General features: G+C 40.0%; 4 protein-coding genes and 2 long non-coding RNA genes across 15 annotated transcripts; 3 read left to right on the top strand and 3 right to left on the bottom strand.

Moving 5' to 3' along the window:
• Window positions 1-5,983: 5,983 nt before the first annotated feature.
• On the bottom strand, window positions 5,984-27,333 carry RELL1 (RELT like 1). Its single transcript, XM_085223334.1, has 7 exons — window positions 27,130-27,333; window positions 18,054-18,281; window positions 16,228-16,299; window positions 14,996-15,053; window positions 12,286-12,525; window positions 11,447-11,634; window positions 5,984-8,559 (listed from the first exon to the last, which is right to left on the bottom strand). The coding sequence occupies exons 1-6, from the start codon at window positions 27,215-27,217 to the stop codon at window positions 11,454-11,456; spliced, it is 867 nt and encodes a 288-aa protein (XP_085079460.1). The 5' UTR covers window positions 27,218-27,333; the 3' UTR covers window positions 5,984-8,559; window positions 11,447-11,453.
• Window positions 27,334-46,353: 19,020 nt separating this feature from the next.
• Window positions 46,354-63,871, top strand: PGM2 (phosphoglucomutase 2). 2 transcript variants are annotated; one of them, XM_085223331.1, is made up of 14 exons: window positions 46,354-46,744; window positions 49,707-49,874; window positions 50,673-50,779; window positions 51,095-51,179; window positions 52,868-52,951; window positions 54,310-54,503; window positions 55,387-55,576; window positions 56,248-56,345; window positions 57,953-58,133; window positions 58,239-58,332; window positions 59,184-59,313; window positions 61,781-61,970; window positions 62,606-62,739; window positions 63,484-63,871. In XM_085223331.1, exons 1-14 carry the CDS (start codon window positions 46,685-46,687, stop codon window positions 63,584-63,586), a joined length of 1,818 nt encoding a protein of 605 aa, XP_085079457.1. In that variant the 5' UTR covers window positions 46,354-46,684; the 3' UTR covers window positions 63,587-63,871. The 2 variants fall into 2 exon arrangements, with proteins under 2 accessions (XP_085079457.1, XP_031409142.2); XM_031553282.2 differs by lacking the exon at window positions 46,354-46,744 and adding an exon at window positions 47,153-47,392.
• Window positions 63,872-69,428: 5,557 nt separating this feature from the next.
• TBC1D1 (TBC1 domain family member 1) lies at window positions 69,429-166,454 on the top strand. Of its 8 annotated transcripts, none has more exons than XM_085223326.1 (22): window positions 69,429-69,448; window positions 76,849-77,367; window positions 115,714-116,247; window positions 119,203-119,292; window positions 122,067-122,171; window positions 122,574-122,706; window positions 124,093-124,184; window positions 125,685-125,795; window positions 128,802-128,930; window positions 130,592-130,681; window positions 132,318-132,607; window positions 134,069-134,197; window positions 136,372-136,491; window positions 137,620-137,759; window positions 146,423-146,608; window positions 148,541-148,702; window positions 150,074-150,232; window positions 154,406-154,650; window positions 155,073-155,232; window positions 159,641-159,810; window positions 162,097-162,267; window positions 164,398-166,454. In XM_085223326.1, exons 2-22 carry the CDS (start codon window positions 76,948-76,950, stop codon window positions 164,596-164,598), a joined length of 3,837 nt encoding a protein of 1,278 aa, XP_085079452.1. In that variant the 5' UTR covers window positions 69,429-69,448; window positions 76,849-76,947; the 3' UTR covers window positions 164,599-166,454. The 8 variants fall into 8 exon arrangements, with proteins under 8 accessions (XP_085079452.1, XP_085079453.1, XP_085079451.1 ...); XM_085223327.1 differs by lacking the exon at window positions 69,429-69,448 and adding an exon at window positions 70,077-70,220 and having other exon boundaries at window positions 132,318-132,568; XM_085223325.1 differs by lacking the exon at window positions 69,429-69,448 and adding an exon at window positions 70,077-70,220.
• LOC146544501 (uncharacterized) lies at window positions 107,654-114,628 on the bottom strand. The gene is made up of 2 exons (XR_014883173.1): window positions 114,351-114,628; window positions 107,654-107,812 (listed from the first exon to the last, which is right to left on the bottom strand). It is a non-coding gene; the product is annotated as an uncharacterized LOC146544501 (long non-coding RNA).
• Window positions 166,455-182,886: 16,432 nt separating the features above from the next.
• LOC104910794 (uncharacterized) lies at window positions 182,887-243,019 on the top strand. Of its 2 annotated transcripts, XM_085223322.1 has the most exons (13): window positions 182,887-185,506; window positions 185,585-185,792; window positions 188,316-188,413; window positions 196,779-196,910; window positions 211,892-211,992; window positions 213,201-213,297; window positions 214,329-214,576; window positions 215,807-215,949; window positions 228,389-228,454; window positions 229,236-229,309; window positions 237,498-237,582; window positions 238,570-238,752; window positions 241,766-243,019. In XM_085223322.1, exons 8-12 carry the CDS (start codon window positions 215,861-215,863, stop codon window positions 238,685-238,687), a joined length of 432 nt encoding a protein of 143 aa, XP_085079448.1. In that variant the 5' UTR covers window positions 182,887-185,506; window positions 185,585-185,792; window positions 188,316-188,413; window positions 196,779-196,910; window positions 211,892-211,992; window positions 213,201-213,297; window positions 214,329-214,576; window positions 215,807-215,860; the 3' UTR covers window positions 238,688-238,752; window positions 241,766-243,019. The 2 variants fall into 2 exon arrangements, with proteins under 2 accessions (XP_085079448.1, XP_085079447.1); XM_085223321.1 differs by lacking the exons at window positions 182,887-185,506; window positions 185,585-185,792; window positions 188,316-188,413; window positions 196,779-196,910; window positions 211,892-211,992 and adding an exon at window positions 202,271-204,662 and having other exon boundaries at window positions 214,356-214,576.
• A 17,060-nt stretch (window positions 243,020-260,079) lies between these two features.
• On the bottom strand, window positions 260,080-267,753 carry LOC146544500 (uncharacterized). The gene is made up of 3 exons (XR_014883168.1): window positions 266,152-267,753; window positions 265,363-265,586; window positions 260,080-263,728 (listed from the first exon to the last, which is right to left on the bottom strand). It is a non-coding gene; the product is annotated as an uncharacterized LOC146544500 (long non-coding RNA).
• Window positions 267,754-269,114: the final 1,361 nt, after the last annotated feature.

Raw genomic sequence — 269,114 nt, 5'->3', positions numbered from 1 at the left:
CATCTGTATCGCATACAGTGCTTAAGACTGTTGGACGCCTATAAAGAATTCTCATTGGCCTTTCCAACAAGAACTGCCCTTGGAAAATAATTTTATTATATTTTTTCCTTCCTTGCCATCATGAAAACAAAGTAGAAAGTCCCCAGCTCCTCCCCTGGGCAGGCCTTCCAAATTTCTCGCGCACACGCACACACGCACACACACACACACACACACTCTCCCTCTTCTCCCCTCGCCCACCCCCTCTCCCCCCCCCCACACACACACTCTCAAAGTCAGGCAGCTCAGCCTCTTTCTCCACTAAGGATTTCACTTGGGATCTCAGGGAAATTTATTTTAAATTTTTCATTCATTCTGAACCTTCACAGTAACTTTCCAAACTTCAGAAGAGAACTAGAATTGAACCAAGTAAGATAAACAGAAATATTCAGCCTGCACCTATAGATAATACTACTTGTGTCAGCTGCTACTGACTGAGCAGCGTTCCAGCTGCTTCGGGATTTTTTCTCAGCATAAACAGTCACGTTTTTATTAAAGATTCTGTTTGTTTGTTACAATGGTTTATTACAGCTTCAGAGCTGATCATTATTTAGTAGCCTGTCTATCACTTCTCTTGGGCAGTGACCAACTCACTGTCTGAGCCCCTTTCCCCACTCCCTCATGCTTCCATCCTTCAGTCAGAGGTGAGCAGTATCTCCTTGGACGACTTTACGCAGCCAACAACATTCTTTCAGTGAATTGGGACAGACAAAGACTATCTTGATTTTGTTTTTAACCCAATTGCTGAAGTTCATAACCAGTCATCTCATAACCATCCTCACAAACAAAACTGTGTGGAAGCTGAACAGATCCCTGCCCTGAATCTCAACTGAAATGACTGCAGACCAAACAACACACCAGCTTTTTTCTATACTTCACAATTCAGTTCTGTACGTTACCAACAGGGGGAAAAAAAAAAACAAACACAAAAAAACAAGTATTTCAGGAAATACAGCATCCTGTTACTATGTCAGGTGGCAGATAACTTTAGAAAGAGCACTGAACCAGCCCCACAATGAAACCATGTCACACGAAGGCTGTGGTTTAATTTGTTTGCTCATTGTGCTCACTGTTATTTACTCTGAGTCAGAGATTAGCTTCATCTCATGAGGGTGCAGAAGCACAAGCAAGGCAACGCCCTCAGCCTTTCAATCTCAAGGTTGGTCAAATTTTCAATTTGATCTGTGACCACATACACTGTGTGCCACTCTTAACAATCCAAGCTGCACCATGAGGTAGCCAGTAGGTTAAGGAGACTTATTCTAAAGGAGAGGAATGTACACAACAGACACAATATGACTACGAGCAATAGGACAAACACGAATGTATCAATGAGATGAAAATATCATGTAAGTATTTGATGACAAACTGCAGAGATCAGGCCAATAATTTCCTGGAATTAATGCTACAGGTTGTTTCCATCTCTTGTCTAGTGATTGATATCTAAATAAAGCTTTACTTTCGTCCAGTTCTCATTTGAGAATCAATTCCAGCAACAAGATAATTAAAAAAAAAAAAAAGAAGAAGAAGAAGATGAGGATAAAATCTTCAGAAAAACCTTCAGATATCTATGCAAATTTTGGCATTTCCAATTCAAGGTCTGCTATATCAGAAGGTTTTGCTGTGGCCAAAACCAGTACAGATTTCTCTGTCTCTCCCCCCAGTATCCATCTCCAGAAATGAAGGAAACATTATAGGCTGTTAACCCAATGAATTTCAGTTTGGTAGATACAAGTGACACAAAGGTTAATGTATGAAGCATTCGGAGCATTTTCCCAGAACAAATGACACTATCTCATTTCAGTTATTGTTAATTTCTAGTGATTAATCTCCTGTTTATTGAAACTTGCGTATGAAACTCAGCTAGTAAAAGCAGCTTCAAAAAAGAAAAAACCCAACATTAATCAAAATAAAAACACATATTCCACCCTAATTGCGAATTGCTTTTCCAGAGTCATGCATTTGTGTTAATTAGCAGCTGATGCGCACAGCTATTGTTTTGACGTGAGCCACACATGTCCTGTTCTCTCTCATTGCTTTGATTAAAAATTTGGCTTGAGGAGAGGTTTGCGTTATTCCTCTCAGTAATTGCAGCAGCCACTTCCCGGCTCCGGGAAGGGCACAGCGGTGGGGCTCGGCTCGGCTCTGCCCCCCCGGGGACGAGATGGGGACAGGGCAGGAACGGGGCAGCCCCCGCCCCAGCACCGCCCCCTGCTGGTGGGGCACAGGGGGCCCCGCTGCCCAGCCCCGGGGTAGCGAAATGCAATTACTAAAAAGGTACCTCTGATTAAATTGGAGCTTTTCGTTGTTTTTAAAACACTTTGGCGCGCGCTCTAAGGAAAGTTTTCTTGAATAATCCATTAAAGCGTCAATAGCTCCCTCTGCTGCCACAAACACATTCCAGCTGCTCTACACCAAACTGCTCACGGGGGGCACAAACCATCGCGTTCCTGCACACGTCCCTCTGTACACCTACACGCGTAGTGAAAGTAGAAACTGCGATACGGGATGTATACTTAAACATCCTCCTAAAGTTGCTGCTTTTCAGAGATCATTATTACGACTGTAAGTCAGGATACTGTACCCCCTTACCTGGGCACCTCACTGGGTGTACAATGATGTATCCACACCGAGTAGAGGGATGAAAGCAGGAACCAAGAGTACCACATGTTTAAAACAACAAAGAAGTGATCACAGAATGACTGAGCACACATGGACTGCTTATACCAGAGGTTCCCGATTCACTTTTTGTCAGCCAGAAGCCCTGAAGGCATCTGAAACCCCTGTAAGCATTTGGATAGCTACATTTATTTATTTTTTTAGGACAGCAAGATAAGCTTCTCTCAAACTGGGATACTGCCCTTTCCTGTTCTCAGGCAAGGAGAAGACAGGTAATAATGGAAGCAGGGAAAAAAAAAAAAAAAAATCAGAAAGCTTACATGTGTAAAGTGAGCAGTTACACTGACAGAAAAATCTACTTGCCAATATAGCTCTAGGGAACAGGACTACGTTGTAGCAAATCTTCATGGCACTGCAAGTCTGTCACAAGGAGTTGCAGAGGTATGATTTCAAAAGAGCCATTTCTGTTAAGACACAACAGTCCTACCCTGCAGATGCCAGAGACCAAGGCAAAGCAGGCCCAGCTATGTTCCCAGGGACTGGCAGCCCAACACTGCCCACAAACAAGCACCTATCAGCCCTGGACTAAGGCCCATCCCCAGCACAAATAACTTGGTGTTTCAAACACAAATTCACAACACAGCAACCCATGCTCTGAGCTCCAAAACAGCCCAGAAGTTGCTCACTCTGCATTTCTCACACCTTACCATTACGTCTACTCACATGCTCCCGCCATCTTCTAGTGCTGCAGGCCTGGGCTCTCTACCCTCTTTCTTCCTCTGAGAGCCAGGAGAAGGAACTCCTCCTAACTCACATCACTCAGTTTTCTCTTCTTGCTCCAACCTGACACATTCTTTAATTAATTTTCTTCACCAGATGACCACAGTCCTTAGGCTATCTGGGAGCCTTGCAGCTCCACAGAATGGTAGTTCAAAAAATCAAGCGTGCTATGTCACAGGTGGCGCTCGTAGGCAACAGGGGAAGAAACAGCTTGTCTAGAGCAGGAGGTGAGGTCAGGCTGCAGTAGGAAACAGAGCAGTAGTACCTTATTGTATGTGCCCCACAAGCAGGGAGGGGGGCAACAAAAACATAACAAAGAAATAGATGGAAAGTATATCCAGCATCTGTACAAGACAGACAGTACTTTGGGCCTAACTCAAAGCTTTTCTCAAAAAAGAGTCCAGTCAAACACAAGACTTCGCATAACAGTACAAAAATCAAAGCTCACTTTTACCTAGTCAAGCTGCGTGCTTTGTTCATCAAATAGCCAAAGATCTGCACTTGTGTTTTCTTGTTTGTTTATTAGCAGTAGTACTACATACCTAGCAAGAAGGAGGATCAAACTGCTCCGAAGCGCTCAGAAACAGTAGTTTAGATGGGTACAGGCTGATTAGCACTGTGAGCCACCTGCAGGGCACAGGTGGGAGCATTCAACATCCATTAAACATCCAGGAAATTTAACTCCTTAGAAGCACATGCTCACATTCTATCCTGGGAGGTATCAGCAATACCACACTAGAATAAACTGTTTCTCACAACATTTTATATCAGTACGCAGTAAGTACAAGCTCAGTTTATTGGGGGGGGGAGGGGAAGAACGCTACTTTCTGACACTTTTCCTGTCATACAGCATGGCCCCCACCTCCCCCTCCTGTCTGCCAGCATGATGACTGCAGGCCTAAGGGAGCCCACACATTTACCAGTGCAATGGGAACTGCCTGGGTTAACTTCTACAGAAAATGCAACAACTACCCCCACACTCACAACAAGAAGGATGGTGCATTGGCACTATTTTTTGTTTTTAAAATTTTACCATCTGCATGAAGCGTTATTGTCTTTCCACATACGACACAAACACTTGTCAGTAGAAGAATCATGAAGTTTCAATTTTGTCAGGATTTCTACTTGTGAATAACAGGAAGAATTCAGAAAGAAAAGTGAAAAGCCACCAGGCACATTACAGCATGCTTTTAAACTGAGTGTTGGTCACAAAGAGAATCAGAAATGAGAAAAACTCTTTCATGTTTACCATGTTTCAAGGGTGCATTGGACATGTGCTCTTCACCAATAAAATCAGGTATTAGCAAACAGAAGTAATTCCCTTATCTGTTTTGCTACAGCAACATGAGGTAGACTGAGGAGTTTTGGCATAACACCTCACATAATAAAATAAAGCACTGTGTTGGGGGGAAATAACAGTTTCCTTCTGGTTAAAAAAAAAAAAAAAAGTCACATTTCTTTTGAGGACTGATTTATGCCAGTTCAATTACAACGTCTCAAACTTCAAAACAGAAATCGTTGTTTATTCAACATATAGCTAACAAAAGCATATGTATTACAGAATTGTTACAATTATCTTTTCAAAGCTCGATGACGGTTAAATTTGTATTCAGTTTTCAATTAAATATAACCTGAAATTTTTACTGCAAGCAGTAGAAATGTCAAGGAGCTGAGTGTGGAAAACACACAAAAGGGAAAACGACATATAGAATAATACACTGGTTATTTTGTTATGTAGATGAAAAGGAGAAGAAAGTATCTGGAAATGAGAATCTAAATGTTTTCAAATTCCATTAATTCTCTAGTAGCATTGTCACAATTCTCTGAGAAAATAGAGGCCTGGAAGAATGTTCTTTCTTTTTATTTTTCCTAGTTCTAACTATAAACCACAGCTGCATATAAACTTCTAAAACTCAACAAGCCCAGATCTCAAAACAGACCTTGTGTGATGCAGCTAGGAAACATTGAAATAAAGAAGAATTGCAAACAGGATGGTACACTGATAATTACATCCAGTTAGCCACAACATCTTGCTTTGAGCTTACTTCACCTATTCATACAGCAAAATTCATTGTAATGCCATTTGCAGACTGCAGTCATCTGTGAGAACATAATGTAACAAATTAAGCATTGTAATATCACTGTGAGACACAGAGGAAGCAACTGCAAAGAGCTTCCTGTCGTTTGTATTTTTTTCTTTCCATACCTTACAAAAAACAATTGAGAATAATGAGAATGTTGCATATTTTCTAAAAGCTCAACATCACATACAATAAAAAGTTAATAGCCCTGATACATTAAAGGCAAAAGGTCTTCAGACAGATACCAGCTCAGAGTAAAGCTTGTATTTTCTTCTTTCCAAGATAAATACAGAGCAAGTATATTATTTGCCAAGAAAATAGTAAGGAAGACCATCACACAACAGCCTAACCTCCACGAACAAAAACTCGTAGTGCAAAGAGCTTAACATTACACATTAGAAGCTCAGAATGTGTAACGGTCAAGTTCCACACAATGATGCAGGTTTGAAGAAATCACAAGCGAGTTTAAGAATCAATCTTTTATTATCTGCTTGGTAGTACAAAAGTTGTATATAAACTACTTTGTTAAAAATACATCTGATATGCAAATTTAAGAAAGGCTGACTAATATGGCAATGTCCATATCACTACAAAACTGCAAAGTGTAGTGTTAAAGGCAATAAAAACAGGCACCACTTCTGAATCTTCTTACTGAAGAAGCAATGTACAAATTCAGTTCTTGCACATACCAGGTCTTACAATACCTTATGTAAGTAACTTATACAGGCAAACAATGTTTTACATATCCAACACATTTTGATTTTATTCTACATAATTCAAATGGAATCAAAATAGGAAGAACTTTTAAATTAAGTAAAAAAATAGGACATTTTTGTTTAAACTTCTTTTGAGTTTTCAGTATGTTACCTTGCAATACTAGCTCTCCATGTATTGAAACACAATACCATCAAATTATTATTATTATTTTTTTTTTAAAGCTCTTGAGACAGTCTGTAACTGTGCATCTTCTTTCTGAAAACTGTTTAAAACTGCTCAGCTTTGCCCAATACTCCCTTTTTCCAATAACATTTTATACTTATAGCTCTCAATGTACTGGAAATTGAAAGTTAACTACTATAACCAACACTAATTAAACTCTTCTAGAATAAATAGCTTTTTATTGAAATCAAGTGAAGTTTGAAGAAGGAAAAAAATCAAGAATCTATCAAATGTATGCCTATAAGGCGAGCTTCGTAGTTTGTTAAATATCAAAGAGATTTTATAAACCAGACTTAAATTAATGACAGCAAGGATACTAAACACTCAAGTACCAGTCCTGGCCAGAGTTATTTTAGGTACTCAAGAATGAGCAGTGAGCAGTTCTCTCTAAAAATATCAATTCTAAAAAGCACAATAAACCATCATTTCTTTTCAGGAGCTTGGTTGGGGTTTGTTTGTTGTTGTTTTTTTATTTGTTTGTTCCTCCCCCCAACCAAATATGGTGTCTGTGAGAAGCATTCAGACCTAGCAAGCAGTAAACCTGCCCAGGACGGGGGGGGAGAGGGGGAGGCAGAAACAGATGATCCTTAAGACCCCTTCCAACCCAAGCTGTTCTATAATTGGATCTGTCAATATCTAAATGATACAAGGAAGGCAATCATAGCACATACTTCCCAGCAAACATCAAATAAAGTTCTCTGACAAGATGTGGGAGTACCTAATATGATTAAAAAAATGAATATGAATTTAATATTTGTACACATTGTTAACATTACATACGCTGATGAAGATTCTCAGATCTGAAAGAAAAGCACAGTTCAGAACACTTGGACAAAAAGGATCGAAAGCAATTTAAAACAAATCAATTTCAAAAGAAGCACTGATCTTCACAGAGTTCATAAATTAGATTAAATTAATGTATAGTTCTCAGAAAATAGTATAATCTCTACTACGTTGTATTACTCTACAGCTTATATTCTTAGGCACTTGGAGAAAATGTTATTTTTCAGTTTCTTTCACATAGCAAAATTTGCTGAAGTATTGCAAAGGTCCCCTCCCCCTGCCTTGCCGAAATAAAGCAATAAGATTGTAAAGGTCATAATAAGTAGACACAAAAATAACATCACAAAACCATCACTGGTATTTTTAGCAGTAGATCACACTCAAAATATTAAGGCAGTGAAACAATGGCTTAAGATTTCAGTACCAGTGAGAACTGCTACCCTCTGAAGCCACTCTGAAGTACTTCAGTACATACTCCATAAATTTTTAATGACAAATATTCCATATCCTTATCTAGTGGTTCAAATATGTTGCCTTAGCTTAATAAGGAACCTGTGGGTAAAAAAACAAAAGAGAAAGGCAAAGCTATTAGACAATCTGCAAATACAACTAAGTAGTTACAAGAAAATTGGAGAACAAATGGTCTTAATGAAAGTGGCCTTTCCAAAAGCTCACCCAAGTGCATAGAAGAAGACACTCTTTAGCCTAATATTAAATAGTTATTAAGGTAATGGGAATAAGGACGACAGCATCATTTAACATTTGCGTATAGCTAAGCCATTCTGTACTGTGAATTAAGTCAGGAAGGCTTACATACTTCTGCATGTCTGCACACATGCAGATTAGACTGAAAATGTTTTTTTTGTGTGTGTGTGGTTTGCTTGGCTACTAAAATTTAGATTAATAGAGTATTTTTCATCTTCCATAGTCTGACTTTCATCTTCAGTATTTGTGAACTCTGGAAGGGAACAACAGAGTTAAAAAATCCAGATGGACTAGAGGGGTGAAGTATGAAGAAAAAAATTATCTGGTAAGACTTTTTACCTTCCCTGTCCAAAAACATATGTATTGTTGATTTTGAAGATGAAGCTCAATTTTTGGTATGAGGTCCACACTGCACAACAGTATGTATGTGTAAATCTTAATATTTTTTTCACCAATAAAAATCAGTAAGTATTTAACCTTGCATGGATGCCATCACAAAATTTGTAAAATACTACAGTGCCATAAACACATTTCCATAAATAAGAATGCGTTTCTTGGGAGTCCTCTGTTTTCTCCAAAGTGCTAGTTGACTAACTTCTTTTAGAAGTTCCGCCTGCAAAACAAGAAAGTAATTTCACAGATAAGTCCAGGAGAAAAATTAGTTGCAGAATAAACACGTCAATTAAAAACAGATGTTCTGAAATAGAAAAAAAAAAAAGAATTACTTAGTGTGGTGGTTATGCATTACAAGCCTTAGAATAAGAAAAGAGAAAAGCTAGAACTTCAGCTGGTAATCATGAAAAGGATGGACAAAACCACCAGCAAACCAATAAATCACATCAGTGTAAAGCACACGCAACTTAGAAAGGGATACCAGAAATGGCAAACATCACAAAGCTGCAGCACAGCAGTAACTTAAGTTTTTGTTTTCTTAGTAGCTTGCCAAGGAACTCAAATACTTGACTTTAAGTATCTGCTCCATATTTACTTGTTTTTCATGTGCCAGTAAAAATATTTCAAGTAAACTGAAATGATGAAATGGAATCCGCTCAAGATCATGAACCTCAGAGATAGACAGAAGATATGCTAAGTATAAAAGATGCAGGCAGCAAGATGGAAGGATAAGCTGAAACACTGCAGAGCTCATTTCAAGAAAATACTAAGAATATGTCAGTTTAGGGGAAGCGAAACTGAACTCAAGGGTAGCAGTGAACACAAGCAACCAGCAGCAAAGATTCTGCTCAACTCAAGAGATTTCATCTCACAGAGAACTCAGTTATAGCCATTTAATGCACAAGGACCCATCTAGTGCCTCCAAAAAGCTGGAACAAACCTTTTTCTGGCAGCACTTACATGCACATTTATACCTCCCTTCGTCCTCTACACTGGAAGATCTGAGCCATGTTCTCCAAAACAATGTGCTTTTTAATCATACATTTATGAGCTACAGGCACAGAAGTCCTAAACATTCCTTATCCATTCAATGTCAGTAAATTAAGCTATAATACTTTATTATAAGTCTGAAACAAGTAATTGAAACGAAAGTCTAACTTAGTATCTGCTTACTTACGGACAGCAGACAAAAACTCATCTAGAACCACACTAGAGAACAGAATGTTAAGCGCTCAGACAAAAGCTGAGTTTTTTTGGTTTGGGGTTTTTTATTTTTATTTTTTTTCCTTCATGGCGCAGAGCAAACAGACCTGGCTAGTTTCCCAAGTTTAGAAAATAGTTTTGCTGGACTGGAGAGGCCATTACAAGTGATTCCCCTGAGTCATTTCTCTGCCATTATAATATTTGTTTTCAAGAAGGGCAGTATCTTAAATCCTAAGGGAGGTTCTACAGTAAAAAAAAAACAAAAAAACAAAAAAACAACACCAAAGATGGACACTTTTTTTTTTTTTTTTTTTTTTAAATAATAGCTATATTATTCTTACTCTAAAGAGCAGCTTATTTTTAGATTAAAGCACTTATTAGTTCAAACTTAAGGAACAATGTTTAGGTACTTAAAAGGAACAGCTTTCATTGATTTGGGAAAGGACAAATTACGAAACAGGCATAAAGCATTTCTAGATGATGAAAACAAACTTTTCAAATCACAAGTGTACTGGAACAAACTATTTTCATATATGCCCTTTTCTTGCTAATTTTCATGTTAAAAGACAAATTACCTTCTCATAAGTCAAAGAATGAATTTGTAACAGTCTGATCTCTCATTGGAAATACTGGAAAAAAAGACCACCACAGACCTTCATGCCCAATCCAGCTGCACGTGAACATTCAGATGCAGCCAGTGAGGGAAGAGGATATTTCCTACTTCATTCAGTTAAAGAAAAAAATATTTGTGAGACAGCATCCAGATAAATACATTCTTCTTAGTTTAACACTCATTTATCTCTGTGCTCACAGCAAATGTTAGGAGGAAGTAATCCACTGTATAGCAAGCCAGCTCTACAATTTGTCTTCCTTTTTAAATTGGTGGAATTACAGAATGTTGGGTGTTGGTAGTTTTTTTGAACATACTCAATTTTCAATAGTGCGCTTCCTTGTTATATTTGAGGTTACTGAAAGTTTTAAATTGGGCTGAGCAGACACCGTTTTATCTTCTTTTATAGAAAGAGTCTATCACTGTACTTGTTCTGTCACTTGTTCACTTCCTTCAAATATAGAGCCTTTATTTTGTTACGCTGGAACTCCCATCTTCCCCAAAGGTCAGTCTCTCATCATGTCACAGTTGTGTAAAATTGTCTTTGCCTTGTAAAATGGTTTACCTCCAACTGATGATCAGTTACATCTTCCCCCCCTACATTTTCAACTACTACATCCTAGGTTTCCCCCATTAGTCTCTTCTCTTCCCCTCCCTCCCCCCACCAGGTGTGCATTCCAAAATATGGCAGACATTTTCAGCATGATATCCCATTAAGCAATTTACAAAATTTTAATGCCTCAAGAGAATCCCCATCCTCCTGGTTTAATAGCCTATCACAGATGACTGTGATGTGAGAATTTTTACGCATCTCTATTCTTATTAAAAGCCTTCCTGATCTATCAGAGAAGTATCCAATAAGCAGCCAGCTGACATGCAGTATCAGTGAGAATAATGAAGAAGCACTGCAATTATTCCAGTGAATAAGCAGTCAGCAGTATTTGTTTCTTTTGGGAAACCAGCACGTTGCCACTAAGAACTGAACTGTCCACTTACTGTGAAAAATTATACGCATATCTTGGATTGATAATGATACCTTCATGAAGTAGCTTTTATTTCTACAGCTGTTGAAATTTTAAGGTCTAAATAAAAAATTAGATTAAAAAATCAGAGTATATTTTAGGCTTTACCAATTTAATAATTAACTGAATGATCAAATATAATTTTTGCAGACTTTCAAAATTGCCTGATGAGTTTTCACACAGAATAGATACATTCACAACCTTTTTTCTCTTTACTGGTTGCCTTAGTCTGTTTCCCAGCATATCACTTTCACTAGTTCGCAGTGCCATACCTGCAGTTCACTCTGAGCTCCTCCTCTCTTGCGTCCCCTCTTTCACAGGCGTGCCAGGTGCTTCTTTTGCTTCGGGTTTCGCAGGCGTGGCAGGCATGTCACCATTGAGGCTCTCCACCCCAGTAACAGACATCAGGCTTTTCCGTTCTTTGGAATTAGATTTATGCTCCACTTTTGTGACTCTAAACCTGAGGTGACCAAAAGCGAGATTCAGTTGCATGTCCCTAGATATTACCATGGTCATTCTGTGTAGCCAGGATATGGATATGCACACATTTTTAGACAGGAGAATCCCAGGACCATGAAGTTTGAGCACACACCCACACAGACCCACGTTCACTTCAGAGCAATCTTCCTTTTTATTACCCATAAACACTCATTGCTGCTGAATGACTTTCTCAGGGACTTGGTTTTTAAAACTATCCACAGATTCTATGCCACTAGACAAGTAATTTTCCTAAGACAACTACTGTGTAAGATGGAAATTAAAAATAACTGGAAACAAAATGAAGTTATTTCTATACCTCACACTTAATCCAGAAATAACAAATTAAGAAAAAGGAATTCATTCACGTGCAATCCTTATTACATTTAGACTGTGTCAACAGAACTATAGCTTTGGATTTGCAGCCAGAGCGGATGCCTAATCATTCACAGGGCTCTAGAACAGTCTTGTTCACTTCCTCTAGAAATAAATTTAGTTTACAAGTAACAGGATTAAAAATAAAATAAAATAAAAATCAATCACTAGTTCTAGAAATGAGTAAAGTTAATGATCCCATGTGGGCCACTACAGTGACTCTAAGAAAAGGATACAGTGAACTGGCATTAAATCTTACCTTCCCACAGAAAGTACTGTAACTTCTCCAAGGCGACTTCTTCTGTGTTCTTTGGATTTATGAGCTGGTTTTATATGATGCCACCGTTTGTGGCTACAGCGAGAACAAACATCCTTCTCTATTACTCCTCCAACAGTATGTAAGTGATGGCCTTTGCAGCTGTGTTTAAGTGGAGTAGCACCAGGTGACAAAGGAGACCCTGGACTTGTTGGACTTCCAGGAGTGTTAGGAGACATGGGGCTAGAGGAAGTATAAAGGAAATGCAAAGTATACTATTAAATCCTGTTTCTTAAAAGGAAAATAAAAAGTAAAGCCTTCAGTTGCATCTAGTGAATAAACTACTTTTCTGAAAGATAGTTTATTTGTGAGGATACATGAATTAATGTTCCCTCTAATACCATGTTTTCACAGTTCAAAAATCACTTCCATGAATGAATGGATCTGCAATCACATAGTTAACATAACTGACAGAAAGTACAAGGAAATTAAAAAAAAAAATCAAGTTAAAATTGAGAACAATAGTTTAAGTGGACTTGTTCTATTATTTTTAAGAACTCACAGAAAGACACTGTCACAACATTGTGTTGATGCAAAACTAAATATCTGTCATCAAACAGGATTAACATAACATTCAGCCAAAGCTTCAGAAAGCTGCTTTTTAAAGGACCCGTAAAAAAAGAAAAAGCATTACAATGAACAAAATGCACCTATTGAGAGTAACCCACAAAATTAATTTCTTCTAAAACAGAGAAACAGGCAGGACAGACAAAAAGCAAAAATTTTTTTGGACTTCAGCATTACTCCATAGTCAGGCAAAGTATTCTCATAAAGCAAGACAGAGTTCGATGCGTTACGGGTAAAATGACTACAACTTACGACAGAACGCTCCTGAAAAAGGACAAGCAGAAAGTTGTTTATCAGATTACTGTAATACTGAAAGGACATTTTCAGTGCAGTCATTCTGGTCCAGATCATATTCCGTGTTTTAAATAGTTCTTTAAATAATGGAAGAGAAAAATCTAAACTATTTGTGAATTTTGGGGTTACCTATACTATCTGTAGAGTACAAGCAAAGAAATGAGGATGATAGGAAGAAAGTGTGTGTGTGAGAAAGACACACACTGAGAAATCTTATGAAGAATACTGGATGTATCACAGTAGGGACAACACAAATTTCAGTGCTTTAGCAGAAATAAACATTAAAAAAAGAGGCAGTTAGCCAGATACTCATTCTTCAGAAAAAAGAAGGTAAAAAACACAAGATGAACATGAATCATTAGGATGTAGGTGCTTTAAAGTAACAATTTTTTATCACCATGGAAATAACAACCTAATAAAGTCACATTATTGAGCTTTAATCATGCCTTAGCTGGAATGTTTCATCCAGTTTTAGGAATGTTATTTCTAGAAAAATTCTAACAAAGAAGAGTAACTCCAAAGGAGAACAAAGAAATTAAGTCTGCCAATGAAAGACTGGAGCTATTTAGATGTTTATTTTCAGAACAAACACATCGTCATGAGGCATTCAGTGGTCTTCAAACAAATTAAAGAAACTTAAAAAGGAAATAAAATCCAATTAACATGTTCGAAGTAAAGACAAGAAGAAATGACTTTAGATAGCAGAAGTGCAGATTTAACTTCACCATGTTTATTTCTATCACTAGGAAGTGTTTCACAGTGGACTGAACATACAAATAAGTGCAAGGGATTTGCACTCACGCTACTAAGGCTTCAGGAGCATCTGTCAGAAGTAATGTAAGAACAAATCATCGTACCTTTTGGTAGTCTCATAAGACCACAGTCCCTTCCCATTTTCCTATTTTAATTCACTGAAACAGTGGTCAAACTTTCAAAGTACACATACCTACACAAGATGTCTGAGTTAAAATCCTACCAAATATTTGTGATGCACCAGGAAAAAATAGTTCCAAAATCATTTTTATGTTCAAAGAGTTCATTTTGTTAAATTTGAAATGAGTTTCTTCAATAACCAAGCCTCTCATCATTAAAATAGGAGATAAATGGTTGCACATTATTTGTTTTGCTAAAACTATACACTCCTACTTCGCTACTTCAATATCCATTTTCTCTGCCTTGAATAGGAATATAGGATGACATAAGAAGAATATAGTAATATAGATACAGTTTAAAGGTACTTAGATACAGACATAGGCATGTTTAATTAAATAGTATTTTGCTACTTAAAGGGCAAACTACTTTCCCTATGTGAAGTTTTAAACAGGTGTGCAGTGGAAGGAAGCCCAAGAGGTAGGCCAGCCAATGTATGTTACCAAATTTATAATGCAAAAAGAGTAAAACGTTGAAAGAGACACTGTTCAAAGCTAGCAACCATACAAATGAAGCAAGCACTGCCTCTTTCAAATCACCAAGTTTTGATTAAACCAACTTGGAAGTAATTGCATCCTAAAGTAAACAAATATTTGCAGCCTCTGCAAATCTTTAGCTCAAGAAAGCAATAAATCGTTTTGACAGGCCTAGAACATATAACCAGAAGAGCAAGATATTATCATGGGGCTTACATTAAAATGCACTGAGCTCAAAGACGCAACAAGGAAATCAAGCTATTATACTCCTGGCTGACAACTCAAGGAAGTGATGTAGTCTTCAAAGTGCACAGGAAATAAAACCCTTTGAAAGGGTGCATTTTTAGTTGCCTCAGGAAACACACATTAAAAAGTTGAGCAATTACCTTTCGGGTTCAAAGACACTGCTATCTGCTACCATGGCCTTTAACACATCAGCATTTGCTGTAATGAGAATAAATAAAATTCTTCAAAAATGCACAGCTCTAACTTTAGAAAAACAAACAACAAAACTAAAGGTGCTAAAAGAACTTCCATCTAGAAGAAAGATGGCTGCATTATCTGTATCACCAAAAAGGCATGAAAGAGACTAATGCAAAAATGTTTACATACCTCGATGGGATTTTCTTAACATAAGCTACTAAAATTACTGCTCATATTGCACACGAAGCTTTGCCCCACTACAAGCTATATAGCAGCCATCTGCACAGTACTCCTACACAAGATCACTGAAAATTTTAAAAACATTCATTTGATCACAGACTATCATCACCTCATACTTATGCAGCACTGTAAGAGAAAAGGCACCAAAAAAACAAAACCCAACTGTGATGAAAAACACACTAGCACTAAGCCCTAGCAGTCATTAAGGGAAAAGAAGAAAACACCAACAAAAAGAAACCTTTTCTGAGATTAAGGCTACGTTGAGAAGTAACTCAAGGCAAGCTCAAGGCTTAGGAGAACTTGAATTTATACGAATGTAAAATTAACAGGCTAAACTTTCTTATACTATAAAAACATGCAGTCTCCTCCTTCCTCCGAAGGTTGTTTTGACTGGTAAAAGTGTTCTGAACTAACCAAGCACTTTTCAGGCCACTTGCGCATAGTTTTACTTTTTTCTAATAGTATCCATTTTATCATTTACTTTGTGCAGACAGTACAGGAAGATATCATGTCTGAATTTCCAAGTCAGAGCTAGTCTACTCTGTCTTTCATCAAACAGCCACGGGAATTATTTCCAGACAAAATGTTCAATATGGTCAAAACACTAGAATTCACATGCTTTAAATGTTGCCATTAAGAAAACAAGCTTAAGCTTTTCTTTGAAAAACAAGCAAAAATATTATTAAAAAAAATAAATCAAATGCCCCAGCAGTTAACAGAAGATCTAGAAATGCATTAATCAAACTTACAATACAAAATTATTTGCAAATAATCAAAAAATATCTCCACTTTGCTTGGAATTTTTGCCTCCTGCAGGCAATCTCAAAGAATACACATACAAAAAGGCTATTAAATGAAAACATACAAACATGCCATACTTCTCAATATTTACAGATATATATATTTATCAGATACTACCACAAAGGCTCATAACTTTAATTTCACCATACTATACCTTCATTTTTCATAATGTAGTTAATAATTTGTCCTACAGTGTCACTATTCTCATGCGCAGTTTCATTCATTTCTGTGCAATGAAATAAATATTTTGTCAATATTTTGGTCTTTCAAAACAAAAAAAAAAAACAACGTTATTTTAAAAAATAAACTACACTAAACCACCCCACCTCAAAAAAAAAGTAAGAAAGAAAGAAAAAAAAAAACAACACCTGAAGATGTTACAGAAAGAAAATGGCAAGATCTACTGTCACTTTGGAGAGAAAACATAGATGAGACTTTTTGGTCTTTATTCAAGAAAGCCCAGAAACTTAAGTTTATGGAATCTACACATCAGCTCTAACATTCTTTAAGGCTTGAAGAAGTTCAATATTTTCATGAACATGCATCAAAATTCTATTTATAGCTAGTTAGATAAGAAGATATAAAAGAAAGCAGTATTTCTAATCCTAAACATAAAGAGGAAAACAACAACAAATCGAACCATCTCAAGCTCATATTTTAAAATAGGTATTATCAGCTTCTAGAATAAAAGGGATTCAATTTAATCTTACAACAGCAAGGTGGGTTTTTTTTTTAATTTAGGATTCTTAAATTCCTTGCTCCTCTGGTCACATGTAACTGAGAAACTTAGTACTTCTGGAGCTGACTGCACTCATTACGAATGCTGGAAGTTTCCCCAGAATAATCTCAAAACACAAAGATTGGTGAAAAAAAAATAAATTAAAAAGCACATCTTACTTAGTAGACATTAGGGCTATCTTTAAAATGAAAAATAAGTAATCAGAAGATGGAAGCAAGTTTGATAGGCTAGGCCTTAAATTTGCCTCTAAGTAGTAAATTTGGGGCTTCCTTCTCTCTTTACCCCACCTTTCATCTTCTTCACCCCAATGCCTACAACTTTGAAAGCAGCTTACACACCTGTTTCCTCAGAAGACCTGGAAGCTGCCCCCTCTCACTACCACTCACCTTACTGTTACTCCTCCCTTGAACCAGCAGATTAAACAGATACACAGCTTTAGTACATTGCCTGGGCAGTGACTGCTTAGGAACACAATGACAGATCATTACTGCAGCATATGACTCTACTGTTACCACAGAGGCACTGTAATTTGCACTTACTATGAACCTGAGGAGATGCTATCTTTTTGGAGAAAGGAAGAGGCCTGAAGCATTTACAAGTGACTTGACCTTTCTATTTACCTAGCCAAATGCTGCAGATAGCATTCTTCTCTGGGGTGAAAAAGAGAGCAGCGGAAAACAGGAATAAGGAATCACAGAACAAGAGTACAAACAGAAAAATAGAAGTATCTTTAAGAAAAAAAAATATAAGCAGCATGCGTTACATAAAAGAGAATGCCCACCCAAAGGCTCAGTTTTATATTGAGAGGGGAGATGAGAAAGACAACGCAACACGAATAAAACTTAAGTTGCTAAACGTAAATCTTAGATTTAAGGCCTTACACAGCAGCATTTCACCACTCCCTGATGTCCAGTACTTTCTCTCAGCAGCAGATGGAATGCACAAAAGGGATGTGGTGACTTCAGTACACTGTCACAAACAAATATGCTGGATACTTGATCTCTCCATAAGCTCTTAATCTGTTCTAAAGGACTCATGTGGGAAGTTTGGAAGACTGGCAAAGCTTTGACTAGCAAAGACCAAAAACCAACAGACATAATGGTAATAAAAATACTTCTCTTAATACTGTATGATATCTAATCTAGACAGAAGAATGACAGAAGACCCACAAAAAGACCCACTCCGTATTGGCTGCAATCTTTATAAATAAGTAGAAATATTTTTTTAGACATGTTGATTACCTATTTTTTCATCAGGCTTTTCCTCTTCTTCTACTTCTTCAGCCTCTGTTGTACAGCGATACCCTTTTTTCTTAAGGACGTGACAGATGAAGATCCCCAAGAGACCCATGAAGAAGAAAAGAGGCACCAATACAAAGGCAACATACTCTAGGTTCTCAGGCTTGTTATTATTGCCAGTTGTCACAGTAGTTGTCGGTAAATCATGGCTTGCCAAGGCCTGTACATCACCTACATAATGGAATAAACAGAGTTTATGCCACTAACAGTCAGTATCTTCTCTGCATAAAACAATTACAAATATTCAACCACGTACTAAGAACACCCACATGATATTTCTTCAATATGATGGGGTAAAACAAATGGTATTCTAGCCAATCTCAGCATGAGGGCCAGAGTATTTCACAGAAAGCAAAACACCGCAAGTGCTCCTTCTCACCAGTGAGGAGAACTCCGTACTATTCCTGAAGTCCTAACTTCATGCAAAATAGATAAAAAGCACAGGATTTAGCATTGACAAAAGGATCAGACTTAAATATCCTTGAATTTTCCTTGGCAACGGAATTAGAAGAATACAACAGATTCCAACCATGTCCAACTGTTCAACCAAATCCAAATACATGTTTGCATACTCAGAATTCCTTCGAAGTCTCTAAGTTTATGTATACACACTATACATAATAAAGATTTACATTATAACCTCCAAACATGCAAAAATATTCTACTCTATTTTTTTTTAGAGTAGGAAAGAACGGCAACAAAATGAGGTGAGTAAAGTTCTTACGCATTTTAGCATATTTTCTACCTACTTGTATTAAAACAGACATGGTAACTCATAATGTTGCTACTAAATGGGTTGAAGATTCATCAGAATACCAATTACGTGATACTGAAGCTTTCACAACAGAAATACCCAAAGTCATCTAACTCCTCCCTTTGAAAAAAAAAAAAAAAAAAAAACACATTTAAGAGTCTCCAGAAATTTACAGAAAGACCATTACTTTAAAATTACTTCTACTGTGCCAGCTGTATAAGTAATAAAATTTTAAAAACCATTAAGTATTCATCTGAATCAATGTGCTACACAACAGTGGGAATGCAGAAAACTAAAGGAAATGCAAACAAACATCTGAATAGTTCTGGAGGCTGAATGAACTCTAATGTTAAAATTAAACCTCAGGATGTTTGCTTGAGACAGAGCCAGACGGCCTAGCTTGTATACAAACCCAAAAAAAGAAAGCTATTCATTTTTTTCAAAAAAGGCCAGCAATGCTGCAGATATCTGTATGTAGAACTTACTAGGTATGTAATCTTCAATAGCTTTAACTTGTACCTGGGCAGAACAATTGAGCAACAGAAGAATTGAACAAGATAACACTTAAAAACTGCAATTGTTTTACATGACAGAGAAGTAAAAGACAAAGGATAAACAGAATCATAACTGAAAAAGTTGCTTACAGTTTGTTTGGCAAGAATTTTTAATTCACATTTTAATATATTAAAATAGAATGGGTTTGGTCTTGTCGGCTTCCAACATATCCAAAGTTCCCCACTTCATCAGGCAATTTACTAACCAGGAAGGAGAAAAGCCATTACAACAAATACTATTTTGATCGCTGCATTGTTTCAGAATCTTAGAAATCCAACTGAAATAGCATACATCACAACCTCAGAGAGATATTAACAGATCTTAACAGATCCGAACACGAAGAGTGCTAATGTAAGGAAAAAAAGCAGGTGCTTAGAATTTTGATGCACGCTATCCATTTTAAGAACAAACGGGAAAACCACAGCACACTACTTCAAAGACATCAACAGCAACTTACTACTCAGGATAACTAAGAGGTGGAAGGACGTATTAGGAGGGCCACAAGATAAATCCCGCTCTTTATGTTTTCTATGTCTCTTTGTGAGAAAAGCAGCATTACCCTAAGAAATCTCCTCCTGACTTTCCTCCATGACCATGGCAGGTAACCCCTACTTCAAACCCTAGAGAGCGAGTGCTTCCAGGCCTCCAAGCTGTGGTTCCTCACAGCTTCTCCAAATGCAAAGCCACTTCACAAGGTCCCTCCCCCCTCAGTTCTCTGCTACCCCACTGACTTTGCACCCAACAGGCCAAAAACCTGAAAAGAGTTTTAAACTGGATCGCTGACTGAGACTGTTGAAGAAAAACATGCCCTAGAAAGCCTTTACTTTTTAAAGCAGTTGCTTCAGTGAAGCAACACTAGCAGTGGTTTGCAGAGTGCTCTATCAAGGCAATCAAGTAATTCATCTTTATGAGTTTCCTCTTCTCTCATGTCAGTAGTGCTTGGATATAGTTCTGAAATAAATTTGATTTTTGGAAGGAACCACTTGCCTGGTTTCTTTTTTTTTTTTTTTTTTTTTTTTTTTTTAAACCTACAATCTGTTCTTTGATTTCACTGAGCATTTCTGCTCCCAGGCTGCCACCTGATAATACCAACGAGAAAACCCTTCAGCTGCAGTCTGCCATCAAAGGTTATGACAACTTAGAAAAATTCTCAAAAGATAAATGTAGCCTATACAAGCTAAAAAAAAATTAAAAACACCTTAAAAATGCCATAGATGAGCCAATACTGAAACCTTCTTTTTCTGACTGAAGGGTGTTGAATAAACTCGTGGTGTATCAACTCAATGCTCAGCAATACAGATTAGCCTACTAATTAGACTGAAATTTAAAAAGCTTTAGAATTAGGCAGGAGACAAAATTTTAAATGGAAAAAATATTTTACATATTAACAGTGACTCCAACAAACTAGTCCATTTAAATGAGCCACTCAAGTTTTATTCAGTTCTTTAGATATCTAAAAATCTAATTGTTCCATTAAAATTCAACAAGGTATGAGCACGTTTAAAAAGTATCTTCCTTAACAAAAAAAAAATGATTTATTTTTTTACATGTAAATAGGTAATCTACACAGAACAAAAACTGTTCCTGATGACATCGTTAAATGATCAGAGATATAAAAATTCACTAGAAGCAAAACAAAAAATATTCCAGAAAAAAACGATTGCCTGGATCAAATACTTGCTGCTGTATTCCACCTTGTAAGCAGAGCAAAGCACTCAGCACTCATTACCAAACACCGCCCATGTGTCAAGAACTCTGCTCTCAGAAACTTCAGCATTTAGGATGTAATACAAGACGATGACTTGCCTGGGTACGAGCAGTACATTTCATGTCTTAGTCAGAGCTGCATCACTCATTTTATAATCCCTGTTCTTCTTCCTCCGAGGCATGTTATGGTTATTAACAGAATGGTGACAGTTGCCCCATTCTCATGATGTACCTTGTTGCCTCACAAAGATTTTCACTGAAAATTCAGGACTTCCTTGATTCATGCCAATACTTACTGAAATCAGTTTGCTGTGGTCTTTTTCCTGTACTGATGTTTTCATACGCCTGTGCAGACTATCAGTCTACATATCAAAATTACCTGAAGATGCACTCCAAATACAGACATTTAGGAGCAATACTTGGCACATTTTAAATGCTGCTTAAACTACAAATCGCAGATTATATTCATGATACTAATTCAGATCCCTTGTAGCCTTGTTTGCTTAAGAATAAGTACATTTCAGTCATTGATCTTAAGTATTCTCTCCCCTTAATTAAGCCTTAACTAAAAAGTAAAATATAAAGTCAGTCTGCCTCGGTCAAGAACTTTTCTTTTATACTGGTTCCAATCATCACTACTCACTTTGTTCTTCTATCTTTCCATTTCAGCAATGGCTCAAGAATATATTACAAAACCTTTAAGAAATAGAATATATGAGGAAAAAAAGTTGGCCAACTAAGGAAAAAAGAATTCATCCTTTTTTTTTAATTACAGCTTTTATATGCCTGAGCTTGATCTATTAATATTTGACTTAAACGGTCTTCTCTCCATGTTAGCAAGGTAATGTTTAATTAAATTTTTTTTTTTTTTTTTAAATCGAAGACCATGATATCTTGAAGGCTATAGTACATAACAAAGCTGGAGTGGATCACATACACAAAGGTATTGCTCTGTAGCAAACCTCCTTCCCCCTTAGTTTCACAGACTCACAGAAAACAGGGACTGAAGCACGTCAGCAAGGCCATCCCACTTCATGCTGCTGTCCTAGAGCAGGATTAGCTGTTCCTAGACAACTATTTGCCACACAGAGCTAAAGATCCTGCAAAGGCAACAGCACACACCATTTTCTTCCTTTGCAGATGGAGGGTCAGAACAATTATTTCATTTATACCTATTAGCCACATTAATAAACTCAGCTCATACCAAGCTTCAGAATTACTTTCTCCTTGGTTTTAGCAGTGTGAAAAGATTTCACTTAGCACGATCATTATGACATCCCTGATGAAGCTCCAATCAGCTCAAAGCTTTGCCCTTAGCAATGATCTAAATAGGCAATTCTCAAATATTTCCAAGAGCAAAGCACAAGCCCCTGAAAGATTTAATACTGCATAAAGAACAACTCAGATGGCTGAAAAGAAAATCTTTTCTGCAATAAAGTTTGTATCTGTTTAGTTGTTACATAAGCAATGTAAAATTCATCATTAAAATAAGGCACTGTCTATTTTTCTAAATCTCCCATACTAACCTTGAGTATAATACACATCTAATGGATTGTTTTAAGCACATTCCAGTTATTTTATTGTTTAATCTACAGCAAGAAGCTCATAAACAATGATGTAATCTCTCTGCCCTGCTGATAAAGAATCCTATTTTGTTATGCCAGATTTTGCCTATTAAGCCCACGTCATTTATTTCTCATGGCTTGCCTTTTAAAGAGCTTTGTTTATATTTCATGAATTTGATTGTTCTAGCAATCAGTCTACTATAAATAACTGCATACATATTTACTATCTTATCCTTGTAGTTCAAAAAGTTGCATGATCATATTTCCTACTTCCAGGCATGAAGATGAAATATAGCTTTCTATCTAAATATACAGAAACAAACTATTGTTGGCCTTGATGTTAACTGAATTGTTAGAGAAATCAAGTACGATCACTGCACAACCTATTTAACTGCAATATAAGACAAATGAAGCATTCAGTTAAGGCATAGGATCTGCTCAGACACCTCAGCTAAGCACAGCTGTAATGTCTCAGCAGCAGCCTTATCTTCAGCAGTTCTCTCCCTGTTCATTTATGTGTTACTTCACTCATCCATGGTTAAGGAGGAATCACTCAAGTTTCAGAATAACTTCAAAAAAGTGACTTGTTCGGGTGTTTTCTGCAAGTTTTTATTTCTTTAATGCCTGGACCACTTCTCATTCAGTTCACTGTGTGGCCACAGAAATGATTTACAAGCGTTATGAAAGGCCCACATAAGCTGGCAATGCCACAAAGAGAAATGAGCAGGCAATTCCCACTTCAGCTTACCTTTCATCATGGGAACAGCAGCTGCCACCATAGCCAGTGTTTCATCTTCTGACTCTGACAGAAGTATGCTCACGCTGCATCAAACTGTGACACTTCCTACCTCCAGGAGAAGCCCAAAATATCTGTCTCTGTGTTTCATCCTGAATCACAGTTACAACAAGAGCTTTAAATCACAGTTTACATCCCTGTCTTACTACTAAGGTGATAGCTATAGGGGAGACCAGAGGAAACCATAGGAAAGGTAACAAGGAATAGGTTAAACAGGGTGTTTTCCAGAGGAAGAGCAAGTGAAGGCAACCTGTTGCCTAACATCTGTTTTACCTATTGTTAAAGGGAATGGCACTTTGGGGAATATCCATGAACTGAATAACGGGAAAAAAAAGCTATCACTTAAGAGGAACATTCAACATGTTCAATTCTGCTTCACTTCTAGCTATCCTGTAGTAAACAGAACGTACAAACAGAAGTGAAATAAGCAGGAAGTCTGATGAGATAGAGGAAGTCACATGATAAAAGAAGATGACAATTAGTAGCAGCGCTGCCAATCGCCCTAGAGGTTGTTTAAGGTCTGCTGCTAGGAACAAACTTCATAACTTTCATTAGGTTTGTCAACAGCAGTATTCAACCAAGCACACAGAAAAATCAGCCACACGGCTCACAGAAGCTCAGCATGGCTGAGGCTGGCAGAGACCTCCAGGTCCCTCTAGCCCAGCCACAGCTCCAGCAGGGACACCAAAGCAGGTGCCCAGGCCCATGGCCAGGCTGCTTCTGAAGATCTCCAAGGAGGAGAGCCCACAGCTCCTGGGCAGCCTGTGCCAGTGCTGTCACTCAGCAGTAGCTCTAAATACTTTTAACTAGCTTTACTTCCTTGTCACTACTAGCAAGATGTACGTAGCCAGTCCCAGGGATAACCTATCTTAAAACACCTAGCTGCATCCTTACTACCCAGCATCACATTCAAACCCACAAACCCACAAGTCTTTCATCATACCTCAAACTGGAGCCTGCTAGAGTCCTCACATTATAAACTGAAGCTTTGGCTTACTGAAATTATCACATAACTTACAATGATATCAAGGGTACATTCTGCAGAAGGTCTGGAAAGTGAGCGTTCTCCACCAAACTTTGTGAGTCAGGTCACTGCCACAATGAGTTCTCTCCCAGTCACATGCTACATCAACAGTTCAACAAGCTGTCCACAAAAAATGGTCGTACATAGGCTTCCCTGAAAGCTGGCAAGAAGGGCTCAAAGAGGAGATACCTCCTAATCATGAACAGGTCCTATTAACAACGATAGCTAAAAGCAGTAGCGTATAATGCTTGTGACCCTCAGCAATTCAAAATCATTGTGGTTTATGCAATCCCATGTGAAAACTAATCTTGTCAGTTGCTTTGTCTGTCTGGGCAATCACATCACGAAGGCACTAGCATTATTAAGACTTCAAAGACAAAGACAAAAATATCAACAGCAGCTCAGCCCTGTCAAAAAAAGAATAAATTGCACTACGTACAGCAATAAGAGAGACTTGATCCATCCAGAAGACGCAGCTAACAAACAGAAAACAGATCAGAATCTCATGCTTTGCTGCTAATCAGCATTACAATGTTTTGTATTTCTGTTGGAGCACCTACCATTAAATTTCAGCTTTCAAATAAAGTATGCATTCTGTGCAATTAATGAAGTGCACTTTACCCATTTGGCTGTCTAAGAAAAATAAAGGATCCCTGTAGGACACATCAGATGTTTAAGACTATTCCATATCATTAGGAAATTTATAAGTGCCAGCAGCATTAAAGCAATGTTACCAAACACATAAAATCAATGGTTCTGTGCAAACATTCACACTAGTTGAAATCAGTCAAAGATTTTTAACTAAAACCAGCATATCCTCCATGTGACAGTATAGCAGAAAGCATTTGGCAAACCTCAGGAGGAAGGAGAAAGAAATCCCTTTTTTTTTTTTTTTTTTTTTTTTTTTTTTTTTTTTTACCTTTTGCATTTTCTGTTACACTTTGCAACAGTTCTCTTTCAAAAGTGCATCTGATGCACATGATGAAATCACAGGTATCGTTAGCAAGTCCCACTGATGCACACAGCCTTACAACTCCCCTAGAAAAGTGCTCAGCGATAGAATCTTGGGTATAAACATTTCAAGAGTACCTACAAGCCTATGCACACCCATCCTGCAGCTTACTAGAATGCCTTCAGGCATTCTCTTCAAGATGCCAGTAGCAAACTGCTCGGCCATCCCAACAGATTGAGGAACATGCAACAATATGCCAAAGTATCATCTACAGAAGAGCAATCTAATTTATATGTACACACACACACAAACACACACTAATCTTTCGAGCATTCTTAAGGAGGAGGAGGAAAACGTGGTCAAGCTCAACAAGAGAAGGAACATCTGCAATTACTCTCCTTTCTTACATCTGCCATAGAAGATTTGAAAAAAAGTGTTCAAGCCTTGCAAAGCCAATTAATGGTCAACACAGATCTCAACTCCAGGCTGGCTGTTCTTTCACTGAAACTGGTCGAAGTTGGGAAGAAGAAGTCTGACAACATATTTAGCATTGTTCTACAGGTCTCAGTTGTGCCTACTGGTACTTACTTCTTTCTGCTCTCCTGAAGAGAAGGAATGAGCTAGATGACAAGGCTTCCACACCTTTTATTTTCAGAGCCAAACAGCAGGTGGTGGACACCTCAAACCCTTTTGGACCAAGCTGATATGTGCTAAGCACTAATTACAGATTGACAAAGGGCATATAGAAGGATTCAAAGCATTTTGTGCCTAACTTCATGCTAGTAATTTCATGCTAGATTTCACAGCCATGCTAACTGCTGCCTCTGCCTGCTCTCACACGCGCCGTTCACCCTCAGCCATGCTCTGCCACATAGCTGTAATGTGTTGCCGGTGTGAGGCACCCACAGACACAGCCAGCAGCCAAGGACTGTCTTCCAGTGAGTTTACATTTAACAGTTCGCACTTCAGACAACACAAGCAGCAGGAGACATTCAGCTTTGAGATTACCAGTATCGCAACGTCTGGGGTTAGGTATAAACACAGAAATTGTCATTGAGGAGCAACTTCCTCTGTGTGAGCAGATTCGGAGCACTAACGGGTTACAGCAAACCGAGTTTCTAAAATCTAAACACAAAGCCAAGTTTAACCTCACACCGGACAACCAAGCAGAAGCTGTTCCTCGAATCGTTTATATTCTGTGAGTCACTCAGCCACTCCGGCTCAAAATAAAGGTGACTACAGAACGGTTACGAGAACTTGTACGGCTCACCGTATAGTTTTTCTTTAACCCAACCCACGGCCCACCCAGACCGAACAGCCGCACGGCAGCAGGAGCTGTCGCGACGCGAAGGGCCGCGCCGCCGCGGAGCTTCGCGCTCCGGCACAGCGGGCGGCACCGCGAGCTCCGAACCGCGGACAGGCGGAGACCCCGCTGCCTCCCGCCCGCTCGGCCTGGGCAGCGCAGGGGTCGAGCGTGGGCAGAGCGAGGAGGAGGCTGCCCCCCTCCCCGCGCCGCGGCAGCTTGCCGCAGGCCCGGCCCGACCCCGAGCGGCCCCTGCCCCGCCGGCTCCCGTCGCGGAGAGCGTAACGACCCCCGGGGAGAGGCGGCGGGGTCGGTGAAAGCGCCCGGGAAAGCAGAGGGGTCCCGGCTCGACGTTTCACCCACCGAGATCGGAGCGGTTCCCCAGCCAGACGGCCGTCGTGCCCAGCGAGGGAGCGATCGGCGGGATCCTCCTCGTCGCCGGCGGAGCCATACCCGGCACCTCCTCCGCGCTGACAGTCCCGCTGCCGCCCGGCACTGCACGGCCCGGCCCAGCCTACAGGCTGCGAGGCGCGCCCTGCCCGCACGGCGACTGCGCGGAGGCGGCCCGGGGCGGTGCTGGGTGAGACGGCGCGCGGCGCGGCTGGGTGCCCTCGGTTTGGTGTTGAAGAATGGAGGAGGCGTTTCTTGTGTGCTCCTGTGGCAAATGTGTGAAGTTAGTCAGCATCGAATGCAGAAGCATTAGTGCGGTGATGGGGCACTGGCACAAGGTGTCCAGAGGTTGTGGAATCTCCCCCTTGGACATGTGCTCTGGTGCCCTGGCTGGAGCTGGGCTAGAGGGAGCTGAAGGTCCCTTCCAACCTCAGCCGTGCTCTAATGACGTTGCAAGCTGATAAAAGGATGGTTTTGTAAGCCCAGCTGACAACTGTACTGCTCCCCAGTACCTTACCACTGGAAGCCCAGTGCCAAGACCCAGTGGGAGGCAAGATGGAGACAGGGATGATTCTGAGCACAGCATTGGGCTTAGCAGCTCCCGAGGCTGGTGGACTTCTCTCACCCAGCTTGCTTCACATGGCACTGCAGAGGCTCCCAAATACCGGGTGCTGCACCATGCTCCTGGGGCTGCCCAGAGCTTCTCACAAGGGCTGATTGAGTTGTGTCTCTGGAGGATCTTCACTGTCAGAGCACAGCACAAAGGCCAAGGAGATCTGTGGGGACAGCTATTCTGTGCGAGAGGCTACCCACACCAGAGGAACAGCACTTGTTGGCACAGCTGGGTTGAAGCCGCACAGTGTAACAGTGGGGCAGGATGTGACACACGGTGCCACATGGCCCTACGGAAGGTGCCACCGCCGCTGTAGCATTCGTGCAGGCTCTTACAAATATACACAGCCTTCACGTGATTTCATTAATTAGCACTCAGCTCACAGGGACACCATTCTTACACTCACCTTTTGACCTCTTCCCATCCACAAAGCCTCAAAGTTACACCTACATTCCTTGATTCTACACAGCTCAACACCAGCATAGGTTTACATCTTGGTAAGCCAGTTCAGGTGTTTAGACCATGGCATCTGTAAGTGGACTTTTCCACTGCCATGGCAGCATAAGTAGAATTACAGAATCATAAATTGTATTCTTGTATCAAGGCAGGGGCAATTACATCTTCCCATTTGTTCTAGTTACATTACTCTAAATTATTCTGATCTAAATTATTTATTTACTTGCTCTTACTCATTTTAAAGAGACAACATTGGGATAATTATAAAGCAATACACATTCTTGAATGATTTGTTCATCTGGTACTAGCAATTTGTTCAGAAATATCATTATTAGCCACTGGCTAGAGCTATTCTCAGCTAGATCCAGCACACCAGTTTGCCACCTCCTTGTTTGGGGCCATCAGCCCCCCATACCATATAGCTCCCTCCCCTTCCCCCCCCCCATCTTCTTTTATGGTAAAGAAAATGCACAGAAAAATATGTTCTTAAAAAACAGTAGATTGGTACCATTTGCATACTTGATAGAATGCACTGGAGACTGCAACTCTGGAAATAACCAGTTTTAAACTTTTTGCTGCGTGCTTGATGGTCAGCTCTATTCGTGGTACACATTGTAGCCACTATTTGTATGTAAGTCTTTTTCAGACCTAGGAAAAGATCATGATGATTTAACACCTGAGATAAACATGTTGACAAGCAAAAATAAAAATAGATCTTTTCCTTCTTTGTAACAAGGGAAAAGCACCTTTCCAGAGATAAGCACTTTCTGAGTCTAGCAAAAGAGCACTATCGATTGTTTAGATACACATTTTTAGTGTCTATTCAAGTGATTTTACAATTCCTTCCACAATTCAAGGTTGAATGCTATGTTTGCTTCTAACTGCAGCTGAATTTGATGGCTGTTTGTTCATCATCAGCATTAGGAAAGCAGCCCTGAGAACAGACTCAGCAGAGACAGTTATGACATCAATAATAAAATATTAAAGCTTAATTAAATAAAAATAAAAAAATAAAAAAAAAGTATGACTGTGGAACACAGTACCTAAGCAGCATAAGCAGACATTGCTGATTTTTTTTTTCCAAGTTTGAATGCGTACCAAATCAAAAGTTCAGCCTGAAGAAGTTCAGGAATTTAATGGCATGATGTTTGTAATTGAAAATAGCTTTTCTGAGTCAAGCAGATAATCAAAACTGTGAAATCTTAGATTTCTTAAATATTCTACAAGTTGTTCAAATATTTGCTAACAAAGAAAACTATCAAGGAATGACAAATGTCCATTTCAACAGAAGGGGAAATCAAATATAGGAAAACATGTCTTTGACCCCCCAAGGTTTCCTACAGATAGTATGGCTATTCACCTGAGCAGCTTCTTCTCCGTCTCTTAAATTGTGATTTTCTATTTTTTTGAGGTGTAGTTCTCTGTCATCTGCACTTCCCCAGGGAGACAGAGCTGGGATGTTTCCCAACACACAGTTAATGTCCAAATCTGGCAGGATTTCTGAACCACATCTGCCTCTGTGACACAAGCAATCCAAAGAAAAGCATTCTTTCAGGTTCTCCCTCTCTCTCCCACTTCAGAAGCATTGGTTATACTTTTTTTTTTTTTTTTTTTTTTTTTAACTAGTTACAGAAATAATCTCGATTTACTACACAGCCCACAAACAGTGAATTGGCATAATTTCCAAGGCAGCAACTTACTACCCTTCTTCACCCACTGGAACAAATGCCTGCGGACATAGGAGAACTCATACTTTGCCACTAGAAAGTATGAGAAACCACCTTCATAGTCTTAGAGCGAATAGTTATTCTCACTGAAAACACTATAAACCACAAAGTTTCCTGAACAGATTCAAAACTAAGTTGCACTAAGTTTTAACTAACTCAATTAACATCAGCTGTTTCCTCAAGCTTTTTAAAACAGAAATTGTTTGTATGACTAGATAGAACACTGATTTGGGTAACACATAACTAATTTTTCTAATGCAAAGCAGTCAAGGAATCTTCTTAAAATAGCCTTTAACTTTTCCTACTACCAATTGCTGACACCACATAAAAAACATTTAATAATCCTAGTTTGTATCTTCTGCATGCAGTTAGAAGAGTTCAGGTTTTCCCAGTATGTTATTACTTGTTCCTGGATTTCATTAGAAGCCTTCACTATTGTTGCTAGAAATCTGAAAAATATATGACTCTCCCTGACCATTATAACTAAGTAGGAAGTAAATTTTACTTGATGTTTCTCCCATAGTATGTATTTCAGCCATATATTAAAGTAGATATTATTAAGAATTTGACCTGTTTTTTGGGTGTTTTTTTTTTTCTCTTTACTGTTTCATTGCAGACTTTTTTTTTTTTTTTTTTGGAGAGGAGGATTTTTTCTGAATTTCTCATATCAAAGCAAGACAAACACCCAGCCAACTCTCAACTGTGGGTTACAGACAGAAAAGACATTACCAGCAGTATGCAGAAGATAGAGCAACTCTAATTTCTACATCTTAAGCAACATAAGCTTAAACTTCAGAGCAAGGAAGGTATCTTTTTCTGACATTGGAAATGTCACACAGTCAGGCCCTTTCACACAACTTCATTTTTTACTTAACTTGAAAAGCATAAATCAGAGTGCTAACCCCAGAACTGTATGATCCTACAGTATCTATTTTAAAAAATTATATATACACAAATATTTCAGCATAAAACTAACCTTTGCTAGTATGAGTAAAGCTTGATCACATGAAATACCCTTTGAAATGTAAATGATATGTATTCCCACACCATTTAATTACTCCCTTTTCTTTATTACAAGAATCACCATTCAAACAGAAGTTTAGCATCAGCTTTCTAAGAGTTCTTTCCAGCCTCCCTACATTCACCAAGAAAAGAGTTCCTTATACATACCAGCTACACACACAGGGGAAGATTACTTCTAAAACTTTTTCAGAGCTGCATCTAAATGCTGGCAGTATTTAAAACACCCACATACATCAGTGTAGCAGAAATGCTAAGTCATGGCTTGAGGCAGTAACTGAGCACCTGGTGGGAAGGCAGGGCCAACCCAAGGGAGCTCAGGTATAATGCAGTGCAGCTGTGTGACCAGAAGGGGTAGAGCCAGGAGCCACTCCTTCCAGACCTCATTTAAGGGTAGGCAGTGAAGGCAATCCTATTTTGTCGGGGTTCCCTGTGTATTTGAGATCTTCAAAGGTAAGTAGATTCTTCGCTTTGCTTCTGTGTCTGTAGCTGCTGTGCTTTAGCATGTTTTTTCTTGCTGCAGCCTAAGACTTTGCTACTATGTTGTTATTGCTGGCCTTTCTGTTGTGTTACACTGTTGCAATCGAAGAGGTGTCTTTTGATGGCACTAACTCAACTGATGGTGTTTTACCTTGTAGGCCACAGTGAGTAAAGCATTAATGTAGAACTGTAGGAGAAATATTTAGCTTAGTGATGATAGGGAGAAGAAAAGTAACTTCATGAGCAGCTTGTAAGCACTCATAAAATTCAAGCTTAAGTATTGGTTTTCTGATGGACATTCTATATGTCCAGAGGCTCAATTACTCATTCATATCCCAGGAATTAAAAATTTTTATAGGACTGAAGCTACTTCTTAATATGCATAACAAAATATAAGGACAAGAAAGACTTAAGTATTTGTTTATGAGAAATTACAAAGCAAACAAACAAGAAGCCAAACAGCACTTAACTTGAAACAAAATACCTGAACTCAGACAGTATAACTTACCTTGGAAACAACACCTAAGACTCAGGCAGTTCATTAAATCATTAGACAGGAAAAAGTTGTAACTAGCAAGCTAGTTGAAACTATCTCGTAGTTGCACATTGCTTTGTACTTTGCGTGCTACTGTATTTGCTGGTGAAAGTAAATGTATTTCTGAAGGGTACTGCCTCACATGGAAAAAAAAAAAAAAACAAAACTTCTGAACTCAACAAAACTGAAGATACTGTAGTTCTACTCTTGAGTTCTAAACTTTATACCGAATAACTTGTCAATTTCCACAAGTTTTTCTTCTGTCAGGTTGAGAAAATATGAGTAAGAAGAATATTCAGATAGCATTTCTCTAGATGTGGCCTCCCTTTCTCTCTGTTTCTATCCCTTTCGTGGTCCTGTTCCCCTAATACAATTAGATTGCATTAAACTGTGGTTCTTGCCATTTGAAAAAATGATTTAAACTCTAGATTTTTGCCTTAGGACTATTTCCCCTTTGTTTATTCTGGGCCCCACTAATTAGAATAAAATTTGTTTGGTTGGACCAGAGAGAGTAGAGAAAGACTTGGTTCTGGAGCCAAGTAATTAAGATACTTATTTAATTAGGCTGCTTAAGCTTGAGAAGAAGACAGTCAAGCTACAGACGTTGTCCCAAGGATTGAGCCAGTACTTTATAATCCTCTGTGTGTAGATTAAAAGAAACTACTGAGAACAAGAATTGGAACCTAGCACATCCCTCCAGGCTGCAAACCGGTAACATCAGAGCAATTATGGTGGGGAACAAAGAGGGTGGTGGTGCAATTAGTTTTAATTCTTTAAACTGTTGCCGTTGTCATTGTTTCCAGAGATACCAGAGCCTGTTGGTACTTAGTAGGCGTTCCCAGGCAGGTCCTGATAGTTAAAGCTCTCTTCACGGGACTAAAGATAAGAATGTTGATGTTCCTGATTCTGATCAGGCTTGGGCATGACTTGGTATCAGCTAGTCCTAAGCATCGAAGCAGATGTGCTTTCAAATTTGGAAATTTAAAGGCTCTGCTGTGGATCTTAGGAGGCTCAGGGGCCTCCTGATCTTCGGACACAAGGATTTCTATGTTACTGTTAAATGTCTCCTAGAACACAGGTTTTAAAAAAAAAGGAACTTGGGGAAGTACCAAAGCAAGATCTGAGTTTGAAAGAAAGGCTATGGGAGAACAGCCTAGTCCATCCTGAATTGAAAGAAGTGTAAGAAGCCTGTTGGTTTTGAATGCTGTAGAGAACCACATTATTATCGAGTATACAAGGTAGTGTGGTTTGCTTGGTGTGTGTGGTAGAGGCAGAAGTGGAAGTAGCACAGAGTAGACCAAATCCCTACAGAGGACAGCTTTTATCTTGGTTTTACACTGGCACAGTGGTTAAGGAATTTTTTATACAATAGCTAGTAAGTAAATTAATCGTATAAATGCTATGTTAAGGTTTTGTATTGTAATGCTTATTTTAAGCAAAGGAAGCCTGAAACAAAGGCCTATCATAATGAAACCAAAATGCACTGGTTCATATTCCATGCCATTAAATTGTTATGAATTAATCTTAATTTGTCACAGATGAACACTATCATTGTGGAATTTAATGGTGAGTGGAAAACCAAGGAAACCTGGTAGCCTTACATGAAGTCAGTAGGCATGAAGGAGTTGGCTTCATTAATGGCCTTATTAGAAATGACACATTCGCACATCTACATGCATAAAGCAATACATATCTGAATTTCCTTTTACTTATATATGCATATTCTACTAATAGGATTATATTAATTTATTTCTAAATTTGAAGTTGCCTTTGCTTCAGAGGCTTGATTGTCAATAACTTTCTGAAGATTATGTAAGTCACAAAATCCAGACTATGAACATACTTAAGGCCAGTGAACTAGTATGGAGATACAGCATAGATATATCGGGTTAGCATTTACACCTCAAGAGTTATGATTCTGGCCTGGAACAATGTTTAAGCATCACTATATACTAGCTAGCTACTTTTGAAGATTACTAAATCTTCAAACTGGAAACTGCTTTTTCAGTAATTAGTCACTTGGAAGTAACATTTCTCAGGAAATCTAAGAATCCCATTCCCAGAATTACAAACTTTGTTTCCTGGAAAAAAAAATAGAATGTGGCCCTCCAAGAGAGAGGTCTTACAAAGGAATTCAAGTGCTTCAATTGTTAGCTGAGAGGTTCACTTCCTTATAAAAACTCCTACTTTAATTTGAGCACTCTGGCTGTACAGTTGGAGTAATATGTTCCTTCAGAATAATACTCAGGCTATAACTATTAAAGAGAAATGTCATGCTAGAGTGGTAATTATTTCACAGAATTTTCCATGGCATGAAAATCTGGAAGGTGATCTGTTGGCTTGATATGATTAGACTTCTCATTTTAGTTGTCCGAACTACTAGCTCCATATTTAATGTCTTTAAGCATGCTTACATAATATGGGTCAAATTCCACAGACAAGTAAACAATCACTAAATTACATTGTCTTAGTATGCTGTAGATAACCTTTATTTCTTCCAACAATCAGAACTGTGCTCTGCTTTATGCAAATAGACTTCATCAAGTCTGCATGCTAGGAGTTCTCTTGGAAACTAGTTCAAGCACAGATCTGCTGAGATAAGCTTCAAATCTTGCTTGGCCTGTTTATTTCAACTGCTTTTTATGTAAGGTGAGAAGCCACATGTGAATCAAAAACTGTATGGGAAGGGAATAGATTTGATCTGAATACCAGCATTCAGTATGTTTACAGCACTTTTTCTATTTATATGTATAATGCCTGGTAGGTCATCTATCCTTTACAGCCAGGAAATACACAAAGTTAGAAATATAAAAGCTGGAATGTAGTAAGATATGTGATCCATAGTTGTATGGATACTTGTTAAATGAAATATGATAGGTATTATTTTGGTTCTTTTCTGTTAGGAAGTGTTATGAATACTGAGAATTTCTATAGTTCCTTATCTTGTCTCCAAGCCTAGCTGTGCAGGAACTTTCAGAGCAGAGCAGCATCTTGCAGTAACTCTTATGCTGCACTTCTGACATTTTGTTGGGGATGTCAAAAGCAAGATCAGGTCTTTAACTGAGTAATTGAGTAGCTGGTGATTGGAGCTGAAAGGGGAAGTCTCAGAGAAGTAAATGGGGAAGGAAGATACAGTAATGTAATATGGAAAAACATAGCTCTGTTTAACAAGCTGTGTGAGCAGTGCTCAGCCTGTTCCACTGAATCACAAAAAAGTCTTGTTTGGAAGGGATATCCAGAGACCATGTAGGTTGGCCTTCTGCTGAGTGGGGCCTGAGATGATGATTGCCAGGGCCTTGGCTCAGCTGCTTCCAGTGAATCCAATTCCATCCATTCTGAAGTTTGCATGTTTTCAGGATGGAGAATCTTTTGAATCTTTTCCTTGTATCCAGATAGATCTCTTCCTGCATTAACTTGGAACAGAAATATGTAATCAGAAAACAAGCAGTGACAAAGGCAGCAGGAGTGCTGACAGTAACTCTGGAGAAAAGAAGGATCAGCAAGTAAAATGGATTGTGGTGCTGTGTTGTTTTCAAGAGATTGTTTTGATAAGAATGATCCTGGTGCCTTAGATCAAAAGTCGTCGTGCCTTCTCTGATTAAATTAGGATCATTGTAGTGTTCATCTGCCTTCAGTACTATGCTTTAAAAAAAATTTATAGTGGCGAACTCCAAAATTTCTGCTTACGCACACTTTGTAAGTGTGAAAGGAAAAACAAATGGGATGTGTTATCAAACAAGAGCAGATAAAGGAACTGCTCATCTTCTGTATCTTTTGTAGAGCACATGCTCTTATTTGTTGTCTTGGTTAATCTGCCATATCACTAATTCTTAACACAAGATTTAAGATTAATGTCTTTCACAGGTTTTTAAAAGATGGATGATAAGTTATTATGAAATGTGTCTTGGAGTTGAATTTGGTCACAGCATGCTCCATACATACAGCATGTTAACTGTCATTAATACGGGAACAATATTTAATCCATCCTTCCCTATATTAGTGCCTAAATTGATATAATGTATTATAATACATAATATAATGCATTATGTAACATGTATTTTAATGTTTAATCTTATTATGTACTATGATTTATATTTTATATATTGTATTACATATTATCATATGAGATATGTTAGGTGAAAGTCACAGATTCATGTATTGCTCCACTGGGAACATATCAGTAGAAAATGGTACAATATGTTTTCTTTCTTAAGGATTCCTTTGACTTTTATTTAGGCCTCTTAAGGTAAACATTTAACTTGCTCCTGAGCACATCTCAAGACCATTAAGTATACAAAAGACTTCGTATCTCTAAATATTTGCTCCTAGTGATAGCACACGACAAATAGAAGCCATCTTCAGGATTCCCACCTGATATTTATAAAACGTTATCTTGTCTGAGCTGCTGAGGTCCTTTGATTAAAGGTAAGAAGATCCCGTTGAATTTTTCTGCGTAACTTCAATTCAAAATATTTTGACTGGGGAAAAAAAAGCAAGGGCTTTTTTCCTAGTGGCATTTGTCCATACGCAACGTTAACAACAGAGTGCAAACCAAAATAGTATTGCTGCAAAAGGTCACATCCTTCCCTTGATTCTTCCATGCAAGGAATTCTGATGTTTTGCCTTTTAAAATGTGAAGTACTTTTTTTTTTTTTTTTTTTTTTTTTGAAATAAAAGTAAAAGTTGGTAAGTTCTGTTGAGAGCAGATATCATTAGAAGGGTAACGGTATGAAAACCCAGCACTGGTTCTTCATGCTTTATCCCTCTCAGCTCCTCCTCCTTCCTTCTGCCAAGAGTCTGAGTGGTGTGGGAGGGCCTGGAGGTAGCAGGGAGACACAAAATAACTGGGGTACCGTGAAGGTCTGAGAGGTACTCCTGAAGTTTGCATTGTTGTAAGCTCTGATTTGTCTTCAAAATAAGCACAGCTCCTTACTCTGCCTTTTGTGTTAGTTATAGTTGAAAAGCACCTGACATCTAGCAGATGAATAATAGTAATTTGATGGATTTTTCTATTAGAAGACTGCTGATAAATGTGGTGTTTTTGGGGGCTGTTTTAGTATTAGCTGATGAATAGCCTGGAGCTGTGATCAGAATAACAGGAAGGGCAGCAAAAGCTGATTAATTTGCAAGTCATTAGTAGTTGTCACCCCAGCTCATGTGGAAACACATAGCAGTCACAGCATTATAGTGCTTGAGGAACCCAGGGGAGTGAGTGGGAGCTAAAATTGGTTAAATGAAACCAGTTTTCTGAAACAGGGTACTTTGCTTCGGGAGAAATGCTGGCTGCGTGTTTGTCTCTACAAAGGAAGAAAAAAAGTACCGATCAGTTCAGGCTGTGACTTCAGAAGGAGCCTGGAAAGATCTGGCTTCTACAGAAGAGATTTAGCTTTGTGACTCAAAGTCCACAACTTCCTAAGGTAGGCAGTATGTTGCTAAGGCTGGGCATCAAGATCAGCTGAGCATTGCAGAGGAAGGAACTCTGCATCTTAAAATAGGAACACGGGTTTATTTTAGCAACTGAAAAGTTAGAGGTTCAATATAGTTGTGCAAAGGCCTTGCGGTCTAATCAGATGAGGAAACATTGAAACATAATCCTTGCTTGTCAAACTGAGAACTGCTTATGGTCTTTTGAGCAGTGTTAGGTGGCAGTATTTTCAGGCTAACTGAGGTGGTTGAATGCAGGGAGGGAAGGGATTACTTTACTCCTTTGTGTGTTTTGTGGTTTTTTTTTCCCTGTTGTACAAGAAAGTGAAGTTTATCTTACTGTTTCAGTGTTCTAATAATACTTCCAGTGCATGATTAAGAGAAAACCCTTCTATAGTAAGTAACTGTGGAGAAACGTCCTGTTGACCCCTGGAATTTCATTCAGTCCTTCTCTCTTTCTTTCACTCTTTTCCTGCTTTCTGACTTCTGTATGTTTATATCAATATCTCTGGACAAATGGCTGTGCCTGCAAATATATCAAATAACGATGGAGAGGTCTTTGTTTCTTCATGCTGTGGTCAATGTATCTTTCTTTGTCAAACAAAATTTCTCCACTTTATCAATGATGTTGATTGTGTAATTGGTGCCTTGATGCTGGCTGACATGCTGGGAACCTGCAACCCAATGTAGCAATTCAAAAGGCTTCTCAGCAGTTTATAAGCCTTCCTGTAAGTGTGAAATGGGAATTATGGCTCACTGTTTCCATGAGCAGCTTCTGTCTGCAAGAAATAAGTTATTGCATCAAAGTCTGTCTGATAAACTTTAGGTCCTAGAAGCATGCACAAAGTAAGGCAAAGTTTAATCTCTGAGTCACTTCTGAGTTAGAGTGGAGAAAAGGCATCTCATGTTTAAAAGACTGCTAGCCTATCCACTGCTACCCTATAAACTTAGTTAACATTCATTATAATTTGCACATTACTTCAAAAACACATATTTTGCTATTTTCAGTATTGGCATCAGATCCACATTAAAATAAGCTTCTAAGTTAGGAGAATCATAGGTGCCACATGAGGTTAGCTTGTCTAGAGCTCCAACTGAAGTTGTATTGAATAAACAAAACATAGATATTTCAGAATTTCAGAAGCATGATGGCTGTCAATTAATACGAGATCGATTTTTGTCTTCAGTGGGAAGAAGAGAGGCAGAGCAGAGTCGGGTTTTTTAATGAAATAATTTTGGAAATTGTGATGAGTAACAATACTAATAATTACAATATGCCTTGGCTGGAGCTTTTTAATAACTTTTTTTCAAACTTTTGTCAGCTTTTGGATTTCAGAGCTCTCATGACAGATTTCTTAGTTTTTTTCCTTTGATAAGAGTCCATACTACTTCTTTTCAAAGTCACTTTTTTCCTGTAGATATGTATGGTTTCATGAGATGATTTTAAAAATTGCAGTCTCTGAATGCAGTGTCAATGTTCAAATATACTGTCAGGATTCCTCTATTTTCTAACCTAAAATAGATGAAATGAAAAACTAAAATGAAGTAACACTTTGCTTAAATCTGAAACTGAGCCCAGTTCTAGTCTTGTATGCATTTTGGCTTTTAGATGTTTTGTTTGATTTTTTTTTCTTATTTACCCCCAAACTTTTATACTGTGTCTAAACTTAAAGCATGCTAGAACTGTGCCTTAAGGAGTGCAGAGGTGTAAATGTACACATTTCACTGAGCAGAACAGAAATTCCTCAGTGAGAAGCATCCTGAGATATAATATGCAGAAATATGCATATCAGACCTGCTGGTACTTAGACTCCTGGATGAAAATGAGGGTTTAAGGGAAAGATTTGCTTCAGAATCAGGATCTGTGAAAGTATTGCTTTGTACAGAATCAGTTTTTAAACATATTGACCTTAAGAGTATCAGCAGACTAAGTTAGGGGAAGAACAACTCTAAGGAAGGAAGAAGTTGTTGATGAGAGACAGGGTATAAGTTTGTTTGCTATAGTTACAACTGCCCCTGCTGTGGCTATGCGGCTACGTTTATTTGAAAGCAGTTTTTTCTTCCACAAAAACAGAATAAGCATACACATTTTTAGCTGAAGCACTGCCCTCCTCTCCCCAAAAGTATGAGGGGTGCAGAGGGCTGACAAATGATGTGAGGCCCTCAGGCACAGCCCTGGTTAACTTGGTAACAGCCAGCAAGCCCTGACTTTTGCCCTCTGCAAGGCTTGTCCTTGCTTGTGTCTGCCTGCAGGCACAGATTTGTGACCCAGCAACAGTTTCCCCTAAAATAACAGCGCTACCTTTCTTCAGAACACCATGTATTTCCTCCCAGAGTGCTATGGCTGCCTGGCCTGTGGCCCCTCAGCCATTCCCACTGTGCTGGCTGATCTCCTACAGGGTACCATCACAGCTGCAACCACCAAGTGGCTCTGCTCTTCATGTATAGCCTCAGGGGTCACCCAACAAAGTGCTTGTGCTGGCCACCTATCCTCAGGTATCTCCGTGCTTCCTCCTGAATACAGGAGCTGGGCCTCCTAGGTGTCCCAGCTTGTCCAGGCAGTGCCCTCAACCTTCTTGAAGATACTTCTGCATTTCTCACTGACATGCTGGTGGTGTCATCTCTGAGTAGCTCAGGCTGGACCATGCAGCATTTTGGCACTGAGATCCCTCAGTAATTCCCACCAAAACCACACCTTGCCCCCACCTTTATTTGCTCCATCACTCCCTGCTGACACCTCTAGGGCACCTCGCTGCTTCCTACCCAAATCCCTCTGCAGGCACTGCTTTGTTGCTCCTGCTGTCCCCTCTGAGGGCACCCTGGTGTATCCTGGTAAATCCAGCCCCCCTCATACATCCTATCAGTTTCCCAAACACTCCCCTGCTAACCCTTCTGATGTATCTGTCTCAGTGCTTTCAGCAGGGAAGTGATCATACCTCTGTACTCAGCACTGGCGAGGCCCACACCTCAAGTGCTGTGTTCAGTTTTGAGCCCCTCACTGTGAGAAAGATATTGATGCCCTGGACTGCGCCCAGAGAAGAGCAATGAAGCTGGTGAGGGGTCTGGAGCACAGGCCTTATGAGGAGCAACTGAGGGAGCTGGGATTGTTCAGTCTGGAGGAGAGGAGGCTCAGGGGAGACCTCATTGCTCTCTACAACTGACTGAAGGGAGGTGGTGACAAGGAAGGATAAGCCCCTTCTCCTGCGTAACTAGCAATAGGACTAGAGGGAATGGCTTCAAGTTGCTCCAGTGGAGATTCAGTTTGGATCTTAGGAAAAATTTCTTCTCTGAAAGGGTAGCTGCATGCTGGAACAGACTGCACAGGAGGTGGCTGAGTCATGTTCCTGGAAGTGTACAAGGAAACTGTAGATGTTGTACTAAGGAACATGGCTTAGTGGGGAAATACTGGTGATAGGTGGATGGTTGGACCATCAATTGGACCAGGTGATCTTGGAGGTCTTTTCTAATCTTGATGATTCTATGATTTCCCTCCACAAATCTTCCTATAGTTCTTCAGATACCTCTGCCCACCAGAGCTCTGTTTCTTCCTCTTTGAGGTATCTCTCCACCCAGTCTCCAGTCTACTCCAGTGAAAATAATTGGAAGTAAGGAAGCAAACAGCTGTATCAATATTTTATAAATGATCAGTTATTTATGCCAAGTGTAGTAGAAGTTGCTCACACAGTATAGAGGAAAGAAAATAAGAGGATACGTGTTTAAAAAGAAAACACTCAAAATTTATGTGCCTCACACTTTGAGATGCACTCAGAATTGCAGCTACTGTATAACTCAAAGTGTAGCATAGGGGACTGAGTTATGTGTCTGTGCATGTATTTGCCTGCTTTGCTTTTAAAGCATGAGCTGAATGCCACATTTAAGTATTTCAGCTCAAAATTTAGAACAGTGTACTCAGTAACCTTCTTGCTGACAGTTTGTTGGCCAAGCTTATGTGCTGCTGCTCCAGGAAAGAAAGATAGAAATGATTGTGCCTTCACTATATGCTTGCCAGCAGCAACGATGTGAGTAGATACGTATTTGCAATAGATGAGATTTAGTTTACTTTAGGCTTATTAAGCATAATCTATACAAAAAATGATCACTTTAAAGCAAGTCTTTAGGTGGAGGAATGTTATGTCATCTTTAAAGCAAGTCTTTAAATAGAAAGACAGTCTAATTTATTGATGCTGAATTGTTTAAGAATCCTTTAATGGTGGTTTTGACAGGAAGATCTTGTTCCAGTAACTACTCATGTCTATGAAGGAAATTGTACAGTTTCCTGTATAATAACACTGTGCTACAATGCAACAGCAGTATGTTAATGTACAATAAAACAACTTGTCTGTACAAGGCAGAAATTTCTCTAACTCATACAGTAGTGCTGGAGGGGGGCAAATATTATGAATCAGAGCATATTTGCAAAGAACTAATCTTTGTGATGTTATGAAAGAATCTACAGCTTATATCCTGGAGCAGCAGCATGTAAGCTTGGCCAACAAACTGTTCAAGCCTTTTCACCACTCATTCCCATTCCACAACATGCGATAAAATTCCAAGATGCTGTAATACTTCAATTTCAGCTTTTCATAGTGTATCTTTGTAATCTCTATGCAAAAAAAAAAAAAAAGGCAGCCTGTGGCTAGCCTATCACCTACAAAATACAAGCAGCTAGGAAGTAGTAGCTTTGATTCTATTTGGCAAGTAAAATAAATAAAGAGCATAATTATGCTAACCAGAAAGCCAGACTCCAGACAACTTATAAAGCTAAGAGGGTGTTGAGCCAAATACCCAGAGAGGATATCTACATTACTGAGCTAGCACATGGCACCTGGAAAATCTGTTATTACAGGAATGGTTATGGAGTTGTTTTCAGAAGTGGTGACATTAATTCCTTTCAACAGTTTGACCAGGTAGGGTAGAAAAGAAAACATAAGCCCAAGACCACAGCAAAGTTTAGGTCTTTACTAAAGTGTGTTGTTATAAGTTACTGACATTTTCCTTATACCAATAGTAGGAGTTCAGAAAGTAAAATTTACTTGAATACAACTTGAATTCAAGGCTGTGCACAAAAGAAGGTGATTTCCCAAATTCATGAAGATGCTATGAGGCTCTCAGTATTTATTTTCATTTGTTGATAATGTAACATCACGGAAACAGGAATGCTGTCACAGGATGAGGAGCGGTGCTGCTACTTTTTATTCACTGACACTTGTTCTCTATTGCCAAACTCTAGAGATGGAAGCAAATCCTGCCCTCGAGTCATAGGAAGAGGAGCACCTCGTTATCAAGCAGGACACTCCGAGTGTTATTCTCTCAGCATTTGCTGCACTAGGCATTATTTCTGTGACTTTCTGCTATGACCAGAAGAGGGCGTTCTTTCCCTTTGGAGCCCTGACACGAAAAAGGAAATAAAAGCTTTTGAAAAACCTGGGTAAATTTTGCAACTATTCTTTCGCATTTTCACTAAAACATTTTGAAGTTTAAAGATTGAATTGCTTAAAAAGGAGATGCTATTTCACTCTTGCAGTTTTTTGAAGTCAGTTTAATGCTTGCTATACAAATTTCTTAGTGTTTTTATGAATTCTGTAAGACATGCTTTATTTCCCCTACCAAGAGTAAATAATTTGCACTAATGAAGTCTACCTCTTTTAAATTTCCTTTACTGTAGATGTATTTATTTAGGAGAAGAAAGGTATTTAGCAATGCCTTCCCCTTAGGGCAGATTTCTATAACAAATGTGAAAATACCAGCTTAGCATGTTTTAGATGTTATTTCCTCAATCAGTGAGACATCAGATAGATTCTTTGCATGTGAGCTCAGTTCTGCTGATTGTAAAACAATTATTTCAACTCTACCAGTTGAAACTCTACCATAGACTGAAGCGTAGCTGAATATTATGAAAGCAAACTGCTCCAGTTATTTTTAAGTGACTGCCTTTCCCTTTTGATACTGCTGTTGTGCCTCTCAGTCATGTATTTACAGGCCTGAACATTCAATGGGAATGGCTGCAGGTTCAGCAGTTTTGAGAAACAACTTATTTGCAAGTCAGATTTAGAAGCTTAACATTTTGGGAATCTTATCCATAATCCTTACAATGTAGGCTGACATAGCAGATATTTTCCCAGTGTATTTTGGTTGCAATTACTTTAGATCTTCTGCTTCTGATTGGAGAACTGAGGCTGGCAAAGGGAACATTGCATTCATTTGGGGCAACAAAACAGTCAGAATCACACTCAGCTCCATCTCTACAACTGTTTTATAAGTTAAAGGCTTAGTAAGTGTGCTTAAGTGTCAAGAGGGCTTCCCACTGAGGGAAGTTTACTTAGTCATGTCAGAACTGAAGAACATACTTGAAAGTATTCTCCATTCAACTCTTAAAAAAAAATTGTTGGGCCAAAGTAGTCTGTGCACATTTCTCTTTAAATCTGATACAAAAATATCAAATATTTCAATTTTGTCAGAACATAAGTTGAATCATTGGTATAAAGGATGAGTTCAAACTCATGTCTTCTATTGCGTAACTGACAAGAGAACTTGCATGTGGAGGCTCTAGAAGTAGAGCAACACCTAAGAAAAGGGTAGCAACCCAAAATACACTGGCAAAGAACTGGCGCCTCTCTAACTGTTCTGTCTGTTGGACTAACGTAATTGAGTCTGTCTTTCAATGTGGAAACTGAGTGCTGTCCGAAAGAAAAAGCCTATTTTGGTCCTTCAGCTGACCCGGGAACCAAGAACACATGCTTGCCAGGAGTTATGCAAACTGGAAGTTAGAAAATATCTCCTACTCATGAACAAGTGGCTTGAAGTTAACAATAGAGAAAAAAATTCCAAGTGGAAACATAAAAGAAATGGACACATCCTGTGCTAGCTGGTAAACCACAGAAATGAAGAACAAATACAAAAATTCAAACCAAGAATGCAATTTCCACAATATCCTTCCTTCTCTTCCCTTACTTACCCCTCCCCTTTCACTGGGTCATGAGAATTTTCTTTGAGACAACACCCTGTTGTGAGGGCTATATGTGTTTTTCTAATTGTGCTGTGTCTGCCAGTCAATCTGTACTACAGAAACAAAATGTCCCTCTCTCCCATCTCTCATTGCTTTCCAAGATGCTGTATGAAGTGAAAACTAATAAAATAGCTTGGCATCTTTAGACTGCATGAAGTAGGAAAAGTTTTATATCCTTCAAGAAGCTACACTAAGTTGGACTAGTTAACAGCCATATTATATAACATACAACAGCTCACATATCACCAGAAGCACAGCTGTGGCTAGCAGGGAACTCTGGGTCCTTCTGGTCCAGCCACAGGGACACCAGAGCAGGTGCCCATGACCAGGTGGCTTCTGAAGATCTCCAAGGAGGAGAGCCCACAGCCCCTGGGCAGCCTGTGCCAGTGCTGTCACCCACACAGTAAAGTCCCTCACTGGAATTTTAGTATTCATGTGAGTTTAGTTAGAAGTCCTCACAGAGAAGATGCAAGCAGGATTAACTACAGTGTCTGAAGTTCCCAGAAAGAGTATAAGTCAGTAAAGTGACTCATTTTATCTGTTGATTTCTTTTTTTTCTAAATTTGACTGGTTAGGGTAACAGCTGGGGGGGAGGAAGAAAATGGCACCACACTTTATGACTTGATTTTATCTGTTTTTCAGTCTGTGGTCAAGCACATACAACCTTAGTCTGATAATTCAGCACCTCAATGTTCTCATGAGATAATGCTGGCTTTCTAAATCTTTCTTGGAGTTTACTTCTTGGGAAAAGTGACAAAGAAGGATCTAATTGTGAGATTATCTGGTATTTTGAAAGGACTTAGACTGCATTAACTGGATGAAAATGATGATAATCACAAGTGAAAGCACGTCAGCAGTTGGCTGTCCTTCCTGTTTTTCGTGTCTTTTAATCCCGTTGGATGATGAAGTTTCTGGAGTGTGGTACTCTGCAAGTTGGGTGCTTCTGACCATGGAGCAGCCCCAGAAGGTACTGGACAGGGACTTTCAGACGGATTTTTCAGTAATTTATGCTATGTGATGAATTCTCACGGCCCTTTTCCTCTGTTGTCTTAAAGAAAATGTATTTGAGGCACTCCAGAAAAAAAGGAGACTCTTTGAGGACCTGCTGATCTGTTCCCACTCTTTTTGCTTGTAGGACTGCTGGAGTGCTTTCTAAAGTTAAGGAGTCAGTGACTGTATCAATCTTCACTTACAAAAAGAGCATTTTATCTGTTATTTGTTCTGATAAATGGTGCAGAAGGATATCCATTAACACCTTTGTACGCAATGTTTGGGACTACTCCTGTCCACGTTTGCTGAGTGGGACCATTCTGGACAGTGACAGGTTTCCAAACATCTCTACATCTTGTTATTTCTGTGAAGATTTATGCAAAAATCACAGAATGGCCAGGGTTGGAAGGAACCTCAAGGATCATGAATCTCCACCCACCCCCACCACATACAGGGCCACCAACCTCCTCATTTAATACTAAATCAGGCTGCCCAGGGCCCCACCCAAATTGGCCTTGAACACCTCCATGGATGGGGCATCCAAAGCCTCTCTGGGCAGCCTGTTCCAGCACCTCACCACTCTCTCTGTAAAGAACTTCCCCCTGACATCCAACCGAGATCTTCTCTCTTTCCCCTTGTCCTGCTGTTATCTACTCCTTCAAAGAGTTGACTCCCCTCCTGATTATAGGCTACCTTTAGGTACTGAAAGGCTGCAGTGAGATCACCCTGCAGGTGTGCAAGGGGAGCTCATTATTCTAATTGCTTGTACCTGCCATTAATATGTGATTCATAGTCCACATGATAACAGAGATAGTGTCACTTGGTAGCAGTGAGCAACTCAGGCCAGATGGGGTGTAATTAACAGCGAACCGTGTTGAAACAAAATTACTCTTTAATGCGAACAACATTTGCAATATTGAAGAAGCTCTTTGCACGAAGCGGGTTCTCAGCCCCACTCAGTGGGAACAGAGCTGCGACTGTCTGGCAGCACTCCCCAAGAGGGCGTCTTTCAGGGAAGGCGGTGCACCCGCCGGGTGCCGCTCCAAGTCCAGAGCGCTGCGGGTCGCGGGCCGGGCCCGGCCACGGGAGGGCAGCAGCCGCCACCCCCGGAGCCCGGAGCCGCCCCTCGGCCAGCTGCCGGCCGGGGTTGGGAAAGCGCCGCGGCCCGGCCCTGAACTCGGCCCGGCAGCGGGCGGGGCGGAGGCGGGGCGGCCCGGTCCCGGACGCGCTGCGGAAGAGGGAAGCGGCGGGGCGGTGACAGCGGCTGAGACAGCGGCATGGCAGTGGGGGACGCGGTGCTGAGGCGCGAGGCCGAGCAGTGGCTGCAGTGGGACAAGGTGAGGCTGCGGGCGCCCTGCCGGGTTTCTTTGTACGCTGCCTTTCCCTCTTGTTCCTGAGCGCTCCTGTTGCAGAGGGAGCTGCCGGACGCGCAGCGCTCAGGGCAGGAGCGCGCTGCTGTGCCGCGCCTCGGAGCCCCTCGGAGCCCACGGGTCTTCCGTGTTTTGTTTGCTGAAACGCCGTTTCCAGCCATCCGTGTGGGCCTGCCTCAGTGCCGAGAGTCCCGCTACCCGTCCACCATCCCGCCGCTGGCGTGCGGGCTATTGGGCGCTCCCGTCTCCGGGCTCTTTTTCTGCTTTTCCCTGCTATTGCTGTAGTGCGCATCGTGTCTGTTCCTGCGGAGATGTTTAGACACCTGAGGACGTCTCTCTGCTGCCGTCTGCTTTGATCCTGACCGTGCTGCGTGTAGACGGAAAAGCATCTCTTTATTTCCATATTCCACATGGCTAAACAGACCTCCTGCGTGGCCGTGCTCAGGAAATGCTGACGAAGCTGCCCGTCACTGCATTTCCTGCACAGATCAGGCCTGGCTGTGCTATGGGTGGTTGGCACTTGGTGTCCCTACACACGGCAGTTGTTCACTTGGAGCACGCTGTCCCCGAGGTGCTGTCACGGCTTGCCTTTGCCCATCGCCGCGCAGTACGCAGGTAGGGGCGGTACATGCTGCTTTGGTAGGTGGCCTTCTGCTTACTTCAAGGCTATTCTCAAAAGCATAGAACATATATATATATATATATATACATTCTCAGATTTCAATAAGCTTTTGTGTTTTTCTCAGTTCAATGGATTTTTGAGAGAACAGTCTGGTTTAATATGGTATTAATAAGATAACTTCTCCAACTAATGTTAATTATATTCGAGTCTTCTGTCTAATCACTTCATTTTTATTGGTGATTCCAATTATCTCATGAATCCCTACTGAAGTCTAATTCAACATCCCCTGAAGTATCTGTACCTTTTTGCAAGGTGTGCTCTTGGTTAGTAATTGCATCTTTGACTGCAGTACTACTTGACCAGTATGTAATGCCTCACTGCTTATTGCTCAAAAATAGTAAGGCGTCATTGCTGTGGTCCTGTTATTTCACTTGCCAGGGAGAAATTCCTACAGTGTTTGCACTGAGCAATACCTTTAGTCCAATATAACCCTTGTTCATTTACCCTTTTTTTTTTTTTTTTTTAAGAGACCCTTTTAAGAGCAAGGATAGCTTTTTAATTTGAAGGGAGAAGTTAATATTTAATGATGATAAGCTGCACATTTCTTGCAAACTACTATTTTGCAAGAGCAAACCCTTGTGTATGGAAATGGTGACTGCTGACTTTGCTGAAAGGTTTTACCTAGGTAACAATTACTGTGTATATTACAGGCTATTTCATCACCATATGCGTTACAGAAGTATCATATTTTTCATTTTTCTTATTATCATGCATAAAATCATGGATATAAGTTGGCTTCTGTTTTTATTAAAAATAAAACTTGTTTACTCAGTACCTGTCCTGATACTTTAAAACACTGGAAGGACTTTTGCACTGATGGAACATCTCTGGGGCCTTCAGTTAGCGTGGGTTCAGCTAAATAACTTTTGTGTGAGGAGGTAACATTTGAGCAAGTTGCACTGATGGTTATTCCTTGTATCATAACACCTGCTGCTGTAATCAGAGAGATGGATATTCTCATACTCTTGTCCTGCTCCTGCAAGGAAGGTTAAGTTGCCAGCATTCCTGGACTGGTAAATTACTAATTCTTAAACTGGAAGTCAATAATTCAGGGGTACTTAATTGCTCAGTGGAAAAAACAATTCTTTTTTCCGTAGTGGAATTCTGCAGTATATAGTTTGCTGATTATCAGCAAAGGCTCATTAGCCATTTAGACTGTCATGCCTGCCCTTCAGCAGGTGCATAGATCAGTAATTAGGGCAGGATGTGTCCACAAATGATGAACGTATTGTAATGTTTAAGAAAAACACAGTTGGCTTGCTTGGTAATCCAAACTGGTATCAGTTTGCACAGAGTCCTTATATCCTTTTATAAAAAGTTTACTCCCATGACTGCTCTGTGCATGTTCTTCAGCTGCAGAAAAAAAATATAGAGAGAGATAGATTTATTTTTTTTTTGCCCAGGATGATCTGCTAGGCCTTCTTTTGATCTCAGCATACCTAGGTTATCCAAGAAACAATCAAGTCCCTGACCTTCTCGAGGTCAGTTGGTTGACCAAGTATCAAAGCTTATGTTCATTTGGAAATAATAATCTTTGTACTCCAGCATGAAGTGCATGTAATGGTGCTGTGAGTAACCCGAGGAGCACACTGCTGCTTTGCATAACACTGTTGCTTGGTGGCTGGAGAGTGCCATCTGTCCTCCCGGCTCACCAGCATTCAGGGAATTGAACTGATGTTAAGCCTGACAAATCCCACGTAATTGAGATGTTGGGGCATACAAGACTTCACTAATTCAAAAAATGAAGAATTGGCAGGAGTTGTATCATGCAAGCAACACACCAACAAAAGGAGGAAGACTTAGAAAAGAAACTTTTCATCATTCATAACTAGTGTGATGGGACCTTTCTCTTGCTGCTCTGCACAGTGTGAGAATTTGACTGTAACAGCTGAGCTGTAATCATGAGTGTGGCACTTCAGGGATTTTCACAAGCACTACTCACAAATATATTTTGTGCAAATTGTTTCTCTCCTGACCAGTCTGTTTGGTTTTTTTACTGCCCCTCTTGTGCTAACTTTAAATTCAGGAGATGTAGCAAAAGTTCTGGGGTTCCCAAAGCACTGCACTGTGTTGTAATACCAAAATAAGCCAGCAGAGATCGTGGGGAAGAACGTCAGTTCTATTAAGAAGCTTAAATGTGTTTAAAAACAAACAAACAAACAAAAACAACAACAAAAAAAACCACCAAACAACAAAACACACACACACACAAAACACTTCTAAAATATCTGAATGTTATATCTACAGAATCCAAAAACTTCTGCAATAGTGAAGGAACTAGTTGCTGAAGGAAATGTGGCAGAACTACAGAAATACTTTGGCTCACGAATGGAATTTGGCACAGCTGGGCTCAGGGCTGCCATGGGAGCAGGAATTTCTCACATGAATGACTTGACTATTATCCAGACAACTCAGGTATTGTATTCATCGTATTATTTCATTCAACTGGTTGGATCCAGGAATGGGAGGGCCTCACTTATGACAAGCAAATGGGCATTCTAGGGAAGTACATAGTTTTTACTAATCAAAAAGAAAAAGGAGGAAAACAGAGCTAACCAGCATTTGGCTGAACTTATATACATGTATAGGTACTAAAGTCAATCTACCTGGAGGAAGCTTAAAAAACAAAGTCCTCAGAATTACTGTATCTTGGACTGCTGGTGTATCATTGTATCATGACCTAAACAAGCATCCTTTCATTACTAAGGCTGAGACTCAATTCTGTCTTAGAGTCAGCTGGGATGCATTTTTTTTTCAGAGCGTCTGGTATGATGCTATGTTTTGGTTCTTGGAGAAGAACGATGTTGATAGCACACTGATATTTATAGTTAAGCAGTTGTACAGAGTGAATGACTGTGTGGTGCTGAGCCACCCACAGGGTTAAACCACAACTGAAATGTTGGTCAGTTGTTCACTTCCTTATCTGATACCTTAAAGAATAAATAATTTCTGAATCTGCAGATCAGACTAACCATGTTAACTGGTTCTTTCTGGAACTGGTTCTGATTTTTGGAAAAGTGCTTAAATGCTGTCAAATTTTGTTATTTTGATTTGAAGGCTTTTGTCATTTCATGGTGTTTATTGATCTTGAACTGAATCCCAATCCAGTTCATTGAGATGAGTGTAGTGAAATGTCAACATCTTAGCAGTCATCTTAATCCAATGACAAAACAATCACTGAGATTATATTAATGAATTTGTTATTGTCTTCAGGGATTCTGCAGATACCTTGAGAAGAATTTCAGTGACCTAAAAAAGAGAGGAGTTGTGATTGGATTTGATGCTCGTGCCCACCTTTCAAGTGGAGGTAGTAGCAAAAGGTACTTTTCAGGTAGTATTTTGTAGATGTCTTACATGATTCTTCATGGTCTTATAACTGCTTCAACAGCATTTTCTCTTTCTTTAGAAAGAATTTGAGAGATTTATAGTATTTTTATTTTCTTAACACCAAGGCAGTTTTTATAGTTGTGTTTTGTCTTTAAGGAGTAGGGAAGGAACACGTTTAAGTTGTGTATAATGATTTCCCTTATTTTATTTTATTAATTGGAGTGAGGGGAGGAAAAACTTTGAAATTCAAGGGAACAAATGGATGAGAGAATGAATATATTTCCAAGGCTTCTTTTCTTGTTATTTAGGTTTGCAAGACTCGCTGCTAATACATTCATCAGTCAGGGAGTTCCAGTTTATCTCTTCTCTGACATAACACCAACACCTTTTGTGGTATGTTTCTCTATTAAATCTTTTTATATACACACAAATTCTGTGAGATATCAAAAATTAATACTTATATTAAGGAAAAGTAGACAAAACATTTTGAACTTTTTAAGTTCTGACTGCTTAGACTGCTTGCTTTATGTTTACTTAGCTAAGTTTGATTTACAACATCCATAGCAATAGAATATCTGTGACAGTGAGCTGTATTTGTACCCATTCATGCTTTCAGGCACATTTCTTGAAGAAGTAATTTCATAGTCTCTAGCTTAACAGAGTGATAGAATATCCTGAGCTGGAAGGGACCCACAGGGATCTTAGAATATCTGAGTTGGAAGGGACCCATAAGGATATGGAGGGATAGAGACTTAGTGTGTAATATGCTTGTACTGATATAAACTTTGGTAGATTTAAGGCCGCATTCTTCACAAGACAAGTTAAAGCAGTGTTGCATGAGCTATAGCTGATTGTATTTGCTTTTAAATAGCCAGGATTGAACTTGAACTAGACCTCTAGTCATGAATAATGCTTTATTTTCAATTCACTCTATCTGCTTGGACTAGTTTATAATAGCTCTCTCCAAAACAATTTTATTCCATACTATAATCATAGAATCACCAAGATCGGAAAAGACCTGCAAGATCACCCAGTCCAACCATCCACCTGTCACAAATAGTTCTCACTAAACCACATCCCTCAACACAATGTCTAAACGTTCCTTGAACACCTCCAGGGTCGGTGACTCCACCACCTCCCCGGGCAGCCCATTCCTGCACCTGACCACCATATTTCCTAATGTCCAGCCTCAGTCTCCCCTGGTGCAATTTGAGGTCATTCCCTCTAGTCCTGTCACTGGTTACAGAAGAGTCTGACCCCAAGCTCACTACAACCTCCCTTCAGGTAGTTATAGAGAGCAATAAGGTCACTCCTGAGCCTCCTCTTCTCCAGGCTGAACAATCCCAGCTCCCTCAGTAGCTCTTCCTACAGCCTGTGCTCCAGACCTCTCACCAACTTAGTTGCCCTTCTCTGGATACAATCCAGGGCCTCGATGCCTTTCTCATAGTGAGAGGCCCAGAACTGAACACCTACTCGAGGTGTGGCCTCACCTGTGCTGAGAACAGAGGTTCAGTTACTTCCCTGCTCCTGGTAGCAATACTATTTCAGATACATGCCAGGATGCTGTTGGCCTTGGCCACCTGGGCACACTGCTGGATCATGTTCAGCTGAACATTGACCAGGACCCCCAGGTTCATTTCCTGTTTCAAGAACTGCTCTCACAAGACAATATGGATGAGAATGCTGCAGTTTTAGTTCTGGTTGCCCTACGCAGACTTCTGTCATTCTCCCAATACTTTATACTCTTGAAGATCTGAAGTGGTTCATGTCATTCTGAAGCACACAACAGATGCATTCAGCTTCCTTCTGTAAAAATGTTACTCTAGTGAGCTACAAAGTATCTGAAACAGCACTAAATACACTTGGTGTGTTTATGGTTAATATCAAGTAATGGCAAGAGCTAAGGTTGTATCACATGGATTCTGGTGGAGCAAGTGTAGCTGTTCCTTTAGGGATTCTGTCTGCAGGAATCGTATCCTGACCTTTTTATTTGGCAGTATGGAAGTATTCTCATTTATATACCATAAAATCTCCTGTAATGTTTTTCATATTCCAGTTCAGTTAATCTTTTCTCTTTACAGCCATATACGGTAACTCATCTGAAGCTTTGTGCTGGAATTATGGTTACAGCTTCCCATAATCCAAAGCAAGATAATGGTTACAAGGTATTCCTAAATGATCTATTTTTTTCATTTTCGTTGTTTCTTAATCATTTTTTTCCATGTAGAGATATTAATACCATTGTATGCAGTTCCTATTGTGTTATTGACAAAATGAACAGGTAATTTGATTCTTGAGATCTAGATTTAAACAGTGACGTGTTACAGTAATAACATAATTAATATCTTAGCTCTATAAAGCAGGAAGATATGTATAGTTCTGGAACTTTTGGAATACTTTAAAATATTCAGTAAGCTTAATGAGTTGCTTGTAAAAAAACACTTGGATTAAATTCCATTAATTTCACATAGTATATTTTTTCTTTTGCTAAATGATACAATTATCAGTGTGCCTTTTTTGTGTGTGTTTCAAGAAACAAATGACAGATGGCTGAGCGGCCTGTCTGCCAATCACATACCTGGACTAGTCATATACAGACTGTTTCCAGAATACAAAAACAAAGGTTAGGAGGTCTTTCTTTGTCTTGTACAATAGAAAAGCGAGGTGATTTTTCCCTGTCCCTTCAGAACTTCTCGTCTTACTGTTTGAACTGTTCTTTTTTTATATTTTATTTTTAATGTGTTAATCTTGATAGCTTTTTCATATCAGTTTGGATGTTTCATCAATTACTTTGTTAATCAACTTCATTTTTGCTGGTGTTTTTGTTATTTGATGTACATGTATACATGACACAGGTGCTGCTAGGTATATTTCCTTAAAGATGTAGCTTGCAAAACATCAGTAGGAGGAAGTGTGCAAACAACTGTCTAAATTAAAACACAATTCTGTTTATAGATAAGCATAAAACCTGCTCTTGGATATATAAGCAATTTTTAAAAAATAGAGGACTGCAGGTAAGGAACATCTTGAAGCTTACATGAATTTGTGCTTGCTGTTGTGGCAACACTGCTGCTGTAGACAGCTGCAAGGTTCTTGTGCCTTTTTCCTTAGTTCTTTTTTGTAGTAGAAGTGTTTCATTTTTATTTTGACACTTTTTTCCTCTAAAGTATTGTTTTATATTTAATGATTATCTAAAAATTGAGAGGAAGTATCTTGGGGAATTTATCAATTCCAAAGCTAGCAGACAGGTTGATATTTGAATCTTCTCAGTAAGTGAGCTGAGCCTTGTTTTGTGTTTCATTATGAATTTAAGTGTGCTCTGATGAAGCTTAATAGCTTTTTTGTAGAACAAAAATAGGACTTCAGGGGAAACATTGAGAATAAGAACAGAGAATTACTCTGGTTATTCTTCAGTGGAATTTACTGTAATACTCTATCGAATACATTTTAGCCAACAAAAAATGGCAAAGCTATTCTACCACATTAATGACAATAATGAGCTCTTACCCTTATTATCATTCAGGTTTACTGGGAAAATGGTGCTCAGATAATTTCCCCTCATGATAAAGGAATTTCTCAGGCCATTGAGGAGAATAAGGAGCCATGGCCGCAGGCTTGGGATGACAAACAAATTGACAGCAGTGTGCTACTCCATGACCCATATGCCACTATCAATAAGGAATATTTCAAAGACATACAGAAACAGTGCTTTCACAGGTAAGTAGTGTTAACTCTGTTAAGAATACGGGATTTTTCATGGCAGTTTAAATTGACCCAAGACAAGGCAGCTGTGATTCTGCTGTGTTTTCCCTCCCTGTATTTGCTTTCTTGTGATCTTTTGTTGTAATACTGGCAGCTGTGTCATTACGTAGTCAGTCAGTTCATCAACATAGTCTGGCAAGAATCTAAACCAGTAAGGTGATTCATTTCTGATTCTTCCTGAATCTTCCTGTAATAATATGACTGCATCAGCCAAATGGGGCTACTGTGTGCAGCTAGGGGAAAGCTAAGTGTCGATACTGACTATGTAATTTAATGTTCTGGGGTTACAGCCTTAAAATGAGCCAGACTGTTCTGATAGAAGGAGGTCATACTCTGTCATTCTTGCATATGTTTCTGATGACCTTGGGAGCCTTGCACATATGTATTGCTGTCACTTGCTTGCTTGAATAAACTTTATTCAATAAAATTAAGTGGATGTTTTTTTTTTGTAAGTTAAATGAGCAGCAACCTGTTAGGTCTGCCTGTTTATATCACAATCTTAACTATCCGTGATCAGATGGTTTACATTCCAGAGTTGGGGATGAGGAATCAGTCAATTGTATTTATTTTCCACTCACCTCCTTTGGTGTGTATAGAGTGTATTACTGTTTTTCCAGTAATTTGCATGTACCAGAACAATGGACACCTACAGTGACTCACAGATCTGAAAAATGAGGTTAAACCAATCTAGAAGTCATTGCCTTTAAAAAATGACCTCCTTTAGTTTATCATGTTAACAGTACTATAGAATACTGAGTCACATTGGTTTCTGAACATAGTAAACTTTCATGCAGAATGCTCTGCCATACTCAATTATTATTAATCTCTTTTATTTCAGGAAAATAAACAAGGAAACAAACCTGAAATTTGTTCATACTTCTGTGCATGGTGTAGGTCATAAATTTGTGCAACTGGCCTTCCAGGCATTTGATCTTAGACCTCCTTTTGCTGTTCCGGAGCAGAAGGATCCTGATCCAGAATTTCCCACGGTGAAGTATCCAAATCCTGAAGAAGGCAAAGGTGTTTTGGTAAATATATATAATTAATATTTCTTAATATTCTAAATACAGTGTATATGTGTATTTCTTAGTAGTTGCAATGTCTCAGTGTTCATTTCTAGTCTATTTTTACATTTATCAAAGAATTTCCTGGTATTATTTCATTAAAATTCGTAACTCTCTATGAGGCAGTCAGGTAATAATTATCTGTAACTTTAAACTGTGCTTTGTTCTACTAACAGAATGTGCAGCATCTGCACCTAGAGCAAAGAGATAGAATTCCTATTTAAAATAAATGAATAAATAAAAAGTAGAGATCTTCATAGTCAATTTTTAAAAGTTTTTACAGCTCACATCTGAAATACCAAGGCTGAAATTGTTCTCAAACTACAATTGGATCAGGGGCAATCCTGACAATAAGGAGACTAGATTTTCTGATATGAGTATGATCATTTTTTTAGTGAAGATTCTACTGGCTGTAGCAACAAAAGCAGAATGATTTAGGTGAAGTTAAATATCCTGCCCGTGCTCTGCTGTTGCCAGGCTTCTATCTGTGAATTGGTTATATGTTGTTTGAGACTCATCATGAAGTTGAGTGTTTGAAATTAAATAAACTGGGAAAGTTATTTGAAATCTGTAAAGGATGTGAAAATTCTGGGGAGTATTAACACTTTCCTGATGTTGTTTACCACTGTTTTCAGACCTTATCTTTTGCTTTGGCTGAAAAAGATGGGGCAAAAATCATTTTAGCAAATGATCCAGATGCTGATCGACTTGCAGTGGCAGAGAAACAAGAAAGGTATGGCAACAAATAAATACAACCATTTTGGTCTTAAACATTAGGCTGATTTGAGGGATTCTGACTCCTATGTTGCAGAGGAAGGTAGAATAGTCACATTTGTCTTTTTTAGACTAAAACCATATAGAAATGTGAGGGGACTGTATGCAGAAGACCACAGTGGTAAATTAAATAGTGATGAAAATTAGACTCCACAAGAAAGCCTGAATACTTATTTGACATTTGCACTCAAGATATGCACAGAAATATGTGAGCTGTTGTGAATGCTGTACTTCTTTAAAGCCAGGTTTTCAGATAGAAATGTTTCAGAAGACTGATGAACATACTTTCATATTGTGTTTACTGAGAAATAACTTGAATGTTCTGCACAACTTCTGTAGTTACCAGATTATCTCAGGAATAAAGAATAATTGGTTTGTTTGTTGGTCTTGGCTTTCCTGTTTGTTGGGTTTAGATTTTGGTTTTTTACCCTTTGCTTTCATAGCATGATCTAAGGAAGCTTCTCTGCCTAAGTAGGATGAGCTAACTGGCACTCTCCACTGTCTCTCTGGAAACGTTAGCTGGCATATCCTGGAGTTTGGCATGTGTCAGTCTTAGCTTGGAACTGAGCAGTGAGGAAAATACATAAAAAGCTTTAGTTTGTGCTAGTTATAGTGGGTTAAAACAAGAATGCAAAATCACCCATGCTTTTTTGTCTCAAAACTTATGGCTATGGGATTTAGAAGGGGTTTTAGTTTATTGTATGCATCACTACTGAGAGTATGGTGCTCTCATTCTCCTGCTGCTTTGCTAATTGTTTAGCCAGTCTTAATAGTCATCTAACTTTTGATCCTGCATTATTTCTAAATTCCACTGTAGCTTTTCATACACTAATCAAGTACTAATATAGGCTTCTATGGTATCTGTACTTCTTTGACAGAAACCTCTGCTAGAACACATTCTTATGCTAAATTGTTGCTGTGTATTGCTTAATGCCTGCTGGCATCAGTAAGTGCAGGAGGTGCATCTGCTTTGCTTTCACAACAGGTATTTTTACTGTAGGTCTTGATTTTTGTCAGTCTGACAATGTCTTTCTCCCCTTTCATGACTGGGATTTTGTGGGCAATTTTGACATCTGTTTTTTCCTTTTTCATTCAGTTTTTCATGTTTGAACGATGGATATATATGGTTGTTGGTTTTTTTTCAGTGACAGATCAATGTATTTGTCATTTAAAGAAGTATTTGTCACCAAGTCAACCAAAAATACTGATCACATGAGAACTATACTTTCATTTTTTGTGCATGTCTGTAATCATTGTTTTTTTTAATTTGTATCTGCTGGGTTGTTTTTTTGTGTTGTGTTTTTTTTTTTTATTTAAAATATGCCAGAAATATCACTTTTTTGTATCTGGATAAGCTCATTAGCTGGTGCATATGATGGAGGAGGACAATAAGCATTCCAGGATTCTTTGGGGAATATATATATATTTTTTCTCAATGAACATGAGGTATCGTGTTACTGTTACTTGGAATTCAGATTTAGTTTTATTTGCTAGTCTTCATATATGTAAGAAGAAGTTTTTTCAGTACAGTCCTTTAAATTCTCTATTTTTTTTCTCTCTCTCCAGTGGTGAATGGAAGGTGTTTTCTGGAAATGAGCTGGGAGCTCTGTTAGGTTGGTGGATCTTCACTTGCTGGAAAAATCAAAATAGGGATGCTTGTGCCATTAAAGATGTCTACATGTTATCAAGCACAGTTTCTTCTAAAATCCTGAGAGCAATTGCACTAAAGGAAGGTTTTCACTTTGAGGTAAGTTGTTAGAAGATACACTTTCTGGATATACTTTTATTTGCTTTCCTACTAATTGCTTTTATTTTTAAAGTCTGTGTGTTTTTTTTGTCATCGCTTTTGTAGGAGACGCTGACAGGTTTTAAGTGGATGGGGAACCGTGCCAAGCAGCTCATGGATCAAGGAAAAGCTGTTCTTTTTGCATTTGAAGAGGCGATAGGTAAGAAAGTATGCTATGTTCTGGTATCCTTTAAAATAGCGAAAGTGTTCTACTCTCAAAAAATGGCAATCTAGTGCTGACCTTAATGGGGGTTATTGATATCATCCACTTGGCTGATTGGTGTTACTAGTATGCAATCCTAATCTCTATTTAGCATCAACTATAGTGATGTGAACTAGGTGCCTGTAAGTCTTTAGCAGCACCATTCTCTACAAGTTTTTGATAAAGGCACATTCTTTAGGCTTCAAATGGGGTATTTGCAGCTGACATCTTTAAGCTAAGTTTAACTATGAGCAAAATGAAGTAAAACTTCCCGCAAATAATATTAGTAAGCTGCAAAGACGTGTGTAAGCTGAAAGTACATGCAACAAAAATTGTAAAGCTGTCATACAATTTCTTGAGTATCTCAGTATCTGCAAACAGTGAAAATGTGACTATATAATGGATAATTCTCAACGTTACCATATACTGCTGGGGAGGGGTAATCACACTTCAGAGTCTCGCACTTGCACTGTTCTAGTAGTGTGGCATTTCTTTTTTTGTAACAGTTCCAAAGATATTCAGGAGCACATGGCACTAATATAAAACAAATCTGTGCTGAAAACTCATTAAGTACTTATTGAAATTAATTTTGATTAGAAGAGAAACAATTTTTCAAATCTTAGTCTATGCTGAATAAACATTATAGAATTAAAGCAAAAATACATACTATAGCAATATTCACTTCTTCTTTAAACAACTCCATTCCCATTGCTTTCCCCCCAGTACTATCTATTATTCTTATTTAAAAAACAAAACAAAAAAAATCCATCAAATATGTAAATAATAAATATTATTTTTTCTTTGTTTAGGATATATGTGCTGCCCTGCTGTTCTGGACAAAGATGGTGTCAGTGCTGCTGTTATAACTGCAGAGATGGCTAGCTTTTTGGCAACCAGGAATTTATCTTTGTCTCAGCAGCTGAAGGCTGTCTATGATGAGTGAGTTTGATTATAATTGTCTAATCATCAGATTTTCTCCATTCCACGTAAGTTGCTTAATAGCAATCTATGGTATACAAAGAAACAAACAGACAGGTATGGTAACAGTGATCCGGGGAGCTCTCCTACGTCAGGAGTTACATACATGACTTGGTTTTGTGTAGTTTTAAAGTAATGGTTACCTTCCTAGCTCTTACTCTATTACAGAGATGTTTATAACATTTTCTTGTTTTTCTCATGGATTTCCCCAGTTTGAAAAGTTTAGCTCTTGAGCTCTGCTCTTTCTTGTACAAAAGATTGGACTTTGTTTTGTTTTGTTTCCCCAGCAGTATTGGTGCACTGTGGAGCTCATAGTGCTTAAACACACCAGATGCACAAAAACATTAACGGCAGAATGTGTCTAAGTAGCTCTGGCATATTTATGCTATCTGGCTTATTTTTGTCCTGCTTGCAGTACTACTTGTGATTAGATTAATTCTAGTTGGCTCTTAGTTAGAATTTTTATTATATTATTCTGTCTTTCATTTTTTGATTGATAGTGTATTTTCTTTCTGCTCTTGAATACCGAGGTTTAAGCTGATTCAGCTGATGTGCTATGACTGGCTCTGCTTGCTATATCCAACTGGGTATTCTCCTGAAAGCTTTGAATATGAGGCACTCCTTTTTCTTTTTCCTTTAACACATTCAAAGACCTGCAGAAATCAATAGCTGAAATGGCTATTGGATTCCATGAGGTAGGGTGCTGCATTCCTCATGTGGTTTCTAGGTTGGTCATTAAAAAGGAGAGAGCAGCACAGGCTGGTGGATACTCTCCACCTCTTCATTTCCAGTGGCGTCCCTAAGAAAGCTGTGGTGGATCTTGCAGAAAGACTCTTGGAAAACTCTAGCCTTTGTGCTTCTTGTTTCACCAGTCCTCAGAGCACTAAACATACTTGTTACCTCAAAAAATTAAGAAGGAATCAGGTGCCAAGAACATTGCAAAAACCATGGAACTCATCAGCTCTTGTATGTAGCAGAAGTCTGAAAACAGAATGAAACAGTAAAACAAAGACAAACAGAGGAAATCATGTCTAGAACTGCAAATGGGGTATCTGACTTGGAAATTCTTTTTGCTGCTTGTAGTTGGAAGTGTATATTCAGAGAGCTGTCCTTCTCTGGCATGTGCTTGCTTAAGTACTTATTCAGTAAACACCTGATTCAGATTGCCTTTAGAATCGGGATGTTTAACCAAGTGGAACTTAGCCATGCTACTTGTCCACTGTGTAAACAGCTGCTAAGAAGGTCAGACTTATTTAGCATGAAAGCATCCTGTAGATGCACCTCAGAGGAAGACTGCTTATGTTTCTTGCACATGGTCACCATTTGTGGAAAACCTGCAAATATACAGGGAAGAAAACAGCTCAGTCTTATTAACAGATGCTTGATAACTGCAATGGCAGGGCTTTTCCTGGTTTGCGTTGGAGTTATCGATGTTTGCTTATTGTTTGTGGCTAGTATAGTGTTCCGTTTTTCTGCTCCCTTCTTTTCTGGTCAGGGTTATCTTGTGAACTGCTTGTAGAGCAGAAGAAACTCTGCTTAGTATTTTGGAGGTATAGCAGAGAGGGCCTGTTATCATTACTACCCCATCTCGAAGCTGGAGTAGATAAGGAAAAGGACACAGTCCTAGCAGGTTCATCACTTGTTTCAAATATAAGGTAGGCTTTTTAAATTTCCTTGCTGGATTCTCAAGATTGATTTAACAACTACTAACCTTCAAGATGTTCACTTAGGTATAAATATGTTGCTCTTTCAGAAGCCTTCCAGATTTCTAGCATGAACATAATAGTGCTAGTGAAAGCTTCTGTCCTTCAGATTTCTCCAGGCATCAAAGATTCTTATCAGCTGTTTATCTTTAGGAAGAGTCACTGAAAGAACCAGTCCAGGTCTGTATGCTTTCCAACAACATGCTGTTCCGAAAATTCAGTGCTAGCAGGCAAGTTGTTTTTGATGCAGATTCGGCATCATGCTATTTGGCAGCAAATGGATAATGTAAAGAGATGATAATGTACAGAGATTATAGACAGAACAGTGTAGTTTAATAGAAACACTTTAATGGGAAAGCAGTTTCTGTAATTTGTCTGGAAAAAAGTCTATTACTCAGAAGAGGTCAGCTAGTATCCACTCAAGGTTACGTATTTAGACATATTTTCCTGTGTGTTTAGATCTCCTCGTGGCATCATTTTTCCTTCTGGTTTAGAAGTGAAGTTTCTCACTTTCAGTTATTAAGGAAATTTGTATCTGGAGACCTTTCCCTCTTCAAGTATGTAAAATGGAGCAATTGAACTGTCAAGACATTTAAAAAATTGTAACGGCTGAACTTATGCTACAGTTATCCACAGATTCTTGCTTCATAGAATGTTGTGTGATGTGTGTGGTGTATAACTAGTAAGACTGTTGTTTCTCAGTTGATTGGTATATGTCTTCCCAGATATGGCCTCCATATTACCAAAGCTTCATATTTCATCTGCCATGATCCTAAAGTGATTCAGCAGCTTTTTGACAACCTTAGGAATTACGATGGAAAAGACACATATCCGAAATCTTGTGGTAGATTTAAAGTTTCTGGAATAAGGGATCTAACCACTGGCTATGACAGCAGCCAGCCAGATCAAAAAGCAGTAAGTGTACTTTTACCATACAGAATCATGTGTAAATATGTACATATACGAATGTTGTACAGAGAGATACCCTAAAACATACGTTCAAACCTGACTATCAGTTGAATTAGATTTGTAGTGATTGTTTTGTTTTGATGGGGAATAAATCAAGGTTAATTTTTTTCCTTTTCTTCTGTCTCTTTCCTCATCTCCCTCTCTCTCTCTTTCCCCTCCTCCCCTCTCACCCCCAAGGTGACAGTCTATACAGGGAGTTAGAAGGATCTTGCTGTAGTGCTGCAGCAATCCTGCATTAACTTGTTGTAAGTGTAAGCTAAGTGGTCCGTGCTTTTTTTTGTCCTGGGGGAAGCTTGTCACAGAACAGTCTCTGTTTACAGTCGAAATGTTGACTAGATTTGAAATGAACTACCTAATGGTACTATTTACCAGCAGTTTTACTACCAGGTTGAGGGTCAGGTTGTGATTTGCCTGCTGTAGTCACAAGACTACACAGTTTACAGTGATGAAGAAAACAGAACACAGCTTGCTTTTATCTGATGCATTAGTTACATTATATGAATCACACCATGCGTTTTGTCTTGAATTGATTATAGTCCCTTTCTAAATGTTAAATATATATATGTTCTTACTATTTTCAGATCCTTCCTATTAGTAAAAGTAGCCAAATGATTACATTCACTTTTGCTAATGGAGGAGTGGCCACGATGCGAACCAGTGGAACAGAACCAAAAATCAAATACTATTCGGAACTTTGTGCACCTCCTGGAAACAGGTATTGTCACCTACAGGGGTAAAGGCTGTGTGATAGGGGCCTGATCAGCTCCTCTGTATTGTTTTGGTGGGGAAAAGGCTCTTCATGATTGAATAATATTACTACAGTCACTTTTATTATTCTGCAAATATTTATGCATAAAGCTTCGGTCCTGAACAATGTGTTGAATAATTCTTTTGCCACTGAAATTTCTTTAAACTTGGTTTCACATTCAGTAAAAACAAGGCTGAGAAAAGCATTCTGTTTTAAATGAAAGTGATATACTCCCTCTTTTTTTTTTTTTTTTTACACGTATATTTTGTTGCTTTAGGCTTGTACTACTACACTTTATCTATAGTTGCATATTTTAAACCAGTTTATTTAGTAATTATATCCTTGACTAACAGCTTGGAAAGTTGCATAGACTGAAAGATAAGCAACTACTACTCTAATGATAATAATGCTTTCTTACCAATGAAAATTCTCCTGAAAATACTATTAAGTACACGAGTTTGAGTTATTGAATGCATATGATTTGTAATGCAGTAGAAGATACTCTGGACTCAAATTGACTGTTGTTCTATTTTAGATTATATTATAGATTTATGTTTTTTCATTCTCTTAAGTGCCTTTCACACATCAACTGGAAGTGAAAATCAATTCTTATTATAGGAGGCTCTAAGAACAATACCTTGGACTGAAAATGTGCTTTTTAGCTACTCCACTGTGACATGTTTTCTATTCTGTGTGGATTTTGTTTCATAGTGACGTTGAGCAGCTGAAGAAAGAACTGGATGAATTGGTCAATGCTCTTGAAAAGCACTTCTTTCAACCAGAGAAAAACAATCTTCAACGAAAGACTGAGTAAATAGAACAATTACTACCTTCATTGTATTTGGTATTTTGGCAGCATTATAAATGCGTTATTTAACAAGTAAGGATTTTTAGGACCAAATATCTGAGAACTCAGACTAAAAAAGACCTTTGCTTTTATTAAGATTCATTCTATATACTGTTGAATTTAGTATCTTGTTTCGAAGGGGAAGCATTTCTACCCTTGAAGGACCAAAAATAGCCAGTGAACTTACACACTGAAAATTGTCCGCAAATGTATTTCAATCAAAACTTGTTTAATTAAATACTCCAAGTAATATCCCGATTTCTGAAATGCAGCCTGTTTGGGGGAAAACTTTCTTCTGTCTGTGGGTAATCTGATAACAATGTGAAGCTCTATCTAGGTTTAGATTTGCAGGGCAAGTGCTGCTGTTAATAAGAACTGAAAGCCTGTGGTGAAACTTAGGTGAACTTAGGGCAAGTGTTTTAGAAATAGTGGTCTTTTGGCGGGGGACTTCAGCCCAAATAAACAAGGAAGCTACAGTAAATTTTCTGGAGAGTCTCTGTTTGCTGTGGGATTGGACTACACAGCAAACTCCAAGTTAGAGATGCTAAGCATGCCAAAATCTTATTCCTTAGAAGTGTGAAACATGCCTTTCAATACTGTGAACATGTTGAGACAGAGTGCATCTACGTACACCTTTCTTCCAGCTGACTGATCTGAACATCCCCCAGTGCTGGATCCTGTCATGCTGTATGCTACAAGATTTTGCTGCATAACTCTGCGTGTTAAATTTAGAGTGGAAATTTCCATTTCATTTTGTGCTGTCATCTGTACTTACAGAGCCTGAGAGGGTTACATAGTTGTTACCAATTGGCTTTACTATACTTTTTTTTTTTTTTTTTCCTGCACTGGATATCAGCTTGTAGCTCCAACAGCCCAGGTATGTCTTGGGAAAAGAAACCTCCCCACCATAACTGCTTCTGGTATACCATGACAGTGTTTAGTTGCTAGGTCAAGCGTAGATTAAATTTAGCAAATTATTCATCAGGATTCTAGCAAATACTGGGTTATCTTGTTGGCTAAGATGGTAAGGAAAGAATATTTGATGCCTGCTTTTGCTTTACAATCTTTAGAATTATAACTGGAGGATAAAAGGAAAGGAGTAAGCCCTGCATTCTTTGGCTGATGCTTCAGTTTTTCTTGGCTGAAGAGTCAAAGCCAGCATCTGCACCATTCATGCTGGGGTCCACCTGTGTGGTACAGAAAATTAACTTTAAACATAAGTGATAAGAAGATTACTAAGGAAAAGGCTTGTACTGTTCATCGAAACCCAGTGCTAGGGAAGTGAAAGGACAAACATTGGGATGACGCTTGAATTTTGCTTTCAGTAGGATTTAACATGTGGCACGTGACTTAACCACAGGCTGCCTTGCAAAACACAGTTTCTTGCATGGTACTTCACCCTGAGCTTCATTAAAAACAAATGGCTGTGCACAAGCTCCTACTTTAAACTGCCCACTGCCTGGTTAGGTGATGTTGGTCAGTGCCTCTAAGAGCAACTTGGCTGGGGAACCCAGACACAGCATGATGGCTGTGAACTGAGGCTGAGGAATGCTATGGAAATCCAGATGGCCCGTTGTGTTGTTCAGCTTCCTGTGACATTCTGGGCTTCTCCTGGGCTGGTGCTGTTACTTGTGGGTGATCTACATGGCCAGATTCTAGCTACAGGCATTAATTACATCTGTCCTGCTAGGAATCTGTACATCAGAGAACATCAGAGCAGAGGCACTGATGTTTTATCCAGAAATGGCAATTGCCAGGACAAGAATAAATAAAGCTTGGAGCCTGGACTGAACCCAAGTGGCAGGGAATTCCTGGCTACTTCCAGAGTGATGCATCCCTAACTTACAGAAAATATGCAGAATGAGTCTGATCTTTATAACAAGCTAACACTTGTAATTCCAACAAAAGTCAACAGCAGTTGTAAACATTTGATCCAGGAGGAAATTGTGCTTGTGAGGCTGGGAAGGAAATGCTTTGAAACTAAGGAATACAATACTTAAAAACTCTGCCATAAAAGTAAAAGCATAACAATGCTGTTAGACGATGAATTTCACCTTAAAGTTATTAGTTTGTTTAGTAGTCACAACTTAACACTATCCTTGAATTTATTTTTATTTCAGTAAACAGTTTGGCCAGCAAGAACTATATTGATTTCATCTTCCTTACAGTCTGTGAACTTATTATGCAAATTGTGAAGCATGCATGTGTTGTACTTGAATTGCAGAAGAATTTGAGACTTCTGCTGCATAACAAAAAAATCATATAGGGACAACTCGAATTCTCTATTAAAATATTTAACATATCAGCAATTTTTTCATATTCTACTTGTATGTTTAAATGTGTAACTAATTCACTTAGAGAATTTCTATAAATGAAGCTTCCTGCTTGCAATTGCTTTTCAGAGTTGTAATGGTTGTGGTTTTCATTTTGACATACCAACAATAAGCAAATCTTATGTCCTAACGTAGCAGTCACTGTGAGCAGAGACAAGAGATGGGCAGCACCATTCGTTCCTAAGATGCATACATTAAGTTTTTACAAGATTGGTGACATTCAAGGTCTCACAGCTGAAGGCACCTGGATGCCACATTTAGGTAAAATATAAAAATAATCATAAGTAATAACCACCAACAAAACTGTTCTCTGCCCACAAGTACAACATTAATCAAAGGTAATCTTCATTAAACTAAGTAGAGTCACTTTCTTTGATACTATTTCTTTGTATAATGTAAGCACACAAATTCATCGGGGGCAGTATTTCTGTTCAACTTCCAAGCAGAAGCCAACATTTCTCTTTTGTACAGTGATTGGTGGGTGACTGAAATCAGGTCATGCACCATCACAACGCTGTGCATAATGGGATGAGCCTATTAAAATATCCAGTCATGACCTAACGCTCACCTAAATAAAATGTAACTTAAATGATGGCATAGCAACAGCAGCTTCTGCACAAAAGGAGAAGCTTCAAATCTCTCACAACCCCTGGTAAGTCATTTTCAGGTGTATTTTTGGGAAGGAAGTGGGGGAGAGTTAATCATGAAATACAAAAGCATGACAATACAGAGGCAGCAGGCAGGGTCTGTAACAGGAGCTCAACTCTTTCAGACTTTTTACTCATAATCAGTGATAACTGAAAGTCTCTTGTCTTTGAAGATAATCACCAACTACTTGCTGTCATACATTCTTACAGAGTAGGAAACAGGCAAACAGCTATTATAACAGTATCACTCAAATTTGGTTTGTGGGGCTTCTGGGACCATGTATGAATATCATCTGGAGATACAGTGTCACTGGATAAGAATGTAGTACTTTCCCAGAGCTCATTTAAGTCAGAGGACTACAGAACATTCAGTATCTTGCCCTTAATGAGGTACTAAACAGATTTGCAGTACCCAAACACAAATAAAGACTTGGACTGTTTTGTATAATAGCACTAGAAATTAATTCTTATGACTACCAAGGGAGAAAAGCAGAGATGCTGCTTCTAATGCAATTTAAGCACAATGTGGGTACCCACATTTCAAATAATGATCCAGTTTTTTACTTCTCAGCTGTTGCCCAGCTATGGAGGAAGTTCAGCTCTGAAAGCATCTGGGTGGAACTATACAACTTCCTGTTTGCATACAGCTGTGCTTCAAAGGGCGCAGCCACAGCAGCCTAAAGTTCAGTTCCTATCTGTGGCCAATGAGTTCAGCCTAAATTTCACTGTCTTCATCCTGGTCTACAATCCTACTTCAACTCAGGTCAAATGACTTGCTCATCCCTTCACTAGACCACAAGGAACACTTTGCTGTCTCACAGCCTGCCTTGTACAGGCCTCATGCTGTGTTTTGTTGTCTGTTTTGCTTTATTATTATTGTTATTATCTGAAGGGCAGCTGCACAAAGAAATAATGGTGAAAATGGTATTCCACAGATCATGTTTGTAGTATGTGGGAAGCCCTGGTTAATTTTTCTTGCCAGTCTGAAGAAGCATGTGATGGTAGTATGTTTTAATAACTGGGCTACTGTAAAGAAAATGATGAAGGATAAAGACTGAGAGATGTACTCTTTCAAAGAACTGAACAGAATTAGGAAGACTGGTGTTCAGGGCTCTCACCTGAATGCAAATATTCTGCTTCTGTATGTTACGTGTGTTCCTGCACATTACATGTTTACTTCTTATGAACTGGAACATACAACCACCTTCTTCTTTTTGTCTTGCTTTCACAAATGAAATTTCTTTCCTGTATAAGTAGCCATTTCAACAGGAAATGGAGAGAATGAATGCTGTCCAGCAAATCCTTAATGCTCATTATTAGGAAAGTATCATGGGAGGTAGGTCAAACATTCTCACGCAAGCAGAAAACCAAGAGATCTTCCTGCACCCTGGATAAATGTGGCACAGATGTGTAAGACACTTATCTGTTTGTTCTTCCTCAAACACAGCATGTAAATACTTATCTTCAGGAAAGTGTGGCTGTTGGATCATGAAGATGGTGGGTCCTACAGCCCTGAGACAGCTGACTTTATGCAGAACTTTATTTACTACTTTTCTGTATCATTTTAGACAGCTCATGGGATTTTTACTACTCATTTTTTTATACACTGAATTTGCTTTTTCTTAGACCTCGGACTGTATTTTTTATTTTTACTACACCTTAGCAATAAGCATTATAGCAGATTGGCTTGGAGTAAAATGGGTCACTGTTCCTGAATTTGTCAAATGTAAACACTTCAAGTGTGCTTTGTCTATTTACTGTAATAATGATTTTTAGGTCAACTTGAATGAGTAAGATGGTGTTTTCCAAAAGTGGAGCACGTGGAACTATTAAACCAAGGTAAGGGTAGTTCTTATCTGAGGCATTTTACTTTGCCTATAAAACACTGTATGACAACCTGACAAAAACTCTGCCAAGCAAAGAATTAAAATATACAAGCTGGAGAGAATAGGAAAAATAAAAGAGGAACCCACAATCCCAGTTCAATCCCAGTCTAATTTCTTTCCCAGCTATCGAGGAAGAAGGGAGGATTTGCATTTGTGGTGTTCTTGCTCAGGGATTTTCCAAGCAGCAGAAGGAACCTTGTAGGATCTGTATTTGTTTCATTGTCTCTTTCTGATAGGCAAAAGCTTTTAAAAAAGTCTTCCTAAAATCACTGTTTGGCCAAAGCTCATCCATTCTGAATTATCAAAGTGCTGGAGCTGTCAGATTGAGGACAGCAGTTTGCAGCCTTCCATAACTGAAAGCAAAGATCCCCAGGCCGTCGGCTTAAAAAAAGTAAAAGGACAGACTTGTTTCAGATCTGAGGTTGGCAGCTGGTAGCTGGAGTGAGAGTGCTCTCCTTAGCTGTGATGGTTTAAAAGGAACCTGTTTTAGCAGGGAATGGGACTTGAACCCCCTGCGGTCCCTTCCGGCCCCTATGACTCTGTGATTCTCTTAAATGTATGTAGGATGGCCAAGTTTTGCAGAGAGGGCTTTCCTGTCCCCAAGGAGCGCCCAGGGTGCCACTGCAAACATAAGGCCTGTCCTCATTTCTGCAGAAGCAGTAAGCTATGAACCAAGGGCAGACTGGAAACAGCACTCAGAGCACACTGCTGCTTTCATACTTTCACTCACAGGTCATCAATCCTATAAAAGTACACAGAGCTAGCACAAGTCATGTAGATGCAACCACTGTGCACCCTGCAAGTACGGAACGTGCTACACGTACCGAACCACTTGTTTTCCACAATCTGGGAAAACACTGTGCTTCACTTTGACAGCACGCTTAATTATTTTCCTCACAGAGCACCGCGTGTCCAGCAGCTCAGCAAATTTACTTGAGAACGTTTGATTCTACTTACTTAGATGTAAGTAATCAATAGTCTTACTGCCAAGAAGCCTTGAAATTAATTGAGCACAAGAGCAGTTTGCGGGACTGGGAGGGAGGCCCTGACCATCTGGAAGAGCGCTGTCATTATGTCTCCGGCTCCACTCGCTGCTGAGCCGCCGCGGGCGGCAGGAGGGGCAGCGGCCGGTGTCAGTCCTCCCCAAGGTACGACGGGCCGGCCGGCCTCGAGCGGGGCACGGCGGGAACGGACGAGGTGAGGCGGCAGAGGTTGCCCAGGCCCTCCGAGCCGCGGGCGCGGGGCCAGCCTCAACTTGCTGAGGAAATACCCCTTTAAAAATAACTCCGGAGTTAACTTCTGTGAACTCCGCACCCACCTGCGCTTGTCCCGGCACCGCGACGGATTCGCGTTTTCTGCGCTGTGGCACGCGGGAGGAGAAGCGCCGCAGAAACGCTGCCGCAGAAACAATGCTCCCGCCGAGCTGCCCGCTGTCGCGCCGCGGGTGCCCTCCTGTCACGGCGGGGGCCGGGCCGGGCTCCCGTCGCTCTCCGCCCCCGCCGCCTGTTGCTATTTTTACCGCCGATCCCGCCGCGGAAGGAGGCGGCGAGCGGCAGCCGCGGGGCGCGAGGCACGGCCTGGCCCGCCGCAGGTACGGGCGGACGTTCTCTGCCCGCCGCCCCGTGCCCGTTAGTGGCTCCCGACCCCTCACCTCCTCTCTTTCTCTCTCTCCCCCCTCTTCGGCGGGAGCAGGCGGGCGGAGCTGCCCGGCGGGGACGCAGCGAGCGCAGCGCCGGTAAGGGCGGCCCCGGGGCGGTGAGGGGCTGCGGGGCCCGCTGCGAGACGGGACGGGACGGGGACGGTGGAGGAGCAGTGTTGGGCTGAGGCGGGCCTCTGCTAGCGAGGGCGGGAGGAGGAAGAGCGGCTCTCAGCTCTGAGGAAGTGGAGGAGTTGAGGCGGTCGTGCATCCCGCCCGGGGAGCGTGCCGCGCTGCGGGCTGAATCCGCGTCGCCCGTCCCGCACCGCACAGCTCGGCTTTCCCTCCGCATTGGAACGGGAGTTTCTCTTCGACACCCCCCCCCACATCCACCCGCTGCTTTTCTGGCCCTTTAAATTCGCGTTTTCCATTAACGAGGCAATGAGCTCGTGAAAAGCGTACTCAGGAGGGGACTGAGAGGCGGTTATTTATAGCGCGGAGCGAGGAGAACGCGTGTGCTGCGCTGCGCGGGGTCGGCGGCACTGCGGGACCGGGCGGGGCTGAGCCCGAGGTCCGCGCTTAGGCGTGCGCCCTTCGGCGGCTGGACGGGTCGGGCCTTCACCTTCCTGAAAGTCATAGGTAATACGTGAAAATAGAGATGCCTGCAAGTGAGAGAAGTGCCGGGTTAGAAGGAGTGCAGGACAGAAAGAATGAGACGAGTTGGCACTTCTCTCACTTCGCAATTTGGTTAACTGACAAGTTGGATGCGGGTGTTTGGCTGTGGGTGTGCAATCGGACAAAGTGGAATGGCACTGAGGATGTGTGGGAGCTAGCAAGCTCTGGTGACAGGTTCTTTCGTTGCGTTGTAAGGGTAGGAGCACCTGGTGCCTCGTTTGGGTCAGTGCAAGGCTGGCTCAGGGGTATCCCAGTTCTGATCTCAGTCATCAGAATGTTATTTGTATGTGTTGTTATTAGCAACGTGTGTGAACGGAAGGGACAGAAAGCTCTTGTCTGTGTTTGATACTTAATTACAAGCTTGTATGCTTACAATCAGGAGTGTTTAACATTTCGCTTGACTCTTTCCTTATTATTTGTTTAGTTACTTATAACCCATTTGGGAAGTAAAATAACTGCTGGCTGTGTAGGCAGCTTTCTTGGATGCAATGTTTACCACAAAGCCAATTGATTTTCTCACATATATGGTAAAATGTTACTCATGGCCTTAACCAAAGCTGCTGAAGGAATTGAAAGGACTCCTTTAGAAGTCAGAACTTAATGCACATTTATGTGAAAAAAGAATGGAAATTACCAGTAATTTCTGAGGCAGATTGACTTCTGGGCTTGCACATGGTGTTGCCCACTGCACATAGTTCCAGAAAGAAGCAGCAGAAAGGAAGAGGCTATCAGGTAAAATAACCTTGTGAAAGAAGAGTATTTTATGATTCCAAGTGCCAGTTTGCTTTAAATGAGAGTTGTTTGAAAATGGAGAGCATTGTGGCATGCTGTCTGGCCTGTTTCCTCCGGTGAAGTAAGGCTGCTCAGGACTGTTGTCTGAACTTGGAAGACGATGAGGCCTGCAGCTAGCTGCCCCACAGTGCGGTTTAAGGGATGCTGTACTGTGACACTGGAGAAGAGTTTCTTTTTTGTGCACGTTGATGAAACCAGAGAAGGACCTCTTCTCAGCAGTTACCATATCAAGATGTACCCAATATATATTCTCATTTGTATTTTCCTGCCTTTCCTGCTAGGAGGATAGAACAATCTGTCAATGTGAGGGAAGCCAATGTAAATCTCGGTCAGGGATCAGACAGAGGGAGAAGAGTGGTATTTTGCTCTGGCTTGCTTTCCAGTGTTCTGGCTGCAGGCCAGGACTCCTCATAATCCCCGACTAGGATGATATTTCTGCTAAAATAATCAGTGGTGAAGTGCGGCCAGTACCAGTGCCTTTGGCTCCATTTGTCGGTCATGTTCAGCTCTAATGCTGTGCAGGGAAGAGCTGAACTAATCTATGTTCTTTCAGACCAGCTGTTCTTCACAAGACCTTGCTTTGTAGTTGGAAGTGCTTCTTGGCTTCTTCAAGGGGAAAAAAGAAAAAGACTCATGGAAAGAAGAAATGCTGTCAGCAACTTGGTGTGTAGTAACTGCACAGTTGTCTCTTGGATGAACCCCGAATTTGGGGAAGCTGGGTCTTGCAGCTCAGCAGCTCACAGACCACACTCCTCATTTAATCACTGGTGTGTATATGTCCTGCCTGCTGCCTTGCCCAACATGCCTTGTGACTCACTGGTGCTGCTGTGGGTCCTGGTACTCCAGATGCCCCTAGGGGGGAGGGAGAGGAAAGTGGTGAAAAGCAAAGGATGGCTTTGATCAGCAGTTATGTGTGCGTTGACTGAAAGTCTGAAACTTCTGGCTGTGTCTTTGTATTGAATTTATTCTAGTCCAGAAGAAACAAAGGATGAAGGATAGCTCCTCATCATAGTAGCAGTTACTGCTTTTCTTGATTTGTGTGTGTCCTCTTGGTTTACGACTGTCTCTGTGCCCTTTTTTCCTTGTTTTCTGTAGTAGCCCGACTCCATCTCAAAGCTGCCTATATATATATATATATATATATAGTTTGTTTTTTTTTTTTTTTTTAAGCACTGTGTCAGATTTTCTAGTACAGGCCTATCAGTATTGTGTCACATGCTGTTTGAGCCTGCTTCTTGCTTGTGAGAAGCAGTTGGGTTGATAGCACTGAAGGAAAAGCTGAGAACATACACATGGGGACATAGATGTGCTCTATCTTTCTTGTTAGTGGATAAGTCTAGTGGCTCCTAGTTTGTGTGGTGTGGTTTGATTCACTAGCATGGCTTTGCGAGGTTTGTTAGAAGAATTCAGTGATACCTGATTTGTGGCAGTCTAAAATTACTGCTGAGGTAGGCAATTCTAGGTCATAGAATCAGAGTCACAAGGATCATCTAGCCCAACCATCCTCCCATTACTAATGCTACCACAAGCTATTAGATCCAACATGCAATATATAAAATGTTTCATTATTCTACTGTTTTTGTTTCTATGAATGTACTGCAATGTCAATGTCTCTTGTTCAGAGACATTACAGTTAAAAGGTCTGAATGAGAAATGCTTCCAACAAACGTGGAGGCCATCCAATACTCACTGTTTTGTGCTACACTTTGCCTGATCAGATTTGATGCTGATGGAGCACCTACAGCTGTACCAAAGCAGGTTCAGTACTGACAATATTAATGTACAGTTTGGAAACTATTAAGACTTCTCAGAGTTGGCTGGGCAGTACTAATCAAGTTGATGCCGTGTGCTTCTCAGCAGAGTGCAAGGGGCAGAAGAGGTGCTGAACTTCAAGAGATGACGATAGAGAGGAGCAAGAGGAACCATCCCAGCAAGCGCTGGGAGGAGAGCTGCAGGGATGCAGAGCCTTGCAGAGCTCTTCCAGCTGCAGGAAAGTGGCTGGTGAAATAAGCTTTGAAGAAGCTTTTTGTGAGTTAATCACTCAAACGCTTGAGAGGAAAATGTGATCTATGTGAATCGTCTTTACTGGTACAGGTAGTGAAGGCACCTGCAGAGCCAAGTTTTGGAGGGGATGAGCTGGTTGGTAGCAGCCAGAGGAGGATGAAATTGTTGCAGTGATGAGTAGCAGAGCCAAGGGCAAACAGAGACTGGCCCAATGCACTCTTCACTCATAATGTGTGCTTTGTGTTTTGGCTAGCAGCAGGCCTGCTAAGGTGAACAAAACTATAGGTCTAAGTTAAGAAAGTGCACAAGTACTCCAGTTACTGCCTAATCCTTGCTGTAAACTGAAAGGATGGGACAGAAGCTAATGTGCAATTGATATGATTTTCTTGGTGGGATTGGCATGTAAGTTAAGATCCACATGTCAGTAGGAGGAAACAAGGCGTAAATGACTGGGAAAAGGCAGGTGGCATATGCAGAACAGTAACATATGGAAGGCTTTGGGTTAGGTATAGAGAACTCTTGATCCTGAATTTGTCCTCTGAGAAGCTGCACTTCTGGCCTCTCAGTATTAAAAAATACAGCCTTCTAACATCCAGTTAATTGTTTTGATTTTAGTATGAATTATTTTTCTTTAAAAATAACAAATGCAGAGACCGGAGTATTTATGTTGTCAACTTTGCAAGATGTTTATTTTCTTTAAGAAGAGATGAATGCAGGGAAGCTTTGCATTTATCTTAAATACTTTCCAACAGTACAGTGTTTATTTAAGTATGACAGAATATTGACTTTTTAAAAAGAAAAAGAAAACATGTTCAGTCCTTATGGTTGGCACTCAAAATGATGTATTGTGTTGTGATCTTTACTCCTATTTGAAGCTGCAGTGCCTCATAGGTCTGGATAAAAAAGCATGGTAGTACTCCAATGAAACTTTTCTTCCTTGAAAAGTTGACTCAAATGAAGATGAGTTTGTATCTTTAGGTGCATAGCTTTTTTTTCCTTTTTTTTTTTTTTTTCCCCAATTAATTGCATTGAGAAATATAGTTACAAATAGGATGTGGTTGATGGGTCATCACTTGTTCAGCAGTTTGCTGTTCCTGTTTTCAAGTGAGAATGAAGCTTTCTTTGGCTTTGCTATCCTCAGATTATTATGTATGTCACTAAATAATGAGAATGCTAAAAATCTGTCAACTCAATTTTCATGCATTCTGGATTACATATGATTATAGTCATGAATGAAGCCAGTCTTCCTTGCAAGCTGCTGAACTGTATTTCCTTGTTACAGTTAAGGAGAATGCACTTGCAATACAGTGTCAAAGAGGAAGTGAAGTTTCTTTGATTCCTGGCATGCAAAACTATAGCAATAAGTGTATTTAGTAGTTACACAGATAAGGTGTAAAAATGATTATTGAAGCAGCTATCCCATGCAATGCATTTATAGTCAACTTATGAAGGGTGGTTGTTTGCTTGCTTGTCAAACAATAACCACACAATAACCAGCCTCCCTGAAGCTTATAAGAAACCTTTCTTTAAAGAACTAGTCAACTTGTTTAGAATGCTACTAATGATGATTGCTACAAACACTGTCTTTAAGTACTGGCACGGTTGGGTCTTCCTGCTGAATTTGGCATCCTTGTGACTGCTGGTGCTGTCACACAGTTCATCTGTCAGAAGATGCAGAAGTTCCAAAGAAGTAAAACTACCCGAACACATGGGTATTTGCTGCAGGTCTCTTGGTTTTACAGTTTGCCAATTACTGCAGAACCATTTTATCACGTTTGGATATTTGCAAGTTAGTTACATTATGAGTATACACTTAGTTGAAAATGAATTCTTACCTTGAAATTCTCTTCAATTTATTTATTTTTAAATCCTAAAACTTGTTTTGTTTTCAAACTGAGTTTTTGTGAGTGCTTCACATTGTTGAAAATAAAACATTTTTGCAAGGAAAAATAAAGGGCCAAGTTTAATGAAAACTCATGAGAAAAATGTTGCTATTTTTGATCATCTTTGTAGATGAACAGAGACCGAATATAGTGTTGCCACAATAAACAGATGCCATTTACTAATACTTGTTCAAATATAATGATGAGATATTTTGTCAGGAGTTCGTGGGACTGCTCGTGTTGTTTTTAATAGCTCTTTCTTGGGCTGAGGGCAAACTCGTGTCATGGTATTTAGATGTAGGCAATTATAGGCCTGTCAGCTTCTCATCAGTCTCACGCAGAATAGTGCAACAGCTGAAACCAGATTCAATCATGAAGAGTTAAAACACTGTGATACAACAGATGCCAAGCTATGTGTTTTCATGGACTGTATTTTGTAGAACTGCATTGGTAGATAAATGCTATCACTGAATTTTGCTGCTAAAATGATCAGCGTGTAATATTCATACTTGCTGAGTGTAACTGGGTTATAACAGGGTAATGTGTAACTTGGTTCTGCTTGATATTTTAAGAAATGAAAATGATACAAAAGCAATGTGGCAGACATTAAGTATTTCTGGCCAGCCAACAAGCCCTTAAAATGCAGTCATGAATTGTGAATCATCTTCTGGTTGTGTGGTGTTTTTGTTTTTTTGTTGTTGTTGTTTCAGTGGGATCTTGTAAGGATTGTTGCTTGTCCGTGCTGGGTTTATCTGTAATGGGTCAGTTGAGTGCTGTTGGGTTTTTCAGATGATTTTTGTGGTGTTAATTAAAGAAAAAGATCCGTTTTGTCCCAGAACATGATCACTTGGCAAACTGTACTCAAGTGAACAACTCCATGTAAGGGGCCAAACTCAAACTCATACACCTGTGAACGAGAAAAATAACCTTTTATTTTAATGCTTTTGAATATGAAAGTGTCTCAGCAAACATTGACTTCAAATGCTGTGAAGGTTATAATGTAATCTGGGTTCTTTCTGTGATAATAGGATTGAAATAGGCTGATGTGATCCATGTCAGCCTGCCCATGAAGCAGAAGCAGGCTAGAGAGAAGGTGCCTTCTTGAGTTTAGTTACTCATTAGATAATTTAAGAGGAGTTACAAGAACAACTTTTAAATCAGGACTGATGTTTTTCCAAGAAATATATTAAGTACTGTTGTGTTTGTTACACCTGAAACTGTAAAGTCCAGGGTACGGAAAGTATGCCATGTAGGTCATGGTGAATGATTGGTGTGTGTCTCTTCTGGTGTTAATCTATTAAATATTTCTGTTACGAATGGTTTAGTTTTTAATAGAGTTGCAGCACCAACATAACTTTCTCTTTTCCTTTCAGATTTCTGCTGCTCCTAAATTAAAGGAACCGTCCAAATATTGCCATTCCATGGAACTGACATACTGGTGAATTAGTCATCGTTACCTAAAGGATTGTAAAATGGAGCCAATAACATTCAAAGCTAAGAAATATCAAGCACCTAGTGATTTCTCAGCAAGCTTCACCCTTCAGCTTGTCGGTTCCCTGCCTGTGCATTCCCTAACTACTACGTCCATGTTGCCTTGGATTGTGGCAGAGATCCGGGCTCTCAGTAGTACAAAGTCTTCCAAAGAAGAACTTGGTATCAGCCAAATCCGGCTTTATGTTTCACCATCGAGTTTGCGATGTGAACCAGATACAGGGAAAATCCAGCAGTGGGATCCTTTGATTTGTCCTGGTCTGTTTGAACACAAGCCACAGCATGTCCACAAACTGATTCACAACAGCCATGATCCAAGCTACATTGCTTGCCTGATAAAAGATGGAGCAGAAAATCAGCAAAGTATCTGCTATGTATTCAAAGCTGATGATCAAACAAAAGTAAGTAAAAAAGAAAAAACAAACAAAAAAAAAACAACACCAAACATGCCAAATCAAGTTACATTCAGAATCACATTTAAGAATTGGTTCTTGTTCTATTATCAAGGGCCTTATAGAAAAAAATGTAGATGTAGAGGAAGAGTTGACACTACTTCTAAAACAGATTTGCTTTTGCACTGTTTGAAACTTCCCACCATACCGTAAGACCTTTAGGTTGCATTTATAATTAAAGACTTCATCTCTCTAAAACTCACAGATATGCGTCACTTTATTTGATGTTAATGGTTCTGCTGAATTAGAACTGCTTCGTATGTGAAGTGAAAGGTGTGTAAATTTGCGTGATCAGAACCTGAATTTTGTTGGCTTAGAAAGCACTCTACTTTGGGATATGTGCTGAAATCTTGGCCTCTATGTCAGTGAGAGTTTTTCTGCTGATGTCACTGGGGCTAGGGTTTCACCCTTGAGCCATTGTGAACTTTATCTAATCTTATGGTCAGACCTCTCAAATTTCTCTTTTCGTAAAATGAAACCTATGTGGCTGGGAAAGAGGCACTTCCTTTCCTGGAAGATGTAAGGAATGGGCCACAGCCCAATATGTAGCATACCTTAAACTGCAGGACACTGTAGAAGCCTCTTCCCCAGCTCTATCATCAGTAGTGTCAGAAAACGGAAGAGAGGCCACCACACAGTGCTGCAGGTCTGAAACATGGGCTTGCTGCTGCACACTGCAAGATGGGAGTCGTGTGTGAGTCTCATGCTGTGGGTGAAACTTGCCTCAGTCTGCATGCAAATTGATCGATCCCGTGCTGAAAAGGTTGCAGCATTAAAAACAGATGATTGCTTCTGTTTCTGTTTGAGAATAATGAGATAGTAACTCTCTGAATTAGTAAGATTGACACAAGGCTATTGTGATAGGTTGATCTAGTGCAAGCAAATTAGTGACACGTCCTTCACCTCTTAAGGTGAACCAGTGCTTGTGTTGAAAAACAGCATCCTGCTACATGCTTGCTTCAGAGATGTCCTGCTACGAACCTTGGAGGAGTTATACTGCATGTAGTATCAACCTATCCAAGAGCAAAACATTACACTGTTTTCCAAGTACATGTTTCAAGCATAGAGGTCAAAACGTATGGAAAGAGCTTTAGTTAAATCCCTCTAGAAAAAAACAAACAATTTCAGTGAATTAGAAGGCAAGTATGTCATTAAATCATAATCATTCAACTGAGAAGCCATGTCAAGTTAGAATGTAAAATGTCAAATGTATGCATATAAGCAAGTAGAAATACGGAACAGATCTTTCAAGACTTGACACTGAATGGAAGCCTGTCAATGCATTTTGCAGTTTGCCCATGTGCTTCATTTTGTGACCTGTGGTTTTACAGGATTATGGTTAGTTTGCAACACCAATCGCTTCCAATACATTTCCTTTTGCAACAAAGGAATGAAAAAAAGAAATACTTTTTTCCTCAAGTTTGATCAAAGTCCTGGACCTGCTTGAAATTAAAGTGCACGTAGTAAGTGTCTAGTTAAATTTGCAGCTGTGCCTACTTGGTTTTGGAAACAACCTCTACAATTTCTGAATCCCGATTTTAACTACCTGGCTCCAAATTCACATAGCTATCTGTCCTTTAAAAAACTACCTTCCACCTCAAATAAAAATTCAGTTCTCATTTCCGAATTTGTCTTGATCTTCAAGAAGTGTTTTTGTTGACTGTTGTTGCAAGCTAGGTTACTAACTTGGAGGTAGACACCTAATCAGCATTTGTAGATCTGTATTTTGACAAGAAGATAGTGGAAATGCCAAGTGTTCTTACCTCCAAAAGTGAAACCCTGCTTAATGGAAATTCAGTGTAATTTCTGATGAATCCAGCATTCTGCAAGTTCCTTATACTCTATGGGATGTTGCTATTCTGCTCTGAGCATTGCCATATAATGTCTTGTAGCTAATTTATGTTTATGCATTTATGAAGAGATGTGAACTGATGTTACCTGTGTAGCAGGTAGCCAGCTTGAAAGGACGATAGTGTACTGTATGCATGTGCTGCAGATTGAGGGAGCTGTTAAATGTGAGTTGGGATGAAGACTTTAGCACTATGTTGCTGAGCTCATGTTTTGTTTCAGAAGAAAGAAATTTTAGAAACTGGACTTTTGCAGCCTGTGTGACTCAGCAGACTCCTATGCTGGCAGCCTTGCTCTTGAGCTCTCTTAACATTCCCTCTGAAGACTAAAAACAGTCATACAGACTTAGTCTGCATTGTCAGGGTCATATTCCTCTTGGAGTCCAGGGTGAACAAAAATGCTGAATATATATTCTTTGTCTCTTCTACAGAGCTGAAGCAGAAGGCCAGATAGGTTTGGTCACAGAATTTGTGTGTTGATAACAACTTCTTATTCAGTGATCCTGAGCATCTGAACTTTTGTGATAATAACACTCCATCTATTTCTACAAACCAGCAGGGTACTCCTTATAACACTGTAAACTACAAAAGCCACAGCTCTTTGTAGTAGGGCTATATTGTATGTGTAGACTGGATTTGAAGTAGGTGTGGCTTGCAAATAAGTTCTGAGTATATCCACACATCAGGGTAAGTTGAATATAAGAGAGCAGAAGGATGTATGTAGGAGAAGTGGACTAAGAAGATGAAAATGAACACAGTTGAGTAAAAGATTAAGCAGTGAAGGTCTTTGAAGAGGAGGACTAGAAGCTTGAACTTTATTCAAACAGAAATTCCTCTGAAGGTGATATTACGTGCAGAAAACTAGGAATGGTTGCCCATTTAGCGTGGGCATTGCAGATGGCCTGTAGTGTGTTATTTTATATGTACATATTGAGGAGGAATACATACTTGATTAGTGAGAGATTGTTTTACTATATAATAAGAAAACATTTTAGTTAGTGGGAGATTATTTTTTGCTGAGTAATATATTTCTAAAATCCAGAATTGCTGGAACTGTGGGAACATATGTAATGATTTTCCTGGGGATGAATGCAGTGCTGTCAGATTCATTGTTGCTCCACTACCTACATGCTGTTCTCATTAGAAAAGACATTGGTAGGCAGGTAATTAATACTTAAAGTCAAGATTCTTTGCTAGGAATTCTTTGTGTTACTTCTCTTGAGAAGTGAGAGAGTAGGCAGTAGCCCTATTGGATAATTTGTCTTCACTATAGGATCCTTTATAATTGTTTCCATTGCATCATCATAGCATTATACAGCTCACTTTCTGGGCAGATACAGAAGTGAAAAGGGAAGAAGTGTTCCCAACAAACTGTTTCTTGGCACTTTGCTTGTGCACGGGCATATGCATATAGAGATCATTCCACTCAGTACTAAAAGGAAGGGTTTTACTGCCTCCAGAGAGCTGCTTTTGTGAACTAGGGTTCCCCTTTCTAAGCAGATCTATGTCTATGGGATCTGGACTCTTCCTTGTATAGTTTCAGAGAGCATTTTTTTCTTTGGGTGGATTTTGTGTTTTGTTTTTTTTTTTTTGTTTGTTTGTTTTAACATTTTCACCCTCATCTTGTGAAGATCTGATGGGGCTTCATGATTAAGTAATTTCTGCCTGATGATAGGGCTCAAGTGTTAATGCATATTCTTTGCTGGTGCTCAGGAATAGAGCTGGAATCAATTGTATTGCCTGTGGGAAACTTGTGAAGGCTATGAATAGGTCATAGGTGATAAGTGGGGATTATGCATGCTGTGTTGAGTAATGGTGATAGAAGCTGAAGAAAAACTACTTCTTCAGTAAATCCATGCTTGTAGAATAGTACCTTAATCATAAGAATGCATTGTTGTTGAACACAACAACATCCACAACCTCCTTGGGCAATCTGTTCCAGTGTGTCACCACCTCTGAGTGAAAAATTTTCTCCTAATATTTAAGCTAAATCTCTCCTGTCTCAGTATAAAACCACCCCCCTTGTCCTATCACTGTCCACCCTCGTTAAACAGCTGTTCCCCCTCCTGTTTATACACTCCCTTCAATACTGGAAGGCTGCAATGAGGTCTCCCCTGGAGCATTCTTTTCCAAGCTTAACAAGCCCAATTCCCTCAACCTTCCCTCATAGGAGAGGTGCTCCAGCCCTCTGATCAACATAGTGGCCCTCCTCTGGACCTGCTCCAAGAGCTCCACGTCCTTGTTTGTCTCTGCATTATGAACTGGAGGCTTAGAGGGAAAATCTAGAAACTTCAGCCTCGTGTCTTGTAAGGAGGAATATTTCTGTAAGAATATCAATGATTGATAACTAGAGAGTGAAGATGTGTTAAACATCTGTTTCAGATTTTTGAAAAGGTTAAGCTTCATTCTCCCTCCTTCTACGGTCAGCATGCAAGTTGTCATAACAGCCTGTAACATATACTTGTGTTTACCAGAACTGTTAATGCTATAGTTGGAGAGCACTGGATAAAACTGTTCCATTATATAGAGAAATTCTGCTTGTGACTTAAGATCACGGATGCATAAGATGTGTGTGCCTGCTTGCTGCTTCTAAATCTTCATTTTGCAGTGTCATAAAACAAAGGAGAACTTTTGGCTCAGGAATTGCGCTTCTGGCAGCTGCAGGAGTGTTCCCATGAGGGTGACAGTGCCTGTATGGGTGCAGCAGATGGGGAATCCCACTCGAGCCCAAAGTCTGCTTTAAAAGTTGATGGCACCATTCGTGTAGATTTTTCTTGTACCACATCTATCCTGTTGCAGAGATGAGCTCCGTCTCCTTACACCACTGTGCTTGTTAAAATGCAACCCTTGTCCTGCTGTTGAGCTCCTTGGTTGCAACAGTATTCTCCACTTTTGTCAGAGATTCTTCAGTGTTTGTGTGTGTGCACCAATTGCTTTAACAGCTACTACTTCTTAAACAACCTTCACCTACTTCTATGAGTTACAATAGCTTATGTGCTTAAGTAGATTAGGTTGTATTACCTGGAATGCAGTGTGCTTTGTTACATGTTGTTTGTGAGCTGATTATGTTCTGGAGAAGTTGGTTTTCGATAATCAAGACTTAACTGCTGTGAGGCTGCACAGAGCTGAAGTTGTGAGTGAACTTCACATTATTCATCTATAAAAGGAATTGCAAAGGCCCTGTGAACTCCAAAGCAGTTGTTGTGAGGCTTAGCTTAGGATTCTTATGCAACTTGTTTTTGCATTAGTCTCAAAGATAGGACCTCACTAAGTATCTCATTCTTAATAGGACCATTTCCCTTTCTTAAATTAATTCAGGTAAGATAAGGGAGGAGGTATTTTGTTTATTACTGTTTAATGAATCTACGGAGATTAAAATTAGGTTCTTCTCTTGCAAAAAAGTATTAAGAGCCACTGAAACAAAACCGAGTAACTAGCCTTACTTCAGGGCAGCGCAGAGCTTCATATCTGTTTTCATTCTCTTATTCACAGGTACTTTTCTTTATCCTTTTTATCCTTTATTTCTTCTTCTTTTTTGTTTTCTGATGTAACCTTTATAATTGCAAAATGCTAACAAAATGCTAGTGCTTTTTTTGGTTGGGAAGTCTCCCCCCATTTCTCCATTTGCTAACTGGAGAAATGCATGTGAAAAACAGAAGGGGGAAAAAAACAGCAGAACAAATGAAGAATGAAATACATACCTGTGCACATATATAGGCTGGTATATAAAGTGGGTCAAAGTTTAGCTCTGCAAATCTTAATAGAGTATCATATGTAATGCAGCAGCCAGCTATACTCTGGCTGCTCTCACAAAGTAAGCAGGCTTTACACTTAGCCTGAGCCAAGAGTGTAACTGTGCTGGGGCCAAATGAGCCAACTCAGTGCCTGAGGACTGTTCAGAGGATTTGTGTCTGTAAACACTCTGCTTTCAGGGTCTTTGACAGCAAGTGACCCTGTTCCAGACAGTAATATCCCAAACCTTTACGATGCCTCATCAGAATCTGGAGAGACCTAAGAGAGGTTAGCTGAGCTAGAAATGTCACTATGTTCACCAGTGTTTTCTACAAAATAGAATCACAGAATGGCTTGGGATGGAAAGGTCCGTAAAGATCACCTACTTCCAACTCCCATACTGTATGATTTCCCTCAATCTCCACTTCTGATTGCCATGTGGAGCAAGTCATTTGTGCAATACTATTGCCATTTCCTGACCTAAAGTCAGAGTTAATGTCTCAGCAAGGAAGATGAAATTAATCAAATGGTTTGCTCTATTTTACTGCAATTTCCTCAATCTGCTAAATCGTGCAAAAATTTCTGCTACAGAATTACTTCTAAAAACTCTTCACGTGATCTCAGCAGTGTATTATTCTGTATCAGATCACATTGTTCTCAAATGTGTTGGAAGTATGTGTGTCACATGATCTGTCCTCTGCTCTCTCTTTTAGCTGAAATTATTTATTGTTCCATCACTTTTTCTGTTGGAAACTATAGCAGATATACAAAACAGTGGAACCAAAGCTAAATAAATAAGTAACAGACTTGTGATGGTTCCTCACTACTCACCATTCCTTCTGTTACAAGTTCTGATGTTGGTAGTTTATAAAGCCCAATAAAAGAAGTGGGAGCTATAACCCATAATATCCAAATGTCCTTGAGGGTTGCAGTGGAGTTTTCTTCAGAAACTTCCAGTTCACTTGAGAACTGTTGTCTCTGTTTTACACAATGGTAAATGGGATACAAAGAAACTGAGACTATAAAAGTGCAGTATTTGTAACCCATGTACGAGCTTTCGTTTACACTTAAGTTTATCATCAGTGCGAGTTCCTGGTTATCCTGTTAGTGGGAATTCCTAGAACAAATTCTGACTTGGAAAGATTGTGGTTCAGCACTAGCTGTATGTCTGCTTGGCAGGCTCCTATGTCTCTCGTGACTGATCTGAGGACACTGAGCACAAGGCAGCCACATAACCACTGATTAGAGTATTTGTGCAGGAAGAGGGAGATTGAGCTTCTTCACTCCTGGGCACTGAGGCCCTGGTTTCTGTGCTTGAGGTTGGGCAAAAGGTTATTCTCTGTCTTTCTTGTTAATGGGTCAGATCCACAGTGCCAGTAAGTGGAAGACGTGTAACTAGGATTAAAAGAAATTGCAATAGCGTTGAGAATTTGAAGTCAGTCTTCTAATTTGTAGGCCAAGTCCTACATACCCTGTTTATTTCTCTTTGTAGGACAATATTGAAAGCATTTCTTTCTGCTCCAAACCAGCCCAGTGTACCTTGTTAGGTCACCTTACGTATTTTATTAAGTTTCAAGTTGACATGAATTTAGAAACTAAAGTGTGAACATAAAGTAATCTGGGGTAATTTTTTTCCTGGTACTTTCCCTAGGAGATGGCAGAAATTCAGTGCAGCATCAAAAGGTACTCCGAAGGATTGAGTTGTGCAGCCTGAAGCAATGTTGTTACTTTTTATTGTGCTCTCAAAGATGGACTAGGAGGGTGGAGGTGCACAGGAAGGCGTGCAGCCTTATCTAGCCTCTCTACAGGTAACAGAGAGGTCCTTGGCTCTCAAAGAGTAACAGATCTTGATGTTTGTTCTGCTGGCACTGAGTGGGAGGAAGTCACTGTGCATCAGCCCAGTGAGCCCAAAGTTGGAGTAGCCTTGCTCTGGGAGGATACAGCCCACAGTCCGGAGCGTCGGTACAGTCTGCATGCTGGTAACAAAAACATAATGTGATGGGTGAGCAATTGGCTGACAGGTTGAGCAAAAATTTTTACAGTAAATGGATTTGCATTAGGCTTGTGGCCAGTCACTAATGGGGTTCTGCAGGGTTCCATTCTACGGCCAGTTCTCTTTCAAGTGGTTGTCAATGACTCGCGTACAGAACTCGAAGGTATACTAAGTTTGTGGATGACACTAAACTGGGAGGAGATATTGACTCCCTCAGGGGTAGAGGAGCCTTGCAGAGAGATCACCCACTGCATGAAATTTAACAAGAGCACGTGCTAGACTGCATCTGGAGCAATCCTGGCTATACGTACAGCCTGGAGGATGAGAGGCTGGAAAACAACACTCTGGAAAGGGATTGGAGGTTCTGGTTGATGGCAAGTTGAACATGAGTCAGCAGTGTTCCCTAACAGGCAGAAAGGTTTCAACAGTACCTTGAGGTGTATGTGATAATTTCATCAATTTTGTCACTTCATTCTAGGACTAGCTTTGTGGTATTCCTCCTGTATTTAATTTATTATATTTTTGTCAGCTGGAATATATTTTTACTGCTTTGCTTGAGAAATACCTTTACCAAGAAATTAGTTAACCTTCTGTGACTGCCTTCCAAAACTTTGTAAGAGTCATGGTGATGCTGCAGTATTCAAATTTGTTTGAAAACCTTGAAGTAAACTTACTGTAGAAGATAATTTGAAAATTTGATATTTTTTAAATTCATACAGTTGTCAAAGAACCATATAAGACTTCAAGCTAAAGGACTGTATCCATGCATTACTCCAGCAGTTGGTGTTAGATTCTCCAGCTTCACAAGTGCTAACGATAACAAAATAGTAACAGTGAAATATACAGCTCTCCTTGCTGTCCTGTACAAAGTCTGCCTTCTGTGAAGGTGTTGGATGCAACACGCACCAAGTAAGCACAAATAATAGTGCAAACCTACAGCTTAAAGCTAGATGGCAGCCAGCAAAAAGCTCTGGGCAAATACACGTAGTACAAGCTGTGCCTGAGCCAAAATAAGGATGAATCTTGAAACCTGTGTTGCATATACAGAATTAAGAGTTCAGAAAATGCTGTTTGATTCACATCGACATTGTGTAGTAGTCTGAATGTGTGACACTGCAGAGAGGAATATGTAATCATAAAGTAACTCCATTGTATTTCCTGTAGTTACCTGTTACAGTGGCTTATTAAAATTATTTCAAGAATAGAGGACACTGGTAAGAATGCTGCCTTATTGATTGCCAAATGTAGGTCAGAAAGTCTGTAATCAAAGTACAGTTTTTAATTTTTCATCTAATTAGTTAATGATCATAAGGAACTTCACATACAGTTGTAGTGTTTAGAAATTTATTTTGTGGTACATTGTGCAGTGATGATGCAGTTTAAAGGCAAAAAGTATATTTTAGAGGGGAAACCAGAACTGCTTTGGCAAAGAACATTTTGCATAAAGAGTCAGTCTTGTTTAATTCCTTGTTAATTTTCATGGTGCGTAGTATAATAGCATATGGAGGACAATGTAATTTCACTCTGTATTGAAAGCTAAGATCTTTAAACATGTAGGGAAATGTTTTTTTAAATATATGAGAAAATAAAGGCAATATCTGTCATGTAGGTCAATGTGATCTATCCAGATGGACTCAACATCTTCTGCATGAATTAGGTTGTGGAACGAGGTTCTGTGTCAGAGATTACTAGAAATGAAAACTTTAAAAAATAAATAAATAAAAAAAAATAGGGTTTTAGTTCACTGGTAGATACTTCAACATGTTCAGTTTTTTTTTTCAGATTCTTTAGTGGCCTTAATGGACAAATTAAAACACATGTATTAAAATACAGAGATGTCAATTAATAAATAATAATACTAAGCAAATCACCTCTTTAAAGTAGCTCCTTATTTTTCCATGCAATCAGCTTTTCAGTTTAGAGTTTTGCCTGCATGAAGCTGACATTTATGCTGCGCCCTCAGGGTCATCAGATGTGGGCTCTTTGACTGTAGTGGAGCAGAAAACCAACACAGAGGAGACATATATAACTGCTGTATTTACTTTAGCAGCAGAGTCTCCCATCCCGTTATATGTCAAAGAGAATAACAGAAACAAATTGCTATCTTAAAATCAGTGCTTTCCCTTGCCTGGTATAGACACAGTTGTTCTATATTTCTGTTATTTTACCCTCTCTACGGACGTCAAGTTATGGGAAGGGCTGTGGGAAATATTTTCCTAAAGAATGATTTGTGTGGCTGGACAAATACGGGCTTAAATGGATATGTGTGTCTGCCCCAAAGGTTGAGCGCTGATGATCTGATACAAGGATTGAGTGGATAATGCCAGTTTGTACTTGGTTTGTGTTTTGTATGAAACTACTGATTGATGCTTGCTTTTCCTTTCTTTCCCACCCTCCCCCCACTTTTCCCAGTGACAATGATTGAGATGCATTGCTGGCCATAAAAACAGCCTCACTGCTGACTCTTGCATTAGGCTGAGTTTGATCCTTCCGTATAACTGATCGACTGCTTTTGTCTCCAAGCCTCTTCTTTCAACCATACCTAGGAAACAAACTAACAACCCAGTTTCACACATACCTAACGAGCAGAATATGCTTTAAAATGTCATTATTTGTAATCATAACTTGCTGAGTTGCTTTCTTCCTTGTATGTTGTACTTACCATCCTACTGCACTGGACTTTCATAGTAAGGCAGAATAAGATGAAATCCGTTACTGGGCTAATCTGAGATCTCTGTAGGCCACAAACAGCAGAAATGCAGAAAATAATTGGTATTAGCTTTTCGCTAATATCTGGAGGTATGTTGTACGTCTCAAAATGTGGCTAACTGAAATAGAGGTGTTTCCTTGAGATATTAAAAGCAAACCATAGGGTGAGTCTTATTTTTGAATCTTAGATGCTGAAAATACATGTGCTTTAATCTCAGGCTAATTCCATTCAGTATGACAGAAATACTTGCAGTAAGGAAGCTGAGCATGTAGGTACTTGACGTCCAGTTTCTGTGGTTAATTCCTTTTGAGAAATTTTCGATAGACAGAACCACTATCAAAACCAATTAAAAAGAAAACCTCTACAATGCATTTAAGCATGTTTGGGATGATTAACATAGTCAATTCAGCATCACTAGTAGAAAAATAGGGTTCTCTTCTTTGATTTCAAATCAAATGAAATTATGACATATGTCTAGGAGGCAGTAATACACTGAAGTCTTATGAGCAGAATTCCATTCAGTGCTGTTTCTTCTCTGCACTGTTCAAAGCCTGCTCTGACATGCACAGGTCTGTTATAAGTTGTGCCAAGAAGTCGGGTCCTCTTTATTCCGACCAAGGACTTGAGATGCTTTTTGTTTTCCCAGCTTCATGCATAGTTCAGAATATCACAGTAAAGTGCTTTGATTTCCAAAGTGAAACTGGGATTTAGAAGAGGCAGCAGTTTTGTTTTTTTCTGGAAGGCACTGTGCAGTGTTGCTACCTTTGCGTGGCATTTTTGTACACCATTTCTACCAGTTGTTTTTTCTTTTTTTTTTTTTATGTAGTCAGACAGAAAATGTTCTGTAATTGCAGGAAAAAAACTTCATTGTTCTTAAAAGAGAGAAGTTTCCAGACTGGATTACTTTTTTCCCCGCTTATCACAAGTTTGCAGGCTCGTTATGGCTTAAGCCGAGGTGTTCAAGTGCCACTTAGTGGCTGTCCCGAGGAAATGTAAGATGCTGTGCTGGCTGTGATGGTTCTCCCTTCCCCTGCTTTTGCTTCTCACCAGCAGGAGAATTCTTCATCTTATCCTAAAGATACTGATGGCTTAATCTAAGACTGGCTGGAGTCACAGCCTGGTGGATTATAGAGGAGAATTTTAGTGCTGTGATTCCCATTTTTCTTTCTTTTTCCAAATTGCATTGTCAAAGTTCTATTTAGGCTCCCCCTACATGAAACAAGTTGCTATTTTGCTGTGCTGTGAGCTAGCACAGGAACCAACAATACGTGGAAGTGCCTCTAGAACTGAAGTAGGGGTGTTGCTGGAGTTGCTAAGAAAATACTGTGTGTTCTTCAGTATTAGAGTTAGAAAATAAGATGTGCTCCTTGAGGCAGTGTTTGGTATTGGCTGATATTCTGGGATGTCTCAGTTCCCCACAGCAGGATATCTGATTGATGTAAAATCATCAGCTCCATCACATTCTGAACTTGATTATAATACACTTCTGTCTGGACACCAGGCCCTCACCACCAGAGTTTGACTTTCAGAAAGTAGCAGGAATTCAGAATATCATTTACATGTAAGTTACCGACTCCATAGTGAACTAGTTACATCCAGCAGGCAGCAAACAGCAGTGTCCATTGTTTATGTGCAGGCACATTTTGCTGGTAGGAGGTTTCCAGTGAGCTCTGATCAGGTAGGCAGAGTACTGTAGAAAAGACGTGCTTCCAGTTTTCCTTTAAAATGAAGCTGTTTTGTTTTGTTTCAGTGCAAGCTTTACGGTTTTGGTGTTTTAATAGAGTACCCACAAGCAAGCTGTGTTTGCAAGGGTCGGAAATGTTCCCAGGGACATTGAAGAAAACAGGAGGTAGTTTCTACTGGAGTTCGATCTGAGCTTGGTTCTGAGTGAAATCAAAGCACGTGTATAGGGGTTAACACGGATATGCAATGAGATAATCTAATCTACATATATTTAATTCTTTGGCTTTAATGTTACAGTTTTTTGCATTTTAAAAACAGAAAATGAATTAAAGCTAGCCTAAACTTAAATTGTAAACCAATTATGATTGAAACTAACAGAAGACTAAGAATTTCTGACCCTGCTCAGATAACTGCTGAGGTTCTTTGGGCCTGTGAATGCAATCAGAGTTGTGAGCTCAGATTCATAGGCTGCAGTGGTAGCTGAACTCACCATGTTCCAGTGTTGTAGTAAATGTAGGTAGGGTGTGACTGTCTGAGAGGAGTCCTGCTGTCTGGCACATCCATCCAGATGTGTACAGGCTTTTCTGGAACATCAAAATTACCAGTAGGTACTGGTAATACACGGGAGGGAGGAAATGGCAAAATCAATCCATAATTATTTTATTCTAACTTTATTTCTTTAAGTAGGATGCTACACATTTTGAGCTTTATTCCTGAAAATGCGTACACATTTCCTTAATTTTAACTATTCCAGGCATCTGGTAGCGATGGTATCCTAGCTCTCCCAGTCATAAGAAATGGTTAAAGTGACCTGTTCTGAGCAAATCTGCTTTGTCCATGTGGATTTGTGGGTTGGGGAGAGCTGATTCAGAATCTTAAGGCTCCCATTGTTCCTGCAGAGGAACGGAAGTGCAGTCAGCACATGTGGCAGAAATGTGCAGCCATGTCTTCCAGCAGCGTATCCTGAGCCCTTTGAAGCGATTCAGCTTTATCAAAACCACAAATACTCAACAAAGACAAATCCCTTTGCTGTCTCTGCATTGCACGTTGTATTTCACAAATGATTTTTTATGTGTTTTTAGCAATCAGACAGAACTGGCTTAGAATAACTCCATGTGGAATGCAGTTAATAGTGAAACCTGAAACTGCAAACTTCTGAATGAAAAGTTAATTGAAAAGCACGGAAAGTGTCTTTTCAGATTGGTATGGACAGCGTTTGAATCCTGGCATTAGAGATGTTTTATTGCCATTTTGTGGCTTTACTGTTATTGAAAGACAGTGCAACTTAGCCAAAGCTATAAGAAATCACAGCAAAGAGTCCACAGAGCTGCCTAAGGTGCACTTCATAAGCTTTGAGAAGAAGGTGGGAAGGGTAGAGATAAAAGCTGTAAATGAAAGTGTGTGTGGGAGGGAACATCACTGATAAAATTTTCCACTTTCAGGACAGAAGAAAGAATATAATCAACACAACACAAAACAAAAATTGCAATTCACTTATTAAAAATGCAGCTCCATATGCATCATACAAAGTTACCATACGTGCAAGTCATTATATTAGGAAGCTTCCAGTAGCGTTCTGAGTGCCACGTGACACAGGAAATTTCTAGGGCAGGACTGTGCTGCAGCTTGTAAGCAAAGGAAGGGCTGGCAATGGGAAGGGGTGCAGAGCGTGGGTCAAGCCAGCTGCACACTGCTAGTTGGCTGGGGCTGCGGGACAGAGCCTGTTCCAGTTCCTGCTGGGGTCTTGTCCAGACTGATGACATGAGGGCAACGTTACAGAAACTGAAGTTTCTTCAGCTTGATTCTGGAAAAGAACAGGACAATACGGTACTTGTTTCCTCTTTTTGTTACCTATGTTTAAGGTGCGTAAGGATGTAATAGCAACCGAGTCTGTGACTTCAGTGGGGTAGGACTGGATCCTTTTCAGATGAATAGCTTTCACACCCGCATGCTCGTTGTACATAAACTGCAGTAGCGCCATGAGAGCTCTGGACCCTGTACCTGCAGAGATGTAAACCTGAACTGGTATTCTTTATTGTTAAGTTCTTTCCCAGCAAAAACAAGAACGTTACCATCTGATGAGGGGGAAAAGGGAGTTAAACTTTTGTTCCAAGTGTTATTATTTTACTACTTCTGTTTTTTTTGGAATGTGCTTTAGAATATTTCAACTCCAGTAAAATTTCTATAGACCCTGTGAACTGTCCCAGAGATTGCTGCAGAAATCAGTTATGAGAAATCAGTATGATCTCTGCATATATCAGAGCTATGAGGTTTTTTAAGTTATTAATTTATGTTGTGGAGAACTGATAACTGGCTACTTTGCATGGCTCTTCCTACTATGGAGTTCAGTATACTTCACTAGGCTACTGCTGTTGCAACTGAAGTGCACAAAATAATATGCTCAGGGCAGTGGGATTGTTTTCATGTTTTTGTTAATTTTGTGAACAAAGCAGCTAAGCTACAACTCCATAAAGGTATGTATTTAAAATTGTTCATTTTTATATTATTCATTACTGAACGTCTGTAAGAGAATAAACTGCATATAATCATCTTAGCTAACATGAGGCTCCATTTAGTAGGAATGTGTAGTTATGTGAGCCCACAGCACACGGAGTAGATAAATTTTACAACTGTGACATTTTACTTACCTAGTTAAATATAAAAACTTTCTGCTTACAGTCTGTTTTTCCTCCATACTTTCTAAACTTTTTTTTGCTGATTAACTTATCCATTATTAGAAGTGTGTAGTATTTACGTGTATTTCCCTGTATGAGGTGGTGCTTTTACACAAAGGAAATGAGGCACATTTTCACATGAAGCATCTGTCTTCCCGTGTGAGTTACTTGGCTTAACCATTTAAGTTTCAGGATCAAGGAACACTTTAAGTGTAGCCTCTGTATTTCAGAAAAGCGTTCTGAAACTGTCAGGTTTTTGTTTGGTGGGTTTTTGTTCTGGAGACCTTTCGGTGGTTGCTATGAGGAAGCAGGAAGCATGGGAGGCTGGAGGAGGAGGGCACAAAGTCCTTTTGTGGCCACTTTTTTTTTTTTTTAATGTTGGGGATGTTAGTCCGCCTTTAATTATCCCATCCTTCATGGCCTCTTGTTGGGGGGAGATAAGTGTTAAAAAAAAAAAAAAAAAAAAAGTCTGGCATCATTACTATTTTATGCTTTATCCAGTTATGTCAGTGGGTGCGTACAGATGTGTGTTGTCCCTGTAGAGGCTGCTGCTGCTCTCTTCCTAGAGGTTTCTCAGCATCTTGCAGAGCTCAGCTAGTTGTCCCTCAGCTTGGTCATATTGAGAAAAGCAAAAAATACTGGCCTACAGGAGAGATATGGGAGGTGTCTGCTTCAGCCATGGTCAAGATCACACTGATGATCTCAAGGGTTCCACCTGTCTTTGTCTCTGCATGGTAGGAGCAATCCCATTGGTTTTGAACTCCATTCTCTGTTTTCGCAGTTTGCCACTTTGCTCCACTCATCCTTCTCCAGTTACATAGCTGCCAGAAAATCCTCCATCCCAAAACAGTGCAAATGCTTGGAACCTACAATGCCTCTTTTGGCAATTTCCTACTGTGTGCGGTGTTTTCCCTGTTGTTTGCTTCCCACATTGTCCTTGTGGTTTTCTTGCCTCCAGCCTTTCAGACTGAAGTGATATCTTTACAGGTCTGCCTGAACTTACCTACAGGATGTGTTTGGTTGGTGTTTTCGTTTTGTTTTGTTTTTTCTCTTTGATGAACAGCTGATCGACTGGTCACAACCAGCTCACTCAGCAGTGCGTATTTGATCACAGTAGAATGTATCCATATGACCGTGCCTTAGCTGAATTAGTCAATGCCCATGGCATTGATGACTTCAAGGGTTTTTTTTTCCTGTCTGTGAGAAGACAGAAAATACTCAATCTAGAATGATGTTTGGCAATCCAAAGTTTACTCATTGGTGTTTTTGGAAGCATTTGATGTGTTAGGATGATCTCAATACAGATGCGCATTTTGCATTAGATAGCCTCGATGTGTGTGAATGGGTATCAGGACCCTACAGCTGGATTGTATTTATTGTTACATTGTTTGTGGATAACCTTGCTCTCTTTTTTTCTCCACGTATTGTTATCTTAACATCCCAGCAGTCATTTCTGTACCAGGATATCCTAGATCCTTTTCACATTGCTCATGTTTTTCGGTCAGATGCTGTATTTCTAAAAGTGTCCTTGTCAGCTTGTCCTATAGCCAACTTCAGGAGCTGATACTTCTATCTGGTTTTAGGTTCTCTATACCATTGTTTTGGGAAGAGGTGTCCCTTATGGATGATGGCAGCATTTCTCCAGTCCCTTTTTTGATGAAAGACTACAAAACCTTTCTTCTCTGAATTTTCTGAATCAAGCATCTGCTGTCACGAAGAATTATCTCACAATAGGGCAGAAGGGAAAAGTTTCCAAATCAGACCCATGGGGAAGAGTCTTAAGATAGTGGTGGCAACTCATAAAGCTGCTTTAACCTTACAATGAATCATTTCATTGTCTCGTACTCTCCTAATCTTGCTCTAGTTGATCTAGCATTGACTGTAGCATTTGGAGGATTTTATTCCACTGCTGAGCAGGGAACCTTGGCTCCTGTTTTACCATTCCTTACTTGAATCAAGGCTTCTTAGCGATTACAAATTTTGTAGCTGAACAATCACATGGATGCTAAAATTGGCATAAGAGTCTAGAAAGGGTTCTGTCACTGAGGCTGGTGCCCAGAGCTCTGACAAGAAATCATTCCCTTCTATCAGTCTGCTACGCAGGGAGAGGATTGCATGTTATCTCTAGGCACCAGCCCAAAGTCTTGTGTTTTTCTTGCTACTGCTGCTTAGCAGATAGCCAAAACTCTTCAGTCTACACTCTTAATTGACAAACTGAGCAAAACATTGTCATTTCCCTTTCCACTGAGTATCTGAAAGCCATTAAGAAGCCATGTTGTTTTCTTCAGTGAGAAAATGGGTTTCATCTTCAGCGTGTACATGCAGCTCCAGACAGTGGGTTCCTTTGCACTTTGCCTAAGGGAACAGCTGCTGCCAGCCAGTTACTTCTTTTCATGGGGCTGATGCAGGTCTTGTTTGAGAAGGCTTGTTGGTTTTATGATTTATCTTTTATTTTATTTTGCATCAAGAAATTGGAATTTGTTTGAATTTAACTAAAATGAGTAACAAAACTCATGATTAATATTTGGATAGAGGATCTTCTTTTCAGTATTCTCTTCCTTCAGTGGATCCAGATGAATTGTTTGTCTAGTCTTAAAATTTGATAGAGGTGGCTTAACATTCTGGTGTTATTTTGGTATCTTTTAACATAGTTGTATATTATTAACAAAATATTATTAATATTGAGAATTCTTATGACAAGCGGTATTAGTGTAATAAGAACTTCTTTTCTACCTCGTTCCTCTGACAAAGGAGAAACCATCTAGCCCACTCTTGGAATTGGAAGGGATGAGACAAGACTCAAGGACATCTTAATGAATCGTTAAAACTAAGTAACAAAGGATAAAAATTGAGGATGTTTGAAACAAAGGTCAAATAACAAATACTAGTAATTACTGCAGGCTTATTGTTTTCTTACATTTTCTCAATTGTACTTACAAAGGCTTTGTGTAGATGAGACCCTAATAGGAAAAGAAGACAAAGGGAGCTCGTAACAAGTGATTTGGGCAGAGGAAGAGAGAAGAGGAGCTGCAGAAGCAGGTTTAAAGAAAAAAATTAAGGGCAAAAACAAATTTAAAAGGGAATGGGGCGTACTGTAAAACCACCACCAAAATTAAAACAAAAGCAGCAGGAGAGTCCAGTTCTCAGGTAATTATTTTTGTGACTGTTAATGCAATTTCTTGTGAGACTTCATTCAGTGGTGACATACTGTGAAGACTCTTAAAAAATATTTACGACCATTAAACTTGAAGAAAGCTAAAATCAGAGGAGAGTGAGTCAGAAGATATTCCTTTTCTGAGTTAGGTTGAGTATAATCCCCTTCCTTCTTAATACCACTTGTATCTCCCCTCTCTCTCTTCTCTTTTAATACAGAGAGCTTTTTTTTGTTTGTTTGTTTTTGAGGAGAAATAATGAGGGTATTTGTATATGTGTAAATTTTTGAAGGACATTTATAAAATGGAAAAATCCTTTTTTCTGACAATGTAAGCTTCAGTTGGAGCTTTGAAGCATTTTAATTGCTGCTATGTTTAAAAAGAGACAAATATCTTGCTAATATTTTCCATCATAACATGGAACTGTTCATATGCACGAGGGTTACTTTTTTAAAAAAAAGATTGTACACTTAGATAAGATGGTGTCAAGTGCTACTTACTGTTTTTGCAGTACAGATGTGATTTGCCCTGGCCCTGAATTTTTCCATTTACCCAAAATGGATATACAGTATTTTTGGAGAGACAGTTTGTACAAGCCAAATTCAAAACAGAAAAGTACAGAGGTTCCCTTTTCAATCGAATATCCTGAAAATGAATGCAGTTATTGTTTTTGCTATATTGCTTTTTTGGAAGGTGAGCAAAACAGAGACCTTTTCATTTACACAGAAGAATTTAATACATTACAAACATTTTTATATCTCAACATTTAAAGCCTAGCTGCCAGAATTACTCGTATGTCTGAGTATAACCCAGTCTCTCTTCTTTCAAGGCTAGCATAAATCATCTCCATTCGACAAACTAAAGCAGGAAAAGTTGTGAAGTAGCATGCCTGAAAATCACGTTAACAGCAGAAGTTGGAATTCATTCACTGTTACTTTATCTCTTAATTCAGCACATTCAACACCTGACCACTCTTCCTACCAGCCCTGTAACATGTAGAAGATTTCTGAGTGTGTATAAGTCATACATACATCACTATAACAACTGCAGGCAGCAGGTTTAGAAGTTAAGTAGCACAAAGTGACACACTGAGGCCAACTCTTTGAGCTCTTTGGTAGTCAGGGCTAGAAGCCAAGTCTCCTGACTGACATCAGCATTTAATGGCGACTCGGAGGATGTGTGTGTATTGTTAGTTTGAAACTGTGGAAGGGTGCCAGCCAGGAAGGGGGAGCTGGAAAAGTTCCCAAGCTGGCAGAATCTCCTCAGAGAAAAGGGCAAAAATGATCGTTTAGACAAAATATTGTTCATGTTCAGCATTATAGAAATACAGCTCTAATGCTACCACCACAGAACAGATACGCTGTACAATTATAAGCGGCACGTGATGCTCTTGCATTCTTCTTGCCTGAAGTAAAAGTAAACCTAGTTTACATACATTAAATTGTAAGTACTTCTGATGTTTTGTAAGCTGCCAAGTTTAAAGCCCAGAGAAAAAAAATGCCCTTTTTTCATATTTGTGCTCCATACATCATAAGCACTAGCAGCAGGGAGAATATCTCACCACTATTATGCCAATAAACCTTTGAGACCACCACCAGAGTGAGCGTTGCTCATACAATTTATTAGATTTATGGGTAAAGAAAGTCTACATGGTCAAATTGCCCGTGGCCACCATTGTAATGACAGAATGAGCCACTGATCACCCTCGTGAATCACTTTACTTTCGCCTATAGAAAAATGGATTTCTGTTCTCCTTTTATGAAAATATGAAATGTCTTTGTCATGGATTTAGTTACAGAAGCTGTTGCATTGGTTTTAAATTAATTAAAAAACTCCAGGCAGGCTTTTGGCTCTCCAGCCATGAGAAGGTCACTGTAAGTAAGCTGCATGTTGTTAGTTAGCTTATAGTTGTTAGTATTTTGTGTCTCACCAGCAGATGTTGCTCAGGAAAGGGAGTCTACAGGTTTTCAAATTCCCGCATTAGATGTCCCCCCCAACATAAATCATAAATATAATTATAAATCTTCGAGCATGCCACCTAAACTGGTGAATACTTAGTTAATTTTAAAAGTGGGTAAACTAGTATTTAGGTTAAAGACTCCACTAGAGAGCCCTAATACTTAAGAGAAGCAGATTTTCCCTGGTTCCACCACAACCAGCTCAGCTTGGCCAAGGAGCTGCCATGCCAGACAATAGCTAAGCACGCACCACCACACACCGGTTAGTTGTGACCAGAGACATTATGTTTCCAAGGCACATTCTTTCAGCCATGTGTTCTAGCCACCTTTTCTAGGTAGGTCTTAATGTTCTGGGTTGATGTTCTGATTTGTTGTTTTCTAATTTGTTCACATAGTGTTCCTCAGCAGTTTGGTTGGTCAGATGAGCATAGCTTTGGGCAGAGCAAGAAGCTGCATTTGGCACTTCTTCATCTAACTTTAAGCAGATGAACTCTGCTGGGAAGAAGTGTAAGATGAAGCACTATGCTGTACTGTTTGGATTTTGCAAATCTCTCTCTCTTTACTTTGTCTCTATGAGGGGATGGAAAATAAAGGGCTTTTTGTATGACCCAAGCAGATCATTTCCTGTGAAATCCAAGCATTTTTTTCCCCTAATTCTGTGTCCTTCCTCCAAACTGAGGAAAATCAATTGTTTTCTTGCAGCTCTACTGCATACAGCAGGGCTGTGTGCTCAGAGGTGGGCTAGCAGAGGAACAGCTGAGCTGAAAATCTTCCTGTCAGGGAAGTGGGTCACGTCCCTTCACTTACTGGAGATTTTCGTACTACTGAAATGCTCTGATAGCTTTCTTACTCTCGAGAGATGCCACCTGCTGTATTGCTTTCAGCTTTGGAGTCCAGGTCCAGAGAATCACAAGAATGATCAGAGGGCTGGAGCACCTCTCCTATGAAGAAAGATTGAGGAAGCTGGGTTTGTTCAGCTTGGAGAAGAGGAGGCTTTGGGCAGACCTCGTTATGGCCTTCTAGAACTTAAAGGGGGCTACAGGAAAGCTGAAAAGGGGCTCTATCAGACAGTGCCGTGACAGGACTGCTTTTATGCTAACAGAGGGTTGATTATGATTAGACAATAGGAAGAAATTTTTCACAATGCGAGTGGTGAGGCACTGGCGAAGGCAGCCCAGAGAAGCTGTGGATGTCCCATCCATCCCTGGAGGGTTGGATGTCGTTCAGCCTTGGGGTAGGGATGGTGCCCCCGCCCACAGAAAGTGATCGTTAAGGCCCCCTACAACCCAAACATTTCTACAATCCTGTGACATTTCTGGAGATAGGTCTACTTGTGATTGATGTGAATTGCTATTAGATAACTTAGGAAAGGTGAACCTGACTGGAAATGTAACATTTCACAACGGTTTCCAATGAAGACTTAGTTTACTTCGATTCTGCCATACCCCCCCCCAGAAAACTACAAAACTACACAGACTGTGCGCAGCGTTCTTTTTATGGGAGTTGTGATTACTGAGTTACTGCGAACTGCTCAAAAGACCACCGAGCTCAATAGCGGCTCCCTCCCTCCCCAGCAGCCCGCCGAGCCCGGTGCGGGGAGCCCCGGCTACCCGGAGGAGGCGGAGCGCGGTGGGGGCGGGACGCGGCCCCCGGCCCGGCCCTTGTTTCCCTTCCCTTCTTTTCCTTTCCGTCGCCGGCCCGGCCTTGCCCGGCTCTTCCCGCGCGGGCGCCGCCGCGGGCAGTGCTCTGGGCGGGCGGCTGGGGCGCATGAAGGGGAGGCGGCAGGCACCGGGGAGAGCGGCCGGAGCGCGGGGCGCCTGACGGCTGAGAGGATGTCCCCATTGTTCAGCTGGGTGGCCAAGGTAGGCGGAGGGCACGGCCCGGCCGGGGGGGGGGCGGCACGCGTCCCGTGGGGCTCCGGGGCGGCGACGGAGCCCTGCTGCCGGCTCGGCTCGGGACGAGCAGCGGGGGGAAGTTGGGCTGGAAGCGGTGCGCTGCGGAGGAGAAAGCGGCGGTGAAAGCAGCGGTGAAAGCTGCGGGAAGGTGTGGTACGTGCTGGAGTCGCCTCTTGCGTGCTTTGGGATACGTGTAACTGCGCTCCCGCTGCTCGTTAAGACTTTTTTTCCCATAACGTATGCACAGCCCTCGGCTAGCCTTTATTTGGCTTACTTAAGTCTGGCAGCGTATGTGACGTGCTGGCTTTTGCTTCTGTGTGTCTGAGGCTTCAATAGTACCTTTCACCACACTTTGTGGAGCTGCACATGGATGCAGAGCAGTAGAGGTGGTTTAAACAAATCTGGAACGTAGTTTAGAGCTGATGTTTCAAAAATGTGCTTTGTTTTCCTCTCCAAAATAGGAATAGTTTTGGATTTAAAATGATATGTATGTTATTCTATGGTGAGACACAGCAGAAAGCACAGAGAGGATGGGGTGAGGCAGGCTTTGTGACAGCTGGAGTTAGAGGTTCCTCTGAGGAATTACCTGAATAAATAATACTAGGTCTTAAAGTTAAACTCATGGATGCTTGTTAAGTCCATAGAGCCCGGATCTGTTGTGCCATGTGCGTATGGCTGGTTGGCTGATGGCTGTGATGCAGCCCTCACATAGCAGGTGGAATCCCTGTGTTGGGAAGGTGACGGGAGGGAGCCTATGACACTATGCCCATGTCACATCCATTTAGATCCCAGCAGGGAGGATTTGCTCTCCCCTGTCATAGAAAGGAGTCTGCTTTCTTTTAGCAATGCTTAGAAAAGTGGAAATTTATCCTTTCCTCTTCCTATTGTTTTTGATTTTTTTTAAACCTGTTTAAGTAGCTGCCAGGTGGGGCATGTGTTAAGCAATTGCTTCTCCTGTCATCACTGTGGCTCTGTCTCATGGTGCTGCACTACAGGAGGGAATGATGCTGTGCCAGCAGCCACAAGCACACTGGCCTCATCTGCAGGTGGAGTGATGCAGTGGAGTGAATCCCGCAGAACGTGGTGTGGGGCAGCCTGTGCCCCTCTCTTGCTGTGAGCTTGTCAGGAGCACAATGCCACCAGTCTGCAAACAGCAGGCTGGGGGGTGAGGGGAGGGCACAGAGCAGAGTCCGTGGTGTGCAGACTTGGCCAAACTTCTGGGAGAAACAGGGCTCCTGCAGGAATGCACTGTTGATTTTGTTCTCGCAAGTGTTTACCGAGGTTTCAAAGCCAATTATTGCACTGCTGTTTCCTTGCAAGTGGTTAGTGTTGTTCTTTGAATGGCAGCTAATCATCAGTGCTAATTTGGGAGGGAATACTAGGCAGAGTATTGATAAAATATAAGATGAGGATTGTGAACAGAAAAAGCTATCCTGCCTGCCAAAGTCTGAGCAGTAAAATTGCAGGAAACGCTGCTGGACGCTCCCAGCACAACTGCGGGCTCTGCCAGGGTTTGTAAGATGGTGGCCCCTTTCAGAACAAGGAGGGACTGCAGGGTGTGGGGGAGACAGCCCCATGGAAACAAAGCTGGGCACTGACTGCTGAAAGTATCCCAACCTAGGAAAGAAGTGCTGAGGGTCTGCATGCAGGTTCCCTGGCTGGGAAGTACTTACAGGAGAAGTAATGTACCCCCGTGTGCTGTAAAACCAGTCCCTAGTGCTTGTGTAAGCATTACATTGCCAATTTTATGCGCTGTGTTACTCCTGTCTATGTGTTGTCTTCTGTCTATGCACAGGCTCCTTAGGGTAAGCTGTGCTGTGCTGCAGGCCCAGTCCTGAGAAGCCCTGGCCGAATCTGTGTGGGTTGGTGCTGCCCACCATGCTGGGTAACGACCTTTGAAGTAATGACTTGTTTTAATCTGCTAAAATTAGTTAAATAAAAGAATAGTTATACCTGTTTTTCCTGCATGGTTTTATAAAACTAGGTGACTGACTTCAGGGAAATCCTTGACTAAGCATCTTACAACACAGCTTATTCAAAGCGTAGTCTTAACTTTGGTCAGCTGTAGGCAGACAGTGCAGACGCTTTCATAAATAAAGGTGCTTCGATCTTCATGTTCAGTTCACTGCATTAACTGTTACATCATAACTTTCTTTCTGCAAATAATACATGGAAATGCAGTTTTTTAACAAGGTGTGGTGTACTTGTATGCCATTCAATTCACCAGTAGGAGAGAGCAGTACAGCAAGGATTGCTAAGAATATTTTTACTTCTTCCCATTGGAGGCGTTCAGGGTCAGGCTGGATGTGGCTCTGGGCAGCCTGGTCTAGTGGTTGGCAACCCCGCACATAGCGGGGGGTTGAAACTAGATGATCATTGTGGTCCTTTTCAACCCAGGCCATTCTATGGCTCTATGATTCTATGATTTACTTTAAGTAAAACAAAGCCTGCCAACTTTAGTCCTAGCTATGATTCTGATTTAGTTTTATAATGTAAGCTTCTATTCAGAAGCAGCCCCACAGAAGCCACAGATAGGACTTGACCACTGAATAAAGAGAAAATAAGAAGCAGTTCTTAGCCTAATAAGTTGTATAGATGGACAATTCAAGTTAGTACGTGCTCAGAATCTCAGCTACTTAAGACATTTATGCATAGTTTGTCTTTCTAGTTACAAAAAAAGAGTACCATATACTATAAAAAGTGTGTTTAGCTTCAGCTAATTTTGTCTACAGGATTATAAGCTAACAAGGTAAAGTAAAACAAAGTAATGTAAAAGCAAGGTTACAGTCAAGATCAAGTCTTGTTCTGTGGTGATGATGGTGGTGCGGTGGATCAGTCAGTCCTGGCCAGCTGTCCGTAGCTCTGTCCTCCCCATGCTGCAGGATGGCAGTTTCCCACCAGTCCTGGGAGAGATCTGGGGACAGTGGGGCTTCTTGTTATGGCCTCAGGTACCCTGAGAGTGGGTCCCCAGCACCAGCAAAAAGCCTGCGGGTCCTGCAGGATGGGTGGCTCTTCTTGGAGCTTAGACTGAGAATCTGATCGTTTGGATTTCTTCTGTGCTGAAAAACACATTTTAGGGCATATTCACAGTACATGTTCTGAAATTGCCAATAGCGAAACAAGAAGTGTTTTTTGTTTTTTTTTTTTCAAGGACTACTGAGGCAGGATTGCCTGTGACCTTTCCTCAGTTTGGGAAGGTCAGAAGGCTTCAAAAAAGAGAATTTCTGTGCCACTCAGTGTGGAAATGCTTGGGTATTTTAAGCATTACTGGAGTACTGATGGTAAATGTCAATTGTTTTTTATTGCAGTCCTGATATAATTCAGTATGCTTTGTTAGAAGTGATCCTGTTGATGTTCTGCCATTCTTTTTATTATTTTTCTGAATGAGTGCCTGATAGGCCTCTAGTGAAGAATGCGTGGGAGTGACAATTTACTTCATAGTGTAGGTCAGAAACTGCATATGCAATTAATTTGCCTCTGGAAGAGGATGAGAGACTGAAAATGAGGAAAAGCAAGAAATCCCTCCCCCTCCTTTTCCTTTCTATTCTGAAAGGCCTATCTTGTCTTTTTTCCTGCTCTGTTTCAGGGTATATCATACTCACTTACGAGGGTGTTTTGTTTAAGTGTACTGACTTGGCTCTTCTCTTAATTCTCACAGCTTCCAGCTGAACACCTGTGGGTTTCTTTAATCCCTTAATGAATGACTTGCTTTTTAGCCAAGATATGTTCTCTTAAGGAGCCCTCTTCACTGTTCGTTTTGACACTGTCTGCAGCTTCAAAAGCTTTGAAGTTTATCAAGCCCGCCTTAGTTTTAAACCCATCTTACTTCTAAGATGATATTTGGAGAAGTGAATTAATGATGGTGGTATCCTGCCGTGTACAACCCTCATTTAGGCTGTGCATTTACCCCCATAGCCTTGTTTCTAAATATATTTGAATATGTGGATACTGTATGAAGAATTAGAAAAATAACTGAGAATCAGTGTCAAGGAAGAATCGGGAGTGAGTCTGGTGAGAAGGCTCAAGTGCTGAGGTTCCTCTTGTAGAAGAAATCTCAGAGCCTTGAACACGGTGGGCTGAGCTGGAGGACAAGAAAGACCCTGCTTGTCTCCCAGGCTGGATGTCTGCAATGCAGGAAAGTTCAGATTTCTACAGGAGGCAGATTTCAGTGCCGGGTTCACACCTGACAGAGAATGGGAGGTTGCTGCTGCATGTATTTCTCCCCATCAGCTTTCATTTTGGGGTAAAACCATTGTCACCAGCTGACAGCACTCAGATAAGTGCAGATCACAGCCAGTTTCACCCGCCCGCTGCTCTCTGTATGCCAGTCACTCCTCGGCATCCCTGCGGGGGCTCGGCAATGACTGAGGAATGTGCACTCAGCATTTGCAATGAGGTTGGTTCCGTGGTGGAGCAGCTCTTACTCAGCAGATATCTTCTCTTCTGCTTCACTTTTATTCTCCCTCCTGCTTTTTCCTTCTCTGAATACACAGCCTGATTATGCTCCCTTTGCTCACATGTCCTGAACCCCATGGGGGAAGTGCAGGATGCAGGCAGGCTCACGCAGCCCTTGTGGCTGTACAGATGAGTATGGCAGTGTCCTCTGCATCTGCAAGGTGCACTAAGGCTGCTTAGCGAGGTGTGGGTCTTTCCATAGTGAAATTCCCGATCATGCAGATTTCAGCTTACGAAGGCTTTTCTGCTGAATTGTTTATGTCTCTGAATTAATTTCTTATGAGTATCCACTTTCAGGTTCACTGTCGACCTTCAGGTTTAATAAGTCAAGGCAGATGGGGTAGCTGATCTTGCTTCTTAATACAGGTCCTGTCCTCTGCAATTCGAAACAAAACACTTAGACTCCAGCTGAGAACTGCTTTCCTTCACTAAAAAGCTCTCTAGAAACCAGGGCCATTAGCTGTCCTCACATGGTAAATGTGCTCTGTGCCAAAACCAAAAAGCACCAGTTGATCCTGCAGGATCAGGGAAGGTTTCTGGTCGCATTAGAGGCAGACAGTGCAACTAAGTTTTGATTATTATTATTATTATTTTTATTGTATGTATGTGTGGCATGGCAGTTTAACTTTGATTTACCTATGATGATCTAAAGTACTGCTTGAAATCATGACCTGCTTTCTGGAAGACTAATAGGATGTGCAGTAGAGATGTTTCTGAGAAAATGAGCACAGAGGTTTGACAGATTTCTGTCTGGTTCCCCAGATAGAAATATCCATGAGAGAAAGGTTAGGCAAAACACTGCTTTGAAGAAGCCAGCTCCAGAGCTGCAAGTTTGATTCCAGTTTGTAATTTCCACCATCCTGTGACTTTAGAAGCAGTGGTATTTCTCAGAAGCCTCTCCTTTAAGGGGATGTTTATACCTTTTTTTTTCCCGTGCCAGCCAATAAATGCTTACAATTTTTGAATCAAACAATGAGAAACATTTCCTAAAGTTGAAAGAGATGAGGTTTTATATGTGCTATAGAGGCTGACTAGAGACTTAGCAAGTAAATCTTCAATAGAAACAATGTTAATTGACTTATAGCTTGCATATAAGTACTTTTTTTTTTTTTTTTTTTTTAAATGAGAAACCTTTATGGTCCATCTGTTTAAGCTAAAATAGTAATGGAAGTTGGGGGAAAAATAATTTCTGCCTCTGTATTGTTTGGTTTTCTTTTTTTATGTAAAGATACACATGTGAAAAATGTAAAGAACATCTCAAGAGATGTGCTCAAGGAGGAGCTTTCTTCCTATTTGCGTGGAGGACGGACAGTTGAAGGAATAGAGGGGAAAACCAGCTGGAACTTGGGGAGCAGAAGCTGGGGCAAGGAAAAATTTAGCCCCTGAATCTTGCTTTCATCACTGAGTTATTTGTACTGAGTTGCATCTGAATTGGGTTTGGTTATTCTTAATTGACTTACAGTAACAAATTCTGAGATGAATCAGTGCTTAAATATATGAGAATGTCAAGCCTGAGGAGGTTGTCCAGAATTTCTGGGGATTAGACTTCTGTCTGTCACTATGAGGTACACTGTGAAGAGAATAACATCATACATCTCCATCCATTACAAGGGCAGTGTGCACTTAAGTGTAAATGTTGATAGTGCTATTAAAAAATGCATTAAATTCACCTTTGCTGAAATATCTGGAAGTTTCTTCGTAACTCAGAAGTTGCTGGCTTTGGATTTTTTTCTTTGTGCCTTTGTAACATCATAAAAAAAAAAAAGTCTTTTTTTTTTTTTTCCAGGGGGAGTCTTTGATATGTAGTAACCAAACAGGATTTTCAGCTATAGATCACCTGTGAAATTGCAGGGCTGAGGAGAACAGACTGTGTGCACTGATACAGGCACAGTGCTGGCTACTGACAATGACAGTGCTGAGCTGAGCTAAACAGCCTCTTGCGTTTTCAAGCAAACATGTTGTTGTTGTTTTTGTTCTTTGTGTTTATTTCAAGGGGCTGTGTAACCAAATGTCATACTTTTATTAGTTTACGGGACTGCATTGCTGCTGTAGTACCAGTGAGGTGAGCTCCCTGAAGTGCTATGTAGGTGGAAATGTAGATGGTTAGCACTCTATAATTTAATGCTGGTTTTGTTTCTTTGGACCTTTTTATAGCTTCCAATTTCTTCAAAGGCAAACGATGGAAAAGGAGATATGTTAGAAGTGTTTTGGTATTTTGGACAGTGATGTGCCAGATATCTGTTACAACTCTGTTGGTAGTTACCCAGACTATGAACTAAAACTACATGCTGGAATTTTGGGTAAATCCCACTGGAATATAACCCATAGGGTTTAGCATTCTGTGAATGTGATTGGCATTTTCTCTTGATATACGGCTCTGTGGGGGTGGACTTCAGAAGTGCATTTTTACTTGAAAAGATAGTTTAGGGAGCTAATGCTACATTTTGTTTGTGAAGTACAGAATTGGATACAAATGAATGTGTAGTTTTTTATAATTCAGGCAGCATTTTGTCTCAGTTTGGTGTTTCTGAAGGTTCACTAATGCTTTTCACTTAAAAGAGCAAACAGAAGAACCCAATCCTCTTGTGGATTAGGTGTGGCTGAAATAGCAGGAGTCCCTGCTGCTGACATCATTCTTTGAGTCAAAGAAAGCAACACTTGCAAGGAGTCTTTCCTTCAAAACTTTTCTTCCTTTCCTTACTGCTTTCCTTCAGCTAGATTCTTAGCATGACCCATAGGGGATCATCCTTGTATCTCCCACCAGCTTTTTGTGGGGACTTCGTTAAGTCAGTGACATCAGTTTTAGAAATGTGGAATGCTTACCAGTCACTTTTGTGTTTCCTTGGTGAGTAAGTGTTTAAATATAGAATACTTTGGAAATACTGTGAAGGTCAGAATTCAGTCACCGTGAAAGGGGTGTAGCTGTGTGAATTATCCAGCTTAGCTAAGTTTGGTGTTTGGTAGTCATCCATTTGTAGTTACCATTCCATTTTCTAAAGGAATTCAGCCTTAACTGAAGAGAGGAAAAGGGGGAGACGAGGGGGGGAAGGAAAATTTACTTTTGGAAAAAACTGGGTAGGTCTAGAATAGCAATCTCATAGCATCAAAAGCAGAACAGATTCTGAATTTTCATGTTTATCATTATAGTTTGTGACTGAATAAAGTATGATATAGATAAAATTTGATACATAGTAGTAGGAGCTCCATAAATGAGCATGGAGACAAACTTTTATCAGCATGTCTTTTTGTGGATCACACTTCTTACATTGAGCTAACAGTGTAAGACACTTTTTCTTGGGAAAGGCACGGTGGCTATATCTGTAGAGTGATTTCCAGTTTTCTTGTTTCCATCAGTCCAGCTAGCTTGCTCTGACTGTAGTGATGGAGGAACATCATTAATATCTTAACAAACATCTTGAGAACCTTCCATTTTCAGACAAATCAGTCTGGCTCTGTCGTCGTTGGCACAGGCTGCAGATCTAGAGATCTGTCAGTGTAGGTCTGGAATGAATTTTGTATGGGATATCAACATGGGATTTCTTGTCAGCAAGAAGAACCAGTTCCATAATCTGGAAAGATTGCTAAAATTTCTCTTCTAGCTTCTTGTTCTTAGGTATTTCTAGGGTGGCATGTTGGCTTGTCCTTGAGATGGCTTTCAGGAATGAGACCATAGCTCCATTTGTCTCAGGGTTATCTTTTATGAGCGTTTTGACGACTTTCGTCCATGTAGGGCTGAAGGCGCAGCTTTATCTAAAAGTGACATCTGTGCTCTGTTGTGGGTCGTGCAAATTCACTTTTGACTGTCCATGCTTGGCTGGCCTGGAGCAGTTAAAAGAGTGAGAGAACAGCCAATGAAGTTGCCGATGTTTAAATGAAGAAATGAGATCCAGTCAATCACCAAAAGCTCAGGCAGGTGCGCTTGGGTGTGATGCAGTGCTCTGTGGGATGTTCTTCCAGACTTAGGTTGATGATCTGCAGCCCAACTCTACAGTTGATGCGTTTCTACAACCCACGATGGCATTTGCAGAGAAATGCTGCCTTGTAGGCAGCCTGTAATTAAACAGCACATTTTCCATGGTGATCAACTTCCCCTGAATACCGCATTAAATATCTTCTTCAGATATCTAGTATCTCATTTTGTTGGTTTGTTGGTTTTTTTTTTTTACTTCACTTTATGCTGACATAGTGGATTTTACACTGTAACTTTTAAAGGTGCCTTCTGTAAGGGTTTGTGGAAGAACTGCTCTACAAAGATGCTTTCTCCAAACTCTTTTCTTGCAAGCTTTTGTCACATCTGAATGAGGGAGAGAAAGGAGCTTTAAAAAAAAGTTGAACTTTCACCTACTTTAAAACATATGGCCATCCTAAAAACAGGAGAGAAGAAGCAGGTTCTTAATGTGTCTATTATAAACAGGAATTAGGAGCACTTGCTTTTTCAGACAATAATTCCATGATCTTAGGAGGAAAAACTAGCAAATTTCCCTAATGTGATCTGGCGATGTCTTAATGGAGGGGATCTTGAGTAAATAGCTTTCTGTTCATGTTGTTGCCCATTAACATTGCATCAATAGCTTTCTATAAATGCAGAAAGTATTTAGGAAAGCACTGTGTTGTGGACTCTTGATAGTGATTTAGAAACAATTTCCCGGGCAGTTGGAACCGTGACCTGTCCTACGGTAGCTAAATTTCTTCACAAAAGGCTGAGTGGTTTTCATTAAATCGTATGATAAATTGAATATGTAAAAAAACCGATAAATTGTATGATTTAGTTAGTATAGCCCATAATAAATAGCGCTAAGTCAGTAAGCTTTCTATGAGTTGGTCATTTCAAAATTCAAAGCAGAGCCTAATTCTGTAGCTTGTTAAGCATTTTTCTGTATGTTCCCTGTATGTTAAAGGTCTTGTTAGGTTTTGGGGGTTATTCGGGTATATTTTTATATTGGTTTTTCTCCTTTTCCATTCTGTTGCATTACGAGTGGCTGGTCAAAATTATAAGCATTAGCTGTATTAAACTTCAACCTTTGTTAGTTCTGTAAATTACCTAGCTGTTACTAGGAAGACCGTTGGTGTAGGAAACAAAGGCTGGCAATCACCTTATTTCAGTTTTCCTGTTCAAATGAAGTAAATTTGAAACAAATACATTATTTGGGATGATTTGCAATGTATTTTAGAAAAAAAAAATTAAGAACAACAGCTAGTATAAACTGTATATGTGGACTTCACAGAGCTATATAGCTAGCAAGTTTTAATAATGTTTGTTGCTCCCAGTAACTTGTCACATGAGAAGGTGACTTAAATTCTAACTGCTTTTCTGAAGTGGAAATTGGATTGTTTTCAAGGCAATATCTCTGGTGAACTGGATGTCCATGGGAAGATTAACTGTTGCTTTCCAGTCTTGCTCATGTGTGAGTTGACTCGAGGCAGCTGCAATCTGTTATTACACAGCAAAGCAGCAAATTCATGTTTCTCCAAGAACATATTGGTTCGCTTGCATTTTGTACCACGTCAGCAAAATACTGAAAGAAGCTAATTGCCTTCTGCACTCTGGTTCTCTTGGGACCTCTATAAGTAAACTTAATGTTTGAATAAGTTTCTTCCCATGAAAAACATCACATTCTACCCCAAATAGTACTAGGGAGGGGGACTATTGGAGGACTATGTGGGGCTTTCTCGTCCCTCAGGACACTTTATTGTGTTGGCAGAGTAAGAGAGATACTGTTTAATTCTGTTGCAAGTAGAGCAACACAGATTAACTTGCACATTGTGCCAGTCAAAGTTGTTCACAGCATTTCCTTCTCCTTCCCCAATGGAAACTTCCAAATAAAATTCTGGAGGAGGGGGATTTCCGAAACTCATTTGGATCAGCTGCCTAAGGGGCCTGTATTGGAAATACCTTCAGTTGTAATGAGGATATATGACAGCTCAGGTTTTCTTCCCTTCTTGTTTGGAGTTTGGATATTGCTAGAAGAGACAGAACAATTTGTGTCTTATTACTGTTTGAAATTTGCCCTATTTTGCCTGTTGTACCTACTTTGTTAACTGTGATAAAAGCTTGAGGGCCAAGTAAACAGGGAGATAACCTGATTTCTGTTGTACTACTGGAATTTAATCTGATGGTTTTCTTTCTCCCTAAAAATGTCCTTAGTAACTCATTTCCTGTTTTAAATTCTGTTGTTTCTTACACTTCAGTTAAAAAAAGTAAAAAAAAAAAAACAAAAAACAAAAAAACCTGTCCTGAAAACTTTCAAATGCCATCACTGACTCTTTCCATTTATAACCATCTAAGAATAGGATTCCTTCTGTTACCCATCCTGAGCCTCCAGCTCTGCCTTACATGTTTCTCAACCCATTAAGATTGCTGCTTACACTACCAAAAATAAGAAGATTTAATGTGTGTTTGTAATGAATGAGCACAGATGTTTCTAGCTATTGCTTTACAACTGTTGTTGCTCCCATGCTAGGTAGTCACTCTGTAAAATGTGGGCCAGGAATCCTTCGGGTATGACCAGTAGTCTCTGGTACACCTTTAATTGTCATTTCCATTTATAAAATTTTGTGATAAGAAAACTTTGAAACAAATGATGGAGAAGGGAGCACTGTGGATATGTTAACCTGTTACTTGAAATACCTGTTGACTTGCTTTATTGTTGCTTCAAAGTTATGGTACTGAATGGAGGGGCTGACAAAGCTGTACAAGATGAAAAGGAATGGTTTGTACTGTAAGCAGAGAAAGGGGTTTGGGAAGAATGAATTGCTACCATGTAATAAACTTTCCAGATACGGAATAAAGTATGCTAATAGGCTTCCCAAAAGCAGATTCTGTAAGAGTATCTTCTTCAGAGCCAGTGGGCTGCCCCTGCATTCGATGCTGCTCTAAAATGGAGGCGTTCCATTAATTGCAGTTTATTTTTGATCATTCTTTTTCATGGAGAGGAGTAAAAGGTAATCAGCAATCTAGGACATGGTGGAGTCACTGTCCCTGGAGGTGTTCAAGAAATGTTTGGCTGTTGTACTGATGGACACGGTTTAGTGGGAAATATTGGTGATGGGTAGATGGTTGGACTGGCTGATCTTGGAGGTCTTTCCAACCCTGGTGATTCTATGATTTTATTTGTCAGATTTTGTGATCTTTTGTACTTTAAGGAAGGTATGTCTTTAGAGCTGTTTAAAAAAAAAAAAACAAAAACAAAGCAAACAACTTTCAAGTGCGTCAGCAAAATGATGCATCTCTCAGGGAGGAAACACTACCACTAAATAGATTAGTCCAGTTTAGCTAGAACATTGAGTACAGTTATGTTCTATTTCTGAACTTGTTTACAATAATCTATAAAAGCTTTCTGCAGATACTGTTTTTTAGAAAGGAAAGGTAATTTTTTTGTGTGTCTATTTAAATTGAGTGGAATGCTCTCCTAATGGTCTTACTTTGCAAAACTGCAACTATTTCCATTAGTCTAAGGAGCTATGAAGAGACTTCTGAAGATGAGATTTGTCTGTAATAAAGCAAATGTGATGGTGTGGAGTCAGCATGCCATCTATGGTCTATCGATCTGCTATAGTTGGCAATTTGTGGACCTGTAGGAAGTATTGTCATGTTTCTGACTTATATGATAACTTGTTAACTGTAAGAGTGTGCATGGGCTATGTGGAGCTCCACTCCAGGTGGTGGCTGTGTCACTAATTTCCAAGTGTGCTACTGTCACTCAGCCACTAGGCTCCAGGTCAAAAGGATCTAGGTTTAAGCAGATGACTCTTTTCTACCCCACACAGAACGTTTTTAGTGCATTCTTGTTCATCAGCTTCCTGCATACATCCTAGCAAAACTTCAGTCAGCCCCAGCACTCTGATTTATCTCATTCTCTGCGTAATGCCCATTCAGTGCCTAACAAAGCAAACCACACCTACAGCTAGATATGAAGCATGATAACTTTTCCTTTCATAGGTCGGGGGTGATATTCAGCCGCTGTGATTTCCCTTATGGAAGTTGAGAAGCTGTTACTGTCATGCTTTACAGTCTGGTGTCACAGCCCTTCCCTGCCCATATCCCTGCTGTGTGGTTAGCCTTGGCAGTTTGCTCTTGGTGCTGCCCCTTGCAGTCTTGTGAGCTTGCTCCAGCTTGCTCTCCTTGTGAAAAGCTACCCACAAATTCTCTGGTTACATGTGACACCTCGTGTGTATTCCGTACTGTAAAGAGAAATGATGCTGCCCGTTATTGATTATTGTTATTCTGCTTCCCTTCTGCTTTGAACCCATGCAGTTAAAATTGACTTCTGCCAGTGGTAGGTACAGAACTGTGAGATAGAGTAACATACATAGCTCGTAAAGTTGCTGAAAGAAGCAAGTTATTTGTTAATAAGATAAGTAGAGTGCATACAGCTGCAAAATTTTGGGTCAGACATTTTGAGACATGAAATCGTGGAGCTAAGGTGATCCCATGCACCCATAGATTTGAAGTACTTGGCACAAGTCCTGCTTTGATGGGAACCGCAGCATGTTTATGTACATAAAAATAAAGTGATAGAAGCTTGGAAAGCGTTGTCGTCATCCAGGGCATAGAGGAACTATGAACTTTCTGCCTCCCTTTCTGTATTAAATCTTGGTGGGAGGCATAAAAGACAACAAATAGTAGAAGAAGAAAGCTAGTAATTAAAGTACTGCAAAGAACTGAACATTTGGAAAATAAGAGTTGAAGTTAATGACTGGAGAAAGTCATTGAGGTCAAGGGGGCTGTAGAGCAGATTCTCAGCAATATAAGAAAATGCCATGAAGACACTTAAGATAAGACCTGAATATAAAAGGTCTTTCACTAAAATGGAAATGAACTTGAAAAGTTTATCTTTTCTACCTTTAATTTATGTTGAAATTGTTGTAAGGGAATTCTATTGTTTTGAATACATCTTTTTTTAATTTGGTGAGAGATTGAAGACTGTGATTGTTCTGCGTGCATTTAGTTCATTATCTGGTTAAACTAGTAGGTGAGACTTGTCACAGAGAAAATCCTAGCTGATGGTGCCATGACTTGTGAAAGCAGTAGGTTTCTCACTGGGACAGGAGGCCATGGGGGTGGGCAACAGCACCTTCAGAAATTGCTTCCAAATTAAATTATGATTCTAAAAAGAAATGACTCTGCAGTCTCTCAACGTTTTTTTTAATCAGTGAAATCTATAAATTAACGTACTTCAGATCTAAAAATGATAAGCTTCACATCTTCTGTGTGGGGAAAAAAAATGGTATACTGTGCATGGTATAGGAGCTGACCAACACACAAATCTACATCAGGAAGTTGTAGATATGGCTTGTGTTTTGCTTGATTACCCAAGAATCAAATCACAAGAGCACTCAATGTTTTAGTTCTGTGCTTTGCTTCTGAAAAATAAACATTCTAATCATAGCAGAAATAACTTAAAAAAAAAAAAATTATATATATATATATATATATATCAGCAGTCCATTGTTAGTTTTAGAGGCTATAGAAACTCTTCTTTCAGTTCAGTTTCAGCTGTACTTTCAGTCCATCAGTCCTATTTGGCTCATGGGAAGATCTGTTTGGGAAAGATTCAGGGTGGCTTATGTTGTTGTTCTGTGCTTATTTTTGTGGTTTCAGGGAAGTAATTTCAGGTAGTCAGGAATAATTTTTAGGAAAATAATTTTAGGTCACCAGAAGTTATTTCACTGATTACAAGAATAATCTTCACCACTAATTACATATTTATACTGAGAAACAAGTCAGAAAACACTTAAGAGAAGAATTATTCTAGAAGACAGAATTAATGCAGCAGAAGGAAATCATACATACAAGCAACAGACTTCTACCACAGATCAGTAGGCACAATTACTCATGTGTTTGTAGAGATATTGGTATCTAACTCCCCAGACTGAGGTAGGAAAGGCCTCTTTTTTGGAGGGCATCTTGTTGGGCCTCCTGGTCACAGTAGGATCAGTTGGAGCGGGTTACTCAGGGCAGTATACTGTCAGGCTTTGAGTATCTTAGTGACTGGGGACTGTGACCTCTCTGGACAGCCTGTGCTGATGTGTGGCCACCCTTCCAATCAAAAAGTTTTTTTCTTGCATTCATGTGGAATTTCCTGTATTTCAGCTTGTGTCCATTGCCTCTTTTCACTGAGTACCATGAGAAGAGGTGGACTTTTCTTGGAGGGGCTGGTTCTTGAAAATCAACCAGCAATTCTAGATTCCACTTCCTTCCACTGCAGTTTCCCAAGGAATTCTTCCAGTCAGAGCCATGAGCTGGCCCAGGTCTGCTTTCCTGAAGTTCAGGGTTGTAGAATCATAGACTCATCTAGGTTGGAAAAGACCTTCTAGATCACCAAGTCCAACCTGACCTGTCCCACCACTACACGATGTCATTCATTTGCACATTTCTTGAATGCCTTCAGGACTTGGGAACACCACCACTACCCTGGGCAGCCCGTTCTTCCTAGGCTTGACCACTCTCTCTGTTAAGAAATTCTTCCTAATGTCCAATCTAGATCTTCCTGGTGCAATTTGAGACCATTTCCTTGTGTCCTGTTGCTTAGGATCATGGAATCACCAAAGTTGGAAAAGGCCTCCAAGATCACGTGATCATATCTGCCCAGTTCCCTCTTCTTACAGGGCTTAAGTTCACGATTTCATGGTCAGTGAAGGCTGCTCCCAAACTTCACCTCCCCTGGAACTGCCCAGTGATCTGCTTCTTAATCTGGAAACAATTCATCATGATAGATAAACATTTGCCAGGATAGAGCCTTGTAGTTTATTTTAAGAATTAAAAATAGATACATTTAATTTACAAGTCATAAATTTGTTCTTTTTCCATTTTTTTAAATACATTTACTTACTCTCCATATACATCCAGGTCTGTTTGCTGAGGGAGCCAGGGTCAGAGAAGCACAAAACATGTTCATTCTTCATTTCCAGATAAGTGCATAAAAGGCCTGGAATGGTACAGGAGGGTGAAAAGAGCACAGGCTTTGATAAAAACAAGAGCAGTTCCAGGAAAAAAAAGTTTCATTCTTTTCTTATTCACCATAGCATCTTTTCCTCATTAATGAAAAGAGATGAACATCTAACATACACAAGTGTCACATGAACTGATGTGGTTACTTGCTGCTTCATCCTAATATGTTGAGTGGCTAAAAAATTGTGAGATTTTTATAACACTGAAATGGACTTTGAGCTGACTACGGAGCAAATGCGTGCTATTTGAGATAATAAAGGCTTGTTATATCATCAAGTTCTTCTTTTACATGATTAAAAAATGAAGCACAAAGCTTCCTGAGCATCCTCCTGCAGCCATGACCCTGTGTTTACCTTCCCCTTTGCCCTGGCTGGGAGATCAGCTGATGGCTCAAAGGTGAGGCAGTACTTCTTGAGTCATGCTGAGTATTTCGTCATCTCTTGTTGGAAGTCTGCAAGCTATGTGCATGTGTGTGATTTGTTGTTTGTTCAAATGATTGTACTGAAGTCCTTATGAGCACCTGGAGTACACTCAGTTTTTATTGTGTAACCTTTTTTTTTTTTTCTCTCCAAGTTATTTGCTGTTTCCTCTATTGGTTTACATATATTGTTGTTACGATAAGTAAGCTATAGAAATCTCTGAAGAAGATGGAGGCTGCGTCTCCAGTGCATTTTGTAGGTCAGGGATGCCTTCTCTCTTAGGGAAGATGACTTCCCTGGATTTTAATCTACTGCTCCCTGGCTTTCTTCTGTGCTGTCTGGAACTGAACACTTGTGAAGTAAGCTGTTGATTCTTTATGGGGAGCATTTGTTCTGTCAGGAAACAGCCACACTTGGTATGACCTGTTCTCCAAGGAATTGAGAGAATTAAGAAGCTGGCAGAATTCTCTCCTTTAACCAAAGATCATGGCCCTGTGGCAGCAGCATGTGCTGCAGAGGAACCTCTGTCTCAGTTGAATCAGAGCACTGCAATGTCACCAGAACCAGCAGTGCTCTTCTGATAACACGTAGATGATGCTGAACTCTTGATAGAGAAACAAATGGGCAACGTATCTAGTCAGTGTTTTATCTTATTGTAACATGGATCTGTTGGAGAAATACAGGATCACTTCGACTGGTCTTTCAGAAAGTAAAAACAGATCAGTCGTTTAAGAGCAATTGCTGCAGGGAGCCCCTTTTAGTGTTGCAACTTGCTTGTCATGAAGCACAAGATGCTAATCTTGTGGATTTTTTTTCTTCTTACAGGTGCCTGAGATTATAAGCTCTATTCGACAGGCTGGAAAAATTGCTCGTCAAGAAGAGTTTCAGAATAATCTTTCAGATATTGAAGACCCTTTTGCCAAAAAGTTTGAGGTGCTGTTCTGTGGACGTGTGACTGTAGCACATAAAAATGCACCCCCAGCACTCATAGATGAATGCATTGAGAAATTTAATCATGCGAGTTGTACAAAAAAGTCAGATTCCGACTCCTCATCCCAACAACATGAAACTGCCAATAACTCCGGAGGCTTCTCTTTCAGCGACAAATTTCGGTCTGTCTTCCAGCCCTTGATGGGTGAAGAAGAGGAGAAAAGGCCAATTAGGAAATCCTTTTCCCAACCTGGACTTCGTTCCTTGGCTTTTAAGAAGGATTTTCAAGAGGGAAGCCATAGGAGTAACAGCTTTGTCAGGTCTTTTGAAGAAGATGCTATTTCACTAAACCTAAAAAGTCAACTTATCTATGGACACAGTGTTGTGCAGCCAACAGACATTGCAGAAAACCGGACAATGTTGTTTACGGTAAAGCAAGATTTGCAGCTAATGGTGGTGGTCTCACATCTTGGAGTTTGGAATGGCAAACAGCAGAGCTCTTTTTCTTGCAGATGGCAGTTACTTCTTTAATAATTTAATTGCAATTACCAGAGCAAAAACTAAACTCGCCTACTTCTGACTTTGTCAGTATAAATTATTTTATGTAGTTAAAATGGCTCTGTGCTACATACTTTAAAACAGCACTATCTGAAGCGCTGGGCTTCTAAAGAAAACTTTTTAGAATGCAGCAGGAAGTTAGCCCCTAGTTATACAGTTGCAACACAGTATGTGTAGTTATTCTGGCTATTAATGGTAGAAATAAATTTACAGGTGAATGAAGCACATGTAACTAGGGCAGAAGAAACGAACCATTATGTGGGCTAGTAGAATTTATGTTCTATGGTAAGCAGCATAATTTATGAAGGATTTCCAGCTTCCTAATGTCTGTGTAATAATGCAGTTGTACAGTGACTCCTTCCCCTACTCCACACTACATACACTGCTGTCTTGCTTTTGTGTGGCTGGGAATGCTCTTACCATGATAAGTAAGCAGCAAAGTACCTTTTCAAGACCTTAGAAAGAAGTAAGGGTTTGTGCTATATGCTCCTTCTTATAATCCTTCTGATTGATAATTTACTTATCATGTTTTATATTTCATAATATCTTACAATACAAATCTGGAGCTGACTGCAGTAGCTGTCAGCTGTTATGAGCTCATCTCAGATCTGTCAGCTGCTTTTAGGGGTAGGAGTTTTTAGGAGCAGTAACAGCATTTTTTAGGAGGAAAGAGAACTGCTGCTGATTGCCAAGGTTGTATGTCTGTAAAAAGTAACGGTAAGAGGTGTAGTTAGCTATATCTGGTTAAAAACTTCTGTTCACTTGAGTCAGGCTGGTAGCAGAGACAGGAATGGAAGAAGATGGAGTGACATTTTGCGCTCTAGTAAAAACAATTCCATCTTTACCTTCTCCTGAGCAGATACTTCACACAGAAGATATAAATGCCCCTTATAATAAGATAATAATTCCATTATTAATTCATATATCTATTTTAGAATCAGGAAGATTAGAGATGGGCATATTTGAGTCCAGGTCCTCTCACTCCAGTGAGTACATTTTTCCTTTATATTAAACAGGTACAGCAGTTCTCGGAGAGGCATGCAGCTCCAGCTTGGATATAACATCAGTCACCTGCTGGTAGCCTCATTTCCAAATTCTGCAGCTCTGCTGCTCTGATTTTCTGTCTCGGTTTGCTTTTTGCCTGGAAATATATTGTTTTAGTATGCACAGTTGTTTATTTTGTCATTCGGCTAGTCTGATGTTAGCTGAATATGAGGAAGTAGAGTTACCCTGCTTTGTGACTCTGGTACCCACAAGCTTGTGGCATAGCTGAGTTCATGGGTAGCCCCCACGTTCATCAGTTTCTGAGTATGCATATGGTGTGTACAGGTTTTCATCTTTGCTTGTCACTTTGTGTGTGGCTACATAAGAAATGATCACGAATAACTTCATGGCCAGAGGAAAACAATTGTTTGTATCTTCTCATTTAAAGAAGTTTGTTTTTTTTTTTTCCAACCCTGTAAGAGACTCTGGTCTATGAGGTGTGAAAAATGTTCGGATCAGCTATCTGCTAACTCTCCTGACCTGGTTCATACAGTCTGGATTTTTAATTTTGTTCTGAAGAACTGCTTCCCTAGCCATTCTCTTTGGCTTTTTTGTTTGTTTTGTTTTTATAGTATTCAGCTCACTTCTGATTATTTCCACTGTCCTGTGACCAAATATGAAAGGCATTTTAGGGGCTGTGCTAAGAGTGAGCCTCTGAGGAAGGGGAAGAGGGGTAGGCTCCTAAATAGGTGTAAGAAGAAATAACTCTTAGAACACCTATGAGGTCATCCCTGGGGACAGTAGAAGAAAACCAGTGGGGAAAATGGTTCTGTTGGGTTGAGTGAAGGAAGAGGTGGAAGGTGGATATGCAGGGCTGCTTTTAGACACAAAGAGGTGGCACATCTCACTCTGCCCTTTTACACACAGGATTCTCCCTCCCACATCTTCATAAAGTTGCAGGTGTATTGATGACACCGATTTTTTGGGGATTTGGTAGTTGTTGAAGCTTCAGCAAATTTGTCTAAGTCAAGTTGTGAATGGATCAGGATTCTTTTTAAAAATCTAATACAAGGCTTACTCTTAGCAGACTTTCTGATGTGCTGAGAACTGTTAGGAGTCTGAACATAATCCATTAAAATATTACAAAGGTATTGCCAAGAGTTGAGAAATATGAAACAATAAAATATAAACCTTATAAAAAGCCTTCACCCATCAATAGTTTGCATCAGCTCTTGAGTCACTGCTGTGCAAATGGCCTACTGATTAAATTAGGTTAAAAAATACACTCCAGTAACTTCATTTTTATAGTTAGAGCCTTTAAATTAGATGTTATGAGTATCTTAAATAAAATAAATTAAATAAAATCCAACTACTTCTTCCCTCCAGTAAGTAAATAAATAGAGTGGAATACAGCTAGAGGACACAAATGGATTTAAATTTTGGGGCATTTTATTCAGTAGCTTTTGTAATATGGCGTGTGCCAAGGCTGTAGAAACTAAGATAAGAGTGTTAATACGTTTTCTCAGTGTGAAATGAGTTACTTGTGATACAACATTACAGTCATCTAATTAATCACTGTTCTCAATCTCATGTTTCAAATGTGAAATTAAATCGGATTTCAGTGTGCAGTGCTCTGAATGCCAAACCAGTGCTGTTTATTCTCTCCTTATTGAGTAATAATTTACTAATTGGTTTGAGAGTACAGCTAGAATAAAGTTAGACATTTTGTTCAGGAAATGTTTTTGTAATGAGGGAAAAAAAGTAATTCTAATGTTACATGTTATCATCTTGTTATTTTTGCCTTTTTTTTTTTTTTTTTTTTTTTTTTTTTTTTTTTTTTAGATTGGCCAGTCTGAAGTTTACCTTATCAGTCCTGACACAAAAAAAGTAGCAATTGAGAAAAGCTTTAAAGAAATATCATTTTGTTCTCAGGTAAGATTGGGTGTGTATTCTTTCTTTAAAAGTAAACAAATAATAAATAAATAAATAGTGAGTACATATATTCTCCAGTTATGAATCCTTATGTATTTCCCTCCCAGCTTTTCAAATGGATTCTCACCCACATGATTTCAGTAATTGCTGTTTACAAGTTGCTAGTTAATCAGTAATTTTGTCAGACTGTCATTCTTTCCTTGTTTTTTGCATTGTAATTTCTGACATAAAGGCTCACTTCCCTGTCTGGTGGATGAATAATACAAGTTCGAAGAAACAACCTGGTAATTTCTGGCTGCAATTTCCGCAGGCGTTATTGAGAATTGTGCAAATCTGTGATTTTTTCTGAGTTGAATCACTGTATTTTTTAAGGAGTGATTATGAGAGGGGACAAACAATTTGTAAGAGTTTTCTGAAACAATACCTCTAAATTTAATTTTCAAGAGCATAAATTACATGTGAGTAAAACACAGCAGTCTGCAGTGCAGAGGTAATGTGTGTGCTGCAATGGGAGAAGGCATATTTCAGAGCCTCCCCGTTCACTGGCTTTCTCACACTATTTTGCACTTGCTTACTTGCGCAGCGACATTTTACTCAGTGTCTTACAGTCTAAGTGATAGTGGAATCTTGCTAGAAGTTTTAGAAGGTTTGCAATAGGTTTAAGTACCCATTTTTAAATATTAGGACTATTATTTGCTATAATTGTAGCTTATTTGTTTTGTGATATGGTTGGTTTTGTTTTTGTTTTTTTTTTTTAAATAAACTGATGAGGAAAGCTTTCATCATTAAATATACATGTACCTATTCTAAAAATTTCAGAGTAAATTCACTAGTTTGCATGATATCAGATTGAGAGCTTTGAAGAGAATCCCTCATTCATAGAAAAAAATCATCCCCCTGTTCCCATTGGCCCTTGCCCTAGGCAGCAGCTAGTGAGACAGACTTCATGTCATGCTCTGCAGGCCAACAGACTATCATGCCTTTCAGGGCAGTAGGAGGCAAGTCTGATTGAATCTGTCCTCCTTTCTGAGATGTGTGGTTGGGCAGATTTTGTGTCAGCTCAATGAGTGTTGATCCTGAGCTGCAGACCCAAGGGCTTTTACCCCGAAAGTGCAAATTTCAGAAGACTAACCAGAACTATCTTACATATTTATCTTGGTAATACGACCATCTTAATTAAACTTTTCTTGGAGGCACTGGAGATAAATTATAGGGGGAATCAGAACCAGTGCTTAATTTCCAGAATGCCCACCTCACCACTAAGATACTGGAAATAGAAGGAAGAAGTATGTGACCCTGGGGCAATGTCAGAGATTGCTGATCTGAAACAGCTGAGAGCAATTGCTTGCTGTTGGTACCTTGCAATTCTGTGTGCCGGGCTATGATCCCAGGTGGTCTTCCTCCACTGCAGTGATTGGGCTTTCAGGAGAAGAACCATGGGCAGGGGTGTTAAAGAAAGTCACAGAAGTTTGTATCAGCTCTTTCACGCATTATATAACTACCCCCCTAAAGTGCTTGTTCTCGTGGTATACAAGTATCTGATGTTTGTGTGATAAAGTCTTTGTTGTCTGTGTGTAAATATCACACTCTGGGAAACTGGGTATTTATATGTGTTATTTTCCTTTATTCAGCTGTCATGCTTTGAGGGTTTATTGTTAGTATTTTGGATGATAAAACATTTGAGTTGCTGCAGGGTGTTTGATGCTACTATGCATTCTTTTTGGGCTACCTGCACCTTCTGTTTTATAGAAGTATTCTGTTTCAGTAGTGTTTTTTAAGAAATATTTTCTTTGTGGTAAAATGACAAAGAGAATATTCAGAAATTCCTGCTGAGTTACAGGGAAAAGAAGGGGGGAAAAAAATGCCGTGCTAGCCATCTTCAGATTACTTAACCTTCATTGGAATTTCTTGTTTTGTGAAATTTCTGATCATTATGAGTTGTTATTGTGACTTTCTGATCTAACAGCTTGCTTCACTTTAATATGGTTGTACCATGCTAGCTAGAAGGTAACAAAAGTCTACTGAGTGCAACTGAGTCTGTGTAAGTTCTACCACTCTGCATAGTTCATGTGGTTGAACCTTCATCATAAGGTTTAACCACAAATTGTGCACTGAGGAGACATGCACAGGTATGACCTGATCCTACTCATCTGAAAGTCATTTCCTGAAAGAAAAAATTCCAGCAATTGAATATCTTCCTTAGCATTTTACCAGGAGGTAATGCTTATCTACTGTTCAAGTAGATTATACCTGATGTTGCATGCCTTTTAGGAGCAATAATGCTTCCATGATGCATCTTTAATATATTAAACCATTTTCATTTTTAAATAGCCAAGCTTTTAGATTTAATATACATATGTGTATTGATTTTTTTTTCAGTGTTGCTTTATTTGCTCTTACAAATCTAAAACAATTATGTCTACTTAAGAAAAAGGGAAAAAGAACAGAGCAAGCCTTCCTCCACTGCTGTCTCCAACGTTATGTAAAATACGTATTGAGTAGTATTCCTTTATCCTTGTGTTTTCCAGTGGATCTATTATCAGTCCCATTTACAATAAAACAAAGCATCTTACAAATGAAATTTAAAACAATCATGAAAGTTCTGTAACAGGAGACTTTTTTAATGCCTTGTGACTTTAATGTAGCCATAACATAGATATACGATGTCTCTGCTATCCTGTTGACCTTACGTGCTTTTTTTAATAGGAAAAAAAAACAGGTACAAAACATTTAACATAAATGGAACTACTTTATTCCTGTTGTTTTTGTGGTAGGGAATTAGACATGTGGATCACTTTGGATTCATCTGCAGAGAGTCTTCAGAAAATGGAGGCTTCCACTTCGTTTGCTACGTGTTTCAGTGTACAGATGAAGCACTGGTAAGCAAAAGAAAAGAGAGACCTATTGTTATCTTCTGTTCTGTATTTTGCTGAATGTTTTCTGCCCTCGGATGTGGGTCACTCACAACTGCAGTAGGCTCAAGTTTTTGTGTTTTTTTTTCCTCTTAATCATATACAAGAAAATATTCCCAGATAGAAGCAGTGTCTATTACTATACCACAAAAATAAAAATGGTTAGCCTGGAAGAAATGACTTCATAATAAGTTTTTTTTGTGCTTATGAGTTCTTGTGCTGTTTCTGCACACAAACAACTCCTCTTTGCTTAACATACACACCTTCCCAAACAGCGGTGTCATTCTGAATGACAGTTGTGTTTGTGTTAGGGAAAAGAGAAGCTCTATGGAGAAGTGAAATTGTTCTTTTGCACTCTGTTCTTCTTAGGTTGATGAAATCATGATGACATTGAAACAGGCTTTCACTGTAGCTGCTGTGCAACAAACTTCCAAGGCACAGCCACAGCTCTGCGAAACGTGTCCTCTGCAAAGCTTGCATAAACTCTGTGAAAAGATAGAAGGTGGGGTTTAAAGAATTTTATGGTCAATTTTTTTTTTTTCTAACAGTTTTATTGGTGGACTATCTTATGTGTGAAACTGTAGGGAAATGAATGCTTAAATAGAACTTAAGATGTGGGAGAAAAAAATGGAGCGCCAGTCTCTCTTAGATAAAGTACTGTTGTATAAAATTATCTGTAACCTAATAAGAATTTTCAAACAATCTAAGCTCCCATCTTGTATTTCTGTTGATTTTTGAAAACAAATTAACAGCTTAAAAGTGTCTGAATTGCAAGTAGCCTAGCACAGTTAGCCGTATGAATACAGCAAATCGCAGATAAGAAAGTTCTCAAGAATACGTACAGCAATAACCTGCTGTACTGTTGAATCTGATTAGGTAATGGCATTACAGAGCCACTAAATATGAATCATTGAGTTTTCAATATACTTGTTTGTGTCAATCTGTGCTCCTTCGTAGAAATGGAGCAATTATAGCCTAGAAAACAAGCTTAAGGCAAAAGAACAAAACAATTATTTGCATTTCAGCAAATTTCACCATTAGGCTTCATTCATTTAAATGATTTCTGGAGTGATTTGATGGCAACAGTAGCTTACCAGATCACAGAACTTGCTTGTTGGACTAAAAACTATCCAGTATTAATTTTGATGAAATTGGAGAACCTCCAAAACCACTTTCAATTCTTCTTTGGCCTTCAGCTAGCAATCAGTTTTTGGGAAAATTCTTCAATGCAAAGGAATTTTATGTCTTTAATCATATCATCTGCTTCTGAAGGAGAAATGCTATGATCAGAAACTGAAGTACAAAATACTGTTGATGGTTTGCTGTTCTTCCACAGAAAATAAAAGGAAGAAATGTAATCTAGAGTGAGAGCAGGAAAAAAATAATCTGAATGGGAAAGTAATTATTAGCTTTAGGCTGTTAGTAAATATTCTCAGCAAGAAACAAATAACTTCTTTGCTAATATGCAATAAGATTGCTCTTTTTCAAAAGTGTCTTAAGGCTTACAAGTTGGAGAAAGCTGATAGAAAATATACAGCGACTGAAGCCCAGGCAGTTACTGAATAAAAACACCAGCAAAATAGTCTACGAAAGTGCTTTAGGTTGTGGGTTAATTTTGTTTTCTGTGGTGATGGAATCTTCTAGACCAGCTAAGAGTATATTCCTGGTCTGTGCTCAGTAAATCTCCTTGTTGTAAAGAGTTCATGTCCCTCATTTTAAAGACGACTTCAGTAGTAGCTTTAAATTAACCTACCGTTCTTTCTCATGTCCAGTTATGAAATGGTTGCAAAGGGTCAGCTCCAAAAATTTGTACTGATGAGCTTTAGCTTTCATTTTATACATATTTCTGCAATTGTTTATTTCTGACAATTTTTGTCCCTCTTATTAGGGCTACACCCTTCTAAGACTAAACTAGAACTACAAAAGCATCTAACAACACTAAATAGCCAGGAGCAGGCTTCTGTTTTTGAAGAGGTGAAGGTAAGCTTTAGTGTAAAGAACCAAAATGATTCTAATTTTTTTTGTGAACTATTCAGTGGATTTATACCATGGACTATTAATCACCTTGTGCTTTATTTTCTGCATCGTTATTTTTGATGTGTTTTTTTATCTTGGAATTTGCTTATTTTTCTTATTTTTATTCTTCTAATGTGTTATCTTCTCACAGGGAGAACTGCATGTGCTTTTTTTGTGGGTCGAGGCAGGAACCTGTGCTTTGAGAATCCTCAACTTTGAGAATGATCAAAACAAATTACTGTAACATTTCCAGATCAGAAAATGTCCTGCATAAAAGTTAATCAAGCTCTTAATACTCGTTGAACTAACTTAAAAAAAAGTTAAACTTTTTATCTTTTAAATAAGATTGAAGTTAGCACGGAGGAAAGCACAGCTGAATTTAAGATGGATGATGAACGTTAAAGGTGATGTCACTGGGCTTGTCACATTAGATTAGGAAACTTTTTGAACTTTTTTTTTTAATACTGTTCCTTTCCTGTTTTGAGTCATTCCAGTCCCTGTCTTTGTCTGTTTCCATTTGGCAATTTATCATCCAGTACCAAATTTGGAAGTTGCTCTATGGAGTGACTCAATTTGTTTGTATATAGCAGCTAGCGGGCACTGTTGCCTTCTTGGTAGTCTGTACGTGTTTTAAGGACCTTGTTAATGCTGCTTGTAAGAAGCATTGCAAGCAATGAACTTGGTTAAACCAATGGTAAAGAATATCTCCCTGCGTATGTTTTTCCGTTGTACTTTGAGTTGGAGCGACTGAAATTTTATTTACTGTGTTCATAGAGCTTCATATGTTGTAACCAGGATATGCATTTTTAAATAATTGTCTTTCTCAGGTTATTATTTATTAATCTAAGATGCTCTCCTGGCATTAGCTCCTCTATACTGCATCTTTTACATTACCCCAGTAGGCTTTAAACCTAACTTTGGAAAACCATGTTTTATATGATTAAATCCTGTAATCATTTTTAATGTTTTTTTATGCATTATTTTATATCTAAATAGAGTGCAGCAGAGATAGATATATTTACCTTGTACAGCCCTGCACACTAATTTTTAAGACACCTGTCACTTTCCAAAAATGAAATTTCTAGTGAGAAAGATTACTGGAAGTATCATGCATAACAGCAAGACATACTTCACGTATGCTACAAACTCAGGACTGCTTTTTTTTGTTTGTTTTAATGGACAAAAATGTACTCTGAAGCTGCTATTTCCGTGTAGCAGTTTCATAGTTTTATAATTGGCCTTCAGTTTTCACACAAAATCTGTCATTTTGGTAGTGTAGTTGAAGTGTTTCTCTGGCTGTGTTGCTGCTTTTCTTGGGACACTGCTGTCCTCTGGTGGACTGAGATGGTAGCACTAATTTAAACTTGCAGTTACATATTGACAGTGAGAAAATGAAAAAAATGAGATGTTTGCTGATCGTTTTGTGAATGTGTATGACTGTGCTTGTGGTGTTTTTAATTAAAGAAATTGAGACCAAGAAATGATCAAAAAGAGAATGAGCTGATTATCTCTATTTTGAGAAACATGTATGAAGAAAAACAGAAGGACCATGTTCACGTTGGGGAAACAAAACAAGTAAGTAACCATTTAGTTTTAGCTCATGTAAGAAAAAGCTAAGAAAAATCATTCATTCCATACTTATATCTTTCCTAAAGCAAACTTCCATCACTGGTATTTTGGTACTTCAAACTGTTGGCAGTGTTGAATGCTGGTTTTCCATACGGCTAGTGTCACATGCCAAAATTAGGCATAGGTTGCATGTTTTGAGTTGTCCAGGAGAGTTTGGTTCCAGACCTTGGATAAAGAGATGCAAGCTAGGTAGGCCAATAATTTGATTGTTTCTTTCTTCTCACTACAATGACAGTTCTGTCAGAGAATATATAAGCAATTTGTAATTGCTCTCAGCTGAGCTGTGGCTTTTGCCACCTCCTTGACTGTGTGAGCCTATGCCCCCAACAACACATTAGGCTTGATCCTTGCTAAAAATGGTTATATTAACTCAATAGCTGAAAGTTATTTCTTGAGGTCATTTCAAATGGTAATTGACACACAAGGAGAAATAGCTGAGAAGCAATGCTGTTGGATCTTTTATGAAGAAAGGTTGAGGAACTGGGCTTGTTTAGCTTACAGAAGAGAAGGCTCCAGGGGAACCTCACTGGGGCCTTCCAATACTTGAAGAAAGCATATAAACAGGAGGGGTGAGCAACTGTTTACGAGGGTGGACAGTGATAGGACAAGGGGGAATGGTTTTGAACTGAGGGGAGGTTTGGGTTGGATAGTAGGAGGAAGTTTTTTAATCAGAGGGTGGTGACACGCTGGAACAGGTTGCCCAAGAAGGTTGTGGATGCCCCATCCCTGGAGGCATTCAAGGTCAGGCTGGATGTGGCTCTGGGCAGCCTGGTCTCATGGTTGATGACCCTGCACACAGCAGGGTGTTGAAACTAGATTATCTTTATGGTCCTTTTCAACCCAGACCATTCTATGATTCTGTGAATCAACAGGAGAAATCACAGAGTTGAGGAGATTGGAAGGGAGCTTTACAGGTCAAGTCCAACCTTCCCTCCTAAAGCACTGCCATCTATTTCCAAAGAGCTAAGCTACTTTATGTTCTGTATCAGGTCATATCAGTGCCATTAAAATAGCTGTATTTATACAACATTGTTAAGTTTTCTTGAAAAGATGATTAACGATTTTGGATGCCTTGTTCTGTGCCTCACTTGAAATGCCTCAAGGAGATCTGTATTTCAAAAGATAATTGGCACCCATTCTGTGAAAACTTTCAGTTCTGATTATTAGACCCTTTGCAAAATGTTGGCTGACTGCCACCGCTTTTGACTGTTGTGACAGCTATGGGCCATTGTGATACAAATTAGTAAACTAATATGTGGGGAGTAATTAGACCCCTGATGAAATTGGGGAAATAGCAGCAAGTCTTCATTTACTATTCATTTATTTTGTTAATCTCTTTTTATTTTATGGTTTATTAGTTTCTTACTGACCTCTTGGAGAAAGCAGAAAGAACACTTCATATTTCGTTTTCTGCTTTTTTGGCTTGGACTTCTCGGTGGAAATATATTTTTAAGGAGGAAAGCAAAACAAAACAAAAAAAAACAACACAATGCTGTAGCTTAGGCATGACAGGAAGCAACACTGCATGGTGTTCTTAATCATCATATCTGAAATATCCATACTTGAAATAACACGTATTATTAAATAGTTGTCAGTTATGAATAGTTTGGAAGTAGAGATATAAAATGCAAGATAATATCTTAATATATATTCAGTGTTTTTTGAAAATTCCTAAGGACTTCTGCAGTTTGTTTGCTCAGTTCCTGAAGCCAAAAGTGGTTAATCTGACACTTGCAAAGATGTCAAGGCTCTAAGAACGGAGTTGACTTGCCCTTAGTCCCTCATTACTCCGCTAATTTATCTCCAGAGCTGTGTGACAGCAGACACCTTTGAACATGCATTCTGGCAATGATACTTGTCTCAGCAGTCATTAACCCATGACTTGCTGGCGTCCCTGTTTCCTTCTTTTCTGCATAGCTATTCACTTTCATACTTCTCTTTCCACTGTATGTTGGTAGGGTTTGTTTTTTTCCTCTCCTGAGTTAAATACAAATGGTGTATCAAGTGATACTAGCACACGGATCTTTCTGAACAAAAATGACCTTCAAAATAAACATTTTTTTGTATGAACATAATAGCAGGCAGCATCTAACTAGCCCTCTGAGCTTAAGATGAATAAGAAGAAAATGCTCAGTCAAATTTTGTAGCACTGCAAATAGGAAGCTTTACAATTGTATGTGGACAGAACTGTTTTGTGATACAAGTGCCTCAAAGCTGTTCCGTTAGTTGTACGTGTTCCGATAGTTACATAGATTGAGCATTCAGATCTCTGAAGTTAAGACCAGGTAGAGAAGGCTACAGTGTGACAGCCTCAAGATGAACCCCAAAAATAACAGTGTAAATTGTGCTGCAGGCATTAGGCTTAGATGCTAGTATTTTCACTGTAATGTAACTTTTTAAATTTGCTACTCTAGTCCTCACAAGCACTGGAAAGGGACTTACATGTTTCTTTAAAAATCAAAAATCTGAGTAGACAGTTAGCTTTACAGTTGAAGGGTTCCTACTACTGAAATATGTAAAACAGATTATTACACATCTTCGTGGCACTTAGAAAGTCTGATATTTATATGATGAAGATGCTTCTTGTTAAGCGTATCTTGGCTGAAGAAAAGTAACTATTTGAGAAATCTCCAATCTGTTACACTTGAACTTTAGAACTTTCACAACTGTGTTTTGGCATTAAAGAAAATCTGTTAACACAGCTATAAATTCTCACTGAAATGGCAGTTCTTCTGAAGAATGTTACTACACTCCAGAAATGTAATTTGAAGAAATTTTCTAGGGTAGTTTGGTAAGCTTCAGGGTAAATATCAGTAGAGGAAAAGATATGAAAAACCCAAAACACTAGGCAGAGAGAATTGATGCATGTTACAGAAGTCTTCATATTTTTCATTGAGATATACTGCTCCACACTGGTTTGCATTTCACATTTATGTTTCTAAACACTTACAGACTTCACAACCGTCTGCTGAAAATGCTGTAAGTGAAGTGCCCAGCAGTGCTCCAAGATTCAGATTAGATATGTTAAAGAACAAGGCAAAAAGATCTCTGACAGAATCGTTTGAAAGTATTTTATCACGTGTAAGTATCCTCGTGTTTATTGCCTCTGAACATAGTTTTGTTGTTTTATTTACTCAAATAGTGGATACACCATATTTGCTATCCTTTTGGGTTGTAGCTAAGTGGCTGTTAAAGATAGAGTGCAAAAAATACATGAGCACTTATTAGAAGATGCCAAAACAAGGCAGGGCTTTAGTAAGGAAAATAGGAAGTCCTGAAAGAAGTGAACTAATTCCTAGATGTAAATAGTGCATATAGGCATTTCAAAAACTGAATATGAAGCTGAGCATGGGAACGTAGGAAAGTTGCTGCTGTATTATTTTTTTGGGATTTAAAAAATAAAAGTAATTACAAGTGTTCACTTTTAACTATGTAGAAGGAAATTACTAGGAAACTGAGTAAGCATACCTAGCAAGACAGTGTTTATTAGTAATGACAGAACTGATAAATACTGAGACGTCTGAACTTTTTAATGCTAGTGTCTTGGTTTTGACTGGGATAGCATTAATTTTCTTCATAGTGACTGGTTTAGTGGGTGTTTTGGATTTGAGAGGAAAACAGTGGTGATAATGCACTGATGTTTTAGTTGTTGCTGAGCTGTGCTTACAGTAGGTCAGGGATGTTTCAGCTTCTTGCACTGCTCTGTCAGTAAGAGGCTGGGGCTGTACACAGAGCTGAGAGGGAACAGAATCAGGACAGCTGACCCATAATGGCCAAAGGAACATTCGGTATCATATGGCATCGTGCTGAGCAGTAGAACTGGGGGAGTTGGCCAGCAGGCTGCTGTTGACTGGTGCCTGACTGGATGTTGGTTGGCAGGTGGCACGCTGATTGAATGGTGCATCACTTGTATTGTGTATTCTTCTATTTATGTTATAATTATTTTCCCTTCATTTTCTATGCTATTAAATTGTCTTTATTTCAACCTGCGAAGTTTTACTTTTTCCCCAGTTGTCTGCTCCATCCTACTGTGGGGGAGTGAGCAAATGGCTGTGTGGTGCTCAGCTGCCTACTGTGTTAAACCACAACAGCCAGAGACTATTTGAAGGCAAGAAATGTTAAGAACTTCAGAAGGCACTAAGAGTACGCAGGCATTTGGGCAATATCATAGGCAATATCATAGGTAAAGTTCTTCGTAAACAGTGTTAGCACTATCTCTTAGTGGGAACAATTTGAACTCCCATGTAATAGTCATCCCCAAGAAGCAGATCATGAGCAAATGGCTGAAAATATCTACTAATTACACAACAGTGTAATTAGGAACAGGAAAACAGATCTGATGTCAGATTTAAGTACTGCTTCAGCCTACAGAGTGATTTCTCATTCAAATATTCTTTGTTCTATGCCTCCTTTCAAAGCAGATACAGTGCAAAGTAGGTTCTTTAATAGTGGTTATAGTATGTATGTGCAATATGTGATTATATTCACATATAATGCACATAGTTGCTTATGAGAATTCCCTAATTGAATAGGCGTCATTGAAAATGTCAGTAACTGTCCTGAATGAAGCCTCTGTCTTTCACAGAGGCAAAGACTATTGCTAGGAATTTGGGAAAATTTGTTATTGTCTTTGAAAGCTACAGATTTTGTCTATGCTCTGAAAATCTCTTTTTCGTATGCCCCATTTCCTGGTATGCCCTTTGTGTTATAAGCTTAATTGTTGGTGTGCTTTGTTTCTACAGGGCAGTAAAGCCAGAGGTCCTCTGGACAATTCTAGTGGATCTGTGGATCTGGAGGCCTCTGTGCCCAATACCTTAAGCAGCACAAATAAAGTGAGTAAAGCCTGCGGTGCATATATGTAGTGAAAAACTTCTGCTAATATACCTAAAACAACTAGTCAGATGTGAAATCCAGTTACCAACTGATCATATAACTGCTCTAACATTTTGCATTTTGGTTATGTTTGGGGAGTAGACAACCAAATTGTGTGTGAAAGGAAATAAACCTCAGAACATCCAATCAGAATGATAAAAGCAGAATCATCTAGTAGACTCTAGGTATGCCCTCTTTTTCCTAACTGTAAGAGTCCTGCTGCTGCTTGCTGATCCATTAGGGTATGTTTTTATCCCTGTGTTGAGTTCCTGTTAGATTGATAGGGATGTGCTCACTGCTGATAGCCCCTTGGATCAACCACTGTCTTCCCTTCCACTTTCCACTTGAAACAAATGCTTCTGTTTTTTAGGATTTGGAAAGTGATATGGGTAATCAACTTACATGTTTAAAATATGCTTAAATCCTCTGAGGGATAACTTGAACGAACTAATTTCCCAGCTTACACTAGTAACAAATTCAAATTAAGAAATAGCAGTCAGATGCCAGCACAGTGGTAATGTGTACGGTGCCATCGTCCGTGGAGTTTCACTAAACTCTGTACTGTTGAACAAGGTGGGGCCCATACTTACTCTGTATTTCTGATCTACAGAAGTTTCAAGCTTTAGGTCTTCCCTTGTGTTCCTTGTATTTTAAAAAACAACAATGTGATTGGGGTTCCGTTTGAATTGGAAATTTACTGTGCTACATATACTATATATTTTGTATATATGGATCTTATGCAAATATAGATATGAGAACTAAAATATTATGTAACATCTGAGTCTTGCAAAAATGTGGAGCAAAACAAATTACCGTGCTCTTGACCCTAATCTGATTAGTTTCAGCCTTGAAAGTACCTATCATAAATACAGGATTGTATTCTTAGGGAATATAAACCTAAACCAAGGAGTGGAGTGATTTCCCTTTTTGTATGGCTAAAAAACTTTTAGTTTCTGAGCAAAATGTTACGAACAAATAGCAAAGAGGAAATACAGTCATTTTTCTTGGACACAGCAGGCTTGGGTAGCTATCCATTCTGCTCTAGTGCCTGGTCAGCTATATAGGACTTCTGACTGGAGGTATTCAAAAGTCATCTCCTTCTGCTTGTGATTTTGAAAGAATGGCTGACTTTGCAAGAAACACATGAGGTGGGGAACAAAGAAAAATACATCATTTTGGATTAAAACAAGGCAGTTAGTAATAGGATTAAAGTCTTTTGTGTGAGACTTCTAATAGGCAAAAAGAATCTTAGTGTTATTAAATGAAATGCTAGGTATACTGAAATACTGCCTTTTTCATTGCTGTTACTGGTATCCAAACCTAACTCTGTTCATTTCCTCTTTTCTCCGAGTCGTGTTCAGCATACAGTTAAATATAATCACTAGCAAAATTATTTTTCCTCTGTAAAATGGAGACTGATTTGTTGACCTAAATGATGAAAAACAAAGCTAAAAAATATTCTTTCTTTGGGATATCGTGATAAAAATATGCAAACTTGAAGCAGATCTCTGAGGGGGTTTATAATGACGTGAAACAGCAACTCCAAAAACTGAATTTAAAACCACATGTTGATAACCTTATCTTTTGTTCTTCTAGGAACCACCATTATCTGAAAGGGAGACAGACAGACTTCCTACGGTTCCTCCAGAGAATGCTGTCAAGGCCAGTGGATCAATGGGTGATCTCTCCAGTGACCCAGACAGTTATGCTCTTGATCATTCTGATACATTACCTCAACAAAGCTTTCGAAGGCGGGCAAACACACTGAGTCATTTACCATCAGAAAGCCGGGAGTCTCTGGTACCTGTTGAAACATCGCCATCTGTTCCCCAGAGGAAACTTATGAGGTATCACTCAGTGAGCACAGAAACTCCTCACAAGAGAAAGTAAGACTTACTAAAAGCAGGCTGTGCTTTCATTTGTTGAGGGCATGTTTGGGATGGTGATTGTATACCAGGTTTGTCCTCCTAGTGGGTAAGAGATGTATCACAGCAGTATATCACTTTGATGGTTTGTAGGTGCTTTGTTTGAAACACTGATTTTCCACAGGGGAAAATGAAAGCTGAGGTGTGCATTTCCACACTTTGTGTCACAAAGCTAAGTGTAAGGACAATATAGGACTGCTCCTAAGATGTTAGGTTATGTTTTTATAAGCAATGTTCAGTAACTTTTGTTGGTGATCTGCTAAATGCTACATTTACCTTGACTGCCTATAGAGAAAAATACTGTAGCATTTCTGATGCTGCAGATCTTGCTGTTTGGTGAATTCATGTATAATTTTAACGTAACACACAAACTTGACATAAATTGACGTAACTGTTGATAGATGTGGAGCTCCTATGCAGCATTTCAATGAGCGTATGTAAATTTTACTTGAAAAACAAGCTACTGGCTGCCTTAATGCTAGTATTCTTCAAGCTGTCCTGTTTCATAAGCCTGCCTCTGCATTTTCAAAGTCTTTGAACATTATGGCAGTTTTCTTTCCTCCCTCTATCTGGCTTTTTCCAATTACTATGGAAACGCTTCTGTCTGTAGGCTTCTGTTTCACTGCCAAAACTGCTCGTTTACACAAGTTAGGCAGTACAAAATCTGTATGTGTTCCAACTTATTTTTCCCTGCAGGAGGCAGGGCAGCATAAGAACGTGCCTAGAATAGGTGGTGATAGCAAAGAAAAATTAAATTATACCATTTAAAAGGAAACACAACCTTAGTTGCCTTTTCATCCCTTTTTTGAACCTTTTTAATTCTTAAATACAAGAATGTGTTTGTGGTGCAGCTTAGAACTTGTGCTGTTGGTCTGTCGCCTTCATGAAAGTTGCCCTTGCATTTGTTCCTGTTTGTTCAGGCAGTTTCTATCCTTAATATATAGAAATGCAGTTAAAAATTAAGTGTTTTTTTTAATTTCCTTGGTTATTGTTATTAGGCTTGATTGTATAATTTTTTACTAAGGCCCAAGTATGCCTGCTTCTTCACATAATTTAACCTAGAAAGAAATCACTGGTTACCTACTGGAACATACAGAACAGGACTTAGAAGAGCTGTACGTTTAACAAGTCTTGTATGTTTTATGAGGTTTTTTTTTAGTAGCTTATACCAGTAGATTCATTATTTTTTGAACTCAACATGTGCTCAGCCTCTTGCGGTTACAGCATTAACTGTGAAAAATGTATGAAACGGCTGATTTGTATTTGATGGGTTACTTTCAAGAATTAGAGAAGATATTTCACTTTTTTTTTCTTCCCTGTTTCCTCTCTCTTACTGTTTTGTTCTTTCTGTTACCTCAACTCCATTCCTCTGGTTGGAATCCCACCATACGGTTTGAACACATCTGTCGGCGAACCTAAAAGTTCTTCTGGTCAACTTGCACGTTCTCCTACTCTAGCTCGTCTTAATCCCTCGGCCTCTTCACCCAACTTTTTTAAATATCTAAGGCATAATTCAAGTGGAGAACAAAGTGGGCATTTTGCACAAAAGAGGTGAGATAGCACCTGTAGTTTGGGATAGGGTTTGTTTTACTCTGCTATGAATATGAAGCTCTGTAGTGTAAGTAATTAAAGTTATGAAATAAAAATTTAAGGTGGTGGAGTTTTATGGGAGGAGGAACTCAGCTGCTTTGCTACTGGTTGTAGCTCTGATACTTGCATAATTTTTTGTTTTAATACAGAAAATTCTTTCAGACACATAGCATTCTTTGGAACCAGTTGCTCCGAAGCAGCAGCTTGTTATGCAGCAGACAGCAGCCCTAAATTGTGCCAATGATAAGATGCCAAGAACCTGAGATCCAGCTCACTCTGTCTCTCCTGAATCATTCAGTTCTGCTTTGCTTTGGCAACCAGAAATACATTAATATTCTTTTAATATTCTTTTGTGCCTGACATCTAAAGGCAAATTAACTATGTTAACTAAATTGGACAAAAAATGGCTGTGAAAAACCAATTGAGGGGAAAGAAAAAGACAGAAATGAGCTCGTGTTTGTCTTGTTTAATTTGTCATGGTTACACTCGGTAATATTAAATGATAATTTTCTGTGCCTCATTTCTTAGAACAAAAATGTGCATTGAGGAAAGCACATTAACTTTTCGTTTCCCTAGGATCCTGAAATAAGGAGCTGCCTAAAAATCTTAACCATGCAAGCCCTTTGAGTTGAACAGCTTATTTTAGCTCAAAATGTTAATGAGGCTGAATGGCCTTGGAAGCACTGTCAGCACTTCTGGCAAGCAAATTTTATTGCTGTTTGCTTTGGCATGTTTTTGTTGTTGTTGTTGTTGTTGTTGTTTGTTTGTTTGTTTTTCTGGAAGGTATAGGTTTCCTCTTCTCCTGAGGTGACAACTCTTCTGATCCAGGGAAAGTACTGAACCCAGAGCTTGATTTCACCAGTCTTGTCATTTGTATTTGCTGAGCACTATCTAGTGTCCCTCTTAATTTAGCTTCACCTCAGAAGTATGATATAATTCAAGGGAGGAAATGTGAGTCTTCAGTGTCACCTTTACTCTGCGTTTATCCAGGCCTGAACACCATGCTAACGGTCCCTGACTTGAATCCTGAAGGTTAAATTGTCCAAAGTAGATTCTTCTTCTAAAGTAAACTGGGAGGTAGTTTTTACATACAGCAGCACCATCTCTGTCCCTTTCTCTATTGTTAGTGAGTTAACATCAACATGAGTTGTTAAGTTAATGAGTTTAAAATGAATGAATTCAAGCTGCCCAGGCTGACTGCATTTCTCTGTGTGAAATCACCATGTAATTGTGATTGATTGATTGGTGAGATTGTAAGTGAAACTTGTTTACAAGGCACACCACACTACAGCTGTATGTTCCTCATGCTCAGTACCAGCTACTAAAGAACTGCTTCATTTCATATCTTTGAGGCAAACTTAAATATCATCCAAATACAATATTATGGTTTCTCACAAACTCTTCTCACTGAAATTCTATTGGTCAAGAGTAAATTCTCCTAAAGTGTTTTTGCCAAGCCAAGTAATTTTCTTCTGAGTTGTTCTCATGTCCTTCTATTAACCAGCTTCTGAGTACGCTGGGAGGTTGTTATTTTACAAGACAGAGCAGAACCAGGAATTGTGTTGATCAGAAGACAGTTGAAGTTTGATTAGTGCTCCTGTCTGTTGCATAAGTAAAGCTGCAATCCTAAATAAATCATCAGTCAGAAAGCTCAGCTTTTTGTTTAAATGTTCCAAGCTTGTTTGAATAAAAGCCTGTTAATGCTTTTCAAAACACTCTTTGCCAAAGTCTTGGATTTCATTTGCTAGTACAAGGATTATCAGAGCCAGCTTTTCTTAACCTTTTCCTCCAACCTTAGGCAATCATTGAAATTGATACTTAGATAATTTTTCAGTTATAAAGTTGGTATTGGTTCTTACTAGGTTAAAGGAACTTACTTGAAATGTGCACCAAGAATCTTGTGAGAATAATGTTTACTGGAAGCATATTTATTTATGTTTGAACATTTTAGTTTGCCCAAACTATTTCAAAGTAGCGCTTTGTTAGTGGTTTTAGTTTTGACTTTGGTTTCCTTGATATTTATGCCTTCAGGATTTAGCTGCTGTCTGTTTGAAACTTAGCAGTATGTGTTATTTTTATTCTGTGGATTTATACTTCCTTGTTCTAAACTATACTTTTCCCAACTACACTCTCAGCATCTCCTACCGTACTGCCTTAAGGAAAAAGCTTCATTCTTCCTCTTCTGTGCCAAATTTCTTAAAATTTCTGGCTCCTGTAGATGAAAATAACACCTCAGACTTTAGGAGCACAACAAGGTAGGGTTTCTCTCTTTAACCCCAGAGGTAAAACTGTATTATTCAAAGGTTTCTTTGTTTGAAGTATTAGAAATGCTTCCCACACTTGCAAAATCTGACTTGTGCAACAGTTCACTTGTGTGCATTCTGCATGTGATTACTGTCAAAAGGATGGAGCTATCCCAGACTCCTCTCTTGCAGTGTTTGCAGAGCTTATCTATTTTGGTGTTGTGACGGTCACGCAGCTTGCATCTCTTCACTTGTGATTATTCCTGCAAAAGGACTCTATTAGCAGTTTTTGGTGAAGAGAAAATACGTGGTTCACCCTAAGCAATGTCAACCTCCTTGGGGTAGGAGGAGAAGATGGTCTGTAAAATGCTATTCTCAGTTGCCAGAGCTGTTTGAAGTTCATTTATCACTCTCAACTCAAAGACTAATGTAATCACTTGGAAATGGGATTTTTAATAGGAAGACAGCATTGCTGAACATTTTTTCATTTAATAATCTGAATAAAAACTTCAGCTGTGTAATTCATTTATTCCATCAAAGGAGTAACAGCCACAGCCCATGGATGCTGTTCCCAGATTTGTTGCTTATTTCACACGGTGACTTGGGATCGGGAACACAAAGATTAAAGTTTTTGCTCTAATTTTATGTTATGAAGGAGTGTACTATGTATCTGACTCACAGAATGCTAGAAGTTTAATTAATGTCTGTAGAACTCCTTAAGGATTGCTGATAAAAGGCACCAGCAGCACTCTGTCTCCTACAAATAACTGCTACTTGTTGTGGATGGTATAGTAAGCAGAATGGTAACGATACTTTGACATACGCCATCATGTATCTTTAATGCAGTGAGTTTAATGCACTGCCACAAAGAAAGTTGAAAAAGAAATGAAACTGTAGAAAGCAGGTTGCAGAGAGCTGCGAACACCTTCTGGTGAACTCGAGTGATGTTTGAGCCTTGTGTAAGCCTGCTGCTACCATGCAAGTTTCACTCACCTAACACTTACAGCTTGACACAGCATGTGCACAGCACACTGCGCTTCTTAGCAGACGGTTCTTATTATGCTCACTGAACTCTACATTGCTGTTCCTGGCAGATTTGAGTAAACTACTCACAAGCCATTCTGTGTTCTGCAATTTTAGTGACTACGAATCCAAACACAGCCAGCAGGCTGTTGGTGCTGACAGCCCTGTAAGGACTCGACGACATTCTTGGAGACAGCAGATATTCCTGCGAGTGGCCACTCCTCAGAAAGCATGTGATTCTCCCAGTCGGTACGATGGTAAGTCTGTACTGGATTCCATGAATGTTGTTAGTAGCTATAATCTGTGGATTGTGATCGATTTTGTCTACTGTATGGGCATGCTTGCCCAATGCTCTGTTTGTACTGGCTTTGTGGCTTTCCATTTCTGGGTTATGCTAAGCTCACCAGTTCTTGGAGTTTTTATTTTTCAACTTCATATGTAACATAGTTCTGATAGTGCAAAATTAACTAACCAGGGAAGAAATTCTTTTCTAGATGTACTGTTTTAATGAGTTTGGCGGGAGGGTGGGGGAAATCACCAAGTATCACTTTCAAGAAAATGTGATCCTTCTATTTCATCTTGCCATGCTAAGTATAAAATAAAGGACCAGAAAAATTCAACTCCAGAAGGAGGAATTAAATTTCTTTCATGACTTCAATTGAATTCTATAGTGTTTACTTCATATCAGACTGGATTTTACCTCACATTGTGCTGCTTTATCCTGTAATTTCTTACCATGTTAGCAATGATTGTCCTCTGTACCTTACTTCTTTTTTGAAGATGTGTAGATGTAAAGAAGCATAGACCAGGGAAAAATATCACTGTGCATGAGCATGCAGGTACATTTTTACACATCTCACCTTATGTGAGCTTGGCAAATGCCACATCACACACTGGGATCAAATGTGCCCCAGAGAACTTTTGGTTCCAGATAATGGTTTCTGGCTCACTGGAACTTGAATTTCTCTGCTGGAGCTCTGCCTTCTGTCTGATCTCTATGGCCATAGTATAAGAGCCACAAGGAACCGAAGAGAACAATACATTGTAATAAACATAGTAACAAAATACTGTTTGAATAGGCTGGGAAAGCTGTCAGGTTAACAGTTATTGAAACATTTTTACTGCATCTTATAAAGAGTCCTTGATGAACGGAACGCTGGACATAACAAGTGTTTCTGTCATTAAGGAGTTGCTGGCAATCTATTTGAACTTAAGCTGTATTAAGCTGTATACAGGCATAGATACCTCCCTCAAGTGTAGTATACTTCAAAACTAAGTAATCTCAAGAGCCTGTCAACATAAATATACATGTGAAATGCTCTCCTATGCTTCAGAGGGTGGGAAGGGGATATTCAGCCTCAGCTGTTCTCTGAAGCTAATAGTTTTGCAAATTTGATACGTCTTTCTATAATTGAAAGTGGACTTACTAGTTTTTGAAAGCCACAAAACATTCCCTGATTAAATGGGGAAAAACCCACCCCAAATCCAAAACTGCCTGTCCAGACACATCCTTTGAGACATAATAGTTGCAAGACACAATTTAAACAACCTACAGCTGGATAAGCAGCAAAGTTGGAGAAATGTGTATGGCAAAAAAGGAAAACAGGAAGTGTTATTAATCTGGGGAGCAACTTAAAGTAACTGGTGTTTTAATTCGCTCTTGTTTTCCTTATCTGTTTTTGTTCCAATGTACATATTCAGCTTATGAGCAGAGGGAGAAAACTCAGACTTTTTCTTAGCAAGTATTAGAGTTTTCTGTTTGGATTTTTGTGAATCTCTTGGAACATTTTTGGCAATGAAGTTCCTGAGCGATGATCAGTTTTCTGGAGCCTTTAAGAGTGATCTTACCTCACTCACTGTCACAGTTAACTTAGTAGCCTCTGTAGCTCCATAGAAAATATAGCTAGCTATTTTTCATCAGCTTGTTCCTTTTTCTTTAATCTTCACTCAAGGAGAAGCAGTGTATAAAGCAGATCTGATCCATTTGATAAGAGTTAACTGTAGTTGGTTTTGTATTTTTTAAAATCTTTTTTTAAGGTTTCCTTGCTCACTTTAGACTGATCTCCTTTGGAAACAGACTTGATGAAAACAGCTGACATATGACCAAAAGATCAATTTCAGCCAACGTCAGTGGAGAATAGAGAGGTGCTTATGATGAACTTGAGAGGTGTCTAGCACCCTGAGTTCCCACATGAAGTTTGCTGCACCAAGTCCCACTCCAGACCCTTTCTTCTTAAGGAAGTGTTCATTAATAGTTTTAATGCTAAACTTTTGTCTCCTGTAGCTTAGCTGGAGGGAAATGCTTGTTAGCTGTGCTTGCATGGCTGCCTTGTCTTGCACAAGGCAAAGAGCAAACAGTTTTCCAGGTACTATTATTTAAATGTACGACTTGCCTTATACTTGAAGGAGGCTGTCAGAATCAATGGAGTTAAAAATAATACTTACAGTAGATATACCAAAGTGTCTTTTCCCATGCCAGTTGTGACTACTACCTTGCCTGACAGCTAGACTCAATACAGCCCCATTCAGACAAGGTGTGTGCTCTTGAGACAACAGGAAACTATTACTTCTGGTTCTTAAAGGGAGCAGCGTCCCACGTGCACATCCTTCCTCCTGCCACCTCCTGCTTGTGGGTGCTGCAAACTCACAGCTGTGTTCTGCCCCCTGCCACTTTCCCAAGGCAGTGCTGAACCTGAAGGGTCTATTATGATTGATGATGAAGCACATAGGAGGAGCATTATGCAGTTTATTGCCTGGTGGGGAAGCTTGCCGCAGCCCCTGCCTGTATCTCAATCACTGGTGAACTTGAAGAGGCTGACCTATGGTATAGGAATTTTGAAATAATTTCCTGCATATGTGAAACCTCTATCAGAAGATTCTAGGTTGGCAGGGGAAAGCTTCACCAAGGAGGGATCTCCAGAAAGAGATCCTTCCTCAGTGCCAGTCAGCCCTTAATTGGGGTCTAAGAGAGATGCAGCCAGGCTCCACCCCTTCTGCTCACACAGCTGAATTGCCTTCGCCTGTGCTCCCAGGGCTGACTGGGTCTTTTTCCCAGGTGCTCAATCAGTGGTTCAGGCCATGACTCAACAGTTCCCATACAAGCTGGAAGATAGAAGTATGCAGGGTTGAGATCTTAGTTTTAATGTAGTGAGCTATTATGCAACATCTTCTGCTGTTTGCCCGTTGTCATGCTCCACATCTCCTCTTATACTTTTTGTCTATGTCAGAAAGGTTTGCATTTGTAAATGACTTGGTTTGCTTTCCTTTTTATTTATTTAATATTTGCCAGAATTGCTGCATGGCAAAATTAATACTCAACCATCCACTTGTAGTTGGAAAAGGGTCTAAAATACGTTTTCAGAACAGTAATGTTTCTGTTGAGTAAAATTTTTCTTTAATACTTAAAAAATAAATTAAAAAAAAAAAAGTGGTTTATGGAAAGCTGCTGAGTATAGAGCCCTGACTGGGCTGGAAGGTGAGGAGCTGAGTAGCTGTGCTGCTGTGGGTGGTGTAGGGCACTTGGGGGCAGCATTTCACTCACTTCCAGCTTAAGGCAAGCTCTATATCTTGCACTCTGGTATTCCTTTTTCATTTGTATTCTGTGAAGTGGGGGGAGATAGAAGAGGAGGAGTACAGTTTGCTAAAAAAATCGATTACATCTGTTACAGTACTATATTTCTTTTGAAAAAAGACTTTTTCTAAGTTATTTTGGCCTCTTTTCTGTAGATGACTTTATTTCTGCTCTCCTCATTATCTTAAACATTTCAAATTATACATTTATATCTCCTTCCTCTGTTTGGACACAGATATTCATACTTACACGGAGTCTTTCTAACAAATTACATCCTGTGGCTAGACAAATCGTAGAATTGTAGAGATTATTTAGATTGGAAAAGACCTTCAAGACCATCAAGTCCAATTGTCAACCTGACTTACCAAATTCTGTCTTTAAACTGCATCCTTTTAAAGCATGAGTAAAAACTGATTTTAACCAACTGTATTGAAGTACACAGACTTTCAAGAATTCCTCATTTGGCCATTCCTTGAAGCTACGTATGAGAGTACAAGAACTTGTTCTTTCTTGTGATTCCACATCTGAAGTTTTTTTTACTAATAAAGAGATCTGATCACACTACTTAAATGATTGTGTTTTCTTGTTTGTTGACCTGAAATTTGTGATGTTCAAAATGAAACAAAGAAAAAAAAAGAGTGTAGGGCAGAAAATTGAATGTCCATGTGGAATATTCCATGCACTGTATCTTTTCAGACTTCATGTCTGAGTATGTGGTTGGTAAACAGCACATTCGGAGAGCCATGTGTAGAACTCTATAACGAAAATGGCAGTAACGCATCATGTTCGAACCTCTTCTCTGTTAACTTCCTTTAAAAATAAAACTAAGCCTAAAATAAAGCATTTTTCTACATGAAGTGTTCCAGCTTCGTATCAAAAACAAGATGACAGGATTCAGCTTTGAAATTTGAAGTTGGTTTTATACCAAGTACTTCTGAAGAAATGATTTTTGTCTCTTATATTGTTAAAGTTATTCTAGTCAATTAGAAAATAATTTTCATAAAAATAAGTTTTAAGACAATATTTTGATTAATTGCAGTTGGAATACTTTAATGTCTTCCTAACAGAAGGAGAACATATTCATTTATATTTGCTGTGGCTCTTTCTGGAGCTAATGGAATTTCCTGTTCATATCACTACCAAGTAATCAAATATTGACCATTTTAATGACTACTGCAGTCATTCACCAGCTTTTCATTTCTTAACTTTCCTCAGTGTGATCCTCGGCAGCAGTACATTTTGATGGTTTCTTATGATCCTTTTTATTTTGTTTTGTGTATAGTTTTTGCATGATAGTTTTGTGTAATAAATGTGTTGGTCCTTTTGGAGTGTAGGGACACTTATGACTGAGGCCCTGTCACACAAAGCCAAAGAGCTGGTTATAAATAAATGGATCTGTATAAATGCCATCTCAGTTCATTCTTACTGTGGGCCTGCTCTCAGCTTGTTCTTTCTTGAGTGTCAGAGGAGGTGGGAGCATCGTAACAGTATGAGTTTGAGGTATGTGTGCATGTGCTAGTTCATTAATACGCTTTCATGAACAGTGAGGGGTGTAATATATTTAAAAAGAGTACAGGTCAAATGTGGAATAGGAGTCAACAAAAGCTATTGAGATTGGCAGATGAAGAAGGAAGCAGTCTTTCAACATGTGCTGATGTGCCGAGATCCTCCTTAAGTATACTTATTAATCTCTCAAGTTTTGAAAGCTGCACACGTTTTTTTAGTATATGGCACTTTGGTTCGGAGAAATGTGTGCTCCCACTATGTTCAGTTATGTTCAGTTCAGTTGTTCTATTGCTCACCTTTGCTTTTCCTGTTTTCCTCCAGATCACTTGTATATGTATGAAATACTCGGTTTCTTGTTACAGTATATCTGTAACTCCAGTCTGCTCAGGACGGGGAAGTTGCATGGCATATTTGTCAGTCACTCAGTTATGTATTCCTGGACATGGATTAGTGTTGACTTACCAAATGTCCGTTTTTATTCTTTGCTTGAAGGGGTTACCTGAACATTCAGCCTCCCCGCCTTTGCCAGCCAAACAGCTGACGCAACTCTGCAAACTTACCAGGCTGCCTGAGCCATTAAACAGGTTTATTTTGGTTTTTGTACATCCTGGTACATGCCAGTATGGTGGTGGGAAGAAAAACAGATTGTGAATGTGTTGGATTTTATCAATGTAGACTTTAGACTTTCTGTTAAATGTCCGCAAGTGATAAGAGAAAGGAAGAAAAAAAAAAAAAAAAGATAGAAAAGGAACTGCCATTTGGAAGTCAAAACCAAGCTTAGAACTCTTCCACGGTGGAATTAGAGGTAGGATTGATAATGGTAATAATTCAGCCTATAGAATTTTCTAACCTTTCTACTGTTAGGTTTTTTTTCGTTTGTTTTGTTTTTTTCTTCTATAGCCTTAACCTCTGTGGACTAAATTTCTTTTAGTGTCTTTAGTTTGTCAGTAACAGATGAGAATTTTCACCTTAAATAGAAGCAGGGCCGTGCTCCCAGGAGATACATGCTCTGCATCTGCGTGATGCAAGTGTTGCCACGGTAAGGTTTGCTTGCCAAAGGGCTAGAACTGAAAAACACAACCTGTAAATTAAAGGTGAGCTTTTAAGTTGGTCCTTGAAGACCACTCAACAAAATTTGCATTGAAAAATTAGGTATATGTTAAGGACAGGAAAAATTTAAGCTTATTCTTGCTTTAAGGGAAGCAATGTCTTCATTTCATGTCTTTGGCAGCCTATTTTTTTTTTTATTTTTATTTTTTATAAGTGGTTAACAATAAGATCACTCTGCAAGTAGTCTGGTACCTTCTAACATTTACATGCATGAGTCTGTACTTTAAAGCACAATACACATTTGAGTCTAATAGATCCATAAATCCCTGAAAGGATGAGTTAATGGGAAGAGATTTGTTTCCCCAAAGATGTACATGCATCTTACATTGATTAGTCTGAAAACGTAACAAGAAGCAAATAGATAACAGCATACAGGGGATAAGGATGTTCCTACCTATACCAGTTTTGTTTTTCATGTTCACATTTGGTGACTGTTTTTGTGAATTCCTCTCTCTTAAATTTATGTTACTTTGTGCATATAATGCATTATTAAAGAGAAAAAAAAAGACTTTCCTAATGAATTGAGTTTGTTGTTGTTGTTGTTGTTGTTGTTTTTTCCCCACAAGTTCCATGTCCACTAAAGCAAATAAAGCCAGTACTGACAGTTATTCTTAAGAGCATTTCCCTCATGGTTTTAAATTTGCATTAAAAATGGGGCAAAACCTGCTATATGTAGTCACTGTAGAAAAGAATGTGCAGGACATTGCTAGTAGTACACTGTGTACATCAAAATAAGTTTCCTTTAATTGCCAGCACAAGTTGAGTGACTGTTCCTTCTCTACCTGATCACTTACCCAAAGCTCTTCTATAGTTGCAAGTCATTGCCTAGGAGTGTCTTTTTGTTTACCTGTTTAAAAAAAAAAAAAAAAAAAAAGTGTCTCATTTTATTTTAAATGATCTAATATAATTTCTTCATTGTATTGCTATTTTTAATAACCAACTGTGTTTCTGAGTGCATCTGTGTCAGCATTTCCTATTTTGTAAAGCATTGCCACGTAAACTGTAGGGTATTTATCATTTGCTTAATTTACCATCCCATGAAGTTCACTGTTCTCTGAAATGCTGTAGATACCCAAAGCCTGGATATCCACACTTTTGTCCAGAGTTTGAGTTTGTAAACTTTTAAATTGTGCCTGCTAGCCGAAAAGGTTGCATTTATTTTTATAAATATATTTTAGTACTTGAATTTAACTGTGGTAACACAAAGATAAATGTTGTCTAAGAAAACAGGTGGCTGGATCCACCCTATTCCTCTCTGACTCTTCAAGAGGAAAAGACTGACAGTGGCAAAGCAGAAAAGCAGAAGCCAACAGCTGTGAACATTTCCATTCATATTTAGTTGTCTGAGTTCAGTTATGCGAGTGCCTTCGAACAAACAAGAAAAGAATAGCTGCATATGAACTGTGTGAGTTGACATACGATGGCTTTCTGAGCAGAATTTAAAGGGGTAAAAAAACCTTTCCATTTTGTTAGTTTGTAAAGATATAGTGTTTTGCATGTATGTTGTGTTCAGTGTGAAATTTATCTCTATGCTAGACAATGATAAAGAAATGGATCATGAAACTACCATACAAAATAATTGCTTCAGGAGCATGAACAGATGTATTTGTCCTTGTCTGGACAATCTGGGCAATAGGATTTTAGTTACGTGTATTTTAGGTCATTTTCTTGGATGTGTAACTGGTCAGCTTCTCTTATGGAGATATTCCTCAGAATTTTGGCTGAGGAAGAAGTGCTGTGGCTATGACTTACCATTTGGAGTGGAGTAGAAAGAAGTGGGTGGGTTTTTGACCATTCATTTTAAAGATGGCAAATGAAATATTTTTTCTTCTAAATATAGACTACTGAGTCTTCAGAGAAGCTGTATAAAATAATGATAAAATTAAGTGACTATAGCAGGCGCTAAGAAAGCAAAGTACAAGAATTTATGCTTCTTATGTTGATAACTTAATGAAAAACAAATGTTGCTCCCTGAAAAGAAATACTTTCTCAATTTGCATGAGGTTTATTTAATTGTCCTTTTCTTTTGTAGTCTTTTCAATCTTCTTAGAATTACCTTGCATGCCTGACAAAAAGAATCATTTTGTGGTAGATCAGTTGAAGCCAAAAGAAAAAGTGCACAAAGTTACAATGTGATTAAAAATGAGAAACGAGAGCATAGATACCTTAGTTGTTTGTCTCCCTTTCTATACGTTTACTTTAAGAGCAGGTAATTATCCCATTGTATGGCCTTAGTGGTGGGTTTGTGCAGCTATGGGTATGGGGTTTCTTTGTCAAATGCAGTTTAGAGATTATTTTTTAAATTAAGTGAGTTCTTTATTTAGTGTGATATGCTACTTGAACTAAGCTGGCTTTCAACTCTGTTGCATTTCTGCAGTTTCTCAGATGTGCCTTTTCTCTTTTAGATCTGTCCTTGTAACGCTGTAATTAGTAAGCTGTGTTCTTTGTGGATGGTGCAGTTTTTATCAGGTTGTTGGGTTGTTTGTCTAGGGTTAGGCCATATGATTCTTATTCAGAAGAAACTTTGTAAATCTGCTTGAAACTGTCATTTGAGAAACCATGCTTTGGTAGGTATTACTACCTTCTATATATGTATGCGTATACATATATCCACGCACACGAGTGTATGCATGATATGTATATATGGATATACACGCAATCTTTGGAGATATGTCCCTTTGTTCACCCATTCATGAAGTCTAAGTAGTTCATGACAACTTCTCTCTTTCAAAGATTACACTGAGCTGGGAGAACTTCCACCCAGATCTCCTTTGGAACCAGTGTGTGAAGATGGCCCTTTTGGTCCAGTGAAGGAAGAAAGAAAACGGACATCTCGTGAGCTTCGTGAATTGTGGAAGAAAGCCATTATTCAGCAAATTCTGCTCCTCAGAATGGAAAAAGAAAACCAGAAGTTACAAGGTTGGTGAAGCTCTTCATTATGCACTACTGCAGTACAAGTTAAATTTTTGGTTTGCACTGTGGCCTTCAGTGTTTGAGCCAAACCATAATGAAATGTTTTAGACATGTAAAGTTGAAAAAGTTAAGCAGTGTGTTCCTCAGCTTTCGTAACAAAAGGCAATAATTTTTTTTTTTCTCAGCACTTACCCTTATAATTTGTTTACTTCATATTAACCGCTACCCTTTTTAGTTTTACAGTGGTTGAAGTGCTTCAGTCTGGTGTCTGGAAGTGATGATAAGGAATTTAGCACAATCACTATCATGAATTTAATTATTTTTACTCTTGCATCTATAAGCCTTTGTTTAAGTGTTGATCAACTCAAAGTTCTACTTAGCCAGTTTTGAAGTTCTAAGGATCTGGCTGTAGACTTCAGCCTGTGGGTGCGTGCAGTAGTACAGGCACCATGCAAGCAAGCTTTGTATGCAGTAGTAATAACTTAGATTAGTCAAATGTGACTAAGAGTGTGTGAAACTTGGAGTGATTCTTAACCCATTTTTTTTCCTGCGGCTGGCCAAAAGTATCTCTGTAACAAGTCTTATCATGGTGGCAAGTTTGACATTTAAATTCAAAAGGCAGCTCATTAAGAATACTGATTTTTATTGTAGAGCTGCATACAGAATCACCAGTGATTGTCTCTGAGAGCTCCTCCTTGTGAATGGGGAGGACAGAAATGTTTGTTTGGATTATTCTGGAAGATCAGGAAGGGAATAGTCACCAGGATCCCAAGGGTGGGAAACTGGCATGAAAATGGCAATTCTTGTTTGCCTTTGTGTAAATTTGGAGAGAGATTGTTTTCCACAAAGAACAAATATGTAGAGAGAGGTCCCAGCAGAGCAAAAGGTTTCATATACCAACAATAAATTCCTTTTTAAAATGAGGCTGAGACTTCCAGCTGTAAGAAGGAAATGCTTTCTTTGGACATTGCATATGGTCCCTCAAAGCATTTACCTATCTGTAAGCTATTTGCTGCTGCTAGTACAGCTCTCTTATCTGGGCCCTGATATCTGAAGGGCACTTGATTGCCTACAAACTCCAAAGGTGTCAGCACATTAATATGTTTTATATGTAATACTATTACAGCAAAACATGTCCATGTAAACCAAATGCACAGTGATAGGTGCTGTGAAAAGCATTTAGAGAAAGAGATACTGAGAGAAGTGATTTATATAACCCCTTAAATTTAGAGCAGGATATCAGAAATGAGCTTTTATCAAGTTGTTCTGTGCCTTGCATTTTTATGGGATCTTGCATTTGGAAACAAATTTCCTTTGTTTCATATATCTATGCTCCTGAACTTTTTTAAAAGTTCTTTTGTCTTCAGGTTATCTTAATCTACCACTATCAATCAAGTTCTTGGCAACTGCTGGACAATAATATCCATTCAAACTTCAATAAGTTTAATCAGATGCTCTGTTGTTTTTGAGTTTTTTTTCCTGCCTATTTGTAAAACTAGCAGAAATTCACTAAGATGCACATGTCTGAAGCTAGCTAGTGAATGAATGAGGGAAGTGTTGGCAAACGTGATGGCCCCAGGTGTGCAGTGGACACTTTGGAGAAAGGAACACGTCCTGGGTAGCTGCTGAATGAACAGTGCAGCCAGTGAAACAGTACTTGCAAAACAGATTATTGTGCTGTTAGCTGACAAGCTGTAAGGAGCTTCATTTAACTTGTCAAACACTGTTAATACATGTAGTTGCATGTAACACCTTAACAAACAAACAAAAACCCAAACACCAACCCACAGCACAGTCACACCAATTTTGACAATTAAGAGGCCTCAATTTTAGGTAGATTGCACAGTAACTGTTTGTTTGGTAAAGTTGTAAGTGAATTAATCAATTTTACAAGTATTAATCAATGTTAATTGGTGCACTTACGATATTGTTTCCCAGCCTCAGAAAATAATTTGCAGAACAGACGTCTGAAGCTTGACTATGAAGAAATCACACCGTGCTTGAAAGAGGTAACTCTGATTTGGGAGAAAATGTTGAGTACACCTGGAAGGTCAAAGATTAAATTTGATGTGGAAAAAATACACTCTGCTGTTGGGCAAGGTAAGCACTGTTTGTTATTTTGTGTTCTTGAAATGCATGCAAACTGAAAAGGAATAGGGTGACTTCTTAACCACTCCTTCTAAACAGGTTCTTACTAGAGATGTTTCTCAGGCTGCTGACTGCATGAGTAATAATGTGCAGTATTTTCATGGTTACACACGAGCATGTTGTTATGCACTGTTTCCTTTCAGTGTTAGCTGCACTTGTATTACTGGTGTTAATAGACTGGGTGTTGTTTGTTGTTTTTCTTTTGTTTTAATGAAAACTTTTCCTGTATGAGAGGTGCAAAGTACCTCTATGTATTACAGTAATTGCAACCCAATTTTGTAAATAGAAAGTTGTAATTAAAGAAGTAAGCCTAGATAATGCCAAATACATGACAGTGTAAAGATTGAAGAAGCTGTCTGCATTGTTAGCTGGAAATCCTGAGTTCCAGCTATGGTAGTACACGGACATACAAACAGTGAACATTGCTCTCTCTCTAGAACTGCTTTTTACCACAGCTCATTGCCATAGTTATTCTTCATTTCATACAGATAGAGGGTTCTGTCCTGTTGTTATGTGAACATGAGAAAAATTTGGTTTCTGTTGATAGTCTGATGATTCTGGCCTGTGTTAGTGTTCTAACCGGCACTTGAACTTGGAGTGATGCAACATAAGTAAATAAATCCCTGTTTAAAGGATTGTTACCAGTAGATTCAAGTAGCCTGTAGATGGGTAAGTTACCCATGGTTTTTAATGCTACAGACATCTCTGTATAGCCTAACTGTAGCAAAACCATGTTTTTAGAGCCAAATTTTGTCAAATTTCATATATAAGCAAAAACGAAAAATGCATTTAAATTCAATTTTGCAAGTTCTAGTTTAGATGAAAACTGTTAAAAATAACTTGAGTAAGCAATGCAGATAGGCAAAAAGTGCGCATTTATACTTTTCTGTGTGTGCATTCTAGCTTCCTAAAATTTACAGCCAATAATAGCGTCAGTGTTTTATTGAGAAAATGTTAATTACTCCTATTGCAAAGCTTTATCGTGTGCTTTAGTGTGGAAAATGGGTGATAAGCATCTAGCTTTTTAGAGATCAGTAATACAGTATTTGCTGCCTCCTCTAGTAGTTCTAGACTGGTTATAAGTGCTAACCTTAGACTTTAGGCAGCTCACCCTGTTTCCACCTTAAATCTCTCCTGTTACATTGCTGGTTTCTTCTGTTTGTGAAGGAAGTACAAGAATGACAGTAGTTTGATCTATGGTCTGTTGGAGGTAGCAGATAGAGATCTAGCAGATAGGGATCTGCTTGCTTAAGTTCCTCAATTCTGTTAGGTCAGTGGTAGCTGAACCACTGGAAATTACAGCTTTAATGACCTTCTTCTCAGGAGTACCACGTCACCACCGTGGGGAGATCTGGAAGTTTCTAGCAGAGCAATATCATCTTAAACATCAGTTTCCAAATAAACAACAACCAAAGGACACACCTTATAAAGAACTCCTTAAACAACTAACTTCCCAACAACATGCAATACTTATTGACCTAGGTAAGTACAGCTGGAGGGGATTCTGATTTCTGGAAGAGAAATAAAAGAAGGTAATGTATTAAAATACTCTCAGCACTTAATAATGGGTTGTTGCTAAGAAATGCTTTTAGTCTGATCTAAATGCAAACTATTACTTGATGCCAATAGGAAAATGTGAAATGTGTGTTTCAAGCACAGAGGGCCTTTGCAACATGCAGTAATTAGGGACTAGATCTGTATTACAGATATTAATGGTGAACTCCACAGATTAGTGGAATAGAAATCCTCAAGAAAGTAAGTCAGTATTTAAGTGCAGATTTAAGTGCAGAACAACAAGTGCTATTCATTTGTGATACCCGGCATTTACTGTCTCTCTTAAATACCCTTACTTGAAATAACACAGAAGTTTTACTTTCAGTGGATAGATGATAGTAGCTGGTATTTTTACTTGTATTAAAACAATTATGAAGAGCTCAAAAGCTCTTTTTAAGGCATCTCAGCAGGATGTTCCCACTGCCTAACTTCAAGCAGCAACTTGCTCCTAATTTAGGACGATGAATCGGTCTGTGGAGGCACACATGCTGTTCTCCACTGAGTGTAGTAGAGAGTGATTAGGAACCAAGGCTTTAAATTTAAGTGTCTTGTAGGTGGGTTTCAGACAGATCTATGCCCCCAAGCAGCAGACTAGCATGGCTGCTCCTCAGCTGGGTTAAGAATTCTGTGTACTCTCCTGCAGTCATTAAAGAATTTCGAATGTGACAGTAATTGTTCAAAATTATGCTGTTGTTGACTCCATATGTTCACATGTCTAACATTTACCTTTGCAAAAATATTTGTGCTTGAAAGAAACTCATCTGATGCAAATTAATAACACCTCAATAGTGTATGGCTGAATTGGACATTTTTACAGCTAATCCATAGGCTATTCATTTGAATATATGGTCATGGAGATGTATGTGCATACATAATAGATAGATAGATACTGTTCTCTTCTCCCTTGGATATTTCAATTCAGTTTATTTTCTTGGAAACCAAGACAACAAAAAAACAAGTGTTTTTCCATGAGGATGCCATCACTTGCATGTGAGTAGGTGGTCTACTGTGTTCATAACAGCTCTTTCAAATTAAATGAAAGAAGTAATCTTTTCTTCCAGAGCATGATAGAGTTTACAAAGTGTTGTGTTACAGGGTTTGTGGTTTGAGTCTGAGGGGCTACATGGAGCAATAATTAAGTTTGAATAAATGAATTTACTATGAAAAAGCTGTCATTGGGAAATCTATGTACTGCAACATAATATCATGTAATAGGATGATAAAAATTATAGAAGATCTGTGCACAGATGCCTTTTTCTCTAAAGGCATCAAACAGTTATTCTGTCATACTTCTGTATTCAAATAATATTTCAGTTGCAAGTAAGGTCATATACCCTTTCTGTCAGGTGGAAGAACTGCCTGGTGAGAGGTCATTTATTCTCAAGAATGTTCAGAAACACCTACTTCTTAATAACATTATATGCAGACAGTTTTCCACATGTACTGAACTGTGAGAAGATTTCTTGAGTTTAGATGGTGAACTAAGCTTTACAAAGTACATGAGAATATTTTCTTCCTCTTTCAGATGTGTTTTGCAATTTTTGGTAAAATAAGTTGAAATATGAAGTCACTGCATACAAAACGAAATCTGGCAGAACAGATGCAGTTCTATAACTGGTGTAGGCTAAGGTGGGGACAGTGACAATTGACATCGCCTTCACTTCTCTATATTTGACCAACTTGCCAGGCTTAGGAGTGGCACTGGGAAAGGTGTGACACTCCATGGGGCCTTAAGTGGCCAGCTGGGAATAGGTGACTGCCAGTGCATGCAGGTGTTGTTTCCCTCCAGACTTGGTCACAAGATTCTAGGAATTCCCCTGGATTGCACAATGCCAGACACGTAGACACATTTGGGTTTTTTGTTGTTTTTTTTGTTTTGTTTTGTTTTTGTGATAGATACTTATGTGCAATCACAGGTCATTTGCTAGCAAGTACCTATTAGTCAGCGTATGTGGTTTCATACCCCCCTGGCAACATAATATGTTGGGATTCTGTCACATTGAGGTGCCATAGTAAGGGGTGAACAGTTCTGTGCTGAATCAGTGAGTGGGCTGAGTAGAGCAGAGTCCGTTGCACACCAGAGATGACACTCTGGTGTCATTTGGGGAGAGAAGTGGGATAACGGACAGCAGGAAGCACAGGCAGCAGCCTGAGGGTGAGTTTATTACCACAGCCTGGGGCTGGCTCAGCAAGCTGTTCCTGTTTTCTGTCTGGTTATACACACAAATACTACTTAGCTCTTTCTCTCACACAAAGACTTTCTCTCCTGGGCTCTGCTGGTAGAGACAAGTGACTGTGTGCAAATCAGTGACAGTGCATGGTTGTTTTCCTGCAAAGTACTGTTTTTGTGGGGGAGCTATTTGCTAGCCCAGTTGTGTGGGGAAGGATGGGCTCCTGTTATTTCGGTAAGATTGAACTAGGAAGCTGAAAGCTTTGGTGACACACACATTGAAATAGAGTAGTGCTGTGCACTAAAAGGAATTTGCATTTTGGCTTCTGTTTCTTCAGGCTATCAGAATTGTTTCTTTTTAAATAGATCCTCAAGAATCTGTCTGAATGTTGCACTTCTCCCTGGATAGAAGAACTGATATTCTTGCTACCTGTGGTTATAATATTTTAAAAGCTTTCCCAAATTAAGCCCGAAATGTCTTGTTAACGCAGTAAGATGCTAAGCTGTATAAGTATTGCTTGGCTTAGTTGAACTAAGCAGTTGAACTGATGTGTTTTCATATGTAAATACTGCTTCCTGAGAATGAGGAGCGTTGAGATGCAGATTTAAAGTACAGCAGCCACTGTCCTGCCCCAGTTTATGTTGTTACTGTGCTGCTTTACTACATGCACAAGAGCAGAGGCACAGTTCTATGGCGCTTTTTTTTTTTTTTTCTGTCTGTTTCCTTCTCTGGCCATATCTGCTGCAATCAGTGGGGATTTTGGGTTCTGAATGCTAAGTTTTTGTTCAGTAAGTGATTTATTTTTTTGCCAGGTCAGAGTAAACTGAAATGCAAATGGTATCAGCATAGGAAATTGCTGTACTCATCACTGGGTGTTCACTGAACACAGTAGAAAATTGTATTTTGTTTTATTATAGGCTAGAAATAAAGTAGTAGATAGCAGCACTCTTGAGGTACCAGAGTTGATTTCAGCCTCTTTTCAGCAAAACCAGAAATTGCTTACTCCTAAGTAAAAGTTAGAATTTGTGGGTAAGTTAGAGCCAGGGCACTCAGAAATGAATCTGCTTGTGAGTTTAGCACTTTCATCCCTCTATTTAATGCTTTGTGAATTTCTTAGCATTTCTATTCTTGCTCAAGGTGTGTTTTTTCTTTGTGACTTGTTTGAAAGGCACCTTACCATGTGAGTAAGGCAGCACAGATCTGTCTTTATACTGTGCTGCAATAACTCCTCGTTGTGGCAGAGGAGGCAAAGGAATGAAAGTTCCCAGTACAAGTGGAAGCTAAAAACTTTGCTTCACCAGCATTGAGTTATGTGATAGGGCCTGGCCTAGGGAGGCTGGTCAGAAGTTGCAAGCTGGGGTGGTGTGTGACAGGCCACAGCAGCTACCAGATGGCAGAAGGACTCTGCCCCAGGCTTTGTTCATTGAAATGGGAGCTCCGATGTTATCTAGGCAGCGCAACAGCATTCCAGGAGCTAAGGGGTGGGGTGGTATTTAACAAGTGGGCAACTGAAGAACATGCTCCACTTAATACCAGAACAAGAGGCATATTCAAATTTCTTCTCAGTTCAGGTATGTAGCAAGGGAAATCTGATAGGGGCAGACGAGGTTAAAAAAAAAAAATACTGTCTTCTGGAAACATTTTCAAAAATATCTGTAAAATTGAGGCTGTTAAATGTTCTTGCAGAACTGCAATATCACAGAGTGACTGAGGCTGGAAGGGACCTCTTGAGTTCATTTGGTCCAGTGCCCTACTCTAGAGCAGATTGCGCAGGACTGTGCATTCAGTTTCTGAATGGCACCACAGGTGGATACTGGAGCTTTTCTGGGATGAAAGGCTACAGTCTGATTTTTTTGGTTTGGTTGGTTATCTTTTGTTTTGTTTTTGTTGTTGTTTCTATTTTTTAACATAACCTTAACTATGTTCACAGGACGCACGTTTCCAACACATCCGTACTTCTCAGCACAGCTGGGAGCTGGGCAGCTGTCACTCTACAATATTTTGAAGGCCTATTCCCTTCTAGACCAGGAAGTAGGATATTGCCAGGGACTTAGTTTTGTAGCAGGAGTTCTACTACTTCATATGAGTGAAGAAGATGCTTTTAAAATGCTGAAGTTTCTCATGTTCGATGTGGGACTAAGAAAACAGTATCGTCCTGACATGACAATTCTACAGGTATGATTTCTATTTTTCTAATACAAGAATACTGATGATAAGTGACAAAAAACAATATAGATATAGCATTGTCAATGTCTGGACTTGATCTTAAATTCAAAAATGAAGGTGATGATCTGGAAAAATAATGAATTGTTTTAAGTGTAGTAGTTTCAAACTAAAATAAGCTACTGGAAAATCTATGAAAGCTATAATCAGCAAGAATTCTGTTATGTTGTTTCTGAGGTTTAAATGAGTCTGTTGTAGGCTCATGGGTGACCCATCCTTGGTGTTCTATGTGGATATTTCTGAGTATTTCTTTTCTTCGCGAACATCAGTCCAAACATCACCTGACAAATATGTTTCCCTGTTTTTAGTAAGATGATGAAGTGTGGACTTAGCTGTTACACCATATTTAGCTTTAGTCTTTCTTCTTTGTGCAGATCCAGATGTACCAACTGTCCCGACTTCTTCATGACTACCATCGAGACCTCTATAACCACCTTGAGGAACATGAGATTGGCCCCAGCCTCTATGCTGCTCCCTGGTTTCTCACCATGTTTGCCTCACAGTTTCCCCTTGGATTTGTCGCAAGAGTATTTGGTAATTCTTCATAAAATTTCAATATATTCTTCTTGACATCTTGTATTTGGAATCCTGCTATGAGGAACAGTGTATCACCCAACCTGTTCCAGACATCCAGGAGTATTACTTTTGTTTTGTACTACTGTTCATCAATAGAAAGTTGTCCTATGAAGCATGTTGTGTTTGCAGTAAAATAGAAGAGAGAACATACAACAGTTCCAAACAGTCTCACATTTCATTCTCATTGCTAGCTTTTTCCACCCTGTAAATCACCTGTAGAGAGAATGTTAGATTTGTTACCATTAAAGCATAGTGACATGACAATACCGCTTACATGCCCAGAGTTACTTTAGTTGCAAGCTGAAAAGAGATGTACACAAGGCATCATCTGAGAAATGTATCCATTTATTCCATTGTCACTGTCTCCAATGCTGTAACTGGAAAATGATTTTGAAGGTTATGTTTCTGAAACATACACAGAGATGACTCTTAGAGTTTAATAATGGATTTATTCTGCAGAAGCATAGAGCTTTTAAACTCCTGTTGGTTATCCTTAAACTTCTAGCCTGAAGGATGATCTCCTTACTTTGCAGAACCTGGTAAATATTATGAAGCACACAATGTTTAGGCTCTGAGGTTACTTCTGCTACTATTATTTGGAATCTGTAGAAGTAGTGATCTATTTTTATTTTTTTTAATAAATTCACATGAGGATTTCACCTTGATGCTTTCTTATCAATGAATTTTATAGAGTAATTGGTATTGAGAAAGCGCTTTATTTTCTTTTTAGTTTTTTGTTTCTCCATTGCATTATGTGGCACTGTATCTACCACGATAAGCAGGACAGATTGGAACTCTCCTTCTGTTTTCTGTCTTCTAATAGGAATTTTTTTGCCTTTTCCTTAGTCTCACTTAAGAGATGTAACTACACAGTGATTATTGTTGACACTTGAATGTCTTTGAAAGTTACAATATCATTTACCACAATAAAAAATAATAAATGCAGATTCTGAGATGAGCCAACAGCAATCCAGTCCTGTTTCTGGTCATGCTACAAGTAGTGTTAAAAGAAATCACAGTGATAAGGATAATATACACTAAATAGAACGACATGTCCTATCATTAGCATCTTATCTCCAGGGAAAACAGAAATAGCATTTTGCCTTATTTTTTCATTCATTTTTAATTTTATTTATTTTTATTTTGTGAAAGTTCAAAGTAGATAGCTGTCAATGGAAGTTAACCTATCTGTCAATAATGATCTTTAAGCATTAAATGAATTGTTGTATGCAAGTGTCACATACTGAAATTATCATCAGTTCACCTTTCAGTTATTCTTAATCTATCACAGTACTGTACATGACAGTAACAGTCTTTGAGTTGGGCTGTTGACTGCAATGAAGATTATAAAAGTGCTTTGTTTATCTAGTATATTTGGATTTCTGCCTTTCAGAGCTTTCAAAAGCAAGATTTTGCATTAGAATAGAAGGTAAAGATGCACGATCTCTATAGGTCAAGAACAGAAAGCTTATGTGATTTAAACTGTCACCTAAATCTCAGATGTTTGTTGGAGAGGAAGGACAGCATGACCAACAGTTGCAGGTTTTTAATGTCTGAAAGTATGTAGGAATGTCTTTCTTGAAATGGTGTTTACTGGAATTATGTAAATAGAGTGGTGGACATTATTTTACATTAGAAAGTAAAATCTCATCTTCATCCATGTTAAAGACTGAAACAAACAACTGTAAACCTGAAAAAAACTAAAGCTGTCACTTTATTAGTGGCTGCTATGAGCATTAAGGCAAATTAGGATCCAGCCAGTTCTGACTCCTGTATTCAGAGACTTTTGAAGAGCTTAGGTACATTTTCATTGCACACTGATTCGACCTCTTGAGCTTAATGTTTCCTTTTAATGTCAGAGTAACTTGTCTGTAGGCCATGAAAACTTAGAGCATACTGCCATTTTGTAACGTGTTCTTTGAACGCTTGATGTTTGAAACCCTGCCACTACTTATACAATTGTTACAGAATACTTCTTTTGTCTTTTTATAAAGCATATTTTTCAAGCCCTTCACAAGAAGCATGTAAGAGCAATGGGCTATAAAGAGGTTAATCTAAGGACAGTTTTATGAGTCAAACAGAAAAGCTGCTTTTTACTTTTTAATTATCTGTACAACTTTCAACACTTCTCCTGTGCTCAATCTAATGAAAGTACAGCATAACAAAGATGTATTATTTAATACCATATTAACCTATTTAAAGAGGAGACTTTGGTAAAAGTAATGTTTATTTTATTCCAAGATTATAGATAAAACTTAAATTTTAAATCCTCTAGGCTGCCAGTGACGCTGACATTAATTTGGTACCTTCACTGTGCTGGCGTTGGCTGGCAGCCCACTGAACAGGAAGTGTGGGGAGTGGATAACAAATGGGTCTTTGTTAAGTACTTTCTATTTTAAATGAGAGAAAGATTTCAGCTCTGTATTACCAGCTCAGCTCATACAGACATTTGTTAACAACTTACAGGTCACCTTGAGTTAAACTCTTTGTGGGGCAGGTGCTGAATCACAAATACACTATTCTCTGCTCTGTTTTCTCTTTGTGTTTCTTAGCTGTTTTCTAGCATTCTGTGTCAAAACATGCAGCTTTCCTTATAAAACGTTTTCCCATAATTTCCAGTTTCATTGGACAGTTGAAGCAGATTCCTTCTGTTATCCCTTTCCAATCATTCCTGCCTTACATTGAATTAGATGAAAAATTTTATGCAACTTCTAGAATGAGTAGCAACAGAGTGCAAGGCTTATGATTAGTTATTGATTGTACTTTTCTTTCTCAACCAGTGAGAAAGAGAAGTGAAATGACTTAGTGTTTCAACATCTTCAATGTGAACGAGCAGGGTAGTGGGTTGAAATTTCATTCTGATACAAATTTGGAAAGAAAAAAAAATTGCTTTTATGAAGAATGCAGTTAGTGTTTTCATATGTTATTTACTACATCAGAGAAACCTGTGATTTTGCTAGCAGTCATTTCCATTATCACGTATGTTTCTTTTCTTTAATTTTTTAAATCGTGAAGGTACACAGTATGTTGTGTTATCGTCTTACTTTGTGATTCTCAGCTACTTCATTTGCAGCTTCAAATACAAGGAAGGGAAAGATCAGGAGAAAAGCCCTTTCTAAATAAAAACAAGTATAGGAAATTCAGAATAAAACTGTTATCTTCCTTTTCCTTACAAGTAAAAGCAGTGGGCAAGAAAGAGGTTAACTAGAAGAACTGTTTTATGAGTCAAATATAAAAACTGAATTTTATTTTTTAATTATCTGTAAAGCTTTAAACAATTCTGAACAGAATCTAATGAAAGTAAAGCATAATAAAGATGTATCCACCAGTACTATTTCGTATGTTATATATTTTGGCTCATAATGAATCTTTAAATAAAACCAATAGAAGATTCTGAATTCCAGTAGCAGGAAAGTCAGATGCAGGACAACGCTGTTTATACTGTGAACTGGTGGAGTCAGATGGGTTTGTTTCTTGTCTAATGCTTTGATTGCAGTCTTCTATATCTTGCCTCTTTAAAGACATAGGAAGTTTGTAAAGGAAAAGAAAGGAAAGGAAGTTGCATTGAAAGGTCACTATGTACTGTGGCTTCATTGTGCTTGAATGTATGCCAGGGTGCTGTCACTGCAGGGCCACCTGCAATGTTAACGCTTAAGCTGTATTACTAAGATTTCAGGGTACTTATTCCTGTAACTGTTAGAATATTAATGTAAGTGGTTGAGACACCTTCTAAAAATAAGCACATGCACATGAAACTTGATGCTGCTGGAAAATGTGCATTTATCTACACATGCCTTAACGCTGTCTTACTGAGGTTTTGTAGCTTTATCCATCAGATCAGAAAACAGAGCTTCAAATCTTCAGTTGTGTCTTTGGAATTAGTTTCTGTCTGCTCTCTTAGGATCTGAAATGGCACTGAGTACAGAGATCCATTTAACTTCAGAGCTGCAGACTTAGCAGTAAATTCCACAGTTCGTATTTTATTTCTTTATTCCCACAAACATCTCAAAAGAAAAAAGCCCACGAAGCTACTAAGTGCACAAAAAGCAGTGAAACTGCCAAACTTGACTACCTGACTTATTTTGTGTTCTTTGCTTGAATTTGAGTTGGATTTGTTGGATGAAAACTCCCTGAACAAATTATTTAATTGATTATGCTAGTCAAGAGTGCATTCACAGTCTTAGTTGGGATTCTGCAAGAAATCTAAGACCACAGCCTCAGTAATAAATGTACATGTCCAGCAGAGTATATCTAGCCTCCAGATCACCCTTAGGAGAAATTGTTATTCTTGGACATTTTATTGTTTTAAAATTCTTGTCAAAAGATGGGCTTACTTATGTGCTCTATTTTTTCTTTGTTTTCACAGATATGCTGTTCCTTCAGGGATCAGAGGCTATATTTAAAGTGGCCTTAAGCCTTTTGGGAAGCCACAAGCCCTTGATTCTGCAGCATGAGAACCTAGAAACTATTGTTGATTTTATTAAAAACACTCTCCCCAACTTGGGTTTGGTACAGATGGAAAAGACGATTAGTCAGGTATGAAATAATTTGAATGTATGAGTAATATGCAAAGAAATAATATTCTTTTTAACAAATTCTTGGCAGAAAATTCACAGCAGTGTTCTGTGTTACTTCCAGCTGAGAAAAATTCTCTAATTGTAGTTCTGAAGATGCTGAAAAATGTATGAGTTGTATTGTACCCCTGTATTCTTATATATATGCACTGGTTATGGTCACTTTATGAAGCATTTAATGAAATTGAGAGTTTGGGGTCTCCAAATAATATTGCTTTCCAAATCTAATTTCAAGTGCAGAAGTTGACTTATATGAGCTTTAAAAATGTTGACTTGGGTTTTACAGAACTAGAGGCCTTCCTCTAGACTCTGTCTATTCTGGCTTTTATGGTGCTGTCTTGGTATGTTGCAGCAGTGGTTTCTTATTTCACCCTGAAGAACCTAGGGGGGTATGGCTTCCTATTGTAGACAGTGATTATAGACAGCACAAACTGGGAATTCTAGAGCCTTTTTTTTTTTTTTTTTTAAATAGCAGACTGGGAGAATTATGCAATATTGCCAAGCTAGCAGATGGCTCCAAAACTATATAAATGTGAATTGAAACAAAAGGGGAAAGAAAGTGGGAGATTTCTAGGGGGTAAACAGAAGTATATGTTATCTACCAGGCTTAAAGCCCAAAGTGCACAACTCTACAAAAACTCAGAGTGCTCAGGTGACCTGTAGGAAGCCACTGGCTTTGAGCAGGAGGATGGCAAGATGCTCTGTTCAGGCATTTCTGACTGCTCTAAATTTAAAAGTGGGCAGGCAGAAGTGAGTACAAGGCAGAGCCATTCTCATTCTTTGATTAGGTCTGCCTTTAAAGAGAGTGGCAGGTTGACGTGCACTGCAGTCCATATACAGCTCCTTACCCCTTCTGCAACCTGGCCTTCAGCGTACGTGCCACAGCTTGCCTTCAGTTAGTTAGCTTTCAAATCAAGCTTTTGATTTGCCTCATTTTTCACCCCTTTCAGATTTGATGCTCTGGATATGATGACAGGGATTTCCCTCCCTTCTCAAAAGCAGAAAGGCTGGAAGTGGTAAAGGCAATGAGAGGAACTAACAGTTTCCCTGCTGAATTGCACTTTGTTTTTTTTTGTTTTTTTTTTTCAAATTTCAGTAGTGTTTTCTCTCCAGAAATGTTCAGATCATACAGAAAATTAGCGTTCCATATGTGTAGCCAAACCCAGATTAAAACTCTGTGCTCAGTGTTTGGATTTGTATTTCTTCTGCTATACAACTACTTGAGATTATTTTTAATAGCGTATATAACAAGTGTTATGAACATTTCATAATCCTGATGGTTTATTTAACTATAAGTAATGTGTAGGAATGCAGTGCATAAAATAAGAAATAATTATTGATATTTCATCAGATATTTAAGATTTTTTTTTTTACTTATTTCTAGGATAAATAAATTACAAGAGGTTTAAAAGTAAATAATAAGTCATGGGTTTCTAATCTTGAGCTATTTTCAAGATGCATTTTAAAATCACCTTTACGTTTGTTTCTTCTATGTTCTGTAATTGGCCATTTGTCCTTTTCATTTAGCTGCTTTTTCGCTGGTGCCAAAGGAGATAATTAGTTGGTTTTTGATTTGTTTTCCTTCAGGTTTCTCTGTGCGCCTCAGTTTCTTTATCTGCTTTTAAAGTAGAACGTTTTCTTAATGCTCACTTATAACATTGACACTCATGTCAGTGATTAATAGTTAACAATAACAATCTACCTTGACATTACATAATGTTTAAATGAAGTGTCTTTGTGTAAGGATAGATAATTTCATCTTCTTTCAGTCTCTCAGTAAACCATAAATAAGCCTAGCAGTGTCTGCTGGTTTTCATTTGATGCTGTGCTACAGGAAAACTGTTAGACTTGTACGTGGCCCAAGAATTTGGACTGCACTTTCTGGAAATGCATCTAATTCCTCATCTAATGTCTGTGAGAGTTCATGCCAAACTCAGATGCATGAAATTTGCAAGCTAGGAAAGGGAGTGCCATATAAATTCTGCACTTCTTGAAAGCTTCAATGTAAGTGATTTTGCTGAAGCACTGAATCAGTACCAAAGCTTTAAATTGAATCCAGATTCAGTGCCAGTGTTTGGCTCAATCTTGCCATCTCCAGAGTAGGAAATGCTAATGCCAAGAATTGTCTTTTTTTTTTTTTTTTAATGCAACAATTCAATACCCATGTGTTGATCTGTGGGTTTGAAGGCATCAAATGAGCTATAGTTTTGATCTGCATAGCACCTAATAATGTTTTCATATACAACAGGTGTTTGAAATGGATATTGCCAAGCAGCTGCAAGCTTATGAAGTTGAATACCATGTGCTTCAGGATGAGCTTATAGATTCATCTTTGAATGACAATCAGAGACTGGATAAGTTAGAAAAGGCAAACAGTAGCTTGCGCAAACAGAACTTTGAACTCCTGGAAGAACTGCAGGTACAACTTATATTCATATTAACTTTCTTATTTATCTAGGTTTTTTTTTTTTCAGAAGAGACCATCCTACAGTAAGGCACAGAAGAGATTGGTGTTTGGTCTAGTGACTTAAAAGCTTAGCAACTTGTGGTTTTATTTGGTTTAGCATTTAAAGCTTAAATGCAGAAATAATTCTTAGAACAGTGAACAGAGCACATGCTTGCGATTAGTGAGAAATTGAATCATTGCACTCCTCTTGTAATTAAAATCATAGCTGTAGGAGATGATTAAAAATATACATGGTGCTTTTGCAACTTCATTTTTACATTTTTCAGTCACTGCTTTATTACAGCTGCCTATTGAAAATGAAAAGCTAATGCCCTTGTCACGAATTAGAGCTGCGTCATCTGTGGCTTATGTTATCTGTAAAGATACGGCCTTTCTTGCAAAAACGGGGGGGGTGGTTGTTGGTTTTCTTTATTTGTTGAAAAACTGTTATTCACATGACTTACATAATATGTGAAATAATAATGTTTAGTATGTGTTCTGTGCCCATTCAATCCACAGCCTTTGGCAGTACACCACCTGGTCTCTGTAGGTCTGTAGGGCTTTTCCTTTGTTTAACTGCTTTCTGATTGCTTTATAACAGAATATTTGTTATAAATCTTCTGATCATGCAGTTAATTTGATGGAAAAAAGGGACTTCAAGGTTAAAAAACAGCTCATATGTTCTACTAACAGTTTCAAAGCTCTTGATTATTGTCAACACCATTGACTCCATAAATTCATAGGTGAAAGGAGTATAGATTTCTCAGGCATGGGTAGCTTATTGTATACAGTGACTAAGGCTAGCCAACTGCGCAGACCTAGAGGAAACTCTCTTAACAAAAATCTTCTTAAAATGTAAATTCTGACCATGCGAGATCTGAAACTGTTACAGGTTGTAAGATAAATCTTGCAGACGTAAGGGAAACTGCTCTGCAGCACATTTTTGTAAAGCTTCAGGCACATAGATGAAGAAATTGTTGAATGTAGGAGACGGAGGAGAAAAGGATTTTTGGTGTCAGATTCAAGATGAGATGTATAGGTGGCTGCGGCAGGGGATTTTCCACCCTGCTCCCATACCTGAAGGCTTTGCAGTCCTAAGTGGTTTTTGTTTGTTTTTACAAAGGTCATCTCCACTTCAGTGCTGGCAACTCAGCACCTAACATCAGAGTGGGGAAACTTGATTATCTGTAGTGTTGCAGCCCCTTTGTCTTGGAGGTGGGCCTCATTTGCCTTCCTTTCCAGTAGTGAAAGATGACCTATTGCAGATCTGAGCAAAAAATATGACCAAAACATGTGGGTCATGATTTGTCAATATTCTGTTCCTAAAGGCTGAACTTGTTAACCTTTCATAGTTATATATGAAGGGCAATGAACTCCTCAGAAAGGGAAATAACTTAAAGCAGAGACCATCCAGTGCTTTTGTCTGCAAACATTACTCAGTGATGAAACTTCCAAACAGATCTCTGCTTTTGTCAAAAAATTTAGCCACAGATCTCACGCAAGGAATTGAAATGATCTAGTATTTTGTTTCATGTGAATTAGAATGTCCCTGTCTCCAGCCTCTTGAAGGAGAATCAGGAATGCACAGCAACAGGAATTTATCAAGATTTGTTGTCCATTTATGTATCAGACTAAATCCTCACCTTCCCCTTTGCTCCAAATCCAGCATTTGTTGGACTCGGTGCTGAGATTAAATGGGATACATCTAACAGGCTAAGTTGTCTTTGCTTTGCAAATAATTTGGAATTCATCAAACATGGTTGGTCAAAAATGTCTCACAATTGACCCATACAGAGGCTTATCGTAATCTGCCATTCATTGGTATGTAAATTAAAAACATCATTAACTTTCTGATTTGACCTACATCACCTTAGAATCTATGCTTAATTGTGATCCAAAGCAATCAAGTTGAGAGAGGGAAGTGTCTTGTTACAGAGAACGCTCTAGTAGCCATCTAAAATACACAGGTCTAATCACATTCATGCTTGGATTTTACCTTTATAGTTTTCCTTCACTTTGGAAGATATTTAGTCAGATATTAATTTCCTTTTTTTTTTCTTTTTTTTTTTCTTTCCCTTTTTTCCTCCCTTCTTTCTGTCCAAGGTGGCTAATGGAAAGATCCAAAACCTTGAAGCCACAGTAGAGCTTTTATTGACTAATGAAGGCAAATTGAAGGAGTCAATTCTCAATCTTGAGCAGGAACGAACAGCTTTGCAGAAGGCAGTGGAAGAGATGCAGAAAAAGACTGGTGATACAAATGAGAAGCCTCTGCTTACTAGACAAGAGCACCTGGATGCTGACTGATCTGCAGTTGTCACAGAGCAGAGAAGCAGAGCAAAAAACAAAGGGAAGAACTGGGTCTTTTTGTCCATCCGTGGAGATATGACATTGTCATCTTCATTGTACATGCCTTACTGTAGCAAAGTGAGATAGAGGCGTTGTGGCTGTCCAAATCAGAAACAGGTTTCCTGGGGAGGAGTCTTTCTTCTTAGTACATAGAAGTGCTCTGCACAGCAAGATGACATGTCATAATACACAGGAGAAACCTACTAGTGTGTGCACAATGCACTGTAAAGATGTCAAGATCTTATTCTTCCATAAGTGCTTCTAAACCCAAGTGCTTTATGTTTGTTACATAGTTTGTGTTCATAAACACCATGCTAAATAGCACATCCTTTAGAAGCTCCTTTGAAAAAAATATGGCAGTGTAAAACCTTCAAATTGATGGTTGCCTTGCTGCAGCTATGCAGTGGTAACACTTGCAGAGAGTTTTATGATTGGACTTGAGATATTTTTCACAGTCTAATTCCCCTGCAGCTTGACTCAGTTCTGTTAATTATGCTGTTTACACCTTGGATAACTGTTTCTTGATGCTTGCAGATGTCAATCTATTGGACTCCAGAGAGCTGGACTTCATAGTATGTAACGATGTGTCATTAGGGGGTTGCCATCTGTTTTTATAAGTATCTTGTTTTAATATATTTTTGTTTAACATCCATTAGTGTGTTGTTGGCATTACCTGATAAACATACATACTGTATATAGTAACTGTGTTGTGCTTGACAAAATACACTGACATTGGTTTCATGAAGCCTGTAACTCTTGCAGTACTACCCAAGGATTTATATTTGGACTCTTAAGTTTCATTTTATTTATTTCTGATCTGCTGTGTGATGTAAGACATCATTTCGTAGGGAAACTAACGCCCCTCTCCATTTTTCCTTTCTTTGGTACTCTGCCCACCAGTCCTCTGGGAAATGTTATTCTTTAAGACTTTTTTGTAAGTGTTGGAGGCTTTTTGAGAGCTTCATGTTGTGCCAGAGATGCTTAAACTGCTTTGTAAAGGTTATGGCTGTTTGAATTAGGGCACCATTCTTTTTACAGTGCCTCTTTTGAGTAAGAATACACATTTTAAAAAATATATATATCATTTTCTTAATACAATGAAAGTAGTTTTCAGGCCAGTTGAAGCACCACTGCTGTAAGTGCAATAATATTCATGGCAGTCCATCCAGTTGTATGGGTTTGCTTCTGAATTAGAGAATAGTACTGTAGGTTTGTTTAATCCCAAGGACAGAATTAATATGCATCAGCATGTTGTCATGGTGGAGAATCACCCAGAGATGTGATGTTTTACTTAAATTGTTTTTATTCTTATTTTTAAAATTTCAAAGCACATAGTTGTGTTTGTTTTTTTGTTCGTTTGTTTTTCTGGCTGGAAATGTAGGAAAGGTTTTGTTTTTCTGTTTTCTTCATGCAAGACCCTTTGACACATCATGGTTGTAGTTTAACATTCATGTATTGTGCAGAACAAATACCTCTGTATAGGTCAAAAAGAAAAAGAGAATTTTCTATTCAATTTCTGAACGCTTTGTTTCACTCTGTCATGTCTTGAATATGACTCGTTCTTGCAAATCCACTCTGTATTCATTTAGTATTGAAATTCCAGATAAATTAATTATTATTAATCCACTTACCTCAAAGGCTTGCTTTTTATTTGGAAATCCATACTGGGACTCATGCTTCATGTTTAAAGCCATGTTATCATGGACCTCATACTGTTAGAGCACTCCGTAACATTGCATTTTTACACCATAGTGCCATAATTCATACACTGACGTTTTAATGAGCAATAAAAATAATAATAATGTATGCCTACATCAATGTTTTTAATTTATTTTTTACATTTGAAAACAAAAATGTAGTTTGTGGGGTGGCAGTTCAGAATCTTGAGACCTGCAGCTGCAAGTGTTGACTCCAGGGAAACATTCCTTTTTTTTTTCCTTCTAGTCCATTACCAAGAATCTGTGTAATTGCAGAAGTTCACAGTGTGGATAAGAACTGAAGTAAATGTTCTCAGAATGCACCAAAAGGGCAAATTAATAATAAGCAACTTTTTGCTTTTGTTACCGTATGATTGTTTTTATTGCATAAGAGACTGAATTTTCTATTTCTACGAATACAAATTATACAATTTTGTTAAAAATACAGGTGCCTGTCAAAGTGGGGTTTGCACTATGTGTTAGTCCAGGATCTGAATGTGGATGCAGTAGTTGAAGTCATTCTGCAGGTTACGCTGAAACAGCTATATGGTATGTTGTTTCTGTATGTCTTTCCCCATCTTATTTCATTTTTGTTACCAGGCCTCTCCAGTTCAGTTAGTCAAAGTAGAAGAGCCTGGACGAAGGTGAGGTCCATTCACCCAGTTCCAAACTTCAGAAAAACCTGTGGTTTTTCCATTCACAAGTATGAGAAATAAGTAATTAGCAAGCCCTGAGCTGGTCACAGGCACTTTTGCATATTTTTCCAGCTATGATGAACTTCCTCAAGGATATATAAAATTAGATTTCCTGCTGCCTGAATAATAACAATTGTTATCACATACTGTCTTCCATCTGAACAGTAATTTCTGACTCCAAATTGAATATTCTAAAAACAAAATACAAATGAAAACTCTGCAAATCCTCTGACCACTTACTCTCAGGAGTCACAAATGATCTGTTTCCGGGAGATCCAAGTTGAAGTGATTCAATCAATGTATTCTACACCTCTCTTCTTCTACAGTTAAAAATCCCCAGGTGTAATGCTTAGTTTCTAAATAAAAGGGGAAAAGAAAAAAAAAACAAGGAAAAGTGAACTAAATTCATCTGTGTGTGCAGCCTTGGCTTCCAAAGGTGCATGACAAAGGCAGCGGTGTGCTCTGTCAGCATGCTAGTGAATGGCATTAATGCAGTAGTTCAGAAAGAGGTAAGCCTGAAATGTGGAAGGAACTAATGCTAGTGTGTGCAACAAAAAAGAGGAATCTACTGTATAAAACTACAGCAATGAATAGCACTACATAGAGGAATGACCTATTGTGAAATGGTGTAATGTGTCACCTTGTTCTCCTTTGTCCTTTCCAGCTAGCATGTGTGATAGTGTGTGGTAGGTACTGGAGGCTCCCTGTGCTTATGGCTGTCTGATGTATTTTTGTATTTTGTACTGTTGTCTATATCCAGATATTACTACTTAATACAGAATTTGAGAATGATATTGCAGTGCCTACTGACTGAGAAGGTCAAAAGGTCCTTATGAAAGGCACATATTTACAGACCTTCCCTTGTTTAGAGTGAGAACTGTGTTGCAGCCACACTTGCACTTGGCCATGTACCCTCAATTATGAACTTGGCTCCCTGACTTGACCCACCCTGCCTTGCCTTGATGCTCTGGACTGCTGGTCTGTCTTGCTGGTCCCATTCAAGTCCTGCAGAACAGCCCCTTGCCAGTGAGATGTTCCTCCTGCCTGCCTGTTTTTACTCTCAGCTCCTGGCTCACTTCTCCTTTACTGCTCCCCAACACATGGCCCTGGAGCATGGCTCCAGCTGTCTGCGTTGCTTCTGAATCTGGTGCTGGGCTGAGCTTGTTTTGGTGTCTCTGCATGCCACTGCACACTGAGCAAACAAACCAGATCTCTTAGAGCTTGCTTGGGGACCTTATAGCACAATGGTCACACTATGTAAAAAGACCCAAATTAGTCTCCCGTCTATTTCAAAATACTATGATCCAGATCTTTTCAAAGAGGGTAATGCATTTGCATGTTAGGTTGATGACAGCAGAAAAGTGCCTAAAAAAGAAATGAATACATTTTGACTCCAGCTGGATGAATGCCATGATTGCTTGAGGCAAGAGGCACCTTAGATCGCTGTACAATATTCATACTGTGTCACACCCTGTGAAGTAATTTGGTCTTCAAAAGAGCTTTACTAGAACAGGTACGTGGGAGGGAGAAGAGTGCTGGCAGCCATGCTAACCAACAGGGTACAACCCAGGCATTGCCTTCAGAAGGCAAATGTGTTGCTGACACCCACCAACTTTTACATAACCTAAATTAGAGTGGATGACTGGGTACTCATTTGCTTATGCAGATGCCAGAAAGCATTCCTTTTATCTAAACAAACCTGAGGCTGCAAGAATTCAGTGCCCCAAAGTAGGCCTTTTCAGCATAACTCAAGGTGAACCAGTAATTCTTCATTATGCAGAAGATACTATTTAAGCCTTTGTATAAATTGATTTTTTTTTTTTCTTCTAATTGAATCATGCATTTCCAAGGATTTTGAAAAGATTTTGGGCTATAGATGCTAGAAGATTGTTATAGGATGAGTGAATACCTTCCTATATGGAATATTTGAAAAAGCATCCTGATGTTTAGGATGCTGTTTCTAGATAATGAAATGTCTTGCAATATCAAAGATGTTAAATTGCAAGACAGTAGTTGATTCAACATGTTTCTCCCATGTATTAATTACAAAGAACTGAGTAATTTGAAGAGCTGACCATTGGCTGGTACTTGGAGATCATGAACCTGTAGGTTCACAGTAAGATTAGCTGTATGTGCAGGGCTTTCCAGCTTAGCATTTCTGGTTTTCTCTTAGGATATATTTAAAAAAAAAAAAAAATCAATACCCAAAACAAACTTTAAAAAAAATAAAAAAGATATGTGGTTGCTTTTCAGAGTTTTAGGTTGTGGTTGGACTTGATGATCTTTAAGGTCTTTTCCAGCCTGAGTGATTCTATGATTCTAACAGCCTGCTGCAACAATTGTGTGTAGTGTTTTGTAGTAAGGAGTTTTAAATGTTGGTTTCAGTGATTAAAGACAGAGGTGATAGGCAGATACAGAGGAAAAGTGAATGCTGGAATTGGAAAATTAGTGCTATAATTAACAGTATGTAAGTGAGGAATAATTTGAAAGCATTTGGAGTGACATTACGGTCACTTTGTGCAATGGAAATACTGAGTTGCTATTAAAAATGGAAAGAGATAGACTGTCAAGAAGGCCAACAAGGATAAACTCATGATAATTTCAAGAACTGCATCTCTAGTAGGATGCCTGGCATACCATAAATAGGCTATGAGTGCAAATATGCATTGAACTGAAGGGCAATATGAATCCGAACAGAGTGGAAACAGTCTGGATAAGCTCCAGTTTTTGGAATTCATGGTGGATGCACAGAGGCAGGCCTCAGTACTAGCAAGGTTGCTCAGGTGAACAGAGTGTGGTGTTCTTCTCAGATAGTGGAGAAAGTCACCTAAGACCTAACCTAGTCATCTGGCCAAGAAAGACTGCTTCCTGCTGGAGTGGTAAATGAAAAGTATGGAATAGTATGGAAATACTCTCATATACAGCCAATACCCTTAATACAGCCTCTGGCAAGTTTCTGGGGTGCAATGATTGCTTCATCATGCTGAGAACAAGCTTCAGTTTCAATAGTGCTTAGAAACAGCAATTAAATAACAATTTAACAGCTTCCATCCACAGCAGCCTTTACAGTGCATTAACTAACTCACTGGATTTGAAATGGGGGAACACCGTGATGCTGGCCCATTATCATAAGGTGCTTGCTTGAAACTTCTCTTTTTGGTTTCTGCCATCTACCTCACCTTTAACAACAATAAAAAGTTCAACACAAAATTTGGATTTTATTTTTGGATTGTCAAACTCCGTGACCAAAGCTTCATACTTTTGTCATTAAGCTGGTAAGCTCTATCAGCAGAGAAGATAGGTCGCTTTAAGGATGGTGGCCGGAACTTGAGTCAGTGCTTTATCCAACCTGTACAGAAGTTTTATTTGCAGAAACTGCAGATGGCTTGCTCAGCTTCTGCAGGATTTAATGGGATTGCATGATGGAGTCGTTTAATGTAAAAGCCAGGAGCTATAAAGTCTGCTGGTTTAGACTTCCTCGCTAGTGTGAAAGGTACCGTAGCAAGCCCTTATCATCTGTACTTTGGTAGTTGTCAAGCTTCGTATGGAGAAAGAAAAATAAAGTTGTGTTAGCTTAAATCAAGCATACATAAGCAGTGTGTTCTATCATAGAAAATCCTTAGGCAAAAATTACTAGCATTAAAAAACCTCAACATTTTTGATTCTCTCATGATTTGTTCCAAGAATTTCAGTTCCAGAAAGGAGTGCTATTTTAACTGTGATAAATGTTTACAAGGTGTTACTAAATAGGTTCAGAATAAAGGAACAATTGCTTAAAAATGTGGACAAATTAAGAAAGATATATTTGGGCATTTAAGTGGAACCATTGTAATTATTTGCTGTGTCCCAAGTATGGTAAATCCTTGTTTCCCTTTTTGTAAAAATTCATCTTTCAACAAAGGAAAAGAACTTTGATTGTCAGCTTTTACTTAAAAAAGAAGTAGGAAGTCCTATGATTAAAGGAACATAAGTGTATGTGAGAGAAGGAGGAAATGAGAGTTTCAGAAGCAAAGAGCTAACAGCAGGGATTTACCCAAGCTCTCTGTGTGACCTTGAGTTTCTGATCCCCGCAAACAACATGCAGTGTCTCACTGCTGTGTTGCCTACAAATTCCAGGAATATGTAGCAGTGTGATCTCAAAGAATGTGTTGTAGTCCCTTGCAAGTCCCTCCTATATTCCCCTGCCACCTTTCTTGCAGTCTAGAGCTAGATACAAATCTAATACAGACACAAGATGAAATGTCTGCAAGTTTTCACATGTCATTTAACCATCATGTCATGATGAAATGCAGAAGCCAACAAAACAAGAAGAAAAATGTACATCACTGGGGACTCAGGTACTTGTCTGCTTTGTACTTCAATTCCTGGGCATTTTGGTGAAGTGTATTTTCTGAACAACTAACAGATGATGATCCAGCAGGCTTCAAGAGATTATGACTCTTCTAAAGCGTCATTCACGATAGCGTGAGTGAAAAACTGAAGCCAACAACTGCTGTCCTTCCTGATCAGACAGATCACCCATTGGAATAAGGAGCTCATAAAAGATTTGACATTTTCTCCTCCATTGTCTTCATTGCCAAGTATGGTTTCTACCCAGTGGTTGGTAATGCAACCAGCACTCTCTTCTGTACCAGACAAACCAAGGGTATGGGAAGTCTGAAATCTTTTATGCACATCAGAATCTTGCTTTCTCAATCAGGAATGGTGTGTGTTGGACCACATCCTATTCCTGATGCATGATTTCAAACCCAGTTCCTCCCTTCAGTTCCTGACCCTTGTCTTCTCTCTCAAGGCACATTTCCCTAGTTCTCTATAGGTAGATGCAAAATAAGCTGTCCATGATCTGAGGTATGCTGAGCCTTCCCTGTGAGTAGTTCATTTGAACAGAATCAATGTTTTATTTGTGTTCTAGCTGTAGTTTGGACTCAGTTCTAACAGAACTAACAGAACTCCCTGTTTGGAGTCTGTCTGTGCCCAGCAAGTTTGGATTACATGTGTTGGCCTTCACCATTCCAGGTAGACATGCTTTGGGTGCTATAATGTCAAATTCAAGGCTTCCTCTTGACTAAGTACTCTCAGTACGCTAGTATTGCGAAACACTTCTCTAGCCTTTGACTGGCTTCTGCACCTCCTTCCATTTTTCTTAATTGTTAAAAGACTGGCATTGAAATGGTGTACAGAGTTCCACTGCTAGTTTTCTCTATGTTCCTGATTATTCCTTAAGCCTACATTATGCTAAAACAATCAAGGTCATGAGAAGTTTTCTTGTATTTTCAGAAAGATCGTTGGGAACAAAACCTGTGCAGATTTCTTAACAAACTTTGCAAGAATCACCTAAGTTTGCACTGGAAGTTTGTGCAATGTGATCAGCAAGTTTCTGATATTTCCAGCCTGTCTGCAACATGAGTGATGAAGCACTGAGCTGAGACCAGACTGTTAACTGAGCTTCTAAATGTAGAAGTAACATTTACATGTAAGCAACTCAATAGTTACCAACTGTATTAGCTTCCCAAGTTGCCTGGACATTCAGTCTGTACTAAGATTCTTGCTTACTACCAAACTGGCCTGATTTTGGAGACCAAGTCACGTGAGAGGTCAGATGGAATTGTGAATTTAGTGCTGAATGCTCCACGAAAAAGGCCGAGCTCATACTCTTGCCCTAATGCATATGGCCATTTGTCCAAACTGTTTTGTGACTGTAATAGAAATGAGTGGTTTTTTCTTCTCTCCAACCATCTCTTCCCAAAGGATTTTGCAGAAGCTTCTGGCAATTAGCCTGAATGTGTAGACACTGCTGTTTCTGGAGGAGGTTTAGGAGTTAAACAGCTGCCATACCCAGACCGATGATAACTCTCCTTAATCACAAGTTTTGAGGACTTTGTCTCTCAGGCCTAGCATGTTCTGTCTATATAAGGGAAGAAACACAGACATAGTAAAGCATTACCCTGGTGCACCTTATTGTTGGGCAGGGAAGAAATTTGGTTTTAAAAAGTTCACAATCCTCGTTGTTGTTGTTATTGCTGTTTCCTTTTCCTTTATAGCCTGATACTAAAGGACTGCTCCTGGGGGGGAATGTAATGATCTCTTCCAACAGGAAGAAGATGGAAGCCTCATTATTCCTGCCTCAGATAACACTCTGCCCCTGGGGAAAGTTTTTTTGTTTTTGCTGGGTTATTTTTTAATGCGTTTATTGCCCTAAGCCTATAATCTCCAAAGCGAAGTAGTGACTGTGACCCTAAGCAAAGGAGGTGCTGTAATGCTTTTGTTCAGTGTTACGCAAGCTGCTGAGTGCTGCGCTGTGCAGAGTTCTTCTGCCTCCTGCAGACATCAGCTGCTATAAGATGTGTTTTTTTCTAAATGACAGAAAAAGCAGGAGAGCAGGAGACTGAACCAAGTTATTGGTATGGCTCTTCATGCATGCATGCATGTCTCTAAGCAGGTGAAGATCTGGCCCTACCCACTTGTGGATTTCAAAGTGTTCATTGACCTCAATGTTTCAGACTTTCTACTTCGGTACTGAAGTGCTTTGTAAAGTCAGAGTTCCCTGAGGACAGCGAGTTTTCCCAGCAGTTAACTACTGCGCAAAACAAAAGATTTTTAGGCTACGAGATTGATGGGCCAGCCTGACTTCCTTCAGAGTCCACAACTGCAAACTTGTTTCAGCTACAGTGCCAGAGCAAGTGTGGCATCTGGAAAACAATGTGGAAGGGTGATGATGATGTGTAGATCAGTCAGTTTTAAAGGGTGACGATGCATGTTACTGCATGGCCCTAGCACTGGCCTTCACAGCAGAGACCCCGCTGAAGCACAGATTGTTGTGCCACAGGCTGTGCAAGGCATACAGCTGGTGGGACATTAGAGGAACGTGATAAACAAACTGAATGCTGTGGAGAAGCTGTAAGAAGGGCTGGGTGCAGGCACAGGAAGCAGAAGCTCTGTGAGCAGCAGGACAGTCCTGCCACTGCCAGTGTCTGACATATGTGAAGGCTGCTGAGAGCCAGATCTCACACCCCCTGCCTGCAGGGAGGGATGTTTGGAGTGCAGCTGGTGGGTCCCAGGGAGATTTCCAGAAGCAGCCCTGTGGCTGAGCCTGCCTCCAGATTTCCATATACACCAATTTGAAAGATGTAGATTTTGCTTTGATTTGTATTGATCAACTGCAGGTCCTAATTTTTACATAACTTGTTGTCATGGTTTTATGATTTTTGGTTATCAGTATTCCACATCATCACATCATGTAATTCACTGGGGGTTTGACTGCTGATGCTCAAGTTCTGGGTGCCTGTCCGGAGGAGAAGAACAACCACATTTCCCCAGGGGGCTTTGCAGTCAGCGTGGAGATATAACTCCTGGCAAGGTCACCTGATGTTCTCTTCTTTGCCTGTGCTTCACGTCTGCGCTTCTTCATTGGCTCAACTGGACTGCACTTCTCACCTCAGCGCTGTGGTGAGGCCGATCCACCTTTCAGACACATACTCTCTCTCTCTCTCTCTCGTTATATTTTGCTGATACTATATTTAGTAAATTAGTTTGTTTCACCTCAGATTGTTGCCGCTGTTTTCAATTATTTTGGGGTCCCCTATTTTCCTTTTCCAGGGGTGCGGATCCACGGATCCCTCCACCTTTCTAGTCACGGAACCGGACCAAACCAGCCCGTAACCGTTGACACTTGTATTATAGAGGACAGTTGCATTTTTCCGTTATTTCTTTCCCAGGTATCTGCTTTGACAGAATGTCAATGCTTCCTTTTGGAAATCTCAAGGAATTAAAACCTATCTGTAGAATGCTGCATTGATTTCTGCATTTAGCATAGCTTTCATGCTACTGATTATGACTCAAGACCCTTTCCCTCTTAAACTAAAGTAGTTAGTTGATCTCAGGCATTGATTTTCAAAACAAATGTTCAGTTGACTACCTAATTATGCATTTGTGTAACTTTGTGTTGCATAGAAAAATTGTGTTCTGTATTAGGGAATTTGTTTCAGTGGTGAATCAGATTCTCCACTAGATGGTAATGTTGCTTCAGATCATTTGTGTTGAAAGGAGCTTCTCTGCCAAGAACTCCTGAAGGAAGTGGAGGGAGGCCACAAGATTTGTCCAAGAAGTGCTTTTTGGAATTTTGGTTGATTTGGAGAAAAATAAATAAAAAATAAAGAATAAAAGTTTCTATTTTCTATAAGATAAGTAATTTTGATTTGGAAAAGTTCTGATGAAAACTTTTATGCTGTAATTATTAGGATCTTGGAAATCTTAGTCCATTAAACAACTTCTAGAACTTCTAAAAGAATTAATTGATGGAGAATGCAGAAGACAAGCAGATTGATCTCTGCCTGAAGCATGTACCCAATACTTATCGTTGTAGCTGAATGACTTGAAATCCTTCAGTTGTTGCTAGCCACAATTCTGCTGGGAGGAAGCAAAATCCTCCTTTTATAGCAAGAAAGACAGAGAAACTGAAGACCATTTCTGCAGTGGTATTGGAAAGTCTTGCTAGTAACATCAGTGCAATTATTGGTGGGGTACAATAGCCAGGCTACTCTTCACTACTCTTCACTCTGTCCTGGGACTTGGCTTGGCTCAGCCAAGCTGGCATGTTCAGCTTATGCATGAGCCGTGATGTGCGTGTGATGCCAGGAGGCCTGGGCCAGCCCTGCAGCCAGATATACCTAGGCTCACATGGGCAGGAGCTGGTGGTGCTGGGAAGCATCACAGTATTATTCCATCACAGTGAAAATCAGATCAGGGAATGAACACCTCACTATTCACAGCAAATGCAGGCTGCAGAGCCCACTGAAAGTGGCCTTTTTCACAGAAATGTCGTTTGCCTTTATTTGCTTTTGGCAAAACGCAAACAACAGTGAAATGAAAAGAAAACAACTTGCCCCATAAGGAAAAGACAGTTCCTGCATGTGCTACAAACAAACAGCTGCAGGATTACTCCTAGGCAGGATCTTAGGCCAGTGCAGCTCTGGAAAATGTTTTAATAAGTCTTTAAATAGCACATAGCATTAAAGCTAAATACGGTTTTCACCTTGGATCTCAACCTCAGGTTTCCAGTTTCAGCACTAGGATTCAGCATGAAGTGTATTGAACTCTTTTACATTCGATTTCACCTGAGTATTATAAGCACTCTCTTAAAATCAGTTGCATTTGTTTCTCAGAAGTGATCCACAGTTGTTACAAGTTAAAAGCAGAATTATGCTATTTGCAAACAATAACTTGCTCTCCGCTAGCACCAGGTGAGAGAACATCATCACTCAGTTTACATTAAGTTTGAGTCAGTGTCAGCACTGGATCCCCTGAGAATCAGATGCATACACTAAAGTTCATCTGCTAGATTTATTTTTAGCTGAAGTTTAACAGACTTCTCACCTTTCATTTTGGATACCAGATTAAGAAAGGCACTGCCAGGAAAAATTAAACAGAATTTTGATATAAACTGATGATTCCTGATTTTGATGGTTCTGCAATGTGATTCCATTAACTCTTGTTAAAGGATTATTCAGTCCTTGGCTACAGATGTGGCTGTGGCTATGGATAAAGCTCGGGGAAGGCACAATTAAGAGTGAGAAAGGAAATGCAAAGTTCTGCTTAAAGTTTGTTTTGGTTTCCCTATTCTGTACTCCTTGCACACGTTAACCCAATGGAAACATGGACACCTCAGTTTGTTTTGAATCAGGGAGAGGCATTTATGTCACCCTCCAGGGAGGCAAGGGCCAATTCACTGCGGCCAGCCCTCCCACGGGCACTGTGCTCTCTGTCAGTTGCCACACCTCTGCCTTACTGAGACAGGTGAAGTTTATAACAAGAGGTACCCATTTTAGTCAGAGCTGACACGTCTGATGGCTCTTTGGGCTCAGAATGCGGTCATCTGTTCAGACAGGAAGCAGCAAATATGATGTTAATCCTAGTGATGCTGAAAGTTTCCCCTGGCACATGGTTCCAGGCCTAAAGGTTGAAGAGCAGCTTTACCTTGGGAGGATGAGTGCACTCTGGTTTTTCAGCCTTCAGTGAAGGCTGAAATGAAGACTTTGAGACCACAACCTATATTTTTATATCAGCTGCTCTGATAATTAACAAGGAAATTTAAACCTACCATACAATTACGACCTTTCAGGCCGTTGTGAGCCTCCAGCTATGAGGAGAGCCAATCTGCTCGTGTTGCAGGCTGTCTGAAGGCAGCGAGCAACCCTTTGGACACCCTATGCAGGACCATGTGGGAGATCCATCTGCTCACAAAGCACATTCCTGTCTGCATGCTGTGACCCCTGAACTGCTCCACGACCCGTGAGGCCCACTGGGCCCTGCACAGCGCAGGTGGCTGCCCACTTGTCAGCACAGCAGCCCAAGCGAGCTTTTTACAGCAGAAACAGGGATTTGGAAACTCTCTGTTTTGTCTTAATTTTTTCTAATTTGCATCTACTTCCATAGCTAGTTCTGAGATGTCTGAACGTGCCAGGTGTCAAACTCCCAGAAGCCAGGGCAATATTTGGCCCACATTTTGTTCTGTGGAGAGTCTGGGGGGTTTTCTGTCACTCGCACATGGCGTTGTTGAATCACCCCTCAGCTCATGGATCTGCACAGTGCCATAGGTAACCTCACAGGTGACTCCTGCTATCCTGACCCCATGCTTGGCTGAGGGAGGGATGGACGTACATGCACAGAGCTGGGCTACAACTGATTGTCATAGGGTGACTAATTAATTCCTGGCTTATTTTACTGCACAGAAAAAGTCCATTTTGGTGACAGTTTTCCTTTTGTTGAAGGGAAGACCTGGACAATATAGGTGTTTTTGTTAAATTTGAAATATATCAGATGTTTGTGTTGTATTACACTCTTATTATTCTCATAATCTTGCCAATACTATGAAAACTAATTTAACACTGGGTGTTGTAATTTGGCAATTGAAAAAATAACTTCTCTAGAAAAAAGTTCACTATTTCCACTTAGCGTCCCAAATTAAAATCCCTTCAGTTTTACTGCTGTCTTTTAAAATAGAGCTACATAGAAAACATTATTCAATTTCTCTGCTCTTCTGCAAGGCTTTCCATCTGTAGACTTAAAAGAGTATTAAGACGATATAACATTTTCTCTCTCTTTATATGCATGATAATGCAAATATAGTAAGCTTAAATGGCCCTGTTTGGGCCCATTCTGCAGAGCAGAGACGAAAGGGATGAAATTGGAGGGCCTTAGCCCTGCTGCACTCTCTAGCCCTGATAGCACTGCGTTTGCTGGGGATGAAACCCCAGATGAATGTAGGACATGGTGGCACTGAGCCAGGAGAGAGAAGCTGAAGTGTGCTGCAAAGCTGCGCCCTCAGCTCCCGGCCCTGGTGTATCCTTGCTTCACCTCACTGGGGCCTCTTTGGCAAGATGAGCTCTCTGCATTAGGTCAAAGAGACGGAGATGAGCTGAACACCTCACCTGTAGCATCTGTGGGCTGCGATGTGCAAGCTGAGCAGAGGGAAAAATACTTGTAAGGGAAAAAGGTGGGCTAATGGAGCAGGACAGCACTGAAATAGGCACAGGCAGCTGGAACAGGCCTCCTACAGAAGGTCTGCAAGTGGCTAAGCCTTTAGATGATGTACTGCAGGCTAACTTCTGGTATTGTTAGATGCCAGTAAGTAGGGCTATGAGGAAATACAAATGATGATTAGTAAAACAAATGTGTAAGTTTACTGCATAGAGACTTTGAGGAAATTTCTGCTGATGATGCAGAATGGTACTCACTCTGATCATTTTGAACCTAATATCCAGAACAGGCAGGAAGCATTAGAGCAAAAGCAGGATTTCCTCCTAGTAAATTCAGTTTCCTTCTTTTAGTTTAATTACATTGTACTCAGTGAAGCCATCCTTTTTTAAGTCATAGACAGAGAATTTAAAAGAAAGAACAAACAAATAGGAAAAAACAAAAAAAAAACAAAAAAAAAACAGAAAGAAAAGAATACCTGTTGATACACTTCCTTTTGCATATAGACAGGTGTAGGCAGCAGTGCCAGTGGACAGGCGACAGGGCTATGTGCCACTCTGATCTGTGCCTGAAGTGTGCTCCCCCTGGCACCTGCTGTGCAAGAACTTTGGATTATTTTCCATGCCCACCTGCTTGTACCTACTAATGAAGAGTAGTTTCTTCAGCTACAGCATCTTAATTCAGGCATTTCCATGTGCCTGAGCTTACTGTGGATTTCATTTTTCTTTCTCTGCTTCCTGTTCACTTGATGCCAATCTTCTATAATATTTTGATTTTTTGCTCTAGAAAGTTTTTGCTACCAAGATTTTGTGAATTGTACAAAACAGGGTTGTTTTTATTTTACACTGGTCTCCCTTTTACTTTTGGAGTAGTGACAAACAGAGCCTTTAGAGTTACTCTTCCGGAGATTTTTTCTTCTAAAAGAGCTAGCTTGTGCAAGATGCCAGCAGGATAGAAGCAAAGGGAACACAGGATTGAAGCAGAAAGGATGCAGTTATGAATCCTTCTGGGAGGGAAGGCCCAATGCAGGACACCCCAAGTCTGCTGCAGGATGTGCAGTAGGGCAGGATGAAGTTTAAGGAGGTTTGCACTGTGAATTGGGCTACTGTGGCCCACCAGCAGATGTGGCTGGTGCTGTTGGGAGAAGCACATTTTCTATTGGGAGCACCAGCAGAATGCAAATGTGAAAAAAATTGGCAGGGAGGGTGTGCTGGGGTCAAAGCCAAGAAATCACATCCGCCTTGGAGCTTTTAAAGCCATGTATTGTGGTCCAAGCATCAGAAATTGTCCCAGAGGTTCAGGCAGCCTTAGCAGCTCCACATTGCTTCATTCGATAGGCGTTTTGGCAGCACCTCTTGGCTTTTCCTGTGGCTAGCACGAGGGTCAGGGGGAGGGAAGCTGGGGCAGGTACTGGAATAGGGCTGTAAAGGTCACCATGTAGCTTCCTGAGTCCGTCACGGGAAAAAGGCTGGCACAGGGCATGCTGGCAGCTCTAGGAGACCTTGAACTCCTGTGCAAATTTACCAGGGGATATGGAAAAGCAAACTGAGGGAAGCCCAGCGAGAGCTGCAGTGGTTAAAGATGAATAGCAGGTTTTTAACTAGACTTGGTCAGGAATTTTACAACTTGATGCTTTTCAGAAGGTATTGCCTACTCTGATCAGACTCAAGAAATTTTTGCTAGGAGCAAATGTTTTTCCCTTTCTTTTTTATTTTCCTTTTTTTCCACTTTTTCTTCATTTTTTTTCCATGTTCTTTTAAGAAAGTAAGAGAAAGAGGAGTACTCACGATGTGAAAAGAGGCCATTTGGCCATAGCATCCCCTTAGTCCCTCTCATGCAAACAACCAGCACTGGGTGAGTACAGCCCTTCTCTGGGATGAGGAAAGAGCCCAAGTCTGGCCACACCCTCTGCCAGCTCCCAGCCAAAGGAACAGGCCTCTGCTTTTCCTCCCGAGTGTTTTCTCTGCAGGGAAATGATAAAGAATGTGTTTTTCAGGGGTTACTCTGGAAGCTCCTATACTTGTTATAAAAAAAAAACAAAAAAAAAAGTTCATTTCTTAAAAAATGATGTTTTTTTTTAATTAATCGTTGCCCTCACCTTGGGGTGGGTTGAACAAGTCGCTGACTTCATAGCCTGGTGAAAAGGGCAATTGATACTGAATGGCTCAGACTGGTCTTTTGGACATCTCTTGGTTTTTACAAAGTCCTTCAAAAGATTTTGGGATCCTTCCAATTCAGGATAGGAAAGGCTTTGAAATTTTGCACTTTTGTGGGATGAGGAAACTATTTTCCACCAGACACTAGACATCAGAAAATATGTTAGGAAACAGCCAAGGGAGAACAGCTAAGTCTTCATGCGTCATGCTTAGTTTTTTAGTGGGGTCAAGGAATGGTTGGGCTTACTTCACATCAGGGCTTTTAATGCTGTGCCTGTGTTCCTACATGAGCTTAATAGAGTGAGATTTCTGTGAAGCATTTTCAGTCAAAAACTTTCATTCCAAAAATTGAGCTGAGAGATATTTCTCTTTGGGAATCACTGGGACTTTGAGCTTGGAGCAGAAGGAGATGGGCAGCCTATCTATCTGTACGTGAGGTAAGATATCTGGGCATCATAGGATATATGTTCTAATGGTGCTGTGTTTGAAGGCAAAAGAGTTGGCATGAACGATATTTGTTATTGCCACTCTGCTGCAACTGATTTACTGATTCTTCTGGAAGCAGGAACTGTCAGCAAGTCATGAATGAAGTCACTGGCAATTAAAGATGAGTGAATCTTAGGAGCTGTGTTTGGAGACAACACTCAGAAATTTATGTTCTTATTCATATATGTTAAGAACTTTGTGGAGTATTTTGATATATCATTACTCCAGAGAGGCCAACATTTTTGTTGTTTTGGTAGTGCAGTCTCAGGTGAACCCAGAGGTGGAAAGCTTGACAAAAAAGTTCCTTAATTTTTTTACTTCTCCACTTTCAATATCCAGAAATGCTTTCACTTCACAAATTCAGTGCATGTTGACTGATACTTTTATTCAGAACACTTTACAATTTTTGAAACAGTAAGCAGTAAAATTTTATGCTTCCATTAATTAATTAGTAATTCAGTGTATGCATTATTTATTTTGTACATTACACTAGTCTCTTTGGCTGAAGTGTTCCCTCTTTAATGAGCGATGTTTGCCTCTAAAAGTGAGCTTGTGAATATCAATAATTAAAAATCTGTTCGGTTCCAATAGGCTGCATGCTAAAAAGTTGTGTTTTGCTTAGATGGATTACTTGATCCTGGACTGGTAAGCAGTATGCATGGTGCAGTTATTCTGCAAAGTTTCTGACATGAAAACTCTGTTTGTATTCCATATCATTTATTTAGATGGTTTAGCTAGCTCACCCTAAAATTACCACCTAACTTTACACTCTCTTCATTCTCTGAGAGCAATTTCTGCTGCAGGTTGCTAGGAGGGAAACTTGGTTCCTCCATGAAGTACAGTGATTTCAGTTTTCCACTTCATTTTCATAAAGCATGTGTGAAGATACTGTTCTCTTGCGCCTGTTCCTCTCTCCATGTAACACCAGGTCAACCTGTGGTCCCTGTTGCTTTGTCGCTGTAAAATTTATTTAAAAGCTGGAGGAAACAGATGGCTGTGCTGAAAGGAGAGCGAGTGGCTGAGAAAAGTAAATGTGTTGGGTGGTGTGGAACTAAGGGAGAAATGGGAGTGATCTGCAGTCAGTGAAAAGAGAGAAGGGAGAGTGATGTCACTTCCATGGCAAGGTAAGAAAAAGCTGAAATGCATCTTCCAACAGTTCCTTTGGACTTCAGCAGCTGTCAGTAGAGTAGTAATAGTACAGAGAAAACATTGAATGTGCTTTTTTTAATGGTGTATTGCCAAATATTTAAAACAGATAGTGGTTAATCAGCCATTGTATCATTATTGTACAGTTAAGCATCAGTTTTACAAGAATGCATGCAAGATTTAATAGGGCTCCAATTTTCAGTGTAATTCATGGAGATCTATCTATGTAAAAATATATTAGCGAAAGTCTCCTGGTGATATTATTTATCCAGGAGCCACTTAGGGACTCTGAGGTGATTGTCTATGTGATCCTTCTCATCTTTGTCTCTGAGTGCCATTTGATGTCTTTCCAAGCCTGGCATATCTTCCTCAGCACAAAGCTTTCTGGTCTTCCTTTTTTTTTTTTTTTTCCTTTTTTTTTTTCCTTTTTTTTTCTTTTTTTTTCTGTTCTCCCTGTGGGCTCCACCCACAGAGCTTGCCTGCTGGCTGTGATGGCTGATGGCCGATTTCCTCAGACAGTGGCTAATCTATTTCCATTGTCTTTCATAGTAGCTGTGATGTGTGTCTCCTGTAGCATCCATCCAACCATCCATTAATGTCTAAAATGTGGAAGGATATCAATATTTAAAAGTATTCTCATCAATTTCCTTGTAATCCCCAGTGTCTCAGTCCTATTCAGTAAAATTCCCTCTACACTTATGTTCAGAACTGAAGTTTATTTCTCAGATAAACTTAATTTCCACACTACTTTGAAACAGTAGAAGCCACTATTCTCCTCCCATCCCAGTACAATTATCTCCTTTAATGATAGGAAAAGCTCACAAAATTTCCAGCCCAAATGACTCTACTTTTGCAATGTGTGTTTTGTTACATTATTAAGTATACTTTTTATCATCACTGCCTTTATCAGATTCCTCAGATTCTTCAATCACACACTGTCACATCTGGTCAATGATCCAGATTATCATCTGTGAAATCTGTCTCTTCTGGAATTTTGATGTTCACTGTATCTCTGCCTAAGGAATTTCTTAGTCAAATACTAAGGAAATACTTAGTCAAAAAATTGAAGCAGTAAAAGTATTCAAAAATCTGCTTATCTCACATTAATCTGTGCTTTTAATAATGTGAGAGAAGGTTGCTCTCTCAATTACACCACAGAAGCATTCCAGGCTATTAACAACCTTCTAAGCAACCCAACTCTTCACAGATCAAATGTATTCTCAAGGTTTATAAAACGTAGGTACTGATTTGAGTGCCAGAGGATGTTCCATATGGTAGATGGCCCTAAAACAGTTTTTGCTCCTTTTTCTGTTTCTGTACGCTGAAGTTGAAACCATCATTTCAAAATCAGATATCCACTGATTGTCTCAGATTCTCCAGATATACTCTTGACAAGAGCAAATGTGATAGAGAAATAAGATTTCTCTTTCAGGCATTTACTCAAGAGACCTTCTTCCCCTCATGGAGGACATTTGTTATCTAATCCAACTTATGCCAAAAGTTTATTTAAGGCAGCAGAAGAGGTTGGACTTCCTGTATCTAACAATTCACCCAGGAATGGCTGAATGATCTGTTCCACACGTTGCATTTTCATTTTTCAAGGCCGGAATGGCTTTCCACAATCCAAAGTGTTTTTAAAACCCAGGGTGGGAGAGAGGCAGATTTAAACATCGGTGCACAGAGCTGTAGAATTTTCAAAATGGATTCATTTTAAAAGTGCAAATATTTAACCTGATCTATGATGAACATTTTGGCCCTTAAAGACTGTCACCCTGTGAAAGCCTCTTGTCATGCAGATATGACTTGCCTTGCCTTCAGCTGAAGGGGGCAGAATATGGGAACGCTCAGCAACTGGCAGGAATGGGCTCTTAATTACTAGAGAAATGGAATGTCTCACGGAGCTCCCTGCCAGCCACCACTACCAGCCGTTGTAATGACAGCCTGTGGGGCAGTGCTGGTTGGAGTGAATTGTGCACCTTGCTGAAATCTCTGTGATGTTGTGCAAAAGGATACCTTCTGATTTCCCAGTGCCATGCAGTTACACTAACTTAAATACTTTTCACCCATTCACTAACACATCTCCCCAGTGTCACAGAGCATTCTCCAGGGCATAAGAAAGGGGAGGAGAGGAGGGAACAGAAGAGACTGCCCTGCCTCAAGACAAATGCAGGGTGGAGCTGGCATACATCTTAATCTCAACAACTGTTTCCATCCTGATCAGCCCATGGTAGCTCTGGTGAGGATACTTTGCCTTTTGTCTGTGCACTGTGAGAAAATGCATGGAAACATTATCCTCTTGGTTTTCTCACTTGAAGGAGAGGGGAATTAGCTGTGTTTATGTTTACCTAGGAAATATACCAGAATGGATTTCAATTATTGCCAAGAAAATGTGGAACTCTGTGATATGAAGTTAGAGAGTTGTATTTTCATGGCGTATTTTATGTGCTTGCATTCTGAACTTCTTCTGAAGAGTTCCTTCTTGAGAAGTCTCCCAGGAAGTCCCCTCCCATCACAGAGAGCATGGCAGGGTTTTTAGGACCTTGGAGGAGGTCACCTACTACAGTACTAAGCGCTGCATTACTGAGCTCTGCAGCTCCTCGTTTTTGTTCCTCAGCTTCATGTTTAGCTTGGAGACCAACCGAGATCTGCTGAATTCAGCTGGTGATAGTTGGGGGGAGAGAGCTGTGGAAGCAGAGGCAGCGAAGGACAATTGAGAGGATTAAGTGAGTGAGCATTTAAAAATAAAAAAATACTGCAACGAACAGATCAGCCAGGACAGAACCATGTGCTGATGGCATAACTCTGCATGTTATCAGTGCAGTTCTTGTTCTGCCTCAGTCCTTCTCAGGTTTCTGTATCTCTCCTAACGCAGTAAGGGCATGCCCACCCTGCTGCTGTAGATGTAATCGCGCTTTGCAGGGGCTTAACCAAGCCGGACTGAAACATGCTGGCTGGCAGCATGGCCACAGCAGTATCCAGTGCAGTGAAGGCTGCCAAGTATGCTGGGGGTGAGGGCAGATAAGAATTCAGATGGGTTTTGCAGTGGACCCTGATTTCTGTCTTGCTGTCTCCATGCTGGTGTACGTATCCAATGAATGTGGGCCTGCAGGGCTGTCCTGGTCCCCTACTTGCAAGGACAGGTGTTGAAAGCACTAAGCCCTTGCCTAATCCTGTGTTTGCTGACGTCAGTGGGGATTGTCATGCTGACATAAAGGTGAGCAGATTTTCTGAAAATGTCACGTTGGTGTTTATTTTGCTTCCTTGCATGAAATGGCATGTGGGCCTGTTGCAGGGTTTGGTCTGCTGCCTCTACAGCAGTGGCAAAGTGTGTCAGGCTGCTGGGCTCCCCACAGCTGACAGCATGGGGGACGACGTGCTGTGTGCAGGCCAGTCAGTTGGGACGTGGAGTGGCAAGCCAGCATTGCCTTGACCTGATGAACCAGATCATCTGGAAACACTTCAGCAGGACACATCCATGCGCATTGCTGCTTAATCCCAAGGTGAGTGCCTGAAGCCATGTGGTTCATCGTTTAGTTTCTGACCTGGGGTCAGACGCCTTCAGTGCACTAATCCCTTTCAAAAACACCTCTGTGTGATTTGTTTGAACACTGAACTGGGTGAGCTTGGTGAATGAAAGTGGTATTACAGCACCATTGTCTTATTGTTCGTTGTATCCCATCTGCTGTACTTGAATGACTTTTTCTGCCAGTATAATTATTATTAGGGGAGATGCATTTAATTTTGTCATCTCCCAGAAAATTGTTTAGCTTTTATAGAATAGAATGGAATTGCGTAAAATAGAATAGAGTAGAAATGGTTCAGTTGAAAGTGACCTGCAGAAACCATGCAGTCCATCTGTAGAGCTAACCAAAAGTTACAGCATATTCCTGAGGGCACTACTGAAACATCTCTTGAATACTAACAGGCATGGTGCATCAACAAGCTCTCTGGGCAACTTGTTCCAATTTTTAAGATCCTCACAGTAAAGAACTTTTTCCCAATGTCCATTGTTAACCTTCATAAGTACAACTTTGTGCCAGCACATTGTGTTATCCTTTCAAAACTGAACTTAAGGTGTGAGATCAGATCTTACTTATTTTGTGCAGGAAAATCTTTTAAAGTCACCACCCTGTTGTTAAGTGAGGAAATTGAGAATTAGGCACAGATTTCCATTTCTATATATACTGGTAAAGTTGATCGTACTTCAACAGAAACCAGTGGCTCGAGTTGCTCATGGTCTTCAAAATGACAAAGATTGGAAGTGAATTGAAATAATATAGAGTTGAATGTTGAAAGATAGTAGTTAGACTATGTTGCTGTGAACTTTTCCAAGTTTTGAGAAACTCTGCTCAGCTTGTCCTGAAGACTAAAGGTGTCAGAAACCTTCTCCACAGTCACACTTCAGCAGTAATTCCAAGGGGCATGTTTTCCTTTATTCAAGCTATTTGCCTACAATCAGGTGTTTACCTTTTTAGAGATGAGCTTCCTTTTGTGTTAGACTCTGTATAAACACAGCACTTGAACTTTTGCCATCCACTGACAGACTGGAAGCAATGGCAACACTGTCTGAGATTTGCTTTTGTAAGTAAAGTGATATGTTTCTTTTTAGGTTAAGTTAATCACATTTCATTATTCATTCCCTCTGACCTGTCTTGGTATGGCTTCTTAGAGCAGAAAAATGACTCTTTCCCACCCCCTCTCCACTCCCCCCCCCCCCCCCCCCCCCCAATGAATTTTAAGGTCAAAAAAGACCATACTGTCACCTTTCACGTTGTACAGATCATAGTTACTATCGGTGATTTCTGTATGAAGTCCAGCAGTATCATGAAGAAATAAATGGCTTCAGGGAAACACTAAGACTTGATATTAAGTCTTCAGATGGTGGACAATGCGTCACAGCCCTTGTTGAGGTCTTCCAGTCATTAATCAAATTAACTGTTAATCATTTGTTGCTCATTTCCCATTGCAATTTTTCTAGCTTCAGTTTTCTATCACTGAATCTTATCCTGCCTCTGGATTCAGTACTAGTACTATGAAAAATGCTCTCTCCCTATAAGGATGGGGTTACTCATATTATCTTTGATCATCTCAAATTTAACTCTTTAACTCACTTTTCTCTAAGTGATATTTCTCGGCCTTCAAAGTGAAGTTAAGTTTTCTTTTTAGAGTTCTTTCCAAAACTGTGTGAGCAGAGGACTACTGGCTTCTGATTCTTGACGAATACAAATAAGATCATCTGGGGCCTCTCCAATTATTCTCTTCAGAGAATTTTCATACCAAAGATCCTCCTTAAGACAGCTAATTCCTATGTGTGGAAGCTTAAATAATAGCTCTGCCTATTTATAGCTGTGTTAAATTTTCCATTTACTTCCATCTCAGTCTTGTGTGTAAGTCTCTGCCATGCCTGCCATTTCTGAGCAATGAGCGCAGTGGGAATTCTTGTGACAGGGCACAGGGAGAGGAAAGCTAGCACCTCTCCCACTATCTTCCAGGTTTTTTATGGTCACAGAGAGGGCTAATGATACCACAAGGAATAAAGAAGAGGAGAAAAGATAGGTTAAAAAATTCTTCTGTTGAACAGCAATGTTTATTTTGAGACTCTGATCCCAAACGGACATTTAGCAAACTGCTATGCAAATTGCTTTATATTATAATGACTATTGAGATGCAATCCATGAGCTGACACATTTCAACTGGGAAAAAAGCACATAACACTTTGTAATGTGTTGTTATATACATAAAGAACTCAATTCATCTGCTTCCGTACAGCTGCCCAGTGCTATCTGCGAATACCATTGTGTTCATTCCTGATCTCCAGAATATATTTTTTTATCTCATGATAGATTTCCCATGTGCCATATCTGCCAGCTTCACGTAGGTGTCTCTCATACCCCAACACTTCTTAAATGGTATTTACATGCCTGAATGTGGCCAAGGGTGGTAAGCCATGGATTTCTTTATTACTGAATTTAAATTATGTACAGGCCATAAAATATTACCTTGTTTTTGTTTCTTTCATCCAGCAAGTCTGAACTGCTTTCCACATCCCTATGGATCCACTATCACTGTCTTCTGGCGCATGAGCAATTTACAGCATATATCTGCAAAGCGTTAATCATCAGTGAGTAGACTTGTCCAACTTGCTACAGCAAAGCTGCCTTTATGTAAATTATCATTTATTTTAAATAAATGATTGGAAAGGAAATGGAAAATCAATTTACCTTCTAGCTATGAGAAAATGTAGCATAAAATCTAGTCACTGCATATATAAGAAAAGCTGCATAGAAGTAGTCACTGAAGAGCAGGCTGGGACTCTGAACAGATATGAATTGGGCATGATTTTCTTCATCTTAGTATCACTGGTCATGGTAAGGCATTGTGTGGTAGAGGCAATGATTCGATTGTTAAATGTCAGTTTTTAAAATTGTACGTCTGATAACTGTTATGTGGCATTGAACAGACCATGAACTGAGAAGCTTTTCATGTGCATGAGTTGGCATAAACATTGGATTCAAGGGGCTTTGGTAATACTTTGTAATCCATTTTGTGAGAGAAGGGAGAATGAATGAGAGTCCTGAACAAACCAGATATCCATTCTTTGTATTTCACCTACACATACAGCATGAGACCATTATGGACGTAGCCAAGGACAGATTGGCCCTTTAGAAAAAATCCCTGATCATCCAGCTGCTGCCTGTGGAGGTTCAAGCATGCTAGCTCAAACACAAGAGGTGTGTATATTTCTGAGCCCAATTAGCTGCCCATGAATAGAGAGTTCCAGAGTTCCGATTCTGGCTCTAACATCAACTGAATTTCTGAAGATCTTGAATTTCAGTCAGAAGCAGCAATAACAGAGTTCATATGGGCTGAGGAAACAAACAGGGTCAGTTTACCAGGAGCTTCAAGCCTGCCTGTAGGAGTTACATCACTGGTTTAGATAGAGTGCTGAAGAACTTGCCAATGTTTTCATATCTGATTAACATCAAAGTGAGATAGGAGAAGGTATCCTCAGTTTCTGCTTTATCTGAAACAGTTACCCCTATGCCAGAGGCTTTGAGTTTTTAATTTGCTGCCCTAAGAGTACTCAGAAAGGGTGGGACTGAGAAAGCTTTTCCTCAGATAGAGAGCATCAGTAGATAAGGCTGAGCTTGTTCTTTGAGGAGCCCTGCAAGGCAGGCATAAAGAAGGGGCTGACTCCTTTGCAAGTCAAAATGTGGGCCATATTACCACTTCAAATGATAAAGGAAAGGCTTTCAGAAATAGCAGTAAAATAAATGGTGGGGATGAAACAAAACAGTCTTTACAAATCCAGGAAGGAAGGGAGCCCATAGCTCTTACACACTGGGCTAACATTGCTTAGTTGCATCTTTCTATACCCTGACAAGATTTCTCTCCATCTTGACTCCTTGCTCTCCTGTTCTTGGTCGTCTTAAGCTCAAGTTTCAACACACATTCTAGCTTCCCTTCAGTTCAGTCCATGTTTGTTTGTGTCAAAGGACCAACGCTGAGGAAAATTGTCTACTATTGCAGTCTTATCTATCATGAACTTGTTTATGCAGTAAAACATATCATTGTCTACCTGCAGGTCATTTAAGGATATGACAACAAAGAATTGCATTAAGAGGAAAGATTAGGTTCATTTGGAGTTATGAAAAAATTCTGCATTACAGTCAGGACTTTCATTCTTAGATATATTTATCTAAAGGAAATTGTGCTTCCTTTTTGCCCATGGACAAGATTTTGAGTGTAACAAATTCACCAGTTTAGCTACGTATTAATTGTTGAAGTCATTCAAAGAAAATCCCAAATTGCTGAAGATCTCTTTACTGGATAGTGTCAGCAAAAACCTTATGAATCACTTAAAAGCCTCAGACTGTATGTGCATATATATAAATATATACTTTTTCTTTTTTTTTTTTTTTTTAAGGGAAGAGAGATACTACTGTAGTTTTTCTAGAGACTTTCTGCTTCATCTAGTGCTGATTTTTTTTTTTTTTTTTTTAAAGTTCCCATTGCATGATATGAGGGAGAGCAGAGAGATGCAACAGCTGGGATGTGCATGAGAATGTTGTCTGACATATAGGCCAGGGTTGTTATTTCAGGTGTAAAAGCAGCATTATATGAGACATTGAAATCCAAGCATCTGCAGAAATAGGAAGAATGAAGGTTCTTCTTTTCTAATATTTGTTAACATACAAAATTAATGACAACTGTGTTTTTGGCTTATGAGGATCAAGCAAACTGAATTTTTAAACTGGCAGACAAGCATTCATTTTGTTAGATTTAAGATCCATGTAATTAGTTGTCAGTGGAACTCAGCATTTGTTCTCCCCCTTGCCTTTAAACAGAGAAAATAATCCAGATATTCTTCTGGCCGTACTCAGTGCCCTTTGGACTGATTTTGATTTTCTAAAATATATATTTCTTTTTTTCCCACTAAAGTCATAAAAAATGGAAGTATCCAAAAGGAGCATTCAAGTATAGACAAACTGAGATATTTCCAGTCATGAAATCCCTGTGCAACCAGTCTGGTTTTTTTTGTTGTTGTTGTTGTTTTCCTTTGAATAGGGTGTTATGAAGTTCTTTGTGCACTGATAGCAAAAAAATTCATTATTTGCAGCAGTGTGTTGCACCACTTGTTATGGTTATTGGTTTTCTGAAATCTTCTTTTAAGGAGAAATTGACCTGGTTAGCAGCAAAGCAATGCAACCTACCACACCTGATTTATAGCACCTCACTTTGCAGCTGTGGGGGACTGTAAGAAGTTGAGAAGCCTGTACGCAACTGCATGAGAGCTACATGGGTTGCATAGATTATGTGTCTCTAGAGAGGCCAAGAAAGCAGGAAGGGAGCCAGGCAAGAGACAGATTTAACTGGTGCACAAATTTCCTTATTACCTTTGGGACTGATTCCAAACTCTTAACCTAAGAAAGAAAAACCCAGACTTGGCAAAATAAATAATCTATACTGTACAATACATGATGTCTCAGGCTGATTTGCGACATTCAGTAATACTGTATGTCATCAACAGCACCGGGGGAATAATCCACAGAAACACAGCTGGTTGAAAATTGCTTCCAAGACCATTTCTAAATGAACAATGAAACAAAAATGTTGCCCATTTTATAAGCACCGTAATGTAAAAGTAAAACAAAACAAAGAAACTGTTTTCTTTTCATGAAAGTGCTATTGCATTTGAGAGATCATCTCAAAAAATACTCTTGCTGGGAATTACTTGGCAGAGATCAGTTTTGTATTTTTCATAATTTGCTGTTTTAATTTTGAGATGGCTATGACTAGAAGAAATCACTCCTATGATACTATTCTATATTAATAATTAAACTAACAGTGGTCTTGTTGTCACAAATGCACATGACAAGCAAGTCTAATACTTTACTTCTGCTAAATATCCATATATAGATGGTATTTTCATTTAATTTCTCACAGATACCCTGACTGTACCCAATTAAAATGTGATATACAAGGGGACGAAAGGCATGTACATTAGTTAAGAGGGTTTGGGCATATTTAAGTCTGTTCTGTTTAGCACCAGCTACATGCATGGAACATTATCCATAGACAGTAATAGTGAAGATGTCTTTTATCACACTATCTCCACTGTTTGTCATTTCTGAGCAAGGATTAGTGGGAAAAGATTTTTCTATGTTTTGAAAATTTGCTGCACTAAACAGCTACTCTTAAAAATTCTCTCTTTAACAGTCTCAGTAGGTTTATAATGTCTAGCAAAAGTAAAATTAATATTTATTGATTGGAAATGTACAGATCTACTGTGTATGTTTTTACTGGAGACACTAACCAGGAGGAAACATTCTCTGTGATATCGGATATGTATAGACTGTTAAGTAACTGCAGTTATTGTTATCCCAGGACAGGTGATGTAATTAAAAGCATCTGCGGACTCTGGTTAAATGGGAAGCCACCATTTCTAATGCTGTTTTTCTCATTAGAACGAGAGCCGGAGCAGAAATTAGCTTTCCATGAAGATTTTATGTCTTCATAATAGACCTGAGCTACAGCGCATTTCAGCCAAGTTTGAGAGATTGCTACTGTGTGGGGAGGACCGTGTCCATAGTGAATAGAGGAACTTAAGGACATAAAACTATCAGAGAGCATCCAAAGGAGGGTAACAAAGGTGGTGAAGGGTCTAAAAGCAAGATGTATGAGGAGTGGCTGATCTCCCTTTGTTCAGCCCAGAGCAGAGGAGCTGAGGGGAGGCCATGTGGCAGCTTACAGCTCCTCACAGGGAGCGAAGGGGCAGCACTGATGTCTGCTCTCTGATGGCAGCAACAGGACCCAAGGGAATGGCACAGAGGTGAGTCAGGGGAGGGTCAGTTGGGTGTTAGGGAATGGTCTTCACCACAGGATGGTGGGCATGGAATAGGCTGCTCAGGGAAGTGGGCACAGCCCCAAGTGCCAGAGTTCAAGGAGTGTTTGGGCAGTGCTCTCAGACATAAAGTTTGAAGTTTGGGGGTCCTATGAGGAGCCAGGAATTGGATTTGATGATCCTTATGGATCTCTTCATACTCAGGATATTCTGTGATTCTATGAACTACCTGCTTGTTTCTGATTCTTTTGATGCCATGGTTTACAGTCTACTATAGAGTACATGATTGATGCTAGCATGCACTGTTTCTGCCAGCATTTATGCAGTGTGATGAACGTGCCAGCAGTGCAGTCACAATAAACTCTGCCAATCATTGCCTTCAAACCTGTAAATTCATTGTCAACAGTGACGTATATGTGCCAGCAGTGTCTCAGACCTAATATTTAATGAAATTTCATCCTAACTCTCAGCTATGCTATTCTTGCAGCAGACCAAATAATGTTCCTTGGGACTGCAGCAGAAAATAGGCAGAAAAAAAAATGGCCCAGAACTTAGAAAATCTCATATGTGTTTGTGCAAAAGAGGTGCTTAGTCTGTGACAGGCACTCTTAAATACTGTCTACATAAAATGCAGTGTAGTAAATGAAAGCTGCAGTATATGAAATCAGAATAAGCCATGTTGCCTGATCTCCTGCCATGTTTTTCCATTCTGACAGAGAGTGCATCTTTATTAACGCATGTTTAGTATGCATGGTTTTCATCAAACTGTAATATAATTTCATAGAATCATAGAATCACAGAATCACAGCTTGGGTTCGAAGGGACTTTTAAAACTACCCAGTTTCCTCTGCCGTGGGCAGGCTTGTTACTCACCAGATCAGGCTGTCCTTGAGTGCCTCCAGGGAGAGGGCATCCACAGCTTCTTTGGGCAGCCTGTACCACTGCCTCACCACCTTCTGAATATACCTCCTAGTATATAATCTAAATCTCTTTTTTTAGTTTAAAACCATCCCCTCCTTGTCCTGTCACTGTCAGATCATGTAAAATGTCTGTCTCCCTCCAGATTAGAAGCCTTCTCTTCCAGTACATGGGTCTTTTCCACTGCATGTGGCTTGTGTCCAGATATCCTTCTCCATCATATGCATAGACCCCACTGCTCTATGCCTGCTGATGAAAGACATTTCAGGGACAGTATGGATGGCAATTATTAGTCAACCTTTTGAGAAACTAAATTCACCACCATTGCTGCCAGTGCAGTTAATGGAAGAAATTTAGGTTTAGTGTAATGACAGAATGGCGATGATCCACGTGCTATCTTGACTCAGTGGTGTAATGAACTTCTCCATAGTTTGAGATGTCTGTATGCAGAGATGACTTTTGCACACAAAAGTAGGATTTTCCCCAGTATTACTTTAAATAGCCTCCCTACTCTGACTAGTTTGCCATTATAAGAAATTAATCCTTCAGTTCCCGCTTGTACGCCACAAATGGCTTTTTACCACTGGAGTGAGAAGGGAGGCACAGGAGAGCCTTTGCTTTTTGCACTTTGAGTAATCAATAGTAATATTGGCCACACTGAAGTCTTTTCCACATATACCCTGAGGTGTCCCCACATCTTAGCGCAATCTTTTCCCTTTGGAATTTCCCAGCCTCTCCCCTTTTGGGCCCCTCCTCAATGCCCTGGCGCAGGCATCCTAGCAAGGCGCTGCCGGCAACCCCACCACTCCCTGCCCTGCCTGGGGACACACCTGCCAGCGAGTTGGAAGCCAGGGCGGTTCCTGACTTGTGAGGAACACTGGTGTGCCTGGAGGTTGAGGAAGTGATGCTCAATGCCTCAAGGAGTGCAGCACTGTGTGTCTGCCCTCCATCCTCACCCAAACCTGCTTCTGGACAGGAGTTCCCCTCTGGAGCTGCTAGAGCTGCTCCTGGCCCCTTCCTGAGGGAGCCTCATGCTGACTCTTGAATATGTTAATAATACCTCCTCTGCAGATGGCCCCTTCTGATTTTCTTCTGAAAAACTACAATTAGTTCCACGGGGGAGTACAGTTTTATGAATTTAGAGTCATAATTGTACATGTTTATTTGCAACACTGCAGGCTCCTTAAGCCTTGTAAAGGAGGCTAGGATCTTATAACTGAACTTTAAAAGGGACAGGAGAGAGCCACATAAAAACATACAGTGTTTTCTATTAGGACTTTAAAATGAAGTTGCCTAAAAATATCCTGAGTTTTATCAGTTGAACAAGCATTTTCCTTCTCAGAGTATCTGGACTCATAACTCAAGTTCTGTGTTAGAAAACTATTCAAAAAGCATTACTTAGTAATTGTTTCAGCCTTAGTGTATTCAGTGTAGAATTTATGTTACAGTAAAATAAACACCTGAGCAAAGTAAACATGCATTACCTGGCTCTATAAAAAGGGGAAAAAAGTAGTGTTTTCTTCCATGCCACTTTTTTCCTCCAAGGTATACTATTTCTCCTGGTACTTAATCAAGGATGCTTCTTTTAGTTTTGTGCTAAGTCCTGGCTCCCACATCAGAGTACTGTTAGGCAGACAACATCAAAGGTGACTCCTTTCCTTTTCTTCCCTAACAAACCCTAATGTGGCTAGCTACAGGATTTGGGCATTTAAAGGAGTTACCTGGCATAGTGGGATGACTTCTTGTGGTGGCCTCACTATTACAAGCAAGTCAGTGCCATGAAAGCTGGGTGAACTGTGCCAAAGCATTGCCATGGGCTTGTCACAGGAGTCTGCCAGATCACATCATCTCACCTCCCAGCTAACTTGGAAACACTGTCCAGTCTTGCCTTATGCAAGCCCACAATACTTCCAGCATCACAACTTGCTGCAGAACTCAGTGGGAGTCTTAATTTAGCTCTCAGAAGTGAAGAATACTTGTGCTCTCAAGCCAGTGATATCCAGGCACGTCTCCAGAAGTATTATATTCTTCCTAAGAAGGATGTTCTCTAATATCAAGCTTAGAGATTTGCAAAGTGATAGCTGGATAGCCCAAATGAACAATTAAAATTTGGCAGGCTGCATTTTATTTCCCATTTAGAATAACAAGGACTATGTTAAACATTTATTTGATTAACATTTCACTATCTGTAGTGATCAAAAGACGTCTGAAAAATTAGCATTTTAGGTCCTGGTCTTTGATAGCCAGCAATAAAATTCTCATACTGAGCCTGAAATCATTCCCATCTGCACTCTTTAATGGTTTATAATTTACGAAGTCTCATTAATGAAATCAAACAGATAGTAACCACACCTAAAGCTTCATTCTAATACAAAATAAAGGCTGTGCATAATTAGGGTAACAGCTTTTATTTTACTTCTTTGCTCTGCCCCTCCTGCAATTAGTGTGTTTCACAGTTCAAGAGGGAAAGAGTCAGACTTTTCTCTAGATGCATCTTTAATCTCACCTTATGCTTTGTAAATGCCTTCTGAGAAAGCTGAGTGCTGACTCTCCCTTCACTGGGAGTCTACCAATTAACAGTTTAACCATATGGATTATGTCCAGGCAAAAAAAAAAAAATCAGTTACTTCGGCTAGAGTATTGCCTAGTAAAGGACTTTACTGTTTATCCAATGGTATCAACAAAATTTGAAAAATATGACTTACAAAGCAGGTACTTTTCCAACACATACAGTGCCACTGGGCACGGTACTTGAGGAAACATGACTATTTATTGACAGTTGGTATACTGCATAATTCAAGGAGCACAAAGGGTAGGGAAAGATTATTGTAGTAGGAGTTGGTTTGGGCTGTTTTCCAAGACTGAGACTATACACTACAGAACATTGTTATATAAATATAACCTTTATAACATATCACATTTAACCTATTAATGCCCCAAGGAATGTTTTATTTGGGTTTATGCTGTTTTAACAAAGTCTGGAAAGGAAGTATTCATCATTTGTTACTTCTGACGGAAAATTATTTTTCAGCAAATCAAACTTTTGAATAGCAAAATGTGCACAGAAAATTGTAAGTATTTTCACAAAGAAATGCAAAGTTGTTAGTTTTTCAGTGGGGAGTGAATGTTTTTCATTCAGAATTAGAGATCAGCTTGCATCTGGGCACAATAGATAATGCAAGTGACTCTGGTCCCCGCCTCTTCTGTGACCTTGGCTCCCTAGGGCAGAGCACACCCACTGCACCTGCAGGAGCTGCCCCCAGGCAGCCAGCCTTGCCACCTCTTCTGCCACAGGATCCTGCTTCCATCACCTGCTGAAACGAGCAAGAGGTGTCCTCCTGTCTCCATCAGAAAGGTACTGCCTGTCATCATGCATTTGCCTCTGCTGTTTCGAGGCAGGAAAAGCAACCATCTCATCATAGATGCTGATTTTCTGTCCTCACAAGTGCTAAATTGAAGTGGTTTTACAAAGAAGCTGAGAATTAAAGAAGGCAATAGCAGAGTAGTTACAACACACTGAGCAGCATTTGCCTGCAATGAGACAGTAGGTGGTCAGCTTGATGGGACTAACAGGGGTCTTTTCCCTTTCTAATCATTAGTTAGCTGGCTGAAGAAACTAGAACGTGTGGTGTTAGGAACTGTGGTACTGTTTCTTCCTACTAGACTTTGGGGCACAGAGATGAAAATCAGAATGTGCGAACGTGTCATTGTTAAACTTGGCTCTGTGTTTGTGGGGGCTATTCTGTGTTGAACTATCAGAAACGTGTCCTGCATGCGTATATCAGAACTGAAAAACTGCTGAAGACTCTAGCATCCCACAACAGTAGTCACAAGGCAAGAAAAGTGCCCATAGCACTTATGGTGAAGTAAAACAGATGGAAAAAGATAAAAACCCAGCATCAAAGTCAAAATTCCAAACTGTTGTGGCAACTTAAAGAAAACATGTTTTCAGAAGTCACATTTTCAAAGCAGTTCACGGAAGGCATGTAAGATGAAAATCACTGATTTGCAGGAACTTAATAGTATCAGTCCATTCTTGCTTGCAGTGACAGAAGTGTCCGTATTTCTCTCTCAATCTTAGTAAACTATAAGGAAATGGATATTTAAATAAATTTCATGATTAACAAGTCACTGAGGTGAGCAGATAGAAAGAAAAAATCTGGATCACCTGACATAGCAGCAGTTTGCAAGTCAGTAGCCGATACTGAAGTTGAAATGGTAGTAGTTTTAGATTTAGATAAGCTACAAAGGCCTTCTGCAAATACTCCGGGAGTTCTCTGCAACATGTTTAGACTCTGAAGCTTTAGCAAAAAAAGATTATTTTTTCAGCAACTTAGAATAGTACTTAGGGCCTATCCAAATACGAATGTATGGTATTGCACTTGTGACAGGCACATTTTGGCAGTGAATGATACTGTACAAGAGATGACAGGGATTTGTCTCGTACTGAAATTTTTACAATTTATCTGCAGTTTCACTTAAACTGTCTGAATAGTGAGAGATCATCCAGTCCAAACCCTGCTAAAGCAGGATCCTTACAGTAGGTTGCATAGGAAAGCATCGAGGTGGGTGTTGAATATCTCCAGAGAGGGAGACTCCACAACCTCTCTGTGCAGTCTGTTCCAGTGTTCTGTCACCCTCACAGTAAATAAGTTTTTCCTTGTGTCTGTATGGAACTTCCTGTGTTCCAGATGGTGCCCATTGCTCCCTTCTGTTCTGTCGCTGGGCACCACTGAAGAGTCTGGCACCATCCAATTGGTTCACACCCTTTAGATATTTATATCTAAATGTCCAGGGAGGTTGTGGAGTCTCCTTCTCTGGAGATATTCAAGACCTGCCTGGACACCTACTTGTGCGACCTGGTGTAGGGAACCTGCTTTTGCAGGGGAGTTGGACTCAATGATCTCTGGAGGTCCCTTCCAACCCCTACGATTCTGTGATTCTGTGATAAGCATTGATAAGCCCTTTCAGTCTTCACCAGACTGAAGAGACCCAGGTTTCTCAGTCTTTTCCCATAAAGGAGATGCTCCAGGCCCCTCATCATCTTTGTGGCCCTCCAAAGGACTTTCTAGAAGTTCCCTGTCTTTCTTGAACTTAGGATCCCAGAACTGGACAAGTGCTCCAGATGTGGCCCCATCAGAGCAGAGTAGAGGGGGAGGATCACTTCCCTTAACCTGCCAACACTTCCCTCAACGTTCTTTTTTAATACACCCCAGGATAGCATTGGCCTTCTTGGCTACAGGGGCACACTGCTGGCTCATGGCCATCAAACAATATCTTCTTTATGAGCGATATAGCATTAATATCTAATACTAGACATGGTCTGACACAGTTGTCTCTTGAACTATGAAAATGGCTTGCAGCAATAACAGAAATATTGACCTTTATAGAATAATAAATATCCTTGATTTTTTCTTGAAATAGCCTAAGAAGCTGTAAAATCATTAGCATTTTAGGGTGTTTGATTTGCAGTCCCAGAAAAAGGGGGGAAAGCTCGAAGGAAAGAAGAAGGTCCATGAAATGTGGAAAAAGGGTCTGACCACTTGGGAAGAATATAGAAATGTAGTCAGGGCCTGCAGGGATGCAACGAGGAAGGCTAAAGCCCGCCTGGAATTGAATCTGGCTAAAGTGATAAAGGATAATAAAAAAGGCTTCCTCAAGTATGTTAACAGCAAAAGGAAAACTAGAGAGAATGTGGGCCCCTTATTAAGTGAGGGGGGGTTCTGGTAACGGGGGATGCTGAGAAGGCAGAGATACTGAATGCCTTCTTTACTTCCGTCTTCAGTGAAAAGGCTCTCCCTCAAGTTTCCCACACCCTGGAGGTTAGTGAAAGGGTCTGGGGAATGGGAGACTTCCCTTCAGTAAGAAAAGAGGACGTGCGTGAGCGCCTTGGCAATACTAAGGTCCACAAGTCCATGGGACCTGATGGGGTGCATCCACGTGTGCTGAGGGAGCTGGCGGAGGTCATTGCCGAACCGCTCTCCATCATTTTTGAGAGGTCTTGGATAACAGGGGAGGTCCCTGAAGACTGGAGGATAGCCAATGTCACTCTGGTCTTCAGAAAGGGCAAGAAGGAAGATCCGGGTAATTATAGGTGTGTCAGCCTCACCTCCGTCCCTGGAAAGGTGATGGAACAGCTTGTGCTGGATACCATCTCCAGACAACTAGGAGAAAAGGAGGTTATCAGGAGTAGTCAGCATGGGTTCACCAAGGGGAGGTCGTACTCGACCAACCTGGTGGCCTTCTATGATGCTGTCACATGCTGGGTGGATGGGGGAAGAGCGGTAGATGTAATCTACCTTGATTTTAGAAAGGCATTTGATACTGTCTCCCACGACATCCTTATAACAAAGCTGAGGAAGTGTGGGATAGACGAGTGGATAGTGAGGTGGGTTGAGAACTGGCTGACTGGCAGAGCACAGAGGGTCATTGTTGGTGGTGCAGAGTCTGGCTGGAGACCTGTAACCAGTGGTGTCCCCCAGGGATCTGTGCTGGGTCCGGTCTTGTTCAACATCTTCATCAATGACCTTGATGAGGGGATAATGGCCACCCTCAGCAAGTTTGCTGATGATACGAAGCTGGGAGGATTGGCTGACACGCCTGAAGGCTGTGCTGCCATTCAGCGAGACCTGGACAGGCTGGAGAGCTGGGCAGTAAGCAACCGGATGAGGTTCAACAAAAGCAAGTGTAGGGTCTTACACCTAGGGAGGAATAATTGCATGCACCAATACAGGCTGGGGGATGAGCTGCTGGAGAGGAGCTCTGCAGAGAGGGACCTGGGCGTCCTGGTGGACGACAGGTTGGCCATGAGCCAGCAGTGTGCCCTCGTGGCCAAAAAGGCCAATGGCATTCTGGGGTGCATTAAGAAGAGCGTGTCCAGCAGGTCGAGGGAGGTGATCCTCCCCCTCTACTCTGCCCTGGTAAGGCCTCATCTGGAGTACTGTGTCCAGTTCTGGGCTCCCCTGTACAAAAAAGACAGAGATCTCTTGGAAAGAGTCCAGCGGAGGGCCACAAAGATGGTGAAGGGCCTGGAGCATCTCCCCTATGAAGAAAGGCTAAGTGAACTGGGTCTGTTTAGCCTTGAGAAAAGACGACTGAGAGGGGACCTGATCCAGGTTTATAAATATCTGAGGTGTGGTGGCCATAGTGGTGAGGCCAGTCTCTTTTCAGTGGTACGTGGAGACAGGACGAGGGGAAACGGACATAAGCTGCAGCATAGGAAGTTTCACACGAATGTGCGTAAGAACTTCTTTATGGTCAGTGTGACGGAGCACTGGAACAGGCTGCCCAGGGGGGTTGTGGAGTCTCCTTCTCTGGAGATATTCAAGTCTCGCCTGGACGCCTACCTGTGCGACCTGGTGTAGGGAACCTGCTTTGGCAGGGGGGTTGGTCTCGATGATCTCTAGAGGTCCCTTCCAACCCCTACAATTCTGTGATTCTGTGATTCTGTAATTACAGCTGAGGAGCTACTTTTGATACTTCAGGAGAAGTTTAAGAAAGGCATTAAATCAAATTTCTAGGTAAAGGTGTGCGTTGGGAATGAAAAAACGGAGAATTGCTTCACTGCTAAGGAAGCTTGAGCTCCTGCAAAGTGTGGATCCTCCTGTCCTCAGGAAATTGTTTCAAAGTAGAACTTATATTCAATGACAGTAGTTTTTGAATAGTCTCAATATCCACACAGAAGTCCTAAAATTAGTTAGGCATATGAATTATTAAAGTCAGACTGTACCATTGTAACTCAAGCCTCGAAAGCCTGGTGCCAGAACCGTCATTATCTCAGCATCTGAGTATGCTGTGTAGGATGTTATCATACCAGCTAGATACTCTTCATCATTTAGGAACTTATTGATCCACTGTTCCGAGTATGTAAATTCAGACTATTGGAGGTGCAGTGCAAATAGCACAGAAGCCCTGTCGTTCCACTGCTCTCCGGTACAAGGTAATAAACGTGACCGAGCCTTTATGTTGCCACCTCACTGAAGTAGCTATTTCATTCAAACCGTCAGCACGACTCTCTGAAGTTCCTACATTACCTTCCATGCTTAAAAAGCATGTCTGGAATGACAGAAGATAAGACATGCTAAGAGCCATTCAAGAAGCACGAAGACTGACATAAGGCAGTGTAAGCCTACAACAATCCATTAATCTTTATGAACACATTCTTTTATTTAGTCAGTCTTTGGTTATTAGATTAGCTGCATATATTACGTGTTACAAAGCTGATCATTGTTGTGTAGTTGGCTCACAATTTGAGAAAGGATTGTTTTTTGCACTCATATAAAAAGTCTGTCAACATAAGAACTTAAGCTTTCTGTTTCTAGATGTATGAGGTACTTTGTTTTAATAGTGTTATTACAGACCTGATATAAGTGGTAAGCAGATGAATACAGAAAGCAAAATGTAAATGCTGTGAACACAAAGATGATCTCAATGGATATGAGTTTGATTCCCAAGTGAAATATGGGAACTCATGTGCTTAGGATGAAATGACAGATCATTTCCAAAAAGGAGGAATTTGAGCATTTCTGTAAGGGTAAGCATAACTTTTTATGACAGGAATGAAACTACAGAAGGAATATAAATGAACTTTTGCCTATACAACAAAATGAAAAAATTTTAAATTAGAACTAAGGATGCATTTTTTTAATGAAGTGTTCAAAGTATGGCCTACTTTTGTCCAGTTATGTAGTATTTTCCTTAAAAGAGTCTTCACTAACTTGAAAGGAAAATGCTCACTAGATCTTGCAGAAGTAATCGTCATTTCTTGACACGTTTCCAGACTATTCCAGAAAGTAGGTTGTAATGAGTGAGATCACTGGAACTCAGTTATTAACACCGGCCTTTTGGTGAGCATCTCTTAACTAGGCCTTTAAGTTATTTATGCAATTTCACAATTTCTTTCCAATAGTTGTGTTCTAATCACTGTTCATATCACCAAAAGTCTTTGAATTTCCTTTAACTGAACAAAACCAGAGCTTCAGCCCATGCGCACAGTAGGACTTGCATTCCTTTTCTCATGTTTCTTTTTAAAAACAAATGTTGAACATAGCTAGACTGCCTTCAGACATGACTTGGTTCATATGCAACCAGTGAAAAAATCACTACTCTTTGGAGCTTTGTGGATTATTCCCATGTATAATTTTTCCATATTGGTTCTTGTACATTTTTATTATAGTTTATGCCCACAAATATTGTATGTAGTCCTTTAACTCAGGAGATTCTCACCAATGTGTTAATCAGAGTTCTTAATCAGCAGCAACTTATTCTGCCTCAGTACATGCCAGTATTTGTCCACAGAAAAATGCAAATGGCTATATTCCCTCCAGATGGGAGATGGAGGGTAAAGATAACAAAAACTGAGCAGAGGAGCAGAAATTAAAAGCTGGGCTACTGTTTCTTCTTCTTTTCGAGAAAATTGATCACTTTTATACCAGCTGAAGGGAAGAGAATGTGAAAGATATTTGAGTGATGGCAAAAAAGTGAAACTTTCTCTCAATCCAAACACTGCTTTGGCAGGGCACAATGTTCTCGTGAACTCTCTTCTGCAATATCAAACTAACCTCATCTCACCCCTTTAGTCCTAGGCTTGTCTGACAGTAAAGATGACAACATCAAATATGATGTTTGCTGTGCAGGTATTGCAAGGCACCACTGGGGCCTCAGTTGAGAGAGAAGCAGTTCTTACAGAAAGGGTCCCTAGGGGCTGCTTCATCCCACAGGTGTGGGGAACTAACAGGCAGCCTGGCACAGGGCAAGCACTCAGGCTGAGTGCATTAAAACAGCAGAAAATATTAAAATAATAGGCATGCATCACCCCTGTTTTGACATAAATGTAGTCTAGGCTTTTTTGTGATTCTGACAGTGTGCCTGAAGAGCTACAGTTGCTGACTGTAGTCACAGTGAGGTGCTGTCTGTGGGAATGATTAGTTTGTTGTTTGTTGTTTTATTGCAGTGTATTAGCGCAGCATGTAGCACCCTACAGGCACAAATTACAGTTTTTGCTATGGTCATAAAACATCACAATCAAAATTTCAAAGGTATTAGGCAGGTGTCCAGTGTTAGATCCACCTCTTGTTAGGAAGAGTCTCTCTACCAACTTGCCCTACCCTAATTCCCTGTGAGCTAAGCTCTCCCCACCCTGAATCACAGCGCTAATTAAGAAAGTTTTGGCTAATTATGTTTCATACTGCTGGTTAGGTTGACCTAATTTGTGCTTGGCAGGCTCTGTAAGGAAGGTTAGTCAGACAGAATAAGGCACCATGTGTTGCCGTAAACAACGCAATGAGACGATATCTGGGCAATCTAAAATACACATTTGTAGCTCTTCAAAGGTTAAAGTACAAAATGATTTTTGTTGTTAATTTTATAAGCAACTTCTCCAGCAAAATTAAGCAGTATATTTGTTGTAGCACAAATAGTGTTTGAGATCGATGCTGAAAACTGGTGAATCATTTCCTGTTTGCTGCATTGTCACCTCATGGCTTTCCCCAAGCATGGGGAGTTATGTTGCCCAAACCAATCTACAAAGCACATCTGGACATTGAGTTCCATCTGTTCTCCCTCTTGGCCATGGGGCCATAACGCAGTGTGTGCAGCCTGTTGTGTGCCAGTGCAGACATGGTGGCCAGGGATGGGAGTGGAAGGAGCCAGGCAGGGATGGGCCCAGTTTCACCCAGCCCTGCCCTTCCTGCAAACTTGTGTTGGGGAAGCGCTGCCTCCATGATGGAGATGGGTTGATGAGGCTCAGCCCCCTTCGATGTTATGAATTATAACTTATGAGAGAAAAGACTAACTCCTTTCCTTGCTCACCTCATTCTCAGTCCAGCACAGCAATCTTTGGCAGTTCAAACTCCCATAAAAAATATTTGTGAAGGCTGACCAGCAGTGACACAACTGCATTAGCAGGGACAAAGTCCAAACAAGTGATTACCTACATGGCTGCCCTTGTGTCACACAAAGCTATAAAGATATCATGCTTGGAGTAACTTACTGCTCACTTCACTGAAGTGTTGCTGGAAGATCAAAGACACAGAAATATTGGTCAAAAGATGCCTGTGAAGGCCATCAACTCCAGCCTTCCTCTGCAAGCAGACTGCTGATTAATCAGGTCAGTTGAGACACTCTTGAGACCTGGAAACATCCACAGGCTGAGGTGCCACAGCCTCTCCAGGTACCTTCTTCCAGTGCTGCACTACGCTCCTACTGATAATTGTTTTTTGTTCAATCTGAACTTCCAATTTGTGGCTGTATCCCTCTATACCCCATATTATACCATCTGCCATATCTAAGAGGGGAGTTTGGTCTTTTCACCTGCTTCTGATAGTGTTAAAATAATCACTGAAGCCAATACATCCTCCACCCAACCCTCTCCCTTCATCAGCATAGGCCGTCATTTCATCACAGGCTACAGTCAGGTTTGTCAAGGAGGATTTGTCCTTGGTAAGTCTGCCTCTAACTGACTGTTCCTGCTTACCTTTACATCCATACATGGCTGGAAATAATTTTCAGGACAAGATCCATGATCTTTACAGGGACTGAAATGAACCTGACTTGTATACTCCTTCTCCTGATTCCTCCTTTTTGCTTTGCTTAACGATGGACAGAACATTTGCCTTTTTCTAGTAAGAATCAGAGACCCTCCTTCCCCAGTTTTACCACTGTTAACAGCTCAGCAGTTGCGTAGTGAATTATGTAAAAGTCTCTCACATGTACCATGTGTTATATGTACTCTACAGACCCCCATCATTTCAAAATAATTCCTGATGTTATTTAGGACACCAGTTTTCTCCCTTGCATGATCCACATACTTTATTTTTTTCATTTAGACACATCTGTCTGTTTGGAACTTGAATAAGAGCCATTGAAAGTGGAAATAATTATGCAGACAGAAAAATTAATACAGGCTGACTAGTGTCTTTTCACTGAAAAAAAAAAAAAACACTTAAAATTTTCAGCCTTTAAGATATGTTTCAAAATCTACTGATTTGTTCATGCTATTTTTCTATAGAAACATTGCACTTTTTCTTCTTTTTGAGGGGAAAGGCTTGGAGGGGGAATATAGACTGCTTAGTCTATTTTGCAATCAAATAGCCAAAACATACTTTACACCTTTTTGAGTACTAGCAATAGATGTTTATGATAGGAGCTTTTTCTAAATTAAAGCAAATGAACTTAATGACTATTATGCTTTACTCAAGTTAAATTCTGCCTCCCAAAATACATACTTAATAGGATTTAATTAATGCCTTGAACATGAGGAACGCATACATACATTATACAGTTCTGTGTAAAACATGAGGAAATATTCCTCATATGATTTCATCGTGGAGCTCATATATCACATAATAACAACTGCTGAATAACAGTTGTCATATGAGAATATACATCATCCCAGCATTTTTTATGTAGCAGTCTTTTTCCCTAAGTCTTTTAAGTCCCAAATATGGTTCCTAAGTCTTCTAGTTTGTGTACATCTGCTATAAATCTTAGTCAAACTGTTGCTTCTTTCCTCTATTCTTTCCATTCCTTCTGATGTCTGAAATCACTTATCTGAAATGACAACATCAAAAAGTGAAATTACAGGGGCTGACAAGGCAATCAATCATATTTACTCAAGTTGTCTTTGTAAATAGGCTTCCCTCTGACAAATAAACTGGGAAATTGGCTAATGGAATTAAATGAATTGTACATGGGAAGTCTGCTCTGTGCTTTGTATGTATAGGTTTTTGTCTAGAGAGTCACTTTGCTAACGCACATGTAGAGGTTCTGTGGAGGTATGTGCTAAACAAGACACCAAAAATTAACTGCCAGCTTTCAACTGTTCACCCTTCAGAGTTGTTTTAATCCAGTTTTGCAGTGTTCTCCTCCCCGAACTCCTGGTGAGCAGTCCTGCCCCATGCACACTCCTTTTTTCAAGTCACAGTAGAACTGTGAGATGATGGCAGAAGCAAAGTTGCACATCACATATATGTGTGGAAAACCAAAGATTTCTGCAGCGCTGTAGAAATTGCACAAAGAATATGTCTATGGACATATGTGGATTAAGTATGGGGAACTTAATGGAGCTCAGTGTTCTCTTGGTGGCCCTCATCAGCTCCAAGAGCCCAGTATCAATGAAGGCAAGTGGCCAGAAAATAGGTATTGACAGCCTTTGTATTTCCTTAGCAGCAGTGCAAGCAGGAAAGCCCTCTGTGAAACTCACCAAGCAGCAGCCAGGGTACAGCTGGCAGCCTGCAGGACACTCCACAGCCAGTTTTAGACCACTCTGGCAGTGCTGTGATGGGCCCAACGCCTGTGCTGTCAGCCAGCCTCTGCAGCAGCAGCAGCAAGGCCAAGGTCTGGAACTGACAGCCCCCAGTGTGAATATTCTTTGTGCTAACAGTGATAGGTCATCCTTATATCTGTGCAGACAACTAGTAAAAACTTAGTGCTTTGTGTTTTTTATCTTCATACTTGCATCTTTTTTCTGTTTCCTGATCCAAAGTCAGATGACTTGTGTTCATTGCACATTAGAATGAAATTGCAGGTACTGCCCTGCCTCTCACACAGCAGTGTGTGGATCGGCACTCACAGTTGAGCTGACACATTCATACCAGTGGGTAGAAGCCAGTGGATCTATTCACAGAACAGTATATTATTCAATTAAAGGCGGAAGGGCAAGGAAGGAGGCCGTTCAAAGCTCAGTTTCCTGCACACCAGCTTTATGGCTGGGAAGATACTTTTTTTACTGACATATGGCAGCAATCAGCAAGAGAAGCAACAAAAATGATTGCAAGACTGCTGGATTCTCAGGAAGGTTTAAGGTCTGGTGTTGATATGTTGCCACACAGGAACAAGCAAATTTGTTTTCAACAGCTTTTTTCTCCGGGTGATTAGATGGGGTAAGACAGGTTTGTTCTTAGCAAACCATTTCTCTCTCTTTTCAAAAACAGTACACAGCATCTATGAAACATAACTGATTGGACACACCCTGCAGGAGATAAATCCTTCCTACTCTTGTAAACCAACAAAATCTGTGTTTTTCATCTCAGACCAATAGGGTGAAGCAGTCTGGATGCTTGGGGCCAGCACCTCACCACATGTAATCAAAGCACCTCTTCTCCAGGCAGCAAAGCAGTGCCAGCTGTGCCACTTGAGATCAGATCTCCAAACCTCCATGCATGTGTCAGTCTGCCTACAGGAGCCATCCGAAGTTATCTGCTTAAAGAAGTAGGCCTTCAAAACTTGTGCAGAAAACATATTCTGTCAAAAATTTGCCCTTGTCAGGAATCACAAAGCCAGGGGTCTTTGCAAGAATGACTTTTACTCAGGCCTCTTGCATAACACAGTCCAGAAAATCATCAGCACTTCCTCAATTAACTGTGGCACATTGTACTTTAACCTGGTTTTGCTTATGTAGATTTCAGATATCTATGCTAATATCTACAATTACTATTTTATGTATTACAATGTCTTACAAGCAGGTACGAACAGAAAAACTGTGCAACACACACTGTTCTGTCTGTCAAACAGCATCCCTTCCAAAAAATTCCCTTAGGAATTCCCTAGGCACTGCAAATCTTTTAAAATATCAAACAATAATATGTTTTTGAGTTCAGATTGCTTTAGCACATTGATCCACTCAAATATAACCAACAGACACAGTTCAAAAGAGTGGTCCTTCTCATTTTTCATAAGCAGGGGTTTGCATGTTCAGCCGATTCAGACACCTGACAAGCTCTGGCTGCGAGAGGCTGACCTGCCTCTGCTCTCAGCCCTCCACTCTTTTCCTTCCCCAGGCACGGCACATCCTGGTTTTCCAGAAAAGTTCCACAGAGTATTGGAGCCTGCCCAGCTCTGTGCTCCTTGAGTAGAGGTCCAGCAGAGGGAAGGGGTGAGCCAGGTAAAACTTCTCTATAAACACGAAGCCTTTTGTCAGAGGAGAGTGGGACTGCATCTCCCAGAAAGGAAATGGCCTGTGGGATAGCAAAGAAGCCAGGGAAGAGTTCAGCCCTACCTGTGTACCCAGTTTAATGCCAGGCTGCATCCACCAAACCACAACAATTCATTGGAGGATCAGGTGCTGACCTGATAAAAGCCAGCAGGGTTTGCTGATCCAACATCATAAAAGAGCATTCATTGACAGCTTTGTGCATACAAACAACACCTGAAAACACCTGAAAATAAGTGTCTGACATGTCTGACACATCTTGACACATAATGTTTAAATACCATTCCCCAAAACAGAAAAAAAAAAGTAAAATGAAGTCAAAACTCCGGGCTTTTGCTATTAAATTTTTCTCATCTGTCTTTCACTTGTTTCCAGTCATCCTTGGTCTTCTAACAGCTCAGGCAGCAGCCCAGGTAAGCAACAGCATTGTGCTGCCTTGATAAGTGCAGAAAGTTTGGTATTAGGCATACGATACACACACCTCTTTCAGTGTTTGGCCCTGGTTTCTTCACTGCCCTGGCCTACTGCAGACCATCAAACTCTGGAACTTTCCAAAGTGCAGGCATCCACAGGGACTGCTGCAGGGAGTTATCACAGGATGCCCTGACTGCCTCTTCCTCCAGCATTTTCATGATCTAAGCATATGTTTGATATTTGGAAAGGTCTGTGACAGAAAAAGAAAGTAAAATTATTCTGTTTTCACTACTCCAGCATATCTGAAAATGAAAATCTGAAAATATTTATTATACATGGGCATGGATGTATTGTGATGCATCACACAAAACCTAATATCATTATGGCAGACCATAAGGACTAGAACTCTAATCTCTAAGTGGTGACCTTACAGACTTCTGATGTGACTTGCATCTGGCTGACAGCTGTGCATGAGAGCAACACCTCTGCTCTCCCCCTCAAGCACTGCAAGGGAAATCTCCAGCAGCTGGATGGGTGAGACAAATGCTCTGTCTCATAGAATCATAGAATGGCTTGGGTTAGAAAGGACCTTCACGATCCCTGAGCTCCAACTCCCTGCTGTGGGCAGGGTTGCCAACCACTTGATCAGGCACTCAGGCTACCTCATAAATCTTGGTAATACAGCTCAGAAATGGCACTAATCCCAGCAAGAGATACCGGCACAGGTAACACCGGTAGCTGTGCACAGTAAGAGGAACAGCGCTGATCAAAGGCTGTGAGATAACGACTGATAGAGCTGTGCTGCCCTTTTACAGCCAGGAGGAGGACAACTATTTAAACTGTTCTCAAGAAGTAAACTTCAGTCAGTGAGGGAAAATCTTCAATAAAGTCTTACAAAATAAATCATCCATTTAAAGTTTCATACTTATATGAAGGAAAATCTGAAGTCAGTAGCAGATTTATTGTTAGAAAGTACTCCACTTATATGTCATGGCATTTCCTTATGATGGTATACTAGAGAACTATCTTCAAGAGGACTGTGAGAGCAGAACATGAGGGCAGTTTAGGTCCTAGTGGAACATGTCTGAGGCACACTGCTCTAAGAAAATACATGTTCACAAGATGACATTTTGAATGTTTTCATAACCCATTCACACTGAAGGAGCATTCAGTAAGAATGTTGCAGCAGGGCTGCTCAGGGTACAAGTCTCATTTCAGCGCTTCCTTCTGGGATCAGCCCAGTTCTGTTATGCTCCCCACCTCCCACTGCTCTATCTGAGCACAGGAGAAGCAGCTCTGGATTGAGGCTTGGCTCACTGGTAATGGACAAAAGGCACATCCCAGCCTGGGTAAGTCCATCTGGAAAATAGCTAGAATATGACCAGAGATAAGTAAGTTAAATGACCAGAACACTATTAGAACATATGATCCTTAATTACTACTTCCAGAACACTTTGATGTCCTTAGGGAGGGAGCATATAAAGTTCAAAATGAGTACTTAATAAGTGAGATTTTCAAAAGCATTTAAATAGCAAAGGAGTTCCAGAGACCGCTAAGTTCCATGGGGAGCTTTGAAATTCCCCCTCAAGATAATAATTGTATGTCCCACTATTTGTTAAAAAGCCTTTCTTCTCCAGCGACAGCGTGTACTACTTTTACACATTCTGTAGTCATGTTTTTGTTCTCTGACTAACTGAAAGCATAGCCTCAGTGTATCTCTCTGTGTGTTGTGCAATAGCAGATTTGGAATTTGCATTTTTTAGATTACCAGACAATAAAAAAAAATAGAGATTGCATAGATATGCACCACCCTTCATTAAAGGCAGCGATATTCTCTCCCACCCAGCCCTGCCCAACCAACACAATATTGCACATATGCCTCCAGACAATGAGACTACCACACCTTTTGCCTCTAATTAAAATTATTAAGTCAAGAAGGAAAGAAATGCATTTTAGTCTGTGCTTGTTAACCAAATGTCTCGATAAAACTGAACATGTTCTGCTGCTGCCCACCATCTGTTCTTATAAATACTCATTAAAAATACTGAGTAGGAAAATAAATTTGTCATCACTGACTTTCAGGGATTTACACCAACTCTACCCTCAGCTTCGTCTCTAATGCAGACTAATAAACATCTATGGAACACAATACATTTTTTCCCATTAAAAATATTTTGCATTTCACAAATTTCAGTAGAAAAGATTCCAAACAAATATACGTGTGAAGCTGAGTACATAGAGGAATGAGGCCATCTTTAACAAGGATGGTAATTTAATGGGGCAATCTTGCTTTTCCTCTCTTGACGCATTCCTTACATACTCTCAATCTTTTCACTGCTGAAGAAGTCAGCTACTGCAGAAGTGCTACAACTCCCTGCCTTTCATGAAGAGGTAACTATTCAGGGGGCTCAGCCTTTGAGGCATCAAAAAAAATCTTATTAATGTTCCTTCACTGCTGGAAATTCAAATAACTTCCATTAATGAGTTAAAAAATAAATAAAAAATCAGACTTAAGCATAGCACTTGGTCCAATCATGATTCTTCATCTATTGCACCTGATAGAGTGAAGAAATCCCAGCTGATGCAATACAGTCATCGATACGTAGGGATTAACAAGAATATCAGTGCTGTTTCTCTTGCAGACTCCCTGTTGAACTTTAGGCCTAATCATCACTCCCAGGCTCTCCTCAGGCTATTTTAATTAACTTGCCATTAGTGACTTCTGCAGAAGCAGATAAAACATTATAGGTACAATATGGCCAGGTGCAATGTTAAAGCCAACAGTATTTGGAAAATGAGGGAAAAGGGGACTTTCCTGAGAACGATGCTCATCTCTAGAACTGTCATTCTTCAATGCCTGAAAGACAGGGTATCAACTCTACCAGGGTAAGTATCACGCTGTTTGCAGGAAAAAATATGAGCTGTTTCCAGAGTAATTGTTGTTAATTCTTATTTTTCCTGACAACTCTTCTCCCTTCTCACACCCCTCCCAGTCAAGATGCAGTTCCCAGGACTGAAGTGCCTTTACAAAAGAGATGAAGGAATGGTACCATATATCAACATTATCACATTCAGAAGGAGCTCATAGGTACAGGTACTAAATTCCCTGGGGCGCTACTTCAGATGGGACAGAGTCATGGGTTTTTTGACAATTTTTTGGTGAGATAGAAGCCGAGCCAGGGCTGTTGAAGTAAATGCTGCTCAGCTGATATCAAACCAGCTGTGGGCACCTTGATACTAATCCCATCAAAGACTGGCAGTGTTCAGGTGGTGCAAGGCTGAGGCTGGGTTGGGGCTGCTGTAGTGCTGTAAGGAGCAGTCACGCCTCCTCCTCAGGCCCAGTGTTCTGCAGCCTGCCAGAGGGGGAAGGAAGAACAAGGGGAGAGCTGAAACATATTCATACCAACTGGAAGGGAGCACAGTTGTTCTAAACTGCAGAGGCACAAGGCAGTCAGAAGGAACAGCAGCATGTCTTGAAATAATAACATGCATTATTATTACATATGTAATATGCAATAAATTGCTTCTAGCAGACAGCATGAACAAAGAGTGCCTTTTCCACCATTTGCAAATTCTCTCTAGAAACTGTTAGCAGTAGGCTTTCCCCTGCAATTCCTGGTACCATCCATTTCAGGTTAGACTGGAAGTATTGTGTAAGAGGCTGTTGACTCGTTAACAAGCCCAGCTCTTTCAGGCTTCTGACTCCCTCACATTCAAATCCACAAAATGTCTCAGTGTGTACTGATGCAGAGGTAACTGAGGATGTTATCTTATGAAAGATATTAGACTGGCTTCAAAATTCAGAAATGAAACTTTGCATCATTGCCAAGGCTGCCTATAGACCAGCAAAAGTGAGAACAAAGAGGAAAAAGTGAAGATGAAAGCAGGCACTAGATTACAGCTGAGATGTGTTTCTGGTTTTAGTCCAGCATTTGGTTGGTATTCTGTTTTTTTTCCCCCTCCCTCCCTTGTTTTCGTACATATTATAGTTAAAGTTTTAGGCTAGCCAAAACTTTCTGAAGGCAATGGGAAGGGCTTACACTGATTGCAAATATGCACTGAGTATATATGGTCTTTTGTACATAGAAAAACATGAGATGTTCCAAATCTAACTTAATATACTTCAGTAGCTTCACTCTATATCTTGTTACTGTAGTATATTGGAATCTCAGATTGTGTTTGGAGTAAATAGTTTCTGACTAAAAATCTCAACAAGTATACATACAAATTTGTTTCAAAATTCTGAAAAGAAACAAACCCCTGTCCTCTTCTAAAATCTCTGACGTTTTGGGGTTCTTGCAGATTTCCATCCCAAAACCACAAAGCAAGCAGCTGGAAGTGCAGGAAGAGAACATGGAAGGAGATTGACATCTGTTTTCCATTCACCTCCCTGAAGCAGGTAGCACTTTCTGATGTTAATTTCTAATTTAAAGATCAATTCATGGTTCGTTTATGTATCTATGCATATACAAACACAAAGATAGGTATAAATATGCAAATATTTGCAAGTACGTATGCATGAATACATATATATTCACACATTGGTATGGAAGAATGTACACAACATACGCAGCACAGTTTGGGCCAGAGAAGTGCTGTGGTACACAACTGCACAAGCTTCTAACAGAACTGCAAAATTTAGATAGACATGAGCAGATCAAGAACTGTTCTGATCCATTTTTCTTGGGACCAGAAATTGTCAGTTGGGCTCATGGGTATTTTAAATAAATAAATATTAAATAAATAAATTCTTTTATCCTATTTTAGAAAAAGAATAAATGTAATTATCAGATGGGACATTTTTCTGATTCAACTCTACCAAATGTTATGAAACTATTATTTACTCAACTTCCATCAGACAATAACAGGAGGAAAAGTAGTGCTAAAAGAGATTTTTTTTCTTCTAGTTGCTTTTGTTTTAAACTTTTCTCTCTTCCTGCCTTACTTCATTATTCTGTATCTTTTCAAAGTTCCATATCTTTGGAAGGATTACAATGGGATCAGGAGGAGTTTTAAGTAATGGCAGAGTAATTTCTGTTAATTCAGTTTTCCTTTTAGTCACTTAAATTTTTTTACAAGGAGACAAAATTATTGATTAGAAAAAGTTAAAGAAGAATGAAAGACAAATATGTGTATTTGCCTTGTTGCAAAAGGGAAGAAAAAGCTCAGCCTTCTGGCAATTTTTTCTTCCAGTTACTGAAAAAGATATTTAAAGAGGAAAATTAAAAAAAAATAAAAATCACAAGTTGAAGTTATATATCCCAAATGGTTCCTTTTAGAATTCTTTATTTACAGGCTTTCATCATTTCTACCTTTGAATGCAGAGATTTATTTTTTAATTTTATCTTGTAAATGAGCATAATTAAATGCAAATGACTAATCAGTGACAAGAGTTCAGCTTGGAACAACTTTGGTGCTTTCTCCTCCCAGCTTTCTGTGCTGACTTTCTCTGGGCAGTTCTTCTTCCAACTCCAGGTCTAGCTCAGCAGCATACCAAGCTCTTTCACCGTTGGAGTCTGGAGGAAACAAGGATCAATTTCAATTTCCTTTAATGCACCTGCCTCTAATTCATGGCAGCTCAGCAGCTGTTCCTGAGCAGCTGTGGTACCTCTGCTGTGGAGGCAGGAACCTTGGAGAGAAGGGCAGGGCTCATTCCTGGCTGAAGTCAAAGGCACAAGGTGAGCATGTGAGCAGTGCCTTGCACTGCATTAAGGAAGTTTGAGGAGAATGCACTCAATGAAAAGCAAATAGAGCTTGGCAGTATAAATACTTTGGGAGAATGTGAGAAGAAAAGAAGAGAGAAGGTGACACCAAGCCATTAAGTGAGGTCAGATCGTTGTTCAGGTCTCAAATAGAATGTTTAGGAGGAGGTCTTATGTTTAAGGTCTCAACTGTGAAAGTTCTTGTCCTATAGCAAGGTATGAAGCAAAGCCATGGTCTCCTTGCTTTGAGACTTTAAAAATGAAGTGAAAGAAGGAAGACTCAGCTGGTCATCTAGATTTAAAGAATTAAGCACTTTATTTACATGTAGGCCCAAAAAAATTAAATGCAGAAGAAAAGATTGTTCATTGGAGATACAGCTGATTTTTTTTTTTTCTCTAATCTGATGTATCATCAATAGCTTAGATGCTACCCTTAGAAGGAATGCAGTCTTACAGCACTTACCTTTGAACATCTAGTGTCTTTTTAAAGAGCTTCCGTTTTCTTCAACCAATATTTGAATTGTATTCAGCAGTTGATGTATTTAATGATAAAATGACTGTGTGTTGGTATGGAAAGCAACAAGGGTGTCATTCTGATTTAGAAAAGAGGAGCAGAAGAATCAAATCAAATACCACTTTACTCTTCATCTCTTTGAAGCAAAGAGGGAACAGCTTTGCTCAACATGCCAAAAAATAAAAAGAGAAAGAGAACTACATTTTCTGTCTGATATTTTATTGCTATCTTCTGGAGATAGCCTTCCTCAGAGCTCCTCCAAGCAAGCCAGCAATTCATCTTATTCTTCCAAGTATCAGAAACTAGCAAGTCTCTTGGGGATCTTAAGGATGTTTGTCAATGGGCTTCTGGTTCACCAGCATGACTTTAAGCAGTCTGTGAAGTGAGAGAGATGAGAACAAAACAGAACACTAAGCCTTGTTATTAGGATTATTAATACACTCTGGATTGTAAATAATAAACTTGCTATTGGAACTAGTTGACAGTCAGATTCCCATCCATGCTTAGCACTGGTAAATTAGTGAATATTATCAAGAGCAGAAAAGCAAAATCTGGATTTGTCAGTGCTGAAGCTACTTGCTAAAATGACAGACAAGAGAAAGCAAAAAATGTTTTAAGAGTCAGGCACTGGCAATTTTCTGCCTCTCTAGGGAAACGATGCTGGAATGATAGCCTCTCTCCTCTTCCACCAGGTGCTGGCTGACACTGAGATACCAAACTAGAGGCTGGTACACCCACCAGATCCGATGTCTCTAGGAGATTGTGCAGGTCCAAGCAGCAGCACAAAGCACCATGAAGTCAAATGTAACATTAAAAATGCATTCAGCATAGTCAGGTAAGAGGATTTGTAATTGTGTGTTTTATTGATGTTGGGTTGGGTTTCTTTGAGGAGTTCTGGCTCAAGAAGAAAAATGTAGTACTGGAGATTGCGTTTTTAAGTGCTGAATCATCTCAGACAGAGTCTGAAGAACAGATTGCTGCCAAGTGCTTGCATATATTGTCAGCTGGACCGGCTATAGGCAGGCTTGCTTCATGAAGACTACAGTGTCTTGCTTTTGCCACCAGTTTGCTAGTTATTCTCAGCTGTGCTAATATAAGGGGATTTGGGCCTGATCATTTCTACATTCCAGATAATCTTTGTGAATTTCACTGTGATTTTTTTCATCACATACATCTAATTTTTCAAAGTATCAGAAAGTGGCAATAGAGAACATTTGGGAGTGAGCCTTGGCAGACTCAGCTGGCAGAGAACTGGCATTTAACCTTGAAGAAAGCATAGGAGAGGATCTGGTTGAACACTCTGTAGGAAGTGAGGTCCTGCTGAGATGCAGGACAGCAGCAGAGTTGAGAGACATGCTGGCTTCTATTTGGGGCTCCACAATGTGTGCCTGGTAGCAGGAGGAAGGCCGCTATCTTGCTAGGCTCACACTCTCGAGATCTTCCTCTCATGAGCAGCTCCAGTGTCTATAAGGGAAACATTTGCTTTAGCCCACCATTTTCCTCCTCAGATTTTCTTCTGGCTTCCAGCTTCTTTTAAGGGATGAAGTGTAGGAGATAACGTGGAGAAGGCAGTGCAACTATCCTAGTCACAGGAATGGATAACAATGAATTATTTTAAATGGCAAAAGGCAGTGAGTTTAATGAAAATTGATTTTTAGCTCAAATGCACCAGTGTATAAATGTGTGAGCTTGACAGATCCAGCATGGCCAAACCCAGCCCTAGGTGCTACAGTCAATCCTTGAGAGACCTTAGCTGCTTCTGTGTGCAGTACCACTTCTGTGTCTGCAAAGAGTAGACATTGGTTTGCTGGGTCTCATTAGCTCAGACTCAGTAAAGAACTTTCTGGACCTGCTCCAGCCCCACACAAACCACCTCCTGAGACCATGGTCCATTTATTGAAGAAGCTGGTGACTCATTTAGAGACAGTGAAGATGACTGGTCCCATTTACACCACGTTTGCTGAGGAATCTCTGCATAAATCATAGAAGGACAGCATCCAGCACATCTGTCGCATCTTTTCTCAGTAGGAAAAAGTCCTTTTCCACAATGCAGTCTGTGCATTCCCTCTGTAATCTTTATAGAGGGAACCACTCACACAGCTGGTGTACAGCTGCTACCTATAAAAAACACATATCTCAATGCAAACAAAACAGTAAATTGTTTAGCTGTACAAAGTGACAACGTAATAAACAGCTTCTCCATTCCTGTGTTTTCATTCCTGAGTATCTGCTTATATTTGGAAACGTTTATGGTGTTCAGGATGATTTATAACTGTTTGAAATACCTGCTTTAAGGTTTATGTTTTTCTCAAGGAAAAAGCAGCAGCTTGTTATTCTCTGTATGACTCTTCGCTTGGTGATGTTGCAGGTTTAAACAGGATTTAGGAAAACTGCATGGGAACACTGAATGTGTAGATGGAAATGATGCAGTGGGATATTATTTAATTAGCCTACAAGAGAGCCAAATTCCACCAAGACTTACAGGGCTCTCTCCCCATTTCTGAGTAGATACAAGGACAAACATTTTCATACTGAGGGTGGTCAAGCACTGGAACTGGAAAAGACGTGATGTCTCCATTTCTGTAGTTAGCCAAGATTTATGCTGATGTATCTGTGGACAACCTGCTGTATGTAGCCCTACTTTGAGCAAGAGGTTGGAATGAATTCATCCACAACTTTCTCCTGATCTACATTAGCAAATGTTTCTATGAAACCCAGTCCCTCTCTGTAGCCTGGGGTGCTCACCAAGGTACGCTGCTAGGGATACTCATTTATTTTGAATCCATCTCCAATAAATTTATCCTGAAGAAAAGTCCTGCAACCATTTCCTAGGAAAAGAAAAATCAAGAACTGCAGTTTCTTTTAAATCTTATGGTTATGATTATGCCCCTATCCAAGTCCTATGTGTCCCCGCTGACTAAAGCTCTTGCCCGAGAAATAGCTATCCTTAGTGCCGTCCTTAACCTGAGAGGTTAAAACACATGTATTCTTCTCATAAAGGGAATTTTTACATCTGTCTTCTGCAGACTGTCTTGCAAGGAGTCAGAGGCAGAAATGGCCATGGAGTACCTGCACTTTCCCCCTTTTCTAGCACTACTGCAGCCACTGGGCTGCTGTCGCTCTGTCCCTGCTTGCTCTCCTTCTGGCCCTTTGAGCAATGTATAATTTATTCCACCAGGGCTCATCTTCAACAAGCTCTGAGTTTCTTCCCCTCCCACAGCTGTCCTGCTCATTAGGCTGCTTGCTTGGGAAACATCAGCTTGAGCTTCTCCAGGGTGAGGAAGACCTAATATTAAGGTTTCACTGGGCAGGAACCCTAACCACCTCACCATTAACACAAAAAAACCAACGTGGTAGCGCCATCCCCATTACCTCCTCCATCATAACCAAGACATAATTTCAAAGAGCTTGGCCTCTGTGGAACATTGAGGGCAGCTGAACATGATCCGTGGGTGTTAGGTGTACTCTGGGAACGGCAGTGGGCTGGGCTGCAAGGGAGCAGGGCCTGGAGCTGCTAACTTCCACATAATAAATACTCAGACATCTAATACAAGCTGCAGTGTATGCCTGTAAACTCAGGAACCTGCATTAAATTTTCTGAGTATTTATGATGGGCAGCATTTCTCTGCATGTGTCTTCTTCTGGCTACCATAGAACACATGGGCACAGGTGTATAATGTGTTTTGTAACTGCCCATGACCACTGGCAGGTCAGTGAGCTTCCCTGGGGACTTGACAAGGGCTCTGAGCTGCTGCTTCCCTTGTTTGCAAGCAGGTATGAGCAGAGAGCATTCCTCACTCCTCCAGTGTCAGTGCTTAGTCTTGAAAAGTGCCCCTGAGAGTGAAGTGCTCACAAACCTTCCTGTAACACAGCCCTTGTCACAGGCATAACTCAGGAATTACATGCGTGCAAATTTGGTCTCAGTCTTTATTCTGTTGTAAAGCATTTTTCTGCTTCAAAACAATTCCATCCAGGTGTCCTGAATAACAGCACACAGAGCAGGAGACTGGGCATGCAACCCGAAAACACATATTTTGGTTAAGGTGCTTAGCAAAATCCTGATTATTGGAAGTATATATACTGAATTCATCATATGATACAATGAAGTCTCTGCCGTGCCTACCCCTTACTCCTAACTTACGTCAAAATACACTAATATTCTCCCTTTAATCCTCATACATTTTCCATTAAAGCCAACGGAAGCTTTTTCATTGATTTAACTCTATAAAATGCCTTCTGAAATACCCACACGTGGCTATTATAGCTACTTTATAGCTAACTACAATATATGGTTATATATTCATTTTATGTAGTATTACAGTAATAACCAGATACTTATATAGTGTAGTTAACTATAATATAGATAAATAGCAGTTATAGCTCATTTTAGCAGGAAAAAGAATATTAACTTTTTACTGGAATGATTTAGCATTTGCTGGTGAGTTCCCTGGAATGATTTAAGAGCGCTGCCTGTCTGCTGTGTTCAGAAATCGAGTGCAGGCTGAGAAACTGACTGAATAGCACAGAAGTTAAAGCATAGGTCTAAATTGGTTTGCAAATCTTTTGGCCAGTCTTGAACAGGAAGCAAAAGAGTCAAATGCATTTGGCTAATCCCATAGCTGATTCGATGCTAAGGCACATTTCTGCATGCTGTACGGAGAGATCTCTGGAGCACATCCATTTTGTCCGCTGCACCAGAACAGAATCCATCCATGTGTGGCAGATGTTGGTCTAATCTATTCTTACAGACCTCCAATGCAGGAGATTTGCAACATAGCCTGCCTGGTGCTTATCCCCTGAATAGGGTCGGTTGTTTTCATATATAATGTAAATCTTCTTTTTTGAAAATTAGACTCTACCCTTCCCAGTGGACTTGTTGAACACTTAATTACTGAATTATCTCTTTAAAACAACCTTTAAGTAGTACCAACATTTTTCCATTTCACAACACAGGATGCTGATTTACACTAGCTGAGCAGCTGGTCTACAGTTTTAAGCGACCCGTTCTATAGGCCCCGGATGCATTAGGGTACTGGTGGTGGAAATCAAGATTTATGCTTCTATGTTCCAGTGTTTCATGATTCTAATGCATTTATATTTGATAGCAACAATAAGTAAGTGTGAGTTTACAGCTGTGATGGTGAACTGTAGAAACCAACTCTCTGAGGATGGTAGGCAGCAAGATGGGTATTGCACTTGCAGAAAAAGCTGTTTCTTACAGATGCCTGATGCATTACTTTTATGTAAGCGGTCCATTTGTAGAAAATTCTTACAACCATGACTAGTTTGGCATGAAAAGTGACTACTCTAGCCTATAAGGCATTGAAAACAAAAGAATTTCCACTCATAACAGCTTGGAAATCAGTGTTCCTGGGAATCCTGTTCACAGGGATTCACAGCAGCAACTGATTTATTCTTAATGACTTGGAGATTTATCTTGAACTCATTACCTGAAATAACTCAGAACCAGATGGCCTAGATATGCAGCTGAAAGTTGTGTGACCAAGATTAGGCTCTGCCACACCTCATGGCTACTGCATGAGATGTAATGATAATATCTCTGGATGTTGTAGGGAAGGGAAAGATGGGAGAAACTATGAGAGTGAAAATACAAATCAGCAAAAAATAGCATCAGTGTAAGATCCTTCTGATATACTCAAAACACAGTAACAAACTGGGCTGCTCTCTTCTGGACTGGTACAGCTTGTTCTGAAGGTCAGTGAATGCAAGGCACAGAATAGGCTGAAAAAGAAAAAGAAGCTCCAGATGAAAGGAGAATGTGTCTCAGGGATAGGACCATGTAAACAAGAGAATGGAACCCAGAATGGAATAAAATGAAACCCTGGAGAATCATAGAAACATAAAATAGTTTATATTGGAGGGGACCCTAAAGGTCATCTAGTTCCAAGCCCCCTGCCATAGGCAGTGTTGCCAGCCACCAGATCAGGCTTTCCAGGGCCCCATCCAACCTGGTCTTCAATGCCTCCAGAAATGGGGTATCCATAACTTCACTGGGCAACCCGTTCCAATGCCTCACCACCATGTGAGTGAAGAATTTCTTCCTAACATCCAACGTAAACCTCCCTTCTTTCAGTTTAAATCCATTCCTCCTTGTTCTATCACTATCTACTGGCATAATAAGTTGATCCCAGTCCTGCCTGTTACCTCCTTTCAAGTACTGGAAGACTGCATTGAGGTCTTCCCAGAGCCTTTTGTTCTCCAATCTAAACAACCCCAATTCCCTCAACCTTTCTTCGTAAGAGAGGTGCTCCAGTCCATCTTCACGTCCCTCCCGTGGACTTCATCCAACATTTACACATCCTTCCTGAACTGGGAGCCCCAGGACTGGATGCAGTACTCCAGATGGGACCTCATTCGGGCAGTGCAGAGCAGGACAGTCACCTTCTCTCCCTGCTGGCTGCCCCTCTTTTGAAGCAGCCCAGGATACTGTTGGCAATAATAAATAAATGTAATGCTGATTACCAGAGATACCACCTCATTAGCTGTACTGAGCTCCTGATGCTTATACCATTCAAAGCTTTCAGGATTCACAATTGAAGAATCTCTCTGTCTGAGTCCATCAGACCATTTGTGACCCTGCCTCATGCCATCCTGGTTTATGAGGGAGCGGTTTTATGAACTTTAACTGGGAGTTTGCCACTATTTCCAATGTCAAAGACAGCATGAAGCTCATTGAAAAAGAAGCCAACAGAGAAACAGTGTAAGGAAGCCTTAGCTTCTGGTCTGGTGGTAACCTAGGAGAGTTAAACGGAAGGAGGTTTCTCTTGGGCTGCTTAGGCAGATCACTTACCCTAGGAATCAGTGGGTGAGCAGAACAAACAGTATAGTAGGTGTGCTTGCTAAGCATTATAGGAAAAACAATGTTTTGCTTAGGCATAGACATAAATTAACATATAGAAGAAAGATCTGAATGTAGACAACAGTTACTTGATTTTTCTCTGAATCAGATCTACCAGGAGAGGACAGGAAATTGTCCCCAAGATCAGAGTTCTGCCCTGTTTTATGGACAGTCAGTGCTTCTTCGTGTGATAACAGTATTTCTCAGACAACAAACAGGGTTATAATGAGTACTCAGGCTGCCAGTGTCATACAGAAACTCAAAGACAAGTGCTGAAGAAGTAAATAAAGAACAAAGAAAGCTTTGACACACTCCATGGCCTAGGAGTAATGGAAGAACAAAATAACAAAGCAAAGGATAAAGGCGAAGAGGAAGGGAAATGTATTTGATGACTATCAGGCTGATAACCACAGATTTTGTTAAAAGGGTTGAGCCAGAGTTGAAGCACACATCAGGAAGAAGGCAAAGCAGAGGGATTAGTTAATGAGATGTAGTCTCAGGATGGAAATACATGCCACTGAGAGTGAGTGGGAGAAGAGGAGAGCCGGAAGGCAAGGCAAGGAGGTGCAAGGTGATGGCAGGTGTGATGTACATCACAACAATAAGCAGTAGGAAGAACAGACAGAGAGAGGATATGAAGTGAATTCATAAAAGCAGGGGCAACATGACAACTAAAGGGAAAGGAACCATTAGTTTTTGTTCAGCTTGCCTCCTATATAGAGGCTATTACAGGATTTTACCTTCTGTGTTTTTCATGTATTTGTTTGCTCAATTTCTGAAGTGTCTTCACAGACGGCAGCTTTAGTTAAACTTACCTAACATTGCCCTCTGTGCTGCCAATACTGAGGGCCCTCAGTAAATGGACTGGCAAAGATTTCTGATGGCTGTGTGTATCTGGGTGAGGTCGTGAAGAAGTGCTGTTGGAGAAAAGAAAGCACAGATGGTGTGGGAACTGCTGAAAAGCAATCACATTTTAGTGGTTTAACGATGCTACTTCTCCTGGTACTAAATGCCTTCTGATATGTCAGATTTACAAAGGACTACAAACAAAAGGCTGTAGCCAAAAGGTTGTTTCCTGAACTGGTGCAGAAAAGAAGAATTGTAAAATGCTAATTCACAGCCTTTGCCATTATAATTGTGTAAATCACATTCCCAATCTCATCAGATCCCCTCTCTCCCTGTCCCAGGCCTCTGGCTTCCACATCTCCTGCAGTGGGGCCCTGTGACTCTCTCAAGGTCAGGTTTCCTGTGGTCAGCCAGGATTAACTCATGATCCTGAGTCATCTCCATTTCTTCTGACTCCAGGAGCAGAGCAGTATCCATCACCAGGCAGCCTTCAAAGAGCAGAGCCTGATTTGCTTAGAACAAAGACAGGATAGATAAAATGGACCCACAACAGAAGAGGTACCTATTTGAGTCAGCCTGCATGCCTCCCACCAAGGCTGTGCTGGGTCTCGTCCAGGCTCCCTCAGCACAGCCTCTCCCTGCACCATCCTCTGCTCAGTGGCAGCTCCTGACAATTGCCTGTTCCCTCCTAGGAACAGAATTTTTGAGTGTCTAACCTGGCAAAATAGAGCCTGAAGCTTTTCACCCGAGCAGAAAATAGGATGCTCAAAGGAATCAGCTTTTCAGTGCCTGCCCGGATACTCTTTGTCTGGAAAGTCACCGTACAGACTGACATGCTTTGTTCTTCCCACAGTCCTACTTAATTATAGCAGTGCTGGCTTTCCAGGAAGCGTTCTCTTACACTTCCAGAAGTCAAGCAGATTAGCTTAATTTCCATGGGTACATACATTTATATTGCTGAGAACATGCTGAAGACCAACCTAGCACTGAGCTGATCTGGCAAATCCACACAGCATAGCAAAGTACCATGTAGATATGCCAAGTGGGACTTGAGAAGCAGAATAATCCTGTTCAGCTGGCACAGCACTCAGGGCTATACTGCTTCTGTTTCAGCGCTGGCTTGCAAAGAGTCTCTGTACCACGTGTCTGTTTCCCAGTTCTTTAGGCTGTGGGAGTAAACTGAGCAGCACCAGCCTAGATGTCTTTGTGCACACCCTACGTTGCAGATCAGATTCTTAGATTATTACATAGCTACTCCACTATACCACAACCTCTGTCTTTTAATCAGTGAGAAAATGTCCTTTAGAACCATCCATTTTACTTCCATCTTGTTACACTTCTGCTGTGAGGCACAACCTCTACTTTGGTGCATTAATTTATTTAAGCCTGTCCTCGACAGAGTCATATAAGACCTTAGATGCCTCCAATTATCCTGATCTCTTTCTTCCCTTCAATGTATCACAAAGCCTTTTTGAGAAATAGCTATACAACAGTTATTTTACTGATATAGAATTAAGATTTGGTGCTAGATATGGTATGATAGACAGTTTTGGCAGCATCCTATATTAGTTACTCTAAATTCAAGAAAACATTCCTTCTAGCAGGTCCTAGCAGAGCAAAGAACAGCCATCATGAGAAAATTAGCCATCTTGCAAAGTTTTTGTAGCACTGACTATGTTCTTGAAAAGCAGCCAGCACTCCATCCCATCTACCTGTGAATGTTCTGCAGTTATTATACTCTTAATAACTCAAGACTGATGGATGAATGTAAGGTTGGGCAGCTTTGTTTGATAGCCTAAGGGAAGGAGAGGGAGGGAGGTAGGGGGGGAACAAGTATCAGCAAATAGATTGTGCATCAGACAAATAAAGAGGGTTACACAATACACTATATTTTAAAATAAGCCTTCTCAAATGCTGTCATTACCGGTTGATGATGCTTAGAAGAATTCACCAGTTAGTGCTGCTATAATCCTACAAATAAATTAATTTGAAGAGAGACAAATGGGTCCAAATCATTGACTCTGCTGGTGCTTAAAGGAGTGTCAAAAATGCAGAACAGTATTTTCAATATTTCGTTTTCTAAAGTGAGGTGCTCCCTTCTAAAAAGAGATATTCTCCTCATTCCTGTCTCCCTTATTAGCTTGAACAACAGCTCCAGAGAATGGGAGATTGCAAACATAAGGTGACACTTCAGAGTTTTTCACATTGTGAAGTCACTTTGCTAAAATTCATACAAACCTTTTCTTAATTGTTTAATTAAATGATTTCAGCCCCATTAGAGGTACAGAGCAAAAAATTTAATCTTCGAAAATTTCACAAGTGAGAAATGTTAGATTTAAATTTGGTAGAAATAGGTATTGCCCCTCCACTTGGTGAACTCTGTCAAAATTGTTGATGTTTATTTGAAATCAGGTATGAATTATTCTAGTAAATATCAATTAATTACCTTCTGCTTGTTGAAAATGACATAGAAGTGCTTTCTTTTTCACTTCTGGTCACCTCTAATCCATCCCTGCTTCCATTCCTTCTACTTGCAGAATCAACATCAGCCCCATTCTATTATCACCAGTTAACAAGACGTACAAGTAATGAAAACTTCTCTACTTTTTTTTTTTTTTTTTTTAACCTGAAGCATACATTTTGCAACAGAGACTTGTGGAAGAATTATTGGAATCATAATGATTTCAGATTTACATGCATGTAATCCAACAAATGTTAAGGACAAAGTATATGGTCATGCAAAATGTAGCTCATAGATCGTTGGATTCATCAAGCAACCCTCCAGTGAGAAAGTGAGCACCTACAAGTCCTTTTGATGTTTGGGCTGGGCTCAGTGTTTCACATAATTAATAGACTTTTTCAAAACCGGAGAACAGAGTATTCACGCATTGATGGAGGACAGGCATACACAACGGCTACTCAAACATACACTTATTAAAATCAACATTTAATTGCCTACTGACCTGAGTTGTGATCAGCGGGCTTTGAATGTATGAGAACATCCATCTAAAGCATAATGGAGGAAAGCATTTCTTTGCAGAGTCTGAGGCTACTGTTTGGCTAGCCATACAGGGCCACTATTGGCTAGGTCAGCCTGCACAGCTCTTCAAATCCAATTCAGACTCTTCGTGTTGCAGCCACAGTAAAGGCCACTGAGACCTGCAGAATGAAGTCTGTGATCAGTCTTGGTGCTCACAGCCACAGTCCTCTGAGATACAGCAATCTCTGTGGTAATTAAATATTCACGTGGGAAGGAGATAGAACTTTTTTTAGAGCTCTGAATCTGCAGAATTAACTTTGTGAGGAGCTAAAGGCCACCAAAAAACACAGAACTTTCTGCTCCCACTATTTCACAGAATCACAAAATCATTGAGGTTGGAAAAGACTAGTCAGATCATCTAGTCCACTTGTCAATCCATCACTACCATGCTCACTAACCGTGTCCCTCGGTGCCACATCTACACATTTCTTGAACATCTCCAGGGACACTGACTCCACCACCTCCCTCCATGGCCTGTTCTAACACATTAGCACTCTTTCCAAGAAGAAATTGTTCCTAGTAACCAACCTGGTATTATTTTACTTATCCTACTGCAGTTTTTCTCACTTGGAAAGTCCAAGAAGGGTTGTTGCAGAGAAAGCATTGAAGCAGTATTTAGGACTGATCATTAATGGTGGTGATGGGTTGATGGTTGGACAAGATAATCCTAGTGGTCTATTCCAATTTTTATGATTCTATGATTCTTTGACTGTGTAGGGAAGCCTACACAGAGCCGAATGCAGGGCCCTTACGAACTATTTGAAGGTGCATGTGCAAACTGCAAATCAACAATCTATGTCACAGTGCAGCAGTCACACCAGCGTGAGAACTGGTTTTACTCATATTTTTTCCATCTAAGCAGTTTGGGAGTAGAGAGCAAGACTTGCATTTACTTTATGGGGTGTGGATGCAGAAAGGTTTAGACAAAATGTTGTCAGAGTACTTACATAAGTGTCCTAATATGAATCCAACTGCCTTCTGCTAAGTACCTAACTAAGGCCTCTGAGAAGCTTCGTTTAGAAGGCAGAGGTTCCTCAGTCCTACACCATGTTTCTTTCATCCCTCATTACAATAATACTGAATATTATAGCACCAGCTAATCTAGTAATTACAGTTTTCCTTTTCAAATCTATTGGAGTTCACTGAAGCAGTTGGCATTAAATCAATCCTGAGATTTCTCAAAAGCAAACCAACTTGCTCAAAAGCAAACAACCTTATGTGCAAATGCATTTACTCATATAAACAGTTCAAAACTAATTTCTGAAAAACATCATGTGAATTATGTTGTGTCAAACTTGAAAGAAGTTTGACTTTCTCATCACTATATGCAGAGAATCCTGCTTGGGCAATAATACTATCATCGCTTTCTTTCTAAGGAGGCCTGTTTGACTTGACAAAACATGTGTTGTCAAATACATGACAGAGACAGATGATTCAGGAGATAGCAAGCAGTCACACAGTCTGCAATTCAGATAACTACCAAATACCCATGAAACTTTCATTTTTATGCTATAATTCTTGTGAATTTGTTTTCTCAATGCATTCATCATTATAGAAGTAGTTCATCAGTTACTACAATGCCAAGGTGAAGGATATGAGGAAGAGTGTGCAGATAGGAAATGTCCTGCCATTTGTACACTAAGCCCGAGCTCTCCTGCTTGTCACACTGTAGGCTTGGTGCAAATTGAGATTTAAAAGAAATAGAAAGGATTAGGAAAAGGCATTGGAATTTTGTAATTGCAGGTTTCCTGCAGCCAGATTATTCACATTAAAAATAATCATTTTGGTGTGGAATTACTTCCTAGAAGCTAAGTAGAACTCAAACTGTAAGAAAAGCAAGCTGGAAAAGCCAGGAAAAGTATAGCATTTCTGAGAGCATATCTGCAGATTTCTGCATGAGCTGCATAGTCAGGTTGGTCACAGAGGAGCTGCTTGGACCTACAGAGCAGATGTCACACCATGACTGTTTGGTAACATCATTGCTGAGCCTTTCTGAACAATTTCACTTAGAATCATAGAATCATTAGGGTTGGAAAAGACCACTAAGATTATCTAGTCTGACCCATCCCCACCATGCCCATTGACCATGACCCTCAGTGCCACATTCACACGTTTCTTGAACACCTCTAGGGATGATGACTCCACCACCTCCCCGGGCAGCCTGTTCCTATGCCTCACCACTCTTTCTGAGAAAAAAATGTTTCCTAATACCTAACCTGAACCACCCCCTAGCACAACTTAAAGCCATTACATCTCGTCCTTGTGTCAACATTGACTATGAGCACTTGAACATACATGTATTCCTAAACAGATCCAAATGACCAGATTGTCTTCTATGTGTGAGAGCATTTGTAGGTAGATGTATGTGTATAGATACTTATGTGTGTTTCCTTGCTTCCCTCTTTATCCCTCTTATACACATTTAAAAAAATCTCCAGTACTATAGACATAAAACAAAATAACAAAATTGTGAGGATAACCTGACACTTGTAAACTCTTGATGTTTTTTTGTTTTTTTTTGATTTACAGTGTATCTTTCTACCTAGATTCCCTTGAAAATCATAGCTCATCTGGGACAAGTATGACTCCATGTATGTGAGTATATAGTGAACACTGCTGAACTTGTTGGAGATCTTTAACGTTATCAAAATACAACTAATAATAATTAATATTTAATTGTCATATAGCCTTTCCAGTGAAGAACTAAAATCAAAATTATAACCCTTCTGGGAGTATGCCAAAGCTGAAGGAAAAGCCAGAAATACACTATTCTGTAATCAGGTCAACTTACCTCATTGCACTTGCTGTAAAAATATGAATTACATTATGTTCCTTTGGCATTTCTGTGGTTGCCAATTTTTTTTACACTCAAACATTGTAAAGAACCTTGCAAACAACTTGGATGAATTCATAGCTTGCAGTAAGAATGGCTGTATCCACAGAGCAAGCCTGTGCCATAGCAAACTCCTCTGCATTGGTCCTAGCTGCATCCCAGCAGTACCACAAGGCAAAGTCTGGGGGTCACCGACTCCTGCCTGTGGGAAACCCACAAAGCAAATGTAAAGGGAAATACTGCAGAGCACAGCCCGTCAGCAGTGGGTGACATGCAGTTGCAAGCACTTAGTCCCTCAGGAGCAGGATTAACCAAATCAGTGTTTTTTGGGACAATGACGGGCTTCAGGTTTAGTAGGGAAAGTGTCGGTGACAGGTATAATGGAATCATAGTTTAAATATAGGAGAACTACATGCTTTTTTTTTCCTTTCCTTTTTTCTTTTCTTTTTTTTCTACATCAGTATGTAAATGGGAAGTCTAGACTGCTCTTATAGTTTAATTTTTTTAAATGGATGGAGATCCCAAAACTTTTTATTTTTTCAGCTGCTGCACATACACCTTTGCACATACAACTTTGGATCCCTGGTACCTTTTGAAATTCAGGTCATATATACTTGGTAGGTATGTTTGGGCCTAATTTTCAGTTATCTTTTAAAAAGTGAATCTTAGTAACAGTCTTCAAAAGTAGAAAAATAGTGAGAAGTTTCTACTGTCATGCATGTTCTCACTTTACAGCCAATCTGAAATCAGTAAGTTCAAATAAATCAGCGTTCAAGGATGTTGCTGTCTTCTTTGGGCTTAGGGAGTTATGCCCAGGCTTGTGGGTGTGTCTAAGTGCCTAATGACCAATGTATTCCTTAGATATTTAAATATTATCACTTAAAGGACCTGCATCCATCCCTGGGCAGAAACAGACACAGTAAAAAAAAAGCCAACTCGGATTTTTATACCTATCAAGGTAGACAAAAACTTCTACTTGGGATCCTTCTCAGCACTGCTGCAAGGTACAGAGTAGGGTGGATAGGACGTAAGGGTACCCAACATCAGCTGGGATTGACTCCCACAGCCAAACATGGCCACAGCTCTCAGGCTGCTCAGGACATGCACAGAACAAAACCTGCAGCAGCATGTGCCCAGGAGAGCTCTGCTGTTTCCAAACATGCTGCAACAGCTGCAGATGCCACCCAGACATAGCATAGTGCCCATCTTGCTCCCTTACCGCATGGTACAGACCCTGCTGCTTCTTGAAACTGCCCACATGCTTGTACAAACCTGTACTTTGCAAATGCTCACACATAGCATATGCGTGAATTATTCCCAGGTATCTGTAAAATTTAGTTTTGAAAACTGTAAAATAATGGCCTGACAACAAGCTGGTCATATTTTCCATGGTTCATTTACCTCAAACAGACTGAAGGATCAGCAAATGTTTTGTATTAACTTGAGCCATCCTTGATTAAGAAATCAGGTCTTCCTGAAACTTTATCTGGGAGCAGTAAGGTCTCCACACAGCATTTCTGCTACTTTCCTGAGCTATGGAAGGACCGACACCAGCAAAGATGAACAACACTTGAGTATTGCCGCCTATGATACAATCAACAGAGCCCCACAGCGCTGATGTTTGGATCATTTGGTGCCCAGTTATGCCCTCCCCGAGTTCACAAGAGTTTGTGATGGGGCATGTTCAGGCTTCCAGTGTATGAGAAATAATGCTAATGATATTATATGTTTTGCCTGCATTTCGGTCTGGTGCTTAGAAAATAAACATCTTGGCTTTGCCTCAGTGTTTATCTTCAATAAATACCTCAGCTTTGCCTCAACAATTATCTCTTCACAGCAGACGATTATCCAGCAGCAACATATAATTCCATTAACATTACCATTTAAAATATATCCTCTCTGTACCACAGAAAGGAGCTGTCTGTGGGAAATGTCAGGGGCCCATGTATTTTTGGAATTAAAATTAAATCATTTGGGCTATTTTTTAATCCTCCTAGTTTTTGTTTTCCTATTTCTTGTTTTGCAAAATACTTGTTCTCTGTAGCTTATGAGAAGATTGCAAGTGGAGAAACTTGGAAGGTGCCCAGGGAAAGCAAATTTCAGGGCAATTGCATGCCAAGGACTCCTGCAGGGGATAACTGATAAAGGTCCAACATGTCATCTGAACCTGCTTAGAACTGACAATAGAACTTAAGGAGCAGGTTTTTTTATTGGGCTTTTTTGTAACTCTGAAGGAAGAGCTATGAGAACCTCCTAGTGATAGCTGTTAAACATTAACATCATGTTGACATTTAAATCAGATTGCACATAAGCCAGCAAGACACCTAGAAGGAAACAAGCTGTTTAAAGAAAAAAAACCTCTCAGTAATTTAGGAGTAGTGTAGGTGCACTGTGGGAGGGGCCAGTGCCAGAAACATATTGCTCTGTGCAAACAGCCAACACAGCAGCATCTGGAAGGTAACAGCCCCTGTTATGCACAAGTCCTTTTGTCCTCTGCATACTGCATTGAGCCAACCAGGCAGTTAGCACTTAGCAAATATGCTGTAGGGCAAATTAAATGGGAGAGGATCTGTTCTCATGTACATCAGTATAAGTCTAGAGGAACTCTATTAAATTTGCAGAAGTAAATGAGATGAGAACCTGGCTCGTTGGGTTAATGGCCAGTTAAATGCTGGCAAAGATCTCAAACAGTAGGATCTCTCTGAGGGAAAAAATTGCAGTGATGAGATGTGACTGAAGAGGAATGCACTGTGGCAGAACTGGGCAAAAAGAGTCCAGGTGTGGATGGAAACAATACCTGGAATCTGCAAAGAAATCCTCTGTAGCAAAGTCCAGTAAAGGATACAGGTTTCTACGGGTTAAAAAAAGGAGGTGGAAGGAAAGGAAGAGAAGGGTAACTTGAGCTGTTTGAGAACCTTGCAACCTAGCCTGCCATTTCCCACACTCATGCAGTATCTTGCTGTTGGATCTCAGCATTTCTGAGTTTCCGCACAGCTCAAAGTCACCATTATTTCACATGTCCTGAAGCCAGTATGGCTGTGTGGCATCCCAGCATGAAGATCTGAGGGAGCTTCATACAAAGCACCACAAACATGGCCTTGTGCCTTCTGAGGGCACCCAATATTTCCTGGAATAACCAGTAGCACACTTTACTCAGCCTTTGGGATCCAATATGGATGACACAAGCCTACAGGAGGAGCATCTCCCAAAGCAAAGACCCATCTCTGCCATCATCCATCATTAGCTAGCAATATTTTTGTACTGCTGAAGTGTGGTTCTGGGAAGGTGAGGGTAGAGGCTGCTCAGAGGCCTCAGTTATGGCAGGACCAGGAGTTTCATGTGGTTCTGTAGAAAGGCTCCCTGCAGGATCATCTCTAGAGATGTTCTCTACCTCCTCCAGCAGCAGTGAGACAAATGACAGTGTAAGCTGGGTTGAAGTAAGTGTACAGGCCACTAGCATGACTGAACAGGCCTGGCAAATTTGGCACTTGCTCATTAGGATACATGAGTCACAGGCTTCCTCCATAGCCCTCTTATCTTCACTAAGCAGCCAAAATTAAAGTAAATCTAAAAAATGTGACTTAGCTCCATGGTTCAGGTGCTCAGGTGGGAGAGGATGGTCTTTGCTCCTATTCTTCTTACGTATTTCATCTAATGTGAAATGCATGAATAGCCCTGAGAGTAGGGACAGAAGTAAAATCATATGAACTGGTGGAGTGGTCAACAATGAAGAAATCAGGTCCCTGAAAAGGATCAACTGACATTATTGGCAAGCTGCGCACAAGGAAATAATTTTTAATATGAACTTCAGGACAGCCAAAAGTAAGATCATGTATCAGGGCACATTTTGAAGGGCAACAACACAGGTTCAAGGAGGTGTTAGAAGCAGTGACTCTGCAGGTGGCCAAAGCAGAAAACTAAACAAAAGGAGATTTTTGTGAAAGTACTAGAGGAATCCTTGTGTGGGAACTCTGGATGTTGAGGATAAAGTCTTTAACTGGTCATGGTTTAAAAGTGTGCTGGCCTCATGTGTACAACACAAGAAGAACATTAATAGATTGAGGGACTTCAGAAAAGAATTCCCATAAATGACTGAGGATTGGAAAATGTGTTTCACAGCAAGAGTTTCCAAAAGCTGAAGATCTCCTCTAGAGCAAAGAGAATGGTTCAGATAGGTGCAATACGGGACAATCTGCATTTCAAGAAAACTTTGGAATTGAGCTCTTACACACATCTATCTAGATAACCTGCCTTGGAAATAAAGCAAGCTGTTTCAACAGAGCAGAAATTAACTGCTGGAACAATTTAGTTGGAGTGGAAGTAGATTCTTCGTCACTGGAAGTGGTTAAACTAAACTTGGCTGTTTTACTCAAAGAAAAGCAATAATTTGAACAGGAATTATTGTAGGGAAACCCTTTGGTCTGTTTTATAGAGAAGGTCATGCAAGATGTTTCATTCTGGCCATCAGTCAATGAAAACAAGCTCAACCTGTGACCTGCTTCTCCTCTATCCTCCATTTCTCATCACAAGACCTGTAAGAAGTAGAAGGGAAATGAAGCATCTCCAGCATTGCCTTTTGCCTTCCTGAGATGGAGAACCCCAGGAACTCCAAAAGGGGGAGAGAGAAATGGGCAAGAAGTCTTAACTGCAGGAACTGAGCCTGAAAATTCAGGAATTAATAGCATATTTCTTGGGGTTGCATAACTATAATTATTGAGCAAGAGAAGAGAGCAGATGTGGGCTCATAGGATGTAGGATAAATTCATTAGAAATGAAGAGTCTGGTGGCCAGCTGGAAACTTCTTAGTCTCTGGAGGCCAGAGAGAGCTCTTCCAGAAGAGGGTATCATTCTCTGTCCACCTAAAAAAACTAGCAACGCTTACTGCCTGCCTTTCTTTATACATACACAAGAGAAAGAAGTAAAGGAAGAAAGGAAGAATGGAAGAAAGGAAGAAAGGAGGAAAGAAACAGCCCTTTTTGAACTATCTCATGGTACTAAGATTATTCCATAGTTTGAAGAGTTCTGATTTTTCTCCCTTTCTGGCATCATGAGTACTGTGCAAGATCCAAACCCTACAAGGCATTCAGTGGCCCCCTCAGACAGCTTTCCTGAGCATGTTATCTCATGCCTTTGTGAATGTATCCACTAAGGATGCTGCAATGACCTCTCTTGGCAAGCCATCCATGTATCAAATTGCAGGCATGTCTTTTTTCACAAGCTGCTCTTTACATAGTGTCTGCCAGGAGACCCAAAGAGAAATCAGCTCAAAAACCTTTGCTGCTAATTGTCTGAAACGTAAAGTCAGAATGTTACCTATCTGGAAAAAAAATCCTCTACTCACTTTTTTAGTGTTAATATATCATCAGTATAACAGTTCAGCCAATAAAATTTGTCAAAGAGCCAGACGAGATTAAACATAAAATATTTGATTTCTGAGTACTCAAATCTCCTGCTTCTCTAAAGAATAGCACTTAGTTAGAGTCATCTTAAGTGCATTAGCCTCCCTTGACAACAATTGTATAAATCCCATCACAAAATTAGGATACAATCCTATGATGCTTACACAAACTGAAAGCTCATGCCAGTATTTACTTCTCTGACTTCTCTGTTGTTTATCCCGGGTAGAAGACGTATTTCAGCTATCTGAATGTGAACTCCAGGCTTTCTCACAGTGTTCCTCTCAGCATCCCCACCCTGACCTGAAGGAAGTACTTGTACTTACATCTTTAGGACGCTGTACAAGTCATGATAGTGGTGCAACATGCAGCTCCACCTACCTGTGACTGGACAGGTAGATAAGGAATCTAGCCCATGCTCCCATCTGAATAAAGAAAAGCTCCCTAATAGGAAGGATAATGAAGCACTGGAACAGGTTGCCTCAGGCACTGGTGAAGTCTCCATCTAGTCTTTAAGAACTGGTTAGACGAGCATTTGTCAGGAACAATATATGTGCAGTTCATTTTGCTTTCCAACCCTATTTTTCTAGATTTAGGATCAAATTCTGACCCTGAAGAACTGTTATGAGCATTATGTCTGTTCCCTACATCCTGGGAAGCTAACAAGACTGTACGGCCCGTATCTACTATTGTCCTGCTACTGGAGTCATTGGTCTTGATGGGCATTTGGATCATCAAATCCCAAAGCAAGCAGCAGCTTCCAGACTTTCATAATTTGCATTATTTTTAGGCCATTGCACAGTCCTCATGACTGATCTGCGTGGAGTGTCTTTGCTGTAAACCCTGAGGGAGAGGAGAGAAAGGGTTCATGAAGACATAATTTCCAAAGGTGATAAGCTTGCATCTGTTTTGAGCTGTAAAATGGCACTTGTTGTGAAATCCTCTCAGAGCATACCTTATAAATGCCAAACAAGCACAACACCAAAAGCACATAAAGAAATAATTGAAAGGCTCTGGAGGGAAGCCAAGAGGACGTGGCTGATGTTTCACCTAACCTCACCCCCTCGCTAGCTCTCGCCCGGCAGCCCTGCCTGCATGATGTGAGCCTCGGAGCTGCAGCAGGCAGCTGCTTCTTGACTGTGCACACTGTCTGACCTACTGGCAGCAGGACAAGAAAAACAAAGAGGCTACAAACATAAAACAGAGAGAGATTAGGAACTGTGTGGCCGGGAGTACTTTCACAACGGTGCCTGAGCCAGGCCCAGAAGGCCCAGCTTGGACCTCTGCCAGCCATCCACCACAGCGCCTGCTCCAGCAGGTCCCCTTGTCCTGTCAGGGGAGGCCCAGCTTGGAGGTATCTGAAGTGCCTCCTGGCCCTATGTTTGGTGGTTCAGCCCTGTCAGGCTAGAGTTAACAGGAAGAACTTGTCATCAGATTTGCCAGGCTTTTTCCCACTTTGATTCCCCAGCCTCCAGCCGCTTGGCCTTTATATGCACAGAGTCATTTACCTCCTCCTTTGCACCCCCCCACATACCTTTCCTTTGCACAGGACAGTTTATTCTTCAACAATCTGTATTAAAACTAATTATCCCATGATCTTTTAATTACTTCCAGTTGTGTACTTACTGTGTAAGTTATTACCATGAACAAAGGATGACAAGGACACAAAAACTGCAGAGCCTGACCTGTCAGTATGCTGACCTGCTAGCATGCTGTTTCCATGTAACCTGGAAGGGTTACATGAAAAACCAAGCTGACAAACCTGACATGCTAAGAGAAGCCAAGCTATCCTGTAGCAGGAATTTGGGCTCAGTGGAAGTGAACAGTGTTAATTATTGATTGATCATATTCAGCTGTGTTCAAGTTAAGTGTTTAAGACTGATCTTTTATTTGGCTTTACAATATAAACTGTGCTAATGGGGCAGTGAAGCCACAAAGCTTTACAGTGGATTTAGAAAAATTCTTCATGTTAACATCAGCCTAAGTGACAAAAGTATTCCAGATCCTAAATGAAAAGAAACAAGTCATAATTTTTTACTAGGTGCAGTCAAAAAACCTGGAGTTCCAGTCATAAATCAGCAGAACCATGGTCTCCTGACGCAAGCAGTAGCAGAGCAGCAAAGCTGTTGCTGAATGGCAGTGAAACAGAAGCAAATATCAGAGACTGGGAGGGGGCTGAAAGCAAGTGTGATTCTCCTTGCTAAGAATGTGAGAGCCAATGAGGAAGACCTAAAAATGAATGCACAGTTTGGCCAAAACCAGATACAAAATTAAAATCAACTGGATTTCAGAAGATTTGGTTTTGTTTGTTTATTTGTTTACTAGACTTATTTTTAATCTGGCTGTTTTTCATTTTGGTTAGTTTCATTTTGAGGCCAAAGTGATGAAACACAACAAGAAAGGAAGCTCTTGTGGTTTTTCAGAGCCTTCCAGAAGCAGAGTAATGGAAAACCAATAACAAGCAGGAAGGACTGGAAAGCATGTGAGATTTCTCCTACAGAATCTGTTGAGTTCACAGAATAGTTAAGGTTGGAAGGGATCTCTGAAGGTGCCATACAGCATATTTCTTGAGGCTGTGCAGCCTAGCACAGGGACAGGAAGACATGGTAAACTCGGAGAGTACCAAAATTGGATTACTTTTGGAAGTGTACTGATCCATTTATTCCCCTTCCATTCCAACCAACCCTTTATGCTCCTTCAAAGATCTTTAGTTCTAGTCCTCCATCAGTCACAGGACTCACTTCATGTATGGCCAGCAATGGCTGGTGATGAGTTCCTATGCTCTCTTCCCTGGGAAGGTCATGCACTTCCTGAACTTAATTAACACTGGTCAGAGATTGCATTAGCAGTGTGCAAGCTTAGGCCAAATTCCCAAACACTGTAGAACTAACTTTTTTTCCTTCCTCTTCTCAGTAAAAAGTTGTCAGCTCCAGGGAAAGTGCATAGCCTAGCTCTAGCTGGTGTCTTATTTGTTTCTCCTTACATAGTAACTCCTATTGCAAAAATATGCATGTGTCTACCATTCCATTTATCTAATTGCATTTCAAGTTTGTTTTACAGGCTAGTCCAGACAGACTTTTGAACATAGTTAAAATTATTCTCATACAATCATTGTGCACAAACGTAAAGAAGAGTGAATTAACTCTGAACATTGAACAGGTGAGGTCCAATCGGGTACACTCAGTGCAGCATTCTGTCGTACCTTCTGAAAAGATGAAAAATGTTCAGGAACTCACATTTGTCCCATGTGCAGACAGTTACAAAAGAAGCAGGACATCAGGGAAGGGCAGCACGTAGAAACCGAATTATACTCTGAGAAGGAAGTTTCATACTTTAGCCCATGCAATTTGTGGAAGTGTTTTGAGTAAAGAAAGAAAATGACTTCTTTTTTTTTTTTTTTTTTCCTCAGCTGCAGCTGAAATCTTTGTTTCACTAAGCATGCAAATTCCTTCTGCCTTTGACACATGTGTGTGTAGCTGCCATTGCTCATTTATGTGAGTCCTTTGTGGTCTGTAATACTTGTTCATGACCTCCTGTAAGCAGAGAAGTGGGAAGATCCCACCTTCTTTCAAAAGAAGACTGATTTGGCCAAGGTTCTAAATCTCGGACAGAGCTCAATCTATAAAGTAATGGTTAAAATATAAACTTTTTCTGTAATTACTGATTATTGATGAACTAGATCTTCAGCTGACTGAAGTCAGCTTGCCCTCAAATCTTTGAGGGAATGACTGCCACTTTGTCCCATCTCTGAGTTTAAGATATGTGTTAAAAAAACTAGCTTCTGGAATTGTGTAGAAAAGCATTTAATGACCACCCCATCCTTGCCAGTTCCCCAGCAAGCAGCAGAGAACACGTGGGATTGTGTCCATCATGGCGAGGACTTGCACAGGATGAGTTCGGATGGAATGGATGCAGGGGCCAGGGAGAGGGCATAGGGGGCTCAGGAGTTCCCCTTGGACATTAGGGAGTTCTCATCTTACCACCTACACAGAGCTATTACACGCAGTGGTGGCATGCTTGTGGGTCACACTGAAACCGCCTTTCAAGCTGGTGTACACAAAAAAGTTTATTTTGTATACTGAACTAATGCAGATAAAACAACAGCACAGGATAAATCCTGCTTTACTTTAAAATAAAGGTGGCAGTGTTGGTTTAATTCATCTTCCATTGTAACCATCTTATAAAGATTTCTTAAGGCTGTTCACTGAATTTAGTATGTTTCCAATATTTTCAGTCAAATCGAGACTGCATGTCACTGCAGAAACTATTAGTCAGAAAAAAAAAAAATAATTCCTTTTTTTTCTTCCTCTTTTTTTCCCCATTCTACGTTCTAATTTACTGACCATTGTACAAATTGAACCCTCAGTCCCCAGTGAGTGATTTCAGAGTATTTCTCAAAGATGTGACAGTGAAATTACTGGCAATTTTTAATGAAAGCATCTGAATGTTTCACCTTTTAATCAGCTGTTTGTTTCTTTTAGACTACTTGTTCAACTGAAATACTCAGCAAACACTGGCAAAGGAAACAATTGGTTCCTAAAAGTTCAACACTTGCTCCCATCTGCTCTGGATGGAAAAACTCAAGAACATAATTTCTGAGACCACCCAAATTCACAGAGTGAAAATGCAGAGTGGAATTGTCAACTTTCTTGTGACTTTATATTGTAAGTTTTATTCTTTATTATTTATCTGAGAAGTTCACTGTTCTCTCTTGGGAAAACAACAACCACCACACGAAGTTGTACTATAAAGTAATGTGTTTTCAGGTTCCTAAGCAAATTTGAATCCTTTATTTCTTCCTATTTTGGAGATTTAATCATCTTCCAGAAGCATAAGGATACATGGTATTTTTTTCTGCAAATAATCTCATAGAATCATAGAATCACCAAGGTTGGAAAAGACCACCAAGATCATCCAGTCCAACAGTCCACAATGTATATTTGGTCCTTTTTTTTTTCTTTTTTCTTTTTTTTTAGCTACAAGCAGGCATTTGTTTCAGCTCTTTTTCATTCCAATTCAGTGTATTAAAAATGTTCTGCATGGGAAAACAATTAACAGCTGGTTAAAAGATGTATTTAATTATATTCAGTAGAGCACTCACCTTTCCTATCACTTGCTACCAAATGATACTGGACATTTTACTTTAATGAAGAACATCTTGTCTTTATCAAGTCAAACTCCAGGCACATATTTCAGTGGAAAAGATAAACAGAAATTAAAGAGGAAGGATTTTGTGCAAAGGAACCACAATTTATCAGTGCAAAACCTACAATAAATTAAAGCAATATTCTCTGAGGCATTTTAGCTAACAGAGGAACTTCCACACCATTTTGTTGTGTTAAGATACACTCCTCATTAATCACTGCATCCACATGTACCTGCACTTGTTCAAATGAACTGTTCTGGACAGCCACGTCCTCAGGCAAAGTTCATCATTTTCTCCCCAACCTTACAAGCATTTAGTGGGATATTTACAGAAGAGAAAGGAGTGCAAAGTGCCAGCATGTACCTGTGTACCTGTGAAACTCCAGAGGTTACATGGCTGTGCTTTTCAAAAAGGCAGATATTTTGCATTTTTATATTCACTGGTATACACCTCAGCTGGGACAGAAAATTCAAAAGCCCGGACACAAGAAAGGAACAAGGGATGTTTTTTTTACAACATAGACCCAAGTAGTCAAAAAGCAGCCAAGGTCAGAGCTGCACCCCATTCCTTTTCAAGGAGAGGAGATAGCAGGAACTGTGACCCTGCCCTTTTTGAGACCTTGTCCTTTCTGTAGCTTCATAGCTGACACAGAAAATGTAGAAGAGTAGAAATTTTTCCAGCCCCACAGATTTTAAGTGGGTGGAACATCAAGATACACACAGAAGGTGCATAGATAGGGACAGCGTTGTATGTACAACACCAGTCTTGAATGGTATTATTTTGTAAGAAATCCACAGGAAACTCTTGAACCACAAAGGTGCCTGGCCCTGCTGCTGAGTTGGGTGGTGCCTCCTCACTGCTGCAGAAATGAACCTCTGGGCACCTGCACGGGCCACTCCCAACAGACTTGCTTTGACAGCTGACTGAAATAGAGCACAGCATGTGCCCACAGTCCCTTGCACCTGCAGATTGCTCTGAGATGTGCTACAAAATGCACTCAGAAAACCAGTTGATTGATCTACGGATAAGCACCCTAGAGTGCCATAAACTCCATGTGTTTTGAAAGATATCTGTGGCCGGATGGAGGTGACCTCCACCTAGCCTCAGAGCTGAGAGCATGAGGGAGTCAACATGGGGACCCTTTCACCAGCATGGACCAAAGGAGCACCTCCCTAGGCTTCAGGAACTCCGGTGAGATCAAGCATCACTTGGAATAGTGAATTTTGCAATTCTCATAATCGTTAGCATCTGATACCAGTGCTGTTCCCAGCCCATCAGTTCATATAACCTTTAATTGCCACATAACAAACATTTTTTTGCAGAACCAAATCAAGCAAAGAATTTATGTTCTGTCATTTGTGATGAATGGTTTGGAAAAGGTTTTTTTATTTTTAATTTTTAATTCTGGCTAATAAAGAAAATAATCAGCCTCTGAAACTCAGTCAGGATGTTTTGTTTTGACAAAATCTTTTAGCTAATTAAAATATTTCAGCTATATTTCAGAGTGTAAGTACTTCAAATATTCTGAATGTTTTAAATATCGCTAAAGGTGTATACTAGGAAATAAAAGAGTGCTGAACGAAAATACTGAAAAAATCAGTGACAATTCCATGTTTAACAAACCACTTTGTTAAGCACTTTACTGAATACTTTTGGTTTTCCAGAAATGTGTAGATGTGGCACTGAGGGACATGGTTTTGTGGACATGGGTGATGAGTTGATGATTGGACTTGGTGACCTCAGCGATCTTTTCCAACCTTAATGATTCTATGATTCTGTATTACTCAAAGAATTCCACTACATTTCCATGGATTTGTGAACTGACCCAATATTGTTACAGAAGGTTTCTCCATTTAAACAAAGTTGATTTCTTAGGTTTCATGAAGGCCTGCATTACCTCCTTCAGCCACACTGAATGGAAACTACACAGAGTGAAGCAGGAAAGTGTGAGACAATAATTGAAAAAATAGTCTTGGATGTCTTTGTTTTGTCTCTCAATTCTTTGCTTTTGCTTTATGGGAAAAGATTTTTGTGAGAGCTACTCTAAAATGTCCTGGTTCAGAGAAGTTCAGGGATCCATTTTGTTCTCAGCTGCTGAATGTTACAATTCCTATCTTATTATTCTAATCTCAAATTAATTGAGTAATCTGGAGTTACTCTCGTAACACTGAACTGGGAGCTGAAATTATGAGACTCACAATAATATCAACCTTTTGTAAACCCGAAGCTGTCTTTCACAGTCATAATGGAAACAGGGAGCTTCTTAAACAGTCAATCTTATTTCACAGATAACAGAGTAAATCTGAGGTAGAAAAGACACTGGATATAAAAACTACTGTAATTGAAAGAAGAGCCAAGCCCCACATTTTCAAAAACAAAACTAAACAAGCACATTAAAAATTGTATTCCGCCAGGAGTATTACAATGAAAGCAGTCATCTTACTTTAAACACAGTAGGATTTCATAGAGTAAGCACAGGAACTGGAGTATTATAATTGTTTTCTTATTTCTGCAACCTTTCTTTCTAGCAGATGCTCTTTGGAATCTCGTTGTTTTGACTATAAATGCAGAAGAAGATAAAGCAATTGGAAAAAAGTGATTAGATGTATAACAATGGTTCAAGAATTGAAGAAGAATAAAATTCCAATTTGCAAAAGCTGAGCAAGGGAAAAAAGAAAGCAAGCATATTGCTGTGACCACATTATGTCAAGAATAGGAGAGCTATTCTGAGCTATGACATTACTTCAGTGAAGAAGAGACATTATCCTTCATCTGTAGGGAAAAAAAAAAACAATTGAAGAAATCTCAAGTTACAGTGTACCTTCCTAAACGCACCAGTGCGTGCTTTTGCAAAATATATGCAAAAATATTCCATCTGCTGGGCTGCATGCCGACACTTCTTGTCTTCTAGGACTCAGTCTCTCCACTCAGTCAGGACGACTGCACCTCCATCAAGTAAATCAAAGGGAAATCACCACAGTAGAAGATAATTTTCATTTGAGTTAACTGGAGTGCTAGCCGAATGTAAAAAAAATCATCCCCTCTCAAAGGCTCAGACATACTATCTTTTCTAGCAATGTTTCCCCAAATCAAACTTATTAACTCATAATAATGAAGTATTGTAAACAGTTTAATACCACTGAACTCTTTTAGAAATTGTTTAATGTGCTGGTTGTGGTTTGGTTTGGTTTGGTTTGGTTCAGTTTGGTTTACTTTGGGTTGTGAGAGTTTTTCTCTGCTGATTTTCATGATGAAAGGCATGAATCTGATCTTGGTTCCGTGCTGTGGTACTGGAGATTTGCACCACTGAGCAGTTCTCATACAGAAGGGATAATTAGTGAACACACAGCCATGAAAAAATAAGCCAGGAAAGCACGGTTATTATATGTATAAGATGAGAACACAATTTGAGAAGACTTGAGAATACATATTTTTGAAAATTGGATATAGCAAGACCAACTGCTGCTTTCTCTCATGCGCCTCATTTTAGTACATCAGGCAAGTATACAGCAAGAATGAAGAATACTTAAACTAATAAGCAACTCTGTCCTGAAACCAAACAAATGGAATTTGGAAGATTTTATGTCACGCAAGTGAAATACTGGAACAACCCATCATTAGGAGCAGAGAGAAGAAAAATCCTATCCAAATCAGAGATGAAGTGTGACAAATACATGGAGCTGACAGGAGCCAAAATCCACGTGGATCTTACAGTGTCTGCTTGTATGCTCCCAGCAAAGTTCAAAAGCTGCTGGAAATAAAAGAATTACAAAGTGCATGCAGAAGCCACTTCGTTAAGCAATGATTCCCTCTGTGTTTGGGCATTGCTTTTCCTCACTGTCCTTCCCAGCAGTGCATGCGGCTCCCACAGACCTGGGCTGGGATCAGATGCCAGTTGGTGAGAAGCAAGGAGGAAAAATGTTGGAAAGGGTGGTCAGAAAGAAGGTTAAACCACACAAAAATGCTGGCTTCCCACAGGTGGCCTTTCAACACACTCTGTCAATAACTACACAGATATGGGGAAGAGGGAAAGATAAGTTTTCCTCAGCTATTATTTGGAGATGAAACACATTTTACCAACAGCAGGGTGGGAGAGTCGCACCAAGCAGCTGATTCCTGGTAGACAGCATTAGGACAGAGGAATAGGTTAGAGCCCCTTCCTGCTGCTTTGGAGAGGGAGAAAGCTTTCGTGGCTTTATCTGAAAGGCGTGAGGCACAAAGATGTGGCAGGTGGAGACAGGCTGGTATAGCCAGACACACCAGGCAAAAGTGACAGGGTGAAGGGAACAGCATGATGTAAAGCAAATGAGTGCCTCTGCTGCAAAGCTGCCATAAGGAAAGAGAGAGTCTGGAGCCGTGGGAGGGTGTTCAAGAAGAAAAGTAAGAAGGAATTGAGACTGTGAGGAAGAAGGGCAGGCCTTTGGAGTTGTAGTCTGGATTTAAATGCCATCAGAAAAAAAATCAGTAAATAGCTGAAATAAAAGGGAAACAATAGTAATGTGGGTAGGGAGAGTAATACTGCTCTGTCAATCATATTCCATTTCAAGCCCTGGCTAAATAGGCATTTACTTACACTAAATAGTGGTAGATGAGTGCAGTAGGCATTCCAATAATCCCCAACGCATTTTCTATGTGTAAAAATGCATAGCGAAGTCTCTTTAATATGGCCTGCATTTCAAATTGAGCAGAAGAATTTAATAGACTGCAACTTTTTGTTGAAGGACAAAGGCAGGGGGCTGTGTAAAGCTGAGTAATACAAAATACTCAGGAGGCTGTATCTGGCTGGTACTTAAGGCTGTTTTACGGACATGGACTTTGAAGGGAAATGCAGTACCAAAAAAAAAAAAAAGAGCAGGAGGTGTTTGAGGTGTTTTTCTCATGTAGTCGATTACTTCCTGCAATTCATGAGGACTCTTTACTTGTGCATAAAGGTCACCTTTCATTTATGGACAGTCTCTGTTTGGTTCACTGAAAAAAAAAAGTGCCCAGACAATATACGGGGAAAAAAAACAAACAGGGAAGGACGTGTAAAAAATAGGGGCTAAAGTCTTCCAAGACATAACTTCTATAGATACTGACTGTTAAGAAAAGTTGGTCATTGAAACTACGCAACAGAAATAACCTGAAGGCAAATTACAGACTGAAAAAAAAATTAAAAAAAAGATATTTGCTGTCTACAGTTACCACACAGAGACTTTAAAACCTCAGGCCAAGACTGTTTACTGATGTTACATATGGTCTACAAAATGTGAGGAGAGATGTGAACTGTAGCAGAGAGAGAAGCAAAAGGAAAATTGGTAGCCTAGAAAGACTCATTTAATGACTGTATGCATTCAGGAGCAGTGGTGCAGGATGTTTGCCTGTGCCCCTCCGTGCAGAGCTATTTCCATCTTAAGCCGGCCCTTTCAAGCAGAAGGGAGAAGTGCAGTGTCCCCTAAATCCCTTTTGCTTCAGTGCACAAAGAACACAGTGACTGGCCTGTAGCAACCCTGCCAGACACCTGTGGGCCCACCACAGCCCTGTGTTCTCTGCTCGTGCGGCGCTGCACCAAGGATGGAGCTCAACCAGCTGCCTTTCTGGCCTTGAGATCCCCAATATCCCAACAGGTCCCACCTCACTGCCGAGCAGGAAGGCAGTGGTGTCTCGTAGCCAAAATATCAGCTGCAAAGGAACAAGGGAAAGCGGTGTGAGACTGAATCAAAACCCACAAATCTCATGCTCAGCATGGGCAATTTGATGTGTCTAACTGCAGGGCATACCCAAAGGTTTCCAGAGAATCACAGAATCTTTTGAGTTGGAAGGGAATTTTAAAGGTCATTAGTCCTGCATCAGCCTGTGTCGAGATACCCTCCAAGACCAGCAGCAGTCAGCTGCAGAACCAGCAACAGGCAGCAACATTTTAATTATGATTGAAAATGAGGGATGACATTTTCACTTTGGAGGTTCTTCTTTAGGAAATATGTCTGCACTGTCTGCACCTTGGCACAGCAAGGGAAAAATGTAAATGTTAGCCATGACTACTGCAGTTCATAAGCCTTACCACAGCCTAGGGCGAATAATTTATTTGCAAGAACACATTAGAAACCCTGATCAAAATATGGCCAAAGATTAACAACCAAAAAACCTACCTCATCTAAACCAAGGAAATCCTCAAAATCAAGATTAATAGCAAGCTTATACGTTTTAGAAAGCGCTGTAATTGTGAGATATCTTCAGTTGCAGCATAAGGAGAGGGCTGCTGGGAGCTACGTGGGGAAGCGCTCAGCACTTCCTGCAGCAGTAAGTGCCGAGAGCCTGAGGCTGAGCAGGGTCTGCTGCAGGAGGGGATCGGGTTTGGCAGCAGGGCAGCAGCGGGGGGCAGGAGGGAGCCGTAACTGCCTTCCGCTCCTGCCCCTCTGCCAGACATCCGAATTCCAGACACAAAAGGGCAAAGGCATTTTTTCCCTTTGAACAGCCTCGTGGGATGCTGAGAAGCTGCCCTGGGGACTGCCAAAGCTTTGCTGTTGCCCCTACAAGCTGCTGGCACCAGGTTCAGCTCATCAGCCTGTCAGTGGTAACCGAAGTAGCGCTGGAAATATCCTGGATCTGCTTCCTCTTCCCCTGTTATTTCTGTAGCACAGCTGATGCCATTTGTCACCTGCAGGTAAAAGAGCCGAGGTCCCGCCGTCAGTGGGATGTATTTCTGATGTAATTATGCCTTACAGACCATGTTACCTATATCTTCACTGCATTTCTTCTTCCCCTTGCTTTTCCTTAAGGCTTTGTCTTGAAAAATGTTGTTTCCACATTAAAAAAAAAAAAAAAAATCACAAGTGGAATTTTGATTGAAGTCAAACAAACCCTTGACACTCTGCGGACGCTGTTCAGGCAGTTCCAAAGGTGAGCACCCATCACTGTTCTGCAGAGCAAGTGCATGTCTGGGACTTTGAGCCTCCTGTTGGCCCTGTGTGCAACACAGCTTTTGCCTGGAAAGGAGCTGCAGCCTGCAGTGGAAAGCATAATACATCACTGATCAAAGTCTTGCAAAAAAATCAGGACCTGATGTAGTAGGAGGAGAATAAAACCAGGCAGTGCTATTATGCAGATTTATTTTTCTTCAATTAAGCACTGACCTAATGAAAATATGAATGTTTTTCTATTCACTATACCATTTAATAATCATTCTGCATTGCTTTCCTCGTTTAATTCAAATGAGTTTTATGCAGTTGCTGTTGTGATGTGAATTTCTTATTGCTTATATTGTATGTGTGATTGTTTCCAGGATACATATCTCCATGAGACAAATTTCTTCTGAAAGGAAGGTTTGGGCTGGCAAGGATTTGACCATCTTGATTTGACCAGCTCTTAGAGCTGGCTGATGTTATCAGGAGAGGGAATTACATGAGGCCAGGAAGCAGGAATCAGGGCAGGATTTGGTTTTAGGGTCAGGAATCTCCTTCAGTTTTATTATGAGGTTTACTTCAGTGCCAGTTAACTACAGAATCACACTGCCATTCTGAGGAGGCAAATGGTAAAGATGAAATGCTTCCCAGCTCTTTAACTGTGCTGCCAGCTTGCTGCAGAGCACTTGGGAGGACCATGCTGTGTGGAAATGTCACACCCATGGGAATCAATACAATAAATCAAGGGTTATTTAATAATGAGACCTAGAGTTAGATTCACCTCAGTGGGACGGCGGGGTCAGAGTAGTGTGTGTTAACTCATCACAGACTGCTCAAAAATCAATATCTATTAAAAAAAAAAATAGAAAGTAAAAAGAGGGCCCTTCCTGCCAGAACTGAATCTTCCAAACACTTGAGAAGAAAAAAAAAAAGACAGGAATTTCCTGTCATATGATAGCCTCCTTAATAGATAAGCATCTATACACATTGAGAATGAAAGAGACAGACTTATATTTACTTTAGTACAGATTTTTAGAAGGTGGCAAACTAAAATTAGCTCTCCACTGCAATCCTCATCAATTAATCTGCTGGAACAGTCTAATGAGGAAAGAAGTCACATACCCTCTGCACATGATTACACCATTTTCACAGATTGACTGCACCATCTTCACAGGACTTTTGAAGCTCAGTAAGACCAGTGAGGCCAGCAGAAATAAAGAGAAGAATGAGTCTCCTTAACTCTGAATCAGCACATTCTTTGCAATTGTCCTTGTATGCTTTTAAGCTTATTGACTCAGATCAGATTAGGTCACTAATTCTGATTTTAGACTCCTAGTTTGTCCAAATTTCTTGAAAATTATAAGCCTAAATAGTCTACTTATTTTGACTTCTGGTGAACAAAGCTGATTAAAAAAAGTAACAGAAAGTTAGCTTTGGATGAAAGTATTAATTTTTTTCTTTTATTTTTTTTTCTCTTTCAAAAACTAGTTGCTTTGGGTGGAAAGTTTAGTTTCTCCACTGTGATTTTGCTACTTAGAATCAAAATATTCCATGTCACACCAAACCAAAGAAGAGCTGCGCCCTGCAGCCCTCTGCCCCTAGAATCTGTACCACCTGCAAGGGAAGCCTGGAGAAAAGGAGATCCCAAGCAGTAGGCTGTCCTCTGCTGCATTTCCTATCCTCACATGCAGCTGATTCCCATATGGTCAGAGGGGTCGTACAAAGGAAACTGAGAACTAAAATAAGTTTCCTGCCTAACGTAGCTTTGCATTAGGGATGCACCGTGTGAAAACAAGTTCCACAGCTAGGCTGGGCACAATGTAAAGGACAGTGTCCTGTTAAATGTTTTAAAATCAGATCATCTTCCCAGCAGGAAACTGTCTATAACTTTAATAACATTCCCTGTGCCAGAATTAACTGCTGCAAACATTTTCAGAAAATCCCATGAGCAAGATTGGTAAAATCTGAGCCTCACACGCAGGTAATCCCAAAGCAAGGAGAAGGGCTGAGGCTTCTTCAGGGGGAGAAGAGCGGTCATTCTCTTTGACCTGTGTGCTGGTGGCTGAAGGGACACACAATGCACCCAGTGCAAGACACTCATCTCCTGAGATACCCTAATCAGCCATGGCCACATGGCTCCATGTTCCAGAGCCACTGAGGCCACCTGGCTGGCAGGTTGCCTAGTGTTTCTTGAAGAATAGCAGTGGTGAGCTGAGGCACAGACCCCAGCACCTCTGTTAAGTAATGTCCTCTATTACTTAACACTACCTCTGCCAGTGCTCTCCATCTGTGTCTTTATCTATACTTTCCTACTGAAATTGCCTTTATAAATCCAAAGCAATGTTCCCAGGTGTGAATACTCCATGCACGTAGAAAAGCTCTGCTGCCATATATCTTTGTAGGGATATTGCCTCTCTATTCAGCTCAGGGTCCTATTCAAAAAGGGCTGCTTGTTTGTCTCACTCCACAGATTTCCTCATTACCTTACCTCTCAGGCTTTACTTTTTTCTCTTCTTGCTTTCTGCTGCCTCTGCTAGGAGGCATTCTTTCTGTTCTGGACATTTCTGAGCGCAGGAATAGAGAAAAAGACACTTTTTCTTCATCTCAACTGCTGCTGCAAGAAAAAATGTTTCTGTTTTCCAGAGACGTTTTCACTGTTGCAATTGGGAAACTTACATTTATTAGTACTTTTTTAGAGACAGGAGAATATGCAACCTATGCACCCCAAAATGCTATTAACTTTACAGCTCAGGCATGATTGGGTAACATTTTGGAACTAAACAATCCTCTTTAGTGAACAAAATTCATTTCCTTTTCTTTCTTTACTCTCTTTAGTCCTCTGTTCACATTTATTTCCTTCTGCATCTTCATTTCCCTTCTCATATTTTATTTTTTCTAGATTAATTTTTCTGAAGCTTCCTTCGTAAAGGCACGCAGCCATTCACATCTGACTGCTCCTTTAAAAAGAGATGACTTCTGTTCATCCGACACTTGCAGCAGAAAGTAACAGATAAGAACATGCATAATTGGAGCCTGGGCACTCTCCCAACTGGGTTGTGCACACCCATCCTTGGCCACAAGCTGCAGATCTCTCCTGCCTGGGATATCTGCGCCATTTAATGTAGGGTTTTGTGATAAAATGAAGTCCCTCAGAAGACCAAGCTATTTAAGTCATGTCCACATTTAATTTTCATTTAACTCATCTGTCTAGCCAGTCTTTTCTTGTCCTAGATCAGTTCAAAGAGACAATCTGCATCTTCTGGGGTTACCATTGCAGCTTAGCAAATCTCTTTGCTAAGTTTTCACTAATTCTTCTGCTGAGTATCTTCAAGGCTTCCATAAAACTCCACAAGAGCCAGCGGTTCAAGCTCCCACTCTCAGTAAAACAGTTTTAAAGTCTGGTTAGCCTGGTGCAATGCTGTATCTCTCTGAAGCTTCAGGAGTGGTAAGAACATCCTTTCTACAAGAATGAGGCACATTGGGTGAATCAAGGAACTTGTACTGGGTACGATGTTTGACAGTCCCTTTCCTGAATAATGGGGTGAATGTTAACAGCAGAGGATTCAGGGACATTGTAGAGTTGAATGCCAGTGAAAGTATAACTCTTCACTCTTTCTGGCATAATGAATATTTAATGTGAAATGTAGTAGAGCCTACAGGAGAGACTTATTAACCTGGTACACTGAATATTCACCTGAGAGATATATGTCATGGATTTTAGTTCTCTCTTGAGCTGGGAAGAGCCAACGGATAGGAACGTTGTAATTGCAGGTCTTATGTCTTAACCTCTTCTACCACAAAAGAGGACTCCCAAATACTAGCACAGATTTTACAATCAAAGGACTTCATGACATTTGCAAAACAAGCAAAGCAAAAATCTACAGGCCATTCTGTGTTCCATTAGGCTTTGGTGGTTAGGACATAAAGGGAATTGCAGAAAGAGAATATAAACAAAAAAGTTCTATAAAACAATTGTTTTAAAAGCTCATGATTTTACTGTCATAGCTACAGACACTTTAATTGAAAATACTGGTAATTCCTGCCAGCTACCAACTATGTCTGCAGTCAGATATTAGTGAAGTCAAAGCCAGGAAATATTTCACAGGCCATTTTGGGATGCCTCATACTTTACCAAGCAACCGTGGAGCAAGACAGCATGCCAGCCTACCTGGCCATCAGAGACTATCAACCTTCTGTGCTTCCCTGAAAGTGTTTGAAATGTGCAAGTCCCTGTATCAGACCAAGCCAAATGTCACACCCCCACCCCCAAATGCTGGCAAACAGTAGAGCTGTCTGCTGTACAATTGTAGCTGTAGTGCTCTGTCCTATAGTACAATGATGAATTTCATCCAGGGAGGTCCAAAAACATTGGTAAGTGAAAACGTAAAATAGAAACTATAAAAGTAATCACTGAACAAAGCAGAGCCATAAGGAATCAATCACTGTTATTCATTCCATAATTGAGTTCACAATAATAAGCAACAAAGAAGTAATAGAGTTATTAAATAAACCAGCAAAATTTGTGAGGTCCAATCCTACTGACACATTTAATTTCTTTGCAACTTTTCTGTACAGTGTAAAAGATGGGGAAAAAAAAAAAAGAGCTGAATAGCTTAGTCATTCTGAATATAGAGCTGAGGTTAGAAGCTTGGAATTCCCCTCCAAATTGCAGGAGAAAATATGGAGTAGACTATCCTCTGTTCTGCTGGACTGCAAATTGTTAATGATTATGTCCCTATGGACAGATGTTCATTCCATAAGAAAGGCAAAGCTGAGGCTCTGCCCTGCAGCAGAACTCACAGAGAGCTGCTGAGCCTTCTGAGGTCCTCACAGATCTCAGTGGAGGATGGGCAGAGGGCTGGCGAGGGTCTAAGGCATGCACGATGGATAAATCTCCAAGGATCAAACTCTTCTTAAAGAGGGATTCCTACTATTTGGTTATATTTCTAACAGTCTGCTTCAGTTATGTCCAGCACCTTTTCATTCATTAAGCTACGGACGGTCGTGAGAATCAGCACAGATCTGCAAATGATGTGGAGGGAGAGGCTGGGAGAGGTGCAGGCGGTGGGCACAGAGTTGCACTGCTCTTGTCCCTCCTCCATGAAACTTCACGGGGTGCACCGTGACTCACTTTGTTCAAATAATAGTTCCACAGACAGTTGGGAAGAACATTTATGCTTCACCACCCACTGAGGACTATTTTTGTGCATTTGCATTATTTTGGGTTTAAAGAGCTTCAGCCAGCCACTACAGATCAGCAAGAAGGCTTTTAGCTGCCTAATCTTACATGGCAAATAATCAGTAGTGAGCTCTCATTATGAAAAGTCCATGACCAGTTTTCGAGCTAGAACTCACTCCTCTGAGAGTGTTCCAAACATTGCTAATGAAGACATAGGTAGAAATACAGAGTATTTCACAAGTGACCTGGAAGCAGAGGAAAAACAAACAAACAAAACAACCCTTAGAGCAACTGATTTGTGTGCTTGTGACATTTCAGACATATTTTTTAAAAAATCATTTTAAAACTCAACTGCAGCATAAGACCTAAAATCTGCAGCAGGGAATCTGCTACCCACAGAGAAGGGGTAAACTCCACTGCAGAAACAACGTGCACTGGAAATCTACTTTACCAACTGACTTGACAGCAGTTGCACAAGGCAACTTGAGTTTGCATCTCCCAGAACATTTCTGTTTAGCTGGGCTTTCTCACAGACATAAGCTCCACTGCAGCTGGCTTTGAAGTCCTGTGCGCACCTGCACAGATTACAAAGAAGGGAAGGCAGGTCTCTCCACACCCAAACTGTAAATTAACAATGCAACATGTCAAGTTAAGATATGCCCTCCAGCACCCTGTTTTAAAGTCAGGCCAGTGGTTGACAATCTCCTGATATAGTTAACCCTTTCCCTAGGTTTTATACCAGCTTCTAGACTCCTGAAAGAAGAAATACTCTTAGGTGACTGTGTGATTTTTTAAAGTAATGTAACAGTTTAAACATCTGCTTTAATCCAAGTAGGAACTATATTATATCCTACTTTTTTTTTTTTTTCCACAAAGCAGAAGAAAGTTACCAGTGCACTAACTTGATTTTTTCAAAACTGCTTTGTACAGCTGTATGGAGAAGTAGTTTCAGGCTGTGAATACAACACAGGTTGAAGAGAGCCAGCTTTTACTTTTCCATTTCACCTTTTACTCTCCAAACAATTCTCTGCCACATGTAGGTCATCACAATTACTATTGTGTTGTGTTTTTTTTCCCTCCAAACCTCTCATGAAGCTTTGCTGTTATAGTAGAGAAGTACATCAGTGTGCAGCAACAGCTTCAGAAAGGAATTTTCACTGAACTAGAAACAATTCTCAGACTACCAGATCTCACAGTTTTATGATTGCAATCCCCTTCTTTCTTCCTCTGCTTTTCCACGGTAGGTCATTAATCATCTCACCATGTCCCATCGCTTCATACCTCGTGGGAGATGACAACTAATTCCTGCACCATCTGTAATGCTAATTGTCTCCTGACCTAACATTCTCTTGACCCTATCTCATCTTGTTGTTCCTGTATGTATTATGGAACAAGCATGTGAGAATAAAGTATGCTGCTGATCCACTCAGCATGATTTCTGTGGGGCTCACTGCCCACTACCGCTCTGCACTCCAGCACAACCTTTATTTGGTACATGGAGCCCAAACCCAGGCCTCACTCAGGTTCAAACTTGCAAACATCCTCCCATGTGTGGACACAAGCAGGCATGCAGGCTCAGGGTAGAGATAATGAAAGTGGTGCTGGGAACGGGCATGCTGTGTCTGCTGTGTGTGGACACCTCTCTACCTCCTGCTCTTCATGGAGCTCAGGAAGTCCCCTGCAGTCCGCAGTGCTCCCTAGTAGCTCCCAGCACCCTCCATGCCAAAGGAGGAGGCTGGAGGCATTTAGTTTGTGCCACCATTTTACAGTAAGAACCAGCGATCCAAGCTACAGTTGTCCCACCGGTGGTAGCACTGCATAGCAGAGCTGATCCAGAGAGGGACCAGACTGCAGTTCATCGTGCAAAAGAAAGTGATGATTTCTGTGCACAGGTCCCACTTAATACCTTAAGATCTGAAATACACTTGAGCAATGATAAGAAAGATCAGCCAGATGTCCAGCAGTACTACTCTAAAAGTATCACCACCTGACTGCTGTCAAGGATGTGCAATTCAACTTCCAGGTGCTAGAAGACTGTCCACTTGAGATAAGTTCATCTAAAAATCAGAAGAATGAAGGCTATAAATATTTTTTACTTATTATGCTTTAAACATTTGGGTATTCTTTGTCTGGTGGGGGAAAAAAAAAAAAAAAAGTAGGTTTTACTTCATCTCCCTCTTTTCTCCTTTTGTCTCACATATATCTCCTTCTTTGTTGCAAGCCCAGAAGGCAGAAACACAACCATGTTTTCCTGAAAGTAGGAGTGATTTATTACAATTAATATCACTGATTTTCAGAAGTTTCTTGTCTCAGTGAAAAACAAATGCACCTCCGAAAAACATTATTTCATATTCATATTGCATATATTAAGTGATTTAAGTATCTAAATCTAAGAATTTTGGTGGATACTGTTGAGCTGCATTAAGCGAAAATAAGTATCCCAGAAGACAAGCAAAAAAGGAAGAAGGAGGATTAAGGAATGGCAACCACCAGAGACTCTTACAGGATGTGAAGAGGAAAAAAGGGGTCAGAAAAAAAACCTGACTTCTTCAGCTGAAAACTGAACTGTGCCTTCCATTCAAAGAGCACCAGATAACAAGAGCAAGCCATCAGATTGCTCAATGGGTGTAAGAGAAGAAATAAGGAAAAGAGAGAATTGATTGATAGGAGAGATATGAAGAAGGTGCACTGCAATGCATAGTGGAGTCTTAATTGCTTTCACAAGGATCTTGAATTCCAGACTGCTTCTCTGTGTAAGGTGCTCCGAATTCAGGTGTAGGTTTTTGTTTTCTCATACAATTATGCAGCAAAGTTAACTGAAATAGCCATTTTGTAGCACCCCAAAATGTTATCATTCACAGAGAGGAGATAATGTAGGGAAATGTAGAATTTTTATTTTTTTTTTTTTTCCAAAAAAAGTGGGCAGTGTCCTGGGTCAATCTGAGACATACCCTGCGTGTCGAGTAACATTCCAGGCACTCTCTGTCTCCTTTTCTCCTGCTGTGGAAATGGCTTAATCCCACATCCACAGTGTGAGAGTGAAAGGAAAAGGAAACATTAGCTATCTGCATGAGAAGCCAGTAAGACAATGATTTGTCACCTAATGAAATCACTAAAATCGAGGGCAACAGAGCATCCCAAAAGCTATCTTCAAAATGCCAGGATGGAGGATGTAATTCCAGATGGTTCCAGAGGATCAAAGATATTGATTTCCCTTCATAGAGTGTTAATGGATTTTTAGCTAAAAAAAAGCTAAAGAAGAGTCCATCTTCAACCTGACAACAGATCAAAAAACAGCATAAACATAGATTCAAAATCATTTTTAACATTTATACATGTTATACATGTGAGCAATAAGAGAGAATACACATAATCAGCACCACTCAAATTCTCTTCTTGATCCGAAAATTACTTTAGATGCTTTGGAAGTAATTACTTTAGAATGCCAGCATCAGACTTCAACTATATTCCCTCTTTTCTGCTTCTCTACTCTTCACTTTTATCTCAAGAAGCTTCTGTTATCAATATCTCAAACCTTCTCAACAAGAGAATATAGTTCCTTACTGGAATAAGCACAGTACTGAAAAGATTGACTGCCCTGGTATTGATTTTCTCATGTTAACAGTAACACATAATGTGCAACAAACACACGAAAAAGGATTGCTTTCACTTCCAAGGAAGGGGCAACTTGATCTATCCTGAAAACTGACTGAAAGTAGTGGTAGGAAGTGCCTTGTTTATTGTAATTCACTGGATTCATACACTCCCGCTCAGCTGAAAGAGAAACAAAGACCCTCTGATAGTATAGGGGAATTTGAACTTTTCCCTGAGCTATCTTAAAGGGCAGAGTACCTATACACTCAACAGAGAAATATCTCATTAATTCTGTAAATTAATGACATAAGATGACAGAAGTATACTTACCTGCCCTTAAAGGCCATTGCAAGTAAGGGCTAGGAGTTCCTATTGTCAAAAGTTCAAGCTCCTTTTCAGTGAATGTAACTGAGCTGGTATCACAGAGATGTGAAACCAACAAGCTATTATAGAGCCACTGCTCAGAGGAGAATACTACACAGACTTGTATTGGGATTGTGTTGGGATGAGAAGGCTCCTAAACCTCCTCATCTCCACTTTCATTCAGCAGCCAAATTTCCACTTCCTCTGTCACACCCATATCTAAACCATCTGTTGTTTAAAAAATCATTCCTATTACAGGGACCCTTGGGAAACTACTGGGAGATGTCCCTCTGCCCGCAAACTTGTCCACACTGTGCTTTAGAGCAGAGCTGTTACTGGTCAAATCTCATTCAGCTGCCTTCAGAAAACTCATATCTGCCACCGTTTCAGTGAGCAATGAGGATGTAGCGGAGCCTCACATCCCTTCCTTCACATTCCAGCATAATTACCCTTCTGCTTGCCTTATTATTCTTCCATGAACCTGCCTGATCATGGAGCCAGGCATTGTTGTAGTGAGCATAGGAAGGGTTAATATTCAGGGTCTTCTCATTAGTCAATAATAATGCAGAGGGCCTGGGTGCCCTGGTAAATATCAGGACTTAACAGTCCAAAGACTGTACAAACAGTAAGGGACAGTACACGCCTGTCAAGCCTGAAATCTAAATATACAGAGCAAACGCAGGTTGAGCTCCCATCCCCACTTGGCAGGTGGGAGAATGTGCCACCTCCTCTCTCTCCACCTCTGTGCTGTCCTGCCTGTGCTGCAGATGTGGGGCCCCAAAGCCCTGCCCTAGGCACAGCTAGCCTTGGGCACAAGAGAAACTGCAGGTGCGGTACCACCCCAACTGCAGTAAGCTGCTGTAGGAGTCCCTGCACAGGGGCACCCACTGGGACTTCTCCTCCTGCTGATACATGACATGATTCACACTCTGCACTTGCGTGACGTGTCACACACCTTTGAACTCACCCATGTTGTGTTTAACACTGGAAGCAGTCCAGCTTCCTCAGGCCCACGAGTCACCAGGAGTGATGAGCTTCCCTACCTTACCACAGCACCACACCACATGGGGTCACACTCAAGCCTGGCCTCACAAGCAACTTCCTCATGTCTTCCCCATTCTTTCAGGGCTGGACTGAGTGGACCAGCTGCCTCCCAGTTAGGTCTGGCCACTACCAATCTAGCAGACTATTTTGCCAGAAAGTGACAAGTCAGAAAATTAAACAGAAACTGCAGTCATATAAATGAAGCGACTGAGAAACAGAACCAGGCTGAAAGCATTTACCTGTGGGGACGTGGCAATACTGTTCAGCCCTGAAGGCAGACCAATATCAGTTACTCTGAAGATAGATCAGGAAGCAAACTTAAACTGCTGAATAATTAGGGTTATCCAAGTATAACTTCAGTATTTCTTCTCAGAATATAAAAACATTACTGCTGACAGTTGAGATGCCCTTAAAGACAGAAAATTAAATTAACAGTCAGGCTGCCATATCTCTTTCTCTGGGGTTTCCCAGATGGAAATATGTGTGAATGAGCTCCATAGACCATGTGTTATAAATGCCACATTTCAGGAAGCTTCCAGGCTGACTGCACATACTCTGTACAAAAGATCTGTGGCTGTTCAGTAAATCTGAGAGCTTGGGAACAGGCTTACTGTGTATGCGTGACTCCATTGAATATTGTGAGCATAGCAAATCCAGAATTCTGGATGTTTCAGATAGATCATGCTACTAATTCACATAAGCAGAAAGCACTGTCTAAAATCACCAGGACTAGGGTGGCTGTGCACATAGTGGATAACTAATCTATGCACATAGGATTCCTGAGGTTTGCAGAAACTTCAGGGTCCTTATAGACCAATATACAGAGACTTTCACAATATACAGAGACTTTCACAGCAGGTTGCCCAGGACGATTTCCAGAGGATTTTGAATATCTCTAAGGATCTACACACACACTGTAGAAACATTAGGATGGGGAAGCATTGGAACAGGCTGACCAGAGAAGTTGGTGGATGCCTCATGCCCAGAGCTGTTCAAGGTTGGATGGGGCCCTAGGCAGCCTGATCTAGTGGGCAGGAACCTTGCCCATGGCAGGGGGCTTGGAACTAGATGATCTTTAGGATCCCTTCCAACAGAAGACATTCTGTGATTTTATAAATCTGGATTCCCAGGTTTGTGGCAACTCGGTCAAGGATCTATCACGCAGTCACTCCATGGGGCTGCTCAATGGCCCAAAACCCCAGAGCAGGGTAAAACCTGAAGCTCCACCTGCGCAGCACTTCTGCATTCTCATCCAGATGTGTGGGGCTCTGTGCTAACTGCAGTGTCAACAACAAGTGCTTGCTTTTGGCTGCTTCACCTTTGGCAGACAAACACTTGCTTTTTCTTACAGAGCCTGTGCCTGTTGCCATTATTTGAAAGCTTGTGCTTCTTTACACTAGCCCATCAATAATTAGACGAGAAGACCATGTAATGCTAATTCTATGCTACGTGTTATGACATTTTACAGATGGTTGTGCGACTTTATAATTTTTAAGGGAAAAATGGAACAAGTTACATATAAATGAGGCCTGGCTTGTGCTACAGCATCCACAGAGGACAGAGGGGAGGCAAATAACCCAGGCAGCCCTCCTCTTGGCTGTAAAGGAGCCAGCCATGGCAGTGAAACAGGTGCTGTCTGCTGAGGCGGCGGTGATGTTCCGCTGTTTCAGTGTTTCATTAGCACAGCCCAGGTGTGGCCCATCCCGAGCAGGCTCAGCACAGTACACAGGCACTGCCCTGTGTGCCCTGTGCCCAGCCTTCCCCTCCCAAGGCCACAGGGCTAGCTCCTTGCCCTGTGCTGGTGCCGCCTGGTAGCCCCAGGCCAGCACAGACCCTGCTGGGGAATTAACTAAGAAGCGTGAGTGTTGGGAGATCCAAGAAAGACAGGGAAACATCTAGGGAAGTAAAGCTCACTTAACCTATGGCCAAACTCCTGGAATGATTTGATTTCCTAAGCGGCATCCCATATAACATCACAACATCAGTTCCTATACAAGTACGTGAACAAACAATGGTATTGATTTACTTGCTGTGGTACAACTTTGTGATGATCAACAGCTTGGCAGGATTTTTAGGAGGACTTGAACCTGCCTTGAACAATGAGGGATCCAGAATTGGATTACATTATGGCTTTTTATAAGATAGTGGAAGGCTACGTGCTCACTTCACACCACAAGACAAACCATCAATGATGGAGATGGAGAAGGACTTTTTCCAAGAGCAGCATCAGATGGAAAATTCACATTCACTGCATGCTATCCTTGCAGGCAGGAATGGGGCAGGAGGCACTTCAAAACCAGACGTGGCTACTGAAAGACCACACCACTCAATGCTATCTTCAGCTGCTTCAGTGGACGAGCAGGTACTAAGCTAAGCTCACCTGCTGGAGAAACCTCCCTGCCCTCCATTCTTACCTTCAGACTAAGGCTACCTCCCAGGATTAGGTCACCCCTCTGCTTTGGCTGCCGAGCTGGATTGCCAGCCATGGGTGGATGTGCAATTTGTCACATTTAATTGTCTAAGACATCAGCTCTACAAACACCCCAGGGCATGGCTACGAATGCACAGAGTGTAAATGTGAAAAAAGAAGTTCAATAAGTAGAATAACAGCATCCCAGGTGAAGCACCCCTAAAAGTAGGTCAGAACTACTCCCAGAAAGTGGGCTAATACAGCTTCTCATTCAATTTACTTTATAATGTGTTTTGGTTTTTAATGTTTGTTTCATTGTTATTCATGTTGGTTGCTGGTACGCTATCTGCTGAAGATACATCTGTAAAGAGTAAAAATTCAAGTCAAAAGATCCAAGAAAAAAGGCAGGTGTGATTGCATGTCTCAAGATATACAAGCAGTTAAAGCAAAGGGACTTCATGTACAGTGACTATAGAGAAAACTTGTTCCACCACCTACCTTGGGTATACTGGCTGTCGTTCTGATTTTTTACAAAGTTCTTCACTCTTTGGTGATAAAATGCTGCTGTCACCAGAGAGTAGTAACATGGACCTCCAGATACAGAGAGTTAAATTTGAAGCCAGTCCCAGAGAAACATAATAGAGTACGAGCAGCTGATGATGACTGAAAACATACTATAAACCTGTTTTAAACTTTTTCAAAGGAACAACAACCAAAAAAAAAAAAAAAAAAAAAAAAGGATCTATTTTAAAGGTTCATATTCATGCTTTCCCTTACTTAGATAAAATTAATGGCCAAAGAGTCAATTTTGCTGGGTAAACCATGCATGCGACATGAGGCTCTTGTCCAGCTGGCTCTTAACCAGCTTTCAAGGGAGGAATTGTGGCCCTTCTTCCTCTTGCAGAACTGGGAACAAATATGGTGCCATGGCTGTAGCTCTTCAAAGAAAAATCTTAAGGAATCCAGAAAAAGTGCAGAATAAAGAAGCCTTCAGGTGGCTTTTTGGGCACAGGGCTGGGAAATTCAGTTCAGTTGTCTGGTTTTTTTGCTGTATCCCCATCTGTTCCTCCTCACCCTGAGCACAGCCCTGACAGCTTCTCCCCCGCACAGCCACCAGTAGATGCCCTGCACCTGTCCCCAGACTCTGGCCCTGCTGGAAACAGGAGAGATGGAGCTGGCCACATGTGCACACTGCCACATAACCATGCAATCACATTTTTTTTAATCCCAGACCTGGTGCAATCCAATTTACCCTATTACATCACTTTTGTTCACATTCAATATTCATTGTGAAACCATCTCAAGACAGGAAAAACTAGATAACTAGGGAAGAGCTGTTCTCCGGAGATTGCCACAGATGACACCTGTGAGACATCAGTGATGCATGCTTTATTTGAGTTACAGTCAAGAAATCAGCACAACATCCAAAACATCCCAAAATCTCCTAAGCATACCATCATTTTTTACAGCTATGCAGTACAAAGCATAAAAATATATTTTTTAGTTGTTTGAATTCATACAATGCTAACAGAGAATGCAAAGGAAGACACACGACTCACACACCCCACCACCCTTGAGGAAATCACAAATAACAAGATTTTAGAAAAAAAACAACCCACAACACTACATTTTGGAAGAAATTGACTGTACAACATAGGAAGACTTAAACGATTCACAGAAGTGATGGGCTTACCTGTTGAATTATATAGATATAGTCAAAATCAATAATCTCAAAGATAAAGGAAGATGATACTAAAACTCCTTCAGCTGTTACCAGAAAAGAAAAAGAAATTAAGCAAGTTTCTTTTCAACAACTCTGACCCTAACCTTGGGCCATCCCTTAAATCATGTCTGTCCTCAATCCATTATCTCCCCACAGCAACAGTACAGATCTGGCCCTGGTATCTTTTCTTTGCTTCACTCATCCAGATACACTCCCTCCCTTCCTTTCTTCCTGGGTTGCATTGGCAGGTGTAGTGGAGAGGGTGGTAAATTGAATTCCTGCCTGCAGGGATAAATTATTAATGCCTTCCTGCTCGGTGGAATTGTGGGATTTGCCTGTTGTTCTACAAAACCATTTCTGAGTTTATGTTCAAGTAGTTCTGTCTTGATTTTTGGTATTCCAGATATAGGATAGGTTCTATCTTATCTTGCTGTTTTCCTCAATGATCTCAAATTATGAATATGATATATGAATATAATATATGAATATGAATAAAATACAGTGTGGTTGCTATCACCTCATAGAATAGTATGTGCTGAAACATTCCCAGACATGCATCCAAAATGTACTTCTCTGAGATTAATCAATTAATTAATTAGACCAAATGGAAACTTTCTAGCAGAAAATATTTGTTATTAATTGAAAAAAAATAAATAGCTGAAAATATGATTACATTGCATTCTTCACATTTTGCTAATCTTTTAAATGTCTACATGTACTATTAAATACAAAATTATTTGCCTAAAATCTTTTCTATAAAATATTCACTTGTTGGTTTTCAAAAAGGAAATAATTAATTCCTAAAAGTCTCTCTTAGGTCATATTGCCTGGGGCATGTAATATTAGTTTCTCCTCTGTTTGAGTAGTATAGAAGTTTTAGATTTACATAGCTTCATTAATTAGAACATAAATTTAGGATTGTCCACAAGTGATTTGCAATTCCTAACTATAAACAGCCTCACCAGTTCAATTGAATAATTTGCACATGCAGGCAGGCTGAGGCTTGCAGGCTTGGACATAGTAGATGATGGACATTTTATAGATCGCTAAGTATGGACAGTAGTATGCAGTGGGGTGTTTTCATATAGCTTTTATTAAATGAGTTTTCTGATAGAAGACAGTATTCTTACATAAGGAGAGGACTTGCTTTGTCTCTATGTACAACACTAACAAAAAACCAAAACAAGCCATCAAGGCAATGCCAGCAGGAAGGTCATTGTTGAAACACATTTCTAATTCCTTGAAGAGTCATGTTTTGATGTTATTTAAGAAGATATATTGGTAGAATTACAACTGTTTTGCAACCACACCTAGCAACAGTTCAAGAATTAATATGTTGAGCAAAAACTTCACCTACTCTAACAGCACAATTTCTCTAAATTTTCAGTAAGAAAATGTTTTGAAGTAAAATGGAGTTGTTTGTTATGCACATAGATGAAGTTTGCTACTCCTTCTCTTTAGCTACTGCACTGACCTCAGGCAACCCAGAAAATGTCAATTGAGAACTGCAGCCAGCAAACCACTCAAGCTTGTCCTATCCAATGGCAGTCCCATTGATTCCTGTGGTGCAGGCCCTATCTGAAAAGCTTTGCTGAAAACAGTCATGTGCAGTGTCACCCTAGGATTCCTCTTTACATATGGTAAACAATTCCCAGTGCCACCAATAGGGCAGACCAGCCTAAGGTTTGCCCCAGTTTTTTTTTTTCTTCAGCACGACTAAGGAAAGTCTTTTGCACTGTTTCATGTGCTTCTCAGGCAGAAAGTTTAGTCCATATATAATATCTTATTTTGCGATCATACTGCTTCAAAAATGTTAAGCTACTTCATAGCCCAACCTATTCAAAGACCTGCCATCAACTTCAATAGGAAGCACACTGAGACTTTATTAGTGCAATGCAGATGATTTTTGGTACCTTTCCAGTAAAGGACACAGTTCTTTTGGCATATATTGAATATTATTGTCCTTACTCTGTGTGGAGATGCAATTGGGTCTGCTGCAGGGAGACTTCTGATGATTTACAATCCAAACAGACCACAGAAACCTCATTCTCTTAACAAGGACTAAGCCATATCTTGGATTTGTTTTCTGCTACTAGTGACAAGTCTCACATGAAGTTCATCATTTTCCAACAGTATAACTCAGAGCATGGCCTGCAATCCTTCTGGAGATCTGAAAGGGTTCATGTAACATTATAGAAAAGAAAGTCAGATCAGTTCTCCCAGGCAAAGAGTGGTGTTTACAGGCCACCAGTATTTGCATTAGCCAAGGAGCTGTGATCTTCCTCTCACTAGTTTTAATTGGCTGGCATTAGTTAGGTCCCTTCAGCACATGCGCACGACTGTTTATACTTGCAAGCAGTAATAACCAGCAATTCTCACTGCCCCATCCTAAAGCGACTGACCTGCTGTTAATTCAGGAGGTTGTAGAGAAGATAAATCAGAGGAGGCTGCATTTTCAGAAATCTTTTATGTCTCACCCTCAGTAAAGAATAGATAGCAAATGGTTTCCCCATTGTTGAAGAGGCAAATAAAACATGGGCTCAAAATTATGAAACAAACGTAGAAAGGGCTGGCATTCAGCTGGCCTCCACGCTCACAGACCTCCCATTTTTAGGAGACAAGTTCAGTGGATGAGCTAGGAAGGAGGTAAACTAGTAATTATGGAGCTAGTGAAAAGGGAGACTCAAAGAACACCCATCAAAATCAAGACGAAGACAAAAGACACCAAAAGAAGAAAAATTTAATTGCCTTATCATCAGCATCAAGAGGGGGATTATAGATGAGAGAGCCTAGATTTGCACAGCTACGAGCAACATGACACTGTTACAGGGCCCAGCATGATGAGGATGTTGAAGTGACTCTTGGGTCTGCACTGCCACAGGGAGCAGAGCAGATGGTGTTGCATGTCATGTAAGATCCATCACTACTTTGTGTGGCTCAGAAATCACTCACAGCTCAAGTTTGGCACAACCACATTCATAATGTTTGTGTGTTCAACCCAGCCATAACAGACTCCTGCAACCAAGACGCTCTCTTTACAGATCTGATAAAGGTGCACCCCCTACAATTCATCTTTGAGTTGCTCTTGGTAAAGAAAATTATCTTGAAAGCTTATTAATTCACTTTGTCACATATGAAATTCAAGATGAGTGAGCAGGTGGTCTGTTTTGAAGATTATAAAATCAAATCCATTAGCTAGGTGACTAGATCCATAACCAGCAATTTGTCATGCCAGAGCAGAAGACTGCATCACACAGAACTTCAATCGGAATGAAACATGTTGGATGTCTTCTGTTACCACTAAAAAATGCACAAGTACATGTAATCATTTCCTAATTAGAAAATGGAATGCATTCAAAATAAGGTACAACTCTATGAGAACTTAAACAAAGAGAGTTTGATAATAGAACTATATTTCTGGCACACTGGATTGTATGCTACCCATTTCACTTCCAGACAATGAAGCTCAATTCCTTAGTATATTGAGCTGATGATTTTAAAGAACAAATGTTACAAAAAATGGTTATGAGCTATCTCAAATAAGATACAAATAAGTATTTAAGCAAAAATATATGAATGTTAACTGTGAATTCCTGAAAAACCACAGTAGATATTTAGTGAGTCACTGCCCCAAAATGCCAAGGGCAACCATTCCTTCCCCTATGAAGGGAATGTGCAGGCAGATATTAAACAAACTGTTCTGAAGGAAAGAGCAGGATGAGAATAGTTGTTACCAACCAGATAATACAGACTGATAGAGAAATGAAAGCACACACACACAAAAAAAACCAACAACCACACAACAACCCAGTAAGTTTTTAAAACGTTATGAAGAAACAAATTCTTCTTAATGAATAGATTCTACAATTCCTCTATAACATATAATGAAAATGATAAATGTATCAGTAATGATTTGCAAAAGGCAAAAGTGTTAACTGTCTTTCTATGCTGTACTGGGAACTATACCAATTGGTATATAGTCATATAAGGTGGCAATGAAAGGTGAGGCCTTGAAGCTCTCTCAGTCCTACTGTTTGGCAGAACAACAAAATCCAAGCGCCAAACTTTTATCTGTATCTCAAAATCTCATGGATTAATTCAAAGATTCAAAGATTATGAATCTGTTGTGATCGTCTAATCTGCCCACCTATATAGCACAGGCCATTAGACTTGTGTGAACCTCTTCTCTGAACTACAGAAAGTCTACTAGGAAAACACCAGCATGAAACTGGAAGCTTCCTCCTTGTCAAAGCTGGTTTTGATTCAGCTACTGGCCATTGGATCCTCCTATCATTCAGCTACACTGAAGAATTCATTACAGGAGAATACCCTCAATAGCACTGTTCACAGAAAACAGGCAAGTCCCTCTTTTACAATGTCCCCAGTAAAGTATGAACATTATGAAGATCATTTTGCCATTCTTCAGGACTTCTTTTGCACCTTGCTAATGTGATCACATTCTTATCCTGTGAATACTCAGTCTGGACACTGAATGATGGTAATTACTAAGCCACTGCTAAACACAGCAGCATCTGAGTGAGAAAACTAAACACAGGCACAAGTGTGGGCACACATTTGCTCATGCTATATAATGGTTAGTTTCAGAGTGCATTTGGGGAATATGTGAACCTCTGCCAGGCTATAACTGAGCATTGTTTGAGTCACAGCATAGGACAAGATAGCTTAAACAAGCAGTATGGATGGGGCTACTATGTTTGAGGGAGTCTGGGTGTATGGAGGCAAGCTATTCTATCTCATCTCCCCTCACAGGTAGAGAATTAACCCAGGACCACTTTTCTAGTTAGCAAAGACATAGCCTCTGCAAGGTTGTCTAACCTTGTTCCCCATATTTTTAACTTTAGAGGCCAGAGAAGTTTATTTTTCAGGGACCTGCACTACAGATTCATGCTGAGACAGTTATTCATCCTGCTTACCGTGTTCCTCCAAACATCACTGTTCCCCAGCACAAATTCATTTACTCCATCTGTATGACTTCAGATTTTTGTTCTCACTCCAATAGCTTTAGATCAGATTGTGTTAAAACAATCCAAGGTCACTTGAATTATAATTGTGATATCCCTCCTTTGACACTCGCTAGTTTCTTCAGCATCAGCATCCTCTGCAAACTCCACTTTCTCCAGGATATCTGAAAGAAGAACTGAAAAAAAAAAAAAAAGAAAAAAAAATTCTCAAAGAATTTTTTATAAAATAAGTCTTTTTAAGGAAGAGGAACTTTCGCACTAAAAAAGAGATTGCAGTCTCCACCTGAGACATCCCAAAGTCAGCCAGACAACACCTAAGCAACTTCATCTGCCTTTGAAGTTGCCGCAGCTTTGAGCAATGGACTGGATTATATGACCTGCAGAGGTGCCTTCCAACAGAATGATTCCATGGTGATTCTCCATTTGTACTCCAGGACCTGCCAGTAGGCCAGCTTTCAATCAGTGTAACACGTGCCATGCTAGTTTTATACTGTTTGGTTTTCTTTAATTGCAGTCTCCTGATTTTGGGTCAAATGCTTTTTGTCATTTTCATCATCCTTATTTAACTAACCTACCATCTTATAAAGAAAGGTGACAAGTAAGTTTTACAATCTAGATTTCACATACAGTAATGTTGACTGGTATTAATTATATGTTTCTCTTTTAATTTTCCTTTAAGCTAGTGCTGCATCAGCTGTTCACTCCTCTGCCAGAATTCATAATAGGCATCGCAGTATCTACCTTAAGTTATCCTGGATTCCCAGCTCTTCCACTGCGTTCCAGGAGTTACTGAACATCAGCAGAAGCGACTCAGGCACTCTCCAGATGAGTCCGCTAAAACATAAGGATGCAAGTTATCTGGATGGCCTGATTTTAACTTCTCCGTACGTTTCTAAAGGAAAGAAAGTTGTTGCAGAGACAGGTATGCCGCTCTTTTCACTTCTTTCCAAACCAAACATTCATTGAACTGCACTATCCGCCCTGTGCTGTTGGCAGCTCTCAGGGCACAGCCCGCAGGCACGGGTGCCGAGAGCAGCCCATCCTCCTGCCTGCTTTGCGGACGGTGGAGCCCTGGAAACACGCCCTAAATGCCGCCCGCCGATGCCACCGCGGGCCAGGCCGCGCCGGGCTTGTTGGCTCGGGCTGCGGGTCCCACCCCGCTGCGGCGCGGCCGCCCTCGCCCTTCCCGGCCTCCTCCTCGGGAGCAGCCGCCCTGTCCCAGCCCTCCCCCGCGGCTCGCTGGCCTTGCTCCTCTCTGTCTCTGCCACCGCGTCCCCAGGGCTGCCAGCCCAGCCCTTGTCCCCGTTCGGCCCTGGCTTCTCTACGTGGGCAACAAAGGTGTTTCAGCTTCCTCTGCTGCACAGCTCCATGCGGGAACACTGGCACAACCGGGATGCTTCTTGCTCTTCGTGCACCTGAAAGACCTTTTTGATTGTATGCAGCTCAGAAAAGCATCAAAAAGTTCCGTTTATTACACATAGCCTTAATCCTGTCTGTTTTGCTGGACAATCCAGTAGCAATAAATACCAGGAAATTCCCATTTTTTGCCTTCCTGCTCTCCTTTTGAGGCAGCAAGACACTACATTTTTCACCATACACTTAAATACAATTTATATTTGTCAGTACCTGTGGCACACCCACTTGCATCATCTGCCAGAGGAGACAATGGACGAACATTCCCAAAATATCACAAACTGACAAACTGAATACTGCAGCTGACAAAGTACAACTGATACTTCTGCATTTAGCATAGCAGTAAAGAGAAGATAAAACCTTTTCGCCTTTTTTTTTTCTTCTTCCCAAAATGACAGTGACTTTTGAAAGAAAGTTTAATAGCCAGCATGACATTTTAGTAACTGACCTTAAAAATGACATTCATTGTTCCTATTCCAAACTTGTGAGAAAATTTGTAACTGTGTCAGTACTAGTTGCAAAATCTACCTTAATTTTTCACCCTGTCAATCTCATGGGCTTTCCCGTGGCACATTGTGATCTGCCTTCTGATCTTCAGCCAGTCTGTGTGTTTTGAATTCCAGATATCACCCACAGAAAAATAAAGGGATGTTTCACATCAGCAGGCATCAGCATCTACCATCTGTTGCTTCCTGAGAAAAAAAACCTACCCGAACCAATCATTCTATCCTAATTTTAGTCAGCCTTTAGAATACAAAGCCATCCAAAACACTGCTGTTAGATTTTCCTGGACTGGTGGAGTTCATGATTGACGGGTTAGGAGGAAGCCATGGCCAATCTTCTCTCTTCCCTGCTCTATATACCACCAAAGTTTTGGTGCTTTTAATAGTAAGTTCCTTTTGTCCAAGATGTCTTCCACAAACAGTATTTAAAATGCGTGATGAATACAAGGAAGATGAGCAGCATTCACAGCCCCTGCAGCTATGGCTTACTTAATAAATCATTGCTTTTGGCATGGGATGCTAATTCTCCCCTCCCTGTGAGAGAGAGACCTCAGCCCTGAACACCTTATCTCCCATCTCACTGGGTTTCTCTGCCATGGTAAAAATCTCGAGGCTGTAAGGTAGCGCTTCATTTGCAAAGGAGTGTCTTCAGGAAATGCTGAAGTTTCCTGACAAATTCCATCCTTATGATATTGTGTGAAGCAACATTTGCAGTCCAGCAGAATCTCTGCTTTTGTGGAATGTGGAATGAACAAAAGATTACAGGATGCTTGGTAATCAGGCAACTTCCAGTGTGTAAGTGGCCACATATACTTATTATCCACAGCCCTATCCTGCGAGAATTTCAACATATCCCAGAAGAGTCCATCAGGCCCTGCTGACATCTGGTTATGTCGGTATCACCATAAATGTGGAACAAAAAGGCACAGTAGGTTTATAAAGGCAAATTGAAGCAGAGTTACAATCCAGGCATACATATTTCATGTAAATATATTGCATATTTCGCCCCCCAACCCTCCCTCCCCCCCCCCCCCCAAAAAAAAAAAAGGCTCTTGAAACATGAGTACAAAGAAGATGGACACAAGCTAAAAAATGCCAGGAGAGGACCAACAGCCAAGCTTCTCCTAAGGTGGGCTTCGAAGAAGAGCTGATGCCTGAGTCCAGATTGCAGGTATTTCCTTCCTCTAATCATAAGCAAGCCAATCCAGGTCAACAGGAAAAGGAGGAAGAGGATGTGGCAGCAGAGATGCCACCCAGGGGCAAGGGAACTCACCTGGGAGATAGAAGATTCAGATTTGGATGCTGTTGTCTCTTCTGCCTGGTACAGAACAGAGAATTAAATACAGAGTTTGTGCCTCCCGAACAAGTGCTCTGAATGCAAGCCATCTGCCATCAGGGTTCCTCAGTATCAGCTGTAGTAGTTTGTATATTATTTTTAAATACTTGCTTGTTTGGAGAGGAACATCATGCTTTCATGCCCTGGTGTTGGAGCAGTGAGCTGGCACGAATGTTCCAATCCTCATCCAGTAAACTTTAAAGTACCTTTATAAACAGAAACAGCAGAGACCCACTACAGAATATATTCTAGTTTGTTGAGCTCGGCACTTTTTGCAGGCTTTGGACACAGCAAAAAAAAAAAGGATCAGGACCTGAATTTCTAATGCTTCATGCAATAATCACTAGGTTTGAGGCACATAGAAGCAAAAACACTTGCTTCCCATGCTTCAGGACAGGTGCAGTGCAGAAGGTCTGCTCTAAGAGACTGCACATTTCACATGAGGTGGAGAA

The sequence above is a fragment of the Meleagris gallopavo genome, chromosome 4, assembly GCF_905368555.1.
Source record: "Meleagris gallopavo chromosome 4, MGAL_WU_HG_1.1, whole genome shotgun sequence".
Taxonomy (NCBI): Eukaryota; Metazoa; Chordata; class Aves; order Galliformes; family Phasianidae; genus Meleagris; species Meleagris gallopavo.
Note: the sequence above shows the minus strand (reverse complement) of the source record. Positions and strands in the feature narration are given on the sequence as shown.

Coding starts and splice junctions, on each gene's coding strand:
- RELL1 (XM_085223334.1), bottom strand. CDS start 27,217: ATGGCTCCGCCGGCGACGAGGAGGATCCCGCCGATCGCTCCCTCGCTG. Junction 18,282..27,129: donor GGGGAACCGCTCCGATCTCG/GTGGGTGAAACG, acceptor TCCATTATGTAG/GTGATGTACAGGCCTTGGCA. Junction 15,054..16,227: donor CTACATTATGAAAAATGAAG/GTATAGTATGGT, acceptor TTCTCATTACAG/CAAATGCTGATGTGTTAAAG.
- PGM2 (XM_085223331.1), top strand. CDS start 46,685: ATGGCAGTGGGGGACGCGGTGCTGAGGCGCGAGGCCGAGCAGTGGCTG. Junction 49,875..50,672: donor CTATTATCCAGACAACTCAG/GTATTGTATTCA, acceptor TATTGTCTTCAG/GGATTCTGCAGATACCTTGA. Junction 54,504..55,386: donor CAGAAACAGTGCTTTCACAG/GTAAGTAGTGTT, acceptor CTTTTATTTCAG/GAAAATAAACAAGGAAACAA.
- TBC1D1 (XM_085223326.1), top strand. CDS start 76,948: ATGGAGCCAATAACATTCAAAGCTAAGAAATATCAAGCACCTAGTGAT. Junction 122,707..124,092: donor ACTCTGTGAAAAGATAGAAG/GTGGGGTTTAAA, acceptor CCCTCTTATTAG/GGCTACACCCTTCTAAGACT. Junction 132,608..134,068: donor GAAACTCCTCACAAGAGAAA/GTAAGACTTACT, acceptor CGAACCTAAAAG/TTCTTCTGGTCAACTTGCAC.
- LOC104910794 (XM_085223322.1), top strand. CDS start 215,861: ATGTCTCTAGGAGATTGTGCAGGTCCAAGCAGCAGCACAAAGCACCAT. Junction 215,950..228,388: donor AATGCATTCAGCATAGTCAG/GTAAGAGGATTT, acceptor TTTGATTTACAG/TGTATCTTTCTACCTAGATT. Junction 228,455..229,235: donor ACAAGTATGACTCCATGTAT/GTGAGTATATAG, acceptor TTATTTTTTCAG/CTGCTGCACATACACCTTTG.